Consider the following 287,194-nt stretch of genomic DNA (forward strand, 5'->3'; position numbering starts at 1 on the left):
CAGATCTGAAGTGTACTGTGTGTGAGAAATAAACCTTTGCTGTGCTCAGACTCTAAGATCTGGGGCTGTTTGTTGCTGCGGCATAGGGCTCTTGACAAATACACCTTAACAGTCTCTTGGCCAATGTGAGACCCTGCTTTGCTCTGAGATGGCCCCAGTCTGCTCATCCTTTCAGTCTCTCGGGATTTGCACCCCTGCCTTCCTTCTTCTCTATCAAATATTCCTGGCTGGCTGATGGGGTGCTAATATGAGCTAAGGTCTTAATGCTCGATGCCAGTTAATTTTGCCCACCCAATGTTCTCTCGCCCTTAAACGCTAACCAAACCGAGCATCCTCCAGAATCCTCTCCCCTGGATCTTTGCTGTCCCTGGCCTTTCTGTCCTGTTCCTGCCGTGGGGCCTCGCTGCCCTCTTGGATGGGTGCAGTCATACCAATCCCTTCACACCGTTTCGGACTGCGGCTCCTGGAAGACATTTCCCAGCGTGCCGACCCCAGCCTGGACTCTCCGGCAGCCTGTGCTTGTAGCTTCATCTGGGAACCACGTCTGTGCTCGCCTGCCTCCCGACAGACCGGGGGCTCCTGGAGGGCAGGCGGGGTCCAGCCTGGCCCCTGGCGCCCAGGGAGTTTCACCTGCGCACCGACCCCACTTTAGCAGAACTGTCGATGCGTTACGCCACTGGGCGAGTCAAAGGCACTCAGACACCTCCTCCCGCCCCGCTCCCGGCTTTGTGGGCGCGGGCTGGGGGTGCAGAACGCCTGGGGATACTCTGAACCTCGCCGCTCGCTCAGTCGCCCCTTCTGTGGCACACGCGGCCGCCCTTAGGCAGAGGCAGCGAGGGGCCCGCGCTGACCTCGCCCACCTCTCCGGTCCCGGAAACGCCCCGCGGAGCAAGCGAAAAGCGCGAGTCAGAGCGAGCGCGGGGCCGAGGTCACGGTGAAGTGCCAGGGAGGCGGCGCCTGCGGGCCGACTGGAAGACGCCCGTCCCCCCTGCCCGCGCGCCCCCGCCCCCGCGCCCCCCGTGTCCCCGTACCCCCCCGCCCTCCGCGCGCCGCCCCCCCGGCAGCCCCGGCCCCACCGCGCAGCTCCCCTCCCCTAGCACGCCCCCCTGCCCCCCACTAGCCCGCGCAGCCGGCCTCAGCTTCACCCAGAACCTATTTTTAAACCTGGAAGCTGGCTGGAGACCAGTTTGCAAAGACCAACCTTTAATAGAAAGAGGTGCATGACTGAAAGAAAAAGCAAGGCACGTTAGCGTGGGGACTAGTCAGTGGCCACAGAAAGCCCTTGACGTCTTTTCAGTGGCTCCAGCGATGGGGCAGCTCATTCCCACATAATAGCACTTGCTGCATACTTACCTGCACTGGGAGAGGCGCAGGTGACGATGGTGATGGCCGCTCCAGTTTACTGCTTGAGCATCTGCTGTGTGACAGACTCTTCAACAGCCACTGTACGTACATCGTATTGGGCGTATAAACTGTTATCCCAACAACAACGTTTTTTTAATTGAAGCATAAATGCGTCAGTCCAAGGCACTTACATCTTCGCACAGCAGGAGATTCAGACTTTACTCATCTTCAATGTCCACATCAACGCACTTTCCCAGTCACTGTGGTGGTGTAGCAAACGATCCCCCCAAACTTAGTGGCTTCACAAGGACATTTATTTTGCTCTTGAATCTTCGAAACACATTCCCCTGGGGCTCAGCAGGGGGCGGTGTTTTGAAGACCCCCCCCCAGCCCCCACCTGCCCCCAGGAGGCATTCTGCAAGGACAGAAACCCTTCTTTGGCCAGAGCCACCTAGGCTTGACAGGGGGTGGGCAGGGGGGAGGGTGGGGGATGGAGGTGGGGTGTCACAGGCTGCCAGGACCTGTGGAGCCACTCTGTTCCCTCATTCTGTGCCCTTACACTGGAGGGAACAGAGTTCAGGAGGTGAGATCTGCAAAGAGCAAATGACCCAGTCTGGTTACCCACAGTTACTAGGCAGTTAAATTAGACAGGACGAATTTAATTAATTAGGCTGACTTAGTAAGGGGGACAAACTGGTATCTGGGACTTCTGTCCCACGGGGCCCAGTCCAGGGTGTTCTGATTTACACTCAACCTCAAAGGACCTCAGCTGACCCCGAAGCAGTTGCAGAAAGGGATGGGGCTTCGAGAGAGCCCCAGCTGGAGGCCCACAGCTGGGAGGAGGATGCCAGCCCCTACCCCCTGGTCTGCAGGATGAGTCTCTTCTTAGAATAGGCCTTCATATTATTTATCAAGACTCAATTTTTTTTCTCTTCTAACTCATTTACTTTTGTTTTGATCCTTGTGCGTGCCTTTAAAAATACAGTCCTCACATCATATTTCTCTTTTCTATTCATTCCTTCTCGCTTGGTGATGAGGGCGGGCGGTGGCCACGTCCCGGGAGTTTGGCTGGGCAGTTTTCTCATCATTCCTGTCTATGTTAGTTGCAGTTTCCATTTCTTCTGTGACCCAACATTTATTTAGGAGAGGGTTTTTATTTTCAGTTTCAAGTGGGTAGATTTTTAAGGTTGAGGTATGATTTGTACACAGTGCATTTTATAAATTAAACTGTAGTTATTAACTTGAACATTTATTGCACTGAGGTTTTAGAACTTCCGTACACTTTCTGCCCTTTGGTATTTATTGAGGTTTTCTTGATGGCCCAATGTATAAACCTTTTTTATAAATATTTCTTGAATGCTGAGAAAGAAAGTGGTCTTTTTAAAAATAAAATTTGAGGGACTTCCCTGGCGGTCCAGTGGTTAAGACTCCACGCTTCCACCGCAGGGGGCACAGGTTCGATCCCTGGTTGGGGAACTAAGATCCCGCATGCTGCGCGGCACAGCCAAAAAAAAATTAAAATTAAAATAAAATTAAAATTTAAAAAAATTAAAATTAAAATTTGATGTAGATATGGCTCACGGGTCACCAGCCTATGACCACGAAATAATAGGCAAGTCCTTCTTATACCTAAATTATACCCAAATTATGAAGACACAGTGCACGCGCACACACACACACACACACACACACACACCCTACTCCGTTGCCAAGGACACAGAGCTCCGCAGAAAATGTCCTGTCTTCCCATAGCAGTGGAAAGACTGATGGGATCCATCAGTTCTAAGTCACACTTTGCCACCTGGACCAAGCAGAACTCCTCTTGGGTCCCAGTCTGACCTCCAAGACTTTGTCCTCAAAGGTTAGGTGACCTCTGGCTATAACCCCATGGCTCAGACATTTTTCTAGATTGCTCCAGAAACTTCTATTCCTCAGCTCCTGCCCTCACTCTCAACACTAAGAGCTCAAACCCAGTCCAGGGTACCCGGGAAGGGGCATCTGTCCTGGTGTTCCCTCTACTCCACCCACTCACCCGTCCCCCCAAAAGGCTCCTGGTCCCCAAATAAACTCTTCCATTAAAAAAAGAGAGAAGTTCACATGACAACGGATGTTTCTGAACAAAGCTTTACGGTGTTGTAAGGAAAAGTGGAGGTTGATTCAGAGTCACTTCTGCTGATTTTGCAGCCTGTATCAGTACTTTATTTTTATTGCCAAATAATATTCTATTGTATGGATATACCAGATTTTATTTATCCATTCTTCAATTGATGGACATTTAGTTTGCTTGCCTACTGTGAATAAGGCTGTTATGAACATCAGTGTGTAAGTATTTGTGTCGGCATATGTTTTCACTTTTCTTGGGAATAGACCTAGGAGTGGAATTGTTGAGCCATTTAAAAATAGCCTTAACCATTTTAAAAACTGCCAGACTATTTTACAAAGTGGTGGCATCATTTTACATTTATGCCAGCAATGTATGAGGGTTCTGATTTCTCCACATCCTTGCCAACACTTGTTGTGACCTGACTTTCATTCTAGTCAGATCTAGACTGGTAAGTGTGAGGTGATATCTAATTGTGGATTTGATTTGTATTTCCCTAGTGGTTAATGATGTTGAGCATCTTTTTATGTCTTCTTTGTTGAAATATCTATTCAGATCCTTTGCCCATTTTTAACTGGGTTATTTGAATTTTGTTGTTGAGATGTCATAATTCTTTATGCATTCTAAATGCAAGTCCCTTATCAGATATACTATTTGAAGTTTTTTTCCCTCCCATTCTGTGGGTTGTCTTCTTACTTTTTCTTATCCTTTGAAGCACAAAATTATTTAATTTTGATAAAATCCAATTTATTTTTTTCTTTTGTTGTCTTTGCTTTTGGTGTCATATCTAGCCTAACTCAAGGTAATGAAGATTTATTTCTATTTTCTTCTAAGAGTTTTATAGTCTTAGGTGTTTCATTTAGTTCCATGATTCATTGTGAGTTAATTTTTGTATATGGTGTGACATCTCAACAACAAAAGGGCCTTCAACTGATTGGATGAGGCCCACCCGTATTATGGAGGGTAACCTGCTGCACTCAAAGTCTACTGATTTAAATATTAATCACATCTAAAAAATATATTCACACACACACACACATACACATATATATAGGGAGAGATTTGTTGTAAAGTATTGACTTGTGCAATTACAAAGGCCGAGAAGTTCCATGATCTCCCATCTACAAGTCAGAGAGCCAGGAAAGTTGGTGATGTAGTTTAAAGGTCCAAGAGCTGAGAGCTCTAGTCTAAGGCTGAAGGTCTGGGGACCAGCAGCACAGAAGGCAGGAAGAGATCAACACCTTAGCTCATGCAGTCAGGTGGAGAGCCAATCCAATCTTCCTCTGCCTCTTTGTTCTATGACGCCCACCCAAACTGGGGAGGACCATCTGCTTTGCTCAGTCTCCCAATTCAAATGCTATTAATCTCTTCCAAAAACACCCTAGCAGATACATTCAGAAGTAACATTTAGCCAGAGATAGGAGCACCCTGTGGCCCAGTCAGGGTGACGCATAAAATTAACCATCACGATTTTCATTCATTTCCATGTATTTTAAAATTTCATGTGAGACTTCCTCTTTGATGCATGGATTATTTAGAAGTGTGTTGTGTAATTTTCAGTGTTTATAGATTTTCCTGTTGTGTTTTCGGCATTGAGGTCTAGTCTGATTCCATCTTGGTCAGAGGACATCCTCTGTACGAATGTTTGCAGGTTCTAAAGGAGCAGATTGTTCGTCCATCCAACCCCTCACTCTTCAAATGTGACCAGAGACTCCCTTGTGTAGGAGGAGGTTTCAGGTCCACAGGGTGGGAAGCAGCAGCGTCTTCATGAGGTCCAAGAGCTGTCATCGTGTCCTCTCTAAGTGACCTCCAGACAGTGCCAGGTGAAGACAGAACCCTGGGTGGAGGGGCCCAGATGAAGGGTCTGATTATCCACGTGGGGCCTGAACCCACCAGTATCGGAATGGGGCTGCTATACCACACGGTGTGTCAGACCCAGGCTTCGTCTGTGACACCAGCCCACACTCAGCATTGAATTCAGGAGTGGAGGGAGCTTGGCCTCAGTCATTGGGAGACAGGCTGGGACCTGGGACCTGGCACCCTTGGTTGCAATACTTGCGACAAATGTCTCCTCAAGCGACAAAATGCAAAGAAACTATAAGGGACTAAAAATAACTGCATGCATGTGCAGTTGGGGCAAATTATGGACAACAAGATACAAAGAGACTAAAAAACCCAACCGCCACTTCTGAAGAGCAAAAGCAGGGCACTGCGCATGCCCCCTGCACACAACACCACCAAAGGGGTGGGCAAATCTCCTAAGCACCCCCTCCAGCCTGACCCCTGGACCTGCCCCCTACCCTCGCCCCATATAAGGAGCCAGCTCTTCCACCGCCACCCCTGAGCAAGCAAGCAAGGGCAGCTATTACTTGTTCTTGCTCCCCTCTGCTGCAGCACCAGTCCCAACAAAGCCTTGCCTGAATTCCTTGTCTGCCCTCTTATCAATTTCTATTGATTAAGGAAGCCAAGAACCCTGGTGGGTAACTATTTGGGAGGAGCCCACCCACAGTCCCCGAGACAGCAGAGGGCACTCTGGGTCCTGGCTGGAGGCCTCTGCTACCTTCTAGCTCTGCAGGTGGGTCTCAGACCCCAATGGCCTAGGAATCCCACTCGTGGCCACCCCCCAGTCCTGGGTGGCTTGGCCTAGGCAGGGGTATAGAATGTGAGACACAGAAGACAGGGTCAGTCATGGGGCCAACTTTGGGAAGGATGAACCAGAGCTCAAGGGGAAAAAGACCGAGGCTGAGGCATCACGCTTGAGCTGGGCTCCACATTGACTCTGCCCAGCTTCTAAGTGCAGGAGAACCCCACTCTTCCCACCCTAGTCCCAGAGCAGCTTGCCCTCTCCAGCTGCGTCCTGTTCCTCGGGCCGGCGGGTCAGTAGGGAGATGGGTCCTCTCAGCCTGGTCCTGGGCGAGGAGAGAGCAGTGGGCGTCAGCACAGCTTCATCCAGATGCTGAGTGTGGCTCCAGCGACCATCCCCCCAGGTGGTGTGGGTGCAGGCGGCACTTGTCACCTCTCCTGGCACTCTGGCCCTGCTCCTCTGGTCCCTGCTGGGGTATGCGGCTGAGGTTGGTGGCTGCGTGGCTGGTGCCCGGCCACTCTTGGCTCTGCCCACCTCCACGCCCCATGGCACCAGCAGCATCACTCGCCATATGTTTGCACACACCCGACTCAGTGCTTCTGTCCCGAGGATCCTATCCCGCAAAGGTACTCAAAATCGAGGGAAGACAAATGACAAAGGTGTGCTAGTAACCAAAGAAACAACTACTGCTCACTAAACAGCACAGGTTTCAGTCTAGGGTCGTCCACTCACACAATGGCCCGTGTCTGCCGCCGGAAAGCAGGATTCTGCTTTTGATGTTGACTTTGATATGGGCACAGTCAGCTCCCATGGGTGTCGAAGCGCTCGCCCGGGCATCCTTGTCCAGGCTCACGCGGCCCAGACACCCGACAACACACGCTCTCTGCAGGCTGGCAGCTGCTGCCTCGGGGTGTGGGTGTCCAGACCCCAACTCCCAGCATCACTGTTTTCTTTACCTAAATCAGGATTGCATCCCTTTTAAGTCTGCTTTCCACGTCCTTCTATCATACGTGTTTAAAATCCATTCACAACTTTCTCAAAACATCTCTTTGGGGGAAAGTGAGCCTGGGAAGAAAGTGCGAATGATGAGTCCTGTTTTTCCGAAAGACTCTCCATCTTCACCCTACAGGATGCAAAGTCACTTTCATGAGCTGCTTGGGAATTTCCTGTTTATTTACCCGGGCTTCCAGACAAACCCAGACTCCTGCCCCACATGGCAAGGCCAGCAGCCGATTTGGCCCGAGCAGCCGTCTGGGCCGGAGCTAAGAGTGACTCACCTCAAACCTTCCCACCCCAGTGACCCCTGCCCATGGCGGGCCCCAGGCTGCTGCAGATGGAGGCGCCGGGCACCCCTGGACCAGAGGGAAACCCCCGCAGGATGCCTTCCAGCAAGAGATGGGTGGCACCAGGATCTCAGCCTGCGGCAGAGCAGGCCTGTTTCCCCCTCCTTAGGCTCCCGTGGGCAGAATTGTGGGGACAACTCTGGAGGAAGAAACGTTCCCCCGCCGTGGGCACGATGTGTGCACAGGAGACCCACAGACAGACCCACATACACCTCCCCGATGCAGACACACTGCCAGGCGCGGATAGGCACACACACACAGGCACTCGCTGTGCTCAGCCAAGGCCTCCTGTACACTCATCTCCTCTTCCTTCTGTGGCGGCTGCATCAGAGCCCGGCTCGTGGCCGCCCTGCCAGGCCTGACAACGGGAGCGTTTTCTCTCAGGGGCCAGCAAGGCTGTCAAGATGCGCCAGCCTCACACCCACATCCATGCTGTTCCCCACCTGCTGCTGCTCTCATTGCAGAGGTCTCAGAGCCCTTTCTCAGACCCTGCTGCTCTGTTCTGCCCATCGGCCTCTTTCTCAGACTTGAGTAGGTGAATTCCCACAGCTAGAAGGGAGTAGCCTCCGTGTTCCAGGGCTGCAGAGGCCAGGGAGGTCTGAGCAGTTGATGGTCCTTCTGAGCAGGGAGCCACGGGGCCCCTCAGCCAGTGCGTCCTGGGCCCCCCAAGCCTCCTGAGCCCCCAGCCCTGCCAAGCTTGCTCTGCCAGCAGGCCTGTCACCAGCCAAGCCCTCTGGTGATGGGTGACCAGGAGTGGTGGGTTCTCTGCCATCCTTTCCTTTCTCCCGGATTTGCTTCCCACTCAAGAGAAGGCCCTTGACTCAGGGCACTCGGGCACTAGGTCATGAATTCTGGGTATGGAGTTTTCATGATGGTTTAATGTCAGCATAAGTGGGGAGAGCCCTTCTCCCACCTCTGTGCCCGGATAGTTGAAGGGGATACCTGTCCCTCAGGTCGCCAGGCTAGGGTTGCCAGAGAGACTCCTGGATGCCCACACCCCACGCTGTGGACTCAGTGTTTATGTGGCAACCCTGCCCCTGCCACACACCCCCCAATTCTTATGTTAAATCCTAATCTCCAAGGTGATGGTATGAGGAGGTGGGGCCTTTGGGAGGTGATTAGGTCATGAGGGTGGAGTCTTCATGAATGGGATTAGTGTCCTTTTAAGAGACTCCAGAGAGCTAGGTAGCCCCTTCAGCCAGGTGAAGACCCAGGGAGAATTTGACTGTCTATGAATCAGGAAGTGGGCTCTCACCACACACGAATCTGCTGGCCCCTTGATCGTGGGATTTCCCGGCTTCTAGAACTGTGAGAAATAAACGCCTATTGTTTATAAGCCACCCAGGCTATGGTATTCTGTTCTAGTAGCCTGAATGGACCCCTACACCAGTTGAATTTGAATGGAAAGTCAATGGAAAATTGTTTTTAGTGTAAGTATGTTGCAAATATTGCACAGGACATACTTATACTAAAAATTGTATTCATTGTTTATCAGAAATTCAAATTTAACTGGGCATCCTATATTTTATTTTTTCTTTCTAAATCTGCCCACCCTACCCAGACCTTTCTGTCTGAGGCTCACTTTTCCTCCATGCAACAGCTGACTGGGAGGTGTTGTGCGGGCCTCTTCCTGCAGGACCTCTGCCCTGCTGGGGGGTGGCTCCTGGTGGGTCCTCTCCCAGCATCAGTCGTCCCAGACCTCCTGGTCTTCATTCTGCCCAGCTTGCCTTCCCACCCGCTCCCGCCCTCGGCTTCCTGGGCCTTGGCTCCAGTTTTCCTGAAAGGTGCCCACCCCAGGTGTTCCATCTGCCCCTGGCCGGGCCTCTGGCTCCTTTACCCTCTCTGTGCTTCTCCCCCAGCAGAGGTTTCCTGAGCACTTTCTCAGCTCCAGGCCAAGCCAAGGGGGAGCGGGGGGAGGGGAGTGGGGGCAGCAGGACCATAGGCCTTGCCCTCAGGAGCCCGAGTGCCCGGGTTGAGTCTGGGCACCGGGAAGCCTTCCGCAGCTGTGTCCCTGGTGATGAGCTGCCAGCAGATCTGGTTCCTGTCGAAGGCCTGCTTCCAGGTTTGCAGACAGCCATCTCCTTGCTGTGCCCCACATGGCAGAGCGGGGGTGGGGGGGTGGGGGGGGGAGAAGCAGCTCTCTGGCCTCTCCTTATAAGGACACTAATCACATCACAAGCCTCCCCCCTCATGACCTAATCACCCCCAAAGGTGCCACCTCCAAACACCATCATATTGGGGCATAGAATTTCAACATATGAATTTTGAGGGGGACGCAAACATTCCGTCTATAACAGAAGGCAAAGACAAAGGATCCTTGCAACTATTAACCTGACCGCTTTTGGGGGACGGGGATCACCAACATGCATCCCTCCCCGCCACGTTCTGCCCAGGGGCCCTCTGCCCTCTCCTTACTCACTGTTTTCACTGTCTACCATTCGACATCCAGGGGTTCAGCACACCCGCAGCAGTGGGTGCCCGATGGGTTTCATCCATGGTCACAAAGCACCTGCCATATGGCTACCAGAATCACAAACCCTGCAGCAGGAAATAATCACAAGCATTAACCAAGTGGGAAAGGGCCCTAGCTTTTTTGCGGGGTTCTTGGTGATGGAGAGGTGCCTTCAAAAAATATTCAAAGAGGCTCTAATCCTGAGACCATTAAAACCACTTTTAAAGCATTTTTCCTCTGGAGGCAGTGTTTTCTGATTATATCTATTACATCTCTCTTTGAGGCATCCAGAAAGGGATTTTTTTCAACTCATGGTATCAAAAAAATCTAACTGAAGGAGTTGATTGTTTTTAAATAAGAAGTTGTTTTTGATGTGGATGTGTTTGGTGTCATTATTCATTTCTATTTCTCAGCAGGGAAATGAATGGATTAGGTATTTCCCTAACTGCTGTCGGTGGCAAAGAGACTGGGCTTTATTTCATCATAAACAAAATGTTGTGTTGAGTCCAAACTTCTGATTTAGTTACTGTTGGGTACACCATAGTTGGTTACATATTTCAGATCATGGATCACAAACTGTAGCAAAATCTAGACCTACAGAATCAATGGGTCAAGGCATTAGATTTGAAAGGAGAATTGGCTGGTTTGCTAAAAACAATTTGCAGGATATTTTGTCATGTCCCCCCCGCCCCAGTGTAAAGGAAACAACACGATGAAAACCCTGTTGTGGATCTCCTGGAGCTCCTGAGATCTCAAGAGAGCAGACTCTGCCTGGGGGACCATCCTTCACAGCCTCCCGGGAGCCTCAGGCCCCGTGTGGCGGCCCTGGCCACCAGGGGGCAGCGCTGGGCTGGCTGTGGCTCCAATGCACCCTGGCCTGGTCTGCCCCCCGAGAGGCAGGCGGGTTACCTTCCCTCTGCTCCAGAAGCAAACACAAAAATCACATGTAGTCTCCAGCTGGGTTGCGTATGAAGGGCAGGATTAATATGTTTACCACTGTAGAAGATTAAAATGATTATTCAACAGATTAAGAGTTAGTCCCAGATCCAAAGGGCATGTTAGCCCCCCGTTTGGGTCAGTGTAATTTACATTTCCCAGGACCTTTAGCTTTCTTCTCTTACAGGCTTCAAATCTATCTACAGAAAACAAAAAGCAGTTAAAAGCCCTCCAAGACTGAGTCGAAGGAAAAAAAATAACTCTCTGCATTTTCTTATCATAATATAGGTCTCTGTTTACAACTTAAAAGCAGCTTCACACACCCTAACTAAGGACAAAGCCAAAAGTCCTGCGAACACAGCAAAGTCTTTTTTTATAAGCACAGGAGCCAACAATCATCCAAACACATCTCCAGACGCAATTTCCTTGACGTTAGTATTTGTTGTGACCAGAACATGTGGCATCCTCTGGCTCTGACATCCCATTAGTAACACTGCTGTTGGCCCACCTCACGGGGTGGACACAGTGACTGGACATGTGTCATGGTCATCACAGGACAGCAGACCTCTGATTGCACTGCACTTTATTGCATTTTTTGCTGAGCTAGTCTATACGCACCGTTTTCCTAACAGCATTTGTTAGCTTCGTGTGTCTGTCACATTTCAGTAATTCTGGCAATATTTCAAACTTTTTCAGTATTATATTATTCTGATGACTTGTGATCAGGGATCTTTGATGTTGCTATTGCTGAGGGCTCAGATTATGGTTAGCATTTTTTAGCAATAAAGTATTTTTTAAATTAAGGTATGTACATTGTTTTTTTTTTTTTTGTACATTGTTTTTTAAAGACATATGCTATTGCACACTTAGTAGACTACAGTATATTGGGAACGTAACTTTTATTTTTTAATGATTTTTTAATTGAAGTATAGTTAATTACAACATTGTGTTAATTTCAGGTGTACAACAAAGTGATTCAGTGTTTTATATATATACATATATATTTATATTCTCTCATATATTCATATATATGAATATATATTCATCTCATATATATTCATATATAGCTCATATCTCGTATAAATTCATATATATATTCTCTCTCAGATTCTTTTCCATTTTAGGTTATTACAAGATATTGAGTATAGTTCCCTGTGTTATACAGTAGGTCCTTGTTGTTTATCTATTTTGCATATAGTAGTGTGTATATGTTAACCCCAAACTCCTAATTTATCCCTCCCCGCTTTCCCCTTTGGTAATATCTCATTGTGTGTATATATACCACTTCTTCTTTACCCATTCATCTGTCGATGGACATTTAGGTTGCTTCCATGACCTGACTATTGTAAATAGTGCTGCTATGAACATAGGGGTGCATGAATCTTTTTGAATTATAGTTTTCTCTGGATACATGCCCAGGAGTGGGATTGCTGGATCATATGGCAACTCTATTTTTAATTTTCTAAGGAACCTCCATACTGTATGGAGAACTCCATACTGTTCTCCATAGTGGCTGTATCAATTTACATTCCCACCAACAGTGTAGGAGAGTTCCCTTTTCTCCACACCCTCTCCAGCATGGGAACGTAACTTTTATATGCACTGGGAAACCAGAAAAATAGTGTGACTCTCTTTATTGCGATATTCACTTTATTGTGATGGTCGGGAACTGACCCCGCAATATCTCCGAGGTCTGCCTTAGACAGAAGCTTCCAGGTGGAGAAGGGAGAAACAGCAGGGGGGCTCCAGGGCCAGCCATGGGTACCAGCAGCTGAGTGCTGACCCTCAGGGTGGCAGCCTCCTCACCCACATTCACTTGTCCACGCAACATCTTCTTGGGTCCAGCAACAAGATTTCTCCTTCCTCACAAATCCAAAACCCTCTGGAGCCTGCGGTGTAGACGAGCTGGCCCACCGGCCAGTGCCTGCTGTGTGCCCACCCCGGGAGGGTCCAGCGCTCACTCCAGCATTGCAGGCGGCAGCCTCTCTGCTCTTCCTGCTGTGTGTTGTGGCCCAGCCCTCCCCCAGGGGACCCTGTCTGCTCCCAAAGTGGACTTAGCTGTCAGCTTTTGCGTTCACCTCCCCCCGCTGGGGTTCGGCCTGCACCATCCTGCCTGGGGATCTTTCCTTCCGTGGCGGGCATAAAGTGGCTTTCCCTCTTGTGTCACTGATCTTGGCCAGCTATTTTCCAAAAGAACAGGAGCCCCAGTGGAAGCTAATCCTTGGACTGACAGGCAGGAAGCAGTTTGGCCCCTTGTTTGTTCACACCCCTGCCATCCTCTGAGTCGTTTGCTTGTCCTTGGCGCTCACTGTCCTCTCGTCCCCGCCCCCCTCCTCAGGCTGCCGGGCTTTCCAGAGGCAGAAGGCACGAGCCATGGCCACTCCCGACCCAGTTCCCATGGTGAGCCCTCATCCCAGCAACTGCGCTGCTTTTACTGAGATCTGGAAGTTCAAACATTCAGACCACACATTTGGACCTGATGGATGTCGGGGCTCTGCCAGGGTAGAGGGGGCCCCGGGAAGGCAGGACTGTCCCCATCTCTCTGCCAGAGTGCCTTGGCCACCACCCCAGGGCTCGTTCTAAGGCACCTGTCCTGCCAGAATGGGTCCGGGTGCCGGCCCTTGGTCGAAAGTGCAGACAGCACTGTACAAGTCATGTGTGTCCAGCTTGGACAGGCAGGGGACAGAGGGCAGGGACATTGGACAGGAAGGGGACAGAGGGCAGGGACAGCTGAGTGTAGTGCAGGGAGGGCCATGCTGTCTTCCTGGGGCGCAGCCTGGGCTGGGGCGGGGACTTGCTTTTGGGGCCCACGTGCGGGGTGTGTGATTGACAGGTGGTGGTGAAGAGGCCAGAGAGGATGGTCTTCTTGGCCCCCTACCTCTAGGACTGGCCAGCGCCACCAGCTGCTGGACACAGGCCTCCCTGAAACCCCCAGCTTCCCCTCTGTGGGCACGTCCGGGACAAGCACGGACCTTGGGGCCAATGGCGCTGTCTGCAGCCCCTGAGAGGTCCTCCTTACCCAGAGATCCCGGCTTGGAGCCGAGCTGAGCCCCAGTGCCATGCTCCCAGCCGCTCCCTGGGAAATGCAGAGCACATAGTCACTCCCGTTCCCTGGGAGGCTGCTTGCTGGGCTCACCTGGGCACACAGAGGGAGGCTCCTCTTCCATAAGGAGGGAAAAAGTGCCAGTCACACCCATGGGCTGGGCCCCCTGGGCATTGAGGCAAATCAGACAAAAGTCCTGATGTCCAGGAGCCAAATACCCAAGCAAGGAGATGCACGCGTGTGAGTTTGACCAGGGCAGAGGGCAGACGGAGCTCAGCCTGCAAGAGAAGGGGGGCAGGAGGTGGGGTCGGGAAGCAGGAGAGACAGATGGCTCAGGTCTGTACAAACACACCACGGGGCCTGCCCAGCCCTGTGCGTCTGCGCACGTGCCCAACGCAGGCATGTAAAACCCTGTGTGTGCCGGGAGTCCACGTCCACCCGGGCTGCTCCAGGGAGGGGCGTTGTTGGGAGGCCATTGGGGCTACTGCACGGGCTCCAGAAAAGATGGACAGGGTATGCTGGTGTCTCAGGTAACCAAAACCATTTGCTGGTGGGATTGGAAAACCATACAGCCTATTTGGAACACTGTTTGGAAATATCTAATAAAGTGAAATATACACTCATTCTGTGAGCTGGCAATTTTGCTTCTTTTGTATTTATCCAGAAGAAATGAAACCTTATGTCCACAAACTGTTCACAAAGGCTCATAGTGGCTTTATTCATCCTAGCCCCAAACTGGAAGTAACCCGTCCATTAACAGGAAAATGGATACACAAATTGTGGTACGGTCATACTGCCCTGCAATAAAAAGTTTACAAATGACTGATGCCCACACCAATATGGGTGAATCCCCAAAACCTGTGGAACAAATGAGAACTGGCACCAAACAGTACGTATTTTGATTCCCTTTGTATGTTCGTAAGGACAGAGCAAATCTAGAGCGGTCTGGTTAAGAGCTGCTTTAGGGGGTGGGGTGCACTAGGTCGGGGGTGGGGTTTGCGTCTTTACTGTGCTGGTGGTGAGACATTTGTCAAAACACACCCAACTGTATGTTTGATATTTGTGCCTTTGGCTGTACATAAAATATGTCTCAATAAAATTAACGTTATTAAAAATCACTTCTGGTTTGAAGGCAAAATTCCTTGCTTAAGTAGCCACACTGTAGAGTCACAACCGTTGATGGACTTGGCAGGTCTGAACCACTTCACAGTTCTGGAGCCCCTTGGCTCGCCCGAGAAAGCCCTGCCGTATCACCCAGCTGACACAGCACATCCCCTGCAGACCTTCTCCAAGGGGCCTGAGACCTTTCCCAAGGGCCACTGTGGCCAGGGACAGACAGACAGACGTGTTCTGACAAATGACTCTTCCCCTTTAACCACGGGGGATGGGGGATGGGGACACTTTGACAATTCAGAGTACTCAGCACTGGCTCTGGGTTATCACTCATTTCTGGTGACTTAAAAACAGCCCCGTGGCCCCATGGTCAAAGTGGGGGCTTGTGGAGGTCAGGGGATAAAAAGAGTTTTGTCCCAAGTGTGGGTGTCCAGGGCACTGGCGGGTCTGTGGTCATCTCCCCAGTTTCCAATGCGCAGTTGGAGGGGTTATACTCGGCTGCTGGCTGAGCCTCCACGTCGGCTCTCCCGCCTTGGTGTGGATGCTACTTTGGTAGACACGGGACAAAAGTGAAAGTCCTGGCATTTCCCCTCCCTACCAGGAGAATAAATCAAAGGTGATTAATTTGCATCCTGGGGAATCGCAGCGATTCGTGGGGCTATCAATGACTTGAGTGCGTTCCTAAGGCATCCCCTTATCGTTCCACATCGTGGGCGCTGATGGGCGCCTTTGGTTCTCCCTGTCCATCTGCAAGGACCACCAGAAACAATTTGTTCACGCCTGGGGGTGCCTGGGGCTCGTGCCATCTTCCTGCTCTCTGCCACAGCACAGCTGGCAGAGGCCCTGCACAACGCCACACTGGAGCCGCCATTGACATCCTCGTGCAGATCACACCTGTCTTCCTGAGACACAAAAGAGGGAGAAAACCCCCCACAAACATTTGGGGGCCCATCACCTTGACAAAGCTTCGGGGAGACCATGGAGTGTTTCAGGACAGCCCAACAAAGTGAAAGAGACGTCGTTATACCTAAAAAAGGAGGGATAACGTTTGCAGAAATTTTTTGGATTTCGAAGGCAACCTATCGGGCATTTGGCTGTGCCCTCACAAAGCCTTTACCAATGAACCTGTAAGGCCACCAGATATGAGTGGGGCTCCCGGACCTCATCTCCTAATAGACCCAGTGGCACTCAGTGTTGGTGACCAACAGCAATGCTGCAGAGAGCCCAGGGGGCGGACCACCGAGCAGAGCGCCAGGGTTCTGGACAAAGCCAGGCCCTCCTCTGCACGTGACTATTCTCATCTCCAAGAAACAGCTCCTGGCTACCACTGGGTCCCGGTGGGGACTGAATGGCTGACGGGGACATCAGTGGGCTGCAGTCCTGAGCTCAGTGCATTATGGACCGGGTGTGATCTGCCCCACCCTCCCAAGAAGTCGGGTCTACTCGGCTGCAAACTGTCACCTCATGGAGATGGTGCGTGAGAGCCTGAGACAACCCAGAAGGCGCACGTCAGTTGCGTGAACAGGTGGCTCAGACCCTGTGACATGTCCTCTTGCTTGTGGCCTCCTCTCTCCCTCGATCGACACCTTCTGGGAAGTTCCCAGTGACCAGATGGCCAAGGAGGCGTGCTTTCAGATGGTTCTCCATGATGCACTGGCTCCAGCTGAGAACAGGCTATGAGGGCATGACAGCCCCAATGTCAAGTGTCCCTGGAAGACAGAGGGGAAGGGAAATCATCCCAGCGGACAGAGCTTGAGTAGAACAAATGGTTATCGCTTTTCTGGACTGAAAGACAGCCGGAAGAATTAACCTACACCAGTGACTCTTCCCCTCCCCCCACCGCCTTGGGGATATTTGGCGATGTCTGGAGACATTTTGATTGTCACATCTAGGGGAAGGGAGCTACTGGCATCCAGTGGGTAGAGGTCAGCCAAGGACATTGCTGCACATCTTACAATACACACAGGACCGTCCCCTACAAAAAAGGATGATCTGGCCCTAAACTTCATTAGTGCCACTGTCAAGGAATCCCAATCCACACTGTTTTCCTTTGTCCATGGTAACAAGTAAACCGGGGAAACAAAGTAATGTATCTCATCCCCAAATCAGTCGACTGAACAAGTAAAAGAAAAAGAAAAGGGAAAGAAACAGAGGAACTACATTCACTTGCCAATGCATGTTGGAAGGAACCAAGCAAATACACATCAACACCCATCAGTTAAATGAGACCCACAGGTCAAAGCTGAGGGCGAGCAGGGTTCAGGCTCCGAGCTCAGGGAAGTCCCCTGCAGCTCTAAGGGCTCCGTGGGTGGTGGAGGGTCCGGGGGTTTCCTCGGGGTGTTGAATGGTGACTGGCTCTGCCACGGCCCATCTCCAACCCTGCTCACGGTGGCTTTACTAGTTTTGATCATAAGTTAGTGGAGACAAACTGCCTGCTCCCACCTGCCAAATCATCACTCCAAGGCAGGTGTTTGGATTCCATTCCAGGCGAGTGGGAAGCACTGGACAGGCCGCAGGGCTCCTGCCTTGGAGAAAGGTATTCGAGGGCAAAGGGGATAGCCCTGGAAAGCTCGCCCTCTCTGAGGACTGCCAGGAGCACGCCCCCTCTCCCCCACTGTCTGTCAGGGCAGCAATGAAAGGGACCTTGTTTATTTGGCAGTTCAAGCAAAGGGACACACACGTGTGGGCCCACTCACCGTCTGCTGGGCAGCTGCCAAGGGAGTGCTACGAGGGAGCTCTTATCCCCCTCCCCAAATGGGGGACCCTAAAACATGGCATCCAGAGAAATGATATCAAAACCACGGAAGGGGAAGAAGAGAAGGACAAAGGCTTTTAACCAGGCCACAGTAGGACAAGGGTCCTATAAGAAGCATGTAACAGTATTTTGCCAACAACTCTTATTAGAGGAAAACACATTTGGCCAAATGATCTAGAAGTAAACAGCAAGGTTAGGTAGTTGGGAAGATCATCCCGCAAGGGCAGGAAGTCCAGAGGAGGAAGCATCCCTCCCCCTTTGGTGGGCTGGAGGGTCTCCAGGTGCCCGGGGCTGCAGAGGCTGTGTTGTTTGGCTCTGTGATGTCCAGGCTCTGCCCCTGCAGCACACACCCACCCATGACTGAGGGGGTGACCGGGGGCCTCCAACTTTGTCAATGCACTCCCCTCTCACCTGGGTGACCAGCTCCCCTTCCCTGAAGGCCTGCTTTTGGTGACACAAGAACGGGTCCTGCTAGTGGTGACTCCCTTTTCTGGGCTGGGTCATCTGTGGCCACTGAGTTTGCTCTAGGAAGGAAGGCCTGTCTACCTGGAGCCACTGCAAAGGCACAGCATCCTAAGGACCCATTATAAGGGACTCTCCAGAATGGTCCAGGCCCATGATGACCTCATGGAGGGGGCGTCATCACGAGAGCTGCCCTGGAGGAAACTGTCCCCACCTCAGTCTTTCCCAGAGGGCCCTCTGTAGACAGTGGAGTCCCTGTGACACCACTGTGAGGGAGGGCCCCGGGGCGGGCGTTTACTGGGGAGACCTGCCACCATCAGGTCTGGTGCTCACTGCCACATCTGACTGCTGTGAACCACAGGCTGGAGAAGCAGCCAGGCTGCTGTATTAGCTAAAATTCCCCCCATTTAGGGGCAAGAGTAGAATCTCGATTTGATAAAGGCTGAAACCGATATTGTTAGGCCTCTTAATAGCTATCAAATTATTGATTTCATTCTCTTTTTTCAACAAGTATTTATCCACCACCTAATGTGTATCAGGCACTGTTGTATGCACCAGTAGTACAGCAAAACATACAAAAATTCCTGCCTGAGTGGAGCTTACATTCTGTGGGGGCTGGAGGGAGGCATACAATGAATGAATGAATGAATAATTCACATGCAGCGCTCAGATGGCGATCAATGCACAAGAGGAACATGCACAGGGAGGCCGTGGGGAGGGTGCGATGATGTTGGCTTATTAAATAAAGAAGTCAGGGAGGGTCTCCTTGAGAGGTAACACTGGAACAGGTAGTGACTGGCAGGTAGTGACGGGTGAGCCACGTGGCTGAGGGTGGGTGTTGGGGGAGGACATTCCAGGCCGAAGGGCGTGTGCAAAGGCCCTGAGGCAGGCCTGTGTGCCTGGGGCAGAGGTTGGAGAAGTACAGGGGTGGGAGTGCTCTTTGTAAGGAGCTGGCTCCACTAATTTAGCCTCTTTAAAATAACGCATTATTTTGGTCTTGAGCATATTCAGCCTATATTTAAAAAGCCAGTGATACTCCTCATCTTATGTTAAAGAACTGTGTATGTGTGCGTGTGTGTGTGTGTGTGTGTATGTGTGTGTTCTTGAGATGCTCTCTTGAAGGAATAAAAAAGGATCAGCAATGGACATCATTTTTTATATACATAATTAGTGTTGGTGGGACTCTTTTTTTTTCAAGCATCAAAGAGCAAAAATGAAAATTTCAGCAAAATATTTTGCAAAATAAATGGAAATAGTAATATTGCTCACCTTGTTTGGAGATTCTGGCTTCTGCGGTGACATCTGTGTTAAGTCAGCCGGGGGGGAGAGGGGGAGCACGGCATCTTGACACCGCACAGACTACACACGCACTTATTCCTGAGAGGTCCATGCAGGGTAGCCCCCTCTCTCTTCTCTGCTGGGAGTGGAGTGCGGAGGAAGGACTGGTTTGGGGAAACAAAGCTACCCGCATCACTGCAAACAGACCATTTCACACACTGCTGGGAGCAATCATGAAACCCTTCCCAAGCGGGGTGCCTGGGAGCTCTCCCTGCAGCCTCCGGGCCTCCTGGGGGGAGTATGGGGGCCCCTGGTCGTCATGAGTGCCCTTAGGGTCTCCCTGGGATGAAGCACCCTGGACCCACCCCCGTGTCAGCAGACCCACTGGACCCTCGCTGGAGAGTGGACGTGGGGACGTGGCTGAAACAAGAATGAAGCTGGGCACCCCTCACCGCCCTGGAGCCCCACACCAAAGCAGGCCAGTTCCAGCAGCAAAGAGTTTACAGTATAGTTAGGACTGAAGAGCAAGGTGGGACCCGGAGGTCTCCAGAGAGTCACCGCTTTAAGACTTTTTGGAAGGGGGTGCCTGCTCCCTGGTGCCAGGGGTGCCAGCCACCACAGGGCCCTTTCCCGGATGTGCTTGCGCTCAGGTGACAGCAGAACCAGACTCTGGACAGAGGCAACGTCCCAGCGGCCGAGGTCTGACAAGGCAGGGCCCGCTCAGCCACAACACACGTTTTCTCCGTATTTATTAGAAGCATCGGGAGAAAGAAAAAGAAAAAAGCACTCGAGGAGCTTAATCTGTAAAGTCCACACCGCAATGAGGAAAACCGAATCGTGTCCTAAAGAAAGAAACCCTCCCAAACGCGCATTACTCTACTTCTCTTAGTAAACATAAAAAACACAGAGAATGGAACACGTGGGTTTGGCAAAGCCTTTTTTTTTTCTTTCACACATTTCCCATCACTGATGGATACAGCCCTTTTTTCTTAACTAACGTGAGATATATTTTCATCAGTTAAGTTTATTTCTGCAAAGTAGAGTAATTTGCAAAATAAGCTTGTGGTCGCTAAGGGAGGGGGTGAGAGCCACGTAGCCACGACCCCACCCCCCCCAGAGACAGTGGGCGCTGCCCAGAGGATTGCACACCTCGAGATGTGCCCCCTGCTATCTTGAGGCACTAAATAAATCAAAGCGGAAATTTGGAAAACATGAGGTTTGTAAAGTAACAGATCCCAAATTTTCGGAACGCCACTGGAGCCACTGGGTGGTGATAGGGAAGAAAAGGTCCACAGTAACTTAGTGAATAGAAAGTATTCATTTAAGAGGAAAAATGGAGTACCAAAATCCAGGAACAGACAACAAATCGAGCTTTCCACGGAAAAAGAAGAGACATTAACACTGTTCCACTTTCAGAGGAGATCTGAGCAAACAGCACAAAGTGTTTCACCCCCGCAGGCCAGCGGAGCCCCACTCCACCTAAAGGTAGCCCTCCAAGGAGACAACCCGGTGACAATATAAGGGTGCAAAATATTGCTCTGTGGCATATTCTGAAAATAATATAAAAATAATTTCTATAGTACAGTTTAAACTTGGCTTGTAAAATATCAACATAACACAGCATAAAATCTACAAACAGAATACGCTTAAAAATGCCTTCCTTTCACAATATATTATTGTTTAAAAACTCATATACCCAGGTAACGCAGATGCAGGAAGTGTGAAGCAAATGACTGAAGTAACCTCCACTGGAGTTTATAAGTATCTGGGATTCTTCTGGAAACTTGCTGTCACTTGGAGACATTCGACCTTCCCAGAAGGGGAAGTTTGGCCAGACCAGATTGGATGGGAAGGTCGCTCACAGGCAGGGCAGCTGCGCAGACCACGTCCAGGACCTGCACCCTGGTGGGGCTCACGGCCTTTCTAGAATCGGGACTGGCCATCTTCCTTTTCCCCAGTGCCTCCAATCCACTTCCTTTTCCCCGCTTCACAATGGGCCCCCAAGTAATAGAAGGACATTAGGGGACCTCTTGACCCACATGTGAAAAACACAGCAGTTTCTAATAGTCCTTGTGCAGCCTGATGAACTCATTTGGTCTGAGATGTCTGGCCAGGGACCAGGGCTAAAGGGCTCTTGTGAACATGGGGGGCTGGACCAGCATGTTTAACAGAACAGTGGGCTCGCTCAGTTTTTAACGCTGTTTAGAGGAAGGGTGGATCCAGACCTCTCACAAGAGGAAACGGCTATTTGTAAACTACGTGAATGGAGGGCATCCTGTCTGATAGGAGCGACACCCACAGGCGCCCGCAGGTGAAGCAGCCAGTGACCAGGTGGAGGAACTGGGGCCCTTTCAGGCGGCCGGGGGAGGAGCCTGGTGGGGGTGGGGCCCGGATCTCAGGCTTTTATTTATGGCACATATGTCAGGTGGGGGTGGGGCGGAGGTGACTGAAATTCAAGGAGCTAGAACAGGGCACTGTTGTTTTGACTTTATTTTTTGACTTTTTTTTTGGCCGAGTGGCTTGTGGGATTTTAGTTCCCTGACCAGGGATTAAACCCCTGCCCTCAGCAGTGAGAGTGAGGAGTCCTAACCACTGGACCACCAGGGAATTCCCAGGTCACTGTTTTTTGATAATACCTAGGAGTTACACTGCCTGGTTTTGAAGGTTTTCCTTTTTCCTCTGGTACTACAAATGGACCATTTTTATTCTCAGTTTGCCTGCCTCCCTCCTTTCCTTCCTTCCTTCCTTCCTTCCTCCCTCCCTTCCTTTCTTTTTTAACCTGGCAGAGAGCATGAGAAAGATAAATTTTGGAAATTTCTGGTCGGCTGCTTTCATGTTAAAAAATTAAAAAACAAACACAAGATTACTTTCTGCCTCCTTGACTTCTTGTGCGTATGTGTTTGGCTTCTGAATGCCCAGGGAAGCATTTTCCAGACTGGCCGTTGCACCTTCTGTGAGATGCAGGGCAGGAGCTGGAGTCTACACATGAAACAGTATTTATTTCCTGTGACCTCACAGCTTTGGATGGCAAAGCAGTTGGTCAGCACGACGTGAAGAATCAGTCCAAAAAGCTGCCACAAACCATCTTGATGAGATATTTTTTAAAAACTACTTTTTTTAAACAAAAGAAACCCCAGTAATATGACGGACGTGAATGTTAGTAATTTCCACACATTGAAAGTACTATTTAGCATGAAAAGTAAAACTTTTGAAAAAATTTAAGATCCTATGTAATTAATAATTTTAAGCAACCACTTATGTAAAGCTTGAATAAATTACTGAAAACTCCACGTGCTGTGGATATTTAAAAACAAAAAGGAATTACGCACAGGAGATACTCAAATTAGTTTATTATAATTCTTCAAACAAGTAAAACAAAAAATCCCCTCCCCATTTTTTTGTTTGTTGTTGTTGTGTGTGTGTGTGTGTGTGTGTTTTCCGTTTTTGCTGCTCTTTATGTCCGGGGGGAAAGCATTCTTTCTGGAGAAGAAGCTGGCTCCAATGAAGAGATGGTCTACCTCCTGTGTTTTCTGAAGATACAGCCACAGTGAAGCTGGGAACCTTCTCCTCTCTTTCTTGGGATTATTAGAGGCAATTCTAAGGCTCTCACAGGTTTTAAAGGATTCTTTTGCTAGTGAGGATTTTACCCATCGTATCTGTATTTCTTGGAAACAAGATATTCCCTTAGTGAGGCAGGTTTAGCGCCTCGGTGCCCTTGGCCAAAAACGGTGTTCTCCAGAGGTAATCTTGGAAGGAAGACGCTGCATACTGCTGCTCTGAACAGAGTAACTAAGGACACTATTTTTTTTCTTAAGAAATGTAAGGAGGCACCAAAATAGGGACGTGATGGGGCTGCTCCTAATGTGCTCTGCAGCCACAGTCAGGGTTACCCGCACCCTGCGGAGGGGACCCCGATGGGAGCGGCGCCCCTCCACCTGGCTGATCCCAGACAGATGCGGGTGGAGGGCAGGGTAGGGGTGGGCTTCCTTCCCTGCGGCCCTCAGCCCCCTCCCTCTGGAAAGAGGCGCAGGCCGGGTTTCAGGGTGGCCTAGTGGGAGCTTACACAGTGACCGCAGGGTCAAGTTCTCGCCTCTCTCCTGGGGCTTCGATGGTCGCCTCCTACGGCGCCCTCCGGCCACGGTTCACTGCGGAAGTGTCTTTGAAGGGGAAATGTAGGCAGGGTGTCATCTTTGCTCATATATGGGCAACTCCAAATAGTGAGTTGGGAACCTTGCCTTTGGGACTCAAGGTGTCTTTGGAAAGCTCCTGTCACCTGAGCTGCCTGGCACCGGGAGCGATCGCTACATCTCACCGCGCCCTGCGAGGTAGGTTGTCCGGTGCCCATCCTACAGACGCCCGCGGCTTTGAGGGCAGTGTGAATGTCGCTCGAGCCGGGGGCTGTGGGAGGAGGCTCTGCTTATGAGATGGAGCCGCGTATTCCTAAAGGGCCACAGAGACCACCAGGGCGCCAGCGGGCGCCCAAGCGTCCTGTCCTCCAGGGGCCCGGGAGGGGCACAGGTGGGAGGGAGCCCGAGGCAGAGCCGCCACCGCGGTCCCGGGGCCGCGCGTTCGCTTTGAAACCCTGGGTGGCACCACCGCTCGCACGCAGGTGACCGCTACATGTAAGAGGTCAGTCGCCGGTTTAGAGAAAAAAGCCCCCCCCCGAAAAGAGGCATGTAAAACACTCCCTTCTAAAAACAAAGGGGTGCAAATTTCTTTACTTCTCTTATCGAGGAACAAAAATACTCTTGTAATGGCTATTCAGTTTCCACAGGTACGAGGCAGGTGCTAGCTAGCACACCCACTTCCAACAGTATGGCTGTTTCCTATCCGTCTACTACCTGAGTGGCGTCAGTGTAGGTTCAGGCACCGTTAGGAACGTTTGACCAAACACGTACACAGCACGTACAGAGGATCGCCGGCCTCCCGGTGGACCAGGGCGCGGAGGAGACACCTACAGCACGGAGAGGACAGCCCGGCCGGCGGCGCAGCGGCGCGCGCTCAGGGCCGGGCCGCGGGGGGCCTCGCGCCGCCGCCGCCGCCGCTCCTCGCGGCAGCAGTACGAGCAGTAGTGCTCGGTCTCGGCGCGCCCGTAGAACGCGCACTTCTCTCGCTGGCGGGGCCGCCCGGGCCGCCCTCACCGTTCGAGCGCGCGGCCGGCGCGTCGGCGAACTCCAGGCCGTCGCGCGCCGAGCCGAAGCCATTGGCGTAGGTCTGCGACTTGCGCTCGGCCGCGCCCGCCGCCCCCGCCGCGCCGGGCAAGGCCCCTGGGAAGCGGGCGCCATCAACCCCACCGTGTTGACCGTGCGCAGGGCGGCGGCGCGCGCCGGGCCGTAGCTCAGCGACGACAGCTCGCGGCTCTGTCGCGGGTACAAGGCGCACGGCCGCAGCACGCCCACGGCCGGGGCGCACGCCTTGTCCCGCGCGCCCCACCGCCTCCACGTGGTTAACGCTCTGGCGCCCCGGCGCCTGGGGGCTGCCCCCCGGGGACCGGTCCGCTGGCGCCCGCGCGCCGCTGCCGCCGCCGCCGGCCGAGGGTTCGGGCGCTCCTTGAGCTTGAGCACCAGCTGCGTGGGGGGCCCGGCGAGGCGCGCTCACGGCTCCGCCCGCCCTGGGCCTCAGACCTGCGCGGCGGCCCCTTGGCCGTGGAGGCGGCGGGGGCGTCGCGGCGCCGCTGCTCCTGCTCGGCGCTGAAGCGCTCCTGCGCGCTGGTCAGGTAGTAGCCGATCATCATCTCGTGGAACTAGTGCCGGTGGCTGGTGAGCAGCAGGCCGGCGAAGATGAACTTGCGCTCGCCCTGCATGGCGGCGCGCAGGATGTGGAGGTTCAGCTTCACGTCCGTGCTGTACTTCCAGGCGTCGCCGCGGGGCCCGCCGCCCATGTCGGCTGGCGACGCGCCTGCTGCCTTGCCCGTGGGCGACGGCGTGGTCTTCTCCGAAGGCGACGTGCTGGCCGAGGCGCCCGACTCCTCTTTGCTGCCCTTGCGCGCGCCTTGGCCTTCTCCTCCTTGCCGCGCTCGGGCGCGTCGCCGTGCTTGCCGTTGGCTGACTTGGAGCGGCTCATCGGGCCGTGCACCAGGCCGCCCATGTTCTTCTTCAGCTGGATGCCCACGGAGTCCGCGCGGTTCTTGTCCTTGTCCTTGCGCTGCTTCTCCTTCTCCTTGTCCTTGCAGTTCTTGCCGTTCTTGCTGTTGGAGTTGCTGCACAGCGAGTCGCGGTCCGAGTCCAGCGAGTCGGGCAGGGACTGCACGTCCTCCCCCGCCGAGGCCGTCGGGGACTCCGGCTGCGCCAGAGGGGCCTGCGAGGGAGAAGGAGGGCAGGGAAGGGAGGAGGTTAGAGACCAGCTGTCCCCACGCGGCAGATGGAGGCAGACCCCTCCCCCGCGGTGTGGCCTCCGGCCTCACTGTCCCCAACCCGAGCTGTGGCCCAGCCTGAGAGTCTCCTGATTCTCGAGCTAGAGCTGCTGCCTTCAGAGTCCTCGTGGAGGCTAGAAAAGAACACCCACAGCCGAGTCATCACATACTCCATGCAGCTGGGCTCTGGAGCCAGACTGCCACCGACTGTCACTTGTGCCATCAGTAACATAGGGTATCGGGACCTGCCTCAGGGAGCCCTGTGAAGATTAAATACACGTAAAGGCTGAAGTACGAAAGCACTCTGAGCAGTGCCAGCTTGTTCTGGGTACTGTGTGCCGGGCACTGCACTCCTTGCTTTCCTCGTGTCACTTAAAAAAATATTCGTCACGAGCCCCAGTTTATGGTTAAATAAACTGACGTCTGGGGAGGACCAATTATTTGTAAGTTTTTTTTTTTTATTTAAACAAATCCCTTTTCCTGGGACTTTACTACTGAGATCACAAAAAAATCAGTCCGATACTTAGAGCGAATCCCTCTTAGCATCTGGAGGCAGGGCCAGCATGGGTCCTCCCTGGGGGAGGGGGCCAAGTGGGGCACCAGCCCCTTTCTCACAGCCCTCCCCTCCTGGAGGAGAGAGAAGGGCAAGAGAAGGAGGGGGTGCCGAGGAATCACGCCCTCGGTTCCCTGCCTTTTCCAAGGACCCACACACACTTTTATAATTAATTCCGCTCCGTGGCAGCACATCGTGTTCCGATCTCGGCAGAGAGAGTTTTGTGTTGTGACTTGCCTACGGTTTGTTTTCTGAGTGGGGGCGGGTTTATTCCTCTCCTTCCGGAGAAAATAAGGGAAGAAAAACTCCCCTAGCCGGAGCGCGCGCCTACGTCCAGACTCGCAGGCACACGCGCACACAGGCTCGCGTTCCAGCCGGAGCCGGGGCGGCGGGGACCGCGGGCGGCGAGGACCGCGGGCGGGGCTGGGACCCAGCGCGGGGCGGCCCCCCGTGGGGGAGGATGCACCCCGCCTGCCCGCCCCGAGCCGAGTGCGCCTGCCGGTCCGTCCTGGCGCGCTCCAAGCTCACCCGGGTCTCGGAGGGGATCCGGACCCACGTCACATTCATGTAGCTGTGTAGAAGGTTCAGCTTGGCTTCTAGCGACAGGATCAGGCTAGAGAGAGAGGAACACAGAGTGAGACGCGCCCCAGCTCGCCCGCGCGCACCCCGCCCGCCGGCGGCCATCCTCGAGGAGCAGGGGCGCACGGCGCCCAGCCCCTTCCCGGGAAGCCCGGGGACAGCCCGCCCCATAGGGCGCTGCGGGAGGGGGCACAGGGTAGGGTCTTATTGGGCCAGCCGGGCCCAATAAGTTATCGTTGTCGTCTTTCCGCCACTCCCAGTCCTTCCCTGGCGTCCACCGCAAAGTGCAGAGGCAGCAGCTTGTGCTCCGAATCCTTCAGGGGGATCACGGCTGGGACGCAAAAGAGAGAGACCCGTGCCAGGTGGCCCAGGGCGCGATGGGAGGCTCAAAGACCCCGCGACCCCCAGGGAGGACAGGAAAGGGCCCCCGAGACCAGGTGTCTCCGTGATTAAGGAAACCGAATGGGGGTGTACACAGGACCTCTATGCCAGTAGGAGCGTTAAGGCCAGAGGTTTCAAAACCATCACTAATATTTTTTTAAAATTCCTCTTTATTGTGGACCCTGAAGAGCAGCTGAAGACGTGACCTGGCCTCGACATGGGTCAAAAGGCAGGTGCCCTCTTTGGGCAGCAGACAAAACAAAGCTATTACTACTTCTGCCATTTCTGAGGAAGGATCCAGGCCAGACAGCACCTGAGGGTCAGGCCCCAGCAGAGCAGCACAGCCTGGGGCTCGGCCAGGCCAGCAGCTTGGTTGCTGGAGCCTGGCTTCCTGCCTCCGTGCCAGTGGCTGGTGGAGGGAGAATTGGGTGCTTCTATGAGTGCTGCTGGGGATGGTACGTGGGGGTGCAGGGACTGGTGAACCTTCACTCAGACCCTTCTGGGGTCTCCAGCAGGGGCTCTCACCTCTGCTGTCCCACCGGCTTAGGAGGGAGGTGTGGCCAGGCCCCCTTCTAGACGGGGAAGTAGGTTAGGAGCTGACAGCTCCTGGGTGGGCGCCTCCCTGTTCCAGGCCTATCCTTGCCCCTGGAGTGCCTCTCTGCTGTCCTGATTGAGCACATGGGGCCTCCCACATGCTGTTTTCCTTTGGCACCAAGAGCCCCATCTTTGGGGACAGTGAGGCCCCAGGCACCACTCCAGGATGCAGGGGGCCTTGCTCCTGCCCAAGGTTTACCTGACCTCCTCCTCCTTACTCCTCCTCTGCCCCCACCTCCCAGGTGCTGGCCGTGAGTCTGGTGTCACTTCCCCATATTCATGGCAGGGGTGCCATGGCAAAAACAGAGAGGCAAATCAATAAATAATAAATACATAAAATCTAAGATTGAATACCATTAGTAGTTGATTTTCTAAAAAGAAATCGGGGGCTTCCCTGGTGGCGCAGTGGTTAAGAATCCATCTGCCAATGCAGGGGACACGGGTTCAAGCCCTGGACCAGGAAGATCCCACATGCTGCGGAGCAACTAAGCCCGTGCGCCACAACTACTGAGCCTGCACTCTAGAGCCCGCGAGCCACAACTGCTGAAGCCCGCGTGCCTAGAGCTCGTGCCGGCAACGAGAAGCCACTGCAATGAGGAGCCCACGCAACGCAATGAAGAGTAGCCCCCGCTCGCCACAACTAGAGAAAGCCCGGGTGCAGCAACGAAGAGCCAACGCAGCCAAAAATAAATAAATAAATAAATTTATTTAAAAAAAAAAAGAAATCGGAAACATTGACTCAGTGCTGCCCTCCTGTGCTGCTAAAGAGACACAAATAATAATCCTCTTCCTCCACCGCCACCCCCCCCCCCCCAGTTCTCCAACCCCCCCATACAAGGGAAATACAGCTTTGCTCCGGATTTTCCTTTTCATCTGGATGGGGCTGGGCGGCACTGTGCGCTGGTTTGAGAGGTCAGGGGCAGCTTGGTCTGCCTTGGCTTGCTCAGTCCTGCCTTTGTGTGGCCGTGACACACAGGCCACCCCTCCCAGGGCTGAGCTGCAGGGTAGTCATGCCCAGGGAGGGCTGCAGGGCTGGCTCCTGGGCCATACCCAGGAGCTAGTCCCATAGTTCCAAGAGTCACCACAACAACAGAGAGAGGTTGGCCCGGCTTCCCACCCATGGGCGGGGGCAGGGAGTAGAGGGTCCCTCTGTAGACAGGGCAGCATGGCTCCCTGGAGGGCTTAGTAAAGGCGCTCACCCCAGGCCCCCAGGCAGATGGCCAAACCAGAGTATCCAGGAAACGGACCCAAGGACTCTATTTTAAATAAGCATCCTCCGTGGGTCTTAAAATCAAACAAATCTGGGAAACATTGTTCTAGAATAATAATCTGTTAGGGACAGTTTCTGTGGGTGTAGTGTGGGTGATTTGGGGTCTGGCTGTCCACCTTCGCAGGGGACAGATGCCTTGGGGGCGTCTGCCCAGGCCAGCTACATTTCCCAGTCCCCACCCTAGCGTTAGGAAAGAACACGTGCTGACTTGCACCCGTGGGGCATGAGCGGAAGCCCTGGGTGAGGTGGTTAGGCGTGGGTGGCCCTTCTCCCCTACACCCCTTCCCACCGTGGTGCCTTCTGATGACGGTGGCCCTGGAAGGCATCAGGAGTGGGCTCCCGACTCCCCACTTGGAAGGGACCTGCCTGTTTTAGGAACACCCGTTTTAGACTTTATTTGCAGGAGAACCAAACTTCTATCACATGAAGCCACTATGATTTTGGTTTATTTGTTTCAGATAAACCAGCTAAAGTAGTACAGCTGTACAGCCCCCCTCAGCCTCCCTACCAAAGGGCTGCTGGGAATTCCTACACTCAGTAGCTGGGCTGGAACGGACTTCCTGGGCTCCCCACCTTGACCCCGCACCCCAATACACAAAGCAGAAGGTTGGAATCACCTGAAGGTGCTAGAGCCTGACCACCCAGCAGGCTCCTGGCAGCCTCTCAGCCTGGATGTCGGAAGGCATCTTGTAGGCAGAGGGCACAGCTGTGGCCCGCTGGTCAGGGTTGAGGCTGCAGGGCCCAGGAGCCCTACCTGTAGCTGAACAGCCTAGGGCGGCCTCGAGAACAGGCCCTCTGTGAGCCTCAGGTACTTCCGATGCTTCTGCCTGTCACTTTACACACTTACTTTTCCCTGTTGGAAACCTGGCCTCACCCAGTGAGAGAGGGAGTGATGCAGCGACTCGCCCTCTGGTGGCAAATGTCAGGAACAGCAAATGCTTTTCAAAATAAGCCTGCCAACTTTTTTTTCCCCCTTTGAAAAAACTCTCTCCTATCTTTTAACCTGGAAACATATAGGCATCATTTCAAACTAGCTTGGACAAGGGTTAACTGAAGCAGCATCCAATTTTCAGTACTTATTTTCCAAAAAAGAATGGGGACCTCTGGTTTCTGTTTGGGATGTAAAAAGCTGAAGGAGCAATGTCCCACCAGTATAACAACAATAATCTAGACGAACTGCAGATTCACAACTTTCTTTTTTTAGAAAATAAATTTATTTATTTATTTTGGCTGCATTGGGTTTTCGTTGCTGCGTGCGGGCTTTTCTCTAGTTGCGGTGAGCGGGGTCTACTCTTTGTTGCGGTGCGCGGGCTCTAGGCGCGAGGGCTTAAGTAGTTGTGGCGCGTGGGTATCAGTAGTTGTAGCACGCGGGCTCTAGAGCACAGGCTCAGTAGTTGTGGCACACGGGCTTAGTTGCTCCGCAGCATGTGGGATCTTCCTGGACCAGGGCTCGAACCCGTGTTCCCTGAATTGGCAGGCGGATTCTTAACCACTGCGCCACCAGGGAAGTTCTGACAACTTTCCTTTAACCCGTCCGAGAGCTGAAGTCACAGGCAACTGGCTAGCCCCAAATCGAAGGAAAAACAGGTGTCTTTGAGGAGGGATGGACATGAGCTTAATAGGGGCAGACTCAGTTGGACCCCCTTGAGAAGAATTCAGCTAAAATTGGTAAAGGAAGGGTATAGCCTGGGGCCACAGACATAAGGGAAATTCACAAGCACTTACAGGCCCCTCTTCATGGGACCTGACCTGTGTTCACAAAAAGACTGGCCAGAATTCTGAGAAAGTGTCCTTCACGGACCTTTCCCATCTGTCTGTGGAAGAGACTGCAGAGGACAGGGCAACACACACCCTTGGTCTTAGGGCACTGGGCCTTTCCCCAGTAAAGCTTGGGGTGGGAGCAGGAAATAGGGGATAAACCTCTTTTTCCCTGGGGGAGGGGCAGGAATATGTGTTGAGACCAGAAGTACAGCTGGGGGAGGTCACTCCCTCCGCCCAGATCCAGGGACACAGCACCTGCTTAAGACAGAGGCTTAATCAGAATAATAGAAACATTACCCTTCTGGGCTCCCCTCCCACACCCAGGCTAACAAGCTGCGAGTAATAGCAATCTAATGCTAGAAAGGGGGCAAGAATATGGAGAGAGACCCTTGCCGAAGTGAGGCGCAGCACAAAGCGTGCAGCAGACAGTGAGAAATACCATCCCTACCGTAAACACAAGATATAACTAGAGGCCTTTGAAGGCTGGGTAACCAGCGTAGCATCAGGTCCCGACTAGACTGATGCCAACCCCATGCAGCAAAAGAAAAGGAATCAAAATGATATACCTTAGCCTTTATTGCCCTGCTCAAGATGGCTGGCTCTCAACAAAACATTTCTGGCATAAGAAAAGACAGGAGAAAACCAGCACATTGACAAGAGACGGGACAAGTGACAGAACGAGGCAAATATGACACAGGTGTTGAAAATATTAGACCTGATTTAAAATAACTGATTAGAGTGAAGTAAGTCAGAAAGAGAAAAACAAATACAGTATGCTAACACATATATATGGAATCTAAGGAAAAAAAAAAAAAAGGTCATGAAGAACTGAGTGGCAAGACGGGAATAAAGACACAGACCTACTAGAGAATGGACTTGAGGATATGGGGAGGGGGAAGGGTAAGCTGTGACAAAGTGAGAGAGTGGCATGGACATATATACACTACCAAACGTAAAATAGATAGCTAGTGGGAAGCAGCCGCATAGCACAGGGAGATCAGCTCAGTGCTTTGTGACCACGTAGAGGGGTGGGATAGGGAGGGTGGGAGGGAGGGAGACGCAAGAGGGAAGAGATATGGGAACATATGTATATGTATAACTGATTCACTTTGTTATAAAGCAGAAACTAACACACCATTGTAAAGCAATTATACTGCAATAAACATGTTAAAAAATAAATAAATAAAATAAATAAATAAATAAAAATAAATAAAATAAAATAACTGATTAATAAGTTGAAGACTCTAATAGAAAAGGTAGATACCATGCAGAATTTGATGGTTAATTTCTGCAGAGAGAAAAAAATCTATAAGAAAGAGTCAAATTTAAATGCTAGAAATAAAAAAAAAACACAATAATAGAGATAAAGAATGACTTTGAGGGGCTGATCAGTAGACTTTACACAGCTGAGGAAAGAATCTGTGAACAGTAAGATAGGTCAATAGAAATTACCCAGATTGAAACACTGGCTGTGCTTACCCGTCGGAGCTGCCCATGGTCATTCAGAGCGGCCATCAGGGCCCAGATTTTGCCTGGAGACGAGAAATGACACGAGATTACAATACTGATGCATGAATAACGGTCACATCCTAGGAGAGAACCACGCAAAGAACGGTCTCTGTTAGCACGTGTTCACTCACGAACTCCCCACCAGTAGTTCTCGTTCATTTTTCTTTATGTTCTTTTCTTTTCTTTTTTTTTTTTGGCCACGCCGCATGACTTGCGGGATCTTAGTTCCTTGACCAGGGATTGAACCCAGGCCCCAGCAGTGAAAGCACCAAGTCCTAACCACTGGACCGCCAGGGAATTCCCTCTTGTTTTTGGTTTTTCACTCAATGGTTTTTTAGTATATTCACAGAGTTGTGCAACCATCAACACTATACAATCCGAGAACATTTTCATTACCCTGAAAAGAAACTTTTTTTAAAAATTGAAGTATAGTTGATTTACAATGTTTCAGGTGTACAGCAAAGAGATTCAGTTATACATACACATATATAGATCTATTCTTTTTCAAATGCTTTTCCACTATAGGTTATTACAAGATATTGAACATAGTAGTTCCCTGGGCTGTACAGTAGGGTCCTTGTTTTAGTTCTCATTTTTCAGAGGGGCAAAATGGCCTGATGCGTACTCTCTAAGAGTAGAATTTCACACCCACACCTGATGTTCCCTCTGAAGTAGGTGACATACCTACTGTCCTGGCCTTAGATCCACACATCTTGCAGAACCCTCCATGCTTCTGAAAACCAAGTCATACAGCTTACTCTCCGAGGGGAGCAAAACGTAGAGTGAAAAAAAAAAAAAAAAAAAAAAATGAGTGAAAAGAACTCCCACGTTTTCTTTGGGCTTTTGCTCAGTATTTCACCTTTTCCTTGAAGCTTAGTTTGGGGAGGGCAGAGGCTCCGGGGGGCTCGCTGTGTGCGAGCCTCGGTGGGAGGCGACCTCAGAGCTCAGGCGCTGGACTGGGTGAGACCCCAGGCAGGACAGGTGTGCCCACCCCAGGCAGCACTTGGCGGGATGGGTGCTGGGGGTTTGCAGCACGAGGGGGAGCTGATGGGGGGCTGGAACTCGGTGTGGGGCCTCTAATCCCTGACTCTGAGACTTGGTGGACTTCTAACGGAAGGAAGGAGGCAGCACACACCGCATCCGATTCCATTAGGCATCACGTGCTTTTTAAAGGCAAAGAATTAAAAGCTTAGCTCTAATTTTAAAGAGCAAATAAAATCTTACCCTCTCCCGATTAATTTCGAATTGCAGGTATTCACTATATTCACTAACAATATGCTGAATTATGTGGTATAGACAATAGAATGAGCCTTCGAATGTCTAAAATAATATCTGAGCATCTCCCTCTGGTCTTTCTATTTTTTCCTGCAACAGACTTGATACTATCAACCAGAATGTTTAAGTTCTATCACATGGACATTTACAATTTAATCATATTTTTTTCCTCCACAGTCAGCTAACAAAGACACCATAGAAGCATCTTTGCACATCTCAGTGGGAAAGAAAAGCAAACGAAACCATCCGGGTTATTATACAAAACCCCAGCAGGGTCTGGGGGTGTTTTTGTAAGTGATGACAGGTGGGGACGTGGGTGGAAAGCAGCCCTGTTACTGTTAGTAGTTGTGTCGTGCAGGGTGGTAGCAATGACAGAGTCAGTTTAGGGGAACCAGTTGAAGCAGAAATGCAAGTGTGCACTTTCACTCTTACACGCAACTAACAATCACAGTGTACATACACTGCCTGTGTGACCACAAACACACTTTCAAGTCTAAGTGCTGGTGTCTATCAAATGGGCACCCACGTTCCAGGGCACGGTCCAAGAACGGCAAGACAAGGCCCTGACTTTAGGGACATTATTCCTTAGCCGGGGTGATGACCTGGGTGGGCACCTTGCTCTAAAGCAGGGCCGAGGGTGGCAGGGGCCCCAGGGAGGGCTGAACCCGTGTCCAGGAGGAAGGTCAAGGAGAGCCGAGGTGGAAGAGAGGCACACGGACCGTGATCCTATCACGAAATGCAGACACGTTAATACGGGCGTGCGTATTAACAATGACACCAGCCCAACGGATCCTGGCTGGGAAGGGAAACAGCCCACGTGGAGCACCCGGGTGGAGCCGGGGGTGTCATCGTCCCCCAGCCCCACGGGGAACAGGCACTGTCCTGGCTCCTCACAAACAGAAAGTGAGCCTTAGAGGGTTGCTACACCATGGTGTTTGCATGTGAACCCTCCAATCTGGTTCTTTCCACCGAGCTGCATCTCCCCTGCAGGGCTGCCCGTGGACACAAGACCCAGTCCTGGCGGAGCTGTGGCCCCCCAGCTCCTGCTCCCAGGAGCCAGCCCACCATGCTTCTCCCACCCACGGGAAAGAGCCCATCCTGCTGTTCCAGCCCGTTCCCAACAGGAGACCCTTCCAGAGCCCCCCATCCACATTCCCATCACAGGCAGTCAGGACCACAGTGATCACTCGTGGCCTCCGTGAACCAGAGCTCCAGGGTGGGGGGAGAGGGTGTTCCCTTCACGTGCCTCTGTTAGAGCATCAGCTAGGGCGACGCCGGGAATCACGTGTCCAGCCATCAGCAAAGGCCGGTCCACTCTGCTCTCCCGCCCAGGGACCTCTCACTCGCTGGTTTTTCCCACTTGCTCAGGCCTCTGTTGTCTTGTCCCATCACTGCCCTGGGCTCCTGCTTACTTTGCTACACACCTGCCCGTACCCCTAACCGGTGAGCATTCTGGTTCTAACCTGGGCTGTGCCTTTTAGCAAACGGAGATCCAGTAAGTGTCAGGTGACAGCGAAGATAGAGGGGAGGAGGGGGTGGCACTGTCCACAAGGCCCAAATGCTCGCTTCCAAGATTTTAAAGAACTCCTCAAGAATCCAGGACGCGAGGGTCCGTGCACGTGGAAAGGGTCCAAGAGGCCACTGAGAGGGAAGAAAGCAAGACGGACGGAAAACAGGCACACTCATCAGACGTTTAGGGGGTCAGAGCCCCTCGAGATCTGCTTCCTGCTCTGCACAATTCCAAAGACGGCAGCTCAGGACAACCAGGAATGCCAGTGGTGACTGACAGACGTGTGGATGGGGGATGCCCCAGGGATGAGCTTGACACTTGTGGTTGTACAGGTTGTACTAAAAACAGGAAATCTAGAGGAGAGGGGCAGGAGGAGGGCCCTGGTGGCCTGGGAGCAGGGTTTGGTGCTCAGAGAGCGTACATTTCAAGATCCCCTTTCATCTTCTCCACTGTAAGTCTTGAGAGTACCCACAGATGTCACATGGAGGGAAGATGAAGTGGAAGGGCACCGAGGCCCACCGTGGTGACAGCATCCCAGTGATGGAATGGGCGGAGGCCACACGGAATTCACAGCTGGGTGACTGGGGCCCCACAGGCTGTGAGCCCTGAAGCCAGCACACTCATTAGAGAGGGGGATCGGTCTAGCAGCGCAGTCAAGACTCAGGCTCTGGGCCTGGCCCCACCTGCCAGCTACCTCTGTGACAGTGACTATACACATGCCACCACGCGAAACCTCGGGTTACGTTTCTGTGAAATTGGGGTAATAAAATCCACCTAGTGAAAATTCCTAGGTGGGGTAAGTGAGGCAAGGAGACTACGTTTGTAAAGTTCTTAGCACGTGGAAAGCTCTCAGTGTTAGGACCATTCGTTATAAGTTTTCGCTTATGCCTAACTTCTATCTCTTACGGTTGAAATCCAGATGGTAAGTGACACAACTGAGATTCAAAGCCAGGTCTGTCTTGATCAAAACCTAAGCTTCTGCTACCACAGCTCCCTTGAACCTGACCTTGTTTCAGCTCCTGGCTGCTGACCACCCTTGAAACCTCCCTCTCCCCTGCCCGCCCATCATGACACCATAACAGGACCTGCCCTCCTTCCTGGACCCCTCCATCCCCACCTCGCCAGTGTTTTCACCAGCTGGGTCCTTACTCTCTTCCCCACAGACTCTCCTGTGCTATGTGAAATTCTCATTCAGGTGTCACCCATGCCATCTCCTAAACACCAGCAGGCCACCAGGCCAGAGAGAGGACACCAGAAGGCCTCTCTCCGACGCGACATCTTAATAACCCCCTTGTCCTATGACTCTGAACACTCCACGTCCCCTCTTCTGGCTCCTTTGCCTTTCCCTGCCTTTAAAGCACATGGATTCCCCCCATTTTTCTTCTTGTTCTCTTCTTCTCTTAATTTATACCCTCTTTTGAACATTAAGTCCCTCTCTATGGGAATACTCATCAATCTAGTTACAGTTTGTATCCTCAGCTTCAAGGCCAAATGTCCAACGATGACAGATGATAGTTGACTATCCAGTCTCTATTCCCCTCTGATTCTATATGCACAGAATTCTCATTCATTTGCAAGAGCAACTTGCACAGCTAGAAATACTCATTTTTCTCCTGCAGCTGACCTGAGTGTTTCCAGTGATGTTCCAGCAGTATTTCTCCAAGGACAGTATTTCTCATAGGACAGTATCACTGTCTGGAAGACCTCAACCCAAGCCTTGAGAGATGGCAGCTGCCTGACAAATGTTTCCTTCCGGGCACTGCCTCGGTTTGTGACTGTCACACATAGCAGGTGACTGGGGTACCAGCAGGTACAGATTTTACCCTCTAGCACTGTTTACTCGTGACGTGTTTATGCTTTAAACTTCTAATTCATTTTATTTTTTATTGTCTTAAGAGGAACATCAAGTGGGGTTCAATTTCAAGTTAAACAGTGTATTTTGTTTTGTCTCTCTAAGGGGTATGTGGTGCTTTAGTTTAGCACTAAAGCATCACATCCATGAAGGAAAATGATGAAGCAGTGATATATGAGCTCACAGGAAGATGTGAAAGAGGAGCTGACTAAACTCAAGGAAAAAAGAAAAAAAAAAGAGTTAAAATAATTTCAGAGATGAAGTTCAGTTATAAGGGAGCAGAGAGAAAACAGGTACAGATAGCATAGTAAGGACCATAAAAATGAAAATTAGTAAAGTGAGCAAAATGAAACAGAAATAAAGAAACAAAGGGTTATAGGGAAATGGTAGATAGAGCCTATAGGTGAAGGAAATGCCACATACAGATCACTGGAGCCCCAAATAAGAAATCGAAAATAATGGAAAAGAAAAAAGAATTCAAAACTATGATTAAAAAAGAAAACTTTTAAAAAATAGGGAGGTGTTTTATTATTTCCTTATAATCAGGCAAGCTCAACAAAATGATATGCTAATTAAATTTGTGAAATGCCTTGGTAATAAAGTTTCATGAAATTTTAAGACAAGGAAAAGCATTTGTCATGTGAAATCACATCACATTGGACAGGCACTGTGGTTCACATTTTGGGGGCTTGTGATTCCCTCTTCTGCTGATTCTCAAAAAAAGAAATTAAAAAAATACATAGTACGATGCACATATATTCTGCTTTATCTCATAATTTCAGAAAAAAATATGTGCACACAAATGGAAGTACTAAAACAATTAAAAACGAACAATCTCCTCAATATCCTTTCATTAGTTAAGAAGAAACAAAAATGGATAGCCATCATAGAGTGATCTTGGGTATCCAATCAGGGAAAAGTGAAGGAAAATCAGGAGCAGATGGGATGGCAGTTTTAGGAGAGAAATCTAAGACCAGCAATAGAACTTCTGACATCAATACTTGATCCTACACATTGAAAGGGCACACTGCATATAAGGAAACTGTCCTAGTATAATCAATACCACGATATAGCCTTATAACATTATTATGTTTTAAAGATAAAGAGAATTATTTGACTATTTCAGCAAAAAGGAAAGACGATCAGGCTGGTAACATACTTCTTGGCAGCCCAATTCAATGCCTGAAGATAATGGGGCCACCTTTACAAGATATTGAAAGAATTAAAGAAGTGTGAGCTAAGAAATGTTTATACCCATCTAGGCTATTTCTTCATGGATAAGGTTACAGACAAACCATTTTAAACATATATGAGTTCAGGAAATATTAGCCAAATGGATCTTTCTTGAGAAAACTACTAGATGAGTCCCAGCCGACCAAGAATGCATGGAGGTTTGGCAAAGGGAAATTAAGGCAGCAGTAAATGTATTTAACTGTACAGCTAGGTAAAAGCAAAGGTACAGATACAAATGACAGAGGAGAATGTCAATATTCTGCCAAAACAAAAATGGTGCAATAAATGAAAATGGTAGAACGTAGAAAGTAGAATCCACTTACAGATGCTTCAGCTGTACAAAATAGAATTTGAAGTTGGCAGATCAAATATAAATATGTGAACATATATAATAGTACAAAGGAAGACACTAAAAACGTATGAGTGATATACTACTAACTAAATTGGATGGTAGAAGAGAGAAAGGGAGGAAGAATAAGATATAAACTAGTTTTATTGAGGCAGATCATTGGAACCAACTCTAAGAAAAAGGGAAACAATGTTCATAGCGGCACTATTTACAATAGCCAAGACATGGAAGCAACCTATCCATCTACAGATGAATGGATAAAGATGTGGTATACATACACAATGGAATACTACTCAGCCATAGAAAAGAATGAAATAATGCCATTTGCAGCAACATGAATGGACCTACAGATAGATTATTATACTAAGTGAAGTAAGTCAAAGACAAATATGATATCGCTTATATGTGGAATCTAAAATATGACACAAATGAATTTATCTACAAAACAGAAATAGACTCACAGATACAGAAAACAAATTTATAGTTACCAAAGGGGAAAGGTGGGGGGGGAGGGATAAATTAGTAGTTTCAGATTAACATATACACACTACTATATATGAAATAGATAAACAACAAGGACCTACTGAATAGCACAGGGAAATCTACTCAATATCTTGTAATAACGTATAATGGAAAAGAATCTGTCAAAAATATATAATGTATTTATATATAATATAAATATAAATATATATAACTATATATAAATATAAATATATATATATAACTGAATCGCTTTCCTGTACACTTGAAACTAACACAATATTGTAAGTTAACTATACTTCAATAAAAAATAAAAAGCTAATAAAATATAGTGAAAGTCATTTAAATGTTTATATATAGATAGAAAATATAATATGACAGAACTACGACCAACCATATCTGTCATAGCAATAAATTTAAACAGGTTTAATGCAGCTGTTTAAAAAAAAAAAGGATTTTCACATTACCTCAAAAAGCAAAGACCAGCTTGTGCTGTATATGCGAGATATATCTAGAGCAAAGTGGTTCACAAAGGTTACAGCTAAAGGGGAGGAACCATGGTTCATCAGGTTTATCAGGCAAAGGTAAAATAATAACAACAACAAAAGGCAATACAGGGGTAATGATCTTATATTGAACAAAGCAGAATTTAGGCCAAAAAGCATTAAGTAAGATGAGGAAGGCCATTTGATAATGCTGAAGGGTTCAGTCCACAGTGGAGATGGATTTATCATGCTTTTTATTTTCTGTATTTTTGAGGTCTTGCTGACTTGAGAGAGATCGCCCTTCTCAGAACTCTGTAATTCTTAGTGATGGCAAGCATGCCTTTCATATGAAAAACAAGCCAATGCAGAGCCCACACCCCCCAACCCCCTCCTCTGTCAGGCCCTCATGCTCTGGACCAATCACCCAGGGCCAGAGACAGCTCACTGCAGCCCCTTCACGCTGGAGCCTGCTGCAGTGATTCACACCAGCCAACCCTAAACCCACCTACCCTGCCTTGCTCACTCCTTCTTGCAGAAACCACAGTAAATCCTATGCCCATGTGTCCCTCTCACCCCCTCTGCCTTCCAGCCCTGGTGCTTCTACGGGTGGCCCTGTGTGCCATGCCTTCCACCTCTAGGGAACTGGGGGTAAAACTTTCTTGCTTCATGACAGTCATTTCTGTGTGTGTGTCTTACCAGACCCGGTTAAAACAAATCCCAGGCACATATTAAAACAAGGCATAAGAAATATGAATATATGCATATTAAATAAAAAGTAGAAACTTTATAAAGCAGAAATTACCTCAAGATGCTAAGATAAACACACTGACGTGGACATTCACAGAGGAACGCCTGCTATTTATGGCAACAGCCTCCAAACCCTCGAGGCCACCACAACAAAGGTTTGCTTTTTGCTCAGCCCATGGCTCTGCTGTGGGTCGGCAGAGCTCATGTCACACCTTCTCACTTCAGGATTCAGGCTGACAGAGCAGCTGCTCCTAAAACTGCCCATCAATGCAGCAGAGGCACAGAAAGCCCTGGAGCATCTCCCACTAAGGATCAAACAGTCTGGCTCAGAAGTGACACCTCATTTGTGTTCAAAACCCTGTGGCTGGAACTAGTCAAAGGGCCCATCCAACTACAAGGGCCAGGACGGGCAATGCACCCATATCCCCACTAGGGGGAGGCAGAGAGCCGGACACAGTCTATGAACTGCATAAATAAGTACAAAGGATGCAAAATTGACATACATGCAAAACAGCCTTCATGTATAAACAAAAATAAGTTAGAAGACATAATGGAAGAGAATATTCCATTTAAAATGGCAACTAAAAGAAAAAATACAGAGAAATAAACTTAAAAGAGATATGTAAAACACATATGTGGAAAAATTATAATATCCCTGAAAGGCACAAAAGTAGAACTGCACACGCTATGTTCTTAGTTTGAAAGACTCAATATCATCATTTCTTCCTACGCTAATTTGTAAATTTAATATGATCCCATAAGAAATAGAAGTGCCTTTTTTTTCCTTCTTGGAATCAGGCAAGATTAATGTTCATTTGGAAAACTAAGCAAGAATAACCAGTGAGAGGGGAGGGGCACTTGCGGGCACCAAACCCACTCCACTGCCTCAATAATTGGCACATGTAGGGATTTTTTTTTTTTTTTTTATGTAGGTTCTAGGACTACCACGCCGAAAGCTTTTGATTCTTTCTTTCTTCCTTCCCTTCTTTCTTTCTTTCTTTCTTTCTCTCTCTTTCTTTCTTTTTTTTCTCACACTGTGCTGCATGTGGGATCTTAGTTCCCTGCCCAGGGATCGAACCCATGCCTCCTGCAGTGGAAGCATGGACTCTTAACCACTGGACCACCAGGGAAGTCCCAATATTCGGTACATGAACAATCAGAGAAAGCTATGGAACGTAAGGGGAAGTCCTGGAGAGATTTAAATACAAAATGTCAAAAGGTAAATGTCAATCTGGGAAAATGTTTGCAACTCTTATCACATACAAGGCGTCATCTCTGAGCCAGGTCTGTTCCCGAGAAAATCTGAGGAAGGGGCGTGCTGGGGGTGGTGGTAAGGCAGCAGGACTGGGCGGGAGTAGCAGCTGACCCACCATGAAGGTGCAACAGGGCCTCGGCTGAACTGGCAGGTGGCATGGCAGTGGCGGTGGCACTTCAGAGGTGTTCACACTGTGGTGAGGGGCCGGGCTGTTATACTCAGATATAAGAAGGCACGGGACAGGGGCGCCCCCAGGAGGGGGAGAGTCTTGGGTGAGGTGGCAATCTCCGGCTGGGGTGATGCCTGCAGAGGCCTCAGCTGTGAGCCACCAGCAGCCGAGGCTCCCCATCTCGGCACCCACAGCAGACACGACACCCTCTGCTTTCTCCTGTGTAGTGCATGTGTGTGCATGTGTGTATGTGTATGTGTTTTGCCCAGAAACAATAAGGAAAAAAAAAAAAAGATCACTCAAAAGACACACAGGCAAAGGACATGAATAGATAGTTTACAAAAAAAGAATTACAAATGTCCATGAAACAAATGAAAAGATGCTTGATTTTATTCACAAAAGAAATGCAATTTACAAATATACTAGAAAAAAATCTGGGGAACCATTTCACACATATCAGAGGGGCAAAATGCAAAAGTTGGCAACAACCTGGTTATCTAGTTAGTGGGTAAACAGCCTTATTCAGCTGCTGGCTGGTGGAAGTATGGAATGATATAACCCCCAAGCAAGGCATTTTCCCAGGATTCACCAAAATTACAAGCCCTTATCCTGTGACTCAGCCATCCCACTTCTGGGAATTTATTCTATAGAAATACCTATACACGTAAATATGAGGTATGTATAATATGGTCATTGCAGCATTGTTTATAACAGCAAATTAACGGAAACAAGCTAAGTGTCCATCTGTAGAAGAACATTTAAGTAATCTACAGTCCACTCCCCTAACATAATGTTCTGCTGTCGTATGAAGGAATGATGGAGGCGCCACAGGAGGATCTCCAGCATACACTAGGAGTGAAATAAGCAAGGTGTGAAATATTCATAACGCCACCTTTTGAGTAAGGACAGAAAAATACATATATGAATGTTTGCTTGCATCTGCTTACACAAAAGCTGGAAAGGTAAATAAGAAACTAACACAAGTGGTGAGGGGTCAGGGAGGAGTCGGGTAGAGGGCACAGAAGGGGGTGCAATGTTTTCAGTGTCTTCCTCTTTTAAGTTTTGAATTGTTTGAACACATTAGTTATCTAAAACAAACAGTAAGTAAAATTTAAAGAGGATTTACAGTAAATCACCCAGTATTTTAAGTGTTTTAGAGTGAGAACTTTTCCATAATGTTTCGTCCGCCATATTGCCATAAGTGGAAGATCTCATTTACATTTGCAGGCAACAATGTCGAATTTCCTGGCTATTAAATGTGGACAGAAATAGAAAGAACTAATTGAAATAAACAATCCTCTAAGCTAGCTGGTAATTTTTTTTTTTTGAATAGATATTCATACATTTCATTCACTCATTCATTCATGGTTTTGAACAGGTAATTCAAATCAGGTCAGAAACATGTAATAAAAGACAGAATGATGAATGAGGTCTTCTTTGAGTTAGCAGTTTGAAAAATGTGCTATGTGGGATATACATATTTTTAAAAATGGGAGCTGAAAACCTCAAAAAATTACTTTTAATGTAACAAATTACCAACATAATCTAAATTAACTACAAAAATACAAATATTTCATGAATATGAACGACAGGTTTTAAAAAGAAGTCAGCTAGTCAGTAACTAAGGGGAAAAAATGACCTTGTTCTGATTTATCTCATGCTGGTACAGTGAGTGACAAAAAGACTACATAAACAGTTAATGAACTCTCTCTCACTGAACTTGTTTCCAAAAAATGTCTACAATGCCCTTGAAATTAGGCACTATTGATCTGCAACAACAGTGTGCCCTGAATTGCAAGTCAACATCTGCCCACAAAGGCCAGATTATCCTTTTTCTTAAAGTAGCTATCGTAGCTATGATAGTTGCTGGTCAAAGAATTTAACCAAAACCTGATCCTACCTTTCTCAATAACTCAAACGTCTTTCAAGTTTTGTCCTTTAAAAGCACCATGTTTTACTATACCACATCTGCCTCCTACACACAGATGGAGAAAGAGAAATATTGGTTAAAACTAAGTATGTAAAATTACTGTTACTCCACAAACTGTGAATGCAATTTAAAGCTTCGATATATTCAAGTCCCTAAGCCAGGACTCGTTTCTTGGAAAGAAGTATAAATCTGAATTTGACACATCAGGATAACATCCTAAAGATACTACTTGACTGATTTTTGCAGCTTTGGCTTTGGGTATGACAAACAGCAGCCTGAACACTCCATCAGCCAAGGCTCCAGTGAGCTCACACCAGCCCACAGGAATTCTACCTCACCTCCTGCTCTTTCCTGCTGAAAAAGTACATTGGAAAATACCGTATGTTTTATGTACTTCCTACAGAACATAAACAGAAAAGACTTGGTCACCATTATTTCAGTGACATTAGGCAACTTCTGTTTCTTTTTTTTTTTTTAATTATTTGTACTGTTGTTTTTTTAAAGATTTATTTATTATTATTTATTTATTATTTTTATTTTTGGCTGTGTTGGGTCTTCGTTTCTGGCTTTCTCTAGTTGCGGCAAGCAGGGGCCACTCTTCATCGCGGTACGCGGGCCTCTCACTATGGCGGCCTCTCTTGTTGCGGAGCACAGGCTCCAGACGCGCAGGCTCAGTAATTGTGGCTCACGGCCTAGTTGCTCCGCGGCATGTGGGATCTTCCCAGACCAGGGCTCGTACCCGTGTCCCCTGCATTGGCAGGCAGATTCTCAACCACTGTGCCACCAGGGAAGCCCCAACTTCTGTTTCTTAGTCCAAAACACAAACCAAAATTAAAATGTTCTGGCCTTTCCAGTCAAGCGTACCTTGCCTTTGCAGAAAGCCTACTCTTAATCCACCCTGTGCTAATTAAATTTTTCAAGAGCAATACAGACCCAGGTGTTTTATAAACAACAGCAAACAAAGCACTGAAACCTAAATGTCATCTGGCTAGAAAGAGGGAGAACCCCATCGACGAAGTCCTGTATCTCCACACTTCCCGACTTGGGTTTATTAGATGCAGTGATGTGTCTTCTTTCTTTCCTCCTCTCCCGGAAATGCCCTTACGTACAGGCACCTGGGATGCAGCTTTTGACTCACAAAGAAGTCCACGCCCGTTTCCTCCCGACCTGGCAAGAGAAGGATCCTCACTGCTGAAGCACTCTGCCTGAGGGAAGAGAGCCGCCGGCACGACTTGCAAAAGTTCTGGTTCACCTTCGCCCGGAGTTCAAAGCGCCGGCACTCTGGCCCCGCCACAGGCTGGCTACCCGGAGTCCTCTCCCGCCCTGCTCCCGCCTTCCCCACCCTCTCGGCCCTGCACCATGTGAGGAATCCGGGCAGCCACCGAGCTGGGAGCTGACATCACTCCCAGTCCCAGGTACCTCCCCTAGATGGTAATTATAAGGCCAGTTTTATTTAGTTTATTTCTATAGAATTGTGTAGAAGGAAATTAGTCCAAAGGCTGCCTCAACTAATCTTCTAAGAGGTTCACCAGATCCTTGTCCAAATATAACAAATCATAATATAACAGAATTATGTGACTGATATTTTGGATATAGAAAATTTAACAAACATTAGTATTATTTTGTATTCCATTGCCAACTATAGAGGCTAGTATATGCAGACAATTTAAACAAAGGTTGAAGGATAAGAGACATTATGTTTGCATACCTTCACTCTCTGGCCCGCTGTAAGGTGGCTTTTGTGAGCACTGCTCTACAAAACAACTCTTTTCAAGATGACCAATGACTTTGATGTAGATAAATCCAAGGTCACTGTTCTGTCCCCATTCATATAGCTGACCTCTCCCTCCTTCTGGACTCACTCTCTTTTAGGGGGGGCAGTGGGGGAAGCAGTATCTAATGCACAGCATGGTGTCTGTCACTCTCACTTCTTCCAAGACTCTACATTCTCTCACTCCGATGGCTGCTCTATTCCTCTCCTTTTAACAGCACCTCTTCCTCCTTCACTAAATCTCTAGATGTTGTCATTCCTCAGTGCTCAGATCCGGGCCAAACTCTGATGGTAGGTGTCTGAAAAGGATTTTTATTTCTGATTTAAAGGAATGTAGATTTAAGAGGTGAGCTGCCTTGTGCTGTTATTCCCCATTGTTACTGACTGGAATGCAGTGTGATACCTGGGGCTGTGGCAATCATCTTGCAAACATGAGATAATAAGCATGAACATGAAACACGAAAAGCCCAAGAGCTAAGAATGGCTAAGTGAGGGGAAAATAAAAGCCTGAATAAGAGTCTGGATAGATTACTGCCAGCAACCAGCTAACTAATACAGAGAAAAGAGACAGGAGGCCAGAGGACTACAATGAGACCTAAGTGTTGTGCATGAGTTCAGGGACCTAGGAGGGGACCTAACTCAGACTTGGAGGATGATCAGAGGTGCTCTCTGGAGGATGTCTCATTTAGGCTGAGACCTCAGAGCAGAGCAAAAGCTATTTTGGCAAAGAGTCAGGAGCAGGTAAGCAGGGAGAGGACAGCACATGGATAAACCTGGAAGTATCATCACCTGGCACATTTAAGCACTGAAGACAGTTACGTGTGAGTGAAGCCCAGAGCCAAGAAGACAGGAGAGGCCTGGCTAGGGAAACTGAAGTATGCAGGGAGATGGAGATGTCAGGAGAGAGCACCCCCTTGGAGGGTCTTGTGAAGTGTGCCATGAGGTCTGGACTTTATCCCAGGGGCAAAGACCAGTCACTGAAGCATTTTCAATAGGTGTGGGGCTGGCTCAGATTTTAATTGTAGAAAAATTAAGTATTTGCATTTAAGAACAATTACTCTGGCCAAATAGCAGAGACTGCATTAAAACTGGGCCAAGCTGGAGGCAGCAGGAATGTTAGTTAGGGGGTGACTGTAGCAATACAGGTGAGAGATGAGATGCACCCCCTAGCGACACTGAGGATGGAGGGGAGATGCCCCAGTGTCTGACCCTCAGGGAGAGAGTGGGGAGGGAGGCATACAGGACCAAGCTGACTGGTCGAATGGCTGGATGAATTATGGTAATCCACGTCTGAAGATGACAGCTGCTAAAGAGAATGGATGTGCATGTACAACTGATATGAGGGGGTTTCAGTGAAGGACTGTTGACTGAGAAAAGCACTGCGATGAAAGGTGTGTTCAGTACCATCACCTTTGGTGACATAATGGCCAGCACTACCTGGTCCACGCCCAGCGCCCCTGCTGTCTTTGCACGCCCTGCCTGCAGTGCAGGAGAGGAACCCACGGGGCTGCTCCCGGAATCACCTTCCCGTCAGAGTTCTGGGGGTGGCCTCCAGTGAGAGGTGTTTATGCAAGATTTGGAGGAGCAGCTCAGGCCAGTTTTCTACGGAGGGTTGCGAACAGATACCTGGGCAGAGAGCACGCATGAGGTGGGCTGGAGGTTCGGGGCAACCCCCTGAGGAGCACCTGCTTTGGTGATCCAGCCGCTGGGTGGGTGGCGGAGGAGGTGCCCGGGACTCCTGAGGCTGCGAGGACTCCCAGTGAGCACCGGTGACCCCCCGCCCCATCCTGAGCACAGCTCCTCTGATGGCTGGCACTTCTGCAGCTTCCTAAACCTCTAGCTCCCATCCCTCCTGGGAGTACTTCCTCACCCGATGCTGATGGATGCAGAATGATGAACGTGGTGCCAGGAACGCAGAAGCACAGAGACGAGATTGGTCCTCTGCCGCCGTGGGAGAACCAACAGGACTGTGGTGGGCTCCCCTTCCCGCTGTACCAGGCAGCACGCTGGACAGAAAGGTGCGGGGTGCTCGGCTCCAGGCATGGCTGCAGAGTCAGAGCCCCCACGACCTCCCTTGGAGTTCATACAGCTATGCTGCTGATTCCAAATCTGGACCTTGTGATGCTGCAAGTAGCTGAGTTGTGCAAGCTTAATCCAAAGCCTTGCCAGGTTTCCCAAGAATGGGATAGGATGGTGAGCAGAAAGGATGAGGGCTTGAGAGCTGCACTGGATCTTGAGAAGGTTTAAGGGGGCTCTGATGAAGATGGGGCCCCTGAGTCTCCTGAGCCAGCAGAAGCAGCCCCTCCTCCCTTGACTGAGGCTAGCTCCGTGTTGTCTGAAGACCCAGCAATGACCTTGTCTGTGCAGATGTGCTACAGGGAGATGCCCAGCTCTTTTCAAAGTTTTCAGGTTTGTAGCTAGGAAGATGGCCTCGGAAGAGGTCCCACACACATCAAAAGAACTGCAAGATTTCTTCCACCAGAAATTTGAAGGAAGTGCAGAGGAGTAGATTTTACAACTGTGAAACCAGGAATTGCCCAGCATGCGAATGGCAGACATGGCTGCTGAGTGAATGGCACAGACTCTGGATATGAAGGTCCGGGTGCTGGGTGAGGGTGAGCAGAGCAGGGCAGGTGCCCTGGGGAAGGCGTTGCAAACACCCAAACCAGAGTCGGCCAGGGGCGGGGTTCAAGACCCCAACGGTTTGCAGATTTTCTCCCTCGCTTTGTTATTTATCTATCGGTGAGATGAACCAATGAGTACCGGTCTCTCTTCCTTGTCATACAACATAAGGAAGGCTAAGCGTGAGTAAGCTCTTAATTCAGTCCTCAAGTTACAGATTATCAAAGATGGTCACAGTCCAACTAGGTGAGGGATGAACAAAATCCAAGATGGGTCCAGTGCCTCGTGGACTTTGTCTCCAAAGTTGGTGGGAAGTGAAGCATCTTTAGCTGCACGATGGATGGTGTGGAGGTGGCAGGATGTGACATTAATGGGTCACTTGCTCGTTTAGATATGGGCCAAAGGATGTGTGTGGGTGGGGACTGGACAAAGGGGTGGACTGTGCCGGAGATGGAGAACCTGTTGTCAACTCCATGACTGCTTCCCATGCACTCCTCTTTTTCATTCTCCTCTGAAAATGGGGGAGAAGCCTGCAATGACCCTTCCCAGATTGCTTTCCTGACAGGTTCCAGGTTCCCAAACGAGAAGCACTCATTCAAGGTTTGCAAGGCTGCAAGAGGAGCAGCCATCGTGCTCCACGGCGAGTTGCAAGCAGGGACACACAGCTCCCAGGGTGGGGGGACTCTGGGGAGTCCCATCCTCAGTAGCCCATGAGTCACAGCTGCTTCCAGAGGACAGCCTGCCAAGGAGGGCTTCGGTGCTTTGGTGCAGGAGGTGGTGACAGCAGCAGCCCGGCCCGCTGGCATCCCTGAGGTTGAGGGTGACTCCCTTCTCTCCTGCTTCTCTCTGTAGCTTCCAGGCTTTTACTCTCCCAACCCTCCAAAGATGGTGCAAGCCTCTAAGTGCCTGTATTAAAATCCATCACACTTGCAAAGCTCAAGTGTCTTCTGTGTTCCTGACAGAGCTCTGACTGTATTCATATGTGTGTGAATACATACACATACATAAATATGTGTATGTATATATTGTACATATATATTATGTACATATCTGTAGATAATTATTTGAGCTTGGAGAAAAATACAGAAGTATACATATAAGGTTGCTAATATGGGTTTCTAGTAATTGAGAAGAAGAAGGTACGGGGAACCAAGCAGAAAAGAAACAAATGCTATATATGTTATAATCCCATTAATGCAATATTATGGATGTATGCATATATGGATGGATACAGTAAAATAGAGAAAAAAATAGAGAAAGGTGAGTGGGGTCCAGGTGGATGCTTGGCAGGAGTTCTGAAGGGCAAGAACATACTGGTCCACCCTATGTTGTCCCTGGGGGGAGGCTCCTGGCCGGTTACTATTAGGTGCCTGTCATCCAACACTTAATATTACTCTAAGAGCAAATGCATTTATCCAGCTTCTTTCCTGTAAGATAGAAGAACCATGGAGACACGGGGCTACAGAGACAGACCATAAAGGCCATGCAGAGAGGGGAGATCGACGAGTGGGACCCATTAGCCTCAGCTCTGACAGTCTATTTCTTTAAAATTAACTAACTTCTGACAATCATGGACAGGAAGACACTGGAACTCACCAAAAAAGACACCCCACATCCAAAGACAAAGGAGAAGCCACAATGAGATGGTAGGAGGGGCACAATCACAATTAAATCAAATCCCATAACTGCTGGGTGGGTGACTCACAAACCGTAGAACACTTATATCACAGAAGTCCACCCACCAGAGTAAAGGTTCTGAGCCCCACGTCAGGCTTCCGAACCTGGGGGTCCGGCAACGGGAGGAGGAATTCCTAGAGAATCAGACTTTGAAGGCTAGTGGGATTTGATTGCAGGACTTCGACAAGACTGGGGGAAACAGAGACTCCACTCTTGGAGGGCACACAATGTAGTGTGTGCATCGGGACCCAGGGGAAGGAGCACTGACCCCATAGGAGACTAAACAAGACCTACCTGCTAGTGTTGAAGGGTCTCCTGCAGAGGTGGAGGGTGGCTCTGTCTCACCGTGAGGACAAGGACACTGGCAGCAGAAGTTCTGGGAAGTACTCCTTAGCTTGAGCCCTCCCAGAGTCCCGAGTTAGCTCCACCAAAGAGCCAGGTAGACTCAAGTGTTGGGTTGCCTCAGGCCAAACAACCAACAGGGAGGGAACCCAGCCTCACCCATCAGCAGTCAAGCAGATTAAAGTTTTACTGAGCTCTACCAGAGCAACAGTCAGCTCTACCCACCACCAGTCCCTCCCATCAGGAAACTTCCACAAGCCTCTTAGATAGCCTCATCCACCAGAGGGCAGACAGCAGAAGCAAGAAGAACTACAATCCTGCAGCCTGTGGAACAAAAACCACATTCACAGAAAGATAGACAAGATGAAAAGGCAGAGGGCTATGTACCAGATGAAGGAACAAGATAAAACCCCAGAAAAACAACTAAATGAAGTGGGGATAGGCAACCTTCCAGAAAAAGAATTCACAATAATGATAGTGAAGATGATCCAGGACCTCGGAAAAAGAATGGAGGCAAAGATCGAGAAGATGCAAGAAATGTTCAACAAAGATCTAGAAGAATTAAAGAACAAACAGAGATGAACAATACAATAACTGAAATGAAAAATACACTAGAAGGAATCAATAGCAGAATAACTGAGGCAGAAGAACGGATAAGTGACCTGGAAGACAGAATGGTAGAATTCACTGCTGCGGAACAGAATAAAGAAAAAAGAATGAAAAGAAATGAAGACAGCCTAAGAGACCTCTGGGACAACATTAAACGTAACAACATTCGCATTATAGGGGTCCCAGAAGGAGAAGAGAGAGAGAAAGGACCCAAGAAAATATTTGAAGAGATTATAGTCAAAAACTTCCCTAACACGGGAAAGGAAATAGCCACCCAAGTCCAGGAAGCGCAGAGAGTCCCATACAGGATAAACCCAAGGAGAAACATGCTGAGACACATAGTAATCAAATTGGCAAAAATTAAAGACAAAGAAAAATTATTGAAAGCAGCAAGGGAAAAATGACAAATAACATACAAGGGAACTCCCATAAGGTTAGCAGCTGATTTCTCAGCAGAAACTCTACAAGCCAGAAGGGAGTGGCATGATACACTTAAAGTGATGAAAGGGAAGAACCTACAACCAAGATTACTCTATCCGGCAAGGATCTCATTCAGATTTGATGGAGAAATCAAAAGCTTTACAGACAAGCAAAAGCTAAGAGAATTCAGCACCACCAAACCAGCTTTACAACAAATGCTAAAGGAACTTCTCTAAGTGGGAAACACAAGAGAAGAAAAGGACCTACAAAAACAAACCCAAAACAATTAAGAAAATGGTCATAGGAACATACATATCGATAATTACCTTAAACGTGAATGGATTAAATGCTCCAACCAAAAGACACAGGCTTGCTGAATGGATACAAAAACAAGACCCATCTATATGCTGTCTACAAGAGGCCCACTTCAGACCTAGGGACACATACATACTGAAAGTGAGGGGATGGAAAAAGATATTGCATGCAAATGGAAGTCAAAAGAATGCTGGAGTAGCAATACTCATATCAGATAAAATAGACTTTAAAATAAAGAATGTTACAAGAGACAAGAAAGGACACTACATAATGATCAAGGGATCAATCCAAGAAGAAGATATAACAATTATAAATACATATGCACCCAACATAGGAGCACCACAATACATAAGGCAACTGCTAACAGCTATAAAAGAGGAAATTGACAGTAACACAATAATAGTGGGGGACTTTAACACCTCACTTACACCAATGGACAGATCATCCAAACAGAAAATTAATAAGGAAACACAAGCTTTAAATGACACAATAGACCAGATAGATTTAATTGATATTTATAGGACATTCCATCCAAAAACAGCAGACTACACTTTCTTCTCAAGTGTGCATGGAACATTCTCCAGGATAGATCACACCTTGGGTCACAAATCAAGCCTCAGTAAATTTAAGAAAATTGAAATCATATCAAGCATCTTTTCTGAGCACAATGCTATGAGATTAGAAATGAATTACAGGGAAAAAAACGTAAAAAACACAAACACATGGAGGCTAAACAATACGTTACTAAATAACCAAGAGATCACTGAAGAAATCAAAGAGGAAATCAAAAAATACCTAGAGACAAATGACAATGAAAACACGACGACCCAAAACCGATGGGATGCAGCAAAAGCAGTTCTAAGAGGGAAGTTTATAGCTATACAAGCCTACCTAAAGAAACAAGAAAAATCTCAAGTAAACAATCTAACCTTACACCTAAAGAAACTAGAGAAAGAAGAACAAACAAAACCCAAAGTTAGCAGAAGGAAAGAAATCATAAAGATCAGAGCGGAAATAAATGAAATAGAAACAAAGAAAACAATAGCAAAGATCAATAAAACTAAAAGCTGCTTCTTTGAGAAGATAAACAAAATTGATAAGCCATTAGCCAGACTCATCAAGAAAAAGAGGGAGAGGACTCAAATCAATAAAATCAGAAATGAAAAAGGAGAAGTTACAACAGACACCGCAGAAATACAAAGCATCCTAAGAGACTACTACAAGCAACTTTATGCCAATAAAATGGACAACCTGGAAGAAATGGACAAATTCTTAGAAAGGAATAACCTTCCAAGACTGAACCAGGAAGAAATAGAAAATATGAACAGACCAATCACAAGTAATGAAATTGAAACTGTGATTAAAAATCTTCCAACAAACAAAAGTCCAGGACCAGATGGCTTCACAGGTGAATTCTATCAAACATTTAGAGAAGAGCTAACACCTATCCTTCTCAAACTCTTCCAAAAAATTGCAGAGGAAGGAACACTCCCAAACTCATTCTATGAGGCCACCATCACCCTGATACCAAAACCAGACAAAGACACTACAAAGAAAGAAAATTACAGACCAATATCACTGATGAATATAGATGCAAAAATCCTCAACAAAATACTAGCAAACAGAATCCAACAACACATTAAAAGGATCATACACCACGATCAAGTGGGATTTATCCCAGGGATGCAAGGATTCTTCAATACACGCAAATCAATCAATGTGATACACCATATTAACAAATTGAAGAATAAAAACCATATGATCATCTCAATAGATGCAGAAAAAGCTTTTGACAAAATTCAACACCCATTTATGATAAAAACTCTCCAGAAAGTGGGCATAGAGGGAACCTACCTCAACATAATAAAGGCCATATATGACAAACCCACAGCAAACATCATTCTCAATGGTGAAAACCTGAAAGCATTTCCTCTAAGATCAGGAACGAGACAAGGATGTCCACTCTCACCACTATTATTCAACATAGTTCTGGAAGTCCTAGCCATGGCAATCAGAGAAGAAAAAGAAATAAAAGGAATACAAATTGGAAAAGAAGAAGTAAAACTGTCACTCTTTGCAGATGACATGATACTATACATAGAGAATCCTAAAGCTGCCACCAGAAAACTGCTAGAGCTAATTAATGAATATGGTAAAGTTGCAGGATACAAAATGAATGCACAGAAATCTCTTGCATTCCTATACACTAATGATGAAAAATCTGAAAGAGAAATTATGGAAACACTCCCATTTACCACTGCAACAAAAAGAATAAAATACCTAGGAATAACCTACCTAGGGAGACAAAAGACCTGTATGCAGAAAACTCTAAGACACTGATGAAAGAAATTAAAGATGATACCAACAGATGGAGAGATATACCATGTTCTTGGATTGGAAGAATCAACATTGTGAAAATGACTATACTACCCAAAGCAATCTACAGATTCAATGCAATCCCTTTCAAATTACCAATGGCATTTTTTACCGAGCTAGAACAAATCATCTTAAAATTTGTATGGAGACACAAAAGACCCCGAATAGCCAAAGCAGTCTTGAGGGAAAAAAACGGAGCTGGAGGAATCAGACTCCCTGACTTCAGACTATACTACAAAGCTACAGTAATCAAGACAATATGGTACTGGCACAAAAACAGAAACATAGATCAATGGAACAAGATAGAAAGCCCAGAGGTAAACCCACGCACCTATGGTCAACTAATCTATGACAAAGGAGGCAAGGATATACAATGGAGAAAAGACAGTCTCTTCAATAAGTGGTGCTGGGAAAACAGGACAGCTACATGCAAAAGAATGAAATTAGAACACTCCTTAACACCGTACACAAAAATAAACTCAAAATGGATTAGAGACCTAAATGTAAGACTGGGCACTATAAAACTCTTAGAGGAAAACATAGGAAGAACACTCTTTGACATAAATCACAGCAAGATCTTTTTTGATCCACCTCCTAGAGTAATGGAAATAAAAACAAAAATAAACAAATGGGACCTAATGAAACTTAAAAGCTTTTGCACAGCAAAGGAAACCATAAACAAGACGAAAAGACAACCCTCAAAATGGGAGAAAATATTTGCAAACGAATCAACGGACAAAGGATTAATCTCCAAAATATATAAACAGCTCATTCAGCTCAGTATTAAAGAAACAAACACCCCAATCCAAAAATGGGCAGAAGACCTAAATAGACATTTCTCCAAAGAAGACATACAGACGGCCACGAAGCACATGAAAAGATGCTCAACATCACTAATTATTAGAGAAATGCAAATCAAAACTACAATGAGGTATCACCTCACACCGGTTAGAATGGGCATCATCAGAAAATCTACAAACAACAAATGCTGGAGAGGGTGTGGAGAAAAGGGAACCCTCTTTCACTGTTGGTGGGAATGTAAATTGATACAGCCACTATGGAGAACAATATGGAGGTTCCTTAAAAAACTAAAAATAGAATTACCATATGACCCAGCAATCCCACTACTGGGCATATACCCAGAGAAAACCGTAATTCAAAAAGACACATGCACCCCAATGTTCATTGCAGCACTATTTACAATAGCCAGGTCATGGAAGCAACCTAAATGCTCATCGACAGACGAATGGATAAAGAAGTAGTGGTACATATATACAATGGAATATTACTCAGCCATAAAAAGGAACGAAATTGAGTCATTTGTTGAGACGTGGATGGATCTAGAGACTGTCATACAGAGTGAAGTAAGTCAGAAAGAGAAAAACAAATATCATATATTAACGCATGTATGTGGAACCTAGAAAAATGGTACAGATGAGCCGGTTTGCAGGGCAGAAGTTGAGACACAGATGTAGAGAACGGACATATGGACACCAAGGGGGGAAAACTGCGGTGGGGTGGGGATGGTGGTGTGCTGAATTGGGCGATTGGGATTGACATGTATACACTTATGTGTATAAAATTGATGACTAATAAGAACCTGCAGTATAATAAAACAAACAAACAAAACAACTAATACTAAACTTTCATTGGGTTATTTGTATGGACATATGTTAATATAAATGTTTCAGACATTACATGAAATTTCTAAAAATCTTATATGTTCTGGTATAATGTTATAAGTCATAATCCTAGTTATTACTTTAAAATGTATATCTCAGAAATAACTAATTTTCTTGCCAACTGCATTATTATGAACTTTCATCAAATCTTTAACTGTGGTCATTTTTAAGTCTTTTGTCATTTACAGACAGTTCTGGGTGTATGCTGATGCTTTTGCAAATATGTTCCTATAAAAGGGTTTCATCTTCAAGAAATTCATGGAAAAGACTCTGACAAGTACAGGTTTCGGGTAACTGACTGTACTGCTGAACTGAATGAATAAGCATTTTCAGAACTCTAATGAAAAACTGATGAACTCATAAAAGTGCTAACAAAAGATCAAGATGAAAAAAAAATATTAATTACATGGGACTGAGTGAACTGATGAGGATGAGTATAATTTTTGTGACTTTCTGTCTGAATTAAAAAAAAAAAATCCGATAAGGACTCAGAGGCAAAGAATATACAAATCAATTTTCACTGCAAAGTAAAGGAGCTGTTACAGTGGAGGATTACTGGACTGAATGTCAATATTATGACATAGTATGAGTGTGTTTCATGTTTGGTAATTGCAATCAGTGTCACTTTTGTTGTGGTCATCCATGTACAATGCTTGGTGTCAGTCTATTTATCTCGTGTAAAAATAAAATACAGTGTGTGTGTGTGAAAAAAAAAAAACTTCCAACAAACAAAAGTCCAGGACCAGATGGCTTCACAGGTGAATTCTATCAAACATTTAGAGAAGAGCTAACACCTATCCTTCTCAAACTCTTCCAAAAAATTGCAGAGGAAGGAACACTCCCAAACTCATTCTATGCAGCCACCATCACCCTGATACCAAAACCAGACAAAGATACTACAAAAAAAGAAAATTACAGGCCAATATCACTGATGAATATAGGTGCAAAAATCCTCAACAAAATACTAGCAAACAGAATCCAACAACACATTAAAAGGATCATACACCATGATCAGGTGGGATTTATCTCACGGATGCAAGGATTCTTCAATACACGCAAATCAATCAATGTGATACACCATATTAACAAATTGAAGAATAAAAACCATATGATATCTCAATAGATGCAGAAAAAGCTTTTGACAAAATTCAACACCCATTTATGATAGAAACTCTCCAGAAAGTGGGCATAGAGGGAACCTACCTCAACATAATAAAGGCCATATACGACAAACCCACAGCAAACATCATTCTCAATGGTGAAAAACTGAAAGCATGTCCTCTAAGATCAGGACAAAAACAAAGATGTCCACTCTCACCACTATTATTCAACATAGTTTTGGAAGTCCTAGCCACAGCAATCAGAGAAGAAAAAGAAATAAAAGGAATACAAATTGGAAAAGAAGAAGTAAAACTGTCACTCTTTGCAGATGACATGATACTATACATAGAGAATCCTAAAGCTGCCACCAGAAAACTACTAGAGCTAATCAATGAATTTGGTAAAGTTGCAGGATACAAAATGAATGCACAGAAATCTCTTGCATTCCTATACACTAATGATGAAAAATCTGAAAGAGAAATTAAGGAAACACTCCCATTTACCATTGTAACAAAAAGAATAAAATACCTAGGAATAAACCTACCGAGGGAGACAAAAGACCTGTATGCAGAAAACTCTAAGACACTAATGAAAGAAATTAAAGATGATACCAACAGATGGAGAGATATACCATGTTCTTGGATTGGAAGAATCAATATTGTGAAAATGACTCTACTACCCAAAGCAATCTACAGATTCAGTGCAATCCCTATCAAATTACCAATGGCATTTTTTACAGAACTAGAACAAAAAGTCTTAAAATTTGTATGGAGACACAAAAGACCCCAAATAGCCAAAGCAGTCTTGAGGGAAAAAAACGGAGCTGGAGGAATCAGACTCCCTGACTTCAGACTATACTACAAAGCTACAGTAATCAAGACAATATGGTACTGGCACAAAAACAGAAACATAGATCAATGGAACAAGATAGAAAGCCCAGAGATAAACCCATGCACCTATGGTCAACTAATCTATGACAAAGGAGGCAAGGATATACAATGGAGAAAAGACAGTCTCTTCAATAAGTGGTGCTGGGAAAACTGGACAGCTACATGTAAAAGAATGAAATTAGAACACTCCTTAACACCATACACAGAAATAAACTCAAAATGGATTAGAGACCTAAACGTAAGACCAGACTCTATAAAACTCTTAGAGGAAAACATAGGCAGAACACTCCATGACATAAATCACAGCAAGATCTTTTTTGATCCACCTCCTAGAGTAATGGAAATAAAAACAAAAATAAACAAATGGGACCTAATGAAACTTAAAAGCTTTTGCACAGCAAAGGAAACCATAACAAGACGAAAAGACAACCCTCAAAATGGGAGAAAATATTTGCAAATGTATCAATGGACAAAGGATTAATCTCCAAAATATATAAACAGCTCATTCAGCTCAATATTAAAAAAACAAACAACCCAATCCAAAAATGGGCAGAAGACCTAAATAGACATTTCTCCAAAGAAGACATACAGATGGCCAAGAAGCCCATGAAAAGCTGCTCAACATCACTAATTATTAGAGAAATGCAAATCAAAACTACAATGAGGTATCACCTCACACCGGTTAGAATGGGCATCATCAGAAAATCTACAAACAACAAATGCTGGAGAGGGTGTGGAGAAAAGGGAACCCTCTTTCACTGTTGGTGGGAATGTAAATTGATACAACCACTATGGAGAACAGTATGGTATGGAGGTTCCTTAAAAAACTAAAAATAGAATTACCATATGACCCAGCAATCCCACTACTGGGCATATACCCAGAGAAAACCGTAATTCAAAAAGACACATGCACCCCAATGTTCATTGCAGCACTATTTACAATATCCAGGTCATGAAAGCAACCTAAATGCTCATCGACAGATGAATGGATAAAGAAGTAGTGGTACATATATACAATGGAATATTACTCAGCCATGAAAAGGAACGAAATTGGGTCATTTGTAGAGATGTGGATGGATCTAGAGACTGTCATACAGAGTGAAGTAAGTCAGAAAGAGCAAAACAAATATCGTATATTAACGCATATATGTGGAACCTAGAAAAATGGTACAGATGAATCGTTTTGCAGGGCAGAAATTGAGACACAGATGTAGAGAACAAACGTATGGACACCAAGGGGCGAAAGCGGCGGGGGGTGGTGGTGGTGGTGTGATGAATTGGGAGACTGGGATTGACATGTATACACTGATGTGTATAAAATGGATGACTAATAAGAGTCTGCTGTATAAAAAAATAAATAAAATTAAATAAAAAAAATTTTTTTAAAATGACTAACTTCTAACTTGAATGATCATCTATAGTCTAGAAATACAATGTGAATGACTCAAATATCTACAAATGGGAAACACAGCTCTGGTGAATTATCTGGCAAGCCCTCCAATGAGTGGGAGCTGTTTTTCTACACGAGAGCTGCAGGCTGTGACCAGAGAGGACCAAAATGATACTCTCAGGGGAGTTTAAGGAGTTTAAAAAATGCATAATTTGGGACTTCCCTGGCGGCACAGTGGTTAAGAATCCGCCTGCCAATGCAGGGGACACAGGTTCAATCCCTGGTCCAGGAAGATCCCACATGCTGTGGAGCAACTAAACCCATGCACCACAACTATTGAGCCTGCGCTCTAGAGCCCATGAGCCACAGCTACTGAGCCCGCGCACCACAACTACAGAAGCCTGTGCGCCTAGAGCCTGTGCTCCACAACAGGAGAAGCCACCGCAATGAGAAGCCCGCGCACCGCAGCGAAGAGTAGTCCCCACTCGCCGCAACTAGAGAAAGCCTGCGCGCAGCAATGGAGACCCAACGTAGCCAAAAGTAAATAAATAAATAAATAAATTTATTTAAAAAAAAAAAAAAAGTAGAATGGTGGTTACCAGGGGCTGAGGGGGAAAATAGGGAGCTGTTTAATGGGTACAGAGTTTCAATTTGGGAAGATGAAATAGTTCTGGGGATGGATGGTGGTGATGGTTGCACAACAGTGTGAATGTACTAATGCCACTGAACTGTGCACTTAAAAATGGTTAAAATAGGCTTCCCTGGTGGCGCAGTGGTTGAGAATCTGCCTGCTAATGCAGGGGACACGGGTTCGAGCCCTGGTCTGGGAAGATCCCACATGCCGCGGAGCAACTGGGCCCGTGAGCCACAACTACTGAGCCTGCGCGTCTGGAGCCTGTGCTCCGCAACAAGAGAGGCCACGATAGTGAGAGGCCCGCGCACCGCGATCAAGAGTGGCCCCCGCTTGCCGCAGCTAGAGGAAGCCCTCGCACAGAAACGAAGACCCAACACAGCCAAAAAATAAATAAATAAATAAATAAATAAAATACAAGAATCTTAAAAAAACAAAACAAAAAAACCCAAAAAAACCCCCAAGTTTTTAGAGGCTGATAATACCATGTTTGGCATGGATGCGGGAAAACAGGCCCTCTCTTTAATTGTTGGTTGAAATGTAAGTTGATGAAGCCTTTAATAAGTTTAAAATGCCCACAGTCTTTGACTCAATAATTCTACATCTAGGGGCCTAAAAATATAAAAACAATGGGCACAAAGGTTTAGTTTGAAAGACATACGTTTCTAACAGAATGAAAAACTGAAAGCAACCTAAATGTCCAGCAAGAATCAAGGTTAGATAAATGTGGTCTATTTATACTGCAGTATGTCACGAACAATTAAAAATGTGAGATGGACACATAAGTAATTGGAGTGACCTCTAAGCCATATTATGAAGTAAAAAAAGAAGACACAGAACAATATATACAGTCCATTTATGGTAAAAGGAAAAACAATTAGGGAGCATACAAAAATGTCCATGCAAAATGATGGGGAAGTAAATGAGGGAAAATAGAAGGATTCCTCAAGTTTTGCCCTGTATTTTATACTTCTGAATTGTTGCATCATGTACAACTCAAATATTCAGATATTACCTGCATAATTAAAACATAAAGGCAAAAAAATTAATATAAATGGGAAAGAACACAATGAGGGTGCTAGGATAAAGAAACTGCAAGGATACTCAAACAACTTATAATAGTAGTACCTTTGTGGGGGAAGGAGCAGATGAGGGACTGAAGTGGGAAAGGGACTTCTCACTTATCTTCACTTTTTTTTTGTTGTTGTTGTTAAAGCTTCATGCGCGCTATCTGATTCTTATCCTCAGAATAAGCCAATGAGGTACATTTTGCAGATAAGGAAAGAGCATAGAGAGATTAGCCAAGCAGTCCAATTTTTTTTGTTTGTTTTTTTGTTTTTGTTTTCTTTCTTTCTTTTTTTTTCTGCACTGCACAGCATGCAGGATCTCAGTTCCCCGACCACAGATCCAACCGGAGTCTTAACCACTGGACAGCCAGGGAAGTCTCGCTATCTTCAGTTTTATATTAAAATTATTTTGAATTATTGAATTTTGAATTATTTTAAAATATTCTGTATTCAAAACGTTAAAAGAAGTATACTTCAGAGTTTTGGTGTGGTGATGGGGTCACAAAGAGGCCCTTGCCCCTTTCTTTGATATTCTAAGGAGTGGAACAGACCAGATGCTGTGCAGACAAGTGGAGTGAGGGTTCTTTGTGGGTTTCTGTGGTCAAATGAGGGCTTGTGTTCAGACAAGACTGAAGGAGAAACTGGAGTCAGACAAATGGAGAGGGGTCTGGAATTCATGGGGTGCATAGCATGCTCAGGGGAGGGTTTAGAAAAGGCATGCAGACAAGCACAAAGCCTGGAGGACGGTGGGGGACTGTTTGTGGAAGGACTTCAAATGCCAAGCTAAGGACTTCGGGATTGATCATCCTTAACGTTTGCTGAGCGCCATTTCACTGTTCAGCGCCGCACTAAGCCTTTCCACGCAAGTCTCACAGTAAACCGATGGAAAGGTGGTCTTATTCTCCCCATTTTGCAGGTGAGCAAACTACAGACTTTTTGAACAGGGGAACGACACGAGGAAATTCGTTTAAACCGTGTGTGTACTCAATAACAGTTCAAAGACATCAGGTGACCAAAAAGTGCACACATAGGGCAAGTGCAGAACCCTAGCGTGGGTATTACTTGGTATTATTCACGGTAGCCTCTTTGGGCGGCGGGCAGAAGTCCATCACCCAAAAAGCCAGAGCTCGCCCCCCAGCCTGCCTACTGTCTCCCTCTCCGTCCTCATTTCCGCAGGACCCAGGCTGGAGAAGGGGAGGAGGAGGACCCGACAGATGGCCGTCAGTCCCACCAAATAAACTGTCAGTGAGCTTGCTAAACAACGAAACTTCTAGACGCAGACTCCACTGCCTACCCCCCTTCTGGTCAGATTGCTGGCCGTGAAACTTTTCTAGGCGGAAACTACTCGCGATGCTACTGAAAGTAGGCTTCAGGAAGCAGCCTTTTCTCTCAGGCCATTTCAAAGCCCACATCATTGTGGCCCTGTACTGCCCGTGGGCCTCCGCAACTGGGCCTCTCCCATTCTTAAAATGAGGCACTGCCTTCCCTTGCCCTCGCTCCAACAAACAAGCAAAATCAAATCCGGGCTTTAAAAACCCCAGGCGGTCCCGGGGTGGGGGATGGGAAGAGGCCGCCGCCCCTCCCCCACACCGCGGCACCTTAAGCGCCCGGGAACTACCAATCCCGGCGTGCCCCGGGGGCGGGGCGGGCGCAGGGGCGCGTGCGCGGAGGGCAGCCGTTGGCTGGAGCGGCGGCTGCGCGGGTCGCGATGCTGTGAGGTCTGTGGCAGCTGGCAAATCGGGCCCAGGATGTAGAGTTGGCGGTGGCTGACGGCGCGTCTGACGCGCAGTTGGGTGGGGTAGAGAGTAGGGGGCGGTAGTCGGGGGTGGTGGGAGAAGGAGGCGGCGGCGGCGGCGGCGAATTACTTATAAATGGCGCCGAAGCAGGACCCGAAGCCTAAATTCCAGGAGGGTGAGTTTGAGTTCCTGGGGAAAAGGCATCTATCGGCGCAGGAAAGGGAGGCGGGCTCGGGGTGGTTGAGGTTTGGGGGCCGGGGGTGGCAAGGGCTGCGCCCGGAGGAGGCGGCGGACAGGGCTTTGTGCGGGGAAAGCGCATTGCGGCGGGTTATTTCGGTGCGTCATGAGGAGAAAATACCTTGTGAAGCGAAAGCGTTAGGCAGGCGTTAGAGTGGCAGAGGGAGCCATTGCCGCGTGGCAAAGCCTTAGTGCAGTGTTTGTTCCGAGGAAGAGGGCGCGGAGAAAGTAGCCTATTGCAGGCAGGCGACGGGCGCGCCATGGCGGCCGTTAGGGGAAGTGATGTGGCGTGGGGGAGGGGAGGCAGCGGCGGCGGTTTCGGGCGCCGGCGCGGAGCACCGCGGCCGCGTGGGCGGCCAACGCCTGGCGCTCTGGGGCGGCCTCGAGCCCGGAGGTGGTCGCGCTCGGTGGCGCCGCTGGGCTGCGGCTGCGGGGGCGGGGGGGGGGGGGGCTTCGCGTCTCAGGGCGGGAGAACTGCGTTGTAAAATGGCTGCTGCAAGATGGCCGCGCCATCATGGCCGCCGGCGCCTGGGTCCCCGGCTCCCGGCCGCCGACGCCGCTTTAGGGCAGATACAGCGCCCCCTTCTTCGCCCGCTGCCGCGCCGGAACCGGTTCCCCGACGCTTACCCCAGAGAAGTGGGTGGGAACTGGAGAGAAAAAGCGCGAGCGTCTGGGTCGGCTTTGTGTTGCCGGCAGGCGTCTCTTTGCTTACCGAAAAGCCGAGTGCCAAGATCCTATGGGGATGTGACTGCGCTCTTGCTGTGCGGTTGCTTGTAAAACAATAAATAAAAGCTGCCTGAACGCGGTATTATGTTTCCACTTATAAGTCCCATTGCCTTGCTGTTATCTTTTAAGTACAGCAGTTGTTTGAGTAATTGCAGCAATGTTTGATTAACTGATTTGAAAGTTGAGTTTTTATTGTCTTTGATCGACATGTCTTGGCCGACGGTAGAACGTGATTTCCAGTGGAAGACAGCTTTAATTTTCACAATTAACGTGTCTAATAATTTATATTCAAGTGGAGGTTTAGGAGTAAACTAAAATGGAAGTAAAATTCTGTGAGGCAAGCAAGAACACTTTAAAATTCCCTTTCATTATTATGGATGTGTTAGTTACCGTAGATGTCGAGACGTCTGCAAAAAATTGTTGTAGCGATTTTCAAACTTTAATGTGCGTTAGTCATTTACACAAAACCCAAGTATATTGTAACTATGGAATATTTAAGACGTTTCCAAGCGTGTTTCTGCTATAACTGACTCTTAATACCTGCTTTCTCTCACGCTGAGAAGCTGTGTGACTACCTTCTATGGATTGCCTTTTTTTTTAAAACCAGATATTTTGGAGCAGGGATTCTTAATCTAGGGTCAGTGTTTATAATTCAGAAGATCCGTGAACTTGGACGGGAAAAAGTTTTGGTTTCTGTTGTCTAACTAAAATTTAGTATTTTTCAGTTGTGAATGTTAGAACCCCTCCCCCACAAAACAAGCAAAGCAAACAAAGAAACAAAAAACCACAGTAGTATCAGCTGTATGTTTTCATGTCCCAGCATTACAGTGGTGGGAGATACATTGAGATGTAATGTATGCTCGTCATTATTTCAGAGTTGTAGTTATTGGATCAGTGGCTAAATGTTTATATCCATTAAGGAGCTCATATAAAACCATAGAACGTGATATTTTAAATGTTTTGGTAACTATTTCAATACAGTTGGTTTCTTTTGTGATACTGTTTTACGTGTTTGTAGAAAAATTCTGGAAATAGGCCCAAAGGCTTAACCAGACTGTGAACGGTCCATGGCACAAAAAATTAATCCCCACTGTAGGATATCAAAGGAAGATCACCCAGGTGTGGGACAGTTAAGGTTGGCTTTCTGGAGGAAGTGCTTTAGTTCTAAACTAGAGGGATGGTAAGAGTGATAACAGCGAAGGAGAATCCATGTGCTGCTATAGTGGTGTATTAGAGAAGAGTATGAACCAGTGTATCTGTAAGGTTTTGAAAGCTACCCAAGAGTCTCTGCACTTATCATTACCATCATTTTCCAGACATGTTTTCTACTCTTGTGTCAAAGTTGTAACCATCTTTAAGAAATTATAATTATTTATAAGACATTTTCAGAGAATATCTTATAAGGAAAAATGAATATTCTGTTGGAACTCAGAATTATATTAAAACACTGCAGAAGAATTGAGCTTCTGTAATGGTGGAAATACGAATGATCAGAAACAGTTTTTTTCCTAAATGGTTCTTTTAAACTTGAAAGTTTTTATTTAATAATGGTGCAACATGTTATAAGCAGTTTTTAAGCACAGTGACTGTTTTGCACTCGACTTGGTCTTCCACTTGAAATGTTAAAGCATAAGGTAAAGAAAGCTATTGGGCAACTAGCCCATTGTCAGGGGGAGGACTCTTGGCTTGTTAGGAGACTGACTGATGTTGGAATTTGAGTAATGTTCCCAGTAAGCAAACCAGTGGGAGGATGGGGAATTGGAATCTCATCACCCTTGGAATTTGAGAGCATTGGGCAAAATTACCTTTGTAGTTTGATACTAGAAAGGATTAAGAGTGAAGAAAGATTTTTAAAAAATATCTGAGACTGTGGTTTGCTCCTTCCCCAATTAACAGTCTTTCCACTTCCATGAAAAAAATAGGCATTTGTTATCCTGGGTCATGCTCTTCAACTTATTGTATATTTTTTCAATAGGATATTAGGGCCAGGTAGCTAGAATGGAGGTCAAAGGGTCTTAGCCTCAGTGCAGTTGTCTTTGGAGGCAGCAGCCAAAAGGAGGGAGAGGGGAGTGAGGCCATTTTCAGGGTGCCTTTAAAGAGTACCTGGAGAGTTAAATTTAGGTACACAGGTCTGATCTTTGGTGCTGCTGTTTAGACCCTATATCTTATCTATATCCCCATGGTCTCATTCTTGTCCACAGTATTCAGCAGTGGCTCCAGCCTAGCTTTCTCTTGCAATCCAGACATGTACTCAACTGCTTACTACTAGATGGCTCCAGTTTGGATGTCCTGTAGCCACTGTAACTAATTCGAAAATTGATCAGAAACCCCTCCCTCCATTTCCTTTCCTCATTAATGCTCCCACCATGCTGGAAGTCAGTTTAAAGTGTTTCTACTTTGGCTTAGCTGTCCTCCTCACTGCTTTTGATTCATACCTATTTCTGTTCTTATCCCTGATAGTTGGGAGAAGTCTTTGGTCTCCTTGTTTTTAGTCTCCACTTTTTCTGCATAGGTCTAGTAGCCTCAGGCAGTGGTTCCTCAGAGTGGACCACTGCACAGAATTTGTCATGTTTCTTCTATGCTTTGGTACCAGTTGCTTTCCTCAGCATGGGCCCTTCCTGTGACCTTCCCAAGTAGCTTATCAGTCACTCTTCTTACTGCTTATGAAGATAGTTAAAATAGGAAAGCCAGTAAATTGTGCAAAACTTTGGTTACATGTCAGTGTCACCTATACTGCCCTGTGGTCTCTTCAGAAATGAGCTAGTAGGCTATTTTAATTTAATTTTAGAGTTGAAAGAGCTGACTGTGTTGGCACTTTTGTTACCTCTGGGCCTGTTGAAACCAAGTGGACCAAAAATAATGTGAGAAGTCTATTTCTTGTACAATCGAATGCTATTTCAAGGTACTGCCAGGAATTGCCTGCCTCATTTGTCTGATGAGCAGGGGTGTCTTCCAGATCTTATTCCAGTCCCTAACATTTTATTTAGTCTTGCAAGTCTTAATGGTAGATTCAACACAGAGTGTAAGTTCAGAAGGTTAGAATTGTCTGGTTTTTTTTCTTTTTTTTTTCTTTTTCCCATTGAAGCAGCCCAACACCCAGAACATCATTGAACACACTGAAGGCATGAACATTAGTGGGACCTCTTTTTTAAAAAAACAGCTGTATCTGATGCACATTGAAATTTTTATGTACAGAGTGTTTTTCTTAGTTTAATCAGTTTAAGACGGTTGGAAGCAGAGAAGGAATAGGTAGAGCATAAGGTCCTAAACTTAAAATGTCTTTAAATCCCACATGTATCAGTACATTAAAAAATAAACCAATTCTGCCAGTAGATAGCTACAGTAGATTTAATTTGTTTAGCAGGTGATAGATGATTTGATGATTTTAATAGATTGATATCCTGATTGCTTTTTGTTGTTTACATCAGATGCTAAGGTGTTTTTGTTGTATTGAAGTTTGATCTGAAGCGTTGATGGATACATTGCCTTACCCACTTGCCTACTTTTTTGAGGAATACCATGGTACAAGTGTGATGGCTCTCCATCACAACCAGATGTGCATATTCTTATATATGAAGAGAAATCACAACTAACCCAGTACTTTCTTTGTGTGTGTGTGTTTTTTACTTTTACAGGTGAGAGAGTGCTGTGCTTCCATGGGCCTCTTCTTTATGAAGCAAAGGTATTAAACTTGTTTTCTCTTGAAAAGTTGGCTGAAATTACTGGTTGGATAATATCAGTTTTCAATGGTTGGTAGCTTTAGTGAGAGCTACCTTTTTCATAGATTTTCATAGATTCATAGTTCCTCATCTTCTCTTTACGGGTGTCTTACTGCTTTCTTAGTACGTCTTACAAAGCATTGCTGTCTTGCCATTCATCTTACTGAGCTGCTAAAGGTCCAGTAGTTGGAAAGAGCATTTGAGGGGAAAGATAGAAAATTGACTATTAATGGGAGCAGAATAGCATTTTATAGTTAATGACTTGTGAGAAAATACTGCCAAAGTTAACTTTATTTGCAAATATAATGTGCTGAGTAAGCACTGAGTAGTTATGTTAAAGGTAAAAACTAACATTTAAAATGAGTACATTTAACTTACTTGTTGGATTGTTTGGCAAAGTTTGAATTGTGGGGGGGTTCCCTTTCCCTTTTCTCTTTATCAGTGTTGTGCTCAGGTAATAACTGATTTTCCATTTAGCCAAAGATAAGTGGGATGATGCATTACGAAGTCAAAGGTGTTCTTAGTATTTTGTTTCTGGTAACTTTTTTAGCGCAAATATTTAAGGTGTGTCAATTTCTTTTACAGTGGTAGTTTTTAAAAAAAATGAACAGTATGCTGAACAGTATAATATTTAGTTAAAGGCAGTTTCTACATATGTTCTTGGTGAATAGTTTATGTCTCTGAAAATAAGACTGTAAAGTGTCAGTGTGACTAACCATTTTCACTACTTTTTACTTATTTTGAATACATAGTGGATGTATGTTTTTAAAGTTCTAAAATGGCTGAAACTGGATTCATGGAGATGGTCAAGAACTTTTTTTGTGTGTACGTATATCTCAGTGGTATAATATCGCTGCAGCTTATAGTATATTTTAAGTCCTGTTTATCATTTATATCCTTGAATGTTATTTTTGTTGTATCAATTTCTGGCGAACTCTACTGGACTGGCAGATTTTTCTGCTCTGGCAGCAGAAACACTCCAGTGAACAATTTTAAATGGTGATTGAAATAGCTTAAACTATTGTGGTTCTCTTGATTTGCATCTGATAAAAACTTAAATCCAGACAGTCCTCACTTTTTCATAGTTAATGACTTTCCCTAATGATTTCAATCCAATTTGTTTGGCTGCTTTTAAGAAGAACACAAGATGTTTTTCATCTGTCACCTTGCTAGTTGCTGATAATCTGCAGTAGAACAGCTATTGCCTTGTGTAAACTAATGAAATTTTTTAATGATTCAGATTATTCAAAATTATTTTTAATTTTTTAAAAACAATTTAATAATTCTTGAGCTGAATTTATTTTTGAAATAAATGTAGCTTTTGGCTAGTTGGACTTTGAGAAAGCACAAATACAGTTTTCATTAGCTGTTCTTGGATAGCTTATCTAGCCCATTGATTTAAGGTTTTAGGGGGACCTTTTGTGCTTATGGTTCTTCAGATTTGTTGGACTGACTCCAACAAATTTTATGACTCTTCGGCAGTTTTATAACTCTGAATACCTAAGTAGTCTGAAGGCTTAAATAATGTTCTTTTAAAGAGTTGCATCTTATTATGTTCATTTTGGCCACCAGAGAGTTTAAGTGTAGAGTTTGTCTTCGAAAGATTGGATACTTGAAAATTATCCAGGTAGTCTTTTTTATTTCCTTCAGTATTTCTAAGTGAACTTTTTCTTTTTTATTTCAGTGTGTAAAGGTTGCCATAAAGGATAAACAAGTGAAATACTTTATACATTACAGTGGTTGGAATAAAAAGTGAGTATTAGATCTTTAAAAGCAATGTTTTATTTATAATTAACAAGGTAACTTTGTGTTGTAGACTGATGAAAGCATATGCTTCTTAATTCTTGCAGTTTTAATCTAAATACATGTTGAGGCAGAGGTGAACCATTTGTAGTGTGATGAAAATAGAATAGAAATTAGGGTATACAGCCTTTTTTTTTTTTTTTTTTGGCTGCACTGCGCAGCATGTGGGATCTTAGCTTAGTTCCCTGACCAGGGATCAAACCCACGCCGCCTGCACTGGAAGCTTGGAGTCTTAACCACTGGACCGCCAGGGAGGTCCCCTACAGCCATTTTATTTTACATTCTTTGGAGTATTTCTGTGTTCTGGTATAATGTCTAATAATAATTAGTCGGCCCAACTATTTTCTGGTTTTGGTACATTTTAGGACGGCTTGAGTTTTTTGCCTTAACACAAATTTAGTGACTACATATGGTATTTCAAGCAGTTATACTCAAAGCTAGTTGGCTTTTTGTACCTGGAAAAAGGGGGGGAAAAAAGAAAAAGATTGCCTGATTTGGAAGTATTAACCAGCTCATGTTTTGAACTTTGGAAGCATAATTAAATGCTAACAAAGTGAATTCATGTGGTTCACTTTTTAGCATATGACTTAACAGAGGTACAGAAATTTAGTTACAGAACCTAATTTTGCACCCCAAAGAGTTAAACTTCTTTTTCTTTTTTAGAAGTGATATTGATGTTGCTGGGAGTGGACAGTGGTTATAGATTGAACACATTCTAGAATGTTTAGCCATTGGAGCTCTTTGTCAGTGATGGGTCTTTCTTCTTGGGGCCCATAAATATCACATTTGATAATTTAATTCATTTTTGGTGCTTGTAATTGAATAGCCTATAATTTTTACTATGAGAGGATTTTAATTTTACTAATGGTGTTTTGTTCTTCAAAAATAGTACTGCCAGTAAGTGTAGTTCTTGAGTTGTTTTCTAGCAGATTTTAAAGCTTTGTGTCACCTTAGCCATACTCTGGTAGCTGGCTCTCCAAGTGAGCACTGCCATCTGATTTGATGAATACTCTTGCTTTGGAAGGCGCTTTTCTCCTTGACATTTACTGACCCTGTGACTTTGGTCTTCTTTCATACAGTCCCATAGCCAGGTGACCAACCCAGTTAGTTTTATTCATTAGAAAATTTTATCACAGAATGGTTTTAGCTAAGAAGAAATACCAGACCCTTACTTTTTCTTCCATTAGTATGATTGTAGAAAGGTGGAGATGTAAAATGTGTAAAAGCGCATTCAACAAATGATTTTTTCCCAGTTAATGATAATTAAAATATTTATAATAATGATATGTTGGGTAATACAGTAACTCAGAGTGACCCTATGGGCTTTTAATCCTTTGGTCTTAATAGAAGTAAACGTCTATGATTTTAAATGGGATTTCAGGTTTAATGCTAAATTGAGTCTAATATCCAGGAAAGTTTATCTTCTGGATCCCAGTGTAGTTTATGGCTTTTTCTTCCCTGTTAAAAAAATGAAGTGTTTAAAACTGTATGTCAGCCTTTTATTAGACTTAATATGTTATATATCAATATTCTGTTAACATCAGGTAAAGTTGAGAGTAAATCAAGATATAAAGAGAATCTCAGTTCACTGTAGGAAATAGAATATCTTATTTATGCATATCATGTATGGGAAGTCTATCCAGGAAATTAAAGAAAAGCAAATAGCAAATTCATGGTATATGTCTGACCCCATCCCCGTGTACACTTTAACTGTTTTAGGATTTCATCTTAATAGCAGTGAAGACCGCTTTTGTGCTTAATTCTTTCATGTATAATATTTTCTATAAAATTACATGCAGGTATGTACAGTGTGAAGACTGGGTTTTAAGTGGCATTTGTAGCTTATAAGAAATTGTGGAAATACATAAAATGCTTGCATTTTCTGATAGTATTGCTTGAAAATAAACCTTTGTTTCCTTTGTTATGTTATCTAGTAACACAAATAAATGATAGGGTACATAGTTTTTTTGGTTTTTTGTTTGTCTCATTTTATATGTTACTCTTTGTAAAAAGAATTAAGGAAAAAATAGCACTAAATATTGGAGATCTTTATATCTTTGTAGACGTATTGAGGAATATTAACAAGGATGTGTTTTTTGTAGTTGTTCTGGTGTATAGATAAATATACGGAATTTTGAAATTTTTGATCTTTAATAAGTATTTAGAGAAGCCTTTAAATCCATACAGAAAGGAGGAGGAGTTGCTCAAATACCCAGCAAGTATGTTATGTTTTTATTTAGTGCTGTGTAAGTAGTGCCATGGATCATTGTGACTTTGGGAATTAATGACAAGCTACCTTTAGAAAATTATGAAATTCTTTTATGCTTGAGCTATATGTAAAAATTTCTGGATATTTGGCCTTCAGTTACTACCCTAGTAGTGGTGTTCTTCAGAGCAAAAGATGTCATTTCATTTTCCTGTGGTTCAGCAAGGGTTTTCAGCTCCTGACATGTGAAGGAAACTCAAGAATTGGTTTTTAGATCAAGGTCCTTATTTAGATGCATTTTATATCGGGGGAAGGAATTTGCAAGGTTCTAAAATGGAACTTTGTGGTAAATAAAAATTTGCTAATTCCCTTTAATTTAGAGAGAATTGGAACAGATACAAGAATAAGATTCTCATTTTGAGTACAGTTTATAGGATACTGTACTTTCAGAAAAGCATACAACAAAAGCCCAATCGCCAAACTGGAATTTTCTTAAACTTCAGTAAATGTATACTTTTTCAAAAGCACAATAGATAGTAAGATATTTCTAAATTTTCAAAAACCTTATTGGAATTTGTTGACACAGACATTTAAGTATTATATTTGTAAATAAATCTTAAAGCTTAAGCTAAATTCTACACCTAGTTACTGAGATTACTTTGTACTATGCTGTCTGTATCAGAAGTGCTGTGAGGCCCAGGCGCTCTGAAAAAACTTTGAAGACACGTGAGGATATTGTAGCACTTTTTCCTGTTCCTGAAGGAGCTCCCTCAGTACACCACCCCCTCCTGACCTCTAGGTAAATGCATGTTTTAAAGTTTTCTCTAGGAGATCATGTTGAGGGTTGCTTTTTATTTTTTATTCTTCTTTTGGCTGTCTTACATAAGAGGTCAAAGGTGGGAAATTATTAAATAAAAGACTTTGAGGATACATCTCTTTGTGTCACTAAAGGAGCTCCATCAGCAGGAGGAAAAAATTTGCACAAAAAGTTCAGCATTCCCTTAGAAATACCTTATCTTTGTTTTCCCCTTTGGAAAAAAAGCCACATCAGAAATCCTGTTCTGAACAACAAGGTCGTACTATAGCACAGGGAACTATATTCAGTGTCCTATGATAAACTATAATGGAAAAGAATATGAAAGGAATGTAAATATACGTATTATTGAATCACTTTGCTGTATAGTAGAAATTAACACAACATTGTAAATCAACTATACATCAATAAAACAAAATTTTAAAAAATCTTGTTTTGAAGGAGCTTTTCTAAGTGCCAGAAGGCCTTAGCAACTAGATATTTTAAGAGAGTGGTTGGTTCTATCTTTTGATGTTTAGAACACCAAGAATGGTTTTGCCTCGAAAGTTGGTGTATTTGTTTGTGAGTGAGTGATAACCATTGTAACACTTCAATTTACAGTCTTAGCTGAGCTGATCTAGATGGTATTCCGTATTGTAGACCTCCTAATATGTTTCTGACAGACCTTGAGTGTTTATTTTTTTTGTCAAACTCTCAAGTGTTTTATATGTATTATTTAATTCTCATAACAATCCTATGAGATAGGTACTATTATCCTCATTTTGCAGGTGCAACTAAGGCACAGAGAGTTCTGTAATTCTGTATCACAGGTAACCAGCCAGTTAGTTTTAGTTCTTTAAGAAGTCAGCTTATTATGGATTCCTGTGCCTCATTTTTTTTGGAATTAAAGTTCTTTTAGGTACCTTTATTCTGTAAGGATAGTTGGCTTAGGGGGTCTTATGTTAAATGCCATGCTTTTATGCCATTTTAAAAAACAATTTGAATAATCTGTTTTTGGACTCGCAGTTTAGATTTGGAATGTTGCTTCTGAGAATATGTTTATTGCCTTTTTAAAAAAATCTTTTATTTATTTATTCTTTGGCTGCACTGGGTCTTAGTTGCGGCACATGGGCTCTTTCATTGTGGCATGCAGGCTTCTCTAGCTGTGGTGCGTGGGCTCTGTAGTTGCAGCATGCGGGCTCTCTAGTTGTGGCGCACGGCTCAGTGGTTCTGGTGTGCAGACTTAGTTGCCTCGTGGCATGTGGGATCTTAGTTCCCTGACCAGGGATAGAACCTGCATCCCCTCCATTGGAAGGTGGGTTCTTAACTACTGGACCACCAGGGAAGTCCCTTTACTGCCTTTTTACAGAACAGATTTTCACTTTAGTTGAGAATGAATTTGTAATGCCAGTTCGTCAAATTAGTCCAGAGAAGTCTAAAGTCTTGCCTCTTGTATTTCTAAAAAAACATAATTGGAGGACAGAGTCTGAGTAGTAACGAAATAGTTTTGAATGATATTTTAATTTTTCTCTTTTTCAGTTGGGATGAATGGGTTCCAGAAAGCAGAGTACTCAAATACGTGGACACCAATTTGCAGAAACAACGAGAACTTCAAAAAGCCAATCAGTAAGTTTGTTTTGCAACATGAATATGAGGAGAAATGCCTGTAAGTTAATTTTTAGGAATGAAATCCACAATGGAAATCATGTTGGCTGCCTGCCTTTAAAATGATCCTTGGGACCTGTCAGCTGCTGTGTTATGACTTTGACTTCAAGTGATCAGAAAAGCCTTTCCTGGGGAAAGGAAGTAGCATACATGTCATTTCTGGAGTCTCCTTAGAGGTAGGTAGAAAACAGAGCAGGATGTTGTTGGAAATTTCTGAAGTTGCAAACTCATTGTTACGGTCTTATCTCCTGGGCTGTTTGGAAGGTACACTTGGTGGGGGAGGAATAAGAAAGGGGGGGGTCCCCATTGTTATTCACCTCTGAAAGCACATTGAGAAAAGGAACCCTGAAAGACTGTGTGGTCTATAGGGTAATTGTTTTGTTTTAATTTCGAAACTGAAATATTAAGAAAATGGAAATGATAAAATGGGATCAGATTAAAAAACATTGGGATTGGTGAATTTCAAAACAAATGGAATTTTCAGTTATATGAGAATCTGTTGTCACTGTTTACTACATTTATTTTAATTTTCGTAAGTATAGAAGAGTCGAATCTTAGGGCTTTTTACTGTTCTTCCTTTCTTGAATTGATTTTTGTAAATACATTATCTCTGTTGAACTTGTTAAATAAAAACTTTGTACCACAATATGTATAGGCTCGGGACTTCAATTTGAATATAAATTTCAAAATGGAATCAAGTGATCAATTTATTTTTCCACATAAATACTCATTTTAAGATGATTTTATTGAAATTATTTTTGAAGGGAGCAGTATGCAGAGGGGAAGATGAGAGGGGCTGCCCCTGGAAAGAAGACTTCTGGTCTGCAACAGAAAAATGTTGAAGTGTAAGAAGCTCTATCTTTGTTTTAATTTTACATACTGTTTGTGAAACTCAAACTTGACACACATTGTCTTCTGTTAGGATTTATAGAAAATGAAAACTGGAACATTGTTGTGATTGGAAAAATGCCAACGAGAACCCCCTTGGTGTTGGGTTGCTGAAAATACCTGTTAATTACATACTGATTCCTTAATTACATACTGAGTCCTTAGCAGTTTTTCTCCCCCCACCTTTCCTTTCTTTAGTAAAGGAATATTTCCTTTATGTAGTAAAATATACATAACATGAAAATTTACCACTTAACTCTTTTAAGTGTACAATTGGGTGACATTAAGTACATTCACAACCCTCCTTCTTCTTTTAAAAATTATTTATTTATTTATTTACTTACTTACTTACTTACCGCACCAGGCGGCATGTGGGATCTTAGTTCCCTAACCAGGGATGAAACCTGCACCCCCTGCAGTGGAAGTGTGAAATTTTAACAGCTGGACCACCAGGGAAGTCCCTTACAGTGCTTCTTTTAAGTTGTATTAAATATGTATACATGTAATGTGTTTTCTTTTACAAGTATAGTGTTGAATTATCAGGACACATTTTGAGATTTGGGGGACAGATTGGCTTTTTCAGTAGTGCTAGATATGTGTATTAGTTTTAATTCCCCTTTTGAAACCCATGGTAACTGTGTGAGATATTAAGGTTTCAGATCATCCCCCCTCCTCTCAACCCCCAAGAAAAAGAAAACCATTCCTTGTTAACTCTTAAGATTTTGAACATCTTGGTAATAAGCCTATGTGTGCAAGTCATATGCATACACACATTGGTGTAATAAGTTTATGTACCTGAAAGCCAGTGTGGGAATGGTAGCTTAATAAAAGAACAAAGAATCATAATTTTTATTAAAAGATCATTTTTTCTTGCCACTTGAATATTTTAAGAACAGATAGGTTTAATGAGTGGTCCATCATGTGCTTCTTTTCAAAGGATCAGAAGTAACATGCTGTAAAATATGACTTATTTAAGAGAAGTATGTTTTTCCTTGAGATTATATTCTGTTGCTTTTAGACCTAACTAGTCTGACTTTACTACCTAAAAATTAGGTGATAGTAATGAAGGTAACGATGCATTTTGAAATGTTTGCGGTTTTAACCTTTTTGGGTGAGTCTTTCTTTTTCTCAAGGAGTCTTCCTTTTAATGGGAACATGACACTTTGATAAGATTGTAATCTGAGTACTTAGGAAGGCATCATGTAATTTTAAGTATTGCTTTGCCCTGGTAGAATAGAAGATCTATTTTAAAATAAAAATACTGAGTAATTAAACCTGGAGATTTATTTTTTTTTAATTCTTTCATTTTGATTTGAGGTTTTGATACAATTTTTAATATTTAATGTTTAGTTTTATACCTTACACCATCTTTAGTGTTTGGTAATTGTTCTGTAGCTTTCTCTGAATATACATAAACATGTATGCATCTGGTTGGAAAATATGAGAGCCAGATTTACCTTTACTTTGTTGACATCTAGGTCCTTAAGGTTGGGCGTTTATTCTTTATAAACTAATAGTGAATATACGTGAATTTTGTTAGCGCTTTGGCTTCCAAGCATACTTTGGTTGTTCGTTATTTAGTGGAATGACTTTTCTCAAGAATGACTTTGGGCTTCAGTTATTCTTTCAAATACATTGAATCTAACAGTTCATATTTTGATTATAACATTTAGTCCTGAGGCTTAGAAATAGGAAGTCAGACAACACCAGCAGTTTATTGTATGAAATCCGTTGCGTACTTTGAGAAAGTAGCTTGCATGTTTAATTAATACAAGCAGGAAGGTTGAAGCAAGAGTCTTTATCACTGGTATTTATTGAAGTATAGTTTATAGATCTTTAGAGTTGAGATCAGTTGTCAGTATTTTTTCTTTAATTCTTTGGTATAGACTGGGTAAGAAAGTGTAAGGGCTCTTGGCTTCTCTTGGTCTGCACATGTTCTTGACATGTAAAAGTTCATGGTTTAATCTGACTCAGAAATACTGTCCAGCAAATATTAGTGTTACAGAAGTTAACCTTAGAGAAGGAGGGAAAAATCAGATGGCCAGATTTTTGTGTTTATAACCAACATAAGTTAATTTTGAGTCATCAGATGAACCCCAAGCTCTAAATTAAATGAATACAGGTAGTTAATATTTGTAAGTATTAAAGCTGTAGAAAAGTAAAAATATTCAGGTGTTCTGTTATGGTCCCTCCGGGCATAATCTATAATCATGGGCTTTGTAAACTGTTTTCCTTGTATTCCAGAAATAATTATGTATAAAATCGAAGTTAGTGATTTATTCTTTGTTAGTGTGTATATAAATAAACATGAGTTAAGTTGCTATTAGAGATGATAACCAAGACATTAGCTTTGTTCTACGAATGGGAGAACAGAGTGTTTGGTGTTGTAGTGGAGGGAATATAGTTCAGAGACGAAATAAAGTGAAAGAATTTGGACCAGTGAGAGTGGAGTAATGGATTGGTTTGAAACATACAAATCTAAAATCAAATTATGCTGGTACTAAAGTAATTGGGAGAAAATATTTTAACCTTTGGAGCTTTTTTTTGTGTTTGTGGAACTAATAATATTCTCACGAAGTATATTTTTATCACTTAACATGCTATAAACTTACAAACGAATAATATAACCCTGGAAGGAAGTCTCCTGATGTGGTTTTGGTTTGGTTTTCTAGTATGTGGATTTAGCCAACTATCAGTAAAAGTCCTTGTGTCTGTGTAGTGAATGAGAATATGTACGAAATAAGATCGTGGCCTGATCTTAGCAAACAAGGCTGTATTTCTCTATGAACTTAACCTGGTAAAAGGAATTTAAACAGAGGCAATTTTACTAGCAATAATTATTTATCTTTTTTCTTTTTCTTCCCTCCTTTCAGGAAAACAAAAAAGAACAAACAGAAAAGTAAGAATATTAACTTTGTTTAAATTATTTTGCCTTTTATAACATTTGCATTTTGAATTCACTGTTAAATTTTGAAAGTTATGAAGTTTTAGAGTAAGCTTATGTTGATGGTCTCAAATATGAGTCACAGCAATGTTACAGAGTTAGGTACATAGTAGTAGAGAACTCATACTCTCTACCATGGAGAAGCCTGTAAGCGTTTATTATTTTCATGTTACTTAATGACTGATCCTGAGACAATAACATTTTAAAAATAAATGTAAGATGGTAATATTACTAAATGTCGCTTTGTACTAGATGTTTGGTAGAGCTGTTTATAAAAGTTATATTTTTGGTAGGAATATGATTCTTTAATGTAGATTTAAGTAAAATCAATGTAATGGAAAAGTCAAAAGAGGGTATGTCATGAAACTAGTTTCCTTAACAGAGTTTCTCATTTATTAAGCTAAAAATACCCCTTCCTGACCCCCAAATTTTTACAGCACCTGGAAATGGAGATGGTGGCAGTACCAGTGAGACACCTCAGCCTCCTCGCAAGAAAAGGGCCCGCGTAGATCCTACTGTTGAAAATGTGAGTTTTTCCTTAAGTTTATGAATATGTAGCATGTTAGAATTTTTCATCTTGTCATTTTACAACACAGTAAAAGTCATAGAACTTTGAGTGTCTCAAAAGCATTGCTAACATGGTTAACTACTGAAGTGAAAATACTCCCCTTTTTTGGATAAAGGATATATTTGTATACATCTTTATTTCACTTGTAGCACTAGATATGTTCCTGCTAGATTTTACCCCCAACTCATCATCAGATGTTCATTGTAAAGCTCTGTGTTCATGTACAACACTAAATATTTCTTTGGTATTAGACTGAATAGACTTAGCTAGGTCACATTAAATGGTTTAGTGTGTCCCAAGATGATTTAGTAAACCCACAAAAAATGCCAAGAAAGCCTATCAGTTCCACATGTATGTGTGGGTACAATAGTTTAGGATTCTTACATAAGTGAATAAAATGTCTTATTTCTAATTTATTATATTTATAATTTCCAAAGTTATGAATTTGAAAATAAGGGTTTTAAAATTTTAACCAATGTTGTTTACATTTCTGAAGCTGAGGTTAAAACAGTGGTATGTTCTAAAAATTCGGTATTTTTAGGCAGTTATTAAAGACAAATTAGAAGATAGTACATTTAATTTTCTGTATTAAACTTTAAGATAGTCGTGTTTGGGCTAGTCTTTGGAGGTATGACTATTCAAAATCAATAAATTTGAAAATACTAAGTTAAAATGCATTAAGTTGGAGTGGTCATTTATAGAGGAAAAGGAAATTTGCTAAAGAATATTTGCTTTCACATGAAAAGACATTGAATGGACTATCAAGATAAGATTCTTTTCTCCCAGGAGTTAGCTATATGATCTTTCCATTTATCAGTTTTGAAATGACAATTCCAGCAGCCCATTTGAGTAAATCATTAATTTATACCCAGGGGCTCTAAAGGTTCAGAAAAGCCTTTAGAAAACTTTACTTTTGGAGCTGTTACGCAGCAAGAAAGGACAGATGTTTAATACTCTTCCTTTTTTTCTGTTCAGGAGGAAACATTCATGAACAGAGTTGAAGTTAAAGTAAAGATTCCTGAAGAACTAAAACCATGGCTTGTTGATGACTGGGACTTAATTACCCGGCAAAAACAGGTAACTTGAAAGCTACACAGATTGTAATCTATATGATATGTTCTTGCTAGTGTAAAAAATTTTTTTCTAAAGAAAAGGTTGTAGACTTGAATGTTGAAAGTATGACTGATGAGTATTTTAATTCAGGGACTGAATAATTTGATCATCAGAAAGGACTTAGGAATAAAACGAAGTACATATATAAAAGTCCGTGAGTTTATAATGATTTTTTTTTTAAGGTCAAGATAACTCATTGTTGGCGGTTGCTAGGGCAGGAACACATTATTCTGAAAATCCATAAAAAACAAGCATGTATTTCCTGTCTTACTGTCATTGAAAATGGGATATTGTCTCATATGTGGCTGCTAATGGAATGTAATAGGAAGCACACAATACTGCCTGCAAGGTATTTGTGACCTCTAAAAAGAACCTGAATCTGACAAGATCCTAGGTCTAATTACTTGTGTACAGGAGATAGGGATATTATGAGGTATGTATGTAACATCACAAGGGTAGTCATCAAAGTCCAGAATGAGGCACTCTACAGGACAAAAGAACCAATTTCTAAAATAGCACAAGCGGGTAGGGGAGAAGTAGGGACTGTGAGGATTATGAAACTTCATAGACATCAGTCATATACTGTACAATATGTGGACTTTGTTTGATTCTTGATTTGCCTCTGGAGCTAAACTGCTAGGTTTAGCTTAGTTCTACCACTTACTGAGTTGGGGCAAGTTACCCAGCCTTTTTGTGTTTTAGTGTTTACATTTAGTGGAATAATGGGTCCCAACCTCATAGTATTGATGTGAGGATGAAGAGAATATTCAGGTAAGTGCTTCAGACAGGGTCTGGCATATAATACTATACAATACATGATGACTTGATAATATCACAGAGGTAAATTTATGTGCAAGTGTATTCCATATATAGTAAGTCTTCAGAGCTGTGCTGTCCAGTATGGCAACCACTAGCCACTTTTGGCTATTGAAATTAAATTAAATTAAATTTTTAGTTAGTCACATTAGCCATGCTTTAAGTGCTGAACAGTGCCCTTTTCTATTTTGTAATACTATTAGGTCATCTTTTATTGCGTTAAAGCTTTTCCAGTATACTTTTCCTTTGAAAAAGAGGATATTAGTATTCAAGTGTATTTTTGTTTTCATAGCTCTTTTATCTTCCTGCCAAGAAGAATGTGGATTCCATTCTAGAGGATTATGCAAATTACAAGAAATCTCGAGGAAACACAGATAATAAGTAAGAATATACATATCTTTGAAGTATACCCAAAGACATTTGAAACATTATTTCTAAATAAATTATCTGAAACATGTACTTTAAAACAATACCATCAGGGGCTTCCCTGGTGGCGCAGTGGTTAAGAATACGCCTGCCAATGCAGGGGACACGGGTTTGATCCCTGGTCTGCAAAGATCCCACGTGCCACGGAGCAACTAAGCCCGTGCACCACAACTACTGAGCCTGCGCTCTAGAGCCCGCGAGCCACAACTACTGAAGCCTGCGCGCCTAGAGCCCTGTGCTCCGCAACAAGAGAAGCCACCGCAATGAGAAGCCTGCACACCACAATGAAGGGTAGGCCCCGCTCACCTCAACTAGAGAAAGCCCGCGCGCAGCAACGAAGACACGACGCAGCCAAAAATAAAAAATAGAATAAATAAATTTTAAAAAAATACCATCAGAAACTAGTAAAATAGAATTTCATTGTTTTAGGGGGTTTGGCTGGCAAATGTTTTTTTTTTTTTTTCTTTTTTGAATCTTACTTTTTATACAGGTTCTTACTAGTTATCTATTTTATACATACTAGTGTATATATGTCAATTGCAATCTCCCAATTCATCCCACCCCCGCCACTTCCCCTGCCTTGGTATCCATACGTTTGTTCTCTACATATGTGTCTCTGTTTCCGCCCTGCAAACCGGTTCATCTGTACCATTTTTCTAGGTTCCACATATATGCGTTAATATATAACATTTGTTTTTCTCTTTCTGACTGACTTCACTCTGTATGACAGTCTCTAGATCCATCCATGTCTCTACAAATGACCCAATTTTGTTCCTTTTTATGGCTAATATTGCATTGTATATATGTACCACGTCCTCTTTATCCATTAGTCTGTCGATGGGCATTTAGGTTGCTTCCATGACCTGGCTATTGTAAATAGTGCTGCAATGAACATTGGGGTCCATGTGTCTTTGAATTATGGTTTTCTCTGGGTATATGCCCAGTAGTGGGATTGCTGGATCATATGGTAGTTCTATTTTTAGTTTAGTTTTTTAAGGAACCTCCATACCATACTGTTCTCCATAGTGGCTGTATCAATTTACATTCCCACCAACAGTGCAAGAGGGTTCCCTTTTCTCCACACCCTCTCCAGCATTTGTTGTTTGTAGATTTTCTGATGATGCCCATTCTAACTGGTGTGAGGTGATAACCTCACTGTAGTTTGGTAAACGTTTTCTTAAAGGGCCAGATAAGTAAATGTTGCAGGTAAAATGGAAGCCATATGTAAGTACCTATATAACCATTTAAAATACAACTATTCGAAGATGTGAAAACCACCCCTAGCCTGAGGGCTATAGTTTGCTCACCACTGGTCTGTTTTTGGAATTGATTTCTTGCCTTCTTATTAAATCTCTGTTTTAAAAATGTGTTCAGTAGAGGCTCAGGGTCATTAATTTAGCCTTTTAATTCGTTACCCTTATGTTGGTTGACTTAATCTTCATCTCTCAGTTCCTTTCAGTGACCTGCTTTGAAGGTAAATATTTTTATTCATTTATCAGGGAGTATGCTGTTAATGAAGTTGTGGCGGGGATCAAGGAATACTTCAATGTAATGTTGGGCACTCAGCTGCTCTACAAATTTGAGAGACCACAGTATGCTGAAATCCTCGCAGATCACCCTGATGCGCCCATGTCCCAGGTGTATGGAGCGCCACATCTACTGAGATTATTTGGTAATACTGCCATTTAGAAAACAATTTTACTTTTTTTCCTTTGAGCCTTTAATATTTTTGTCTTTCCTAATTTATATCAAGGGGTAACATAAAATAACATTCAAAAATAATGATTTAATTCCAATTTGAACTTTTATTTAATATAGTAAAATCCAAAGTCAGTTTCTAAAATCATATACTTTAAAGGAATCACTGATTGTTGCGTTTGCTCATGTAATTAAAATACATGCTTATAGTGCTACCTTGGATGTAACTTTGACTAAATTCTTTTGTTTAAATAGTACGTATTGGAGCAATGTTGGCCTATACACCTCTGGATGAGAAGAGTCTTGCTTTATTACTGAATTATCTTCATGATTTCCTAAAGTAAGTCTAAAAATTAATGCTTGAAATTAAAAACATGAATTAGTCTAGTGTACTGAAAATTACTCTGTGATAGACACTATATAGATATTATAAAACTAAAGTAAACAGAACAATGTGTGGTATTGGTACAAGAGTAGATACATTGTTAATGGAACAATTTAAGTGCAAATGTAAGCTCTTAAAGATGAAGGGAATATATGTTACACATACATGTTAAAGGGCTGGTATCTTTAACACCAGAGTTCTTAATATGAAAAAGATGAACAAACCAGTGAAAAGTAGACATTGGATATTCACAGACATGTCAGTAAAAAGGCCATTAAAATATGTTTAACATAATTAAAATACCTCCTGTCGATTGGCTTATATTTTTGGAGAAATGGAGGAAAGGGCAATCCTGGTTTTTACAGCTTTTTGGAGGGCATTTTGGCAATGCATATAAAATTTTTTTAATGTGCTTTTACCCTTTGACCAGACAGTTATGCTTCTGGGAACTTATCCTGTAGAAATCCTTGAATGCACAAAGATTTCCAAGCATGTTTATTGCATTAAAAAAAAAAAAAATGATGAATTTTAAACCGTTATTAATAGATGAGGTAGGTCTAAATATACGAATCAAGAAAGATGTCCATGTTGTGTCAGTTTAAAAAAAATAAATTGCAGTAGAGTATGGTATTGATTCCTCTCGTTTGTAGAGAAACACTTTCAATCTTTGGAATAGATTTGGAAAAATAAGGATCATACTTAACAGTGAGTTGTTTCTTGGGCATAGTTTTGGGAGAGAAGGAGTTTTCCTTTGCTACTTTATATAGTTCTGTGTTTGAATTTTCTTAAAATGGCACCGTGCATTTTATAATAATTTTAAAACCAACGTGAACCTGGGAATCTAAACAGCTTTATAGTCTTTGCTTTACCAATGAAGAATTAACATCCTTTCTCTACCCCCACTTCTTTATGAAATGAAAGTGCTCTACTACTTGACATTTCAGGTCCCTTTGATTTTTATGGTGTTAATTCCAAGTTTAAACTTGAGAATTACTGGTCAATTTCTGAATCTATATTTAATATGATGGATTTCAGAGAGCTAAAGAAAACACCTAGATGTTACTCTTTTAGGCTAACAACACCTGTTTCTTAAAGGTAGTCCAAGTGCTCAGGTTGGTATTCTGGTGACTCCTGTTCTTTGCTTATTTGAAATAAGGGGAGTAACTCTGGACTTTCATCCTTTTTTGTGTTGTTGTCTGGTATATAACCCTATTTACCTGAGTTATAATTACATAGTTTTACTGTGAGGTTGTGATTATTTTAGTATATTTTAAAGTGCTTTGTGTGGCTTCTGTATATAATTGAGAAGAGATTAGTATCAAAATATGATTCTTTTTCATGCTTGTAATGAATATTTCATTTTTAGATACCTGGCAAAGAACTCTGCAACTTTGTTTAGTGCCAGCGATTATGAAGTGGCTCCTCCTGAGTACCATCGGAAAGCTGTGTGAGGCGCTTAATACTCACTCTTGTTTGGATCTCTGTAAACACATTTTTGTTTCTTAGTCCTTCTCTTGTACAAATGATGTAGTTTGGAAATGTTAGTGTATAACAGAAGTGATGTTTGTTTTCTGTTTGATTTTAAACAGAAAATAAAAGGGGTTACAGCTCCTTTTTTCTTTTCTTTTTTTTTTTTTTTTTCATTTCAAAGTTGCTACCAGTGTATTCAATGATGGACAACAGAGAGACGTACTGTAGAGTGTTTTATTGCTTAGTTGACAAAGCTGCTTTTGAATGCTGGTGGTTCTATTCCTTTGACACTACGCACTTTTATAATATGTGTTAATGCTATATGACAAAATGCTCTGATTCCTAGTGCCAAAGGTTCAATTCAGTGTGTATAACTGAACACACTCGTCCATTTGTGCTCCCCCCTTTTTTTTATGGTGCTTACAGTAAAGAGCCCATCCTTTGCAAGTCATCCATGTTGTTCCTTAGGCATTTTATCTTTGCTCAGATTGTCAAAGAATGGTGGCTTGTTTCATGGTTTTTGTATTTGTGTCTAATGCACGTTTTAACATGATAGACGCAATGCATTGTGTAGCTACAGTTTTCTGGAAAAGTCAATCTTTTAGAAATTGTTTTTCAGATCTTCAATAAATTTTTTCTTTAAATTTCAAGGAGCAGTGTGCTTGTGTGGATGCATCACAAAACCTTTGTATATTGTGTATTCCTTCTTGTATTTAGACAGTGATTTTTCAGGTGAGTGATTTTCTTGTTTGGCCTTTTATGGAATGAGAAGCTTGGCTTCATTATCTACCTTTAATCCACAGCAGCTTTGGTAGTTTGCTCTCTTGAGTTCTGGCTAAAAAGTTAGAGGTTCACGTGACTATTTCTCTGCTTTTCATAGACTATTATTATTAATTTTGAGCACTGAGGGAGTTTTTACCTGTGTGACAGCTACCTTTCTGCTAATTGTTTACTTTGAGGTGTTTTCCAACATTGTTCACAATGCCTATAATTTGAGCTCCTTCCCCCAGTTTAAATACAGGCCTCCTTGAGAGGTTTTGACATGTGTTATCCCTCACCTTTGTTCTGTGGAAGTTCTTGAAGTTAAAAGGCATCTCATCTCTGCTTCTGGGAGTACCCCCTGTGATTTTTTCTTTGTTCTCCCATACAGTCCATATATTCTTGTGAATGGTTATAAACCATGAAATCGACTGGCCAAAAGTTGGGCTCAGATTTGGCTCTGTCCTCCCCTGGCCGTGACTGTCACTTCACTCTCTGAGCCTCGGTCTCTTCATCTGAGATAGGAAGGTTTGTTGAGAGGTTGACACAACATCTCAGACAGTTGTTATGTGCTTTTTACAGATGAGTTGACATTGTGATCAAACAGAATAGCTCTCTGTTTACACTAGTTGTCGAGAGACAGAATCAGTCAGCTCTGGAATCTTCTTTCCTCCCGTTTTGTGGTTTGGCAAGAAGCTGGCTCAGCAGGTGTGACTTAGCTCAAAGGAAGAACAGGCTGAGACTGGAGGCTGAATTCCAGAGGTTCCCCCACTTGCTAACAAGGCCACCTTGTTGACCTGGAAGCACTGCTGTCACACAGATGCCTTGAGGTTCCTAGCCCCACCCCAAATACGTAGAGCATTATGGGGACAGGTCGTGTGTCTGGCCCCGCTCTGGCCACCCTCAGCGCCACTCCTGGTGGGTCAGGAGAGCTTAGAGGGTTGGCACCTCTGCTAGTTCTAGGTTTTCTCCCAGTAACTCGAGTGGGTTAGTGATGTGTGTGGGAGTCCAGAGCCCCTCTGTATGATGTGAGCTTTCTAACTGTTGCTTGCTCTCTAACCTCATATTTTCTTTTAACCATTTGAGACTGCATTGTCCAGGGCAATGGTGAGATTCTCGGCCCTGCCCCCCAGAGATGCTGGGTCAGCAGGCTCAACATGGGGTTCATAAAACTGCCAATTTTATTTATTTAAAAATTTTCTCAACTTTTTATTTCAAATTCAATCCCACAGAAAAGTTGCAAGAATAGTAGGATGAATACTTAGTTGTATACTCTTCACCTATAAGATTTACCTTTTGTTAATATTTTTGCCGTGTTTGTGTACACACGTGCTCTCTCTCCACACACTTTTATTTCTCTGAATCGTTTGAAAGTAAGAATGTAATTGCATTTTTAACAATCTCAGTGCAAGATCCTATTTGAGAAAAACTAGACTAGAGAGTCACTGTATAGTAATTTATTGGGGGCAGGGGAAGAGAAGGAGAGGGGTTAACAATATTTTCTGTCTGGAAATTAGGGCACTGTCACCTTTGAGAAAGATAAACCAGGTCAGGATCAAACAGATCTAGGAGCCAGATATTAAGCTAACTGATTGAACTCAAGAAAGGGTTTTGAATGGCTTGTTTGCAGTTAAGAATATTGAGAGCCTCCCTCCCTCCCTTATTCCTCTGTGGCAAACCCTAAGAATAAGTGAGAGGGGACAGATATGTACACAGATAATTATGTAGATTTCTTAAACAGAGCTTTAAAAAAAACTCTTTAAATATGACTTAAAGGAGAAGCTTCTTTCTCCAGTTTGCTATCTTTATCCATAGGATAGTAATAGGTGTTGCCAACTGGTTGACCCTCTTACGCAGTTCGGGGAAGGAAAGTTGTGCCTCCCTCACCCCTCACTCACTTCCACATGACACAAGGTAGCTTCTTTCACATTTGTCTTGATTTGTCTAAAATGCCAAGAAGGTCGTTATTCCAGCTGGCTCTGGCCCTCTCTCAGACCCACCTGTAGAGTTCAGGTGGGTCTGAAGTTCACTGTGTTCCCTGCTCCTGACCCCTGCTCCTCTGCATTTGTAGTGCAGGCTGGAATGTCCAGACTAGGGGTGCGGTGGGGCAGGCCGGTGGAGGTGGGGTGGCAAGAAGCGCCCCCCCTTGGCTGTGAGATCCAGCAATAAAGCAGAGGGATGCGATTAACAGCCCCAGAGCTCTCGTTACAAAAGATGTATGTGCTTTGTTGAAAGAAAGTCAAATAACTCAGAAGTCTGTTGATTCTTCTTCCTCACACACATTCCAAGTTAAATACTGTTAGCCTTGTGGTGCAGGTCCTTCCACACCTTTCCCTATGGACAGATGGACATGTCTGAGTTTCACTGGGGCCAGGGCAGAGGAGACAGAAACTCAGCCCCGTGGGGACCCAGAGGAAGGAGGACATCACCTTCAACTGTCCCGCTGTCTTGATAAGCCAATTGTCAGATTGCCGTGCGGTGGGGTAGCCAGGCTGGGCTGGTCCCAGCAGCCTTTGGGGAGAATCAGGTTGGGGAAAGCCACAAAAAAGAAACGGAAGTAAAATAGTCTCTGTAAGTATTGCTTATTTATATTGCGACATTTAGATACTGAGAATAATTAGAAAAGTAGGAATTGAAAATGAGGAAGAAATGAGAGATGAAGTGGGTGGTTTCAGAAGAACAGATGGATGTATTTTGTGATGCAGCCTTGGGAGAGACTGGAGGGCAGCTGAGCCTGGGAGGATGTTTCCTGCCGTTGGGAGGGGCTTGGGGGTGGGATTCACGGGTGTTGTGTCTGGGAGTGATCAAGGTTAGACAAACGTCTTGAGGGTTTGGTGCGTCCTTTATCTGATGTTCTCTGTCATGAAGTTAACCATGGGCAGAGCTGTGGCTCTGATCTGAGCTCATCATCCTGTGAGTCTAGCAGTGGTACCAGCATTGACGCCCTTACCCCACCCTACCCGCCTTGGTGAGCATGCACAGGAAAGGCAACATGCTCTCCACGATGTTCATGGCATAGGTGATAGCTCTGTGTTTTTATTCAAGGATGACATCATCCTACCTTTCCTGGTCCCAGAGCTGGAGACACAAAGATGCCCCCATGGGCGGGTTGGTCTGGGACCCCGGAGGTTCCTGGTATGACCTGTGTCACCAACTTGGGACACGCTCCTTCACTTTTACTTTTCCAGGTGATGCTCAAGCCTTTATGTCCATAAGCAACAATTCTTGTATCTCCCTCTAGATCACCCTTCCCCTGGATGTCAAAGAATTCCAGGGGTCAGTCGTCCTTCCCAAGCTGGACTGGGACACCAGAAAATTAGATGTGCACACTAATTGACCGTGGTGACCACAGGTGTCACTGGTGTAAGTGAAGGTCTCCCCATGGTCCATGGGCCTGCTCACTCTCTGGGAACACATGCACAGGGTTGTGGTGGCAGCCCACTCTGGTGCCGTAGAACAACTTCTCTTGGCTGTCACATGTTCAGCCTTCCTTCCTCAGAGCAGGACATCTGCCAGGGTCCCTAAGTCCTCAGTGGCTTCCCTCAGCTGTTCCATGAACCTTTTGATTCTGAATTTGGGTCAGCCTCCAGGGCCTCTGCCCTTCTCCAGGGTGAGTCCCCTTAAGGGCCTTTCCTGCCATGTGCCTGCTTCAGGGCCACCCCAGACTACCCCGATGGCTGCCCCAACTTCATCCTCTGGGTTCCTGTGCAAACGTCCGCCCTGAACTGTGGAATCCAGGGAGAGGCAATCTTTGCTGAACCACACACAGCAAACCAGGCAGCTCATTTATGTTTATCACCTTTCCCCAGAACAACTTGCTGCTTTTAGATTCACATAACCATGGAAGCCTAGTCAAAGGATTTTTCCCATAATAGTAAACATCTGTTCTCTGTTTCTAGCTTAAGACTCAAATTCTCTATCACTCTGCATTAGAATACTTACTTTAAAATGTTTAAAAAAATAATATACCAAGAACCATAAAAAGAAAGTAGATATTACCTTTCAGATACCCCCTTGTATCAGCCAGGGTGCAAGAGAAAGGACACCTTAGTGGGGTAGTTTGAGGAGAGTTTAAGAAAGGGCTTGTCTGCCAAGGAGGAGGGAAGCCCCAGGCAGACATGGATAGTGCCCAGCTACCACCCATGGGCCTGCAGGGGTAAGGCCAGGTCTCCTAAGAGCATATTCAGATTACTTGCAAAGGTTTTAAGAATCCCAAGGATTCTAAATCCTCTTTGAAGAGGCAGCAGAGTGGAGGGGCTGAGAGCACAGACTTGTGTGCAAATCCTGACCCGGCCACTTATTTTGTGATGTGGGGCACGTTGCTTAACCAGTCTTGTGCCTCAGTGTCCTCACCTGCAAGTGGGGGTCATGATAGTGTCTACCTCATAGGGGTGCTGTGAGGAGTGAATGCTGTACATGACCAGGTGCATTGCCTGGCAAATGGAGCTTGTGAAATAAAACCAATAAAAAAATGTCACTGTATATGCAACAAGCTGATGTAACCTGCTGACTCCCAAGACGGGTGGGCCTTTTACCTTGCCCTTTGTTGCAGGCAGCAGACCAGCATTGTCCTTGGACTCTCAAAGCCCCTCAGGGCTGTAGGGAAAGAAGTCCTTTCTTACCACCTCTGCTCCCTTGGTGCCAGGCGCAGGTGCCTTGGACTTGGCAGGCCGGGGCGCCCTTGCTGGGCATCCCCTTAGGGGACTTGGCCTGCAGCCCTGACTCATTGGTAACCAGCCAGCAGAATCCCTCCCTCTCTGTCCTCCAGGGTGGGTGTTTCCTAGTCAGTCCCTGCAGACACAGCCTTCAGCTAAACTCATGTGTTTACTTATTCTGTTGCCAGTTCGTTTGCCTTTCTGAATGCTGTTTGAAAGCTAAAAACAATTATTAAAAGTTTAAACTTCATTCTGAGTCAGAAAACTTCACTGAAGTGACTGCTGGTGGGAGTCAGGTATACCTTCCATTCTGCTTAATTTTTTTTTTTTAATTTTATTTTATTTTATTTATTTATGGCTGTGTTGGGTCTTCGTTTCTGTGCGAGGGCTTTCTCCAGTTGCGGCAAGTGGGGGCCACTCTTCATCACGGTGCGCGGGCCTCTCATTATCGCGGCCTCTCTTGTTGCGGAACACAGACTCCAGACGCGCAGGCTCAGTAATTGTGGCTCACAGGCCTAGTCGCTCCGCGCATGTGGGATCTTCCCAGACCAGGGCTCGAACCCGTGTCCCCTGCATTGGCAGGCAGATTCTCAACCACTGCGCCACCAGGGAAGCCCTGCTTAATTTTTTAATAACCAGCTTGGCTTTTTTTTTTTTTTTAAATTTTTAGATTAAAAAAAATTTATTGAAGTATAGTTGATTTACAATGTTGTGTTAGTTTCAGGTGTATAACAAAGTGATTTGGCTATGCATATATATATACATTTATGTCTTTATTCTTTTTTTCTGATTCTTTTCCATTATAGTTTATTACAAGCTATTGAATATAGTTCCCTGTGCTGTCTTCAGAGAAGGCAGAAAGAAAACTCAGTTGGAAGCCTGTGAGTTTGTGAATGCAGCTCCTAGACCTGACTTGCCCCTGCCATGTGGCTTCCCTGCCTCCTAGGGCAGGGCAGGGCACATGTTGGGGGCTTTTTTTTTTTAAGGCGTGCTGCGCAGCATGCGGGAACTTCCCTGACCGGGGATCAAACCCGTGCCCCCTGCATTGGGAGTGCGTAGTCTTAACCACTGGACCGCCAGGGAAGTCCCACATGTTGTGGGCTTAATACACAGTTGGTTCTTGGACAAATGAGAAGAAGATAACCCTCTTTTCCTGAGCACTTTCTAAAGGCCAGATGTGGCACTGGCTCATACAAATGCCATGTAAGTTATGTCACTGTCACGAGCAGACACGTTCTTGGGAGGAGATGCCTAGTTCACTTACAATGATATTGATGGTGGCAAGGATAGGCCCTGATCTTCCACAATTAATGTGCCTTGATATTTTTAGGTCTTGAGTACACAGACTTGTTTGTCTAAACATAGCCTACTGCATTCATCAGGATTGTTTCAGATGCAAATGATAGTTGCAACTCAAACTGGCTCAAATTAAAAAGGGAATTCATTGGCTCATGTAACTGAAAACTTTGTGGGAAAGCTTCAGGCATTAAGGTGTTTTGTGGTGCTTCAGAGCTTTAGGCATTGATCTAGATGCCCAAGCAGTGTTCTCTGGAATATCTCATCTCTTGACCCTGCTTTCCTCCATTTTGGCTTCATTTCATTTTTGGCATTTCCACATTTCAGCAGAGTGGCCAAACAGGAGGGTACTGGTTATGTCTTACTAACTTAGCCACCCAGGGAAAGAGAGTCCCTTTTTTTTTCTTTTCTCTTTTTTTTTTAGCTTAAAACACCACACATGTATTATTGACAGTTTTGGAGGTCAGAAGTCACTCTCACTGAAACTATTGATAAAATCACTTGTCAGCAGGCTGCATTCATTCTGGAGGCCCCAGGGGAGAATCTACTTCCACACCCTTTTTTTAAAAAATTGAAGTATAATTGACCTATGTTAGACTTAGACTAACACCATGTTAGTTCCCGGTGTACAACATATTGATTTGATATTTCTGTACATTACAAAATGATCACCAGAAGAGTCTTTTGATGCTTTCCACAAAATCCCTTGTTCATTGCCTCTGAGTGGCCCATCTTGAGCTATGTGCTGTTCTCTGGACCAATCACTGTGGCTGGGAGGATGAGGTGGTGTCATTGACAAGGCCTAGGTCACATGGTCCTGGGGGTGGGGGTGAGGGTATAGAGTCCCTCTAGTAAAACCTTAGGGACTAACAGGGGCAAGGCATGGCTTCCCAAAGAAAAACCCAATGCTATTACCCAAATAAGAGGAAACATGATGGAGAGTTAGAGCTTATTAAACTGAAATTTTCTCTTTGGAATTTCTACAAATGTTTCTGTTTGATGTAAGCAAAACGTACAGGAGCCTGTCACTCTCTGGGTTTCCCAGACTCACTGGTGTGGCATTTGCCGCCTCTTACCTCCCAGCCCCAACTCCCTGTCATACAGAGGCCCCTATACAGAGCTGTCCTGCAGTGCTCTTTGCCATTCCTGAGCTTTTGAACATGCTTTTACCCTTTACGTGGAATGCCTTCATTGTTCCTCATTAAGCCCATTCATCCCGCAAAACTCAGCTCAAAAGTCTCATCTGTGAAGCCCCTGGTATCCTGGGGGGCAGAGCCAGTGCCTAACTGTATGGGTAGCATCCCATACCAATCCCTCACAACACACACACCTAGATTTTTTTAAAGGATATAATTTACATACCATAAAACTTACCCTTTAAAAGTATACAACTGAATGAATTTCAGTATATTCACCAGGTTGTGCAAATATCACCACAATCTAATTCCAGAACATTTTTAAGACCCCCAAAAGAAAGCTTAGACCCATAAGCAGTCACTCTTCATCCTCCCCTTCCTCAGCCACTGGCAGTCACCAATCTACCTTCTGTTTCTATGGATTTACCTGTTTTGGACATTTTGTGTAGATGGAGTGACACAATACGTGGTCTTTCATGTCCGGCTTCTTTCACTTGCACAATGTAATAGTGTTTGCGAAGTTTATACACGTGGTGTCAACCTCGTTCCTTTTTATTGATATGGCTGAACAATATTCCACTGTATGAATACACCACATTATCTTTTTGTCAGATGATGAACATGTGGTTATTTCCATACTTTGGTAATTATGAATAATGCTGCTATAAACATTCATGTACACGTTTCTGTGTGGACATATATTTTTCAATTCTCTTGGGAGTGGAATTGCTGGGACATGATGGTAATTCTGTTTTTAACTTTTGAGGAACCGCCGAACTATTCCAAAGTGACTGCAACATTTTACATTCTCATCACTAGTGTGTGAGGGCTCCAGTTTCTCCACATCCTCCAACACTTACTATTGTCCATCTTTTTGATTACAGCCATCCTAGTGGCTGTGAAGTGGTATCTCAGTGTGGTTTTGATTTGCATTTCCCTATTGACTAATGATGTTGAATGTCTTTTCATGTACTTGTCATTTGTACATCTTCTTTGGAGAAATGTCTATTCAAATCTTTTAACCATTTTAAAAATGGGTTATTTGTGTTTTTATTGTTGAGACGTAGTTCTTTAGTCTTAATAATACTCAATCCCTATCAGATACTTGATTTGCAAATATTTTCTCCTATTCTGTGGGTTGTCTTTTCATTTTCTTCATGGTGTCTTTTGAAGCACAGAAGTTTTTAATAAAGTCCAATTTATCTGTTTTTCCTTCTGTTGCCTGTGCTTTTAGTATCATATTTAAGAAACCATTGCCAAATCCAAGATCATGAAGATTTGCCCCTTCTAAGAGTTTTATAGTTTAGCTCCTACATTTAGGTCTATGAACCATTTTCAGTTCATTTTTATATGTGGTGTTAGGTAAGGGTCTAACTTCATTCTTTTGCCTGAGGATATCCAGTTGTCCCAGCACCATTTGTTAAAAAGATTATTTTTTTCCCATTGAATTGTCTTGGCACCCTTGTTGAAAATTAACCACAAATGTATAGGTCTCTTTCTGGACTCTCAATTCTGTCCCATTGATCTGTGCCTATTCTTACGTCAGTACGACAATGTCTTTATTATTGTAGCTTTGTAGTAAGTTTCAAAATTGGGATGAGACCTCCAAATTTGCTTTTCCTTTTTAAGATTGTTTTGGCTATTCTGGGTCTCTAGCATTTCCATGTGAATTTTAGCTTGTCAATTTCTGCAAAGAAGCCAGGTGGGATTTTAATAGGGATTGTGTTGAATCTGTAGATCAGTTTTGGGAGTATTGCCATCTGAACAATATTAAGTCTTTCAATGCACGAACATAGGATGTTTTTCAATTTATTTAGATCATTTTTAATTTCTTTCAATAATGTTTTATAGTTTTCATTGTACAAGTCTTACACATCTTTTGTTAAACTCTTCTAAGTTTTTTATTCTTGTTGATTCTGTTGTAAATTGGATTGTTCATTGCTAGCGTATAGAAATGCAGTTGGCTTTGTGTGTTCATCTTGTATCCTTCAACATTGCTGAAGCTGTTTATTCAGTAATTTCTTTGTGTTGTGTATGTGAATTCCATAGGATTTTTTTTTCTTCTTTCTTTAAACAACATAATTTCTCAAAATAATTGATTTAAGCATCTGCAGTGGTGACTTCAACCCTTGACTCCTGGCTCAGTACTGGTGAAAGTAATCAGCTTAACCATCTCAGAGGGACTGTGGCAAGTCAGTGAGCTGCTTGTGGATCCTCATCTGAAAACAGTCCCATATCTTAGAAACTTCACCACAAGGAGTTTTTCTTGTAGTGATTCTTAAGAGTCTTGGTAGGCATCTGAACTGGTCCTTTCACTTAGAGATTCTTTGCCTTTGCACCACTGATCAAGACAGCACACACCTTCTCCAAAGATGTTACACTGTGGCTGGTCATGGTAATTCTAATTCGGTGAATTGCCACCTCTGGTTCCGTGGGTGTCTTTCCGGTATCTTTAAAAGCAGTGGCTGCATCATGGCTTCCTGAAAGACTGTTCCTCGGGGAGATGGAACAGCACAGCTGTGAATCAGGAGCAGAAGTGGGCAGTCCGGGGCTCCACTGGGGCTGCGGCTGTGTCTGCATCTTCCTCAAAGAGCAGGATTTTCTAGATACAAGATCATGTCATCTGCAAACAGAGATGGTTTTACTTCTTCCTTTCCATTCTGGATGCTTTGATTTCTTTTTTTGCCTAAACGCCCCTGGTAGGCCTTCTGATACAACCTTGCATAGGAGTGATGCTGTGGGTTTTTCATAGCTGCCCTTTATCAGGTTGAAGTTGTTCCCTTCTATTCCTAGTTTGTTGACTATTTTATCATGAAGGGGTGGTGGTGGGTTTTTTCCCAAATGCTTTTTCTGTGTCTATTGAGATGCAGTTTTTGTCCTTTATTAATATACCATATTCTGTTAATGTGGTATATTACATTGATTGATTTTCTTATGTGGAACCAAATTTTTATTCCTGGGATAAACCCATGGTGTGTAATCTTTGTATGTTGCTGGATTTGGTTTGCATGCAGCATTTTATTGAGGACTTCTGCATCTATATTGATACGGAACATTGATCTGTGGTTTTCCTGTGATATATTTCTTTTTAATCTTTGGACATTATATTTTGTTGTTGTTTTATTTTTTACTTTGTTGTCTTTTCCCCCAGCATGGGAGCTCCTTAGGGCCAAAGACGTGTACTGTAAACCTCAGATCTCTAGACCTCAGCACAGGGCCTATATGGAGCGGTCAAGAGATGGTGACTGAGACAAATGAGGCAGCTTCTGCCCTGTACCAGACTGTCTTCTGGATCCTTGCAGTTCAAGTGCATTTGGAATTTTTTCATCCCAGTTGGATAGAACCTTGCCTGCTGCTCTCTTTAAATCCAAACAGCACCAAGGCATGGGTCATTTTTCCTGTTTCACAACAGTCATGCCCACGGGGATGCCAGGAGCATCTTTGTATTCTCCCAGGAGCCTGGTGTAGGAGGGGAGTTGCAAACAGCTGACACTCAGTAGTTGTTTGGTAACTGAAGGAGAGGGTGGGAATTGGCCTTTGCAAGCCCCCTTTATAGGAGATCCATGATCACCTTGTGGGTTTGAGGGCTGCAGACAAGCTCCTGGGAGCATGTGGAGAGAAAGCCTGCATCCAAGTCCAAGCCCATAATCTGTAATGAGCTAGGAAACCCCCCAGATGAGGTTAATTTTGAAAATGGTTATTTGCTTTTCTGTGGTAATTTGAATTTCTCTGAAACCTCATCCAGAATCTTTCTCTAAAATGAATGACTTAAAAATATGATTATTAGTAACACGGTTATACTGGTTCATTAATTTCAACAAATATTACATACTATTGCAAGATAGTAATAATAGAGAAAACTGGGTGTGGGATATATGGAAGCTCTTTGTATTATCTTCACAATAATTCTGTAAATCTAAAACTTAAAAAATTTTTAAAGTTTACTTAAAAAAAGGATATAATGCTGAGTGAAGATTCAGGTTAAGCTGTTTTTCCAAATAGCTATCCAATTTCCTAGCTCCTTTTATTGAATAGTAGAAATTGATTTGTCTGTCTGCTACTTATGTATAGAATTCTCATATTCTCATAATCTGGGTGTTAGTCTACTCTTAACTGATACACTCTTTTAAGTGTTGACATTTTATACATTTTGATATGTGAAAAAATCCATTTTCATTACTCAGAAAATCTTATCCATCTTGGGCTTTTTCTCCCCCAGGTAAATAGAAAGTATCAAAAAATTATATTGAGATTTTAGATGGAAATGTACCAAACCTGTATTTTTATTTTGGGCAAGAATCAATTTATTTATGTTAATCTTTCAAATTCAAGAATATGGTATGCTTCTCAATTTATTCAAGTCTTCCTTTACAGTTTTTAGTAATTTAATCATTTTCTTCATGTAGGACTTTGTGTGTGTGTGGTTATTCCTGGCTACTAGTTTTGTTGGTACAGTGTAAAATATTTTTCTTCTGAGTTTTGTTGAAGGATTTTGATTTTTTTGTATCTGTATCTGGTAAGCAGCCACTCTCTGAACTCTTTTCATTAGTTCTGAGTTTTAATGTATATCCTTTTGAATGTTTTTAGCCACATTAGTATACTGTCTGCACATATTAATGTGGTTTATTCCTTATCACAGCAGCCAGACCTTCCTGATTAATGTTAAGCAACTGTACTGATCTTGGGCCTATTTGTTCCATGTCTGCCTTTAATGGAACTCCTTTTATACCACTGCCCTGGGTTTGGGGATCTTTATTGTATTAAGGAATTATGCTTTCATTTCATGTTAGTGTTTTTTAAAAATCTAGAGTAGATTAACTAGAATAAAATAGATTGAATTTCATCCGATTACTGTTAAGTTTATTAAGGTGATTGGTTTTTGTCTTGACTTATTGTTGTGGTGTCTTATGTTACTAGACTTTTGTAACAGATTAAACCACACTTGCATTCTCCAAATAGGGCTTGTCATGAAAATAACAAGTCTCAAGCCATTAGCTCTCCAGGAGGCCCAAATGACATGAAAGATTTTCTTATTAGGTACATCTATGAACTGTAGGACAAACAGCACCAACTCGTGCCACAGACCCTGCTCCCTGGAGCCCAGAGGCATCGGGAAGCAGCCGAGACTCCACGGCCACCCTCTGGATGGAGACCCCATTTTCTCAAGAGAAGGGATGGTGGAGGTGGCAGGAGCATCAGGGGAGGAAGAGATGGGGGCAGCCCTGGGCGGAAGGGCAGGGGAGTAGGAGCAGGAAGCTGGGACTGGGGAGGCCCCGTGGAGAAGTACAGGCTTCTGGGCCGGTGTCGTGGGTTTGAATCCTGGCTCTGCCAGGGCCTGGCACACTAGCTCCTCCTTCCCCATGCGGGGATGACCAGTCAAGATCTCAGATGAAACCTGTTCTTCCTCCCGGGTCCCGCCTCTGGGAGACAGTGGCGCCAGCACCCACGCCATCCTCCCAGCCAGAGAGCCGGCCACCCCTTGGTGCCTCCCTCTTAGGAGGCCAGGGCCTGGAGGCAGGCCCAGGCCCCAGCACACAGCCTGACTCAGGGAGGTGCTCACTGAAGGTTTATTCAATAAAGACCACAGAAAAGACTGTCCGTGGAGCTTTCTCCAAATGGGAAAAGCAGCCCTTCTGGGAAGAAAGAACATTCTTGGTCCATGTGGGGCTGAGTCAGTTAAAAACCATGCCTAAGGCACATGGCTGGTGGTGACCTCTGTGTCAGAAGATGGCGTGGGCTTGTTGCTCCATGGAATTCTTCCTCGTTGTTTTCTTTGGGTTTCCAGGCTCGGGGCCGGGGTGAGGGCACAAAGTGAGGGGCCCTGGGTGGGTCTCCCACTGCTCACTTCCTCCAGGGCAGGGTTTTAGGCCCCAGGCTGCCCGGTCCTCCCTCCATCCACCAACCAGTCGCTGCTGCTGCCACCCCGGCTCACACCAGGGGGATGGGGTAGGAGGCGCAGGCTGCCAGGCCGCACATGTTCTTCCCACGCTCCATGAGGAAGTACCTGTGCAGAGGGAGGGGCTGAGGCCTGGCGGGCGGCTTCCTCTCCACAGGCCCTTCCAAGGTCTGACTCCAGGGATTAGGCCCTCTGAATTTACTCACAAAATAGCAATACTGGGTTATTCTGACCACCAGGAAATCTCTGACCTGTGAGTAACTTCTTCCCTCGACCTGGCTGCCACCTGAACTCTCTTCCTTATTCTACCCGTATCTCACTTGTCCCAGAGTTTCCTGAGGGCCCCATTCTTAGCCCTGCCTAGGCCCTCACGTAGTTATTTAATCACCACTGGGACCCCTCAGGTAACAGATGAAAACCCCCTTTTCAGATGAGGACACGGGAGTCTGAGAGAAGAGACAGGGACAAAGTCCCATCAAGGTATGTACCCAGGCCACCTGATTCCAGCCCCATTCCAGAAGGAGGGGCTGTCAGCCATCGGTAAACTTGGTGCTTGGATTTCTCACCCACAGGCCCTCCCAGACGCTGGCTTAGTCCCAGCAGGGCCCTGTGTTGTGAACTGTTTACTAGTGGTGGTCATAGAACCTCCTGAGCCAAATGGACTCCTGTTCCGGACACAGAGTCATCAAAATCTGGGGTCCAGGATGGGAGAGGGGCTGCTGGAGGGTTCTTGGGGGGTGTGAGGGTTACATCCTCACGCTCCCCTCTTCCTGGCCTGGGCTAAAGGCTGTGTTGAGCAGTCCCTTCTTGGAAGCCACATTTGAGGTGGAGACCCCCCACACACTCCGAGGGCCCCCAGACCTGAGCAATCACGCCCCCTCCCAGCACACGGGACCTGGAAGCTGCTTACCCCTTCATTCCCCACCGGGGACCCCAAGAGTTCTTCACGATCCAGTAGGGTATCCCATTTTCTTCTCCGTACCCAACAGCCAGGACTGCGTGGTTTACTTTATCTGGAGTTTTATGACAGGAGGTACTGGAAAATGAAAATGAAAAAGGCTTGAAAATATGTGGGACTTCCCTGGCGGTCCAGTGGTTAGGACTCTGCACTTCCACTGTAGGGGACGTGGGTTGGATCCCTGGTCGGGGAACTAAGATCCGGCCTGCTGTGCAGCACGGCCAAAGAAAAAAAAAAAGAAGGTGATTCGATCACATCCAACAAGTGAATTAGAGCAAGGTTTCCCGAAGCGGGGACTGGGAGGCATTTAAGGTGGTGAATTAACTCTCGTTTAGTCACAGGGCAAGAGAAGTATTCTCTTCAGCCCCTTGGGTTCTGCTCACCCAAAGGAGCGAGATTTAGCGCGGTGCTGGCCCAGCTGTGACACCTGACGCTTTCCGATGCCTCTTTCATAACAAGGAGAGAGCAGCCCTCCTGCTGCACCTTCTGAGGGCAACAGTGTCCGGCTGGAGTTTCACATGGCATTGCTTTGTTGCCACTGTATTTAATTTTAAGATTACCTTGTATTTGGGACAATTACACAGGTTTCTCATTTTAGCTAGTGAACTAGTTCTCATGAGGAAATTCTGAAAATTTCAAGAGGACAAACTGCAGTGGTCGTGTGATCACTGAGCCGACGTGTAACTGAGTTGTTGGCCCGGGGACGAGGTGCGAGACACCAGCAGCGTGCAAAACTCTGCTCCTGGATTTAGGATGCCTCCTTCGGCAGGGAGCAGAATGGCAGAGAGGCTACTTCTATACAGTGGACCGAGGGCTGTGACGGCTGGGGGGCTGACAGGAGCCCGAGGGAGGGGATCCAACCAGGTGGGAACGGGGTGGGGCAGGGGCAAGGCTTCCCTGGGGAGGCAGGGGACTCGCATAAAACTACGAGCTCTTCGGTGGGGCAGGGGCAGGGGCACGGGGTGGAACAGGGAGGATGCGGGTGGCTTTGACGGGAGATGAGCTTGGAGAAAGAAGGACCAGAACACAAGGGTTCCCCCAGCCAAGCTAAGACACGGGACGGGGGGGAGACGCTGGAGGATGGAGAAGTTGGTGTGGCGAGAAGGGTGTTCCAGAAGGCTGACTCTGGCTCCGAGTGGAGGATGGACCAGCGGTGAGGGCACAAGGACAGAGCAGGAAGGAGGGAACGGTGGGCAGAGACACAGGGAGGGAGCAGAGAGCACGCTTCTGAGCAGTGTTAATGGGGCAGCGTCTGGTGAGGGACGGAAACATGCAGGATCTGAGGTTTCCATGGGCCATCCAGCTTGATGCGTTGGGGAGGCCCTTAGATCTGTGGGTCTAACGCCCGGCAGAGACCAGGCTGGCGGACGGAGACTTGGAATTTCTCAGCAAACAGCTGGCCGTGGAGTTCAAGGAGTGTGTGAAGAGAGGGCAGAGGGCTGAGGAGAAAGCCCTGGAGAACACCTGCACTTAGGAATGGCCAGATGACAAGAAGGCCGTGAAGGAGATGCTACCGGAAGTGGCCGAACTCACATTGCAAAACAGGCAAGAGGCCTGGGTGAGACGAAACCAGTGTTAGAGAACTCGGGTTTCCTGAAAAACCCTGCGGTGGAGGCTTCAGCACGGGATTCTGGCGTCTGAGAGCAGCTATTTCCTATTTCACATCTTCAAATTTCTGAACACAGGTTTTCATCACGAGAGGCAGCTCTTCTGCTGAGGAAGGGTGAGCTCTGTGCTCAAATGGGGGCCGGGGACCCCAGCCCTGACCAGCCATGTGACCGCCTCTCTTCCTCCCACTTGGGGACTGTGGATCCTGACCTTCAGGGCTGCAGGCTGATGCACTGGCGGAAGGTGCGAAATGCCCACCCAGCCCCTCCCCGGCTCACCTGGAGTAGACGCCCTTTTTGTACATCAGAAAGTCATCAGTCACCTCAAAGGCAAAGCTCACAGGGTTGTACAGGGCCACCGCCTCCACCATCGCCTCCTCGTCGTTCTGTGGACAGAGGGGCCGACAGGTGGACACACGTGGCCTCTGCCATCTCCCCACCCCACTTGAGAAATATGGCCCTTTGCCCCAAAGTAGGGGACAGAGGCTCAAAGCGATGATACTGAGGAGGGAAGAGAAATCTGTTTTAGACCAAAAAGCTGCCGCCAAGGGGGAGCTGCCCTTCCTTACAGCAGAGCCAAGCCCTGGGTATTGGGGGCTGGTATGGGGGCCCCTGCCTTCTTGCGCCTGAATGGCCGGGATCCTTGCGGTTTTTTATTTGGCTTATGGGCCCCTCCTCCCAAACCCTGGCTCCCCTGTGACCTCCCTCGGCTTTGCTGGGCTGGACCGTGCACTCATCTCTCTCCCCCTCCCTGCTCTGCTCCGAGGGAATCCTGCACCCTTCCGGGTCAAGCCCAGGGTGCAGCGTGGACTCATTCGCTCACTCACTCACAGCCACGTGCCAAGGCCCTCCCGTGGACCAGGGGCTCCAGACATGGGTGTGACTCCCCCACTCCCACCCCCAGGACCCCCTGCACCCACAAAGCCAGTCTAAGGAGCTTTTTTTGGTAGAACTCAGGGGTTAGAAGTCCATGAGCAGATAAGGCCCAGATGGTGGTAGAAATGTGTGTGTGTGCCCGAGGAGGATGCATCCCCGTCCAATGGGGAAGGTGGGCGTGAGGAAGTCAGAGGCTTCCTGGAGGCTGCGGCTTTGGAACAGAGCTGCGGAGACTGGGCGAGAGCAGCAGTTGCAATCACCGGGGGAGCTTTACAAAATCCCAGTGCCCAGGTTGCGCCCCAGACGATTACATCAGCATCTCCAGGGTGGGTCCCATGCAGCAGGATTTCTTAAAGCATCCCTGCTGGGACCCACTGGGTTAGCATGAGCTAAGGAGGCCATTCCCCTGGCTGGAGACTTAGGGAGTTGAAATGAGGGTGAGCTGAGGCCAGGGCTCTGCTGAGGGAGGGTCAGGCTGGAGGGGCTGGGGCACCAGCCCTTCCTCCATCCTACCTCCCTGGAGGGGCAGGCAGTGACCCAGCTGCAAAGAGCAAACGGCTGCCTGGTAAGCAAGCCGCTTCCTTCCCTGTGCTCAGAAAAGGCCTTGTGAGCGCAGGCAGGTCAGGGCAGATGAGACCAGGAAGGCACGGAGGCCTGCTCACCAAGAGGGGGAGCATGTCGTGGGGCCGGCCGTTACCGTGGCCATCCCTCGGCCCTGCCAAGGAGGGCCGGACGCCAGTGCTGGCCTGCTCTTAGGGCCCTGCAGGTGCCATGGGCAAGGCTCTCCTGGGCACCAGGCAAAAGGGATACCTTTGAGCTCCTGGTTCACTGCCTAATGGGATACGAATGGGCCAGAGTGGTTCAGCCCTTGGTGAGTGTATCTAAGAGAAACTGGCTCTTGTTTGAAGATAAATCTACCATAGTCAGAAACATCCCAACTACAGGGTGTAGATTTTGGAATGACACGGTCTCCGTTCAAATCCAGCTTCCACTTCTAGCTTTGTGGCCTTGGGCACGTTACTTAACCACTCTGAACCTTTCTTCACCTATAAAATGAAGGTTATAATGACATTTATCTCCTAGCGTTGTCTTGATAATACATGTTAAGTGGTTGGTATAGCTCCCGTCAGCACTCCATAAATTTCATTACTGTTGCTGACTGCATGGCACATGCTTTAATTAAATGGTAGCTACTGTCATTACACAGACATCACGTTTGTGATTTATGCACACATTTGTGGGCACACGCCCCAGCCTCCTGCTCTCATCAGCACACGTCACACCTACACACACCCGTGGAAATACTCTTTCACTCTTTATGCATGTTCGCCCATGCTTGCAAACATGCAAACAGTGGAGTCACGAGGGCTGTTCACACTTATTCCAGCTTCCTCTCGGACAGAGTATGGTTTGTACTGCACTGCAGTATGGAAGTACTGCACTTCCCCATCCACTTGAGGTTAGGTGTGGCTGTGTAACTTGTTTTGGCTTTAAGCGCCAGTGCATAATTTACCACTCTCTTTCCCTCTGCCTGGGTCCTGGAGTGAAGCCAATGACACAAAGAACAGCCCTGCTTAAACCAAGGGACATGTCACATGAATGAGACATAAAATCTGATTGTTTTAAGCCATCCAGATTTTGCAGCTGTTCCTGCAGCATAAGCTGGTTTATCCTGACTGACGCACATTCACTCCGTGCATTCACATTCAATCTCTCACACACATACCTGATATCACACACATCCTCACATCCTCTTTGGTAGGATGGGGATTACTGCTTGCATTTTACAGACAATAAAACTGAAACACAAGATGGAAGAGCTGTACAGACCCAGGTCAGAACCAGAGCACCCGACTGCCAGTCTCTTGCTCTTTCCCTTCTGTCTTCCACCCTGCCCCCGTCACGGTGATTGAGATTCAAGTATAATCAAAACGTTTGAATCAAAGTGATGTGCTGCTCGGAAAGGCTGCCCTGCAGTGCCCATTGGCCATCTGATGGCAGTGGAGACTGGCCTCCTGATCAGAACACATTCCCTATCTGAGAGAAGGATCAGTACTCACCATTGTGATGTTGGCTACATCCTTGACAAAAGCAATGGCCTTACTGGGCTGGAACTTGCAGTCACCATCCTGTTCAGGGTGGCAAAGGTCATGGAATACAGGTTAGGGATGCTCGGCCCCGGGCTGAGACTTCAGGCCTCCCCTATACAATTTGATAACATTTATAAAGCAAAAGCTACAGGTCCCAGGGCCTGGGTGATGAGGTCACTTATGAGAGAATTAGAGGCCTCCTTGTCCTCAAGGACCTCACAGTCTAGTGGGAGGAAATGGTCCTGTGCTGGCTTTGGCAGAGGTGGGCTTGCATGGCACCTGCTGGGAGCACGAGGAAGGGGCCTGGCCCAGTCCAAGGAAGCTTGCTGAGAAATGGAGCCGAGTAAGAGCCTGCACAGCAGGGGAAGGGCAGGCCAGTCTCAGCCCAAGGAACTTTACCCACAAGAGGCAGGCACAGAGGACACACGGAGGGAAGATCAAGCCCTTCTGAGGCGGGAGAGACGGTCAGGATGACAAGAAGGCAGGACCTGACGTTTAGGAACCAGCAAGTGGGTGGGTGGGAGCAGAAAGCTTATGAAGGGGAGAGTGAAGTAAAAGACGAGACTGGGAAGACAGATCTGCGTGAGGTGGCGGGGGTGGGGGGCAGGACTCGAAAGGCAGGCCAAAGAGTCTGGAGTTTCTCTTGCAGGCCCTGAGGAGCCTTTGAGGAGTTCTGAACAAGGCAGAGTGTGGTCAGCGCTGAGTCTCAGAGGCCACTCTGGCAGCCCCTGGGTGGAAGGGGCCCAAGGAGAGGGCACCCACAGTGATCTAGGGTGAAGGGAAGCCAAGGTCCGAGTGCAGGCGGGGACACAGGATGGACCAAAGGAGCAGATGCGAGAAGGTCTAGGATGGTCAGAAGGCTGACTGAGGTGAGGTCTGGGTCAGGGGGCCGCCCCAAGAACGGACCACTGGCCGCCAAGACATTTTAGGGAAGGGTGGTCCTCCCATCGCTGAGAGGGGAGATACAGGAGGAATCCCGGGTTTGTGGGACAGTCGAGGTGCCCAGCCGTGCACAGGCGGGGTTGAGGTGATGGCAGGGGAGGCCCTGGACAAAGTGGATGTGGGCCCAGGAGTGCTGTCCGCATGAACAGGGAGGGAAGAAGCTAACAGACGTTGTCCCGGTGCACTCACGGCAGGGGCGGGGCAGCCTGACGATGCTGCCACACACAGGGCGCTAAGAGGCCCCCAGCTGGCTGACAGCTGGGGCTTGGGCAAGCAGAGGAGGGGAAAAAAGTGAGCTGCAAGAGACAATTCTGAGAATCCAGGTGGAAGTGGGGAGTCCTCCAGGGGGGTGCGGGGGAAGAGATGTGTTCCGAGGCCGGGACAAGAACAGAGACGGGGAGCACTGCAGATCAAGAAGACGGAGCCCAGGCTGCCCAGAGTTACCTGGCCCTTGTAGGGGTAGGTGTCTTCACCCATGATGCCCTTGTTGTACCGGATGTACTCGAAGGCTTGGCTGGGGAGACCCCTGCAAGAAGCACACACAGCTGTGCCCACCTGGGACTGGCCCCGATGGAGGTGGGGCCTGCAGGGGCTGGAGCTTGCCAGACGTTTGCCCTGGCAGGGCTGGGAGGCCGTGGTTGGGGCATGTCCCAGGGGCAGAGAAGTCTCCGAGGGGCTAGCAATGCCACCCTGTTTGCCCGGCCTCAGGATACAGCTCAACAGACTCAGAAGAGGCTATCAAGGAGGGTCCAAGGTCCAGCCACACGTGCTTCCGTGGGACAGAGACCTCTGGAAGCCAGGCCCCTCGCTCTGTCAGGAACAGGACCTGACAGGATCTGCCCAGCTGACTGGTCATTGCCACCACCGTGCCCACTGGGCCCCGCCTGGGCAGGCGCTCTGCAAACATGACTTTCCAACCCCTCAGAACCCCGGGAGGTAGCTGCTGTTATTTCTTGAAGCTCAGAAAGGCTGAACAACTTGCCCAGGGCCCCAAAGCTACAGCCAGGATCTGGTTCCAAAGGTGGATCTTCTTCTACCTCGTGTTGCCTCCTGGAGTAAAGAAGACTCAACAGCTACCCAGCCACAACTCCCCATCAATCTCCTGTCCCTTCTGGTTTTTGTCCAGAGCATCTGTCACCACCCCACCTGCGGCACAGCTAGAACATCAGCTGCTGTATCCCTCGTGCCTACATACAGGGCAGGTGCTGTCGTATTTGCTGAATGAACGAGAAAATGAAGTAAACCAAAGCAAATAGATCCCTTGGGAAAATGGTGGGGGCCCCAGGATGCCCTTTCAGACTTGTGATGGGTGGTGTTTATAAGTTGCAAAGAGGAAAGAGACCAAAAAGCCATGAGGCTAACCATGATATGATGGTGGGTCAGCAACTAGGCCGTGACTTCACCCCCGACTCCCAGACGCAGCCCGAGCGTGGAGGCCCTCGTGTTGGCTCTGTCAGAGCAGGTGGAGCACCAGGCCTGCCCAGGACTCGCCCGGGAGAGGGATGGGCCGCAGGTAGGCGAGGGGAGGCGAGGCTGGGAGCGTGCTCCAGGGGAGCACGAGGGCCTGGCTTTACACACGTGTGTGCTGGGAAAGCCGCTCATCCCGAGGAAAGGTCTCAGAGCACGTGAGGAGGAGATGAGGGCTGGAGACACGGAGAAATGTGGGTAAATCCCTAAGAACCCGTGGGCCAGGGGAATTCCCTGGCGGTCCAGTGGTTAAGACTCGGTGCTTTCACTGCTGTGGATTCGGGTTTGATCCCTGGTCGGGGCACTAAGATCCCGCAAGCCATGTGGTATGGCCAAAAAAATAAACTAAAAAAAAAAAAAAAAAGGGCCAGGAAAGCAGGCCCAGCAGAGACGCAGCCTTTATGCCTGAACCCTGCACCACATCTACAGGAAAGCTCCTCCACGCGGCCTGCCGAGCTGGGGTGGCTAGAGCTTTAGAGAACTTGTGGAAAGGCCAGCCAGACACCTGTGTGTGGATCTTGGTTTTGGAGGATGACGTGCTTCTCATTCTATTAATTCTTTTGGCCACTCGCCCAGAGGCCTTGGTGGCCGGTGAGGCCAAACGTGCTGTGGGGTGAAATCCGGGTGACACCAGGGAACGAGGACGGATCTTGGAACCAGCCAGGCCTGGGCTTGCATTACAGCTCTGCCCGTTCCAGCTGAGGGACCTTGGGCGTGTGAGGTGACCTTCCCCCTCCACAAGCGCGGCCGATTTTGCTCCCACCGAGGGCAGAGGCTGTGGCAGTGCCCGGCCCGTATGAGGCCCGACAGAAGTGACCCCGGGAAATGAGCAGGGGCTTCGGGCCCCCCGGCCAGGGCCGTACCCTTGGCAGCCGTGATTGTTGAAGTTCTGGGCGCAGTCCACCAGCTGCTGCTCGGCCTGGAGGGAGGAACGCACGCCCGGTGAGCTGAGAGCCTCCAGCGCCGGGCCTCCCCGAGCCGACCCACGCCTGCGGCCCCGCCCGCCCGGGCTCAAGGGCACCAGATTGTAAGCTCCCCGAGGGCAAGGGCTGTCTCTGTGTGTCTGAGGTGCCAGCCCAGCAGCCGGCCCGTCGGGGAGAAGCTCAGCGACAACCTGGCAGCCAAGCGGGCAGGTGAGAGGGCGCGGGGGGCCCTGAAGGTGTGCACGTACGTGCAGCTCCTGGGGTCCCGTGGTGGCAGATGGGAGGGGGAGGGGACGGGCCTTCCCTCAAGCCGGTTCCTGGTGGCCCTCGCCAGCCTTGCCGGCCCCTCTTCCCCACACAGGAGGCAGCGGCTGGGCAGTCACCCCTCACTCCAGGGGCTCAGGGGTCCCCGCTCGCTCTTCCCTGCCTGAAGGTGACCAGCTTGAGAGGGGGCCCAGCTCCTACAGGGCTGCCTCCCAGGCAGGCTCTGCTCTCGGAAGGCCCCAGGTGGCCACACCGAGGAACTCCCCCCGACCCACCCAGGGATGAGCCCTTGGGCCATTTCCTCAACAAGCCTCATTTCTTCTGAAGTGTCAGCTGAGGTCTGCACGCTGCATGCCCGTGAGGCTGGGACACCTGAAGTCCAACTGAAATGGCACTGTCAGCTAAAGCCACAAAGAAGCCTGACAGCCCAGGCCTGGCCCTCCGAATCAGGCCTTGGAGCGAAGCTGTGACCCCTCCTCCGCGTCCCTCCCCCAGCACCGGCACCGTGGCTGATTGCTCACCAAAGAGGGCAGCCTCCCAGTTGCAATGGCGACAGCAGACTCCAGGGCCCCGGTGGTGGAGAAGGTCCAGCAACTGCCGCAGCTGCCCTAGAGGCCAAGGGGAGGGGGAAGAAGGTCAGGGACCAGGACCCCTCTGGCTTCCGTGACTTCAGCTGACAAAGCCCTGGCCCACACTGTCCACTCTGACCCTCACGAGGCCTGCGAGGCTGACATCCTTCTCCCCGTGTTGCAGATGAGGAGGCCGAGGCTTGCACAGGGGAAGCAGCAGCAGCCACCGGTGACAAGCGCCCGTGCACTCCCAATCCTCGCTACCAATCCCCACCAGCCTACACGGCCAAAGCCCTCCCTCCTCCCGACCCCATTCTGTGCTCTTCTGTTCTTCCCAATCTTTTTCTGGCATGCGGGATCTTAGTTCCCCGACCAGGGATGGAACCCGTGCCCCGGCAGTGGAAGCGCAGAGTCTTAACCACTCGACCGCCAGGGAAGTCCCTCTACTTCCGAATCTTATGCTGGCTCCTCTTCTTCCCACTGTCTTCCAACAGAAGGACTCGCCAGAGTCCTGTTTCTAGAACCTTCTCTCTCACCTTTCCACCTCCAATCTCACCCACAGTCCTAACTGTTAAATTGACAACTCCCCAAACCCTGCCTCGGCCCTGACCTCCACCCAGGCCCAGACACCCTGTCTCCCAGATGATCCTACCCGTATACGCCCCAAACCCTTCAGACTCTGCGTGTCCTGCCCCATCCGTCCATCTCCCCGTCCTCTGCCACGGTCACAGCCGCTGCCCGGCCACCTTCCTCCCAGCGCCTCCCGAGGGCTCAGAGTCGGGCGCTGGAGCCTGCAAGCCTGGTTCAAATCATAGCTCTGCCCCACACCCCCTGTGCGACCTGGGCGAGCTGCTGCCCCCTCTGACCCTCGGTCTCGTCATTTGTAACATGGGAACAGCCGTGCTTGCCTCACAGGGCTGTTTGTCAGAGGGGTAGATGAGATCCTGCCCGTCGTGCAGTTACCCCACGGGCTCCGTAATATTAGCTGCTGTTTGTGTTTTTCTCTCAGCAGCATCTTGGTCTCTTTTCTGCCCCTTGCTGGTTCAGTCTTCCATATTTTACTTCTGAAACGTCTCCTAAGATTCCCTTCCTCACTGTCCTTGTTGAGTCCTCACTGCTTGTCTCCCTGGAAAGAGCCTTCACCCTACCCCGGCCCCCAGTTCTTTCTCTCAAAGCCTTCCCTCGGCAGGGAGGGAGGGCCTGGTCAGAGCGTCTCTGGCTGGTCAGAGGCTGGGCTTGGCCACCACTGCAGGAGGCAGGACAGGGCCGAGTGGCCAGCACTGGCCTTGAGCAGAGACCTGGATGGAAGGGCCCTCTGTCATCTGCTTGCCTTGTACCTTCAGCACTTCCTCCTCTGTAAAGTGAGAAACCCTCAAGGCTGCTGAGCTAATGTCAGATCCGGTCACCGTATCTGTAACCGTATGGTGGCTACAGCGAGAGACCACACACACCCATGAGGGTAATCGCCTTGTTCTGGCCCCTCTGCCCTGGGGCTCCGTCCTGCCCGAGGGTCAGTTAACACAAGGACCCGGAACGTTCTTGGCAGACTTCCCCTTCTCACCTGCCCAAAGGGTGAGCAGGTTTCGGGCTTCCACATTTAACGCTTGTTGCTTTGAACGGTCATGGAATTCTCAGATGGTCTAAAAGCTGCCTTTGGGGCTTGGGGCAGAGGGCTGACTTCATTCTACCCCTCCGACTGCTGGGAGGGGAGACTTGTTTTGGCTTCCGGGTGCTGGTTTAAACGTCTAGATCACTAGGCAGGTTCTGGGAACCCAGTGAGCCTGGAGGATTTGGAGCTGTGCCATGTGGCTTTAAGGAAAAGGAGAAAATGTTTCTCATGGAGAGTTTCAGTGGAAAGCAAAGTGCTTCCAGGAGGGAAACCTTCACCTTGTATTTCCTGGGATCGAGAGGTCGGCATCTTCCTGAAGAAGGCCACTGCACTGTCACTTCCAGGGGACAGCAGGGGGTGGGTCCAGACTCTCCAGGACAGAGCAATGTGCTGGGACCCTCCAGCCAGCGGCCCAGTCCTCACCTCTGTGAGTGCAGGGAAGACACCGCCACTCCCCTTGCCAGGCACGCTGTGCCCTGCAGGGGGCGCTCCTGAGAACACGTCTGAAATGCTGGGTTCCATTCTGTTCACTAACCACCTGCAGCTCCCTTGTGGGAAGCAGCCAGCCAGGGAGGGGCTGGACCCTGGTGCCTTGTGCAGCATATGGAGGACGGGGAAGAAAAGACGTATGGGCAGTAGGAATGGAGTCCCGGTGTGCAGTTACTGAAGGGCACAGAGAACGTGATGTTTTGGGAGACTGTAGAAGAGACCTATGGCCAATGGGGAACTTTAGACAGTGGGGTGGAACACGGGGGATGGGTAAACTTCAGCCCAGTGAAGAAATACGCTTTTATCCCCCAGATCCATCCATAAAAACAATGACCTCCCAGCCTTTCAGAGGAAGGCAGCTAGAGAGATGATGAGAAAAAAAATAGAGTTGGGGATATACTCTCTGTGTTTTGGGATTCTTTTGAGTTTTTCTTCCTGGCATACTGTCTAAGAATGTGGCTGTTTGCGGGGGGGGGGGGGGGGGAAGGTGGGGATTGTCATGCATACCTGATTTTTCACTGGTGAGACGAAATTTCCTTTTTTCCGCCAGTCCATGGAGGGTGGGTAGGGACCAGTACCCCGAAGGTAGTTACCTTTGGTGGCTGAGCAATTCTGAAACAACGAATTACATTTTTTTCAGGGGGAAAAAGAGAAACCTTTTTGATGGAAAAGTATGTAATTCAAGTGGAATCACCAAGAGAGAATAAGAAAGATTGTAGCTGTCAGAACCATCCCACCCTCACCTATTGGTTCCAAATGCTAAATGACAGGTCCTTTTGGGAGCCCAGATTGGGGGTAGTTAGGACAGGGTAGGCGGATTTCGCAAATAAAAATACAGTTCACCCAGTTAAATTTGAATTTCAGATAAATGATGAATAAGCCTGTAGTGTCTGTCCTGTGCAATATTTAGGATATACTTATGCTAAAATATTAGTTGTTGTTTATCCAAAATTCAGTTTTAAGGGGCAACTGTATTTTCTCCAGCAACTCTAAGTTTGGGGTCTGCATGAGGCCATGAGCATGGACTGACGAACTGCTGGGGGCTGACATGTCTGGATCCCCCAAGAACCTGGGGGCCCCCAGCTGCAGCTGGGGAGGGGCCGAACCGCTCTGGAAGCAGAGCCGGCTATGAGCTTATTCCAAAGGTTTGAGCGAAAAGACTCAGATTTGGTCACAATGAATAACACCCACCTGAGGCTCTGACCAAAAATACTTGCGTTTTAATTCAGCAAAGCTCATGTCTGAAAACTGGTTCAGTCCCACTGAAAAAGAGAAGGAAAAACCATAAACAAACAAACAAAAAAACACAACAAAAAAGAGGAGCTCAGTAAGTCACTAATAAAGAGAAAAAATAATGAAACCCCACGTTCACGTGTGTCCGATCTACAGCCCCTGCAACTTGGTTCCTTTACATTTTTAAATGTCATGTACAGGTGACCCTTTCAAAAAAATTTTTTTTTTAATTTATTTTTTATTGAAGAATAGTTGATTTTACAGTTGACCCTTGAACCGCATGGTTTGAACTGGGCAGATCCACTTATACAGATTTTTTTCAATAGTAAATACTGCAGTGCAACATGATCCCAGGTTGGTTGGATCCTTGGATGCAGAACCGTGGAGACAGAGGAACTGGGTATACAGAGAAGCCGTGTATATGGAGGGCAGACTATAAATTATACTCAGATTCTCAGCTGTGCAGAGGGTCGGTGCCTCTAACCCTGCATTGTTCAAGGGTCAACTGTAATTCAATATACCGAGGTCAACCTCACTGTGCTTCAGAATTCCCTGGGGAGCTTGCCTTCTTTCTTTTTTTTTTTTTTTTTTAATATTTATTTATTTATTTTGGCTGCGCCAGGTCTTAGCTGTGGCACACGGGATCTTTGCTGCCGCATGTGGGATCTTTTAGTTGCAGCATGAGGACTCTTAGCTGTGGCATGCATGCGGGATCTAGTTCCCTGACTAGGGATTGAACCTGGGTCCCCTGCACTGGGAGCACAGAGTCTTACACACTGGACCACCAGGGAAGTCCCGTGGAGGAGCTTTTCAACAGTACAAATGTCTAGGCTGCACCCTGGAGATGCAGACGTAATGGGTCTGGGGTGGGGCCTGGGCACCCATATTTTTAGATACCCCATCAGTGAGTCTGGTGAACGGCAGGGTACAGAACCAGCACACCTGCGCCAAGTGCCCGCCCACCTGCCACCTCCTTCAGTCTTCCTAACCCGCGAGGGGAGTGTTATCCTCTCTACTTTACAGTCAAGTAAAACTTCACAGCGGGGTCACACAGTCAATATTGGGCAGAAGTGAGATTCAAACTCAGGTTTCCTTCCACCTCATGCTTTTGCCCACATTACCAACTTAGCTGACACTGCCGTCATTTCTGAGCCCTCAGTATACACACAGTGTGTGTGTGTTTCTAGTGAAACTAACCCGGAGGGAAGGCAGATGTCCTAAGAGGCTGCTCATGAGTCCAGGACATGTCTCTGAAGAGGCTGCCCCGACAGCAATACAGGGGCTCAGCATCTGGGCTGGACCCGCAGATGGCAGGAACAGGGCAGGGCTTCTGTACACCTCCCGTAAACTTCACAACCATCCAGGGGTACCAGCATCGTCCTAAAGCTACAACCCCTTGAATCTCAGAGAATAATGGCGGAGCCAGAATCTGAGGTCAGCCAAGCCCAGCTTCAGAGCCTGGTTTGCTGCTCCGTCCACCCCAAGCCCCTAGTGGGCCCTTTAATCAGTGGCACCACTCATTGATTTCCTTCCAGATCTGAGATGCTCCCTCCTGCCATGGGCGAGAAGCCCGGAGGAAAGGTGTCCCCACGGTACTTTTGAATGTGTGGTTCCCGGCGTTGTGGGCATTGATCTTCCTCCAGTTGCTGACAAACGCCTGCAGCCTGTGGTGGTACTCCTCCGAGCTGTATTTCTTTTGGTGCTGAAACAAAACACATCAGCAATAAGTCACCGAAACAGGATGCAGCTCACCAGAGGGAGACAGTTTTGTTTTCTAAGAGGAGGATTGGAAGTTTTCTTTCGGCCACGATTCTCAGGCCAAATCTGTATCACAGGCAGGACGCTGCCCTGGGTCTCTGTGGTGAAAGTCGGGAAGTTACAAAGCAACCCCCCCGCTGCCTCTGGGGACCTGTGGCCAGAATGAAGCCCATGCAGCTGCCAGAGAGTCAGCCAAGAGACCAAGAGGCCCTGGTGAAGGACCTGCCAAGTGCAGGTCACCTCTGGACGCCACAACTGGTACTAGGTCAAGTTAATGGCAGAAATCACCATTTTTCAAAAACACGCACACTAGTGTTTTCCAACTGATTTTGCAGCAAGCACACAATGTGACGTGAATACAAAATACAGAAATGAATCTCAAGGCTTGAAAGGCTGCTAGCCAACTTCATCACTGGGGACCACTGTTTGGAAGGAATTCACAACTGAATCTTTCCCAGTGCTTGACCGATTCCCAGTTGGGAAAGACCCAGGGAGATGGGGTTGGAAAATCCCTCTTTATTATCTCAAATCCAGCACAGTTTCGTTTGATAACAGGAAACTTAGTGAAATGAAAAACTTCAGAAAGAAGTTGGACACTGACCTGCACCATCCATGACTTAAAGTGAAACTTCTCTGCAAAAAAAGGAAAAAAAAAAAAAAAATTAGGCCTGGGTGTCTTGCAGTAACGTCTATAGCCAAGTAGGGCACATCAGAACTGATTTGCATTTTAGGGAACTGGGCTAAATTTAAAGCACCAAAAATGGTGTTGTCTAACGCTGATCGTGAAGAGGAACTCAAACTCTTACCGCTTTTGTACTCCAAATTAATTTTGAAAAACGACATGCCATTAACCTATGGTATTAAAAGTCAGGATAGTGGTGATCCTTAGTGGGGGTACAGAGGGGGCTTCTGGGGTGCTGGTGATGTTCTATGTCTTCATCTGGGTGCTGGCTTCACGAGTATGTTTAGATTATGAAAATTCATTAAAATGCATATTTAATGATTTGTGCATTTTTCTGCACTATACTTCAGGAAGAAGTTAATTTAAAAACCTATAAAAAAAAACCTATATATCCCAAGTGTGGGCAAAATTTTGTTAAAGGGACAGATGATAAATATCTTAGACTTCGTCGTCTCTACAGTCTGTTACAACTACTCAACTCTGCCCTCGTGTGTGAAAACGAAGGGGTGTGGCTGTTTCAATAAAACTTTATTTACAAAAAACAGGTTGCAGCGCCAGTCGTTTGTAGACCCCTGCTATATCCACCTTTGTACATTTTTAAGTTATCTAAAAACTGCACTTCAAATTTTCATAGCTGCAAAGGATGTATTCCAGCTTATTGTAAAGAATGACATATAAAAATAAGACTGTTACATCGTTCTTTTAAAGCTGGCCAAAAGGATCCATGATACCATCATGATTTGATATCCACCATCAATAACATGAACAAGCCCTTCTATAAGAGCTGGATATTTTAGATAGTTTCTTTTTCTCCTTGAACTCCCATCTCCATCCACATCTCACAGAATTTTACCCTAAGGGAGCATCTGTTTTTACTTGGTCGCTCTAGCATCTTTTTATGCAACAACAAGAACAGAAAGTATAAATTTAAATTACTTTTACTCCCTGTGACCCATATACCCCTGACTATTATAAAAATTTATTCTGGATTAAGTCATCATCATCACCATCATTATTAACACTGATTAAAACATGTCAAATATACCTTATGAAAAGTATTTGTTAAACATAAAAAGTAAACTTGTATTGGAAAGGCATCTCTTAATGAGGTAAATTAAACTTTACTAACAACCCCCTCCCCATGGATTTATATATTCATGGGTGAATATTACCTATTTTCTTGAATGGGTTAGCATTAATTCTGGTCTTTGTCTCAGCCCTTTCAAAGGGCTGAGAAATTCTGCTCAAATAAACAGGATTGTTCATTGCTTATTGCTTCTGGGAACAGAAGGCAATTTTTAGAGCAATGTCACTCAATTCCTTGCACTCCTTCCTACGCCCCAAATCACATGGTGCTCTATTACGCAACATTATTTCTAGGACCCCGGTAGCTGATACTTCGGTGAGGTCCTCTCTTCTCTTGGAAGTGAAGGGTTTGGAAATAGATTCCCTGTCTGTGCCGGTATCACTTGGAACTTTTTTGTGTTTCCCCACTGATCCACATCCCACAGTTTGAAGATCTCTGTTTTATGGAATTTAGGATCTCCCCTTGTGGGTCACAGATCTGTTCCAGAAAGCAAGTGATAGCCATTTTCCCTGGGGAAGAAATGCACATTTCCCCAATATATGCCCTGCGTGGGGTTTCAGAGGATTGCAAATCCTAGTTAAGGCCCTGCTACAGCTGATGGCTTCAGAGGAAGACAGATCTCAACTTAGGACCAGGGTTTAAGGCAGATGGTTTAGGACAACTGACCAGTGTTTGCCTCCAAAGGTTTCAAAAGCAACAAGCAGGTGTGAAAACCCAGTATTAGTTCTCATTCGCTGGAGGTCAGCAGAAGAAAAAGCCAGAGATGATCTTGGGCGAGAAAGATCTCTGGTGACCCTTCACCCCAACCTCAGATAGATCCATTTCAATCCATTGTGACTTTTGGAAGAAAGCACACATGCTTTATGTACCGCCCTGTCTCGGGGACCACGTGGGAGTATCTAGAACAGGGATTAGCCTGTTTTTGTATGGCCCACGAGCTAAAAGTGTTCACACTTTTAAATGGTTTTTTAAAAATGACATTTTGTAGCACCTTAAAATCATTTGAATTCAAATTTCAGTGTCTATAAGTAAAAGTTTCCGGGAATACAACCCACTCATTCATTTGCACACTGCCTATGGCTGCTTTCAACACAAGTAGCTGCTACAGAGCCTGTGTGGTTCACAAAGGCTGAAATATTTACTATCTGGCCCTTTACATAAGGAAAAGTTTGCCAAGCCCTGCTTTGGAGTTAAGACAGCTTCCAGCACCAGCCCTCCTCCTCCACGCAGGCCACAGCCAAGGTAAAGCAAAGCCCTGGCTTGGGAGCAGCTGGGTTTTCCTTAGGTTGGGACTGAGCTGGAGCTGGGCGTCCTCCCAGGTCTGCAAGACTGGGGGACTTTCTTGGACAAATGGGTCGGGAGGAATAAGGCAAGATTCTGGCTGAAAAGATTCAGCCCCAGTGATCTTTGTCCCATCCCCAGGCTGCTCTTTGGCTACAATTCTTTGTCCTCAGGGTGAGGGGGCTGGTGGTCCGGTGAGGTCAGAGCCTGTGGGCGGTGGGCAGAGGCTGAGGGTGGGGAGTGGCAGGGCAGGAGGGAGGCTGCAGGGGAGAGCCTTCAGCCTGGGGAGGTGGCTGGACCCCCAGCAATAGAAGGGGTGTAAGAGCAGCATGAAGCTGGGCCACTCACAGCCCACCTGGCCACAAAGGGGAGTCCTGGGGCTGGACCTTACCCCCCTGAGCCCTTGGAACAAACACCCTCAGTCTTCAGGGGCTAAAACTGCCATTGCTCTAAGTGCAAGTCACTCCTCCAAACAGCCCGTCCAGCCCATTGTACAGATAGACTCTCAAGGCACCTCTGGGGATCCCCTATGTGCAAGTCCCTGGAAGGTACTCGGAAAGGCTGTAAAGTCCCTGCTTGCCTCCGGCAGGGGCAGATCAACGTCCTCTAAGTCTCCAGATGGGGGGTGGAGGGCAGAAGGGGCCGCAGACTGCTGTGGCGTTCTAGTCTCTGCAGCGCCCCGAGCAAGGGGGACCCTGGGCACCTAGCCACCCGCTCCTCTGCTCACGCGAGACGCCCGCCCTCCAAACCTCCCCCTCCTCCCGCCCCCCTCCCCGTCACACAGGTCACCCTGCCTGGATCCCGGTTACCGACCCGCAGAGCCCTTGAGCCTCGGGCCTGGGAAATGCGCTGCCCGGCTGCTCCCGCGCCGAGTCCCCACCCGCACAAGGTCCCCCGAGTCTCCGACCTGCCGGGCCCCTTTCCGGGGGCGCTCGTCCCCATACCTAGGGAGCTCACTGCCAGGTCGGCGGCGCCGCAGGCGGTGGGGCCCAGGAGCCAGGCTCCGGCGCAGAGCAGCGGCAGGACGGCCCACATCGTGGCGGTGGCTGCGGCTGCGACTCGGCTGGCGCACTGGCTCCGGAGGCCGCGGGGCAGGCCGCCAAAAGCCGCCTCGTGGGGGCGGGAGGGCGCGAGGGGCGGCGCCGGGCGGCGGACGGGGTGGGGGGGTGGGGAGGCGGGAGGCGGGCGTGGAGGAGGCGGGGGAAGGAGGCCGGGTGGGGGGAGGCGGGGCCCTGCAGGACTGCTCCGAGCGCCAGGCTCGTGGGAGTGGAGCGTCTTCGACCTCCCGTCCTGGCCACATCACTCCACTTTCTCCTTCTCCGCAAGGAAGGGCAGAGGAGAGTTGGACCGCTCTGTCCGGCGGGGTCCTAGATCTGCCGGTCTGTCGGGACTGGCCGGCACCATGGGCGAGGGTGGTGCCTGTCCCCACCCCAGAGCCCCCATCTCCCACCCTCATTAATCACATTCCCCTGGTTGTCCCTTGAGCCTTGGAATGAACTTAAACTAGAGGAAGTAGATAGCTGTTTTTATGAGCCTGTTCCACCCCTACCCCCGCCCCCCACCCGCAGAAAGTCTAAAGTCTTTCTGCTGAGAAAGTCCTATTAGCAGCTGTAGGGCCATTTTTTCTATTTTGCAAATCTGAAAAAAGGAAGAATATGATTTTTAAGAGTCTGGGTGTGAGATAAATAAAACAATGAACATCTCCAATGAAGGAAACATGCACAGGGGTTGCTTCAAGGGAGAGGAGAGGATGATCAGACCTGCCTGCAGCAACCTGTCAAGCACCCAGTGGGGCCCGGTTCTTCACTTAGGTCATCACCCTGCCAAGTGGCAGGTTGTGGACCTGCCATTTTACAAATGGGGAAACTGAGGCTCCAAGAGTTGATGGTAACGTTCCCAGTAAGCGTGCAGAGGGAGTCTGAACCCAGGTTTGACCCACTGCACTTGCTCACCCTGCTCTTTTGCAGCCCGAGGCATTTCGGTGTGGGCAGAGCCTGTTAGGGCTGGCCTGTCAGATCTGAGCTGTCTCATGTCTCCCTCCCTCAGACAGGAGGAAACCTAGTTCTCACCCAGACTCTGCCTGTGAGGCTCCTGGGGAAGCAGATTCCTGGAGTTCTGTCTTGGGATATGACCAGCAGGTCTGGGTATGGCTCTGGAATCGGCACTTACAGGGCTTCAAGGTGACCGCTTAGGGTGGGCACTGAATCTGCATGAAGGTTAGCAGTGCCAGCAGACACTGTCTTTTCAGATAAAGCAGATCTTTGTCAGTTTAAAAATCAGCCCCTGTCTGGATGCCCCTTGGGTGTGCTTTGAGGCAAATGTCAGAAAAGACCCTGCATGGTTGCTATTTGGAAAGTTAAGCCCCTGGCTTTGGGATAAAGGTGTCCAGCCTCTGTGATGGCCTATCCTTCAGGTGTGCAGGAACCACCTCATCTTTCTGCCCATCTGAGCCACCTGGAGAGTGGCAGGACTGAAGGCCCTAGTATTAGACATCAGACCCCAAACTCATTCCCTGTGCTGGGTCTCCAGTGACCCTCCTTTGTGGTTCATTCCAGAAGGCCTGAGATGTGAAAGGCACTGGCCTGGTCAGTTATAGACTAATGTTTGGTTCTAGTCCTACTACAGATTCACCATGTGACCTAAGCCAGTAGTTCACCCCCACAGGACCTCAGTTTCCTCATCTGTAAAATGGGAGTAGGTGCCCTGCCTCCCAGAGTGGTTAAACATAGTTTTACAGTTTAGTTATAGGTAAAACACTGGTCCCAAGCATGGCACCATAATAGTGACTCACCCCAAATACGGGCTCAGTCTTGGGCTCTCTCTCCATCCTTCGCTCCCTGCAGCCACTTTCTTGGTGAGTTCATCCGCCCTCTGGCTCCAGCCGGGCGTCACCTCTGTGAGGGTTTCTCTGCAGTCTTGGTCCTCTGTGTTCCCACAGAGGGGAGGCTGAGGACTGGTGCTGGACACAGAGTGCTGAGCCAGGGATGGTGGGCAGAATTCTAGCTTCCATCGCTCGGTTATTTGATCGAACACAATCTACAGACTGCTGGGCAGGGACTTTGCAGGTGGAATTAGGCTTCAAGTCAGCTGATTTGGGGGGATTATCCTGGATTAGCTGAGAGATCCTGATGTAATCACGGGGGCCATTCAGAGCAGAAGAGGAAAGCGGGAGGCTCAGAGAGATGAGGCAGAGGGAGGTCAGAGCTCTTTGAACCACGAGAAGGACTCTACCCACCATGGCTGGCTTTGACGGGGGCCATGAGCCAAGGGCTGTGAGTGGCCTCTAGAAGCTGAGAATGACCCCAGCCCACAGCCGGTAAGGAAACGGAGACCTCAGCCCCACAGGCACATGGAGCTGAATTCTGCCAACGACCTCAATCAGCTTGGAAGCAGATTCGTCCTGCGGCATCCGCCGGAAAGGAAGGCAGCCTCGCTGACCTCTTGCTTTCAGCTGTGTGAGACCTGGAGCAGAGGAACCAGCCAAATCCACGTGGACTTTGTTTTCTTCTTCCGGGCACACCACGTGTCCAACAGGATCTTAGCTCCCCGACCAGGGGACGAACCTGTGCCCCCTGCAGTGGAAGCATGGGGGTCTTAACTGCTGGACTGCCAGGGAAGTCCCTCCACGTGGACATCAGACCTCTCCACCTGTGAGGTAATAAATTTGCATTGTTTTAAGCCTCTTAAGTTTGTAGTAATCTGGTCCGCAGCAATAGGAAACCAGTACATCAGGTGAAAGGCCCAGGCTGACTGGTGTCTCTGGTGATAGAGGGCTGGGCCTGGTCTCGGGCTCCTGTGCCCCATTTTTGCACTTCTGGAGTCTGGGGAGGCCAAGAGGGGAGAGCAGGTCTTATCCTCCACACCCAGGAGTCATTATCTCCTCTAGGGATGTGTTAGACTCAGTGCCTAGCGCTTTACATGAATAAACTTTCTTAATTCTATTGATGTTTTCCCCCATAGATGAGGTGACTGAGACACTTAAGTAACTCATCTGTGGTCCCACAACTAATAAGTAAGAGAGCTGGGGTTTGAACCCCTGGCTAACTGAGTCCAGAGTTCTCCACAAGAGTGGGCACCTGCTCCACGGAAGCAGGTGAATGAAACTGAGCCTGGAGGCCTGCCTGCCTTCCTGATTGTCCAGGCCTAGAGTTCCCTGAGGCATCAGCAGAGCTCAGGCATCCAACCAACCACAGCTCCTGGACTCCTCAGTCAGCACCTCCTTCTTACTGTTCTAGGAGTTATTGCCCACCTCACCTCCATTGATCCTTTTTCTTTAGGCCAAATCTGCTGGTCATCCCCCTCTTCCCCTCAGAGCGTTATCCCCTCCCCAGCTATTACCTGTGGCTTTAACTGGTTTCCCAAATCACTTGTCAGAGTCAACATCCTGGCAGGAAAACTGGGCCCCTCACCAGATTTATTATATTTCTGCCCTCTACCTCTAGCATCTTGTAATAATAATAATAATTGCCATAATAATGTAATATTTACAATAACTACCATTTACAGGGATTTTGTTCTTTAATGCTCATAACAGCCCTGTGAAGGTACTTTGAGAATACACACAGCCACTTTCTCGATGAAGAAATTAGATTTGGAGAAGTTAAGTAGGTCTGCTGGTAGGTGATGGAGCTCTTTTCACACCCACATGCTGATTTTAGATAGTAGGTAAGTAGAGGTTTGGTTAAGTGGTTTAGGTGGATGACGGTCTGTAAGGATGCATAAGTGGATGAATGGGTAGAAGTAGGGATGGATGGATATATGGGAAAATGGCTTTATGGTTGAAAGACTAAATGGATGCTTGGTTGGAAAGAAGGAAGGATAGATGGATGGATGAAAGGATGGGTGGGATGGTTGGGTGGATGGATGTATGGGTGGGTGGATGGATGGATGGATGAATGGGATGGATGGGTGGATGGGTGGATTGGATGGGTGGGTTGGTGGATGGATGGGTGGAAAGATGGATGGGATAGATGTATGGATGGGTAGATGGATGGGTAGATGGGGATGGGTGGAAGGATGAATCAGTGGATATAGAGATGAGTGACCAGAGAGTTTGTAGAGTGGGAAAGGTAATGAATGCAGGAGGTGTATAAGTCTGCATCAAAGAGCAACTTCGGTTGGATTGTAATATGAAGTTGGACCTCTTGCTAGTTCCATTGTTGATGAGGAGACATCCTGTTTAGCCATCTTGGTTATTTCCCTTGCCCTGAGTCAGAGAAGTCAGCCTGACAATGTCCTCCAACTGCATGAGAAGGCATTGTTTGTCCCCTAAGAAGTCAGGGAACATGGGAACCACCACTGGTTTGGTTTTAAGCCCTGAAGATGCTGTATTCACATCCAAGAAAGTGTGAAGCCTTGCAGAAAAGTCCAGAAGCTGTGTTTCATTATGGCCAGGATTGGGGTGAATGCAGTAAGGTTATGTTGAGCAAGTACAGGGTTTGATCCTGTCATTGTTTTGTTTCTTCATGTGTGATATTTTGTTCATTATAGGTTTTTGCATTAATTTTTGTTATTTTAAAATATTGCATTAAAATATTATGCAATAAAAATATCATGACTGAGTTTTTTGGCCCTCCCTTAAATGTTGCACCTGAGGGGGTATGACTCATTTCTTTCACCCTCGTCCTGGCCCTACGACGGAGCACCAGTTTCTGGACTTTTCTGTAAGCCCCTGTACTCCTGTGCAGGGGAAACTTATCCCTGTTCGGTTGGCTTCACTCTTGCATCTGGGGGAGGCAGGAACTCAGGGGCTGGAGCCCAGAGCGTGTCTGCCTCCAGGGCCTCCTTCAGTCACTTGTTGTTCACACATTCTCCCCGTCTACACTCCTTTGTTTTCACTTAAGACCTTCTATGATACATCCCTACTCTGTTTGCAGCGTCCACTGCCACTGCACTCCTCACCAGTGCACAGGTGAGCTCCCTGTCCGGGGCACAGCCCTACTTCCACCCCCTTCCTCCTGCCTTGTCCTCTTGCCTCCACAGAAACTTCTTCTTCCTGAACTCCTGAATTAATCATCTGCATCACACACTGTTATGCTTTATCCTCTACTATTTTGGAGAGTGTCCTGCAGAGCTGGTTGATTTTCAGCCAGTTTGCACCCTTTTGGCCGTTAGTCTGAGTGGTCAGTACTCATGCCATACTGGTGGTTAAATATTTTGAAAATCAGGTTTCCTGTATCTTGCCCTCCTCCGTGAAATGGAGGTAAAAATACCCAGAAGCTCGAGCTCAGACACAGAGCCTGACACGCTGCAAGCTCGACAGAAACGGTAGCAGTAGCAGTCGCTGTTGTTATTTATTGAGTCAGATGATAAAACGCTGGTGGCTTTTAAGGTGATATGTGAGGGGCTTCGGATCCTGGCTGAGAGAGGTTTGGAGGTGCTGTACTCCCCTCCTGATGAGGCTTCCGGGTGCCATGAGAGGGCTGGAGAGAAGCAAGAATGGGTGTACGGGTTTGTGGGTGGACACGAGGCTTGGCGGGAACCAAAGGAGAAAGCACAGCAGCTGGGGCCGTGGGGAGGCTCCAGACCTGGAAGGGGAGCAGCCGGTTTGCCAGGACCCTGTCCTGTGTGAGCAGGACATACCTGACTTCCCGTGCCGGCAATAAGAAATGGGCCTTGACTGTCTCTGGGCCATGAGTCACTTGATCTGAGTGTGGGTAGTAATTGCACACTAAACATACATTATGGCGTATGCTGTGATCAGTGCTGATAAGGGGCTGTCTGAATGAAAATAGAGTCAGGTTGGGCCAGAGGGAGTCTGCCTGATTTCACCATCAAGCCCTGTTGTGGTACCTCTGGGTGACTCCCCGGCCAGCCACTCAGGGACCCCGGCAGGCCCCTCCCACCTGCCACCTGCCTGGTCCCCTCTGTCCCTGGACGCCTCACCAGACTTGCTCAGCCATCGCTCAGACTGCCCCTCATCTGAGACACCCAGGCCCCCAACTCTTCGCTCAGCTAGAAACCTTGGGTTTCTAGCCCTTCAAGGCCCAGTTTGGGACAGTGCCTCTGAGAAGCTCTCTCTGAGCAACCCCCTGCCCCCCTTTCTTATTTTACTGTTTTTTTTTTTAAATGAAATGAAATCAATATAGTATACAATTAAACATTTTAAAACATATAATTCAGAGTTATCCCATTAACTGATATAATTTCTGATCACATCTGGAGCACTTTTTAATGAGCAGACAGTTACATTCAGTTCTTTCTCTCTCTGTCTTTTTTTTTTTTTTTTTTGAGGTGAAATTCACATAACATGAATTAACTATTTTATTTATTTTTATTTTTTAATTTTTGGCCGCACCACGTGGAATGCAGGATCTTAGTTCCCCAACCGGGGATGGAACCCGTGGCCCCTGCAGTGGAAGCGTGGAGTCTTAACCACTGGACCACCAGGGAAGTCCCATGAATTAACCATTTTAAAGTGTAGAATTCAGAGGCATTTAATGCCTACACAGCACTGTGCAACATCGTGCAGTACCTCTCTCTAGTTTCAAAACTTTTTAAATCATCCCCCAAAGAACAGCCCACGTCCATTAAATAACCACCCCTCCTTCCCTCCATCCCCAATCCCCGGGCAACCATTAACCTGCTTTCTGACTCTATGAACTTGCCTATTCTGAACACTTTATATAAAGGGAACCATTCACTCTGTGACCTTTTGTGTCTGGCTTCTCTCACGTAGTATAATGTTTTAAAGATTCATCCAACTTGTAGCATGTATCAGTATTTTGCTCCTTTTTAAAGCTGAATAATATTCCATTGTATGTATAGCACATTTTGTTTATCCATTTATCTGTTGATGGATATTTGGGTTGTTTTTACCTTTTGGCTATTTTGAATAATGCTGCTGTAAACATTCATGTACAAGTTTCTGTGTGGACATATGTTTTTATTTCTCTTGGGTGTATACTAGGAGTGGAATTAGTGAATTATACAGTAATTCTTTTTTAAATTTTATTTATTTATTTTTATTTTTGGCTGTGTTGGGTCTTCGTTTCTGTGCGAGGGCTTTCTCTAGTTGTGGCAAGCGGGGGCCACTCTTCATCGCGGTGCGCGGGCCTTTCACTATCGCGGCCTCTCTTGTTGCGGAGCACAGGCTCCAGACCTGCAGGCTCAGCAGTTGTGGCTCACAGGCTCCAGACACGCAGGCTCAGTAATTGTGGCTCACGGGCCCAGTTGCTCCGCGGCATGTGGGATCCTCCCAGACCAGGGCTCGAACACGTGTCCCCTGCACTGGCAGGCAGATTCTCAACCACGGCGCCACCAGGGAAGCCCATATACAGTAATTCTTGTTTAACTTTTTGAGGAACTGCCAGACTATTTTCCACAGTGACTGCACCATTTTACAATCCCACCAGCAAGGTATGACGGTTACGATTTCTCTTGCAGAGACTTGTTATTTTCTGTTTTGTTTTTGTTTTGTTTTTTTATCATCACCAACTTAGTGGGTGTGAACTAGTATCTCATTGTGGTTTTGACTGGCATTTCCTTAGTGACCAATGTTGTTTAACATCTTTTTTTAAAAAAATAAGTTTATTTATTTATTTATTTATTTTTGGCTGTGTTGGGTCTTCGTTGCGGTGCGCAGGCTTCTCATTGCGGTGGCTTCTCTTGTTGCAGAACACGGGCTCTAGGCATGCGGGCTTCAATAGTTGTGGCACGTGGGCTCAGTAGTTGTGACTCGCTGGCTCTAGAGCGCAGGCTCAGTAGTTGTGGCGCACAGGCTTAGTTGCTCCATGGCATGTGGGGTCTTCCCGGACCAGGGCTCGCATTGGCAGGCAGATTCTTAATCACTGTGCCATCGGGGAAGTCCCTAACATCTTTTCGTGTGCTTGTTGGCCATTTGAATATCTTCTTTGGAGAAATGTCTATTCAAGTTCTTTGCCCATTTTTATTTTTTATTTTTTTAAAATTTATTTATTTATTTATTTTTGGCTGTGTTGGGTCTTCGTTTCTGTGCAAGGGCTTTCTCTAGTTGCGGCGAGCGGGGGCCACTCTTCATCGCGGTGCGCGGGCCTCTCACTATCGCGGCCTCTCTTGTTGCGGAGCACAGGCTCCAGACGCGCAGGCTCAGTAGTTGTGGCTCACGGGCCCAGTTGCTCCGCGGCATGTGGGATCTTCCCAGACCAGGGCTCGAACCCGTGTCCCCTGCATTAGCAGGCAGATTCTCAACCACTGCGCCACCAGGGAAGCCCTCTTTGCCCTTTTTTAAATTGATTTGTTGTCTTTTTGCTGTTGAGTTGTAAGAGTTCTTTATATATTCTGGATACTAAACTCTTATCAGATATATCATTTGCAAAAAGAGTCTCTTCCATTCTGTAGGTGGTCTTTTAACTTTCTGGAGAATGTTCTTTGATGCACAACAGTTTTTAATTTTGATGAAATCTACTTTATTTTTCCTTTCACTCCCTTCTTCTGGCAGCCCCACTCTGAATCAGACCTGACAAGACCATCTCTCGCGGGCCAGGCATGGTACTGGGAGCCACAGGAGACACCAGCCGAGTCAGACCACCCCAACCCTTGTGGAACCTCATGGGAGGGAAGTGACACAGGTGTTTGACATGAAGCAGAGATTGACCTGAGTTGGGTACAGATGAAGCCCTTGACTGGAGAAAATCAGTAAAGGCTTCTGGAAAGAAGGACATTTGAGGAAAAGTGGTGTTGACTGAAATAAAAATATTGATAAAAATAAAAAATTGGTAATGAGACCAGTCAGGAGTGTGGTCTAATGGGCATAGAGGATGGTGAAGTTGCAGGGATAGGATATGGACATATCCAGGGCCTGGAATGACGTTCGCTTGCTCAAATCCAGCACTTCTACGGATGTAGAAAACAAACTTATGGTTACCAGGGGATAAGAGTGGAGGAAGGGATAAACTGGGAGATTGGGACTGACATATACACACTACTATACATAAACTAGATAACTGATTAGAACCTGCTGTAGAGCACAGGGACCTCTACTCAGTACTCTGTAATGGCCTATACGGGAAAAGAATCTATAAAACAAAAAGAGTGGATACATGTATATGTATAACTGAATCACTTCGTTGTACACCTGAAACTAACACAACATTGTAAATCAACTATACTCCAATAAAAATTAAAAAAAAAAATCCAGTGCTTCTAAAATGGTCATGTGCTATCACTTGGGGAGGTTGTTTGGATTCCGGTTCAGGAAGTCTCAGGTGGGGCCTAAGATTCTGCATTTCTAACAGATTCCCGGGCAATATCAGTGTTGCTGGTTCAGGGTTCACAATTTGAACAGCAAAGATGTGGTTCATTCATTCAACAAACATTCACTGTAGAATGTCACTACATGCCAGGCTCTGTGCTAGGCAGTGATGGTTGAATGAGATGTGTTTTTGCCCTCGTGCAGTTTACACTTTAGTGGGGGGAGGACAGGAATTAAGTAACAAATTATGCAATGAAAAGAAAGAAAAGACATGAGAATGTATGACGGGGATGTTGTCTTCAAATATCTCTCTGGGGAGGTAGTGTCTGAGTTGAGGTCTGAAAGATGGGTAAGTATGACCTCAGAGAAAAAGAGGAAACAGTATGTGCAAAGGCCCTAAGATGGAAAGAAACTTGGTTGGAAACAGTGTGGCTGGAGCCCAGGAAGCGAGGGGACAGGAAGTAGGCTGGAGAGAGATGGTGTGGGGCTTTGGAGATCACACTGAAGAATTTGAACCTTATCACATTCTTTGATGCCCTTAGGGAATTGTAAGGAGAAGAGTGATATGATCGGATCTGTGTTTGAAAAGCTTACTTTGGTCATAGCTGGAAAATGGACTAGAGGAAGGATAAATGCCCAAAAGGAAGCCTGGGTGATTGAGACGGCAAGATGACTGAAGTCCAGGGACTCCCCTGGTGGTGCAGTGGTTAAGAATCTGCCTGCCAATGCAGGGGACACGGGTTCGATCCCTGGTCCAGGAAGATCCCACATGCCACAGAGCAACTAAGCCCGTGCACCACAACTACTGAGCCTGTGCTCTAGAGCCCATGAGCCACAAATACTGAGCCCGCGTGCCACAACTACTGAAGCCTGCGCGCCTAGAGCCTGTGCTCCGCAACAAGAGAAGCCACCGCAATGAGAAGCCCGCGCACTGCAACGAAGACCCAACACAGCCCAAAAATAAAATAAATTTATTAAAAAAAAAAAAAGATGACTGAACTCCAGTCAAGACATGCTGGTGGCTTGGTCTAAAGTGGTTTCCAAAAGGGGTTTGTAAGGTTGAAACTACTTTCATAATAATACTGACAGCATTTGCCTTTTTCACTCTTTACTGTCTTATGAGTGTGCAGTAGAGTTTTCCAAAGGCTACATGATGTGTACATGATATGGGGATCCACCTTCTATTAAGCCAGACATTAAAGGGATTGGCGAAAGTGTAAAGTGATGCCATTTTCCTCATGAAATTATTTTTTTTTGAAAATTCAGTAACTTCATTAAAAAGAGGTTATTTATGTCAGTGCATAATAGGTGTGTGATTGTTATTTAACATTTGTTTTCAATTGTGGTAAAGTACCCGCAACGTAAAATTGGCCATCTTCCCCGTTTTAAGGTGTACAGTTCAGCACTGGTAAAAGTACATTCACACTTTTGTAACCACCACTGTCCTTTATTTCCAGAACTTTTCTTTCTGCAAAACTGAAACGCTGTAGCCATTAAAGAACAAATCCTCAAACAACCCTTCCTCCATTTTAATGGGGATGCCAGATTTATAGCAATTTGCATCTTTAATTTTCCAGGTAATCTGGAGTTTAGCATTTGATAAATGATTTTTTTTAAAGCAAACATGAAGATTTTGTTAATTTATAATTTATTAGTGTGTTATCACTGTAACTGAAAATCTTACAGAGACTTATAAATTCAGTCTTGTGTAGAAAGAAATGTATTAAGCAAAATCATGTGAATAAATATCCCCACAAGATACATCGGAATGGTTAAAAAATACTGGAAGAGAGCTATCAGGCCTGCAACAGTGAATGTCTTTTTTTTTTAATATTGAAAATGTCAACAACAACAAAACGCTGGCACCCACCTTCTACTTTCTGTCTCTATGAATTTGACTCCTCTAGGGACCTCATATAAGTGGAATCACATAGTGTTTGTCTTTTTGTGACTGGCTTATTTCACTGAGCATAATGTCTTCAAGCTTCATCCATGTTGTAGTAGGTGTCAGAATTTCTTTCGTTTGTTTTTTTTTTTGTATTTCTTTCCTTTTAAAGGCTGAATACCATGCCATTGTATGTGTTTACCACGTGTGGTTTATCCATTCATCTGTTGATGGACACGGACTGATTACACCTTTTGGTTATTGCGAATAATGCTACTATGAGAATGGGTGTACGATTATGTCTTTGAGACCCTGCTTTCAATTCTTGTGGGCAAATACCCAGAAGTGCGGTTGCTGGTGTTATCGTTATTTTTAAATGAATTAATAAATAATTATTTAAATACTCTCCTGAAGTTTTAGTTTCAAATAAAATAATCAGTACTACAATTATATCTACTGATAGAAACCAGTTATATGGTTTTTTCTGGGGGGGGGGAATCCTCAATAGTTTTTACAAGTATAGTGGGGTCCCTGAGGTCAAAAAGTTGAGAATTGCTCATCCAAGGTAGTGGCAGAGGCAACGAAGAGCTGTGACCTGGCTGGAAAGATAACTAGGAGGTTAACATTGCCTGGATCAGGTGACCCTTTGAAGTGGGAGTCAGGGGTGACCTCTGGGTTTCTAGCTTGCATGACTGGTGGGTAGGGGTGCTGAGGAGGCCCAGGTGTGGTGGGGAAGTTGATGAGGCCAGTTTGGTCCAGTTGAGTAAGGTGGCAGTAGGGCAGCCAGGTGGAGGCACCTTCTAGGTAGTTTGTTTTTGAGGAGACTGGAGGGAGGCGTGAGCTGGAGTTAGAAACCTGAGTGCTGTTAGCTTCGTGTTTCTTCTCTTCAGCTGGGTCATGAGCTCTAGGAGGTCAGGAGCGGGGCAGGATGCTGGTTACCGAGGTATGCACGCCCAGGTGTTAGGTAAATTCTTGGGGGGGGCGAGGGTAGGTCTGGGGGTACTGCTAGACACCCGAGACAACCACCACCCACCTCTCCAGACACTCCTTCCCCGGCAGCCAGAGAGGTCTTGGCAGGGCCACTGCTGGGAAGGAAACCGTGATCATTAGACACAGGGTGAGAGCAAAAAGCTGGAGAGGGGGCAGCCGGATGCCAACGGGCAACACATCTGCCATCGTGAAACCCACTTACCCCAAAGGATGCTAGAGGACCAGGTGCAATCTCTCTCTTGTGTACTGACCTTTTAAAAAGCTCCTTCGTGCAGCTGGGATCAAGAGACACCCTCCAAAACCATCCGACCGAACACAAACAAGCAGAGAGGATAAACAAGCTCACCATCCCTCCCCACGAATGAGCTTCTGGCCTGGACCAATGCTATTTCCTTTCTGGAACTAGAGCCATCCTACACTTCACTTGTAAAAGGGGCAGGTAGCCTCGTCAAGCCACACTGGATGGAACCTGAGGCGAGAGGAAAAATCAGTAATACCCATCCTGTCTTTATGAAAAAATTGATATTTTGTTCTTCACGGATTTTTTTACATTAATTCTGACTTTTTTTTTTTAAGATTTTTTTGATGTGGACCGTTTTTAAAGTCTTGATTGAGTTTGTTACGATATTGCTTCTGTTTTACGTTTTGCTTTTCTGGCTGTGAGGCATGTGGGATCTTAGCTCCCCAACCAGGGATGGAACCTGCACCCCCTGCATTGGAAGGCGAAGTCTTAACCACTGGACCACCAGGGAAGTCCCTGATTTTGACTTTTAAAAAATATTGCATTAGACTGTTACCTTTATGACTACGTTTTATAGCAGTCCCTTATATTTCACACCCGAGGTGGGCATTTCTCTTGTCTCACCCTAATCCTGGCCCTGAGAAAGCCTCAGAGAATCGCCCAGCGCCTCACACCAACCAGAACACGAGCGCCTGCACTCAGGTGGGTGTTCACCTCACAGCCTCTTTAACGATAGCATCATGGTTTTTCATTATCCAGATTTCAGGTCAGTTGTCCCAGCCTCAGGCAGCCTCAACACTGCCCTGCTGGACTGTGCTTGTGGTACTTGTCACGCTGCCCTGGGTATTTTTAAAACTTGTCCATTGTTATCACCCACCAGAATGTAAACCTCGCGAGGGCAAGGAAATTTTTTTTTTTGGTGTGCACTTTTTTTAAAAAAAATATTTATTTATTTATTTGGCTGTGCCGGGTCTTAGTTGTGGCACGCCAGATCTTTAGTTGCTGGTATGTGGGACCTTTTAGTTGCGGCATGTGGGATCTAGTTCCCTGACCAGGGATCGAACCCGGGCCCCCTGCATTGGGAGCACAGAGTCTTAACCACCAGGGAAGTCCCAAGGCAGGGACCTAGACTGCATTGTTCATGGCTAAGTCCGCAGTGCCTAAGATGACCTGGAACAGTCAGGGCTCTACAGATAGTTCATGGTTAGCAAGTGCTTGTCCCGTGCTCATCACCACAGGGTAGCAGCTTGTAGCAGCACACTGAATCCTCCCAGCAACCTTAACTGCTTTTCTGTGTCTGAAGAAAACAAGCAGTCATGGAGCCTGTTGGCCGCAGGTCCCAGGGAAATGGGTCTTGCCTCCCAGCGGGCCTCATGCCTGTCACTGAGGGTCGTGTTCTGGGCCCACCCTTCCTGGGTGATTGTGAGGAGGGGTCTGGGGAGGACCAGGGTGCCTTCCCTGGGGGCACGCCCATACTAGCTCTTCCCCAGACAAGTGTATTCTTTCATGCTTCTGGGATTTTGCTGGTCCCCCTGCCCGGCATGCCCTCCCCACCACCTTCTTCTGGAAAATCATCCCTACTTATCCCACACCCTCCTCACACCTCTGTGGAGATTTTTCCAATCCCCCCGCCACTGTCCTTTCCTCCGTGGTGTCCCCAAGGCACTTCCTGCACCATCCGGTGACAGCGTGGCTCAAACGGTCTGTCTCGCTAGTAGCTTAAAGATGGCTGCACATTCTTTGTGGCTTTTCCCATCAAGAGGAGGTGCTTCATTCTCTTCCCCTTGTGACCAGGCTGGCCTTGGTGACGTGCTTGACCAATAGAACACTGTGGGTGTGATGTTCTGGGAATTCTGAGCCTAGGTCAGAAGAAGCCTTGCAGCTTCTGCCTGAGTCACTTGGAAGGCTGCTCTTTGGACCCAGCTGCCATACTGTGAGAAGCCCAAGCCACGTGGAGAGGCCATGTGTGGACGCTCTGGTTGACAGCCCCAGCTCAGCCCCCAGCTATGGGAGAGCACCATCTTGGACACCCCGTCCAGTTGAGCCTTCAGATGACTCCAGCCTCAGCTGCTCTGTGACTGGCACCTCACAAGGGACTCCAAGCAAGAATCACCAGCTGGGCCCAGTCAACCCACAGAACTGTGAAAGATTGTTTTCGGCCATCACATTGAGTTTTGGAGCTATTTGTTCCTGCTGCAATAGAGAACATCAACAGACTATGAGTACCCCCCAAAAGCAGGGATTCTGCCCTTATCACTCCAGGTCTCTGGTCTGAGCCCAGGGCCTGATAAGGACCAAGTGCTCATCAAACATCCCTTGCGTGAATAAATGAAACCCAACAAAATTCCACCGTTCACCCTGAGATAGAATAGATTTATTAGCAAGAGGTAATCAGGAAACATATATTTTTACAAAAATGGAAATTTCTTTTTTTTTCCAAACAAGCTGTAAGTTGAAATATTGTAGGACTTGAAATAGAATTCTCATACCACTAGGTATTGCTTACAGCAAAAGTTGTCTGTTTGTCAGAGTGGAGCATGCCTGCCACTTCAGAGTTAACCTGTGTTTTCTATACTGTACAATGTAGAAAATAGATGGTAATATTCACAGAATAAGCGCTACAGTACTATATTCCTGCTAGAAGGCATTTAGACAGGACTACAGTATATGCAATAAAAACACTTGGTTATTGATTTCCTAATTCTACAGTGTGGTACTATTTTTCACAAGGCATACAGACTTGGAGCATCTCGACGTAAGCTTGTAGTGACTGTTAGGCGGCTCAAAGAGGAAAAGTGACATTTTTGTGTGTTCCCGACTTGCAGTGAATGCTGGGCAGCCGTCGGCAGAAGTCGACATGACTTTGTGTTGTGATTCTGTTTTCCTCAGGAAGTTCCAGGGCCTTGTCCAGGGTTATCGAGACTGCTAGTCGCGCTACCTGGTTTTATTCTCAGAGCCAGGAGCGACGTGGTGCCTGAACGAGGTGGTGGCCTCGGTGTCGCAGGGCGTGGTTCTCAGCGGACAGGACTCCTTTCCCTCCAGGTCACTGGGAGACACGGAGTTTTGAGACCTGCGATTTTGGCTGAAAAAGCTGCTTTGGAAATTGGCATCACCATCAGCGGGAAGATTTGTCGATGACTGGACTTCAGGGTACGGTTCCCCCTCCCGCCTCCCCCCTACCCCCCACCCTGTTATAACAGCTACATGGAACATGCCGGAGGATGCTGGGTGGCCAACTCAACCCAGGGGCCTGGGCTGGGGACGGACAGAAGCAGGACTGGTGCCAAAGATTCGTGTATGCACGGATTCTGTTTCCCTTTGGGGGAGAGGGAGGGGCTGGGAAGAATAGACTAAGAGTACAGTTGTTTCAAAGAAACAGGCACTGCAGGAAACGAGGGGCGGGGTGCGTGGACCAAGTCCTAACCGGTGCAGAGATTCATATTTTGGTTCTACAGGAATCTAAGAACAAGAACGGATTTGTATTCTTGGAGAAGCACATACTAAAGAAGAAAATCCAGAGAAACCAAACGACTATGTACAATATCATATAGCATGTGTCCATGGCGGCGGGCTGGGTACAGCTTCAGGTGGGGAGTTTTGGTTCTATTCGGAGGGAACACTTGTAGAGACTTTCTTCATCCATTACAAAAGATTGGTCCAGTAAATATTGGGTTACCTGAGAAAAGGAAAAGAGAAAAAGGAATGGCAGGGCGATGGGACCTCCATAATACTACGTGGACGTCGGGTGTCTCCCGGGAATCAGGCACTAGGGTGGAGGCAGGGAGGGGCGTCAGGCTTGCACATGAGGCAAAGATGCATTAAGCAGTGTTGTGTCTTTGTATTATTTTTCTTAGTATTATTTTTTGCCTTTTTTGTCTTCATAGTAATATAAAATCACATAGAGTCAAAATTACTCTTGACCACCGTTTCTTTGGTTGAACATTAGGTGAAATATTTTGGGCTCATATTAAAAAATCATCTCTATCTATATATCTAAAATGTCAATTGTAGCATCTAGGTAGTGGATGTACGGGTGTTCACAATTCTTTCAATGTTTCTGTATGTTGGAAAAACGTACTTAAACACCAGGTTTATGTAACGCCGAGAGAGATTCACCCAAGAGAAGACAGTGGAAACTGAGGCCGTGGAAGGAAAGAGCCTCCCTTCTTTTTCGTCTCACGAGGCTCACTCCAGGGCAAAATCTCAGAGCAGAAAATCATGAAGAGTTACCATGTGGACTCGATTACTCTCCTTCCTCCTCCCTCCCCACTTCACACTGCTCCCAGGTGTTTTGCTGGATTCCTGTGTGTTAAATGTACGATGAGAGATCAGAGCCCACATCTCATAGGCAAACCCCACCCGCCCTTCGAAAAGAATCTTTCCAAGGCTCATTGACTTGTCAGTTGTTTGGAGCCGAAGCTTCATGTTTTTCCACAGAAACTCAGAGCAGAAAGAAGAAAACACATTATATTTCTTAGCACGTAATTGGGAATCTTCTGATAGCTGCTTGAGAAAAATCAAGTCTTTGTCGCGAGCATCTTTGCTAATGGACCCTCTGCTACTGTGAGGGACAGAACGGGCTTCCTAGGATGCTTATCATCAGTCCCAGATGAAATGATTATTGTGTCTGATTAACGGCTCTCACCCAGCACCTCTAGGAAGACAACCTCAGATACCACCGTCTAGATTAACTCATATCCACTGATAAAGACGTGGCGATTTTACAGCCATGTGAAATAGACCAGACTTTTATAAATAGCTAGTAGCTTCCTGTGAACAGCACTTTCTAGAGCCCAAAATCTCAACCCTCCCAAACACTCTGGGAATCAGCAGACTGGTTAGTTAGTTTCCTCCGTCATGAGCATTTGTTTCCCTAAAAATTTTGCTTTAGCAGGAAACTGGCAGCAAATACCACCACTGCAAAGCTGTTAAGGAAAAGAGTCTGAAGGGCAGCAACATTTATTTGTATTGCATATGGAGCTTGAGGGCTAGTTTAAGAAGGGGCCGAGGCCTAATACAGTGCCTGGCACAGAGTACATGCTCAGTAAATACTTGAGCGAATGAATGAACAAGGAAAAAGTGGCACAATTGGTTACCCACTGATTTTTCTTCTCTTTGTGGCTATCAGCTATTAGACAGATAGTGAGTTCACAGAACATGGCAGTAAACAGGGCAAGTCTATCACAAAGGAAAGTAGAAGGGAAAAACACTAAGAGCTTGATTTTCTGGTATGCTCAGGTGTGTGTCTGGAGCTGGGTATTTTTTATGAACTGCAAACTAAGAAGCTGGATGGGAAGCAAATACATCTATGGGCAGCGTAACAAAGTCCTAGGATTCGGAGCCAGAGTCTGGATTAGCAAATCCCAGTTATTTTAACTATAAAATGGGGCTAACGGCACAGGGTTTGAGTAGTGAAATGAGACTAACATGCCAACCTCTCTCCATACAGCCCCACCATCTTTTAAAAAATGCGTATTAATCCAGTCCTGTAAGCTCCTTTCAGGGCTTCCCACTCTCCTTAGGACACGGCTCCAGATCTTTCTAGAAGCCCACAGTCCCACCTGGTTCAGGCTTGTCTGAGGCTACTCATAGCAGCTGTCTGTGGTCTCTGTGCTTCTCAGATGGGCCCTGTCCCCCAACCCCAATACAGGCCCCTGGATTCACACTCTCACAGCGCTCTCTGATTCCCGAATGTACAAGGTGTTTTTTCCCCCATCTGGCCTATAGCAACAAAAGACTGAAACAACCTAAATGTCCATCAGTATAGAGGATCGAATAAATACATGAATTTCTCTGTAGCTGTAAGGAAGAAGGAGAATGTCTCTGCCTCAACAGGACATATCTCCAAGATATGTTATTAAGGGAAAAAAGAATGATGCTGAAGCAATGTATAGTATGTCATCGTATACATTATAGTAAAAAAAAGTTGGGGTGTGTTTGCATACACACAAAAAAAATGGGTGATACGGTTGGCTTTGGGAGGGGAACTTGGAGGCTGGGGGACTTTTTGCTGTGTGCCCTTTCTAGCTGTGAATTTTGAAACTGGTGAGCATTTTGAAAAGATGTGATAAACACTGCCTCTCCTGCCTCAGGGGAGGTCAGACATGATTATAAACCATCCCATGGCACGTAAAAATCAGACAGGAGCTGCAAGATTAGCACAGGCGCAGTCCAAAGGAGGAGGAACTCAGGGCGGGTCAGGGGACAGGGAACAGGGAGGGTTTCCTAAAAGAGAGGGCCCAGGGAACTCAGGGGCAGAAAGTGGTTGGGTGTGGAGCGGAAAAGGCAGGAAGGAAGGCAGTGCAGCCAGAGCACTTGTGAAAAAGCGGAAGTGACTGAAAATGCTGCCAGCTTACCTTTGCTTGGTGCTCTATTTTGTAGGCAGTTTGTTGAAACTGGCGAATCTCTCGGATGATATGGGATATCTGCGGGAAGGAAGGAGAGGTTTGGAAGACAGCTTTCTCTTAGTACCCCCTCCCCCGACCCACCCCCCCATGCCACAGAACAGAAGGGGCATCAACAGCCATGTCTGCAGTCAGTCTCTTAATTCACCTCCTGGGAGACCCCACTGAGGCAGCATGAGTTTCTTTAAACCAGCAACCTGCCTCAAAGGCTGACACTTGGTAAGAATCTATAAATCTACAGGTTGTAAGTTATAACATAGAGTATTTGTCCTTCTCTGACTTAGTTCACTAAGCATAATACCCTCTAGGTCCATCCACATTGTTGCAAATGGCAGAATTTCATGCAATTTATTTATGTATTGAACTATAGTTGATGTACAATATTATATAAGTTACAGGTGCACAATGCAGTGATTCACAATTTTTGAAGATTAAACTCCACTTATAGCTATTATAAAATATTGGCTATATTCCCCGTGTTGTACAACATAACCTTGTAGCTTATGTTATACATAATATTGGGTTGGCGAAAAAGTTCATTCGGTTTCAAGTAAAGACACATTTTTCATTTTTACCAAGAACTTTATTGAACAACGTATTCAGTAACCAAACGAACTTTCTGGCCAATCCAATAGTTTGTACCTCCTAGAATTTCCTTCTTTTTTATGGCTGAATAACATTCCTCTTTCTCTGTTTGTGCGTGTGTGTGTGTGTGTTTGTATACACCACATCTTCTTTATCCAGTCACATAATCTATAAAAATACTGAATTACTATGTCATATACCTGAAACTATCACAATATTGTAAATGAACTATACTTCAATAAAAAAGATGCATATTCTGAAAGGTAAAAGGTATATTTAGTAGGATCACATGATAGATGATGAAGAAAGAATTGTTTTAAAGACTCAGAGATAATACAGTAAAAGAAAATTACCAATCATTTTCTCTGAGTAACGAAAATAAATGAGTGATTTTTGTTGCTAAAAAAAAAAAGAATCTATAGGTTAATTATACTATGTGACTGAGAGAAAAACATATCATTTGATCAGTGGTGCTGGCTTATCCAACATCCTAACAGCCCCCCTCAATTCCAGCAACAGCTAAAGGCCTCTGCCACTTTCTACGTGCCCACCATGTGCAAGACCACACAAAGGGGCTCCCCCATCCTGTTCCCAGGTCGGTGCTGCCAACTTGCCTTTGACAGAGAAACCTTACCTATTAAACAAAAGCTCAGGAGGAACCCCATGACACAGAACCGATACAAATAGAGGCTCTCTAGTTGGAGTGAGAAGACGAGAAGTTTGGCTGGAAAGCAGGCTCCCTGCTGGAAGGATCCTCATCTCCCCTGCCAGGGCCTAGACTCCTCCGGGGAAATTGGAAACCTACTTGCTTAGGAGGTGCTGCAGAAATGATTTTGCTGCGGCCACATAACGCAAGTGCTTATCTGAACAACAATGGATGGGGTGCGAATAAAGGGGCAGGCTTTGGAGTCAGACAGACTTGGGCCCCAGACCCGGCTCTGCCTTTTCCTTAGGGGTGACCTTGGGCTGGTCATTGATTACCAAGCCTCAGCCTGCTCACCTGTAAGGTGGAGAATAATAAGAGCACCCACCCCTCAGACTGCGGGCATTAAAGGAGGAGATGCAGGTAGAGCTGGCTCAGGGCCTGCCAGATGCGAGCTGCTCGTTTGAGGAAGTGACTATTCTTACTGGAGAAGCCGGGTTCAGGCTCCCCAGTGCGTGTGCCGCGTCCGGTTGGCCAGGACTGTCGGGCACAGCTTGGGTGAGCCCGGGGCTTGGGTCTGGGTTTTGATGTTCCCCCCACCCCTGCCCCGCTCTGCTGTGGGGAACGCACCATTCTCATCTTGGAGAAGTTGACCAGGCCGTCCTCCGTGTAGTTGGGCGTCCCCTCTTCGATGAAGGCCAGGTCAGTGAGGTACATCCCCAGGTAAGGGACACAGGGTGGGTCACAACTTTGAAGCAAAAGGCATTAACAGAAGTTTTTCACTTAAAAACTCGAGCCTCTACCAAGAACAGAACACCCCGCATGCATCTCTCGCTTTGCTGGAGGGAAAGGGATTTCTATTTGCCAAGAATAGTAGTAGCTCTTGGGGCTCAGATTGCCAGCTGGGTGTGAGGGTCAGTCCTCCGGGGTGGCGGGGGTGACATGGTGCCTGCTGGGGCCTGGGGCGTCTCAATCAATCACCCCTCCCACCCCAAGCCAGAAGGCCCTCCTCTACCTCTCCGCTGTCCCTCCCAGATGGAGTCCTGGGGCTTGGCCACCAGCCCCCTCCCAGCTCGCCTTTCCTTTCTAAACTCTCCATCCCAATCCCGCCCTAGAATCACATCCTGGGGGGCTTCACAGCACCACGCCCATTCCTGCCAGTCACCACCAGCCACCCCACCCAGCCCCTTGTCTCTTTCTTTCCCCAAGACTTCTCTGCCTTTACTTCTTCCCCATTTGGATCTCTGCCCACCCAAGCACTGGGCTGCCAGCGCAGGAAACCCTTGCCCTCTGAGATCACCATCCTGGATTTGGCTTCTGGGCGGGGGGGTTGGGTGAGACGGCTCCCACGATCGGTGGCTCCTGGGGGATGGCTTTCGTGGGGATGGCACTCAGCAGTATGGGCCGGACCTCTCTGCTCTGTGGCTCTGAAGCAGGGGCTCCTGTTACTGTTCCTGCACAACTTGTTCTGGTGCCTCTGGGTGGGGCGCTAGGTTAAGGGGGTGATTCTGTGATGGGTCCAGTGGTCACTCTACTCTGGCAGAGCTCCAGATAGTTCGCCCAGGGGACTCCTCACACAGTGCTGCGCAGCCTCCTCTCAGCTCAGCACACAGGTACAGGGAGCCTCCTTTCTAGCCCATCTCACCTTTGTCTCCTTGTGGCAGTCCTGCCACTCCAGAGGAAGGGGAGGCAGGGAGGATGGTAGAGCAAGAACAGAAACCTGGCCTCTGTCCCTTGCCTACTTGCTGTGTGACCCTAGGCCAGTTCTTTCCCTCTCTGGTCTTCAGGTTCCCCTCGTACCAGAGAACTGATGTTAGCTAAGACAATTTTAGGTGATTTGAGAGTTGATTTTGGGTGATGCCCAGAAACTGTTTAAATAAATTGATTCATATGATAAGAAACATTAAATTTTCACTCCCCCCCCCCGCCCCCGGCTCAAGGAGAGAGCTCATTTGGTGACAGCATAGCTTTGACACTTTCTAACACTTGCTGTTTTTCTCTTTTTTTCTTTTTGAACAAATAGTAACAGGTCTCACTCAGGAAACACCAGGATCTGGCCAGAATTTAATAATATTATTTTGATTTCACTGTATTAATTTTTTATGGTAACCTTGTGTATTTATGACAAATACGCTGGTTTCCCATTTGCTGTCATGATATAGAGTTTTCCTTCTTATTTAAACGTACTTCTGGGAAATAGTGAGTTAATTTAAAGGAGACCATTAAGTAAATGCAAATATAGCTGACACATGGGTATGGCAAAGTCTTGAAGGAGGTGGATGCTTGGAGTTTGGGAAACAGTGAGCAGGAGAAATGTTTTTTGAACTGTCGGTCTTGACCCTTTCATGGGTGTTAAAACCAATTTGGTGAGTGTTGACCAGATTTTTTTAAAAATTAAAAAAAAAGAGAGAATAGAGGATATCTGGGTTCATTGCATGGACTAAAATTGCTTTGTGAAATTTTTGTTCCTGTTATGCATATATGCATTTGTATATAGGGTCACACTGTCAAATGTAATTTTTTTTTTTTTTTTTTTTTTTTTTACTGTGAGTTGTGAAAAAGAAAAAAAAGCAAGAATCCTATTGGTCACTGGCAGACCTCTCTGGGTCCTTCTGGCCAGTATAGTCCATGATTGCTACATGCCTGGCTTTTCATTTCCTTTCCGTCAAACTCCAAGTCTGGAGCACAGGCTGGTGGATCTGACGGAGAAAGAGTTCAAAGGTCTGAGCAGCCGCTCTGGAGCTGCAGGGCCGAGGCAGTGTGCTGACCAGCAGGTTCTGGGGGGCGCCGCACTCCCCCTGCCCTTGATGGGAACCAGGTAGCCTGCAGAGCTCGAAGGACGTCTTATCTCAGATAGAGGCAGAAGGGGAGGCCGGGTGCTGCTCGCTGCCTGTGAATGACTGAAGGACGCAGGGTGTTTCTGGATGCCTCACAGGGCCTCTGACCACCCAGACCAGTGAAAAAAGTCTGGGAGTCCTCTGGTCACTGAGGTGGATCTCCCTGAGGTATTTACTGGGGTTTCTGATCCAGTTGTGGAAAGGTGATGGACGGGCGATTTAGTCACTGCGAGTGGCACTGCCAGCCCCAGCACCAAACTCTGTTCCTGTTTACTACCTTCATGGTGAGGGGTCCAGGGAACACCACCCTTAATTCAGTCATGTACACACACACACGCACACACACGCACACCCAACCAACCAAAATCCAGGGCCACGTAGGTAAATATATGGGGCTGTCGGAGTGGCCAGTGTAGGGGGCGGTGGGGACAGGTGTGGGGTACACGGGGCTGGTGGAGGGCCCCCAAAGGGCACCACGAGACAGACCATGCTGAGCAACTGAGCGAGCAGGGGAGCATGGTAGGGGCTTCGTGTAGACAAAACACCCAACCTATGGCTAGCTCTGAACTTTCCGTGTGGGCATCTGGCCCCTGTCAGGAGGGATCCAGCCTTGCCCTGGATCAGGGCGGGGCCAACAAGGCTGAAATGAGGGGGGGCTTCCTCTTTCAGCAGAGCCCCGCCATGCCTGTGTCTGATGTTTCAGGGAGCAGAAAGAAAAGTGCCCCATCCCCCATCCTAAAAGCTGTGCTCCTGGTGTTCCGGGCAGCGCCTAGACGTGGTGACACCTGGCATCTGGATCTTGTCTGTGGTTGTTTGGGGCCTCCGCACTTGATGTTTCTACCAAGAAATTCCTGCTGATGTCAAGGAGGATGAAAGAAATTAACTGGTACCGGTGACTGAAAGCAAGATGCAGCTGCCTGAGGGGCGCTCCACCAGACCCCAGGAAACGGGCGGTGACAGCACGGGTCAGCCCTCTCCTCCACCCCGGCCCAGCCGTGGGATGGGCTGCTCTCCCGTACAGGTCTCAGTTCTGGCATGTGGTGCAGGGAAATCAGGTACTCAGGTTTTGGGGAAAAAAAAAAAATTTTTTTTTTTTTTGGGCAGTGTGTTGGCAGTGTGGGTGGGGCTCGGGGTCCAGTCTTGCTTTCTGCCTCCTGGATGCTCCCTGCTCTGTTGTCTCATTAGCAAGAGACTGGGCTTTGCTCTGTGGCCACAGACAGAAAATAAAGATGGAAACGGGTATTTGGTCTTGTCGGAGCCCCTGAGACTCTGGAACTTCAGGACTCTGGATCCATCATATCCACGTAGATAGATGAATGTCCCCACCCCTTTGAAGGTGGTTGCGGGGTGACCTGCTGGTCCGCTAGCAGACTCGCCCCTCCAGAGCTGTTCCCATCCTCCACTGACGGGAACAGAGGGGAAGGGCTTTCATGGCAGCAGCTAACAGTGAGAGCCCGGTCCCTGCGTTCCTTCCGTGGGCATCCTATTCAAGCTAAAGACAAAGGTGCAGATGAGCCCATCAGAGTAGATGGATGGGCAAAACTGGAACTGGCCCCCAAAGAGCTGGTGACCACATTTTACTGCCGAACGTAGTTAGCCCTCAGCCAAATGTTGTTGGCTGGAGCTGTGGGAAGGTTCTGGTCCCTGGGCGGCTGAGAGGAGAGGACAGTCTCATGGGTTGGACCAGGGTGTGGTTTGGGGAATGAGAAGGGGAGATAACGTCCATCTGGGGGTGCCCGGGCAGGGGACTGAAGCATTGTAGGTGGGCCAGGGGATATTTAAGAGAGTGGCCGGGGACAGGAGGGAGGATTTGGGGGTAAAGGGAAAAGGTCACGTGCTAGCCTGGGTGCTGGCACGAGGCTGAATGATATAATGACAGGCGAAAAAGGATGCCCAGGACATCAGAATGGGTCTGAGGACCTACGCGGTGGGGTCCGTCATGGGCTCCTTGTCTGGGTGGGTCACCAGCTGTGCCCACCACCTCACTCTACTCCCTCCGGCCCGTCCCCTGCCTGGTGAGACGACCCCCAAACCCTGACACAACACCACTCTAAGTATAAACCTTAGTGCCTCTGAAGAAAGACTGCAGAAACGTTTGCCCCAATCTGTCCTTCCCCTGCCTGGCTTGGCCTATATCTCCATAAGGCAGGAACCTGGTTTGCATAAAGGTCTTAGCGCCCAGATGCCCGAAGGCCACCTCTGCCCCGTGGGGCAGGGAGCAGAGGCGTCTGGGAGAGGCACTTACATAGGCCCACGGGTAACCTGAAAGAGGGAAGACAGTCAGGATGGGGACTCGGACAGAATGGGGGACCACGGACGCAGCGGAGGCAGCGGCGGCGGTGGGCGAGGAAGCCATGTGAAGGAGGCTGATGGGGCAGCACGCTGCGGGCGGACGGACAGGTTGGTGAATGCACGGGGGGGCAGCTCCCCACAAGCACCGTCCACGGGGGCTCCGCGGAGCCCAGGCGGAGGAGAGACGGCCGGACAGCACAGATGGGTGGAACATCTGTCTGAGGACACAAATAAAGTGGAGATGGTCAAGGCAATGGCACACGGAGCCGGCACAAGGGACAGACCAGGTACGGCAGGAAGAAAACGAGAAAGGCAGACGAGGTTGGCAGGGCGGGTGTGTGGTGTGTCAGAGCCACCGGCGAGGCTGGAGGTGCTGGGTGGTCGCGGACTTCAGTGGCCTTGTACTGGCAGTGATCGCGTGATCCCTCGTGGAAGGGAGGAAAGGCATTCCTGGCCTCTATAAGGAGCCGGGACCCTAGGGGTCTCCCAGGGTCTCTCCAAAGTCCAGCAAGTAGCCAGCCAAGCAGGGAGAGAGAGGGTGAGGGCCAGCCCAACGGGGCACGTGTTCAAGTGCCCGAGGGGAACACAGGGGCAGAGACTAGTGGAGAAACCCCAAGTGCGCATCTAACCAGAGTGAGCAAACCCCCGTTTCCCGTGCGTACGTGGCCACAGCGTGTACCAACGGGCCGAGTCACTGCTGCCCTGGGAGAGCTGGCCTGGACCCTCATGGGAGGTAACCTCGGGCAAACCGTACAGCACTGGCCTGGGAGGCCAGCCTGGGCCGAGGCCCGGCTCTGTCACCACGGCCTCAAATCCTTGGGCCAGCCACTAGCTCCTCAGCGTCCTTGTCTGGAGAAACATCATGGGCGAATCTGTCTCACAACAGTGGTCCTCAACGGGGGCGATTTTGCCTCCCTGAGGATATCTGGCCATGTCTGGAGACCTTCTCGGTTGTCATAACTGGGGGGGCGGGGCAGACACTGGCATTTCATGGGTAGAGGCCAGGGATGTTGCTAAACATCCTTCTATGCACAGGACAGTCCCCACGACAAAAACTGTCCTGGTCTAGGGACCTCCCTGGTGGCCCAGTGGTTAAGACTCTGCACTTCCACTTCAGGGGGCGCAGGCTTGATCCCTGGTTGGGGAACTAAGATCCCACATGCCGCGTGGTGTGGCAAAAAAAAAAAAATCCTGGTCTAAAGGACAGGAGGGCCGAGGTTGAGAAGGCCCACCTCACAGGCAGTGTTAATGGGGCTGCACACACCATGGCTAGGCAGGGCACAAACTTTGCAAACTGTAAGGTGTAAATTACTGGTAAAACCGTATTTCTTTGATTCCAAGATGCCATTGTGTGTAAAATGCACTCTTGCCTTGATGACTAATTATCCAGTACAAAAAGGAAACACAATCATACGAAATAAACACACTGACTGTGAGATGTATCCTGATGTCAGAAATGGTAAAATGTAAAATAAAATGTGCATTTTGGAATCAAGGAATCTGGCACCACTATTATCATCATCACAGCTACTGCACGTCTCAAAACTATTCCTGTGCCTCTCCTGGGAAATGCCCTGACACCTTGGAATTTCTCTGGTAGATGATGGAGGACAAAGCTGACCTGCCCTGGGGGTCTGGGATGTGTAGGGGTTGGTCTTGTGGGTAGACAGATGGACAGACAGACAGACCTCCTGCTCCAGCCAGGGGTGGCACGTGAATGCCTCTGCAGTGTGGTTCTACAATTTAAAAAATAATGGTGACAAAATGACACACACTTACTTTTTCAGAGCTTCTCTCAGATTCTTAAATCTGCCCTCTGACGACACAAGCTTTTGGAGCTTATCAATCAAAGCTTTTGTCTAGAAGGAATTAGAAGTATTTACTAGCACATAGCACACATCAAGGCCCACGACTCTGGTCCACACTCCAGGGCTTCGCTTTGCCTCCTTGAGATAGGGCACGGGGATTTGGAGACTTCCTGGGTCTGGGGACTTGACCCTGAACTCCTGAGGAGGCAGACATGGATCTTTGCTTTGCTTGCCTGTGTTCATACATCTTTCAGAAACATGGGAATAGGGTCAGGAGGGTCCAAGTGTCAGGGTCCTGAGACCTGGGTGGTTGGGAAGGACTTGGCGGGGGTAACTCCAAGGAGCTGGGCCCAGTACAGGGCATGGCCGATGTTTCATCATCATGATCTTTCTCGTGACTGTACCCAAAGGATGTGACCATCTTCTCATACCTTCACTTTGATATATCAGGAGCACCACCCAAATTTAAGAATCAAGAAAAAAAGATGGCAGATGAACTGATCATCAAAGGAGAAAAGACTTTGATGGAGAAGAGGAAACCCTGCAGCAAAGTGTCCCATCTGGCAAATGGCCAGGCCAGGCCCTGCCCACATATCAGGCCAGAGCAACTTGGGTGTCTGGAGTTTGTCTTAAGGGACCAGGTGTGTGCCACAGAGCATGTCCTGGGTCCTTCTTTTCCTGCATGACCTGGGGAAACCCCTTCACCTCTGAGGTCCTCAGAGCCCTCATTCATAAAACGGTGAGATGACTAGTGACCGCCTTTCCAGCTCTAATCCTCAGAATCCAGAACGTAGTTGAGAAACAGGACCGGAGACCAGCCGTGCATCTTATTACCAGAGGGGCTAGTCAGCCTGGAGGGGACACTGGCCACAGAGGCCAAGTACACCCCTGATCTTTGGGTCTAATTTTTATCTGAGAAAACTGCCTGCAGAAAACAACAAGCTAAATCTTCTTTCTGATGGAAGAAGAGGTCAGTGTGTACTCTTCAAGGAGAAAGGATGGCAGAGCACACCGATCTGCTCGGTCCCTCCTATCAATCCGAAGTCTTGTCGCCTGGTTTGGACTGACCCTGCTCAAAGCAAAAATTTATTCTGGATCTGGTGAAAGAGCCGCAGGCCAGGATGGAACAAGCCCCACGAAGCCAAGGGCAGATGATTCTGCTTTCACCTGAGATGACCCTTCTCAGACGCCCAGGCCAACCTCCACCCCAGGCTCTCAGCTGCCCTCCTGCACTTAATCTTCTTCCAGAGCTGTGCTCTTGCATCCTCTTCTTTCCCCTCCACCTGCAGAGACATGAGATGCTGCAGCTTGAGGCCAGATGTGGGGTCTGAGTGTCCAGAGCCCTCAGTGGGCTCTGTCGCCCACCCTCAGCATGCCCGTGGGCAAGTTATCACTCCACTCACTTTGCTAGGTTTTGACTTTCGTATCTGGAAAATGGGAGGGTAGGTCCAGGTGTTCCTTAAGGGCAATACTCGTTCAGACAGTCCAGAATTGTGGGTGACGTAGAAGCTACACAGCCACATAGCTCCAGGTGAAGCATCACCACGCTTAGAGACCATGAAAATGTACAAAGGATATTCTGGTGGGTGGGGTTTTTGCATACACTTGGGGCCAATTTGTGGCTCTGAGCTGGGCACACTTTGATTTCTTCCGCACCTGTGTGCTTACTTGAGGTGTGTGTCTGCTCCTCTTCGGGAATGTTGCTCTCGGTAAGGAGATTTGTATCCTGGGAGGCCACTGGATTTTCCCAGCTGCTGCTTAGAAAGTGTGTTCTGACTTGAAGCAGCTCAAGCATCTTCTGGCCATGCCAGGAGCTTCCATCCTTTGAGGCTCACTGGGATAGCAGGCCCCCTGGGGCCTTGGGCATCTCTGCTGGAGTATGGACACCAGTGGGCTGAAATATGGGGGCATTTGGAATATGGCTCTGAAACCAGAGACCAAGCAAGGAGCCTGCCTTGGAAATAGTGTCAGGAAGAAAGATGATTATATATAGCCTCTTAAATACCATCCTTTCCTGTTCACCAAACAAGACTTCTGGATGGCCAAGGCTGCTCCTTCCAAAGAAGCCAAAAAGTATTGTTAGTCAAAGAGAGGCTTATGTCTCTACTGAAATCCAACCATTCCAGGGAGAGGAAACACATATAACTGCATTAGTCATCTGCATCATCCTCTGGAGATGCATCATCTGATCCTTTCCTGAGGGGAAGTTTTATTTTCAAAGAGGATGGGAAGAGAGGTTGGAAGAAGAAAGGGGAGGGACCAGACATCCCAAACTAATTCTGACTCCCTGACTCTTGCCAAGGCTAGACTGGACTTCGACACAGGCTTTTCTGCTCTGGGCTGGCACATTTAAGGGAATGATAAAAAAAAACTAGCTGCTGAGGCTACATTTCAGGTTGGTCTAAGAAATGTGGCCATCTTGGCCTATGGGATACCTGCAGAGGGACAGCGAACTGTTCCTGGTTGGTGTTGACCAGGGCATGGCCATGGCTACCCAGAAGCTCTTGGAGCCGGGCGCTATGCAGACGGACAACTATAGCACAAACTGAAGGGCTGGGAGAAGCCAGTGGGGTCCAGTCTGCCATAGAGGGTGCAGGCCTAGATGTGTTTTCAGAGGCATCTTTGATTTTTGGACCAGGCTGGCTGGCCCTAGGTCTTGAATGACATCCTGGAAGGCAGGCCAGATCACACACCTTGACCTCTAACTGCCCTCCATTTGCACTCTCCTAAGAGAATGGAAGACTTCAGGATGGTCAAGGCAGTTCCCTCCCAACTCTATGACAAGGGTGATGCTGGGGAATGAAGCCAAGAAATTCCCACACCCCCAGAAATGGGGTAGGAAAATGGAGCCTGGTCTGCGGGCTTCTAGAAAAGATGACATCATTCTGATGGAATAGGGCAGGAGAAGAAAGATGCTGACCTGAAATGGGTCCCTCAGACTCTGCCCATAGCCATGTCTGAACCTCGACAGGCCGATCAGCCTAGATGACTTAGCGGTTCTGTGGCAGCCTTGCTCAACCCCTGACTTCAGGAGTTCATGACACTGTGTGCCACGTGTGGCCAGATGTGCCTGCTCACCTGAGCTCCCGCACTTCCAGCCTCTGTTCTTTCTAGAAGCCCGCTCACAAGAGAGACATCTTCTGGTTTTCGTCCTGACCCTGGCATCTCTGTGTGCTAAGCAAGAGGCCCAGCCTCATTGGATGGAAGGGGTCCTTTGCAGTCCTGCTGTAATCTGGAGCTGCAGTGATTGGCTGGCAGCGGAAGGGCAGCAGAGATGTCCCAGAGCTGTCCTGAGATTGGCTGCTTATCTAAGTAGGAGGGATTTATGGACCTGCTGCCTGCCTGGGGAGTAGAATCATGCCCTGCCATTGGCATGACGAGAGTAGTGAGGAGCAGGGGAGAAACAGAACTATGAAGGGGGTAAGTCCAGAACGGTCCAGATGGGACAGGCCCCTTGGAGACCCTGGGCCCCACACAGCCCACCTGGCTGTAGGACCAGAGACACAATAACCAAGTTACTGGTGCCTTTGGAGGCTTACCCTGTTCCTTGGTGGTGACTGTCCAGCTTTCTGCCAACATGCAGGCTGGGGCTGGGACATCCAGTGCACCCAAAAAGGAGGTGGCCTAAGTGTCCCGTTGTGCCCTCCTTTCAGGAGAGCTGCCTCCTCATGACCCCAGGGCAAGGAGCTTTATTCCTGAGGAAGATTCCACCTTATGGTTTTTCAGAATCAGGTTCTGAGTGAATAAAGATCAAGCCCATATTTAAGATCACATACTATCTAATGGGTAACAGGGACAAGTTAACTCCCTGGGGGCCAGAAGGGCTGGTGAAATCAACATCTGAGGAAAGGACTTGCAGGATCATCTGGCCACCATCTCGGTAACCTGCAGATCTGGACTGAGATCCCCAAGAAGTCACCACTCTTTTGTCCCAACTCAAGGAAAAGAGTGTTGGTACCAATAATCACTGTCCTATATCCCACTTTGGCGTATTGATTATTCAAGTGGGAAGTAAAGTCCCACAAGGTCCTAGTGCCACATCCGTTGGCCTGACATCTGGTCCCAGGTGAAATAGGAGAAGAGGTTCTCTGTTTTACCTGGGAGTACTGGCCCTCACCCTGTCCTTCATCCACCTATGGATGGTGGCCCTCTGGTCTCTCTGCCCCAGCCCCAGCCCAGACCATCAGGCCAAGCTGGCTTCCTGCCCGCACCTGCTTAGAGACTTTGAGCCACGTCTTTTTCAGCCGGAAGATTGCGCTCCGGTTCATGGATGAGGTGATCTCCAGAACAGCATTGTAGTTGTGTAAGCATCGGCATATGTCAGCCACGGCCACCCACTTCTCGATGGCGCTCACCCTCACATTGATGTCCTCATTGCGGATGATTTCTGAAGCAATCAAGTTACTGATCTTTAAGCCCATGCAATAAGATAAGAAAAAAGTAAAAGGAGTAAGTATTGTAAAGATGATAAATCACCATTATTTGCAGATTAAATGATTGTCTGTTTGAAAATTCCTGGAAGAATGAATTGGAAACTGCCAGAACAACCAACAGAGCTCATTAGGGTAGCTGGTTAAAGACTCAATATACAAAAATAAATTTTTTTTATATATTAGCAATACCAATTAGAAAATACAATGAAAAACATACCATCTTCAAAATACCAGTGGGAATCTGTAAATTACCTGGGACCTGTAATGAGAACTATGTAGGATGCTACATGAAAAATAAATAAAAATACCTTTTATTACCAAAGGTAATAAAAGAATTGATTAATGAAGAAAAAGATTAGATTCCAAAATGGAAATGTAAATATGTCTTTTTTCAAAACTAATATACAAGTTTAATGCAATCCAATAAAACATGCAATGGGAGTTATCTTGAAAACTTGACAAAGTAATTCTGAAGTTTATCTGGAAGAACAGAGAGTTAGAAGAGCCAAGCTCTGAGGGAAACTCCCACCATACAACTAAAGCTTGGATAGGGCACACACTTTGGGGCATCCCTGGTCTCACATATCCAAGGACTACTCTACCCCTGCACAGCAAACAATCACATACACACAAACAAACTAAATGTGGACTGGACCTGGAGCAGCCAGGGGGTAGGAAGCTGGGGCCAAAACATCAGGGAGCTACAACCGCAAGGAACTGGGGCAGCAGGAAATACTGGACCTCCCTGTACATTTCTTTGCAATTTCCTGTGAATCAATAATTATTTAAAAATAAAAAGTACAAAAAACACGACTTGTTATTAAAAAAATAAAGGTGATTAAAGGACAGTTACCGATGAATATAAATTGTAGGGCTTTACCACCCAGAAATATTCTTTTTTAGAAAAATTTCTAAAGGATGTATATAAAGAAGAATGAATTATAAAACTATTTAAGAAGGGGAAACTACTGAAGAGAATCAGGGAGGAATGTTAGTACAAAATAGTACACATATTATAAGCCTTAATTAAATTGAAGTAGTATTTTTTTCCATAAAGAAAACACTGAATTCAAAACAGTTTTACATATGTTATATAACTTTTTTAAAGGAATAGAGTAGTCAAATCTTCCAGAGAAGAGAGAAAAAAGGAATACCTGCCAATTTATTCTATGAAGCCAGTACAATCTTGATACCAAAACCAGATACAGAAAATACAAGAAGGAAAAATTACACATCCTTTTGTTTAATATAACATGAATATTTTAGATTTGTCCATGGAACACAAGGATGGTTGAATATTAGAGAAAAATCTGTAACTGTCATTCATCACATCAACAGATTTAAAGGAGAAAAACCATACGACCATCTCAATAGATGCAGAAAAAATTTTGATAAAACGCAGTATTCATTTATAGTAAAAACCATTATTAGCAAACAAGGAATAAGAAAAAGAATTTCTTTAACTTGATAAAGAAACAAACATTATCCTAAGCAGAGAAATATTAGAAGCATTCTCTTTAAAACCAAGAACAAGATTCACTATCACCATTTCTGTTGAACACTGTCATAAAGGGCCAGGCCTAGAGGCACCCAGCATGCAAGTACATGCACCCGAGGGTGAACAGTCCCTTAAATTTTGCCCCCTGAGCACCTCGTTCAATTTACCCTAGTTCTAGCCCTGATACTGGAGATCCTAGCCAGTACCAATCAATAAGATAAGGAATTAAAGACAACAGGACTAGGAAACAGCAAAGACAAAACCAAACCAAACCCTGTGTCAGGGAGAGATTAAGAAACAGAGTTTCAGGCCATGAATATCACCTTCAAAGAGGTACACATGCTGTGTACCTGAAAACAAAGAAAGGTGGATCTTAACAGTGATGGCCAAATACCAGGTAGCGATGAGGGTAGCCCTCTGGAGGTGGATTGTGTGGGTTCAAAGCAGGCTCTCCTGCTGATGACTGGGGGTGAAATTTAACTTCCTTGAGCCTCGGTTTCTTCATCCATAACAGAGAATTAGACAAAAATGAGAATAACAGGATTAAACGAGATGATGCTTACAAAACCCTTGGCATAGTGCTTGGCACATGGTCAACATTCAATAAATGCTCACTTCATATTCTCACCTTTTACTTATGTGAGTCCTGGGCACACACTGGGGGAGGTGGGGGAGGGGGGGAGAGGGAGGGACTTTTTTTTTTTGGCCGCGCCATGCAGCATGTGGGATCTTAGCTCCCCGACTGGGGATGGAACCCACGCCCCCTGCATTGGAAGCGTGGAGTCCTAACCACTGGACCGCCAGGGAAGTCCCCGGAGAGGGACTTTTTTTGCTGCCTGGTGCTGTGGTTGGACTTGTGGGTCGGGCGTCGTCCGACTCAGGCCTTGTGTGTGTTTCCTGGGGCCTCGCCCACATCCATCGCTTCCTCTCACCTGCTATACATCCTGCTCTCCATTCTGCGGCTGTGTTCCCTGTCGGGCTCCTCCCCTGAGCTGCAATACCTGGGTCCTCCTTGTTTCCTCCAGGCTGCCGAGGACCTTCCCAGGATGAGGGTCCGCCCCTGGCTGTGCCTGACATGATGCGGCCTTGACCAGGCGGTCAGGACAAGTGGACTCACGTGCCTCCACTTCCGGCCGTCAAAAGCTCTTGTGTTGATGGTTAAATTCATCAACAGAGGAATGAAGATGCCGAGTGCAAATGCCCTCAAGGCTGTCACAAGGCTGGGGGTGGACGGGTCCCTGCGGTTGCAGGGGTTGGAGCTTGGGCAAATGCGGGGAAGTTGCCGGGAGAGATTTCTTCCTTCTGGCTGGGGCTGTACAGCAGAGGAAGGCCACGAGCTACCAGACACTGGTCAGGAGACCTCAAGCATCTGCCCTTCACAGTCTCAGTTTCTTTGTATCTAAAGTGTGATAACAGCCCCCATCTTTTAGGATGGGCGTGAGCTTTAAATGAAATTATCATACCCATGAATCACAGAGCTGGAGAGGACCCAGGTGGTCTGGTTCTAGCCAGGTGTACAGCCCGTTCAGAGGGTCTCACCAAAGAGAAACCTGCAGAGAAAGGCACTGCACCCGCTCCCCCACCCCCATACTCACATCATTGAAATGCTTAGTGGTTTTCATGATATAAGGGGTCCTTTCATTCTTTTCCAGTTTCATCCATCCTTGTCCGAAGAACTCCCTGTAGGAAGTAAGGGAGAAACCCAGGGTGGATGAGGTTAGGTTTGCCTTGCTGATTTCTTTGCTTTGAGTTCTCTGCTTTTTGAAGTTGTCATTTCTGGGGAGTAACTTTCTGCAGAGCCCTCGAGAGGAAGGGACCCTGGGGTCAGGTCTAGCTCTGCCTCGTACCAGCTGTGTGGCTTCGGGTAAGCCCTTGATATCTCGGGGCCTCAGTTTCCTCATCTGTGAAACGGGAATACTGACAATACTTTTCTTACAGGGTTATCGTGAGGCTGAAATGAGATACGGTGCGATGGGCACATCAGATCTTGTTTTGGATCTTGTTTCTGAATGGGAGAACTCCCATTTTAAAGTCACCTTGCAGAAGCTGGTCTGTAGAACAGGGAGGACAGAAGGCCACAAAAAAGGGCCAGATGGAAGTATAAAGGAGCTTGCAAGCCAAGCCAGCAGCGTGTTCTGGTAATGGTGACCTCATGGGACCACAGACCATCCAGGCCTCCAGGAGAATCTCCTTATTTGATAGTGACTGTGAGAGTGACCTGGACAGAGTTCCATGGGCAGGAGAGAGCAATAACTGTCAGAAACAACTGCTGTCTCTACATGCAGGAGATGCGGCAGGTTTCTAAAATGCCGACACTCTCTGTCTAGGTGAGGTAGTGCCCCAGTCAGTGGGGGCCTCTGTGTGTGCCAGGTGGGGCTACCTTTCTGGAAAGCAGAGATCAAAAGTCCTACAGTGATTCATAACCTCAGAAGCGGTGATCCCAATTTCAGGAAACCATTCTAGGACAATTGTCAGAAATTCAGAGACATATTCAGTTACAAGGAGGTTTACCACAGCTTTAAATATAGAAGTGAAAACTGGAAACAAGCCCACTGCTTAGTGCACTGATGGGGAATACTGTGCACTTATTAAAAAGCGTGTCTTTACAGATACCATTTTGGTGTATCGTTAGGCGAATAAAGGGTGGTACAAAATTATGTAGGTGGTATAGTTACGACGAACACCTGGGGGTGATTGACCACAGGCCAGAGCAGGTAACAACCAGGCCTTGGGGCTGCTTCAAAGTCCAGAGAGTGCCCCCAGAGTCTGCTCCTGCACATGCATACACACCGACACACACTCATGCGTGTGTGCACATTTGCTCACATGTACGTGTGTGCACACACGTGAACACATACTCCTTTTCTAGACCTCCAGGAAAGGAGCGCCGAATTAGAGATGCTTCTGGAAAAGTGTGTGTGTGTGTGTGTGTGTGTGTGCGCGCGCGCAGGCACGTGCATGTAGCTGGTAGGTAAGGACGGAACTTGGGGACAGGAAAGGGGACAGGGGTCCTCTCTCATCCCTGCCGGCACATGCATTTTTGTTTCAAGCTGTGGAGAATCAATCCATGCAGCTCTGGAAATCTACTGCGCATGCTTCAGGGATGGGGATTCAGCCAAAGACGGTGCCCGAGGAGGAAGGGCGGGGTGTCTGGCACCTGCACCCACTCACTCATAAGGGATCTTCTTGAAGACCAGGTGGTCCAACAGGGTCAGCTGCTCCGCGATCTCCAGGGCTGAGTGGTTTTCAAAGGGCTCGGCCTTCACGCCTTCAGCCTGAGAGGAGCAAGGTCCCAGTTAGGCCCATGAGGGACACCTTCTGGCTTTTTGGCCACTTCTTGGAGGGCATCTCCACCTCAATTCTGGTGAGTGGGTGGGTGGGGCGTGACTGGGGAGGCCCCCCACGGGCAGACCTGCCGAGGGGAGATGAGGACGGGACGGAGGGGGCTGGGAGCCAGTGTCTGTCGTGCCCCGTGTGTGTGTGTGTGTGTATGTGTGTATGTGTGTATGCGTGCACGCGCAGGCCTGTGCTGTGCTTCAGGGACACTCGTTTGGTCATCACTTGCCCCCAGAGCATGGATAACAGAGGCATCCAGAGATTAATGACTAGCCCAAGGCAATCAGCCAGAAACAGGCCGACTGAGACCGGAACCCAGGCCATCTGATTCTAGGCTGTGATCTGTCTCTCCCTTCAGGTCCTGTCTGGGTCCACAACTGGCTCCATAAAATTTCTTTTTTTTCTTTTTTTTTGGCTGTGCTGCGTGGTGTGTAGCTTGTAGGATTTGTGGGATCTTAGTTCCCCAACTGGGATTGAACCCGGGCCCTCGGCAGTGAGAGTGTGTAGCCCTAACCACTGGACCTCCAGGGAATTCCCCATAAAATTTCCTTTTAAATTTCATTAGCAGAGAAGAACTCACCAGTGTGGTTACCTCCTGGGACAGTGCCCCCGTCCTGTGCCCAGAAGACAACTGTCTGCCTTAGTCCTGGGTACCATGCCGCTGCCCCCAGGGCCACCATGGACACCACCTTTAAAGGTGACCACTACCTGAGCCCCCCGATCAGGGGAAATCCTCAGCAAGCACTGGCTAGGGGACGAGTGTCCCCATGGCAGGGATTAGACAAGAGGATGCCCAGGGCACAAAGGCCTCTGGAAAGTCTGCTGGATCTGGGAGAGGCTGGAGGGAGCTAGAGAAAATAGGGGGAGGGGACAGCTGTGCAGTCTTGGGAAGAGAGTCAGGACCAAGGACGCCCCTGTTCTCCCCCTTGGGACCAGCTGGGCTGCGTGGGAGGAGAGGGGCCAGCTACCCTGCCCAGAGGGCCCGGCCAGCCGGCTGAGCCCCTGGAAGCTGCACTGATCACAGGGAAAGTGGGGGTGACCCCGAATCAAGGGAACAAGCCCCCCTTCTGGACGGAGTCTCTCCCTCCCACTTCTCGGCAAACAGTCATCCAGAACTGCCCTGCCAGGTCCTCGCGAGACACCAGAGACAGAAAGACCAGAAGACACGTCTCTGGCTTCAGGAGCTCCAGTCACAGGACCAGAGCAGGGACAGAGTATGGGAAAGCCGAGGAAAGGGTTCCTACTCAGCCTCTGCGTGGTGTGTGTGTGGTGTGTGTGGCGTGTGTGTGGTGTGTGTGTGTGTGGTGTGTGGTGTGTGTGTGGGGTTTGTGTGTGGTGTGTGTGCAGGGTTTGTATGTGTGCGGTGTGTGGTGTGTGTGTGTGGTGTGTGTATGTGTGTGTGTGTGTGGTGTGTGTGGTGTGTGTGTGTGGTGTGGTGGTGTGTGTGGTGTGTGTGTGTGTGGTGTGTGGTGTGTGTGTGTGTGTGTGTGGTGTGTGGTGTGTGTGTGTGTGTGTGTGGTGTGATGTGTGGTGTGTGTGGTGTGTGGGGGGGGTTGGTGTGGGGTGTGTGGTGTGTGTGTGGGGTTTGTGTGTGTGTGGTGTGTGTGGGGTGTGTGTGTGCGTGGTGTGCATGGTGTGTGGTGTGTGTGTGGTGTGTGTGTGGTGTGTGTGTGGTGTGGTGTGTGTGTGGTGTGTGTGTGTGGTGTGTGTGGTGTGTGTGTGGTGTGTGTCTGTGTGGTGTGTGTGTATGGTGTGTGTGTGGTGTGTGTGTGTATGGTGTGTGTGTGTGTGGTGTGTGTGTGGGGTTTGTGTGTGTGTGTGGGGTTTGTGTGTGTGTGGGGGGTTTGTGTGTGTGTGTGGTGGGTGTGGTGGGTGTGTGTGTGTGTGGTGGGTGTGTGTGTGTGTGGTGTGGTGTGTGTGTGTGTGTGTGTGTGTGTGTGCGTGGTGTGTGGTGAGGGTCCATGCATCCCCCCTGACACAGTCGCCCCGGGCCAGGAATGCTCTGTGCAGAAGCCCAGATGCAGGAGCCTGGGTGTGAGGGACACGATGCCAACAGGGGATGACAAGTTCTCAGGAAGGCAGCGGGGACGTGGGGACGAGAGCAGCAGGTGCCACCTGGGACACCGTGTTGCAGGGTCCGGACCCTCATGGGGAGGAGCCCCAAGCCTCTGAAGCAGGGGCGGCAGGCGGGGAGCTCAGCCCGCTCCTGAAGGCCCAGGATGGCTGAACTGTCAGGACCAAGGGCCGGGCTGGGCCTGGGGAGCGGCCTGCGAGCCAGGGTGGGGTGGCCCAGTGGCCGGGGGCACTGAGCGCTGCGGAGAGGCCCAGCAGGAGGAGTGCTGGGCAAGGAGGAGGGGCGGCTCCCCCTGCTTCCTCCTGGCGTGGCCAGGTGAGGGCTGAGCCTGGCAGCAGAGGCTTGGAAAGCCGTCACAGCAGGAAGCCCTCCTGCTCTCTGCTCTCTGGTGAGGCCGTGGGGCCTCCTCCACACTGGACGTGCCCCTTGCAGGCCCTCTGGCCTCTGGGAACCAGGTCAGGGCCGGGGGCAGTTCGGCGGGCAGTGCTTTGTTCTGGAATAGCCTCAGCTCTTCATGAAGGAACAAGAGGCCCTCAGGCTCTTGAGGGGTAAACATTCCAGTCGGGCCCCTGCTGGGAAACAAGAGCAGAGTGTAGCTGCTCCCCTGAGCTTCCCTGCGGGGGCACATGTGGTTTCCTGGGGTGCCAGCCCTGCTTGCTGCTCTCAGGGGCCAGGTGCAGGCAGCGTGCCAGTGTTCCATGGATGGCCTCACCCACCCCCCGAGTAGGGAGAACCAGCTCCGGGAGTCAGGAGAGGGGCAAGAGGAGAGCAGTGGGCTCAGAACCCAGAGGCCTAAGTCCTCACACTGGCTACTTGGGACAGAATGGACGTCACTCGGCCAGTTTGAGAAGTGAGCCAGCAGGGGCCGAGGGGCCCGCAGGGGCCGAGGGGCCCGCACGGTCTCCACCTCCGGGGAGGTCAGAGTTGGCCTTGAGCTTCCTTGGCTGCAGTGGTGGATGGCAGGGGCCCAGGGCTCTGGGGTGGCTCGTGGTGGCACGTCATCAACCTGGAAATAAAAGTGGGCCTAGCCAGGCCCTGGAAGCACACAGACCATTGTCCCCTTCCACTGCATGGAACACTACCGTGAGCTCTGCCCGGGGTCCCCTCATTTCTAGGCAGGTGGCCAACTGCATCCTGTCCTCTCCGGGTGAGGCAGTGTGGCGTGTGCAATGAGTTCTGAGTGCAAACAGCAGCTCTGCCACTTAGCATAACCTGGGCTGGGTCACTCCCCTACCCCTGCCTCAGCTGCCTCCTCTGGAAGATGGGGATAATGATATAAACTTGCAGCACTATTGATAATAGTCTTTAAGACTCTAGCACAGCTCCAGCGCATAGGGGCAGCTCATCCACTGAAGGCCTGACTTCTTACCCTCCTCCTTCCAGGGACAGTGTGACCAGAGAGAGTTGAGGGGTCAGGGGAGGGATGGGAGAAAGAGGATGAAGAAAATGGAGGTGGTAGTGTTATGGGTTGAATTCCCCACCACCCAAAAAAAGATATGCTGAAGTCCTAAACCCTGGTACCTGTGACTGTGACCTCATTTGGAAATAAGGTTTTTAGAGATGTGCTCAGGTAAGATGAGGTCATTAAGAGTGGGCCTAATCCAGTATGACTGGTGTCTTTGTAAGACGGGGAAGTTTGGACACAGGGACAGACATACACAGAGGGAAGAGGACGCAGGGACACCCAGGGAGAACATGGCCATGTGACGATGGAGACAGAGATGGGAGATTCACTGCCACAAGCCAAGCAACGCCCAGGGCTACCAGATGCCGGAAGAGGCCCAGAAGGATCCTCCCCTAGAACCTTTGGATGGAGCATGGCCCCAGCGACACCTTAATTTCAGACTTCTGGCCTCCAGAACTATGAGAGAATAAAATTCTGTTATTTTAAGTCACCCAGTCTGGGGTATTTTGTTAGGGCAGCTCTAGGAAACCAATACAGGGGGTGACTGAGCTCCATCAGGGGGTCGTGGGGTGGGGATCCTGGGAGCCAGGAGGCCAGGGAAGGACAGACTTGGCCAGCAAGCAAGAGGGCAGGCCTGGCTCACCATCTGTGTGAGCTCCTCCAGCGTGATCTGGCTGTCCCCCGGGTCGTCCTGGGTCAGAGTCCTACGGGACGAGAAAGCACAATGAGCCCCATGCGATCGGTGCCCCCTGCCTTTGTGGCAGCCCCCTCCCTGCCCCAGCACGCAAGGACCCACGGTCTCGGCACCTCCCATCTCTCTGCCTGTGCTCCGCCATTTCTTGCGCCAGGAGCCCCCTTTCCCCTTTCTTGTCACTGACTTCTTGATGGGCTGTCCTCAGCATTCAGCTCCCTGACCCTCCTGGCTGGGCAAGGTTCCCACCTAGGGCTCCCTCAGCCCCCAGGGCTTCCTGTGGTCTCAGCCTCAGGCTCCCCATGTTGGAACGGCTGTGTATATGCCTGTCCCCTGCTGCTAGACCCGCCGGGAGCCCCTGAGGGCAGAGTGATGTCCGATTTGTCCCGGTAGCTCTGGTACCCGGCACAGGGCTGGGCACGTGGTCCGTGCTCCTGCGTGCCTGTGGGGGGAAGGAGGGGAAGGACCTTCAGGACTGGAGGATCAGAGAGGCCAGGAGGGGCTGGGAAGCCGTCCAAATGGGAGGGACGGAGGATGGTGGGAGGCAGCAGTGTGGGGGCCAAAGGCCCGGAGGTGGGACACCGTCGACGGGCGGCTGAGTACAGTCGAGTGGGTCCCAAGCAGTGGTAGGGAATGAGGCTGGACCCTCGGAGTCAGGCCAAGGTGCTGCACCCTCCTTCTGACAGCGATCGTGAATCCCAGGGATGGGTCTGAGAGCCAAGCTGGGGCTGGGGGGACACTCAGGAGGCTGCGGGGCCTGCTTGAGTCACTGGCGCTCTCCCTCCGAGGAAGCAGTGGCTCAGAGGAATCTCACCTGCACACCCGCAGCTGGGGCTCGGTGGGTCCACCGTCCACACCAGGGCTGCCCAACAGCACAGCCGGCTCATTCCCCTGTACCCCGGCAACAGCCCAAACAAGCTTTCTGACCGAGGGTGACTTTGGCCGATAGGCTCAGGGTCCCAGAACAGCCCTGAAAGCCTCCCGGGGACCAGGAGGAGGAGCCTGGGGGACCTGGTGGCTGACTCTGTGCATGTGCGTGTGTACGTGTGCATGTGTGTGTGTATGTGTACGTGTGCGTGTGTGTGTGCATGTGTGTCTAGGGGGCGGGTACTGAAGGCAGGGAGGATTCTAGGACGCTGAGCCTGCAGGAACGATGGGGCCTGTAGCACGGGCCTTGGGAAAGCAAAGTGGATGGTCTGGCTGGAGGAAGACTGCAGACTGGGTTGTCGGCAGGAAAGTGGCTGCAAGTCTGGGTCAGAGACCATGACCGCGGGACACAGAGGGGCAGCTGGAGCCAGGCAAGAGGTGAGGAGGTGAGGCCTGACCCTGAGCCCGTGCACCTGGGCAGGGCCGGAGGGCAGCCTGAGTCAGCAGGATGGGAGCGATGGGTGGACTGGGGCCTGCGCCCGACACCCCTGAAAGACCTGCAGAGGCATCAGCATGATCTCACCACAGCCTCACCACAGCCCTGGAAGTGGGTGTTGTTCGCCCATTTTACAGAGGAGAAGAACGAGGTCCAGAGAAGGGGCTTGCCCAAGGTCACACAGCGAGTCACTGTCTGAGCCAGCAGGGCTTGGACGTGGGGCCACCTGACCTCTGACCTCCGTCAGGAGAGGCAGTCTGGGGCAGGAGGAAAAAGGACAGGTTTGGGGACAATTTAACTCAATTCAACAGACATTCCCTGAGCACCTAGAAACAGGGGCTTGCCAGTGCTGTTCAACAGAACCGTCCTCAACGATGGGAATGTTCTTTATGCTGCCCAGTATGGAGGCACCAGCCACCTGTGGCTCATGTGACCAAGGAGCTGAATTTTATTAATTTATTTATTTTTAATGATATTCTTTTTTTTTTTTTTTGTCTGGGTGGCACGTGGGATCTTCCCCGACCAGGGATGGAACCCAAGCCCCCTGCAGTGAAAGCTCAGAGTCCTAACCACTGGACCGCCAGAAAGTCCCAGAACTTTAAAGTCCCAGAATTTTAAATTTTATTTAATTTTAATTAATTGAGATTTCACACCTATATGTCGCTAGTGGCTACCACGCAGGACGGCATGGGCTAGATAGGTGTTTGCAGTGGGTGTGGATGGAGAAGCAGACACCCTTCTTGCCTCAAGGGCTCAAGGTCCGACGGGGGCAGGCAGAGGGGAGAACAACACATGGACAGCCCACTCCAGAGCCTGGCTGCCCCGAGATCCTCCCAGCACACCTGCCTGAGGCAGTCCTTCGGCCTGGGACCGTCCCTCCTTGCCTCCCTGCCTCTGGCCAGCCGTCCGGAGGCCGAGGGCAGGGCCCCATCCCAGCAGGCTGACCTCAGCCCTTACCTGATGATGTTGGCCGCAGCCTTCCGCTCCTGGGTCAGGAGCTCCGGGTCGTGCATGACCTCCTCCAGGAAGCTGATCACCTTGCATTTGAGCTCGTCGTTGGTCTCAAAGTCCTGTGGGGAAGAAGGGAGGGTGGCTGTGGCTACTGTTCCAGCTGCCCTGGGGTGGTCCCAGCCCGGCCAGAGGAGGAGGCTGAGGGTTCGACTCCTGCCCATGGCAGGCTGCCCGCCTCATTCCCCTCTTCCCTAGCTGCCTGGCCGGGCGTCAGTGGAGCCTCCAGACCCAGAGGTAGAAGGCACTGGGCAAGATCAAGGAGCATCCCTTGATCTTGACCGCTACACCGCTGGGCCAGGCTCTGGGAGGTATCCCTGCTGTAGACAGAGGCGGAGAGCAGAGGCCCCTTGTCCCCTGGAATGTCCTAGGTCCCCTTGTAGGGGATCTGAGCAGGCCCTCCCGAGAATATCAGGGTGGCTGGCTCCTGGGGTCAGTGGCCTCGGGTTCCCAGCAGCCCGCCCCGGGGTTAGTCCCACCCACCTGAGAGTGCTTGGAGACCCAGTGGCGGAGCACATTCAGGACGCGATTGGTGGCTGCTCTGCGGATCACAAACTCCTTGTCTCCGTTCCTCTGGTCGGGGGGAAAGCCTGGCGGCACACGTGCAGAGGCAAGAGAGGGGATGCGAGGATAAGAAACAGCACTGGGCTCTAGTCCAGACTCAGACCCCAGATCTGGGGAAGTCGGGCTGCCCCGCCTGGCTGCTGGCGGGAGGGCTATGGGCAGGGGATGAGAAAATATGTGACAACCATCCCAGGTTCTGACCAATGAGACTGGATGTCACGACTTCTCTGTGGACACAGTCCATACACACCCGCCTCTCCCAGACCTCAGCATCTTTCAGGGGCTGCTGGAGGCGTCTGGCAGCCTCTCCAGACAGGGCCACACTGGATCAGAGCTCTCCGGGACCCCTTCTCTGCCGGACCAACGTCGTGGCAGTGGGAGGTGGTGGGGATGGCAGAGCTTCCTGTGGGCAGTGGGCTTGACTCTGAGCAGAGGTTTGGAGTAGCAGAGGGGGTGGGTGGGGAGGAAGGGGCCTCCAGGCAGGAGGCTCAGCACAGAACAAGCCCTGGGGCAGCAGGCGCTCCACATTCGAAGGGGGACAAGTCCCTGGGGCCACGGCTGTCATCAGCAGCCGCGAGCGATCCCCCATACCTGCGCTAGCCAAGGACATCCTCCGGTACTTCTCCTTGTTTGGGGTACCCTCGTTGGCGCCTGCAGTTGCTATGGCAAAGGCAGAGGCTGCTGACAGGGCGCTGCGGTTACCGTCCAGCTCGCGACAGGAGGTCATGACGACTCCATTATTATAAGAGAAGAGTGGGAACTCTGTGGAGAGCACGAAACCACTCCTCAGCCCTTCCTGGTCCAGCCCTCGGCTCAGGAAACCAGGGGTCCTGAGGCTAGAAGGGGCCCAAGACAGGCTGGCTGGGCTCACTGCACCCACGACTTGTCAGGCGGTGGCAGCGGGGTCTGTTCCCCTGCTGGGGTCCCCAGGAAGGGACACGCTCATGCCATGCCATGTCACCCCAGGGCTGCCTCAGAGTAGGGAAAGCCCCTGCCCCCCTCTGCTTCTCCTGCTGAGATGAGAAGGTCCCACCAACCCTCCACCCCTTCCATCCCTCTACAGCTCCAAACCCTTTACTTCTTAGGCCCACCTGGGCACAGCCTTGCTTGAGGACAGCATCGTGAGTTTTCTTACCCTTTCAGTCTATTTGGAATGAACACATAACCTGTCCAGTGTCTGCCATGGATAACTCATACTGACGGTCTCCCTGGCACGGTGGGGTGGAAAGAGCACTGCACTCCGAGTCCTCACCCCCTGTACTAGCTGTGTGGCCTTGGGTAAATTACCTAACCTCTCTGAGTCAAAATAATCTCTGGATAATAGGGATATTAACACCTGCTTCAAAAGGTGGATGTAAAGATGAAAGGAGTTAACACAGATGAAAGTACTTAGTATTGTGTGAAAAGCTGTATCTTATGGAAAAACCCAAATGAATTTTTTGGCCGACCCAATATATATGCCATGGAATATCAATGCAATTAATAATAATCATTATTTTTTTAGCAGTAATAGTAGCAGAATCTCACTCCAGAAACCTTAAGCTTCAGCTTGTAAATCTCTGGAGAGCAATCCATCCTTAGGAGAAAGTAACAGCACTTATGCAGTGAGGCTCAAATGACTGACTTTAAAACTCAAAGCTGATTTCTGGAATTTGGCTGTCTGTGAGATCTGCTTCCGTGTACCTGAGAGGCTGTGGTAGGCCTGCAGTGTGTCTGGGCAGTTTCTCTCTGCAGGTGGGTGACCCTGTGACTTACTGGGTCTCCTCAGAGGGCCTGGGGAGTTGGGGAGTTCGGGGTTCAGGCTGCACCTTGTATGTGGGACCAGGGGCTTTCCATAAGCTTATGCCTCACCTTTGGGTACCTCCGAGCCCCCCTGTATGTGGGGAAGTGCTTTACGGGAACCAGAGACCCAGTGGCTCCCCGAGAACCCTCCAGGATCACGAGTCTGAGACTTGGGTGGGCATCACCACAACCTCTCGGAGACTTTTCCCTTAGATGAAAAAACAGGAATGCCCCGGCCCCGCTGCAAGGTGTCGGATGTTATTAAAGAGCCTGGCCCAGAGCCTGACATGTAGCAGCAGCTCAGGAAACACCTTCTGAACCTGGATCTTTCCATGAATGAAGCCAAATGTTGGGCCTTCCTGCCCATCTGTGTTGGGTGGGTTAGGTGGTCTTGTCTGAGGTCAGGGGAGTGATCCTGCTGAGTTGAAGAACAGGATTTACCAGCCGGTGTTGCAGCCCCCGGGGTTGTGAAGTGCAGCTGAGTTCCTGCACTTAGGAGTCACTCATAAAACAGAAGGCGTGACCCCCACTGGCCTTTCCTCAGCCTGACCCGCCGCCTTCTCCCCGCCTGGATGGCACATGTCCTCTGGAACTGACCTGTGGTTTCGGGTTGGTGGATTGTACCTGAGGAATTTTTGCTTTTGACCGATTTTGGTGTTGTTGGCGATTTGGTTGGTGATGTCTCAGTGTCACCTTCGTCACTCTGGTTTTGATCGTTATCTGACTCTTCCCTCATGCAGACTTCCGAGCCTGGGAGAAAAGAAGGAAACAATTTGATGTTTCTCAAATCGTCAATGACTTTTAAATGCGGGTCTAGAATTTAACGAAGCGAACGGAGTAGGTTTGGGATATACCTGTTGAGGACAGTTTAACAGCTTCATTTGCCACAGGGCCCCATCAGACCTTTTACTCGCTGATGGGCCTGTCAATCTCCAAGGTGGCTTTTGCTCTGCCAGGGCTCCTCAAACCTTAATGGGCACACCTGGGGATCTTGTTAGAATGCAGATTCTGGTTCAGAGGTCTGGGGTGGGGCCCGAGAGGGGTGATGCCCACGAGGCTGGTCCACGGACCACACTTTGAGTAGCAGGGTACTACCGCACTCCCCGCTTTTTTGGTGTGTGTGTGAAGCATCTTAGTTAGGGTGACCGTCTAGGATATAAAATCCTGCTTTATACCTCTTGTCCCATGCACTCGGTCACTATCAAAAGTGTCCTGGTTTGGGCAGTCCCCCTAAATCTTGGGAGACTCATGGTTTACACACTTTGGGGAAAGCGGATGAATTATATCAAAAGTCCAGCTCTGGCATGGTGAGATCTTGGTCGAAAACTCTTCACCTCTCTGGTCCTCAGTTTCCCCAACTAGAAAGTAAGTGGAGTTACACCTGACCTTTGTGAGAAGCCAAAGAAAGCTATAGGTCTTCTCTTTAGAAAAGAATGTCCATATGTGGGCGTGCACAAACACACACACACACACACAAACTCTGGTGCACAGTTAGACAGGTTCAGGGTCGCCTGGATCACTGGTCAAGAAGCCCAGTATGAGGGGCTTCCCTGGTGGCACAGTGGTTAAGAATCCACCTGCCAATGCAAGGGACACGGGTTCGATCCCTGGTCCGGGAAGATCCCACATGCCGCGGAGCAACTAAGCCCGTGCGCCACAACTACTGAGCCTGCGCCCTAGAGCCCGCGAGCCACAACTACTGAGCCTGCGCTCTAGAGCACGCGAGCCACAACTACTGAGCCCGCGTGCCACAACTACTGAAGCCCGCACGCCTAGAGACTGTGCTCCGCAACAAGAGAAGCCACGACAATGAGAAGCCCGTGCACCGCAACGAAGAGTAGCCCCCGCTCGCCGCAACTGGAGAAAGCCTAAGCGCAGCAACGAAGACCCAACACAGCCAAAAACTAAATAAATAAAGTAAATAAATTTTTAAAACAATTAAAAAAAAAAAAAAAGCAGCCCAGTATGAGATGACTTCTCAAGACTGTCTCGCATCACATTTTATCACGCGCCAGGCCTGGACTCACTGCAGGTTGTGGCAGATGGAGTTCTGTGCCCCCTGACGTTGCCCTGCCAGGGATTCCGTCCTTCACTCCTGCGGGACGGCATCTGGGGCTCTCTGGTCAGCTGTTACCTTGGTTACTACTGACTTTCGTCTGCGCATGTCCCCTATTTACTGTATGCGCCACAGTAAATGTCACTTGGTACCGGAAGCTCCTGGGGGCTTTACCCTTCCCCAGCTTTGCCCTCTGCTGGTGGTCCCGCTGACTTCCCTCTTCTCAACTCAGAGGAGAGAACTTCCGACTATCTTAAAATTTAAGGCCTCCTCCTCGAAGGCTGGGGCTTCCATCCAGCCCAGGGTTGTGTGTTCGTGTGTGTACACGCATGTGTGTATGTATGCATGCACATGTGTGCTAACCAAGACAAGGCTGGTGTCACCCAGGATGTGGGCTGACCCAACCTAAGACACAGCCAGACAATCCTCCCAACAAATGCCATTCTAGAATGGTCGGGCTTCTGAGGGCAGGGAGGGCCCAGCCTGCCCGGCATCACCTCCGGCCACTGCCCCACACCCAACGTTCCAGGTGTGCTGGGTTTCACAGTGTTGCCTGAACACACAATGCTTTTCCTTGCTTCTCAGTCTTGCCCACTCCATTCCCTTTGTCTAGAATGTTCTCCCTTCCTCCTGGTGACAAATCTAGATCTAACAGGTCCTCCAGGAAGCCTTCTCAGACTCTCCCGATGGCGTCCCCACTCCATGCTCGGGGTCCCTCGAGCATCCCTCTAACACCACATGCATCAGGCGCCCATGTTTCCGTGTCTGGTCCTGCTCCTCAGCCACACTGTGAATCCTGGGCTGCAGGAGCCCCATCTGATGCCCTCTTCTCTCCTAGGCCCTGACTGGGGCCTGGCCCAGGACACGTCCACTGCAGAGATGGACAGATACAAGGATGCAAGAGGAAGCTGTCATCAGGGCAGCGGGAGGGACACTCATCCCACTTCCTGGGCATCTCTGCCTGCCTCTCCCCTGCCCAGGTTCTGCACTGCCACCACCATCTGGCCAGGACCCCCCAGCCTCCCAGTGGGAGCCTGGCAGGGCGGGGCCGGCCTCAGTGGGCCCGTGAGCAAGGGGGCAGCTTGGCCCTCGCATCCACTCACTCTGCTTGCTGGGAGCTGAGAGTTCTTCGGGCTTCTCAGCGCTCATATCGCCCTCATCTGGAATCTTGCTGGCGAAGCTGCTGGACACGTAGAGCTTGCTGGTGTCCAGCGTGGCCTTGCTGAAGGGCGACATGGCCGAGTACATGCTGGTGTAGCCGTTGGAGTTGCAGCTGAGGGCGGCCAGGTCCAGGGCCTTGCCGCCTGTGATGATGGGGATGTTTAGGGAGAGCTTCCGCCGGCGGCTCGGGGATGACGTCTTGGTGATGGACAGGGGCGGGGGTGAGGAGAACTTGCGGGTGGCGCGTGGCGACTTGGGGGGGTCGCCGTACAGGAGCTTGTTGTTCTGGCCACTGGCGAACAAGAGCTCCAATGACCTGTGGGGAGGGCCAGGGAGGGGATGAAAACAAACGGTCAGTGTAGGCCTGGCTGCTGGCCTGGGCCTGGGGGTCCCCTGTCTCCTGGGGGGCTCAGCGGGGCAGCTGAGCGGCTCCCTCAACCTCATGCTCCCTGACCGCCGGGCTGGTCCTCTGAGTGGGCAGGTTTGAGAGGAGGCCACGCCCAAGGGGCCGGGTAGTTAAATGGTCTGTGGCCAGGTGTCTATAGGCCCAAGTGTCCTGTTCTGGGAGGGGGCAGGGACTTTGGTGGCACGGTAGGTCTGCCTGATGCTCCCTCTTTGTATCCTTCTGGTCAGCAGCAGCAGCTGACCCGTGATGCTGTGGGTCTTCCTGACCTGCAGGCTTCTGAGAAACCTCTCTCTGTCCCCCGCATGGGCTCGGTGTCACCAACATCTCTGACGTCCTCCTCACCCAGGTCCAGAGAGTTTATGGATGAAGCTGAGACTCAGAGATGGGAAGTGACTCATTTGATGCCTCCTGACTCTAAACCCAGTGTCCTTTCCACCCCACCTGGGCGCTTGATCAGCCTCAGGTGTAAACTTGGGGGGCGGGAGGCTCCCCGCAGCCCCGGCCACGCTCCTACCGTCTGCAGGCAGGGCCCACAGCTCACGGCCGGGTTGGGAACAGGTGATACATACATGATAACACAAACAGCAGCTTGCATGCATGGAATGTATTCAGCATGGGACAGACCTCAGCCCTTAATCCTCACGGTTGCCCCAGGGGGAAGGTGCTCGTATTCCCATTTCACAGACAGGAAACAGGCTCAGAGAGGTGAAGGGATTTGGTCAAGGCGGTAGGGCTGAGGGCTGGGATCTGAACCTGCCTCTTCCCACTACAGGCTCTGCCTGCTGGGTGGAATCCCAGGGGGTTCCCAGGTTCTGGGGGGTGACCTGCTGGATCCCTCGGGAATGACCTCGATTGGTTTTCAGGCGTGACTCCATCCTGGATGGGGCGGTTTTTCCTGCTCTCTCAGAGCCCTGGGAAGCTGGCTGCTGAGGTTTAGCAGGTAAACTGTGAGCACTGGGTGGGGAGGGGGACAGGGAGGGGCTGGGGGAGGGGACGGAGGTGTACTCTGGGCAGCTGGCCTGCTCTGGCAGCAGAGGCGTGGGGTGGGGCGGGGGGATGGTTAGAGTCTGCAGGCCTCCCTGTCCCCCCCCCTTGTATCCTGGGCTCCCATTTGGGACCAGCCCGGCCTCCAGGCAGCCCTGGGAGTTGGTGTGGCTCAGGAACTCTGCTCCAGGCAGCCCTAGAGCCGAGGCCCCAGCCCCAGTCTCACCCGGGGGGTGGGGGAGGACTCAGCGGCGTCCAAGGCGGAGGTTCAGGCAGAAGAGGAAAGCACCAGTTGGCCCGCCTCCTTTCCTGGCAGGCCCCTCCTGGAGCAGTGAGGTTCATCAGGATCCCTGAACTTGACCTACTGCTGGGTAGCCTCAGGCAGGTCCTTCATTCCTCTGTGCCTCACTTTCCCCTCTGCTGGGTGAGGACTGATAGCTACCTTCCTCACCCATCTCAAACTGGGCTGCGGGGAGGGTCTTGCTGGGTTTGACCTGCCCCCTGGTGCCTCGTTGGTACCACCCTTGGCTGGGTAATCATCTGGCGAGATGGGGGTAAAGGTCTTTGTTCACTAAGCTGGGTCCCCAGCAGTTGGACTGGTAAATGTTGAAGTTCTGAGGCTGGCTCTTGGGGCTGGCCCCGGGCCTCGGCCAGTCTAGTGCCTGACCCTGCCGTGTGGGATGTGCCTGCCCTTAGAATTCTAACCTGGCAGGGACCCTGGGTTCACAGTGACCCCACCAGGCTCCTCGAAGCTTGGCCGGGCTGGGGGTGGGCAGCTGAAGGCTGGTAAAAGCTGGGACGTGAGGAGGACAGGTGGGAAAGGAATGTAAGGGGGGCACCTCCGCCCTGCCTGTCGCCCAGACTCAGACAAGGGTGGCCGCGTGGGCTCCACGAGACCAGGGCCCTGGGTTCAAGTCCCCACTTTGCCACAGACTTCCAGGAGCCCTGGGGCAAGTCTCTTGACCTTTCTGGTCCCAGTTGGCCCCCCACAGGGCTGAGCTGTGACAACGCAGATGGAAAAGATGGCCTTGAAGCCAAGGCTAAGGTGGCCAGCCCTCCATAGGTGGAACCACCCCAAGTGTGCAAAAAGGGAGTCTCTCTCTTCTTCAGAGAAGGACGTGATCGAAGCAGAGAGGGGATATGATTCTCTGTCTCTTTCTCTCCCTCCCTTCCTTCCTTGACTCCGCCCTTCCTCTTTTTTTCCCTTTCTTAAATGGGGAAGGTGGGGAAACCCTGTCCTGTGGAGGAGGCGACCCCCCCCCCCAAACTCTACCCCACCCCAGGAACCCAGGCTGGGAGATGGGAGAAAGCTGGGGCTAAGCAGGAGCATCAGGCAGGTCAGCCCTCCCCCACCTCTTTGCAAAGGGCAGGCTTGGCTCCCGGGGCGGGGGTGCCCCTCATCCTCCCAGCTCAGGTTCCAGCCCGCTGTCGAGCTCGGTCTCCCTCCTGGGCCCAGAAGCTCTGCGGGTCGGCCCGGGAGGAGGAGGAGGCCTGCCCACCTGGCGGGGATGGCGCTGATGGGCTTCCTGTAGATGGTGATGAGCTTGTCCAGGACCACGACGGCGGTGGTGAAGACGCGATAGGAGTGCAGGAAGGTGTTGAGGAAGTCGATGCTCAGGAAGCGCAGGTCCGTCAGCCTCTCCAACAGCCGCTCCACGCTGGCATACCGGATCTGCAGCACTTTGCAGGAGTTCATGGTTTTGCTGAAGCGAATGTCCACATCATCACAATATAAGGAGGCGTCGGACCTGAGGAGGGAGGAGGGACTGAGAAGGCACTTGGGTCTGAAGGTGTCTGAGTCCGTGGCTGTCTCCCCGACCGGGCTGCGAGCTCCCTGAGGGCTGGACCACGGCACACCCATCACTGTCTCCCCAGCACACCAACAGCCAAGGATGGAGGGACTGATGAAGGACGGGGTGGCTTGTGACGGGAACAAGGAAAGCTTTGGAAGACTGACGTTGAGGAAAAATGGGCTGCAACTTTTTTCCCAATAATACCTGAAGACCTGACATTATAAAACTCTTAGAAATGCTGGATGAAATATAACAAACTTAAAAACAATGTGCTGCCAAGTTCACAAGCTATGAAGAAAATCCATTCACACAAAAACATGGACACATATATTCAGAGCAGCGTTACTCATAATTGCCCCAAAGTGGAAACAACCCAAATGTCTATGAACTTATGAAAGGATAAACAGAATGTGATCTATCCATACAATGGAATACTATTCAGCCATAAAAAGGAATGAAATACTGATATATGCTACAACATGGATGACTCCTGAAAACATGCTAAGTGAAAGAACCTAGTCACAAAAGTCCACACATTGTAGGATTTCATTTATATGAAATATCCAGAAGAGCCAAATCTATAGACACAGAAAGTAGAGTGGTGGTTGCCAGGGGGTAGAAATAGGGGGGAATTGGAAGTGACTGCTAATATGCATGGGGTTTCTTTTTGGGGTGATGGAAATATTCTGGAATTAGACAGTGGTGATGGTTGCACTACACAGTGAATATACTAAAATCCACTGAATTGTACACTTTCAAATGGTGAGTTTTATGTTATACGAATTATATCTCAATAAAAAAAAAAAAAACTAGGGGCAAAAAATATACGGAAAATTTCCAGGAGCCAAAAATGAAGAGAAATTTGGAAACCAGTTGATGCTTTAGCTGCCTTTAGGGCATCTGTTGCTCTTGGAAACCAAGTGCCTTGGTTTCAATAGAGAAGTAGACCAGGCCTGGGCCTGCAGGTGGAGGGAGTTGGAGTGAGACCCCCATGTAAAGCTTGGACCCTTGAAGGGTTATAGGCTCAGTGAAAGGTGGCCTAGAAAAATCTACCCACCAGGAAAGGAAGATTGCAAGTTTTCTGTTTTAGCCCAGGCTGTGAGGGGGGAGCATGGGGAGAGTATCAAGCTCCCTGAGAGTGTATTATTTGCCCTTCCAGTGGTTTTGGAAGACAAATACCTACTACCTTTGTGGTCTGGGAAGCCCAAAGAGTGTTAGTGTGGTCACAGGATGTAATGCTCCTGGGGCAACTGGTGGAAACAAGTGCAAGACCTTTCTGGAAGGGCATCTGTCAACCAGGCTCTACAAGATATTCAAAGATAACCCCCTCACTGAAAATGAGCTCACAATCCAAAATTAAAAACTACATGAGCAAGTGTCAGCAGATATGACGAATAGCTTAATTCAATCCCCAAGGGTCTAAATTTTTTTCTAAGTCTAAAAGTCCTACACATTTCTCTTACTAGCTGCTCCTGCTGCCAGCAATCTGCTGACATCTCTCCTCCCTTAGTTACGAAGAGCTACAAAGGGTAAAGCTGCGACTGTCATTCCTTATAAACCTCCACGCCCCCCACCCCACCCCGTGCCAAGGTGGGACAAAATTCTTAGCAGTTTATTCAACCTTCTCAGTCTTTGTAGGGGGAGGTCATCTCCTCCTTGACCTCACCTCGGCTGCTTCTTAAAGTATTAGGGTCAATTAACATAGCCTGCGTTACATCAGCTGGACTAAAAGGGAAACCCTCAAGGCTGAGCAGTCATCCTGGATTAGATCTACCAAAGTCCTTCATCCCTGGCCAAAGTCATTTTTGCATAGGGTGGGGGTATAACCCAAGCCAGAGCCATCCAAGTCCTTTTCTGGGACCTTCCAAACTGGATCTGGTGGCAGCAATCCCATTCCTCTCAGGCTGCCAACACGTGAGGACAGGCGTCTGGTGGTCAACCAGACCATAGTGGGCTGAGGACCTGAGGGCTGAGCTGGGTCTAAACATCCATGGGTCTCTCTTCTTTCAGTTTGAAAAGAGACAATCCTGAAGAAACAGGAATGATTCCTTCTAAGGTAGCTTTGCTGCAAGACACAGAACATTTTAGAAAACACCTGTTTTATTTTTCACCAAGATTCAGGCGAATATATATTGCATTGACCGAACCGCAAGAAGCAACCAGGAAGAGGAAATCATCTGAGATCAGAAAGATTTCTTGGAAACGAAAGATAAGAGTGTTGAATCAGAGGACATGAATGCAAGTAATGGCAGATAAGAGACTCAGAAAATCAAATGAGTGACACAGAAGCGAACTTGAGAAATCTTCCCAGAATGCAGAGAAGGTGGAGAGGTTCAAGTAAGGAGAGAAAATGTAAGCGGCATGGAATCGACAGACAGGGATCCAGCCAGTTGACTACAAACCTCTAAAGGAAGAAGAAAAGTTGCAGAGAAGCAAAACTGAAAGACAGTGGGCAGGAGAAAGTACCTGCAGATGGGAAGGACTCAGTGGTACCACCCTTGGCTGGGTAATCATCTGGCGAGATGGGGGTAAAGATCTTTGTTCACTAAGCTGGGTCCCCAGCAGTTGGACTGGTAAATGTTGAAGTTCTGAGGCTGGCTCTTTTCATCCCTGGAGAACTGCCCTCGGCCCTTGGGTGAAAGGACTCCCTTAACTCGAGCCAGGTCCCCACCACGGGACTGCACCTTCTAGAAGGACAGTGCAACTCCTCACACACTATGGACCCCGAAGCGTCCAGGCTAGACCTGACATCCTCAGTGGTGATTACTGGACCCCTCTGGCAAGGGTTTGCTTCTAGCACCTTCTTTTTGGGCTCCTTCTGCCACTGGAGGGGGTAGAGAAAGTGAGAAAAGCCCTCCCTTTTCTTTTTTTTTCCAAGGGTTAATGGAATTTTTTTAAAGATTTATTTTTATTTTATTTATTTATTTATTTATTGTCTTTGTTTTTTTGGTTTTTTTTTCAGTACCATGAGGCATGCGGGATCTTAGTTCCCCGACCGGGGATCGAACCCAAGCCCCCTGCATTGGGAGTGGGGAGTCTTAACCACTGGACCACCAGGGAAGTCCCAAGCCCTCCCTTTTCTATCAACCTCCCTTGCCCCCTTCTTCTCTGTCGCAAACCTCACAATCATTGGTGGTGATGGTGCCTCTGGCAACTCCAATGTTATGTAAACCTATTCTGGACTTTAGTTGCCCTATCTGTAAAATGGGAGGGCACACTAAAGCAGTGATAAAAACAGCTTTCATCCTGGATACCAGTTCTGCCAGACTGGGAGTAACTGCCTGGGGCTGTGTTGACCATTACAGGCTCAGCCTTAAAGACTGCCGTGACCCATTAGTAATGTCTGCCACGGGTTCTGGATTCTGATCCAAATGGCTGGCTCATGTGCTAGATATTTGCCAGCCCTGCTAGAAGGGGTTTTCAGTCCCTCACAACACAAGCATCTTTTGACTGTAAATTCAGCCTTGCCTCTCTCTTTGCTCTCCCAATACTTTTTTCTTTTTGAGATTTTTTTTTTTTGATGTGGACCATTTTTAAAGTCTTTATTAAAATTTGTTACAATATTGCTTCTGTTCTACGTTTTGGTTTTTTGGCTGCGAGGCATGTGGGATCTTAGCTCCCTGACCAGGGATCGAACCCATATCCACTGCACTGGAAGGCGAAGTCTTAACCACTGGACCTCCAGGGGAGCCCCCCATACTTCTTGACAAAGCTCCAAGTGGCATTCCTGTCTCCCAGGCATCGAGAGGCCTGGGCTTGATGGGAAAGGGCTTCCCTTTTCCTCCTTCCGCAGGGGGAGCGCCCTGCCTTGGGTCTACCTGTCCTTGAGGTCACATGTTGGGGCAGAGCCTCAGGACCCAGGGCAGATGGAATGAGACTTCTTGGATCTTTGGGCTGCTGGTGGTTGACGATCTTCATTCTCTGGGACCTTCCTCTCAAACCCTGCCACTAGCATCTACCCACCAGAGGGCCGGGATGCAGTGTGTTGGGAGGGTAGCAGGAATACTCAGGGTGCATGGGACTAAATGTTTCTTTGTATTGCAAACCAAAAATCAGGACGCTCTTAATTCAGTCTGACAACAGGGTGGGGTATCTGAAATGGGAACCATGCCAGAAACCCAGAGGCTTACGGGGAACACATCTAGGGAATGTCCCCCCAGCCATGGACCCTCCAGCTATACCACTGATGCCTTTTTCCAGCCAGGCTCTCTGTTGCCACTCTATTCCTGGCCACCAGGGGGCGCCCATCACTGTCTTGGGTGCAACCCTAACACCTACAGAAGAAAACCCAACTCCTCACCTGTCACGTTACTCTTATCTGACTCCTGCCCACCTCTTCAGCCCACTGTCTTGTTTAAGAAAATACAATTGTGCTATAAAAAATAAGAGAAACAAAAAAGGAGGATAGACGAAGGAGCAAACAGCTTGTGAGCCATGGCAGGCATATATATACACTAAGTAAAGCATACGTGTGCCGAATGTAAATAGGAGGGGTGGAAGGACCAAGCATGCGCTAAATATTCACAAGGCACCAAATATTCAAGCTGCACTTAATATTCATGAGGCATAGCGTACACTCAATATTCATGTCTTAAGTCAGCCACCCACTGGCGACATCCATTCTGACCCTCTACCCTCTGTCCCAGAACTATAGATAAACCTGTAGCTCTTCTTCAGTCTAACTGGTGAGCTGCCACTGTGGCCAGACATCCTTGCCCCAACTTCTCAGACAGAGCAAGCGTGTGCCCTTGAACCCACTGATCAAGCGTCAACTCTGGTCCTTGTAGCTGCTCCATCAGCAAGGAAGGTAGATGGGACAGGGAGAGAGGCTGCACAATGACCATGGTGTAACTAGCTCATGCAACTACGTGTAACAGGCACTAACCTACTATCCCTTCTCTCTTCCCTGGTTTCTCACTAAGTGTTTAAAATTGATTCACTAGACTGTGTGGTTAAGCATCTTAATTGGGTCTGCGAGCCTTTCTGTTCCAAGACCTCTGGGATAGTTTACCTGGTAGTGAACTTGGAGGCCACAGTTGCATCAAGGTTATTTCCCAAAGGACATACCACTCTCCCAACCCTGCAGCCCCATGGAACGTTTTATCATTCCCCAGACACACCATGTGCTTCCCTGTCTCTGCGCCTTTGCACATGCTGTTCCCTCTTCCCAGGATGCCCTTCCCCCTCCACCATTTAGCAAACCCTAACTTATCCTTTGAGGTCAGTTCTGATGTCCTCTTCTTGGGAAAGTCTTCCCCAGCTGTGCCAGGTGAACGAGTCACTCATTCTTTGAACCCTCGTTCGTAGCATCATACAAATTCTATTTTGTAGCACCCGCTAGTGTTTTACGATTTCTATGTGTCTCTTTCTCTCACTAAATGGTGAACTCCCTGAGGACGGAGGCCATGACTGCTCATCTCTGCTCCCTGGCACCCTCGCAGGGGGACGCTGCCCATGGGCTACTCCTGCCAAGGAGGCCACGCTTAAGTCTGGGAGCCGACAGGTCCTTGGAGTTGTCACTTTGATCTGGATATTCCATTCCCTTTATCACCATCATAGTTTAAAATGCTGTTATTTTTTCTTTCACGGGTGAGTTTATTTTGGTTTCATCTGCTCACTTTTACTGCCTCAATACGCACTCTTTGCAGAAGATAAGTAGGTACCCACTATACATTTAACCATCATTCTACATGTGGTGTTTTTAATTCATCGTTGAAACAAATCCAGGAGGTAGGCAGGTAGGCGTTATCATCTCCCGCTAACAGGTGAGAGACCCAAGCTCAGACATGTTAAGTGACTTGTCCGTAGTCATACACAGGGCAGAAGCTGTGGGCCAGGGCTCGTGCCTTCAAGTCCAGACCTTCCTTCTGGGCTCCAGCACCTTTGGCTGTTAAACAATGTAGCCATGGGGTGGGGTGGGGCTACTCCTCATAAACTCAGCCGGATGCTTGAAAGCTCTGGCATGTACGACACTGCCTTGGCTAGCTCCTAGCTGCTGGCGTGCTTGCTTCATCAGGCCTGCTGTCCAAACGGGGTGGGTGGGACCTTTCACACCCTCACTACATAATGGCCTGCAGCTCCCCCAAGTGTGCACTTCAAGTAGCAAAGAGGCAGTGGGTCCCCAAGGTTTGCTTTGGGCAGGACAACACGCCTGGGGTCGGTTAGCTGGGTCCTGGCGTATGCCAGGTGGGCAGAGCAGCTGGGCATTCAGAGGTTCAGATGGAGGCCAGGGAGCCAGCGGGCCACCTGGGGGGCACCGTGAGGGGGTCAGGCGAGCAGATGCTGGAGGAGAAGCAGGGCTGGTGCAGGCCAGGAGGCTGCACTGCCCAGCGGGGCTCCGAGAGCTGAGTTCAGCAGGATGCCAGCCCCCTCGCCCTTCCTCCCTGGCATTGCCCAAACAAAAGAAAAATAGTTATTAAAAAAAATAGAGTGCATGAAATGTCATTCCTGATGTTCTATTTTAAACAGCCTAATACGAAAATTCACATTTTCAAGACAAACAACTACAAAAACTAAGCCAAAGCCATCAACCAAATAGAAGTTAACTGAAATCGAACACCTAACACATCCCAAAGATGAAACCCAGCATCTTCTGAGCCCCTTGTGGTCACTGTGTGGCCCTCGGTCTCTGGAGCTCAGCCCGGACAAGAGGGGCTCAGGGCACTTACTTGATCATCTGCGGCACAGTGACCTTGGAATTTTCCTCAAATGCGTTCATCATGAGCCCATTGCACCGGATGTTATCCACACACTGGAATCAGAGAGAGGACCCCGGGTCAGAGCCTCCGTCTCCGTTCCGAGACCCAGGCCCAGCAGGGGTTCTGCCGAGTGAGGCTTCGCAGGCCCCGGCCTGACACACGGTCAAAGGGCATCGTCCAGGCAAGGGCAGGGTCAACGCACAGCATCCCTTGGGTTCTGATGGGAAGTCAAGTCCCCAGCTCGGTGACCTTTTGGGGATTTACTTGACTTCCCTGGGCCTTAGTTTCCCTACCTACAACATGGGGATAATGATTCCTACCTCCTCGGGGTGTTTGCAAAAATGGAAGTGTCCGACCCTGGCCACTCTGTGGCTGACCTCTGAGGGCCAGCACCAAGGACAAGATCAGATCCACAGTGATCTGGGGCCTCTGTCCTGGGAGGCCAGCTCAGCGGGTGCCGTCCTGCCCCCCGCCCCCCCCGTCCTCTGCTCACCACATTGCCCACACCCTGAAGCCACAGACGGTTTTCCATAGTAAAAATCCTGCCTGGGGAAGGCAAGGCTGCCAGCACTAAGGGAGAAGATTGTACATTTTACTCAGCCTCTGAAAAAAATTTAAAATCCAAATTTTTCTTTGAATAAACAGTACACACCCAAACAAAAAGAAAAGACACAGAGATACATGTTTCTCCTTTTCATTGCCCCCTGCCCCAAGCTCTCACATTTCTGCCAAGAGAGGGTCTCTCCTTGGCCCGGGCTGGGGGGTACTCTGCGGGGTCACATCACAGTATCTTCTGGTTTTGAGGATGTGTACGTGCGGGAAGGGGTCAAAATCACCGGGAAGTGAGAGCAGAGAGGCGGGCACAGTGGGTCAGGGCCAGGACCCCTAGTTTTTCGCGGGCCCCGGAGGAAGGCTTGTGTCAGTGGCCCTTCCCAGCCCATTTTCTCCAGCTCCACACCCTGAGCCTCTCTTTAGCTCTGGTTCTATCGGCAACCCTGCAATGCAGGGCACCTGGCCACCGATCAGAGCTGCCTGGAGGCATCAGTGGGCCGGGGGCGGGGGGGCCCTGACACCTGGTGGTGTCAGCAATGCAGCCCTCAAGAGGGCACAGGCCCGGGGGGTACTCTCCAGGCGAGCAGCCCTGAGCCTCTGATGGCTCCCTGAGGACTAGAAAAGGCCATGCTCGAGGTTTCCAGTTTTTCGGTTTTCTCCGGGGCACGCTGGTTGTTTGAAGTTGGGAGGGCAAGACTGAGAAAGAACAGACGTCTGCTACTAGTCATCCTCACCCTGCCACGCTGCGGGGCTGTGGGATGGGCAGGCAGGGCAGCCCAGGTATGCGGCCTAAAAATGAGGGGCAGGGAGTGAGTGGGGGGGACTGCCCTGAAATACAGTAAAGCCTCTGCCCCCCAGTTCTCCATAAACACAGCTCCCAGGCCCCCTCCCCCGAAAGGGGGACATCTCCAGCCTCGCTGTCCCCTTCCTCCCACCATCAGCTGCCCTCCTAATACTATCCTCCACTGTGCAGAGAGCAGGCGGTCCAGAGAGGTTCCTGTGCTCCTGGGATGGGGCTGGGCTGACCCATCACAGGCCCTTGCTGGGCCCAGGGAGAGGCCTGTCCTGCGCCAGCAGCCCGGTGCTGCCGACAGCCTCTTTCCAGACTCAGACCTCTGCCCTGGTCCTGCAAGTGACCGCAGCCCTCTGGGTCTGCTCTCTGGTCCCCGGGAGGTCTGTGCTTCCTGTGACTCTCCCAGTGGGGTGACAACCCTAACGCTGGTGCAGGCAAACCTTCCCTCCTGCAGAGCGGACTCCGGGCTTTGCGGGCCCTTTGCTTTCTCTCCTGGCTCTGCTACATCCAGCACCCTTGGGTGACGGTGCTCAGACTTTTCTGTGGTACCAATGGCCTGGGGTGTGTGCCAAAACGTAGGTTCCCAGGCCTCATGCCAGAGACTTGGATGTAGTAAATCTGCAGGGGACCAGCGGGGATCCCAGGAATCTGGAGTTTTAAAAACTGCCCTAGGGATGATCCAGATGCAAGGGGTTCCCAGACCACACTAAACGGGTGGCCCAGGGGACTCTGCGAGCTGGACAGCTAGCTGGGCTCAGCCTTGGTTGGTAGAAATACTCGCGTCTTTTCCATTAGAACCCTGTAGCTGCCTCCCGCCCCCCACCAGCTTAGGCATGAAGGGACCATTTGCTTTCAAGGACAAGTGACGCTGCTCACCTGGCTGATGTCACTGGTCCACGCCGCCTTCTCCTGTCTGGATGAGGCCACAAGGATGACTGTGAAGGGTGGGGAATCCTTTGGCTCCACCCCGATCTTAAAATCCAAGTGGTCTATGTCTTGGCCGGATCCTTTGGCTTCCAGGTGCAAAACACGGAGTTAGCAGAATGAGTGTGGGCCTTTCTGAGTTGGAAAACGACTGCACGATACCTGCCTCACCCCACTGGTGAAGGCACGGCATCAGTAGGGCACCAGGCCACTTGCTAGTTTCAGAACATCTCTTTTTTTTCTTAAGGTGAGGAATCCCCACTTCAAAGATGGAGAAACTAAGACCTAGAGTGCAGAGTAGCTTACAACCACACAGGGACAGCTCCAATTCCAAGTCGGAAGAGCCTTTCGGAATCACTAGCCAGCTCTACCCTCGTTAGGCCAATGGAGAGCTGAGGTCCCCGGGGAGGACTTTCATAAGACCCCCAGCCGGGCAGCGGCCAAGCAAGGTCTAGAACTGGCCTCACAGCTGGGCCCTCCAGCTACGCCAAGGTGATACAGGGGCCAGGAGGAGAACTTTAGATCTTGAGCTTTTATGGACCTGGCTGGACATTTAGCTCAGTTGAGAGCTCCCCAAAGCCAAAGTAAATTCTAGGTATTTTTATTACTGCTCTTAACCCGAAGGGTTCCTTGAACTCTTTATTTGGAAAGACTAAGATCACAGTTCAGAGATTCCTTGCAACACGGCCACATTCATCAGGGGTCCCCTGAATGCGGTGGAATGTTGTGGAAGGTCTGCTACAGCTCTGGTCTCTGCTTGCTGGCTATGTGACCCTGGGGTGATACCCTTCCCTTCCCGCTCTGGGCTTCAGACGTCCTCCTGTACCAGCAGAGTGGGGCGTGACGGCTCTGAGGTCCCCGACCCTTCCAGTGCTGACACTCGAGAATTTGAGGGCACTGGAGAGCCTGCTCCGTGTGGTGGCTCGAGGGTGGGATGACGCTGGCTCCTCAGAAGTGGGGTGTCTGTGTGTTGAGTGGGGGATGCATGGGGCCGTGCCTCTCCCTTTCCTGGCCCTGGAGGGAAAAGGGCTTTGGGGACTGACAATTCCACTTGAGTCGGGACCAGCTGTGGCCAAGACTGAAGAAGATCATGCTGGTAAGAGCTCCGGGTAAATTGCTGCACATGTATTTTTGCCTTGGGGCGGGGGGGTGGGGGTGCTTGGCTCCGCCCTCGGTGGAGGGTCATGAAGGGTGCAGAGCCCAGCTCCCGCTGCGGCTGACCAGGGCACGCGCGCGCGCACGTGTGTGTGTGTGTGTGTGTGTGTGTGTGTGTGTGTGTGGACTACGCCCCCAGCCCCCAGCAAACCCTGAGCCCGAGCCCAAGCCAGGCCGGGACTGGGATCTGGGGTTCTTCAGACACAGCCCTGCTTCGAGGAGCCCCAACCTGGGGAAGGGCAAAGATGGAGAGTCTAGCTGGTGCACCCCCAAGGGAGGGCCTCCAGAGCCTTGCTGGGGGACCAGTGAAGGAGGGAGACGAGGAGCAACTTTGGTCCAATCAAGAGACAGTAGTGACCCCACCCCTTCACCTAAAATAATAAGCCCATCCCCCAGTTCTGACTCCCCGGGGAGAGAAATCCCATGGACACCCCTACACGGCGGCTTTCTGAGCACCTGGGCACCACCCTCCCCCAGCTCCCCGCCCAGCCCCTTCTGGTTTGCTGGGGCCGCACTCACATGCTCCCTTCTCCCCAAGTCTTGCCTCCCGTCCTGGTCGCTCCAACACCACTGCAGGGGACCGTTCCCCTGCACTCCCTCTGGTGGTGGCACGTGTGTCCCTGCACACCCCACGCGTTTCCACTGGAGGACAGAGATAGGCCCGGCGCCTCCCCGGCCTCTTCCTCGTGGCCCAGTGAGCCACTGTGCGTGTAGCACACGGATGCGTGAAGGAGGGGTGCTCACTGAGAAGTGTGACCCTCAAACCCCATGGCACCGCGTCCAGGACCCAATGAGCTTGGAAGGAGCCAGGAAGGGGGAGGAGGCTGTCACCTGCAGGGCCAGAGAGCTCCTTCTCTAAAGACCCAGGACCAGCCTCTCCGGGTCCAGCATCCTCCCTTCCTCCCAAGAAAAAAAACCAGTGCCTGGGCCCAACCTTTCAGGGTGAGTGTGTGTGCATCTGTGTGAGCACACACAGGCTTGCACGTGACTTGTACACTTACCTTCTTCCTCCGTGCTTTCTGGCTCCTCCAATAAAGTGCAGTCAATGAGGGATATGACTCCATTCTAAAAAAGAGCAGGGGCCACTTTGAATCAAGGCAAGAGATGTGCTAGTTTCAGAGTTCCAGAATATCAGGGTGAGGAGTAGCTCTAAAAGTGAGCACCCACATCGACGCACGTATGTGTGTGGACATTACATGCCTAGTGGGTATTTTGGTTTTTAAGTTGAAGAACTTTATCTCCATATAGGAAGCCCAGTGAAGTGGCTCAAATGGGATTGCTCAGAGACGCCTTCCCCAAAGGAGGGCCAAGGTCGGGCTGGGGGTGGAGGGGCTAGAACCTGGCTTGCACGGCCTTTTCTTGCCCTACAGCGGCTCTGAGGCATCATCTGGTAGCCCTAAGTCTGAAGTTTGAACTCCCTCATTCTAGGCTAAACCCTGCACGTTACCAATAGGGAAACAGGACCATTTTACAGACCTGTCTCAGGTATTGTTATTCCGATTTTACAGATGAAGAAATGAAATCAGGGAGTTAAGCGTCTTGCCCAAGGTCACCTGCTAGGTAAGTGGCAGAGTCTGGAAAGAGCCTCATGGGCCTGTTCCCAGCTCAAGGTCAGTGGCTGGCTTTTAATTATTAGGAATATCTGGAAAAACATCTCTTATCCTTGAGTGTCTGAGCATCTTTTAGGTGTGAGATCCCTAGATCCTGTAGTGAGAAATGAAAGTAACCACCACTGTGCTGGTTGTAAAGCACGTCCACAAATTCTTTGATACCCCATCCTTCAAAAGGTGAAGGCTACTTCCCTTCCTCTTGAGTGTTAACTGGACTTAGTGACTTGCTTCTCATTAAGAGAATAAAGCAGGAGTGATGGTGTTCAGCTTTGGGGTCTGCAGCCTCCTGCTTGCTCTCTTGTTGTTTCTTGGACCACTTGTTCTGGGGGAAGCCAGCTGCTGTGTCATGAGGAGAGGGCTACAGATGAGGGACGAGGCCTCCTGCCAATAGCCATGTGTGGGAGCCACGCTGGAAAAGGATCCCGGCCCCAGTCGAGCCTCAGATGACTGCAGCCCCAGCTGCCATCTTGACTGCAACCTCATAAGAAACCCTGAGCCACGTATGTCCACCCAGCTAAGTTGTCCTGACTTCCTAATGTGTAGAAACTGTTTGAGACAACAAATGTTTGTTTTAAGTCACTCCAGGGGACTTCCCTGGCGGTCCAGTGGTTAAGGCTCCACACTTCCACTGCAGGGGGCGTGGGTTCAATCCCTGGTCCGGGAACTAAGATCCCACATGCCATGTGTGGTGCAGCCAAAAAAAAAAAAGGCACTCCATTCGGGGGAAATTTGTTACACAGCAACAGATAAATAATAACTGACGATAACAGAAACCTGGTCAGGTGGCTAATCTATACGTGAAAATGTCTACAGGGCAGGCTGCCACCTAGAAGGCAGAGGGGGACCTGGAGAAAGTATCAAGAGTGGGCCCCCAAATCCTGCATTCTGCTTCTTGTTTGGCTCTTTGGTGGCCCTGGGGGAGCCCCCCAGGTCTTGCTGGGCCTTAACCTGACCACTGATGTCACTGGGCTGGATAATCTCCAAAGCCCATCTAGCTCTAACCTTCTCTTACTTTAAGTCCCAAAAAATTCTTACGGTAGTTTTAGATCTTGTGGAGTTGTAGCAGGTCCCTTTTAGGAGGACTGAAGGCATTCGATTTCCAATGGCAGTATTTAACAAGAAGTGGTTTGAATTTTAGCTTTGGTTTCAGAACACAGACTCTGGAGCCAGACTGCCTGGGTTCAAATCCCCGCTCTGCCACTTGCTGGCTGTTTCTAGAAGCCTCAGTTCCCTTATTTATACAATAGGGAAAGTAACAGTATCTGCCTCAGTGGGTTGTTCTATGAATTAAATATACATGATGTATTTGGGCTAGTGCCTGGCTCACAGCAATCATCATGCAAAGGCTTGCTATTATTATTATTATTACAAGTTCATACTACATAATTAAGAGTGACAACGACTATTACCTATTGAGCACTTACTATGTACCAGGCATGGGGCCATGTGTTTTGCACCCACTTCCTCACTTAAGCCTCATAGCACTCCCATGAAGTAGGTATTTTCACTCCCATTTAAAAAAAAATAAATTTATTTATTTATCTTATTTATTTTATTTTTGGCTGTGTTGGGTCTTCGTTGCTGTGCGCAGGCTTTGTCTAGTTGTGGCGAGTGGGGGCTACTCTTCGTTGTGGTGTGCAGGCTTCTCATTGCGGTGGCTTCTCCTGTTGTGGAGCACGGGCTCTAGGCACGTGGGCTTCAGTAGTTGTGGCATGCAGGCTCAGGACTTGTGGCTCGTGGGCTCTAGAGTGCAGGCTCAGTTGTTGTGGCGCATGGGCTTAGTTGCTCCGTGGCATGTGGGATCTTCCCGGACTAGGGCTCGAACCCGTGTCCCCTGCATTGGCAGGCAGATTCTTAACCACTGCGCCACCAGGGAAGCCCTTCACTTCCATTTTGCAGGTAAGTAAACTGAGGCTTGGTGAGGTCACCCGCTGGTAAGTGGCAGGGCTAGAATTTGAGTAGCTCTCAGATTCCATGTTCTTTACCAATATGCTAAGAGACTTTTAAAACTCAAACAAACATATAAACAACCCCCCAAACCAAAATAAGATAAAACTAACAAACATAAAAGCACATGCTTTCAGACTAAAAAGCCGTTTTGAAGTCTCCAGTTCAGCCTGCCCCTACTGACCCCCACCTGCTGGGGGAACCATCCCCGCAGCCTGGACAGAGATCTTCCCAGGAGAAACTCCAGAGCTAATAAATAATGAAGGCTTTCCTTGATACATAATTTGGTTGAAACTGGAGTCTTCAGTGTTTGTAAATTAATTTCCCCTTGTGCAGCCAACCAACTAATGCGTTGACATGTTAACATAAGCAGTATATTCCCTGAAGCCACTGCTTGATCAATTAGCTCTGTAGGGGGTTACGGGCCAGGCATCCAGGGTCTGGAAGAATGGTTTCCCTGATGCTCTGGCTTAATTAAGGGCACCTTCTGGCCCTTTCCAGGCCACAGCGCATTTAGATTTAAAATCTCCAGAAGCGAGCTTCCACGGGGATGAACGCAGTGCCGGGGAGACTGTCGCTTACAGAGGCAAGGGCTTCATACTTCCCAGAGCAGATTTACGGGCACCTGCCTGCATCTGTGCATGCCTCTGCTGAGGACAGTCATCCCTGTTTTGCAGATGAGGAAGTGAGGTGTGGACAGGCGCGGGACGTTTCCAGGGTCACACATATGTAAGAGACAGAGGTGGGACCAGATCGTGAGCTCACAGCAGCAGGATAAGCCATGTGCTGTGTTGGGGAGCAGGAGATTCTGCGGGGGGTGCAGAGTCTTGTGCTGGCAGAGTGCGTGCCCGAGGGCGTCAAGAGGGGGCGCTGTCTGAGCTCTTTTTGGTTGGAAATGAGACAAAGGCTCTGGCTGCTGCTCTGCCCTCAGCCAGGTGCCACCATCCTCCCTGGCCCCTCAGATACACGTGCAAGGGCCTTTGAAGGGCTTGTCTGGACCCCCTGGCTCCTCCACCCCAGCCCCCAACTCTGGGGGCTCCTTGAGGGGTCTTCGCGCTCGCTTTCCCATTTCCCACGATTTCTCCAGTAGAAAATCCATCAGTGGCCTTCTCATTCCAAGCCGCCAGTCAGACCGGGGTGCATGCGTGCACATTCACGCGTCTCTGACACCCTGGTCCACCCCGGGCCCGTGGTCAGGGTCAGTCGGGACCCCAGGGTCAGGGCGGTGTCTGACCTCCAGCCCCAGCAGCTTCGCTCCCACCGTCCCTACCTTGGTCAGGTGAAGCTTCCCACCAGAGCCTCTGGTACAGATGATCAGATGCTTAGAAAACAGGAAGCACTGTCGCTCGCCCTCTTTCTTTAGGGACAGAGACCCCAGGCGCCCCCTGGTGATCTTGCCCTTTTCAGACATGGGCACCTGGATGAGGGATCCTGCGGATGGAGGAAAGAGAGCCTGAGTGCATCTACCGGAATGACCCTCCGCCTCTGACCTGGCTTTGAGGCTGCAGGTGGGGCTGCGATGCCAGCAGCCAGGGCAGTGGGACAAGGCAATCCTAGTTCTTGGTAGCAAACACGCACCTCGGACCCTCCCTCCAGCCCCTCCTCAGGGCCGGGTGGTGGAGTTTGGGGGGTGGAGAATGACGAGAGAAGTTCCATGCAGGACCTTTGACCTCCCAGCCAGGGCCAGGGCCTTGGAAAGCAAAGGAACCCCAAAGGACATGGCCCATGAGGTGAGAATGCAGGGCTGGGCTGGGGTCTGGGGGTGGCAGGAGGTTGAACAAGCGGGGAGCTGGCTCTGGCCCAGAGGGATTAACAAGATCCGCTGGGCACCTGCTGCCACACGCAGCCACTGCAGACGTGACCGACTGGTCACAGCACGCTCTGCTGCAGAGCCCAGTGCCGCCTCTTCGGGAAGCCCTCCCTGACTCTCCCCAGCCCTGCTCTGGGCCACCATTCTGCCTCCTGCCCACGTTCACCACTGCATGGAACCCTTTCCTGTATCCTGACTCCCCCTCCCCTGCACAGTCAGTTCTGGAGGGCGGGGCAGGGTCTATTCTCTGGGCGTCCCTGGAGACCTGAGTTGGCCTGAATAGGGCAGGCGTCCTTGGTGGTGGCAGCACGACTGAATAAATGAGAAAGGGCTTGCTGGGTTCCCCTGTCTGATCTCCAGGTCCAGCCCCACCCCTCAGGAGGGGAAGAACTGCTTTGGCTCAGGGTGATGGAGCAGATTCCTGGTCTTTGGGGACACTGCTGACCCCAAGAGAGGTCATTCTTTGGGCCACCTCCAGCTTGGGCACAGCACAGCTCAGGGGGAGCTGGGAGTCAGGCTAGGCTGGCTCTGGGCTCAGCAGGTCCCAGGGTGGGCCTGTGGGAAGGACACAGGGACCACACACAGGGGCTCAGAACAAACTCCACATCGAGGATACTCAGGCCAAGGGCAGCAGGGGCCAGAGGCAGCTGCACAGGCCAGCAGGAGGTGCTGGGAAGCTCTTCATCTAGTCAGAGAACCCCAACTAGATGGAAGGAAGGCGGGAAGTCCATCCTGAGGTGGAGTCACCTCTAGGGCATGTGAGCAGAAGCTGAGTTTCCCATAGGACATGGAATCTGAACCTTAAAGGCATTGCAGCTCTGACATCCCCAAGTTGGAAGTCAATCCCCTGGGCCACAGAGAGCCTCTCCTGCCCCTCTCAATAGGGGCTGTGACCCTCAAAACTGTCCCCAAGGTCAGCTGAGGCCCAAGGGTGAAGGGAACCCTACCCAGGACCACTGGGACCACGGCCTCCCCCAAGAGGCGAAGGATGCCGAGCAAAGGACAGAGGGACTGACCCACGCCAACTCCATCTCGGACCCTGAAAATGCTTGTGATTCATGGAGCCAATTGGAATCTGTCCTCATCCTCCGCCCCCTATTCTCTCCCCAAAAGGACATGTCAATGTTTACTATGATGTACAATAGACAAACCAAGACCATCTGGGAAGAATTATGTTTACATCTGGAGAGAAGGAAACTGTGAAAACCAATAATACCAGCATCGATATCTATAGATACCGACATCTACATGTAGCTGTCGCATTCCCCCGTCAGGCCCGGAATACTCTGCAATCACGCTTGCAGGTTTTGGCACGTGGCAGCCCAACCAACTGGTGGTGTCCTGAGTGCCGCGTGCCTCTCGCTGCTGGGGCCAACCTGGCGGGGGGTGGGAGAGGCAGAGCGCACAGGCCATACCTTGTCTCACAAAGGTCTGGCTGGTGTCCAGGAGGATTTCACAGCCTTCAATGATCATGCGCTCAATGGCCAGGTTTTTCCGGATGTTCTCTGTTTCACTTACTTCGTCGTGCATTATCCTGCGGGGACAGGAAATGACAATCAGAGACAGGCTGCCCCCACCTCCCAGGGTGGAGGGAATGCTGGGTCTCTGGCTAGATCTCGGAAGAAAGCCTGGATTCTCAGGTGGAACCTGTTGTCATGAAAGGGGAGAGAGCGCGCATCTCTTGAGTGCCCGCTGTGTGTGTGCACTTTACAGGCGTGATCTCATTTTATCCTCTGACAGCCCAAGAAGGCCGAGAAGCAGATCTGTCTGATTTTAAAAAGTCTGAACGGGGGACTGCCCTGGTGGCGCAGTGGTTAAGACTCCACGCTCCCAACGCAGGGGGTCCGGGTTTGATCCCTGGTCGGGAAACTAGATCTCACATGCGTGCTGCAACTAAGACCCAACCAAACAAATAAATAAATAAAATAAAAACTTTTAAAAAAGTGGCACGTGATTACCAATAATGATTGTGAAGCTGAAATAAACTTAAAAAAAAAAGTCTGAACCACACGGAAGAGAGACAGCAGACCTGGGAGGAAGATGGGAGTAGAGGGGACATCCTTTGTTCATTACCCTGCCCCTCATCCCACTATGGGCCTTACTTCCATCCAGAGTACAAACCAAGCTCATTCCTGCCTCAGGGCAATTTGTACTTGCTGTTTCTTCCCCCTGCACACTCTTTATAGGGTTGTTTCCTTAATGTTTGGGTTCTGGAATGGCTTATTTTTGGAGCACCTGGCAATCCAACTGGCTCAGGGGAAGACTGACTTCAGTTTACTTCTATAGGCTCTGGCACGACCGGGAAGTAAGCAGGACACGGCTTGCCCCTTCATCTGAGAATACAGACAACTTTTTGTCCTTGTTCTGATTGCTGCAACACCCTTCTTCTCCACTAAGTGGCACTGTTTAACTGTTTTTGTTTTTGTTTTTGTTTTTGTTTTAAAGAGCATTGGTGGGAAAAGGTAGGTGTGAACTGCCAACTTTGCTAAGACCCTGGATAGGTCTCCAGGAGTCTTAGGAAAGTAGTGAATCTTTTTTTTTTTTTTTTGGAGGGGGTCTGGAAAAAGTACCCCACCTGCTCTAAGGAAAGCACAAAGCAGCCTATTTGTCTGCTGATGCATGAAATTCCACAATTGAGACCACTAAGAGAGCTGATTAATGTGTGTGTGGCTTACAAAGTTCTCTCACAGCCATTATCCAGTTTAAACCCCCCAACAATGAGAGATGACACTGGTGGAGCTGGAGCTGTGATAGTGGAATGAACACGATGTTGAACAAATTACTCAACCCCTCTAATCCTTACTTTCCCCATCCGTAGACTGTTGGAGTGAGGATGGAAAATAATGCATTTCATGGGCTGACCTCATGCCTGGCACATGACAGGTGCTGGAATAAAGGGTGGTGATCATTGCCATTATCAGGGCTGCAAAAATGGTATTGTGAAAAAAAAAAAAGGTGGTATACTGTAACTCGTTATTTCTTCTGGGTATCAGACTGGGGCACTGAGATGGGGTCTCTGCCTTAGGAGCCTCCTCCCATGCCCCTCCTCCCACCCGGGCCCCAGCGATTTTCTTCTCAGAAGCCCAGGCCTTAGCCTTCTTCTGGAAAAGACATGGGACAGGGAGGCACCTTTCAGGGCATATGCAGTTCCATGGATAAGGATTCATTTTTGGAAGTAGTCCAAGGCAATCAGGACCCTCTCTCTTGATGAGGGTGGGGACTTTGCTGAGGCTAGATTTGCTAAAAAATAAGGGGGCGATTCCAAGGTAGCAAAACTAGTTTTGCTGTTAGACATGGATAAACTTCAGCTGCTCAGGGTCAGTGGCCCCAGGCTGGGATTTGTGCTGGAGGGGCCGACACTGCACGCGCAGCTGGGGGTGCTGGGCGGGGCTCCAGGAAGGCAGCCCGGGGTTTCCGGGGCCTGAGGCTCCTGGGGGAACCGGAAGTGAGGACCTGGGTTATCAGTGAGCCCAGGAGTTAGGGGTTCCGGAGACAAAGTGGGACAAAGGCCAGAGGTAGGAGACAGCCAGTCCTGAGGGGAGAGGGGTGCAGGGTTCTGAGCACTGCCAGGAGGGCTTGGTTGCTGGCTTCCTGTCAGGGCTGGAGCTTTCCTCAGGCCCCAGGGGAGGGCGCCAGGAGGAAGAAAAGGCTGTTGTCACGTGATGGGAAAACCCTTTTCTGTGCTGCTCTGGCTGGGTTCAGGGCCAGGTGCAGGTGATCAGGGGGACAAAAGAAAAGCAGGCTGCACACCCAGGACCCGGGGTGGGGGGGAGGGGATTGGGGTGCTGCCTGCACACCTGCCTGCACTGGGACAGGGCATCCCGCGGTGTCGAGGAACTCACAGCCTCAAGGGGGTCCCACGTCTTCTGCTTGGGGAAGAGTACACGGGATCTGGCTCCCTGGGGCATGAGAGAACTGGGGTCCACACCACATGATGGTTTTGTTTTGTCTGCAATCACGCCCTGCTTACATCACCTCCCTAATCCTCCGCTCTGGGGCCTGTGCCCTGCCCTGGTCCAGCCTGGTCCTCCCTCTGCCCAGCCGGGAGCCATGGCCTCACCGGCTGCCACTCGTTGGACTTGGGCAGCCTTTTAGGGCTCTGAGTGGTCGGCAGGGCCCCGGGCAGGGCTGAGGGCTGAACCCCACACTCTGCAGACCCATCCTCCTTTGCAGCTCCTGGCCACCTATCTCTGACCACAAGGCCCCTCCTCGCCTCTTGGCCTGCACCAGTGGAGGCCCCAGGCTCAGCCCTTGGTTCATACCTCATTCCCACCTAAACTCACTCCCTTGGTGATCTCACCAGCCTTGTGACTCTAAATACCATCGCCGAGCCGATGATCTGGTATGTCTTGGCTCCCTGAACTCCAGACTCAAACACCGACTCCCTTTTTGTCATTTCCACCGCTGTTGTCCATCTCAGGTCCAACACACCCCAAGTAAAACTCCAACGCAGCGAGGAAGACTCCCCCTCCAAACCTGCCCCTCTGGCGCCTTCTCCATCTTGCACAACGGCAATGCATCCTTCTGGCTGCTCGGCAGAAAACTCTGGAATCACCCTCGACTCTCATTTTCTCTCTCTCTCCTCACCTCTTGTCCATCAGAAACTCGTGGAAGTTCCACCTTCAGAAAACTCCAGAGTCTGAACCTTCTCACCTCCACGGCCACCCCCTGGTGTGGCCACACCCCCCTGCTGCCTGGGCTGTGGCCGTGCCTCCCCCCAGGCCTTCTGCTCCTGCCCGTGCAGCGAGGAAGTTCCCTGGGCTTCGGGGAGTGAGGGAGGACAGGGGAGGGCCTCGACTAGGGGGGCTGCGGCCTCTGACGGTGGCCCAACCATGGCCTGTCCACCCACGGACACTGCCTGCTGCTGAACGGAGCCTGAGGCACATGAAAGCCTGACACCCAGGACCCCCTGGGGCTCCTAAAGCCACCGGTTTTGACACATGGACACTGGAGAACCGAGGAAATGGGCAGAGAGTGCCTGTGAGTCGTGCGCAGATCCCTGACCTGGGAGATGGGCCCACTAAGTGCCCAGGGCCCTTCCTCGGACCCCATCTGTGCCAGGGACAGCATACCCCCCATCCCATCTCACTGGGTGCCCACCTGGGCTGGAGCTGTAAACCCCTCAGACTGCTCTGCTCCTGGGGACCCGGCTTCCAGGTGGGACAAGCTGTGGGTCCCCGCCCCCCCCCCCCCAGAATCCTAACCGGAGCACGAGCTTTTCCCATCTGGCGCTCGGCAAACCCCGGGTGGGGGCACCCTCAGCCTGGGCCTGCCCACCGGTGTGGGACCCCAGCGGGGCTCACCTGGACAGCTCCTCCAGCTTGGACTTGGCGTAGTCCAGGCTGTTGCGTTCCACGTGCTCGTGAGGGGTGTGGGCCAGGAGCTCGTGCAGCGTCAGGATGTACCTGGGGATCTGCAGTGGGGAGAGGTGGCCAGAGGGCCAGAGAGACAGAGGCAGGGAGAGAGACACAGCGATGAAGCAAGAGAGAGACGGAGAGACAGAGCAGGGTAGACAGATGGGGGGTGCAGGGTGGGCAGAGAAGGGGGGGTCTCAGCTCCGAGGACCCCCATGAGCGAGGCTGAGGAAGGACACCCACTGCACTTCTGATCCCAGACTCTCTTAACTTGGAGGGTCTTCCAGGGTCTTATCTGGGACGAGAGCCCAGAGCTTGAGGTTCTGCCCCGCAGAAGGTAGGACCTGCCCCTCACTTCCTGCACGGCCTCCACCAGCCAGGGTCGGGGGAGGGTCCTAACCCCGTTCGTTCTCCAGGCAACGGGGGTTTGCAGGGCCCTGGCCCTCGGCACTGCGCGGGCCGGCCCCCAGTCAGCCGCAGCCCTCCCCGCGCATGCGCCGTGGCAGACGGGGCGGGCGCACCTGGAACATGGGGTAGGTGAGGAAGGTCTCCAGCGTCCTCTCCTCGCAGTCGGGCTTGGCCTCGTAGTGCTTCAGCAGCTTGTCGAAGTCGCGGTTCTGCTTGCAGTGCGCCAGGATCTGCAGGCTGTACTGGTGGTTGCGGACGAACTCCTGGTAGATGTTGAGCATGGGCAGCAGGATGTCGAACAGGTCGGCTGGAAGGAGGCGGGACTCAGCGGGCAGCGGGGGCGCCCTCGGCTCCGCCAGCCCGACCCGGGGAGGTCGGGGCCCGGCTCAAAGCCCCATCCCAGAGAGACCCCTGCCTTCGGAGATGCCTCTGGCACCACTGCCCTCTCCTAGGCCAGACAGGGTGGCCCCAGGCATTGCGACCACAGCAGATTCACAGGTTTTTGAGATGGAGCCCTGTCTACTCTGACACCTGTGTACCTGAGGTCAGAGAAAGGAGGTATAGAGGGTGCTGCGGTGTGCCCCCCGGACCCCCTTCTGGACCCAGGCACTTGTTCCCCAGCTCTCACCAGTGCAGGTGGCTCTCAGCTGGGTTCTCCCTTGCTGGGAACTGCTCCCAGCTGAAGGAAGCTGCCTTGCACAAGCTGGGGCCCAATGACAGGTCCCGGTTGGGGTGTGAAGGCCAGCCCCTGCCTCGATGGGGGATGTCCCTGAAGGGCCACCTCAGTTCCCGAGCTTCCCTGGGGTTGGCTGAGGCTTCTGTTGTAACTGCTTTGTCGTCCACTCCCCCCAGTGCCCTGGCTCTGCCAGGCTGTTATGCTGAGGGGTCCCCACCAGCCAGAGTGTCCCACCTGTGACTGTGACCTGTCAGAGGTCACAAGGTGAGTCAGGAGCTGGCCTGGAACCAGGTTTTCCAACTCCCCCATTCCAGCACTTTCCACCCCATGATATGCTTTCCCGAGTCTCTATCCCTTCACCTGTTGGTCCCTTTGTCCCTCTGTCCCTGTCCTTCCAGACCTCCCCAGCTCTGCAGCCCTTGGCTCAGTGAGGTGGAACCCCTGCTCAACACCCCGTCTGTCTCAACCTGCTGGGTATCTAACATCCTGTCCTTCTAGCTCCCAAAAGCCCAAACCAGCCTTTCAACACTTGATGGGATGGGATGGACCCTCTAAAACCTCTGCTTACTAACCCCATTAAAAAGAAAGACAATGCAACTAGAAATGATCATACAAAGTGAAGTAAGTCAGAAAGAGTAGACAAATACCATATGATATCACTTATATGTGGAATCTAAAACACAACACAAATGAACTTATCTACGAAACAGAAACAGACTCACAGACATAGAGGACAGAATTCTGGTTGCCAAGGGGGAGGGGAGGTGGGGGAGGGATGAAGGGGAGGTTGGGGTCAGCAGATGTAAGCTTTTATATATAGAACGGATAAACAACAAGGTCCTACTGTATAGCACAGAGAACTATATTCAGTATCCTATGATAAACCGTAATGGAGAAGAATATTAAAAAAAAGAATGTATATATATGTATAACTGAATCACTTTGCTATACAGCAGAAATTAACACAACATTGTAAATCAACCATACGTCAATAAAATAAAATAAAAAAAAAGAAAGACAAGCTCTCCTTGGAACAAACTCTAAGTGGGAGCTCTTATGTAGGGCATCCAACTACCCAGTGGACAACCTCTTCAGCTGTATGACTACAGAAAGTGCAGCCTTTGTCTTTCTAGGGCTGCTTCTTATTTTGACCTTGGAGGAAAACAAAATGGTGCCACTCCCCCTGGAAGTCTCCTGGCCTGTGGGCAGAGGAGCCTTTTCAGCCTCAGCTGTCCTTTCACCTCCCTGAGCCTGTTCCCTCGACCCCATAGTGGAAGTGACACCAACACTCACCTTTTCCTATTGAATTAAGTGAAAGGAAGATGGTACCCAGTGTGGGAGGGGCAGGATGTGGGACACACTCCTGTACATCACTCACAGGAGTGAGGGCTTGGAGAGCAATGTGACAATGTGTACACAGCGGGGAGTCCATCCCCATTGTTTCAGTAATTCTACTTCTGGACACCTGTCTCAGGGGAATGCTCTCTAATATGGAGACAACTTCACATGCAGGGATGATTATTTTTAGTAGCAAAAAGGTAGAACAACTTTAAGAGTCGATGAAGGGAGATGGCTACATAGATGGTGGCAGATTCACAGGGCACTGGAACATTATACAGCCATCAAAAAGCATACTTTCAGCTTGAGAAAACACTTATGCAATTATGTTAAGTAAAAAAAAAGAAAAACCCACAGCAAGATTCAAATTCTATATTCAGTATGTTTGCAATTATGTGAAATGGAAAAAAAAAAAAACCCCAAGATCTATGCATAGGAAAAAAAATTGGAAGGAAACACACCGAAGTGTTTACAGTAGTTATCTTTGGGAAGCAGAAACGTTGATATTTTTAAATGTTTCCTACTTTTCTGGATTCTCAGATTTTCTCAAATGGGTACCTATATATTATTTTTAAAAGGGAAAAGCAGATAAGAAACTAAAAATATATCACTTCCTCCTAGAAATGTAGCTTTTGCCAACTTCTCTTTCCTCTTCTGCTCCCTCTGAGGGATTCTATGAGTTTTTAAGGGGCCACTCTGTTACATTCGGGAAGGACAAAAGTGCCACCAGCCAGGAGGTGTGGCCCCTGCATAGGGACTTCTCAGGATGGGGGCGGAGGGGCAGGAGACCTCTGCCAGGGCTGCTACTCACCGAGGACCAGAGTGGGCCAGCTGGAGATGCGGGCCTTCAGGCCTTGGTAAAAGATCTGGTGCAAAAACATTATGGTCTCGCTGGAAGAGAAAGCACAGGGTAAGCTCCGGCCAGGAGTTCCTCTCCTTCCAGGTGTCCCCTCCCCCCAAGTTTAGTAGAGCTGAGGGGCCCCAGGGGGGAGGGGAGGGGCTGTCACTGCCTGTGGGACTATAGCAGCAAACCTTCTCAGGTGAAACCTTACGAGAAACCCCATCAGTGGGATGGACCCTACAGTCTGTGGGGCCTAACGCAAAACCAACATGCCGGCCCCTTGTTAACAAATGATTAAGAATTTCAGGATGGTGACAGCAGAGCCTCAAATTAAGCACGGTTTTTCTAAGCATGCAGTCAAATGTCCGTGAAGCCGGCCGAGGAGGGGGTACTCTGGCTGCTGGCTTCCCTGGCCCCCTCAAGTCCCCACTGGCTCTGTCATTGGGTGCTGTCCCCTCTCCCAGGAGTTTGTGTCCTGAAGGCAAACCCCCATCCTGGGGTCTCACACTCTCAGGACAAGGGCAGGGAGTGGAAGGCGCTGGGTGGGCGCAGAGGCGCCCCTGAGCTGTGAGTCACAGGAGGCCGATGGGGGCCTGGGACCTCATGTTCACGGTGGGCCTGGGAGGCACGGGGCTCCCTGACCCCAGAGGAGTTTGAAATGCCCTGAGAACCCCACTCTGCAGAGAAAACAGGGTGGATGGGGAGAAAAAGGGTGTGAAAAAGAAAAGAAGGGAGGGCTGCAAGAGAGAAAGGGGTGAGGGAGGTGAGAGGTGGTGGTGGGGAGAGAGAACAGAACACAGCACCTACGGCTGAAGAGCCCAGCCTATAACTCCATCACACCCACAGGATGTGCAGAAGGGCTGGAACCGGTAGGGCCTTTAACAAGTACCTAAGTAGCAGAAACACTCCGAGTTCTCATTGCTGAGAGCTGGTCCTCTCATTACCGTGAATTAACTGTCATCTCCCTAAAGTCCCGAAAGAACAGGCCCCCCCAGGTGTGGTGACACCGTGATTTCTGGACTAGGGGCCCCGCCTGATGGATGAAGTCATTTGCAGTTTTCAGGTAGCAAGTCTGTGACAGATTCACCCTTGACAGGGCTGGTTTCTTCCTGTCTGTGGCCCCTGAACTAGTTACTGAATAGATAAACATGTACTGTACCAATGTGAAGAACTTTAGTCGTCCACATGGGAAGACCCTTAGAAAAATTCAAAAGAGACCAGTCCAGGGGTGCGTGAAAGTGCACAGAAGGGAGAACGTGGGCCCTGATGTGGGGGAAGACTTTCAGGGGTTCCTGGGGAACTGGGAGGCTCTGGATGACCCTGAGCACCGCCACAGCAAGACTCAGGGCCCCATTCCCGGGCAGCTCCCACAGACGGCTGCAGGATGCACTGTGCAGGATTCATGGCACGGACTTGTAGAGTAGCACATTAGGAACATCATAAGCTGGGACTATAAAAATATAGTTGATGAAGCCTCCGTTTTTAAAGTACTATAAACTGTGAGGATTTCACTTGTCATCCTACTACTCAGAAACTACCATTGTTACCTATCTGATAAGAAAAAAATGATCTCATTTTGATTCGATTTGCTTTACAAAATCATTATGAGTGGGTTGGTTGAACATTTTTCCTTTGTATTGGCCATTTGAATTTCTTCTTTCGGGAACTGCCAAGTCACGTCCGTTTACTATTTTCACTTTTATTAATTTAAAATAACTCTCCATATTAAGCGTATAATCTTAACATATACATTGCAGATATTTTTTTGCTCAGCTATTTGCCCACTGATTTTGTGCTTGGTGTTTTTTGAAGTTTTTCCATTTTGCCCTATGAGATTTTCTTTCTGTTTTTTTTGCTTCAGGCATCATGTCTTTTCCCACTCTTAGACTGCATACACACTCATCTATATTTTATTTTACTATTTCATTTTTACACATAAATACTTAACTAGAGTTTACTTTGGTGTAGGATGTGAGTAAAGGATATAAACGTAATCTTTCTCTCAGTTTGTTTAGCCAACTGCCCCATTTTATTTATCAAATACTCCAGCTGCTTTCACTGCTTTGCTAGGCTGCCTTTTTTGTTACTAAATTCTCACACATGCCTAAGTCTGTTTCTGGACTTTGTATTTTATTTTGATGGACTATTGGCCTATTCTGGCAATAGTCTCACGCTGTTTTCATTACTTTTAATATATTTATAAGCCTATAATACATTTTAATTAATGTAGGAAATGTTTCTTTCATTGTTTTTTTCAGAACATTATTATCTATTTACATGCATTTTACTCCTTCAGTTGAACATTAAAATCACTCTGCTAGGCTGCACTTCGATTGGAATTATATTGAGTTTATAGCCTGTTTTGGGTGAAATGACATCTTTACGACATGGAATCTTGCCATCCAGAATGCTGGCCCACTTTCTGTTTTTGTACAGCCTGTAAGCTTAGAAGGATTTTTTATAATTTTAAACGGTTGAAAAAAAATCAAAAGATATTTTACGATAAGTAAAAATTAGATGAAATTCACATTTTAGTGTCCATAAGTAAAGGTTTATTGGAACACAGCAACATCCATTCATTTAGGATTGCCTAAGACCACCTAGTTTTGACAGAGACCCTCTGGCCCACAAGGCCTAAAATATTTACTATCTGACCCTTGACAGAAGAAGTTTGCTGATCCCTAGTCTATGTGAATGTTGTCCCTGAATTGTGCAGCGCACAGCCGGGCAACTATATTCTATGGCCCTGCACACTTATAGTCCAGCAGGGAATCTATACACAGAAGAAATCATTATTTAAGTGCAATGAATGCTACAAAAGGGGCAGCATGGTGGCCCTGGAAGCACACAACCAGGGAACATAAGCCAACGGTGACAAGGGGCATGGGGGTGGTCAGGGACATCCAAGGAAAGACATGAAAAAAGAGTAGGAGACAGCTGTCATAAGGAAAATAGGAAGGACAGTAGGGTGGGAAGAATTCTAGGGAGAGGAAGCGACTTGTCTGCTTTGGGAAGTGCTCATTTTGCCTGGTTCCCTTCTTGAGCCCAGAAAGGAGTGTGACTTGGCCAAGGCTGGTCCTAGGTCCACAGGGCTTGGCCGGTGGAGAGCAGAACCAGGCCTCTCCACGCCAGCCTCATCCTGTGCCGGTTCCGCCTCACTCCCCAGCCCATGCAGACAAGACGAATTGATGTCAGCACACGCCCCCACTGAGCCTCATCATTCTTCTCGACCCAGGACTCCAGGCAACCACTGCCAATCAATCAGAGCCGGCATCAAGATAGGAACCATCTGTCCCCCAGGCGGGATGCCTCTCATCACGGGGCAATGCCTGTGGTTCCCAGCACACGTTGCTGGGCATGGTTTTTATTAAAGGGAAATAGCCCAAGAGTATATGCTCATTGTTTCGGGTAAACAAAACCTGGTGCACATGTTTACTTCAAAGATTCCCCCCGCAGCCTTCGAGAAGCACACAATTAACCCCCTCCCCAGCTCTGCAGCATCCTCTGTGAATCTGCCAACCTGGAGAGAGGCCTCTCTCTTCTCAAGGACTTCTTTTAAAGAGCTCCAGCAAATGAAATCACCAAATTAGCATCAGGTGTCTAATGTGGCTGTACATTTCAGCCTAAATGCAAATCCAGGGGAAAGCTATGTGCAGAAATCCTTCTAGTGAGTGGGCTGGCAGCCTCCGCCCTTGACCTGTGACAAATACAGACTCTGTGCTGTGGTCCGAGGTAGGGAGACCTGGAAGGTTCATGTCCCGGATCCGGCCTCCACAGCACCTACACAGTAAGAGGGAAGGCTGGGCTCACATACAATCGAAAGTTCTCGACGGTGCAGGCGTGGGCAGGAGCACGTGCTGAGACCTGTACTGTGGTGAGCAGGCATGGGGGGTAAGGAGGATGGGGGTCGGGGAAGATTCCAGCCCATTATTTAACAGGGCAGCAGGGGGGAAGCACAGGCCTTCACATAAAACAGAACTGGGTTAAAATCTCAGCCCACCTGAACCCTGAGCACACCCCGTCACCTCTCTGACCTCTGGTGCCAGCCTCATGGGGCGTCTCTGAGGATTGGAAATTACGTAGGCCAAGCGCTTACAGAGAGCCTGGCACCAAGCAGGCCCCACAAAGCACCATCTTAACGTGGTGAGTGTAGTCCAAAACATTCAGTCACGCAAAGTGCTGTGCAGAGTTGCTGTACAGTTAATGAAAAAATAATTTCAGCTGTTCTTTGTGCTCACAAAAAGCACAGAGGTTAAGACAGTGAAGCTTATACTCTTATGTACCCAGTGGATCATACAGTGAGGGGTGAATGATTAGAAGGCAGTCACTTTCTAGCTCTTCCTGCCCCGCCCTGGGCCCCGGGGTGGGGAAGAAAAGAATTCCGGCCTGCTCCTGATTGAGAACAGGGGCCAGAGGGTGGAGAGAAGCCTGTCACATCAGATTGGCATCCATTGATAGGATCATTGGTTCTTCTTACTTAATATTGTAAGAAAATATAGTAAAACATATTTGATTAATTTTCAATGTTGAACCAACCTTGCATTCCTAGGATAAATTCCACTTGGTCATGATGTATTATCCTTTTTATATATTTCTGGATTCGATTTTATAATATTTTGCATCTATGATCATGAGCGATATGGGTCTGTAGTGTTCTTTCCTCACAATGTCTTTTTCTGATTTCGGTGTTAGACTAATGCTGGCCTCACAGAATGAGTTGGGAAGTGTTCCCTCCACATTAGATGTGAATTCAGTTTCTCACAGGGTGCATCATAGTGAAGCTTTCTTGTTGTAATAATGTCTAGCTCTTATGAGCACTTGGGCTATGCTGGGCTCTGTACTAGATGCTTTACATGAGCTCCATTTGATGCTCCAACGCCTACAAGAGGCAGGTCCCATTCCCTGGTCAGTGTTTCCAAGGACCACTAGAGTCCATATTCTGGAGGCCTTAACGATTGATCAGGCTGGGGCTATTTTGACCAGGATCAATGAGACTGCTAAGATGGGAAACAGTCAACCTTGGGCACATTGTGGAAAAGGAGAAACAGGCCTTGCAGGGGTCTGGAAGGACACCAGCAAAAAAGGGGACTTTCTTCCCTCCTGTTTATTCTCAATTAAAGGCATCTGATCTGATCCATGCAGTGATTAACAGACAAAAATATAAAACCATGTTGTGATTTGCTTCAAACAACTTTTGAACACATTCTGTGAGTTGGTATGAATACTCTTAACCAAAGATTACAGGTGAAAAGAATTCCACTGAATGCAGTGGAACAAAATTATGCAAAGATTAAATAAATACAAAAGGACACCTTTATCTCTTAGTGGTTATGATAAACGGTCACCAAAAGTTTGCAACTGTGGCCTAAAATGCAAGGAAAGCACAAACAACCTAGAACTATAACAATGCTTCCTGAAGTATTTCTCAAGTAGGGCCGTGGCCGAGCCTCCAATACAGGCAGTCCCCTGCGGTTATCTCAAGCCTCTCATTGCCGGGTGCTCTGGGACCTGCAGCAGCAGCTGCACCTGCAAACGTGTTGGAAATGCAATCCCTATGCTCTACTCCAGACCTACAGATTGAGAAGCTCGGGGTGGGGCCCAGCGCTCACGTTTGAGAAGCTGTGACTCCAGCTGAGCTGTCCGGAGTTTATTCAGGAAGAAACAAGTTCTTCACACTTTACAGCCAAATTCCAGATCATTGAGTTTAAAAGACCCAATTGTAGTTTCTGGAGAAAATCTTACCTGATTTCACAAAACAATAATACCTATTTTCTTTGTTTTAATAAAGAAGTCAAAGCATTTATTTACTCTCTAAAAACTGTGTTCAAAATGTATATTAAAAAGCAACCTTGTAAGGCCCAGTGATTCAGTTTCTAGAAGGTCTAATGAGGCTAAAAGCCACTCCCCTCCTCCTGCCCCCCACCCCCACCATGTCCCCACACTCCGACACCTCATCCACATCCATGGTGTCAGCATCCCAGTGTCCCTGTCCTTGTCCTTCTCCCAGTGACTTTCAGCATCTCCGGCTCAACCTCTCAGAATCAGACCCACGTCCACAGCCTCTATCCCATCTCCTTCCGGGTGTCCCACAGGTCCCTAAACTCGTCACAGCACACTGGCAGGTAAAGGGGAAGAGCAGGGCACAGGGAAGGTGACCCTGGGTCCCAAACACCTCTGCAGAGGGCTTGGATGAGGGCCAGCTGGAATTAGTGAAATGACTGAATGATGGAGACTTTAAAAGAAATGCAGCTGAATGAGCAACCTGGAGCACATAGTGATTTACTTTAATTCCTGGATGAGAATCATTTGTAAATAGCACTTTGTTGATATGTTTTCATATTTGTTGCTTTTACCTTGTTTACCCAATTTTAATGCCTACCAAAAAGCTCATTTAAACCATTTCCTAAGACTTTTAAAAAGAGGTTGACAGCAGAAGGGCAGCCATCAGCTCAGCCTTCTCAGGTAACACAAACCCCATACGAATGGCCACAGTCACCATTTGGGAAAAGTAACTGCTTTCGTAAGATATGTGGGTAGTGTGACACAGAGCCCAACTCTAAGGAGACTCAGAATTCTAAAAATTTAGACCTGGCTTCTAGATCGTTATGACGATGATATTAAGGGAGAAGAATGGAACCCATTTGGTTTTTTGTAGCTTGATTTATAACTTGTAAACATTTAAACCAGGGTTTCTCAACCTCGGCATGATTATTTTTGGTGGAAGAATTCTTTGCTGTGGGAGACTGCTCTGGGCACGGTAGGATGTTTAGCAGCATCCCTGACTTCCACCCACCAGATGCCAGTCGCAAACCCTCCCCTGCAGCCCCACCAAGTTTTGACAATCAAAAATGTCTCCCATATACGGGCTTCCCTGGTGGCGCAGTGGTTAAGAATCCGCCTACCAATGCAGGGGACACGGGTTCAAGCCCTGGCCCGGGAAGATCCCACATGCCACGGAGCAACTAAGCCCGTGCACAATTACTGAGCCTGTGCTCTAGAGCCCGCGAGCCACAACTACTGAGCCCACGTGCCACAACTACTGAAGCCCGCTCGCCTAGAGCCTGTGCTCCGCAACAAGAGAAGCCACCGCAATGAGAAGCCCACGCACCGCAACGAAGAGTAGCCCCCGCTTGCCGCAACTAAAGAAAGCCCGCGGGCAGCAACAAAGACCCAACGCAGCCAAAAATAAATAAATAAAAAATAAATAAAATTTAAAAAAAAAGTCTCCCATATATACACTAATATGTATAAAATGGATAACTAATAAGAACCTGCTGTATAAAAAAATAAGTAAAATAAAATTCAAAAATTCAAAAAAAAAAAATTGCCTCCCAGGGATTGCCAGCCATTGATCCTACTTGATCCTTCTGAAGCAAAAAATGAATTAAAAAAAAAAAAAATGTCTCCCAGCATTGCCCCAGTTGAACCACTAGTTTAGACATATACTACGTGGGCCTCTATTTGTATTCCTGCCTGTAATAGCTGGAGCACTGGCTTCTCGTCATGGGACCTCGGGCAGCTTCCTTCCTCTCTGGGCCTCAGTTTCCTCCTCTGCACTTGGCGGGAACTAGTCAAGGGCTCGTGTCCAAGTTCAGTGCCGGCTAGGCTCCCTCTTCCCGCCTCGGCCAAGGGCTCCGGGAGCGGGGGCTGAGCTTCAGGGTGCTCACCTGTTCAGGAAGATGCTGCTGACATCGTCGTGCGTGATGGGAGGCTTCTTGGAGCTGGCGGCCATCCGCAGCGGGCGCAGGAAGTTGTTGACAAGGATGTGCAGCTGCTGCACGTACTCGGCCTCGGCCTCCAGCATGCTGAACACCACCTGGTTCCTCTTCCGCATGCTGTCGGCGTGCGGCGACCGGATGTAGTCCTGGATGATGGTCTTCCACTTGCGCCGGCACAGCCAGCCCCGCAGGAAGCTCTGCACCTGGGCGCCGAGACCAGCGGGAGAGTCTCCCGTTAGCCTCAGCTGCTCTGGTCCTTCCAGGCTGTGAGTGCCCCAAGGGCAGCGGCCAAGGCCCTGTTGTCCCCCATGCTGGGCACGTAGGGAAAAGAGCTGAGGCAAAGATCAGGCCTCGTGCTTCTGTCTGCATGGTGCCAGGCGAGCCCTTTGGTTCCTCTAAGCCCATTTCCCATCTGTGCCATGGGGCTAATGAGATGACGGCTGGACTCTAAGTGAGGTCCCTGCACGGAAGCATCAGCATCTCCCGAGAACTTGTTAGAAATGCAAATCCCCAGGCCCTGCCCCGGCCCTCTGCATTTAAACCAGATCCCCCAGGTTGCTTTGGCAGCATCCTCTGAAGGAGGAAAAGTGTGGCCCCGAGTCCCCATCACGGGAGGGGGCTTGAGCATAGAGGGTTGCCAGGCTGTGCTGGGCATGGCTCACACCGCTTCTTGCCTAATGACTGGCCTGAAAGCCCAGAAGTTTCATTGAAAGCTCGTCTGGATAGAGGGCAATTATCAAATTCAGTGCAGCAAATTAGTTAACCTCATGCTTGGGCCTCATCAGCGCCCGCCTGGAGCCTCTCCTCTACCTCCGCGGGGAAATGAACACAGACACTTGACTTGCCCGACTCGGAGTCGGGCTGCTTGGCCTGGCCTTGTTCTGGCAGGAACTTGGGAAGGGCCTCGATTCACAGACACAGAGAACTGTTTTAAGATACGCACACTACCAATCAAGGCACCATGTAGCTCCTCACCATTCCTGCTGCTGAGCTGTGTGTAAGCTCAGGGGCTGCACGGGGAGGGCCCCAGGGCCCCAGGAGCAAGGGTGCTAGGCGGTGCTGGGGTGGGGGCACCTGGAGATCCAGGGGCCGCCTGCCAAGGCACTCATCAAAATATTATCAGCTGCAAAGGGCACTGGCCATGTACAGCAGGTGCAACCATCCGGGTGCAGACCTTTGGCCAGGGACGTCTGCCCTGGGGAGGAGAGGCCTGGCCTCAGCACGACAGATCTCCTTGAAGAGAGGAAGCTTTTCTGGATAAAGGAGGGCCTTGCTCTGAGGCCCCAGGAGGGTGAAAACAAAAGGAGGGAGGTGCATTTCGGGTGGTACTTAACAAAATGTTCCAACCAGAATGGCTTTTCAAAACGGGCCAGGAAGCCCAGTGGGGTCATGGCAGAGAAGGAAGGCCAGCGCATCCCTGCCTGGGCGGGGCTTGGTTCAGACCCCAGGTGTCACTGGTGGCAAATCCCAATGTCCATGGGGGCCTGGCAGGTCCTATAGTTCCTGAAGCCAGCTGGGTGGGCACTAACGGGACAGCACCTGGCCTGGGGCCAGCAGTCACCGTGTGCAGAAGGTGGGCCCGGGGCTGCGAGACCTTCTGCTTTTCCAAGAGATCGTGTGTTCCAGTGACCAAGGATGTGGGCTCTGGAGCTTGGTGGCCAAGGTTTAAACGTCACTCTGCAAATACTTAGCTGTGTGACCTGGGGAAGTCACTTTGCCTTTCTGCGCCTCAGCAACCCCACATGTGAAATGCAGATAATAATAAAACCTCAGAGGGCTTTTAGTTAGGAACAGATTAATCTGCATAAATCTCCTAGAATAGTGTCTGGCACATGGAAAGTGCGTAATGAATGTTAGCTCTTCCTATTTTTGAGAAACCAGAAATACATATTTTTATGTGAAATGTTTAGCTTTTAAAGCACTGGCAACAAATTAAAAAGGGAAAAAAAAAAAAACCACCGTGTGGGCTAAGAACCCCAAACATGCTGGTAGGCTGAACTTGGCCTGTGGGATGCCAGTTTGCAGTTTTCTGGTCTGGATGGCGCTGGTGTCCTTTTACGCTCTCAACAAGGAGGATTTTTTGGTTTCGTGTGTTTTTCTTACGGTGAGTCAGGCTCCCCTGCTTCAAGTCTGGCAAGCTGCAAACACAGACCATACTCTTCCCCTCCACACCCCCCTCCATGGGGTGGCCCACGGTGCTGGTCAGTATCCCTGCCACTGGGCAGCTTTCTGATACCTTCTGAGATGTCTCTCCTAGACTCTAATAGTGTAAAACCAGTGGGGCCAGCTAAGGGGTGTCACAGAGGCCGGCTCCCATGCTGACCTCTGCCGGGGATGAAAGGGGGACGTGTTTGCAGGACAGTAGCCGGGGGGAGGGCGGGCATGCAGGGCTGTGACAGTGGACATGTGGCCTGGGGTCTCACTGAGGCTGCCCAGGGTTGTAAGGAAAGCTCTCGGCTGTGAGTCTCACAGCCTGGGTTCCTGCCCTGGCTCTATCCACTCTTTCATCTCTTGGAGCCTCAGTTCTCCTATCTATCAAATGGGCTGAACCACCCTACTTCACAGAGACAACCAGAAGACATGGCTCGACGAGGTGCTGGTCAGGGGTGAGGGGCTGTTGATTCTGCCTTTGGGGCGGAGGTGGGAGTGGCACGCCCCAGAGCAGTGGGACAGTAGGTGGACACTGCAGACCCTGGGCTGTGCCAGGGGGCTCTCTAAAGAGGACCAGGGCAGCTTTGCCAGCCCCGAGAGATGGTACAGACCTTCTTGATTTTCTTGATGTCACTGTCTTCGTCGTTGGGGGTGACAGTCTGGGTGGACTGGATGCGCTCATTGTCCTTGAGCAGGGATGCGATCTGCAACGGAAACACGGGTCAGCTGCAGGGGGCGAGCGGCGCCAGCCGGCGGAAGCCCCACCCCTCTGGCTGCCCCCAGGCGTGGTGTGGTGAGTGAGCGCCCTGCCACGTGCTCCCCAAGGACCAGTGGTACTGCAGCTCGTGTCCTTTGCTCTGTGTGACGTTTCGAGCCAGACATCGGTGAGTGAGCACTGGACCGGGAGCCCGTCCACCTGGGTCCGGGGCAGCTGGGCTCTGACTCTGAGCGACCCTGGGCGAGGCATTCTCTGGGCTGCAGGCAACCCATTTGTAATCTGGGAGCTTTGGTCCAAATCTGTGATTCTCTTCCTTATTCCCTAAACCATCAGTCCCTTTACTTTCGAATTTTCATTGTGGTAAAATATATATAACATAAAATTTACCATTTTGGGGGCTCCCCTGGTGGCGCAGTGGTTGAGAATCTGCCTGCCAATGCAGGGGACACGGGTTCGAGCCCTGGTCTGGGAAGATCCCACATGCCACGGAGCAACTGGGCCCGTGAGCCACAATTACTGAGCCTGCGCGTCTGGAGCCTGTGCTCCGCAACAAGAGAGGCCGCGATAGTTAGAGGCCTGCGCACCGCGATGAAGAGTGGTCCCCGCTTGCCACAACTAGAGAAAGCCCTCGCACAGAAACGAAGACCCAACATAGCCATAAATAAATTAAAAAAAAAAATTTACCATTTTAACCAATTTTAAGTGCACAGTTCAGTGGCATCAAGTACATTCACATCGTTGTGCAACCATCACCATCATCCATCTCTGGAACTTTCTCAACTTCCCGAGCTCTGTACTCATTAAACAATAATGAGTTCAATGAGTTTAATAATGAGTTTAATGACTTCCCTGGCGGTCCAGCGGTTAAGGCTCTGCGTTTCCACTGCAGGGGGTGTGGGTTTGATTCCTGGTCAGGGAACTAAGATCCCGCATGCCGCGCAGTGCGGCCAAAACAAAACAAAACACACTAACTCCCCATCCCCCCTCCCTCAGCCCCTGGCACCCGCCCTTCTACTTTCTGTCTCTATGAATTTGACTCCTCTAGGGACATCGCCTAAGTGGAATCAGACAGTATTTGTCTTTCTGTGGCTGGCTTATTTCACCAGCATAACATCCTCAAGGTTCACCCATGTCATAGCCTGTGTCAGACTTTCCTTCCTTTTTAAGGCTGAGTAATATCCATTGTTATGTACAGACCCCATGTTGCCATACATTCATCCGTCGATGGGCACTTGGGTAGTCCCTTTATTTTTTTCAAACAAAACCGTCCTGGAACCCCAGCAGGACTTCAGATGAAAGCACTGCTGGCTTGGCTGTCCCATCCTGGGACAACCCTGAAGCACTTCTTTGACTTGGAGCCCTCTTTGGAGCAGAACCTGGAAACTGCTGGCCTAGAAAACTGGAACAGCCCTTGAAACGAACGTTTGAGCTGACCTAAGAATCTCCATTTGCCAGATTTCGGGATCAGAGAGGTCGGCCCAGCTGCAAGACAAAACCAACGGGGTGGTGACCAGGAGAAGGGGTGCCTTTAGCCATACCGTGGCCGGGGCCTCTGGCACTGCTCAGGTGGACGGGCCTGTGGTGTAGCCCCCGGGTGGGTTCCTTCCTGCCACCCCCGAGTCCGCAAGTCTCTGCTGGGGTTCCTCCACCAAGGCTCCCACGGCCTGCGGACTTGCCCGGGAAAATGCAGGCAATGCCTATTTATTCCATCGCGGCGGCTGTGAGCTCTGTGGGCGAAGGACCACCCCGTTTCATTCATTCCTGGGCTCCCGGTGCTTAGCATTCGGCTGGCACTCAACATATATTTGTTGGCTACATAAGTCAGTAAATTAAAGAAGGATCAGAACAGGGACCTCCCTGGCAGTCCAGTGGTTAGGACTCCACGCTTCCACTTCAGGGGGCATGAGTTCCATCCCTGGTCAGGGAACTAAGATCCCACGTGCCGCATAGCTCGGCAAAAAAAATAAATAAATACAAAATAATAAAAGAGGTTTCATTAAAAAAAAAAAAATTTTCCAAAGGATCAGGGCAACAGCAGCCACAGAAACCTCAACCACAAGAAAACACTGCAGTCACCAAGCCCCGCACGTCTCAAGACAGCAGCTCAGGGGAGTCCACAAACACTGCCACAAAGCCAGAGCTCCTCGCGCCTCTTCAGAGCACGGGGCTTTGTCCCCTCAAGGCCACTTGCTGAACTGCAGAATGAATGGGCTCTCACAGTTGAGCGAATTGAGCACTTTGAAAGCAAAACGGAAGTTACCCGCTCTCCACTTGCGGGTTGCTAAAATTACCCTGGCCTGTGCTTGGAGAGCGGCTGAAAATATCTGAGAAATATTCAGCACCGACACGGACTTTTCCTTTTTCTCTCCCCCCCACCCCCACCTTTTCTTTCCATTCTCTGGGAACATCTGCACATTAAAATAAAGGCTGATTCTTTGATCTGTATTCTAAAGGCCTAAGGAACGAACACACACACACACACACGCGCACACACACACACACACACACAGAGGCAGGCTACTGGAGAGCTCAGAGATGCAGGGATGCCCAGTCAATGCCCACCTTTGGTCTGATGTTGTCACCTCCTTGCCAGTCTGCTTTCTTTGCCAGTTTTGAGATTTGCACACGGAAACCTTTTTTTTTCTTTTGGATGGCAGTGTGTGTGTGTGTGTGTGTGTGTGTGTGTGTGTGTGTGGTCTGTATTTAAAACTGGCGCTCATCTCAGAGAGAGGCATTCCAGGACATCTACTCAGCAGGGACCAGGGCAAAAAATAGATGCAATTAGGTCAGGTACTATGCTACGTGCACAGGCAGTGCCAGCAGCCTTGGAGTCTTTGTTTAAGGATCAGGCCTGGTGGGCAAAGCTCTAGAGGGTTGTGAGCCTGGGGGCCCTGCAGAAGTCTTGGGCTACAGCCCATCCCTGCCAGGAGCCAGTGTCAGGTGAGCTCATGGAGGCAGCCTTTCTCTTACCCTGGCAGGTCTCTTCTGGAGATGGATTTGCCTTGGACCCTGGTTTGCTTGCTGGACGTTCAGGGTCTGCTCAGCTGACCCTTGTCAATGAAGGCCATGCAGAGTGGGGACTTTGGCTCACGCCCAACTTGCCAGCTAGAGCCCAGCTCCGGCTGTCTGACCTGGCTCAAAGCCAGGTGTCTCTGCTGGCCCCCGCCCACTGGCCACCCATGGCCTGGCCTCCTTGACCCATCAGAGGAAAACCCTGCTTGCCACACCCCTTTGAGGCATAGCACATGGGCTTCTGCCCCATCCTACTCCCCTCTCTGGAGACAGTGTCTTTCATCCAGAATGCATTTTGTCAGTGCAGTCATCGATAGTGGAATTAATCCAGGTTCTTTCCTTTTTGTTAGCCTCCAAGGTTTTACTAAAGATCTCTGTAGCTCTTGCTTTTCCTGCAGATCTCTGTAGTTCTTGCCATGCAGCTCAGTTCTTTCTCCCTCCTTCTTGATCTCTTCTGGCCTCCTCCAAGCCCAGTGGGTGCCCATCTCTGTCTGCCTTTGTGCCAACACCGCCACCGGATCCTGATGCAGTCTTTGGGTTGGGTACTGGTGAGACACAGCTCGCCACTGGCTAAGGTGGATGAGTCAGATCCCTTCCCGGGAGGAGCTTCCAGCCTGAGAAGGGGGTCAGACCCCCAGAGAGGCGATTTATAATCGGACAAGGAGAGGCCAGAAGTGAGGTATGTTCCTACTGCAATGGGAAGGTCTCGCCATGAAAGCGGCAAGGGGTACCTGGAAGGGGTTTTGAAGGACAAAGAGGAGCCCAACAGGTGGGCTACAGGATGGAGGGAATTTGAGAGGGGGTGTGTGAACAGAGGCACAGGTATGACAGGGTGTTGTGTGCCAGGGTGGCGGGGGGGAGGATGGCAAGGGGGAGATGGGAAGCGGGACTCAAGGCATGCAGGGTGGGCCCTGGGGAGGGGCTGCATGGGAGGGGTCACGGCCGTCCTTTCTTACTTCTCCCAGAGTAATCCCCTCATTGACCTAGTTTATAAAGTGGGGTACCATGTTGAAGTTTGTTTGCAAAACCGATCCCATGGCTAATTTTTTTTTTTAATGTTTTTAGTTCTTTTATTTATTTATTTATTTAATCTCTTTTTGGCTCTGTTGGGTCTTCATTGCTGCACGTGGGCTTTCTCTAGTTGTGGCTAGCAGGGGCTACTCTTTGTTGCAGTGCATGGGCTTCTCATCGCGGTGGCTTCTCTCATTGCAGAGCACGGGCTCTAGAGCGCAGGCTCAGTAGTTGTGGCGCACAGGCTTAGCTGCTCCACAGCATGTGGGATCTTCCCAGACCAGGGCTCGAACCCGTGTCCCCTGCATCGGCAGGCAGATTCTTAACCACTGCGCCACCAGGGAAGCCCTAAATTTTTATTGAAACCCGGAACTAAAGATCTTTTCCGTTTCTTCCAGTGTCAGCCTCCCAGGATCCTGAGTGCTTCCAAGCCAATAAAATATTACGACTACCTCTAAACTCCTATTTTGCCCTTTAGGGCCTGTCTTCACTCTCCAAATTTACTTCCCATCATAAATGGGAGGAAAATAGCTATTAAAACAATGAAATGGGGGAATTCCCTGGCGGTCCAGTGGTTAGGACTCTGCACTTCCACTGCAGGGGTCGCTGATTCTGTCCCTGGTCGGGGAACTAAGATCCTGCAAGCCGCACAAAGCGGCCAAAAAAAAACACCAACCAACCAACCAACACACAAAACAATGAAATGGTCCAAACTGAGCATTCTAGAGGTGGGGGGGTGATTCTTCTCAGAGGTAGACATTCCCTTTGTTTTAGATGGTCCTTAGAGCCTTTGGGTTATGACAGATGAAGCCTAATAGGGTTGTTTAGATGGGAGAAAAGAGACTAAGACAGAGGTGGGTAGTTACACCTGGTAAAGCTTTCTGCAGACTTTTGTTTGGATGCAATCTCCTGTTACTTGCAGGGCTAGGGGTGGGGGCTACAGGGTTGGGAGTAGAAACAGGGCTGGATTCCTGGATGTGTGACCCATGCAGAGCTCCAGGCTTAGAAGGGACCAACGCTTGCTTTAAGGCTCTGCTGCTGCTGCTTTGAGATTCTTAAGGGCCCTGCATTTTCATTTTGCACCAGGTCCTGCACATTATGAAAAAAGATGTAGACAATGGTATACTGGTAAATGCTTAATGACCAGCTCTCTGAAAGAAAACCTCTGACTGGTAGCACCTGCCAGTTTCCATGGTGTGGGCATTCCTACCTCAGCTCATTCGAAGCTACCGAAAGTTGAATAACTAGCTTGCAAAATTCTTGAAAATGTAACAATTGGTTCTTGCAAAGGTGATAGGAGCCTGCTCCACACATCACAGGATGCAAGGTGAGGGTCTTGGTAGATAAAGAGATTATGAAGGACACCACCACCAACGAAATGGCACGTGGGAGTGCGAGGAGAAGTTGGTGGGAAATCCTTGTAGCAGGAAAAGGCTAGGTGACATGAGGGCAGGGGTGGCTTCTATTCATTTTTAAGCTGTTTTCTGTTTCAGTGATGGACCCCCCTCTCTATTATAGCTAAACCTTTTGGAAAATCTGTTACACACAACAGCCTGTGTCAAGGGACTTGGGAACTGAAGGAGGAGCCACGGTTGGGTAGTCACCAGGGCTTTCGTGGATATGCTGCTTCTCCCCCTCGGACACAGCAGGATGGTATCTCCCAGTCCCCTCAAGTCGGGCCTGGTCACGTGACTTGCTTTGCCCAATGAAACGTGAGCAGAGGTGTCACATCACCTGCTTGGTTCCTTTCCCCTGCCATGTGACTGGTGAATTTCCTGACGGTGGGAGCCCCGTCAGACTGTGTCCCTGACTCTGAGTGAGGATGCTGTGGAGCAGAACCCACCATGGACACAAAGCGTGAGTGAGAAAGCAACCTTTGTTGTTTTCAGCCACGAAGACTCTGGGGTTGTTTGTTACTGCAGCATCGCCTAGCTCCTTCTGACAGATACATGTAGGGACCGCCCAAGGAGCAAAGAGCAGTAAAGTAAAAATAGCTGCCTTGGGAAGTGAGGCGATACATTAGGAGAGTAGAATTTGAAAGCAAGAGGTGGGCAGGAAAAGGTAAGGCCCCTGGGGAATCCTCAGGAATAAGTGGGATGGGGGCTTGAGGATTTTATTTGGCTATCAGAGAAAAGGTAGACCATGAGTGCTTGGGGCCATCCAGGTGACAGTCATTCCCTAACATCCACCTTTTATCAGGCCCGTCTCCTCAGCAGGGATGGAGTAAGTTGTGGGGCAGGCACAGGCCAACGATCTGGAGCCTGGAGATCCAAGTTTGAATCTGGACTCCAGTGCTTGAAGTGACCTTGGAGTGACCTTGGGTAAGTCCCTTCTTCTTTTTTTAAAAAATATTTATTTATTTATTTATTTATTTTGGTTGCGCTGGGTCTTAGTTGCGGCATGCAGGATCTTTTAGTTGTGGCATGCGGACTTCTTAGTTGTGGCATGCATGCAGGATCCAGCTCCCCAACCAGGGATCAAACCTGGGCCCTCTGCACTGGGAGCTCAGAGTCTTACCCACTGGACCACCGGGGAAGTCCCCCCTTCTTCTTCTATGGACCTCAGCGTCTTCAGACCCCTCCCAGCTCAGACATTCTAAGACCTTCTGTCTTTGTCACTGCGGTCACTCATCACTCACTCGGCTTCTCCTGCCTACCTGACGGCCTACTTCCTGGGAAATGGGCTCTGTTTCCACCTTCCTGGAGCTCACCCAGAGCAAACAGGTGCCCTCTGCCCTGCAGGATGTGTGTGTGTGTATGTGTGTTGGTGGGGGGGTACAGCCAGAAAGCTTTACTAAGCTGGCCTTTCTTTCAAAGTCTTTTTAAGAAAATCTTTTGCTCTGGAAGGTAATGCACTCAACTGGAAGCATTGCTCCAAATTCCCACCAAATGGGCCTCTGCTGCCACTCTGACACACACACACACATGCACACACACACATATGTAATCACTCACAACTGACCTGCTTTCTGCTCCCCAGCACCAAACGGGGTTCTGCCCTTTGTATCCACCCCTTCTCTGGCCTACAGACCCCTGAAAGGGTTTTAAGGTTGTATGCAACATGAACCCACACCTGTGGCTGTAAAATGACTCACTTCCTGCTTGGGTTCACACTGCAAGCTCTATTATAGCACTGACCACACTCTACCACAATCAGACCGTAAGGGTAGAAGCTTCCATATCATTAATGTCTACCACAGAGCCAGTGTCCATTCATTCTTCAAGGCATTACTGAGCACTTACTATATGCCAGGCAAAGGGGGTGACAAAGGACTCACCCTGTCCTCAGGGAGTTTCCGCCAGCCCGGTGGGGAACAGACACGTGTGGCACTGTCTCTGCTGTTCCACGCTGACTGCGGGCAAGTGGTGGGAGCAGGGGGCAGGGAGTACACGCCTGGCTAGGCCAGGAGTCCCCAAGAGGAGGCATTTGAGCTTGGGAGAATTTCAGCAGGCAGGGAAGTATGCGGGCGACAAGAGCATTCCAACCAGGAGACCAGAATGTGCAAAGGCCAAGGGGTGCACAGCTCACTGCTATGGAGCACTAGCTGGAGCCCCAAGTGGTTGGAGGGGAGGAGCCTGGGGAAGAGGACGAGGCAGTGGTCAGGTGATTAGGGCATTTAGTGCATGAGTGAGTGAATGAATGAATGACTCCTGGACACCTTTGATCACAAAGCTAATAACCTGGTCTTGGGACCAGACCTCTTCCCTGCTCCCCGACAGGGGCTCAGCTTGGATTCAGGGATGTGTGTTGGGCTAGGATAGATCCCAGAATGAATCAGGTGGTTTAGAGATGGGACGAGCCCCCATCCTGGGAACCATGCGGGAAGACGCTACAAGCGGAGGGGAGAGCCTGGCAGGCAGACAGGCAGACCTGGCTTCCAGTCCCAGCTCTCACACCTCCCAGGTGAGTGAGCTTGGGCAGGTGACTTGAGCTCTCTGAGCCTGGCCCCTCGTTCGATCCTATCAGGGTGGTTGTAGGGACTAAGGAAGCACCTCTGAAGGTGCCCAGTGTGGGGCTGGGGGGAAGGGCGCTGAATCTGAAGTTTTTACTGAATCTGGAGTTCCAAGTTGACGTTACTGTGAGTTCAGAGCTTCACAGCTGCGTGACTAGGTGGAACTGGTGACTTCAGATCTTTGAGCATCCGAGGCAGAGCTTGTTTCATGGGTGGGTGACGGGGGTCCTGTGTTCAGAAGGCCAGGTGCTTGGGCCTGCAAGCTCAGCAGTTGCTGTCTTGAAATTCTTAAGAATCTTCTCTTTGAATTTGTGTTTTGTAAGTGATGTCTGATGGGACCATGGGGCACACCCCAAGGGCTTGGAGCCTCAGTTCATGCATGTTCCTGTCTCCCTGCCTATTCCTTATACCCCGGCACCCTGGGACCCAGGCCTCTGCAACCCTCTGTCTGGGTGGCAACGGGTCAAGTCAGCCCAGCAGACACATCTCACTGTCCGCCTCCGCCCTCTGCAGGGCCTGGTGTAGGTACAGAGAAGGTGGGTCTTGTGCATACCCGTGGTGTCACAGGGCAGGGCGAGGAGACAACTGTCCTGCCTGGGCTGGTAGTGCCTGGTGCATTAGGTGGGTGACTTGGCAAGGGTCCCTTGCCCACCTGAATCTAGGTACTGAGTGCATCATGGCACAGAGGTTAGGGGAGTTGGCGGTTGAAGTCGTGGATGGCCTGTCCACTATGGGTGGAGGCCGTGGCGAGTGGGAAGGGGAGACTGACTTCCCCCACCCTGGCCGGGGCCTTGCATTTTCACCTTGCATCGGGCCCTGCAAATTATGCAGCTGACTCCGATTGCAGGGATGTGTGTTTTCATATTCCCCTCCTCAGCTCAGTCACAGACCTTGGGTAAGGTGGCCAGATGGTTCTGAGCGCGCTGGTGACGTGAGGGGGTGAGAGGCGATCAGATCATTGTGAGGTGGCATGGACAGCTGGTAAGGGGTGTCTAAGGGCTGAAAGCCAGCGCTTCCCAAGCTTTAATGTATTGGGTTGGCCAAAGAGTTTGTTCGGGATTTTTCCGCCGATGTTACGGAAAAACCTGAACCAACTCTTTGGCCAACCCATAAATGAGAATCTCCTGGGATGTGGTTTAAGTGCAGATTCTGATTTGGGAGATCTGGGTGGGGCCCTAGGTTCTGCATTTCTAATGGGCTGCTGTTTCATGGACCACACTTTGAGGAGTGAAGTTCTAGAAGGCTTAACCTAGCAACGACTCAGCCTCCGGACAGCCATGACAGGCAGAGGGAAGGGACTGCCTTGGAGCTGAGCCCGAGCCACAACCTAAGGACCTACCAGCCACCCTCTGGCCCTGCCCTCACCCCCTCCGCCCATGTGGCTGTCACAGAGTAACCAGGAACTTGCCCATAAATGATCTCACTTGATCCTCACAACCTTGTCAGCTAGGGAGAAACAGCCTGTTTTAAGGATGGAGGAGCAGAGAGGCTGGAGGACTTGCTTCAGGTTGCAGCTGGTAAGTGGCAGAGGTGGGCTTCGAACCCAGATCTGACCCCAGGACCTTCCCACTCTGCCAGCATCACTGATTTTAAGTTTGGAGGCTGGCACAGCCGTGGCTGGAGCGGGTCCCTCTTGCCCATCACGTGCCTCCCTGACCCTGCGGGAGCCCGGGTTTGAGGTCTGAGGCCCGGGCCCCCCGCCAGCCTCCTCCGCGCCCCGGGTGGTCGGTCACCTCTGCCTTCAGCCGCTCAATCTCAATCTCCCCATCCTCGATCTGCTGCCGCAGCTGCTTGGCCACCGTCTTCTCAGTCTCCACGATCTGCAGCAGGTGCAAGTACTTCTGCATCAATGCCTCGTGCTCCGTGGCCAGGGTCCGGTAGCTGTGGACAGAGGAACACGACAGGTAAGCCACGGCCTCCTGGTCCCCTGGAGATCCAACCAGAAGTGCGGCTCCCCACAGACTGCACTTAGGAGAAGGTCCTGACTCCCAGACACAGCGCCCAAGGCCTTAACCTGGCTGCTGCGCTGCTACTGATCGCTCTGGCCCCTTCCCCAGCTCCTGGCTCACACTCTGACATCTGGTTCCTCCACCTGGTCTTGCTCTCACCTTGCCCGACCGCCCTCACCCTCTGGGCCTTTGCGCAGATAGATCTTCTGTCTGAAACATGCCTCCTCCCTCCTCTCCCTGGGCTAGCTCCATCCGCTTTCCCAGAGTAGGTCCCAGTTGAAATGTCATTTCCAAGAAGTCTTCCCTCCCTGCTCCCCCCATACTGTGTAGGGTGTTCCTGCAGTACTCCCAGGCTGCTATTACCATAGCGCTGGCCAGACTAATTGGGGGTGTCCAGTTACTTCTGTTCCCCCAGGAGACCCTGCCTTCTCTGATGGCAGGGACTATGCCTGTGCTGCTTACTGCTGTCTGCCCAGGGCCTAGCCCAGTGAACATTTGTTGCATGGATGCAACTGAGTGAATGGATGACACACAGAGGAGAGTCAGGCACATACATTTCACTGGCTGGGAGACATCTGAAGAACCTGCGCAGTATACCTGGGTGCCAACTCATGTACCAAAGGCTGTTAGTGCTGTAGGAATCAGAAGAGGGGCCAGGTCAGCAACAAGGACCTGTAATCAGGGAAGACTTCCTGGAGGCGGAGCTCTCCCTCCCACCAGAATCGGAATCTAGGCCTTCGGACTCCAAACCCAGTGCTCTGGACACGTGCCCGTCCAAGGGGAGCCTCGGGTGGAAGGCCTGTGCTGGGGGTAATTAGCAATGGGGCTGGATGGTTAGGTGGGGCCAGATCAGAGAGTACCCCAAAGGATCAGAGGGTAGAAGAAGTGGCCCCAGCCTTTGTGTAAATGAACACATCTCAGATTTGCAAAGCATCACGACGAGGGGGGAGGGCAGGAAGGTGGGACTCGGAAGATGAGCTGGGCCAGGGGGCTGACCAAGGTCACAGGCCTGGCTTCTCCCTGATACCCACAGAACCTGCATTTGAAGGTGTCAGAGCTGGGGAGAAACCCGACTCTATAAATGGGGTCCAGTCTCAGAGGGCAGAGAAGCTGTGAAAGGGAATCCCACCATTCCAGGGAGGGGTGCCCACCTGGGCAGGGGCAGGAGACTTGAAAGGCACAGATTTGGAGGGCAGGCTTATTGGTCTCTGGGAGTGTCTGCAACGAAGTTTGGGGGCCGAGGTCTCCAGTCCCCCCTCTCCCTGGCCCCCACCTTTCCTCTCCCTTTTTGCTTCAGCCCAGGACCACCTCCTAAGCCCAGGACGACCAGATAGGATCTCATAAGATTCCCCTCTGCCCGCACCCTCGGCTCCTCCTCGCGCTCACCCTTGTCTTCCTTACTGTGTCCCCCTCTCAGCAGTGGGCAGCCCCCGTTTCCCACCTTCCAACCTCAGCGGGGCCTTGAAACATTTCTGGTGTCCCTGCCAGCTCCCCACCCACCCCAGAGCTTCGGCCCCCTTCAACCTCATTCCTCACCACCCCCCTCTGTCCTCTGCAGGTGGTTCTGCTCTGACATCACAGCCTGCATGATGTGCGATGCTGTTCCGTCACTTCCCGCCAGCCCCACGGCACGCCCACCCTCATCCTGTCTCAAGGGCAGCATCCCTGCTCGGACCTAATCTGCCTGGCTCAGCCCCAGCTCCCACACCCACTAGCTGAGGGACCTTGGATAGGTCACTCAGCCTCTCTGTGCCTCAGTTTGCTCATCCATACAATGGGGATGATGACAGTCCACACCCTGCAGAGTTGCCGTGAGGATGAAATCTGTGGACACACATGAAGCTTTGTGCGGTGTGCCAGTGCTGTTGGAACTACCGTCTCCCTCCCGTCCACATCCCTAGCCCCTGACCCCTCCTCAGGATTTCTGTGCATCAGAGTCTGCCTAACAGCTCCACTGGCTCTTTCTCCTCAGCATATGCGAAGCCTCAAGTCACTCCCCACTTAGGATGAGGAGGTGCCCTTCCCCTCCCCCACCCTCCCCTGAACTCCTGCCCCTCTCTTCCACCTTCAAGGTGAGGTTTGTTGGAAGAGCGACTGCACTCATCATCCCCATGGTCCCTCTTCCCCTTCACCCCTCAGCCCTCGGCGGGCTGGCGTTTGGCCCCAGCACCCACAGGAACTGGGTCCCTCTCTGGGGTCACCAACTATCTCCCACTTAAATTGAGGGGACACTTTTCAGTCTGGAATCTACTGACATGACCTTCCAGGTACCCTGGATTTGGCTAGTCAGGGGGGTGCCAGTTTAGGGACACTGGCTTTTGTCACAGACTCAGAAGCTGTGTTACACAAGTTCTTTAAGTCCCTGTGACCCTCATGGCAAAATGGGACAATGATAGCTTCCCTACAAACCCGCAGGTTTGAGGTGAGGAGGCCAGGAGGCCGAGAGTGGGAAACAGCTTTGCTCTATGAAAGGGTCTGTGTAGCAAAGTGGTAGGCAGTGGTCCCCTGATGGTGTCAGAGAAGGAGGCTGCCCAGCTGTGCCCTGAAGGTGGGAGGGTGCGGCAGGGCAGGGCTGGCGACAGCCCAGCAGGAGGATGGCAGGAGCAGAGGGCGGGCAGTGGACCTGGAGCATGTGCCTGAAGAAAAAACCTGATCCAAAAATCAAAGCTCCATGCTTCTCTCCCACCCCCTTCTAAAGATAAATAACAAGCTATAAGAGAGAATTCTTCGGTCTGCAATACTACTTGGTTAAAATGAGGATTTTTGTGCATCTCTTATTATAATGAATTTAAACCAGAATTATCAGGTTTTAATGTTTTCCCAACTTCCCAAGAGGCTTAATTGTCTTTACTTGCAAAGGAACTTCAACTGAGAGCATGAAGGAATCCATTTTCACACCACCTCATCTCTCCTCGCTCCACGGGTGTGAAAATTCGGAGCCTTCAGTAGTTTGTTTTTAGCGATGGCACTCGCCCTGGTGCTTCAAAACGGGGAGCCAGAGTCTCATCTGCAGGACAATTTGGTCTGTTTGCACCTCCCTTTCTTCCCTTCATCGGCCCTCTCTGCCTGCCTCCCTCCCTCCCCACTCCGCCTCCCCCTGTTCTCCCTTCTTCTCCTTCCCCTCCCCCCTCTCATCAATACAGATTTATTGAGCACCTCTTTGGGCAGCACTGTCTTTTTTTTTTTTTAATTTTTATTGAGTATAGTTGCTTTACAATGTTGTGTTAGTTTCTTGCTAAACAGCAAAGTGAATCAGCTATACGTATACATATATTCCCACTTTTTTAGAGTTCCTTCCCATTTAGGTCACCACAGAGCATTGAGTAGAGTTCCCTGTGCTATACAGCAGGTCCTCATTAGTTATCTATTTTATACGTAGTATCAATAGTGTATATGTGTGAATCCCAATCTCCCGGTTCTTCCCACCCCCCCTTCTCCCCTTGGTATCCACACATTTGTTCTCTACGTCTGTGTCTCTATTTCTGCCTTGCAAATAGGTTCATTTGTACCATTTTTCTAGATTCCACATATATGCGTTCATATGAGATATTTGTTTTTTCTCTGTCTGACTTACTTCACTCTGTATGACAGTCTCTAGGTCCATCCACATCTCTGTGCAGCACTGTCTTTATAGATGCACAGATTCGCAGAGCTGAAAGGATACTCAGGAATCACGAAAGGCCAACTGCCTCATTTTATAAATAAAGAAACTGAGGCCCAGAGAGGGGAAGTGAGTTGCCCCCAAATAACAGTCAAGGAGTGTCAAAGCTGGAGCCGGAATCAGGCTCCAGTCCCTGAAGAGGCAGGTCTACGCTCTCCCACATGGCTGTCTGGTTCGCATCTAGTTCTCCTCACTGAGATGCAGACCATAAGCCACACTCGGTGTTACATTTTATACATTGCTGTACATACACATACCACAGAGGCATCCCAGAATACTAGACTATTATGGATATGGTGGGAGAGTACATTGTGTCTCTATACCTATTCATACACTATAGTGTTTATTTTTGTATATACCATGTATCTACTATGTATATGTAAATAAAAACTAAATTAGGTACATGCAAACATACCTACTACTCAGTATTGCTGTGGAAGAGAGCCGGTCTCTCCCTTGACACACACACGCAGGCACATACTCTCACGACGTACATGATCTGAGGTTAAATAACACTCAGAGCCTATAGTCTGTCCTTTGGTCACACAGCCGGCTGCCTAGGGAAGAGCCTGTGGCTTCTGTTGGCCCAGGAGGTGCCTGACAAGCCGAACCTGAGCCAGACTGGCTGGTGACAACTATTCTAGGGAAGGGGACTCTGTTTCCCTTATTGGTGACCATCACTGTGACCCCCGTCCCAGCCCTAGGTCCAAAGGAGGACATTCCTCTGAGGCCAGTGGGTTGACTCAGACCCCTGGGCTTGACCAGGGAAGACAAACCATGTCCAACTGGCACGTCCCCCTGGCTTCCTAAAGGATGGTGAGTACCGAGGGGTTTCTGTTCAAAGGTAGGTGGTGTCACTCTGCCCAATGGCTCCTCTTTTGGGGAAGAGCAGGTGTTTGGTTTGAGTTGCATCTACCTTACTTGGGAGTCACAGAGACCCAGACTGGGAGCCAGGATCTGGGACACCCCAACTTCTACTCAGGAGCCCGCACCCCTGTGTGCCACTAGGTCTCACTGGCTACACCTGTCAAGCGGGCCTGAAGGGACCCACACACTGGGTGGTCATCAGGAGCAAATACACTGTGTGAAAGAGCTTCACAGACTCTAGAGAACTGTGCAGTGGACACAGGTACCCTCAGATGTGAACATTCACTGTCAGGCAGGCTTGGCAGCACTTATGTCAAACACATGATTAGGATTTTATGGGCTACTTGGAACCAATCTCCAGTTTAGTGAGTTGCTTAAAGAATCATTGTCCTCTCTCTGTGGCAGACAGAATTCTAAGATAGCCCCAAGATTTCCTGCCCTGGTTTGGAAGCCCTACATAATCTCTGGGATGATGAATATGATGGGTTTTATTTCTCTTACTAGGCTGTACTATACGGCATAGCTGACTTTAACATAGGGAGATTCTCTAGGTGGGCCTGACCCAATCACATGAGCCTTGGAAAATGGAGAGTTTTCTCTGGCTGGTTACAGAAGGGGAGGTCGGAGATTTGGGGCTGGAGAAGGGTTTGGTGAGCCATTGTTGGCTTAAGGATGGCAGAGACCACAGGGCAAGGAAGGCAGGACCTCGTGGAGCTGAGAGCCATCCCTAGCTGACGGCTAGCAGGGAAACAGGGACGCCAGTCCTACAAGGAACTGACTCTTGCCAACGACAGGAGTGAGCTTGGAAGCAGAGATTTCTCCAGAACCTCGAGGTAAGAGCCCAGCTTGACTGACTCCTTGATTTCAGCCCATGGGCCTCTGTGCAGAGACCACAGCCGAGCCCAGACTTCCGACCTACAAAACTGAGCAATGGGTATGGTTTTAAGCTGCTAAGTTTGTGGGGGGTTTTTTTCGGCTGCACCACATGGCATGTGGGATTTTAGTTCCCTGACCAGGGACCAAACCCACGCCCCCTACAGTGGGAGCGTGGAGTCTTAACCACTGGACCACCAGGGAAGTCCCTTAAGCTGCTAAGTTTGTGATCATCTGTTCTGCAGCAGTAGAGAACTAAAACACTCTAATAGATAGAATTTATTTTAAAAATTTGAGGATTAATGCCCACATAATGGAAAGCACAGAACTTAAATATACAGTTTGATCCGGGTAGATAAATGCATACACCCTAATCGAGATAAAGAAAATTCCCATCACCCAGGGAGTTCCCTCGTGCCCCTTCCCTGTCAATCCCCACCCCACAAGCAACTACTGTTTGGATTTCTATCACCACAGTTGAGTTCTGCCTGTTTTAGAATTTCATATAACAGGAATCAGGCAGCATGTACTATTTTGTGTCTGGCTCTTTTTACTCAGCCTATCGACTTTGAAATTCATCCGTTTTGTTGCATATTTATATATATATTTTTTAATAGATCTTTATTGGAGTATAATTGCTTCACAATACTGTGTTAGTTTCTGTTGTACACTAAAGTGAATCAGCCATATGCATACATATGTCCCCATATCCCCTCCCTCTTGAGCCTCCCTCCCATCAGGTTCCTTTTTATTACTGAGCGGTATTCCATCGCATGGATGTATCAAGGTTCCTTTCTACATCTGTCTGTTGATAGACACCTTGGTTATTTCTAGTTTTGGGACTAGTGTGCAAAAAGCTTCTAAGGACATTTGCATACACGATTTTTTGTAGATGTTTTTCGTTTCTCTTAGATAAATACTAAGAAGTGTAACTGCTGGGTCACAGAGTAGGTGTATGTTTCACTTTTAAAGGAAATGCCTAACAATTTTTCAAAGTGGTTGAACCACTTTATGCTCCCACCAGCATCATGTGATTTATGGTTACTCCACCCCCTCTCCAATATTTGCTACTGTCAGTCTTTTCCAATTCAGCCCTTGTAGATTCTACAGGTAGTGGTATCTCATTGTCTCTAGAAAATTTTGGTATGAATTGATTTTCGAAGTCAATGTAGTCCTGGTTATCCAGAATATATACCAAATTAGAATTCTATAATACCTCAACACTTACAAAGCCCTGTCACATAAATAATTTCATTTGGTTCTCAAAACAACCCTGCTATTGGTTCTAGTTTAGTGCTGGGAGCCTGAGGTCCAACTGCTTTCCCTGAATCTGGGTTCTCCCTGCTTGATTCCATTCTCCACAATGCCAGCAATTTCCACTCCAAATCATAGCTCTGATCATGTTACTCCCCTGGTGTAAGACCTTCGATGGCTTCCCGCTGTTCCCAGAGGAAAAGCGCAAACGTCTCAGCTGGGTATTCAAGACCGTTCTGATCTGGTTCCAGTCCAATGTCCAACCTCATCGACCTTCTGACACCCAAACTTGGTCTCTTAATTTTTCTTGGAGTTGTCTTTCCTAGATCACTGCCTTTATTTAAGGCTTTTTGGGGGCTGGAGGAGGGGCCGAAGTGCCCATAGCTAAACTCATTAGATATGAGGCTCCAATCTCCCCTTTCAAGTCAAATGTCACCCTATTTCCAGATCCCCTAGATTCCCCCATTTCCCTGAAGATGGAAGTATGTCTGTCTCCTATGGTGCCTTGTACTTAACACAGCCTTCGTGCACCAGAGCTATTTGTACATCTGTCTAGTGTCTTCCTGACTAGGCTGGGGTAGCCCTGGGGGAAAACCTGTGTTGCATCCATCCCTGTCTGCCCAGTACCACACTCAGAGCCTGACTCTATTGATTCATAGGTGAGAACCTGGTCTCCATTAGCTAGACTGGACACTCCTTGAGGATAGGGATGGAGGTGGCTTGACCTCAGGGTCAAGGTCAGTGCTATAGCCATAATAAATGGTTTCTGGTCAGCTGGCTTGATCCAAGGCTCCAGGAAGGGCTCTGGTATCCATCTATCTATCCATCATCACCTGATGGATCCATCATCTACCCATCAACATTCATCATTGATTTATCATCCGTCCTTCACATATACTTTCAACACTCATCCATTTATCATTCATTTACCCTCCATTCATCCATCATTCACCTACCACATATAAACTCAACATCCAACCTCTATCCATTCATTCATCCTTGCATTCTTCCCATCTACACTACTGAGCACTTGTCTATACCTTTATAAGGCCCTGGGGATGCAAAGAATCGTACTTAGTCCCTGCCCCGAGGAGCTTACATTTTACCGGAAAGTAGACACAGGAACACACCATTATCCACTCAGCCAGAAAGATCTACTGCTCAAAAGGGTGAGTCTGGGTGTCCATCCCCCTTGACAGTACTTAGCTCTGCCAGGGGACTGTTAGCTTGGGGGCCACACCCCAGCCCACAAGCCCATCATTTCCCCAAGACCCAGGAAGACTCAATGCAGCTTGGAGCCCCCATTTTCTCTGCAGCATACACTCTCCTTTTGCTTTTCTCCCCACCTGGCCCAGTGAATCCCTCCAGAGAGGGGTACACATTGTTGGGAATGAAGGGAAGAGCAGGTCTAGAATCCCTGCACGTCCAAGCTCAGAGAGGTTTACAGAATTGCAGTTTACAGATGAGAAAACCAAGGCCCAGAGAAAAGACAGGACTAGTCCATTCTTGCAGCATCCGGGTTAGAACCCTGGTGGTCTTAGCCTTTGGTGGCTATAAAGCCCTGTAATCCAACCAAATTGTACTCGGTTCTCCTAGTATGAAAAAAGGAGCTCATGTGGTTGAAGGGGGGCAGGAGGCTATAACGCTGCTCTTCAGGGCCCTTGGCTCCCTGTGCACCCCAGGGAGGCACGTCCCAGAGCTCCGGGGCTCTAAGGGCGGGCCTGTCAAGATGCCCTTCTTACAGCTTCCATTCTCCCCCCATCTCCTCCTCCTCCATGCCTTCCCCTCCTGGGGTTTGAGTCTGCTCAGGACGTGGCCCTTGGGTGGACGAGACATACCTGGCGTGAGCGATGGCTGCCACCCACTCGTCACAATCCCTGGCGTCCTCTGTCCTCAGCTCCAAGGCTTTCTGGTTCTCATGGCTGAAGTTAACCGTGAAATAATGCTGCACCAAGAAGAAGACAGCTCCAATTACCAGGGCGATCGGCACGGAACCGGCAGCGTCTCCTGTTAACAATCTGGCTGTTTTGCAAAGCACTCATTGCCACATCTGCTAGGCAAGGATTCATTATTCGTGATCATCAGAATGCCATTCTATCTAGCGGTTTCAAACTCTCTATTAAGGCAGGCTTTGTACCATGTAACAGAACCTATGCTTAGGCTATTGTAAGAAGGAAGCAAACCCCACAAAGTCCTATTTGCCAACAAACTGCAAAAAAGCCAGTTTTAAACCATCAGGTATGCTGGGGGAAAGGCAGAGAAAACACACCAAGAGAACATCCCCTTTGGGGACTGGGTATCAATTCAGGGCAGCATGCATTTAATTCACTCCACAAAAATGTTTCAACACACTCTTCTAGGTCCTGGAGTTAGAGCAATGAACAGATGGACCCTAGCAGAGCCCAATGGAAGCCAGCTCGTGTTGGGTGCAGGTGACCGACTTAGAGCTGGTCAAATGTGGGGCCTGCTCCCCGAGCTCCCAGGGAAGCAGAGGAGCCAACGAGAGACACACATCTGTAATATCGTTCTATGAATAAATACACGTAAAGCTCTTAGAACAATGCCCGAAATCTAGTAAGCACAAGTGTTTGCTATAATGAATGCAGTGCAACAACGATCATTATTGTCATGGAGGTAAGAAAAAAGGGCCCAGAGAAAGCCAGCCACTGATTCAGCCCAGGGAAAGGAGAAGGCCTTCCCAGAGGATGAGGCATTGGTTGGTCCAGGTTTTATTTCAGTTGATGGAAGAACGTGGGGGGAGCATGGACATCGAGAGTGCACGGGCGTGCTTGGGGGTAGGAGGGGCCATGCAGTGGGGTTAGGGATGCCAGAGAGGAGGCTGGGCGGGGGGCGGGGCCTGGCTGGTGGAGCTGAGCGGCGGGATGGGGTGGAGGAGAGCAGAAAGCCCAGGTTTCTGGCTGGAGCAACTAGGTGGGTGGGGATGCCATAGACTGGGGGAGGCATGGGCAGGATAAAGGGCAGGGGTCAGGGGGTCAGGGGTGGCGGGTGGACACACAGACCCTGTGTGCCTGTAGGCCACGTCTCTGCGGGCTGCAGACAGGGGTCGGGGGTGTCAGCCTCGGGGCGGAGAGGAAAGCTGGGAGCAGACTCGGCCAGAGAGAGGGTGCACAGGCAAAGTGCTGGGGGCCCCACCTGCGGAGGCCTCCTGGGTCTGGTCGTGGTGAAACTAGGAGGAGAGAGGCAGGCAGTGAGGTGCAGAGAGGGCCCCCGAGGCCTGCCCATTCAGAAGATGCACCGCAGGCCACGGTGCGGTCCTGTGTCAGTGGGCGCTGTTCCTTGTCCCTCCGTCCCTCGGGGCCCAGGCAGCAGGGAACAGCAGCATGAGGGACGTAAACTTATTTTTAGCTTCCGCTGACATGACTGTCTGTTAATTGTCGTTCTTGGTGGCAGCCAGAAGTGTGTGTGTGTGTGTGTGTGTGTGTGTGTGTGTGTGTGTGTTTTGCAGAGTCAATGTCTCTCACTTCTTTCCTAGGAAGCAGATAACTGGCTGTCCTCCCCCCGCGAGGGAGCAGGTGAAAGCCGGAGCTGCGGGTGGCCACCTAAGCACTTTCCCCATCTCTCGAGAGGTGGTGAACACGCAGATGCTTGTTTCCTGTGATCTCATTTATTCCCATATTCACCGGGTGGAACAGGTATTATTATCTGTTTACTGCAGAGGAACCTGAGGTGCAGAAAAGTCAAGCCACTTGCCTGAGCCCACATGGCTGGAAAGCAGAGGAGCCGGAATAACATACCTTCCCTGGGTACCTACCGTCCACTCCGATCTTGGAGCTCCACTGCCAGCAACCGCCTGGATCTCACGAGGCTGGTGGTCTAGCAGGTGAATGGGGTGTTTCTGGGGGTTCTGGGGAAATGCTATCAATATCCATCATTTCTAGGGATGAACAGTGACCCTAGGTACCATCAGAGCTCTTGAGACAGCCCCATAACCTCAGCTGGTGTTGGATCAGAGCTCTGACAGACCCCAGGTCACCCCTGAAAGCTGAACCACCCCTGGGCTTCCTCAGAGTTACAAGGATGTGCCGAGGCCAGAGGTGGGCCACTGCAGAGTGGCAGAGTGGACACCGGGCTCAAACTGGGGCCACTAGAGCTGCTGTGATGAGACCAGGACCACACCTTGGGCATTCTGCCCAACCAGAACTCCCTCAAAGCTTCTCAGAGTCTGGTGGACTCACTGAGAACAATACGTGGGCCTCAGCATGACCATGGGACAAGAGCTTAGCCACGTTTGCCAAAACGATGTGACCATATGGGTTCATGTGGGTTCTGGCTGGACCCCTCTGCAGAACAGAAGCATTGTTTTGGAATCAGCCCTGGGGCACTCTAGAACTCTCCAGTCAAGACAGAGCCACATCTGAGGCCTCACTGGGACACTGATGGGATCAGGGCTCACACACTATATGTTATCAAGGATGTGGGATAAATTCAGAAATAAACCCAGGGGCCTCCTCCGGGAACCCACATTTCAAATGTGGAATCCGGACAGGCCCAGCTAGAGTTGCTGGAACATGTCTGGAAATGCAACAGAAGCAGAAACCACCAATGGACCATCCCTGACTTCATTAAAGAAGAAGCAAGACTTGGTGAAATTGCTCCTGGAGCCTCACCAGGGCTGCAGGGATGGGCCCAGAACTCCACCTGGGGCCTCCACAGAGCTTCCCTAGACCTGAAGTGAGAGATGGATACCTTGACTTGGGGCTCCACCAGGAGTCCCAAGATGGATCCCGAAACCCTCTAAGCATCAAAGTCAGACCCCTAGAACGATCCCAAACTACTCCAGGAGCCCCACCAGGTTCAGGGCAGAGCCTGGGGCTTCACCTGGGCTGCTAAGTATCTCCACCAGCGGGTCTCAACCCTGACTGTACATTGGGCTCCGCTGTCACTAGTCTGGGTGTGGCCTGTGCATCCCTTGGTGATCCTAATGTGTGGTCAAGGTGGAGAGCCACTCGCTGGTCTAGACCTTCACCTGAGGCCTCAGCAGGTTAAGAGGGATTGATCCAGAAACTACACCTGTGACTACCAAACTCCTAGGAAGGGACTCAGAAATCACACCTGGGGTTGTGCCGAGACCAGAGTCATGTTCGGGTCCTTATCTTGGCTGGAGGAAATGTTCTAGAAGCACACCTGTGGCCTCACCTGGGTTTGAGGTACTATACTTAGAACTGGGGCCTCACCAGGCTGAGATCTTGGGCTTCAGCTCATGCCTGGTCCCCAGGATGCCCTCTCTCTGCCCTGTATCACCTGACCACTAACTGACTCCTGCTGCCCCATGCCTGTGTGGGGCTGGATCTGCGTCCCCTCCTGCCTCAGGATGGGCCTTTGTTTCCAAAGTCCCAAGTGCCTGTATGGTAATAAACTTCTATCCAGGACAGCTAAAGCAGACCTGAGCCTCTGGGGGTTGGCGAGGTAGGCTTGGAACCCTGCCTGCTTGGCCTTCCCCTTGCCTCCTGCCTGTCCCAACCGGCTGGCAGGGCTGCAGCACCTCCACAGGACAGCAAACATTGGGAAACCACTGACAGGTACGGTGACCAACCATCCCAGTCTGCCTGGGACTGAGGTGTTTCCGCGGGCACAGGACTTTCAGCGCTAAAACCAAGACAGTCCCGAGCAAAGCGGGATGCTTGGTCACCCTACAAAAGGTGGAGGAGGTGGAAGTCCCAACAGCCGGGTCTGGGTCTGGCTCTGCTGCTCAGAGCCAGGGATTCTGGGCAACCTCTGCATCTCCCTCTGGCCAATGGGCATGACACTAACACTTGCCTTGGTCAGCTACACACAAGTGGCCTCAATCATGAAAAGTCAAGTTCTCTCCACCTTTAACTCTCTACCTGAATGATATCTCATTCGTGAATTCAACCCATGTTTTTCAGTCCCCACTAAAACCCAGACACTGTCCACCTCATGGTAATCAATGACACACAAAAGCCCACGATGCTGAATGCTTTCTGCAAGGTGCGGGCACTCCACATCATCGGGTCTTAGTGTATCTCTTTCCTGCTCCTTCTAGACTGTCAAATGTGCTGCCCCCGTCCTTCCCCATCAAAGCCATTATCAACTTGTAATGATTTTTTTTTTCCCGCTTTTGGGATGCCGTGTGGCATGCGGGATCTTCATTCCCCGACCAGGGATGGAACCCGCGCCCCCTGCAATGGAAGCTCAGAGTCTTAACCACTGGACCGTCAAGGAAGTCCTGTAATGACTTTTTACTGTCTTTCCTACCACAGCAGAGAGTCTCAATCTGGGCTGCACATTAGGGATACCTGGGAATCTAAGAAAACACGGATGCTTGAGCCCCCTTCTCAGACACATTAAAGCAGAACGTGGGAGAAGGGGAACAGGGAGAGGACACGGTTCAGGCACTGGTATTTTTCAAAGCCCCCCGGTTGGTTCCAATGTTCACCCAGTGCTGGGAACCCCTAAGAGGGAGCAAAGTCTGCAGCAGAAGCACCTCTTCCCCTCCCCCCATCCCCCCATGTTCTCCTAGAGATGCATGGTCCTGGAGCCGATGCTTGCATGCAGCCAGGAGTTCCCAGTTATTTGGAAGTGACACAGACAGACCAAATGAATGAGCTGTGTGTGCTGAACTCTAAGTACAAATGACAAAGAAGGAAGTGGAAGTGTCTCAGAGAAAAGTGGAGATGGGAGACCTGGTAACTAGAGTGGGAGTTGGGGAAGGTGGGGTGGAGAGAGATGGTTACTGGTCCAGGCCTTGGAGACCCAGACACATGTTTTCTCCTTGGGTTCCATTAATTATCACTGTAACTATTCTAAAAGTCCTCCTTAAGCAAAAACCTTAAGCTGCTTTGAATGGGCTCCTGTTCCTTTCAAATAAATGATTCCTGACCAAGAATATCCCCAGAGCCTGGCACTGTTCCTCGGCCTGGGCATGGAATAGCCTTCATTTGCTGAATGGGTGACTGAATGCATTTGTCACCATGGCATGGGAGCCCGGCTTATTAACTGATTAATAGCAAAAGCCACAAAGCAGGTGGCATTGGATCTGCTTCTCAGGTATGGGCGGGTGAGCTGGCTGGAAGGGTGTGGGCACTGGCTTTTCATGAACGAGGCTGATATCTCTTCAGGGAGAGGAGGCCCACTCACCTCATAAGGGCACTGAACAGTCCTGCAATGTAGGAACTTCTTCCAGAACTTATCCCACCATGGAACACTTTTGTTTTCATTTTTGGGAAGATCTATCAACATTCCAGAAAACCAGTGTTCCGGGGACTTTGGGACCCTGGAGTTGTGGCATATGCCAGGCTTTGGAGTCGCCTGGGTTTAAATTTATTATTTATTATTTAGCTTCGGTGTCTCCAGCGTGTCTCTTCCCTTCTGTGGACCTGTTTTCTCTTTCACAAAAAGGGGAGGCTATTACCCATCTCACAGGGTTCTGTAAAACAGATGATGTTGTGAAAGCTCCTGGTTCATAAAAGGGCTCATGATGGTTTTTAAACTAACTGAATCATTTGCAAGGTCCAAGAGATGGGTCTAATCAACCTATCAGTGGACAATTACTAGGAAAACCACATACATGTGCATTCACATGCGTGTGTACAAATAGCGTTCCCCCTAACATTCATGTTTGTCAGAATCTGTCAAGAAGACCTTATGTGAAAATATGTGGAATCTAAAAAAAATGGTATAAATGAACCTATTTACAAAACAGAAACAGAGTCACAGATGTAGGAAACAAACTTATGGTTACAAGGGGGGACAGGTTGGGGGGGGGATAAATTGGGAGACTGGGATTGATATATACACACTACTATGTATAAAATAGATAACCAACAAGGACCTACTGTATAGCACAGGGAACTCTACCCAATACTCTGTAATGGCCTATAAGGAAAAAGAATCTAAAAAAGAGTGGATATATGTATATGTGTAACTGACTCACTTTGCTGTACACCTGAAACTAACACAACACTGTAAATGAACTCTACTCGAACACAAATTTAAGAAAAAGACCTTCTTTGAAAATAGGGTCTTTACAGATGTAATCAAGGTAAGATGAAGTCATACCAGATTAATAAGAAGAAGCCTTAATATGTAAAAAGAGGGAAATGTGGACACAGACACACAGGGCCATGTGAAGAGGGAGGTAGAGCCTGGAGAGGTGCATCTACAAGGCAAGGAACACCAAGGACTTCTGGCAGCCATCAGGAGCTGGAAGAGGCAAGGAAAGATTTTTCCCTCGAGACTTCAGAGGGACCATGGCCCTGCAGGCATCTTGGTTTCAGACTTCTAGGCTTCGGAGCTGTGAGAGAATAAATTTCTGTTGTTTTAAACTAACCCCCCTCAAAAAAACAAAACCAAACCAATCCATATGCACATGTACACACACAGGAGGCATGGGAGAGGCTTAGAAACTGGAGTCATAGCTGTGCTAAGATCAAAGGATGATTACGAATCAGCAATTTGGGGCATTCTTTCCAACACCTTCAGCTCCTATTTCTTTTTCATTTCTGATATTCAATTGGTCACCAGGGTCTCTGCTCTGGATATCTCTGGAACTCTGCCTTCTGCCATCCTCACTGCCGTGCTTGCTTCCAGGCTGCCTCATCTCCCACCCGGGCCATTAAACTGCCCCCTCTGGTCTCCCTGTCCCTGGTCCTGCCCCCTCTGATTCATCCTGCTTGACCAGAATCCAGACCCACTGTCCTGTCTGGGCCCCTGCTCGCTGTCTCCTCCAAGAGGGAGGTGGGCTGGGGTCAGCTGCAGGATGGATGCCATCACTCTCGGTCAACCCCACCCCTTCCACTTAGTAGGTCCACTCTGGTGGCCTGGTCAGGCAGGGTCAGCTTCTCCCCCACTGGGTCCTGGCTCCTTCCTCCTGGTCCATCTTTGGGACCACAGTCCCAGCTGGCCCTGGCCTGGCAGTCCTCTCTGCCCGATGCTCCCGAAGTCCCAGTGCAGAGGGGACAGTGCCAGAGGGAACCTGAAGGGGCCTCAGCGGGGTGTGTGTGTGTGTGTGTGTGTGTAGATGCTCTGGCTGGAGTCCATCTCTCCCTCTATAAGGGGCTATCCATCCAGGCTCCCCGTCACCTGAGGTCCCTGTCCGCCTCTCACCGCTGAGATCCCAGGGGAAGCCTGTCTGCTCTCTGGCTCTCGCAGGAGAGATCCCGCTCTTGCCTGGGCCAGGCCACCCTGGGAGTGTGTTCTGCCCTCTCTCAGGGCTTCTGCAGCACCGTGCGCAGTTCTCAGCGCTGCTCCCTCCCCGCCCTGGCTGCACCAGCCTCGTGCTGGCCACACAGAGGGGCTTCACTGGGCACAGTATGTCCCAAATGGCCCTGCTCAACAGAAGTATTGGCCTCGAGCAGCCCCACTGGTGCTCCCACACCAATCCAGAAAAGACCTACCTATCCTGCCCTATGGCTGTGGCTCACCTGGTATGGCTCCACACGGGGTCTGGACACCCCACTTCATGACATTCTTCCCCCCTGCTCTGAGTCGCCTCGCTTCACCGACCTCTGCCTCTGGGTTCTCAAGTCTTGGCCTTCCCAGGGCCTGGTTACTGCACCGTGAGCTCTGCTCTGACCCGGGGATGAGCACCTGTCTCAGACCCCAGTCTCCTATGGGCTCCTAAGAGTCCCAGGGCTGAGAGCTGCTGCCGGGGACCGACCTCCTGGACACCTTATCACTCGCTTGCTTCTACTCCCTGCCTGCCCCCTGGGGACAGGAACAGAGGTGGGAGGAGAGACAGGAATGTCAGAGCTGAAGAGCCCAGTGAAAGTCCCTCCCTCCCAGAGTCAGCCTTGAACTAGGCGGTGCTTGACCAGCGGCCTGGGGGACGGTGTCATCCTCCAAGCTTCTGCTGCTGATTGGTCTGTGTTTCCATGTACATTACTCCAGACCCCATGAGCCACAGCCACAGATGTCATGCTTGGCTGGTCCTGCACGAACACCTTTCAATCTGTCATCACAAGTCAACAAGCCTGCCCTTCCCCCTCCCACCAACAGCCTCTCTAGATGTTTGCTGAAAGAAGGAATGAATTCCAGTCTGGACATGTCTGCCTTTCACCTTCTGTTAGAAATGACCTATTCACAAAGGTGTTTATTAATTGCAGCTCTGTTTGTAATTTAAAAAAGACTATAAATTACCCAAATGTCCCTCGAGAGGAGGTTAGCTAAATAAACTACAGCACATCCACACAGTGGAACACTATGCAGCTGTAAAAAAAGACGAGGACGATCCATATACTTATAGAGAACTATCTCCACAATATAGTGAGAAGAACAGGTGTAGAATAGTGTTTGTAGTACGGTACCACTTGTATAATTATACAGATGTGCATATATATGGCCATAGATCTATACATCTTTGCATATATTTGCATATATAATGTCTTTGGAAGAATGCATAAGCAACTGGTAACATCAAAATCCTTTGGAGGGGCTTCCCTGGTGGTGCAGTGGTTGAGAGTCCGCCTGCCAATGCAGGGGACACGGGTTCGAGCCCTGGTCTGGGAAGATCCCACATGCCGTGGAGCAACTGGGCCCGTGAGCCACAACTACTGAGCCTGCGCGTCTGGAGCCTGTGCTCCGCAACAAGAGTGGCCGCGATAGTGAGAGGCCCGCGCACCACAATGAAGAGTGGCCCCCGCTCGCCGCAACTAGAGAAAGCCCTCGCGCAGAAGCGAAGACCCAACACAGCTAAAGATAATAAATAAATAAATTAAAAAAAAAAATCCTTTGGAGAGGGGAACTGGATTGCTGGGGTCAGCAGCAGAAAGGAGCATTGTCAGTGTACACTTCTTTGTAACTTCTGAATGTCGAGCCATGGTAATATATTACCAATTCTAAAATTTTATCTATCTATCTATTTATTTATTTATTTTTGGCCATGCCATGTGGCATGTGGGGATCTTAGTTCCCTGACCAGGGATCAAACCTGTGCCCCTGGCATTGAGAGCGTGGAGTTTTAAACACTGGACCTCCAAGGAAGTCCCAATTCCAAAATTTTAAAATAAAAGGCAGTGGCTGTTTGAGAGGCCCAGCCGGCCATCCACTCCCCAGGTTCTCCAACCTGCACCCTGCACTCCTGGTCACCAGGCCACTCCTCTTTTGGACCCCAGCAGTGCAGCGTCCTGGAGAGTGATCTCCACCAAACGTGCTTAGCCTGCCCTGAGAGCCCACGGGAGCCACTGATGGGGTGGGCCCCTGTTTTTGCAGTGATTCTGCCCTGGAGATCGTCATCACTTCCCCACTGGTCCCCTTTATGAAAGCCCCTGGATATACAAGTGCTCTTGCTTGAGGAATTGCACCACGTCTTTCCAGGAGGCAATGGGTGTCCCATAACCAGCTTGTTTCCCTTTTTTGTCCAGGCTACCAGGAAGTTCTCAGATGTAATTACTTACCTGCCTCTCCTCACCTGTGCCCACACCGTATGGGCTCTCCTTTTGGAACACCAGCCCCTCCCCCAGGTCCCCAAAGCCTGTGGATCTGACCAGAGGTGAGGGGAGCCCAGGTGACAACCAGTGTGGCCGGAGGACAGGTAAGGCCCCTTGCGGGAGAAAGAGGGTAGAAGGGCAGCAGCAGGCTCGGGACAAGGCGAGTGGGCATGCAGAGAACGCTGCATGATCGACTAGGTTCTTCCAAACTATTTCACTCATTTCTTGAGTGTGGCTAAGAGTCTAAGAGACAATTAAATAAAGTTGGTTATATTTTACTCACATAGTCTGACAGAGGAAAAGTCAATCTAGATCAAGCCTGTCTGAATTTCTAGATGGGTTTCTGGAATACTGGCTAAGGTTGCTAAAAATTCATTCATTCACTCTCTAAAATGAATTTTATTTTAAGGTCTGAGTTAGATTTTCCAAGTTGAAAAAAAAATCAAAATTCAACTAGGAAGTATCTTCTTGAAAACAATTCTCTCTTTTTTTCAGGGGAAAGAAGTTGCATTAGCCTTGCTGGATTAGTAAGATCTGGTCTTTAAGTATAAATTGCTGAATTTAACAGTTGGCCTGGATGTCCACTGACCTGAACAACCTAGAACAAGGAGGGCTGACATTTATTAGCAGTGACAGCTCGGGGTCTGGCACAACACAGACACTCAGGTATTTGTTGGGAGATGAGCTCCCTCTACCTGAGCTTTATGTGCCAAATGGGGATTCTCTCTCCCCTGTGTAGAACTGCAGTAACAGCAGTGTTACTTTGGTGGTTACCGGAAATGCTAAGCCTGAAAAGGACTTTGTAATCTGTAAGCTGCAAAGGTGCTCTATCTGAGTGGTGGCTGGAGGAGAAGGTATGGTAGGACAGCACCTGGTGCTTTCACGGGATGAGAACTTGACACTCCCTGCCATTGCCCACCGAGCCCGGGAGGTGGGAAGCCCCAGAGGCTGTGGGGTGCATCCTGGGCATGCAGGAGCTAGGGATGGTTTTTGTAGCACAGCGCAAGCCCAGGTTTCAGTGACATGGTGACGCAGCGACCCGGCTGGGATGGGAGTGGAGGGGGGACCTTCAGTGCTCGGCACTCCCCAAATTCAGGCTTCTTTTACTGCTCAGTTCTACAGCCTCCTCTGACCTGACCTCCTGCCTCCAGATGGGTCGTTCTTCTGTCTCTTCTCACCCTGCCGTGATCTCTCCAGCACAGAGATCACAGCAGTCCGTCTCTAGCGGAGAGACCTGTGCCGGCTCCCCACCGCGCTCTGTAGCCTGCACACAGGCTTTAGGGACCAGCTCTGCCTACCCTGCAACCTACATTTCCTGTCCTACTTGTCCCCTTCTTGGTGGAGTCTCCCTGATGCCCCCAGGCTGGAAGGAGATGCCCCTGTAAGCGTGAGCACAGATTCTGCTTTCTGTCATTAAACCCATCAAGACGGCGCCTTTGCCTTTCTCCTCAGCTACTCGTGTGTGTGTGTGTGTGTGTTTGTGTGTGATGATCAGATCTGCATTTTGGAAAGTGGTCTGGCTTCGGAGAGGCACGGGGATGGCGGGATGCAGCGGATGTAGGGAGACGGTTCTCCCAGGATCTCTAGAGCCCTGCTTTCAGGCACGTGGTGGGTCTGCACGTCCCCACCGCCACTGAACTGAAGCCACATGACCTGCCTTGTGGTCATGTGGTCATGTGGTCAGCATGGGTCACTTCCGGGGGGCACTTTAAGAGCCAGGGAGAGATCTGCCACATTCTCTGCCCTTGGCTGAGGCGGCTGCGGAGGCAGGTGTCAGGACGAATCTCCATCAGGCTGGGTCCCTGAGCGATCACAATGAGAAGTGCCCTCCTGCCAACCGCGTGGGACCTAAAGCATGAGCAAGAAATAAACCTCCGTCATGTTCATGGAGATCTGGGGCTTGGTTGTTACTGCAGCATGACGCCACTCATGCTGACCAGGACACCTGTTAGGAGGCCCCCACCTAAGTCCAGACAAGAGATGATGGCTGTCTGGACTAGAGCCTTGGAGGAAGAGAGGGACAAGAGTGGATGGTCTGAGAGAGATTTAGGAGGTGAAATCGACGGGGCTGGGTGAAGGTGTGGCTGCCAGGGATGAAGGAAGCTCCTGCAGCTATTTTTTCTCTTTCAGGGGCGTGCTTGCTCAGACATTCTCAGAAACCCATAGGTTATTTGAGATAAGATTTACCATCCTACCTTTATATCCAGGGTCAGGGCTCTGTGTCGACTCACTTCAAACCTGCCAGAGACCCAGGTGATCTGGGTCATTGCTTCATGCAGGAAGAGCCTTGTCCTAAAGGTGAAAGCTGAAGCCACAACAGCTACCGTGAATTGATCGGACCTACAGTGCTACGCTAGGGCTTTACAAATAGCATCAAGTACAACACTCAGAACAGGGCTGCCGGGTAGGCTGTGTTACGGTTTCCATCTCACAGATGGGGAAATTGACGCTCAGAGAGCAATAAGACCTTCCCTAGGTAGGAGGTGACAGAGCCAGGATCCAAAGCCAGTCTGTGTGGCTCGAAACCCACAACTTTTACCTAAGGCTGCGTCATTGCCAGAGACAGAGAAACCCCTCAGTGAATGAGCTGGGAGCTGAGGCTGCGCCCTCCTCTCCGAGCAGCGGATGATGGGCAGTGGGGGAGTCCGAGGCTCCCAGCTGCTCCCTGCACGACAGTCGCCTTTACCGAGGTGTTTGGGCGTTGGCAGTGTTCTGGGCCCCCCTCAAGTGCACGCGTCACCAACTCTCCTGCATAAACATCGGGGGCTGAGTCCTGTTCTTGGCTCTGTACACATGGGCGCCGGCTCCAGGCTCCCACGGATTCCAGGGAAACGGGACTGCAGGGTGTGGATGCCTGCCTTGGGGTGTTTATCCTTGACTCCTGGGATTTGAGGTGCAAGGTCCCCACCCAAGCAGAAACAAAGCTGCTTCACAGATGTCACCAGAGAGGCAGTGGCATCATTTCACTTGCTGCTAATTCTCTCTCTCTCTCATTTTTCATTTATCTCGGCAGAGGATGGTAAACTCACACAGTCCCTCAGCCCAAGTCTTTATGCTGTGCTTGTGCTTGGAGAGCTCAGGTTTTAGAGTCAGGTAGACCTGGGTTCACATGCCAGCTTTGCCACGTATGCTCTCTGTAACCTTGAACAAGTTACTTACCATCTCTGAGCCTCAGTTTGGTCATCTCAAAAATGGGTTACCAGGTATAACCTCACAGGGCTGTTGGGACGATTAGGGGAGGTATTGTATGTAAAACATGCACTCTGGCCCTTACGTTCTAAGGGGAAGGAAGACCCTTCACAAACCACCAGCCAAATACATCAATTAATCCCAACCTGATAAGCGATGTGGATGAAGGAGAGAGGGTTGTCCCTGTCTGTGATGGGGGACCTGGGGCTCCTCTAGCTCCCGCAGTGAGGGGAGGCCCTCAGGAGGTGACTTTTAGGCTAAGACCTAAAAGGAGGTCTTAGGAGGAGGAGAAGTTGGTCACTAAAGGCTGGGGGGAGTAGGCGATCATTCCAGGCACAGGGAGCAGCCGCTGCAGAAGCTTTGAGGTGGGAAAGAGGAGGCAGGTGTAGGGTGAGGAAGGAGGGGGATGGGAGGGTGGGGCAGAGTTGGGAGGGTGGGGCAGAGTTAGCAGGGCAGGCAGAGGCTGGAGCCCGCTGGGTCCTCCAGGTCATGCTGGAGAATCTGCATTTTTTCCTAAAGGCAACGAGAGCCAGTGACACTTTCAGGGGCTTAGTACATGGTCAGGTGTGCCCTTTAGAAGCTCACTCTGGTGGCTTGCTGTGTGGCAGGGGACTGGCGTGGGGCGAGGTGGGACCATGTGAGCGAGTTCAACACATCAAGCCTGACACGGTGAGCTCCTGAACCAAGGCAGGGGCAGGGAGAGAGTCCGGACTCCTTAGGACGGAGAATTCCTGGCACTTGGTGTTTACTGTGGGAGTGAGTCTAGGGAGAGCGCCCTACTCCACTGTGAGCCCTTTGAAGACAAGGATTAAGTTTGATTTTTCTCTGTATCCACAAGACCCAGCATGGGCTTCACACGGAGAGCCAAAATGTTTACGGCACGCACAAATGGCAGTGAGATTTTAGTGTAGGCTTGTGTATGTACAGTCTGTTTCTGACCTTCATCCCACTGTCGCCAAGCAGAGGGGCAGGGACCTGGTACTTCCTCGTCCCAATTAAGGTGTCATTACTGAGCCTCTTCAACCTCATTTCAGTGCTAGAAATATTTGGGGGCTGGGGTGGGGAGATGGGCACCCCACACCTGCTGGGCTGGGCCTGGTCTGGAACCGTGGGGCAGCCCTGCTGGCCCTTCCATAGGTGCAAGGATCGTGGGTTGAGTTGCTGGCACCACGTGTGTGCAGATGACGTCCCTGTGTCCCTGTGTCTGGGGGGATGTTGCTTTTTGAGTACACTTATTCCCCTACATTCAGGTTTGTGTTTTTCTGATTGGCCCAGAGGGCTGAATGTGCTACAGCAACAGGCAGGCAGGATTTGTGGTGAAGACAGCGCAGCTGCAGAGAAAGCCAGAGAGCATTTCAGCTGCTGCCTTGCTGGGTGGTGCTGGTGAGATTGTTTCCTCATCTGCAAACCGGGCACACTCATGGCTTTAGGGCTGTTGTGAACAGGTATCCACCAGGCCAACCTGAAACGTGTCCTGCGAATGAGGACCAGGAGAGGGACTTCCTCTTGTCTCCAGGGAAAGGCACCCACTGGGTGGATAACAGGTGCTAATGGGCACCCCCAGCTTCCGGAGCCTCTGCCCACATCAGTGCTGAGGTTCCGGCTGAAGGGATCTGTCTGTGTCCCTTCTGTTTTACAGGAATTAGGAAGAGTCTGGGGTCTACATTTTGATCCCTTCTGGTTGGGGCAGAGGTGGGGGTAAGGGGAATGCTGGGGTTAGTTTGGTCAAGTCCGCCACTGAGAAGCTGGGGTGGAAGCTCTATTTCGGGGGGCTGGGAGTGAGGGTGGGAAAAGCCAGTGTGGGGTGACTCCATGCCAAAGCAGGGCAAGAACCCCAAGGGTCAATCTCTGAACCCAAATTCTAAGTCCAGGGCCTCCGGGCCTTCAGTGTGTGGGCTGTAGGGTCAGAGGTGAGGAGGTCAGAGCTGAGCAAGCAGGGCTCAGGCCAGCGTGTGGAGGGGTGCTTGCAACTGCCAGTCAGCATAGGAGCGTGGCTGTGCCCCTCCGATTTCAAGAGGCCTTGGGATTCCAGGCCAGAGCTACCACAGACGCAGTCAAAGCAGTGTAGAAGCAGCCAGAGGATAGCACATCATGTTAGGATGGGCCTGGGCTCCCAGAGCACCCTGGGAGCCCTTCCTATTAGAGCATCTTCATAGTGTAAGGTGAGCATCCTATCCTATTAGAGCATCTTCACAGTGTAAGGTGCCATCTTTATCTGTGTTAATCTTCCCTGGGGGCCGGGGACTGTGACATCCAGCTTCCTGGGCCTGTGACCCCGCGCTGGGCCTGGACTGGTGCACAGTCAGTCCTCAGGACATGAAATGTGGAATTGACAAGCTACACCAGTAAGTTCAGCTCAATTAGTATCTCCTGAGCACATACTGTGTGCTTTGTCCCTGACTCATCCCTGTCATTGGGGTGGTTCCCAGCCAAGACTTGGTTTCTATTTCTTGAGAAACCATCTCTGGCCCTTCCAGATGGAAGCTGCCTGCTTAGGCCTGGATAAAAATGACATCCTCCTAAAACCAAGACTTCACTAGATGTTGGCCAGTCCAAACTGATAGCCTCTTTGAGGCCTCCTAACATGGGTTCTCTGCCACATGCCCAGCAGGTTTTGAATCAAGGTTCCCTGGGGCTTACAAGGCAAACCCAGTCACAGAATGGCTTGGAGCTGGGCCTCTCATGAGGGTGCTCTGTGGGTGCCATGGGGGCTCCCCCTCAAGGAGAAACATGGAGCAGCTGCGGAGGCCGTCAATTTTACTCAAAGGTTTAGAAAAGAAAAAGATGTAAGTTTTTATAGACACGTGCAGACCAAAGGAACAGAATCTACTTTTCCATACGAGCCAAACTCTCTGTCTGGAGTCAAATGGAACGTCTCTATAAGTGTACGAAACAAAGCACACGTCTTTAACAGAAATTTGCACCTGAGCTGGGCAGCACCAGACCATCCCCTACTATTCCCAACCCTCTTCTGTTCTCTTGTGCCAGGAGGGCTACTCTTGTGACCACATTTGAGGATCTCTGACTGTTGGTGTTCTGGGGAAACGGCTCAGACCACGTGTGCACATGGTCAAGTGGTTTTGCACTCCTGTCCCTCCCATAATCCACTGCTAGCACGATTTAACACCCGAGCCAAGAGGTGAATGATCTGGAATCAACGTAAGATCTCATTTTCAGAAATCCTTAGACATTGGGTGAATTCTAGGTCTGATTCTGCCACCGAATCAGAATCAGGTAGGTAATTTCTTCCCAATCTGCTCTTCAGTTTCCCTATCTGTAAAATGGGATGAGTGGGCTGTACAATCTCTCTGAGGTTCCTTTCAGCTTCAACATTTTATGTTAGACCTCTATTCTTTGTCCAGGTGGGTATAATTCAGATTCAATTAACATTTATCATGTCAAACTAAAATGGATTGTGAGCATACTTCCATATACATTATTTGTGCTCTCAAAACCCCAGAAAGATAGGTGTTATTACCTTCATTTTGTTTACAAAACAGCGGCTCAGAGAAATTTAGTGTGTTAACTGAGGTCACACAGACAGGAAGTTGCAGAGCTGTGATTCAGTCTCAGGCCTGTTTCTGGCTTTGTGTCCAAGGGGCTGAGAGCACACACTGTGTGCCCAACAACAACCCTTCAGCCCTCTCTCCCTGCCTGCCCGGGAGCTCAGCTCTGTGCTCTGGGGTAGGGGACCGAGGATGGGCGCCAGTTGGGGCTATAGGCCACTGGTAGTACAGGTGGACTTTGGCCAACAAGTGTTGATAATGTTCTGGAAGGCTGGCAAAGGGCAGGTTATCAAGGGCTGAGAGAGCATCTCTAGCCTAGCCTGGGTCTGGCTCTCCCAGGTGAGTCTTCCAGGCCCCATTTGTACCTTTAGCTTAAGGAGCTACCTGCTCTTTGCTTTGCTTTGCCATCTGGGAGCCCCTACCTGCCATACGGCTTGCCATCCCCAGAGACCCACCCTCAAATATTCCTGTCCACCTTTCCCAGCCTTCGAAATCATCTCGCAGTACCTCTGGGCTGAGGGCAGGGAAGGAAGAGATGTGCTGCGGGGACTGAGCTCAGATCTGTCTCGACCATTAGAAGGGCAACTTCAAGGATGCTTTTATTTCAGCCAATTCAATCACCACCAGTCTGCCTGCAATAATGGCTTTTGAGCCCTCAGTTATCTTCCCAGAACCTTAAGGTGGCCTCAACTCCTGGCATGACACTGGGCAAGTAAATTTCTCTCTTTTGGCCTCAGTGTCCTCAACTAGGCAATAACCAGCTGGTTGGGTCCCCATGGATCGCAGGTCCCTCCCAGCGGTGACATTTTAGCATTCACTATCTTTGACTTTACCTTCCCAGAGGAGGGGGACAGACTAGATGCCTTTGGAGAGTGCATCGATCTTAAAAATTGCACTCCCGCTGTCTGGTGCTCTCACTGGGCGCCCGCAGGTGCTACTCCATCCCTCCACACCAAAGGCGCACCCGCACCCCGCCCAGGCCCCCGGTAGATCCAGGCCCGGCCTTTTAGTCTCGCCAACTCCGGAAACGCTAGAGCAGCGCTAGAGCCGCGACTGCGGCGGCGGCGGAGGCGCAGGGGGCGGAGGAAGAGAGATGCGCCCACTTGTCCCGCGGCCTCCGCAGCGGCCCTGGCCCCAGCCCCGGCGCATCAGAAAGGTCCCTGGAACCCTTCGGTTTGTTGCTTGCGCCTGGGGCCGGCTGGGAGTGCGCCACCGGTCGATGGCACCTAACCGACCCCTGCGGCCTCGCAGCCGCCCAACTTGGCAGAGCGAGCGCAGGCTCCTTTTCGCTCCCAGCCGCGGTGAGGTAGGGGCCGCGGCGCTCGCACGCCTCCGTCTCGCCCCTCCCGTGCCTAAGCGCGGGGAATTACACCTCCCCGGTCCGGGGCTCTCCCGGGTGGGAGTGGAGGTGGGAGCACCATTTCTGGCTGGATGTGGGTCTACATTCATTGCTTCCGTCTCCCGCGGGAGCCCATCTCTCTCCGCACCTCATCCCCCTCCGCGTCTCGCCCGCTCTGCGCCCGCCTCCCACCGAGCTCACCGGGTGAAGGGCAGCCGCAGCCCACACCCGCTCCCTGTCCGCAGTCCCTGACCCCTCTGGCCACCGCGGGGTCACCGCCCGCTTAGGCCAACCCTCCCTTCTCGCCGAGGGCGCCGAGAGTAGAGGGACTAAAGTTCGGGCGCCTTCGGCCGGCGGAAGGGCCTGCGCCCCGAGGGCCGCCGCCGGGCGCTGGGAGGTCACACGCGGCGCTGGCCTCACCTGTTTCTCCAGCGGCTCCTTGGCCGAGAGCGTAGGCTTGGGGGAGGGCGCGCGGTCGCAGACGCAGCCCTCCAGCAGGTAGAGCCCCGAGGGCCGCGAGCTCGAGTCGCTCTCGAAGTAGAAGAGCAGGTTCTGCAGCAGCGCGAACCACTTGGTTTGCCATTTTGTGTTGTCCGAACTCCGCTTGCTCAGGTAGCCCTTGCGCGTGCCGTCCTTGCGCGCCAGCAGTCCCAGGGACGCGACGTGGCCATCGTTCAGCCGGATCCCCTTCTGCATGGTGCTCGGAGGCCAGCTAGACTCCACGCGCTTACATCTTCTCCGCGCGGCACCCGGCAGCCCCTGTCCGTGCGCGCTGCGCGCTGCCTCTCTCAGGCGTTCGCTCGCTCCTTCTCGCTCTCCCCTCCCCGCAAATTTCTACAGTCCGGGATCTGGCGCCGAGCCGCGGCTGCTGGAATCCGGATGTACCATTCCCCTCCAGAACCTCTTCCCCGCTCCGCAGAGCCCCCGGGCCCTGGAGATGCCTCCCGACCCTCCCCTGGCGCCGGGCAAACTGAGGGACTGGTGAGCTGCGCGCTGGCGGGGGGCAGGCGGAGTCATGTGACGCCGATCCCTCGAAGAGCCCGCTTTAGCAGCGCGGACAGGGACACACGCACGCAGCCCGCCGAGGCGCAGAGCCGCGCGCAGGCTGCACCTTGGCGCCTCCTCCCCCTCCCCGGACACACAGACGCACACGCACAAACAAATCCTTTCCTCCCTCCCCTGATCTCCTCTTCTCCCCTTCGGGTGTTAAAAAGCAAATCAGATCAATTTTCGTTTAACCCAGTGGAACACCGGAGGCTCGCCATCCCGGGAGTTTGCGTCTTTGCGCCCCGCCGCGGCGCACTGTAGACCTGGGGTTAAGTTCCATTTGTCATTTTCTCCTCCAAAGGCTTCCTCCTGGTACTTTATTTTTCTAATCCGTGGTGGATGGAGGAAGGTGGATAGCGAAACAGAGCTGAAAGAGCTTTCAGTTCTAATATTTGCGTAATCGGCCAGGTCACATTCATTTCAGCATCCCCAGCGACCTAAGGACAATACAGACGGAGATGTGGAGGGGGAGGTGAGCGTTTATTTTATTTTATTTTGAGTGTTGCCATAATTACGGGCGCCACCCCCTGCGCCCTGAGGTCTGGCCGGCGAGCCGCTGCTGGGAGTTTTCTGCAAATACCCTCCAAAGCCTGAAGGCGGGCTTCAAACGCAGGCGCCGGGGACCATGGGAGCCTTCAAATAGCTGCGCTGGCGCAATGATACCTTAATGATAGATTTTCCGTTCTTATTTTTAGCTCCCATTCGCCTACACAGTTACACGGCATTTATCCGAGAACGTCACAGCGCCCGCCTGCTGCACCGGGAGGGCGCGCGGGCCGCCGGGCAGCCGGGGCGCTGGAGCGGGGAGCGCGCACCGCCGTCTGCCGCAGAGGGCAGCCGCCTCGCTCGGGCCGGGAGCGGCGCCCAGCCCGGCCTGGCCTGTTTGCAGCGGGGATAGGCGGCCGCGTAGCTCTCAAGAGGAAGGAAGAAAGGACACCATTTTTCAGAACCTGCGGGCCCCCCCTCCCCCACGGGCAACATGCACACACCCTGGTCTGGAGCGAGGGAAGGGCCTGGGAATCAGGTAGCCCTGGGAAGGCCCAGGGAAGTCCACGGAGAGACACCCGGCTGTGGCTGAATTGGACCTGCCCCGGTCCTGGGCACAATGGCGCAAGCCTGCCTTTTTTAGGTGGGGACAATTCCGAGGGAGAGATTGACCGTATTAACCTTACTCTTCCCTCTCGGTTCCCACGCTCCGGGCTTGGGAACTGTCTAAGGACGCGGTGAGGCTGATTTTCCTTCCCGAATAATGAAAGCAAAGAAGGGAGATGGCTAAGCTTCTTTATTTAGTCTCGATTTTCCCAAGAAGGTCCCTATACTGTGACCACCTTTACTTCTCTTTTGCCCTCTTCATGGAAGCAGAGTTTCCAGAAGTAAGGTTCCTAATCCAGGCTCTCTTCGTGTAAACTCTTCTATTAGGAAGCGTCAGGGAAGGGACACTGTTCGAAGTGCTTCAGATCCGCTAAATTGTTTAATCCTCACACAGCTCTGTGGAGTAGTGTCCACCCCTCCCCCCCCCCCCCGACCCCTCATCAGCTCCATTGCACAGAAGCGGGAAACGGACGCGTGAAGGGGTTGAGTGACTTGTGCAGAGTCACTCAGATGGAAGGTGGCAGGGGCAGGATTTGAACTTGGTAGCCTGTCCCCACTGGCTTTGTAGAGTTGAGTGGCTGGTCCCTGTGTTGCAGAGGGGGTTCGCCTTTATCCTCAAAGCAGGCAGGATCTCTCATTGTGGGCCAGAGCCAAGATTGGGTCTGCTTGGAGGCTGCTGTGTCAGAGAGACCTATGGTACACGAGTTCTGAACTTGGCCTGCACATTGGAATCACTTGAGGACAGTTAACAATCACCTGGGGACCCAAAAGGCCACAGGCAGGTTGTACACTTTCATGGGTGATTTTAATGTGTAGCAAAGTTGGAGAACCGCTAATCTATGGCAGAACCAGTGATACGGTTGTTGCCCATGAATCACTTGGGATCGGGCGCAAATGCAGATTCTCATTCTGGGGCTGAGAATCTGCATTTTTAACAAGCTCCCAGGTGAGGTGGCACTGCTCGTCTGAAGATCACTCTTTGGAGGATTTCGGGCACTCAGGAGGTGGGAAAGGATGGAATTAATTCATTACTTCACTCATTCAGTTACATACACCTCATCCCACCAGTGTTCACTGAGCCCCTAGTCTGTGCCAGGGCTTAGGCTGGGCCACTGGGGACATAGTGATAAACAAAACACAGTCCCTGCTTCCTGGAGCTTAGACCAGCCCAAGGGTTCCTTGTGTATAGGGCCCTTGGCAGGAGGGAAACCATTTTCCCCTGGCTTTGGGGAAGAGGTGTAAATCAGGAAAAGAACTGAATCCACTTCCGTGGGCCTCAACCTTGGTGCACTTTGAGCCCCTGGAAGGATTTGTTAAATATCTGTGTTCAGGCTGCACCCCAGATGGTTAAGTCAGAACGTCTGAGGGTGGGACATGGGCATCAGTACTTTGAAGGCTCCCCAGGTGATTCGAATGCACAGCCCAGGCTGAGAACCACTGATCTGAAGCTTGGACAAAGAAGATCCCCTCTCAACCTCCTCCCTACCCACGGCTGGCACTGAGGAGGCCAAATGGCCCCCTTTTGCTGGTTTTGGAGTTCCTGGTGGGAACTCCAGGAATTCCTGGTGGATCGGGCCACACTGGGTGGTTGGGCTTGGCTCAAAGTATCCAGGTCAGAGAGAGGAGGGGACAGCAGCCCTGGCACTTTGATTATGTCCATCTGAGCCGCATTCATATTGCTTTCTCTCCAATCTCTGTCAGCAGAAACCTTAGCAGAGCCTGTGAATGGGCCCTCTGGTCATTCCCCTGGTCTCCAGCCAGAGGGCCCTTGGAAGGCACTCGGAGGAGTTGGTTAAGGAGACATTGTTTACCAGGCTGGCTCCAGCTTGTGTTGGGGTGGGGGTGCCAGGAAGCAAGTAGGCATGTCTTGCCATAGCGGGCAGAGGTGGGCACGTCTAGCTATCGTGTGTGTTGTCTACCAGGCCAGAGACCAACTCTTCCCCAAAGGTGGAGAAGAGGTCCCTGTGAGCATCACAAAGCGCCTCCAGGCTTTGCCTTGTTTCATTGCATCCTCCCAATAAGGCTTTTGGACAAGGGTTAATAACCCCATTTCACAGATGGAGAAACTGAGGCTGGAGAGTGGAAGCCATCTGGTCCTGGACAACACATGAAAAGATGCTCAACATCACTAGTTATTAAAGAAATGCAAATCAAAACTACAATGAGGTATCACCTTATACCGGTCAGAATGGCCATCATCAAAAAAATCTACAAACAATAAATGCTGGAGAGGGTGTGGAGAAAAGGGAACCCTCCTGCACTGTTGGTGGGAACGTAAATTGATACAGCCACTATGTAGAATAGTATGGAGGTTCCTTAGAAAACTAAAAATAGAACTACCATATAACCCAGCAATCCCATTGCTGGGCATATACCCAGAGAAAACCGTAATTCAAAAAGACACGTGGGGCTTCCCTGGTGGCGCAGTGGTTAAGAATCCACCTGCCAATGCAGGGGACACGGGTTCGAGCTCTGGTCCGGGAAGGTCCCACATGCTGCGGAGCAACTAAGCCCATGTGCCACAGATACTGAGCCCGTGAGCCACAACTACTGAAGCCCGTGTGCCTAGAGCCCGTGCTCCACAACAAGAGAAGCCACCACAATGAGAAGCCCACGCACAGCAATGAAGAGTAGCCCCCGCTCACCGCAACTAGAAAAAAGCCCTCACGCAGCAACGAAGACCCAATGAAGCCAAAAATAAAAATAAATAAAATAACTTAAATTAAAAAAAAAAGACATGCACCCCAATGTTCATTGCAGCAGTATTTACAATAGCCAGGACATGGAAGCAACCTAAATGTCCATCAACAGAGGAGTGGATAAAGATGTGGTACATACATACAATGGAATATTACTCAGCTGTAGAAAGGAACGAAATTGGGTCATTTGTAGAGACATGGATGGACCTAGAGAGTGTCATGCAGAGTGAAGTAAATCAGAAAGAGATAAACAAATATCATATATTAACGCATATATGTGGAATCTAGAAAAATGGTATAGGTGATCTTATTTGCAAAACAGATGTAGAGACACAGACGTAGAGAACAAACCTATGGTTACCAAGGGGGGAGGGGGGGGGTGGGAGGAATTGGGAGATGGGGATTGACATATATACACTATTGATACTATGTGTAAAATAGATAACTAATGAGAACCTACTGTATAGTACAGGGAACTCTACTCAGTGCTCTGTGGTGACCTAAATGGGAAGGAAATCTAAAAAAGAGGGGATATATGTATACGTATAGCTGATTCACTTTGCTGTACAGTAGAAACTAACACAACATTGTAAAGGAACTATACTCCAATAAAAATTAATTAAAAAAAGAAAAAAACCGGTCATCATAAGGCCTAGCGCTACCTGTTACTGATAGGGTTAGCTTGTTTTTCCCCTGAATCATAGCTTTGTACAAATCTATAAATGTGGATGTAATAGCATTTCCTGGATATTTATCGAGACTTGTCTTATGGCCCAGTATGTAGTAAATATTTGTAAATGCTTAAAAATAAGAGTGGAAGCAACGTTCGCAGAGTCTTACAGGGAGGAGCTGTGATGGGGTGTCCTGACTGCTCGACCAGAGCTCATCCCAGAGGACCTTCCTCTCTGGGTCTCCCAACTTCCAGCTCTCTGGGCTGAGGTCTCTGCAGATAAGGAAACAAGAAGGAGGATTAAGGAGTATTTTGGTGGGTTTGATATCTGCATTTAGAAGTGGCCAGCTAATGACAAGGACATCACTTAGTCCAAAATCCTATTAAGTCTTTTTTCTTTTTTAAATTTTTACTGGAGTATAGTTGCTTTACAGTGTTGTGTTAGTTTCTGCTGCACTGCAAATTGAATCAGCTATGGATGAATTGGGAGATTGGGATCGACATATATACACTACTATGTAGATAAAAAATAGATAAAAAAATAGATAACTAATGAGAACCTACTGTACAACCCAGGGAACTCTACTCAGTGCTCTGTGGTGACCTAATTGGGAAGGAAATCCTAAGAAGTCTTCATGGGGGGATTTCTGCCAGCCTTCAGACTAGAGGTCAGCTTGGGCATTTGTTGACATGGGTGTTGTGTGGGTCTGACCTGCCTTTAGGCCCTGGGAAGAGAGGATCTCCGGGGGTGTGTGTGCATGTGTGTGTCTGTTGTGTGTGTGGAAATATCTGAGTGGTGTGATGTGCACGTGTGAGGTGTATGTATGGTGTGTGTGTGTAACATTTAGAGAACCTTTGGTTTTTTGGCAACATACTCCGAAAGAAAAATGTAGTTTTCACATCACTTAAAACAATGAAGCATTAAATATGTGGAGTCAGAGGACTCTTGGAAATGGAAGCTTTGTCGGTAGGGGCTCACTACTCCAACTTTGGGATCAATTGGTTAGCTTTGCCCCAGGATCCACATGCAGATGTCAGGGGTTTATACCTTTACTTTCTGGCCAGTGAAAATAGCCATATTATACCATCGGATTTTAAGTGTGATGCAGGCTTTTTGTGAGTATTAAGGCATTACAGAAAATAAAGAGATAACTCCTCCATTGATTTTTTTTTTTTTGCTATTTAATGTCCTTGACTTTTCTCTTTGCTAATATATTTACCACAATGGGCTTCTATAACACATGCTATTTTATAATCTCAATCTCTCTCTTACTCTCTATTTACTTAACAGTATGTGAGGACATCTTCTCATATTACTACAAATTGTAATCAACAGATTCTTTATGATTGGGCATTTAGGTTGTTTTCAAGTCGTAGTTTTTGGAATAATGCTGCAATTAATATCTTTGTATATACATTTCCCTCCCTTACGCTAAATTCCTGAAAGTGAAATTTCTAGGTTAAAAGAACATATGTTTGAAACATTAGTACCTATTAATAGATTTCCAAAGAGAGCTTTTATTCTTTACGTGGCTGTCCATCGGGATGAGACTGTGCATTTCTCCTTTTCTTTGTCAATCGTGGATATTGATATTATCCATCTCCTAAATATTTGCCTGTTTTGAAAGAACAGAAATGATATTCCTTTCTTGTATTGATTTTCATTTTTAAAATTGCTGTGAGGTTAGACTTTTTTAATGTTTATAATTATTTACATTCCTTTTGGGAATTTCTTGTTAATATATTTTTTTTTCAGTTGTGTTTATATTTTTCATGTACATTTATCACAGTGCTTTATGTATGAGGGATATTAACCATCAGTTTTTATATGTGTTGCAAATAATTTTCACAGTTTGTTGCTTGTCTTTAATGCTATATAGCTTTATCTATATATTGTATATGTCTTTATATGGATTGTAAGAAATTTTAAAACTTGGGTGTAAACATCTTTTTCTTTATGGTTTCTGATTTTAGATTCCCTGCCCTCTTGTGCCAGCTCCTTCAAGATTGAAACATATTTGCCCATATTTTCTTCTTCAATTTTATAATTTTATTTTTTCCATTTATACTTTTAATTCATTTGGTGTTTGAGTGAGGTTGGGATCTGGCTTATTATTAATTTTTCCCAAATATCTGGCAAGTTGTCCCAATACCCTTGATTGAATAATCCAAACTCTGCCACTGATAGGAAGTAGCATCTTTATCATATACCAAATTCTTGTCAATACTTAGGACTATTTCAAGATGCTGCTTTTTGTCCCATTGTTCTGTCTGTCTGTTCCTAATACCAGTGATTTTTGTTTCTTACTGCTTTACCAACCATTTTGAAATCTGGCCATAGAGAAATACCCTCCTAATTTTTCTTTTTTACAGTGTTCCTAAATATTCTTTTGTATTTATTCTTCAAGATTAATTTACGACTCATTTTGTCAAGTTCCAGAAAAGTCTCTGAGATTTTGACTGGAATGACATTGAAAATATCTATTCATTTAGGAAGAATAAATACTTTTACAATGTTTTGTCTTCTTATTCAAGAAAAAAGTACATCACTCCAATTCTTTGTCCTTCAAAATCTTCGGATAGAATTTTATGTGTTTCTTTTTTATGTATATATCTTGCACATTTCTTGTTTAATTTATTTGTGGGTATTTTATATTTTTTGGTTGCTAATGAAAATATGATCTTTTTTCCTACTTTAAAAAAAGACATTGTTGGTATATAAGAAAGCTATTGCTATTTATTTATTTTGTAAGCTGCTGCTATCCTGAATTCTTCTAGTTTTAAAAAATTTAATTTTTAAACTAGACAATTGGAATATATTTCCCAATATTTAGGCATTCTTGTATTTCTTAGATAAAACCCACTTGGCCATGGTGGAGTTTTACATAATCACTGGTTTACTTGGCTTGTTTATCTCTCCTGAGTTAATCTTGGAAATTTAAGCTTCCAAGACCATTTATTTATATTTTCCAATTTATTACATAGATCTGAACCAAACGTTTTCTTACAAGTTTTCTAATTTTCTCCATCTATGTTACTTCTCTATTTTAGGTGCTGATTTTGTGTTTTTATATTATCTGATTTTTCTTGCAAAGGTTTTAACTATATTATTAAGACTTTAAATTTATGTGTTAATTCTATCCTTTTTCTGACTCATTAATATACACTTATATCTTTATTAAATTTATCCTCCCACTTTCTTTACATTTGTTGTTTTCTCCTAACTTCTTGAATGCTTAATTTATTGATTTGAATGCTTAATTTATTTATTTTTATTATATCTTGCTGAGTAGCTATTTAAGATTACGCCTTTTCTTTATATATATATTTTTTTAATTTATTTTATTTTATTTTATTTATTTTTGGCTATATTGGGTCTTCATTGCTGTGTGCGGGCTTTTCTCTAGTTGCGGCGAGCAGGGGCTACTCTTCGTTGCGGTGCGCAGGCTTCTCATTGCGGTGGCTTCTCATGTTGCAGAGCACAGGCTTTAGGCACGTGGGCTTCAGTAGTTGCAGCACGCGAGCTCAATAGTTGTAGCTTGTGGGCTCTAGAGCACAGGCTCAGTAGTTGTGGCACACGGGCTTAGTTGCTCCATGGCATGTGGGATCTTCCAGGACCAGGGCTTGAACCTGTGTCCCCTGCATTGGCAGGTGGATTCTTAACCACTGTGCCGCCAGGGAAGCCCACACCTTTTCTTTCAAGTGCAGACTTTTTCTGGATCCACTAGGATTGCTATATAAATTTCTGATTATCACTCCATTAAAATATTCTGAAGTTAGTTTATTTTTTAGACAGATAGTTTTCAAAGTTTAATTGAATACTCTCTGAACTTCCAAGTAGATTTTTTGCTTGCTTTGGCACATTTCTGGTTCTATTATATCGTACTTAGAGAACGTGGTCAGTATTATTTCTACATTTTGAAGTTCCTCACTGTTTTTGTTGTGCCCTGTATATGGTCAATTTAGTGATTCTTCTATGGCCCCTGGGAAAGAAGATACATATTCTGTTCACAGGGTATGGAGTTTGACAAATATCTAGCAGCTTAATTTAATAAGTTATATTTCAGGACAAATCTCTAATTCTGGTCTCTGTTCAGGGCAGCTGGCAGCTGTGCACAGAAGTTACAGTTGTTTGCACGCTTGTGAGCACCAGGGCTGAAAAAGCCAATATTCCCTTCCAACTCAGTCCAGTGTCCCTGTGGCTCGGGGACTTGCTAACATCCAGAGCTCAGTAGCAGACCAAGAAGCAAACATAAAGGGCCTCTGAGTAGCCAAAGCGAAAACCACAGCTCCAAGGCTCTGATTTAACCAGAGACAAGCCCCCCGGGCCGTCGTCCATCACCTCTGCATATACACTGTATACTGCCTTCTGGTGAACTTGCCTTGTTAGGCTTCTTAGCCCATCGAGAATCAGGAGCAAAAAGTTGGCCGATGTGTGAGCTGAGCATATGGTTGCCCACCCATTAAGTAAAGCAGATCTCAGTCCTCCATGAGCACAGAGTACAGTGCGGCAGTCCGACCACCAGTGTAAGGAGCTCGTGCCGGGCATCTCCCATTTGCCACTTCACACCTGCTCTCCACTCTTCCCCGGCCTGCTCTGTGCCCCGGGAGGCTTGCATCAGTCTTTGGTCTCAATCCCGTCAAGGGCTTCTGGTTTGGTTGCAGGGGGAGTGAGGTTGGTGTAGCATCCCTGATGTCAGTGGTGCTCTCCACACAGCCCTGCCTCTGGGTTCCAGTGACAGCTCCCTCCCCTTGTTCCTCAGGACCTGGGGTGGTACTTACTCCAGGATGGAGCTTTCTCTCTGGCTTCCCTCCTCCCAGCCCAAACCTTTGGATAGAGTCCCTTTTATTACACTCCTCTCTCAAATTACCCAATTTGAATGTTCTCTCTGTTTCCTGCTGGACCCTAACTGATTCAGAGCTGATAGGAAACCTAAGAATAATTCAATCCAACCTCCTCATCTTTTGATTGGGAGAGTGACATGCTCAAGATCACACAGATAGTCCATGGCTGGCTAGAACCAGAATCCAGGTCTCTGGGATCTTAGTTTACCATTCTCGCCTCTCCAGTATTCTTTCTTTGGATCAAATTTTGTGACATACAGAGGGCTAGGATTGACTTATAACCACGGAGGAGTATGAACAATAAGTCAAAGATTTACCACCCCCTGCATTGGAATCAGGCCCAGCTAATCTGATCTTTTGAATCATTTTAGAGGAGTGGGAGGGGAGGAGGCATATGTGCTCTGCTTCTTATTTTGATCCAATTTTCTTTCAATATTCTTTTTTTTAAATCTTAATTTTCTACTTTTTGTAATAAAAAATTACTATAGTAAAGAAATAAGAAAGGGACAGGAAAAGAGGTTTGAGAAATGCCTTCAGTCAAAAACTTCTGGTGCTTAAAAGAGTAGGCACATCTTCTGCTATTTAGAGAGTGTATCTTTCCATGTGGTACAGTTCTAGAATGTTCTAGATTGTTCTGGAAGAGAGATTTCACTGAGTTTTTGGATGAGAAATTGTTCCAAGCTTCCATATTGATTCTTTGGGGTAGCTTTGTGCAGAGTCCAAAGTAGGAGAGGATTTTAAGAAATGGAATTCAGAGTGGTTTAAAAATCAATCTAGTGTCATTAGGCTCTTTTCAGTATTTTAATTAAAGAAAGAAAAACGAAGGAGGGAATTCCTTGTTATAACTGAGGCGACCAAATTGGATAATCATTTGATAACTTTTCAGGATGTCCCCACCCTTTCGAACCTTACACTTTGTACAATTCCTGGAGCACATGGGGAAGGAGGAGGTGAGACCGGCTGGGACCTGGGGCCCTTTGCTGCAGTGCTTGCACCTGGACACACCTCTCCTCCAGCAACAGAATATAAAGAAACTATAAGAGACTGAAAATAACTGTGTGCATACACAGTTGGGTCAAATTCTGGACAAAAGATACAAAGAGGCCAAAAATCCCAACTGCCACTTTTGAAGAGCCGGGAGCAAAAACAGGGTGTCGGGAGCAAAAGCAGAGGGCTGCGCATGCCCCCTGCACACAACACCACCTAAGGGGCGGGCAAAACACCTAAGCCCCTCTCTCCAGCCCAACCCCTGGACACACCCCTACCTTCACCCCATATAAGGAACCAACTCACCACTCCCACTGAAGGAGCGAGCAAGCAAGGGAAACTGCTGTTCTCGCTCCCCCACTGCTCCAGCAGGGGCCCCAGTAAAGCCTTGCCTGAATTTCTTGTCTGGACTCTAGTCAATTTCTATTAATTGGGGATGGCCAAGAACCCTGGGTGATATCAGAGGAAGCTTTTCTCACGGCCCAGAGGCACAGAACATGAATCCCCAGGTCAGCTTCAGAGCCTGCGTTGGTATAGACTGAGCTCTGTAACAAGTGAATCCAAAAGATTTTGGTTCAAACACAGTAGACATTTGTTTCTTGCTCATGTAATAGACCAGAGTTGCCTTAGTACCAGGGATGTGAACAGAATGGCTTTGCCTTCTGTATGTGCCGTGCGTGGCTCAAACTGGAGCCATCCAGCGGTGAAGCTGCAGGCTCCCTCGGAGATCCCTCTTCCTGCCAACCGCACTCGACAGATGAAGCAATGGAGGCTCAGAAAGGCGGAAGTGACTGCTTGGGACAGCCCACATGCGAGTGTGTGTCAGGTGATGTCCAAACACAGGAACTTCAAGGTACCCACAGAGCTTCCGTGCCAGGTGCTGATGGCTGCCCTGCTGTGTCCCTCCTCCACACCCAGGGGGTGTGACATATTGTGGGAAAAAATGCTCTTGATCCCTGGGATGGGATTTCAGAGCCTCACCGTGGGATGCTTTGTCTGACCTGGATGACAGATATGACAGAGGTATGCGAAGGGCCATTCTATGCACGAACCTGACGGCAGAACCCAGAGTTGTGTCAAAACAAACTCTGAGCTTTGGATACAGTTGTCTTTTTTCTGGGTCACTGGTTGCCATCTGCTATCTGTCAGGGAAGAAGGTTGAATCTGCGAGGGGACTTTTCTTAGCTGTGGTGGGTTGATGTTTGCCTGAGACTTGGGACCTCTCAGTCTTTAAGCAGCTACTGAATCAGTCACAGGTCCATGTGGGAGATAAGAGGCTTTTTGCTTCAGACTGTTCAAACCCTTCACATCCTATTGATGTTTCCTGGTATGAATTCTGGTGCATGGCCTCTTAAGTAAAAGCATGGACTTTCTCTTGCAGGGGACTGGATTCCAGCAATTCTGAGCACTGAGGTAGGAAAGAGTGGGCAGAGGGGAGCTTTGGGCTCCTTTTAGGAACCAACACTTTCCTCCAAGCTTTATGGACCCCTAGGACTCAAGTCCAGAATGGCACTTGGTTCTTGTTATGTCCGAAACGTAAGGGTCTTCCCACCATCTATCTTGCTTTTAGCCAGAGCATTTACCCTTCCCTCCTCCTTCTACCCATCCCCAGGGTCACCTAAGTGGGTCAAAGGATTCTGACATCTCAAAATCGAGCTCTCTAGGTTTCTTTATTGGTCATTCTACAATAGGTTGGCAAGTGATAAAGGGAAATAAATATACATTCAAATGAGTGCTCTTTTGGTATCAGTTGATATTAAAATGTGATTTTTCTCCTTAGCGTGTTAATATGATAGATTATTGATAGGCTAGATTATTAATATGGTTGGTTGACTTTCAAATATTGAACCTACCTTGCATCACTGGAAGAAACCCTTTTTAGTCCTGGCATGTAATTATTTTTATATATTGCTGAATTTTCGTTGTTAATATTTTAAGAATTTTTGTATCTCTATTCATGAAGGAGATCTGTAGTTTTCATTCTCTGAATTGTATTTGTCTGACTTTGGTATAAGGGTAATTTTGGTCTTAGAAAATGAATTGGGAAGTGTTCTATCTTCTATTTTTTAGAAGAGATTGTATAGAACTGGTGTTAATTCTTATTTGAACAATTCAACATAGTACTGGAAGTCCTAGATCGCTCAAAGGCAAGAAAAGGAAATAAAAGGCATACAGATCAGAAAGGAAAAAATAAAACTATACCTATTTGCAGATGACATGATGGTCTACATGGACTATCCCAAGGAATCTATGAAGAAAAAAAATCTCAGAACTAATAAGTGAGGACATCAAGGTCACAGAATACAAGATCAACATAAAAAAATCAACTGTATTTCTATAAAATAGCAATAAATACATGAAAAACAAAATTAAAAATACAGTGTCATTTACAATTGCTCCAAAAAAGAGAGATGCTTAGTGTATTAGTCTGGAGAACCAGGAAAGCTGGTGGTATAATTCAGTCTGAATTCAAAAGCCTGAGAACCAGGGGAGCCAATGGCATAAGACCAAGACCCTGTCTGAGCCTGAAGGCCTGAGAACCAGGAGCACCAATGTCCAAGGGCAGGAGAAGACGGATGTCCAAGCTCAGGCAGAGACCAAATTTGCCTTTCCTCTACCTTTTTGTTCTATTCAGGCCTTCAACAGATTGGATGATGCCCGCCAGCACTGGTGAGGACAGTCTATCTTCTTCACTCAGTCTACTGGTTCAAAATGCTAAGCTCTTCCAGAAGTAGTCTCACAAACACAGCCAGAAACAGTGTTTCCCCGGCTATCTGGGCATCCCTTAGCCCAGTCAAGTTGACACATCACACTTAGGTATAAGTCTAACAAAATATGTACAGGACTTGTATACTTAAAACTGCAGAAGCTGATGAAAGAAATCAAAGAATATCTAAATATCAATAAATGAAGACATGCTATATTCCTGGGTTGGAAGTTTTAGCATTATTAAGATGTCAGTTCTCCCCAGATTGATACAGGTTTAACACAATTCCTATCAAAGCTCCAGCAAGACTTTTTGTAGTAGAGACAAGATCATTCTAAAATTTATACAGAAAGACAAAGGACCTAGAATAGCTAAAACAATTCAAAAGAAGAAGAAGGAGGAGAAGGAGAAGGAGGAGGAGGGGGAGGGGGAGAAGAAGAGGAAGAGGAAGGGGAAGAAAGTGAGAGGAATCAGTCCACCCAATTTCAAGACATTATATAGCTGAGTGATATTGGTGGTGAGATAGTCACATAGACTAGTGGAACAGAAGAATCCAGAAACAGACCCAAACAAGTACAGTCAACTGATTTTTGAGAAAGATGTCAAAGCAATTCAATGGAAGAAGAATCGTCTTTTCAACAAAGGTGCTGGGGCAATTGTATATCCATAGGCAAAAATATACACCTCAATTTAAACCTCACGCTATGTACAAAAGTTTAACTCAAAATGGATCATAGATAATTGTAAAATATAAACCTATGAAACTTTTAAAAGAAAACAGAGGATAAAATAAGGCATAGGGCTTGGTGAAGAGTTCTTACATATGACAAGAAAAGAATGATCTATTAAAGAAAAAAAATCAATAAATTGGACTGCATCAAAATTGAAAATGGCTCTGTCAAGAAAATAAAAGATAAGTGCCAGACGGGGAGAAAATATTTGCAAACCACATATCTGACAGATGGTTCATATCTAGGATATATATTTCAAAAAACCTCTCAAAACTCAATAGTAAAACAACAAACAATACAATTAGAAAATAGACAAAAACCATGAAGAGATAGGTCACTGAAGACCAAAGAGGGCATATGGATGGCAAATAAGCACATGAAAAGATGTTTAAAGTCACTAGCCATTAGGGAAATGCAAATTAAAACCTTGATGAGCTCTATCACGACACATCCATTAGAAGAGGTAAAATAAAAAAGAGTAACAATACCAAATGCTGGCAAGGATGTGGAGAAACTGGATCTTTCATACATTGCTGGTGGGAATGTACAATGTTACAGCTACTCTGGAAAAGAGTTCGGCGGTTTCTTACAAAACTATACATGTGCTCACCCGACAACCGAGAAACCACACTTCTGGACACCTAACCCCATAAATGAAAATGTATGTCCACATAAACTGTACAGACATGCTTATGGTAGCTTTATTGCAATAGCCAAAAACAGGAAACACCTGGAATGTTCTTCAATAGGTGAATAACTAACTGTGATACATTCATACCATGGAGTACTACTCAGAAAGAAAAGCAATAAACTATGGATGCAACCAACAACCCAAATGAACTTCAAGGACACTATGCTGAATGGAAAAAGCCAATCTCAAAAGTCGCATGCTATATGATTTCATTATATAATGCTCTCAAAGTAACAAAACTATAGAGATAGAAATCAGATTAGTGTTTGCCATGTTTTATGAATAAGAGGTAGCAGGAGAGAAGTCTTTGTGGTGTTCTATATCTTGATTATAGTGGTGGTGACACAAATCTACACATGTGCTAAAATGGCATAGAAATATACACACACTATACCAATGTCAATTTCCTGGTTTTGATATTGTAAGATAGTTACGCAAGATATAACCATTGGGGGAAACTGGGTGAAGGATATACCAGACCTCTTCATAATATTAATATTTTTCAACTTCCTGTGAGTCTATATTTTGAAATAAAAAATTTAAAATATTTACATATAAGAGAAAAACAGTCTCTGACCCATCATAAATGTTTCTAAGTCTGTTGTTTATGCCTTTAGGGCCTTGGCTTTAAAAAATTGATTAAAATTTTATTTTATAAATTCAAATTTATAACATTTTCTTATTACGGATTACAGATACAGAGATTATATTGCTGCTCTCTAGTGTGTTAAAATTTGTTGTGTAACATATTACAAATTGCATGATACTTTTTTACTATAGGTTTTTCAAAGCTGTTATTTCTGTTTAATGATATAATGAATGTACATAGTTTAAAAAGTTAGTAGTATCCCACCTCTCTCCATGTCCTTAGTTCCATTCCTTAGGTAGAGGCAACTACCCTCAAACCCTCTGACTTCTTTCCCCTACATTTACCATGTCTCTAAATAATATGTTTACATGGATATTATATCATTTATCAATTATAGACATTAGTTCATGTTTTGTTGTGGTAGATGTGTACTGAACTCTCCTACAACCCTCCCATTGTCTGTCCTGGAGTTAACAATTGCCTTGTTTTTCATTTGCCTGCTTTTCTCCCTACCAATGTCTACAGGTTTTCTCATATGCTCTCTCTCCTGGTTACTTTTTAGGACAACTGGATTCATTTTCCTGGGACTTCTCCTTATTGCTCTTCTGGATTGAATCCCCTGCTTTCTGGATCCTGTGTGTTTCTCTTTCTTATTTTACATTTGCTACCTAAACAAAAGGTGTGTAGGAGGTATAACATGTGAGGTATTGGGTGTCTCAAAGTGTCTTTAATCTGCTATCCCTCGACTGATAATTTGGCTGGGAATAGACTTTTAGATTGAAAATGATTTTCTTGCAAAATCTTGAAGGTCCTGAGAAGGATGAAAGGAGATCTTGTGTGTGAAAGCTCTTTGCCAATGCAGTCATATAAAAATGTGTGACAGTCTTCTTTACTATATTGGTATCCTTCTTGTGGTCCACACCACATTCTATTGGGCGTATTTGAATACTTGTTTCATTTTCTCTCATAAGCTGAGAAACGTGAAGGTATAAGCCCTTGGAAGTCAGAAGGACTCGGCCATCTCTTTGTTGCTGTATGAATTTGTATCCCCACGGTCATGTGCAAGAACCATCCCGCTATTTTATTTTTGTAAATCAAATTAAATATGGCTATGAGCTCCCAGTCACCATGGTTTCGTCATTGCCTGGAGCACCCCCTCCTTAGGGTGAGCAAAGACGGTTTACACAGACCAGAAACTTCAACAAAGCTTGTGTTCTTCAGTCCCATATGGTCACTGCTGGAGCCTCAAGTTCAAGTCCAAATGTTTCATTCCAAGGAAGGGTGGCTCCTCTTCCTTCACGCCGAGCCAGGCTCTGAGATCTTTTGCAATAGTTCACGAGGTCTTTAGAGCTTGGGTTTCAGTCCCTGGCACCCATGGGCCACCCTGTAAAGGGTCTCGCCCCCTCCTGAGGAGCTGCATGGAGGTGGGTGCATGTTGCCGTGTCACTGGTGTGCTGCAGAAGGCTTGTACTGGCTTGTGAGAGCCGACTGTTTGCTCCTTTCTTCCCAGCTTCCTATGCAGTGACATGAAGCTGGTGGCCTGACATCAGTCACGGTGGAAATATTTACACCACAGAAATCGGTCAACAGTGCAAATCAGGACCCATCCCCACTGCCCTGAAGGCAGGTTGTTCGCTTCACCAGCATAGCACTACCCCTCCCAGCACCCCTTGGCTCCCTGTCTCAGGGAGACCTGGGTCTCTCAGAGGGTTGAGACTCTTCCTGTCCATCCCAGAGCCCCTGCCCATGCCAGACAAGCCAGCTCTCTGTGCCCAGAGCCTAGTCTTGAGAAATTAAAAGCCTCTCTGCATTCCCCTGGGGCAGACCTCATGGAGAGTCCTGCTGGCTCTCTTGAGAGAAGAAAGGGGAGATTCCTCTCATTTTGTTTTCTGCAGCTTCCTCTTTCAGATGAGTCTGCAATCTCATAAAACACCACCAATTTGCTCATTTTAAAAATCCTGCCACATTCGAAGTCCTCCCCGCAGTGCCTGGCACTGTGCTCTGATCTGAGCAGAGTGAATGGATAGTGGATGGAGGGAAGTTCAACCTTCACCGCTCACGGTCAAGTGGGCAATGCTCTTGACACCTCCCCACCCCTGCAGTGCACACTCCCCCTGGGTCCTAGGCACCCCCCTTGCTGCAGCTCTGCCCTGACCTCTTGCCTTCTGTAGCTCTTTATGTAACCAAGTACTAAATGTTCCATCTGGGAGGCTGGCTCCAAGGAATTTCTCATTTTCAGATATTTATGCTTTAAACCGAAGACCAAATATTGCTGGTTCCTGTCTCCTGTCTCTTCACGGCATCATTAGTAGTTTTCAAGAGCTGCATTCTGTAAGTGAATCTGCCAGCTTGTCACTGGTGAGTTCTAAGTTACCAGTGACACTTGAAGAAATGCCCAGAATAACTTCAGCCAGCCAGCAATACATAACCAGGGAGACAGAAGCTCAGACACATGAATTTATGGAGAACAGTGGGGATCTCATCTATAAAACCCCAGTAATAGCTGGTATCCTTCTCCAAGGAGATAAGAAAACTATTGTTGCTTCCAACTACCTTCTCAGCACTCCTGTGAGGAGGATGACAAGCAGAAGTTAGTGCTTTCATGTTGCATGGGGACCCTGAGACAGAGGACATTATTAAAACTTAAAGAAAATTAAGTAATATATAGGTGAGAGTCGCTTAAGTGAATATTTACAAAGGGAAGTAGTGAATCATTTATTCATCCATTCATTTATTCAGCAGGCTTCCATGAGCATCTATGTGCCAGGCTTTTTGCCAAGATGGAGACTGATACAACAGTTAATGAAACAGGACTCCACTCTCAAAGAGCCCTTATTCTGGTAGAAGAAGCAGACAGTTAAGCAAATTATTTCAGTGTTATATGTGCAAGGCCGCCATGTACAGTTGTTCCGGTGCTTCACTGCACAAACGTGCTCAGCTGAAGGGGCAAGTAGGACCTGAAATCTAGTCCTTGGTCTGCTTGCTGGGCCTTTGCCCTGGTGAGGAGCTGGGTCTGCCTGAAGAAGGGATACTTTTTTCTAGTGGTGAAAAACATATATAGGTAAGCCCTGGTCTGGCCACAGGACCCTAGCCCCACATTTTTATAGCATTATCTCCTGTAAACCATTCCAGATGCTAATCATAAATAGGTGTCCTGATAATCAACAGCAGCCACCTGATCTGGGTTCTAGATTTTACTCTGTCTATATTTTACCCTGTCCCTGTGCTTCTTCCCCTCTCTGGACCTCAGTCTCCTCTCTGCAGTGTAGGGGTGGGCAGGATGGGTGTAAAGACCCTTCTTGCATCAACAGTCTAGGTGAGTACCGTTCCTTGCAGAGCACCTGCCAGGCGATGGTTCCTGCGTTTACACCTGGGGGCTGGATACAGGCAGAGAGAAATGTCAGTTAAGGCAGGGTATTCTAAAGGGGGACCTCTGCTAACACGAGTCTGGGACTTGAAACAAGACAGAAGGGCTGCCTGAGCTCCAGTGTCCAAAGGGTGGACTAGCTCATGCCCCGGTGCTGGAGGCCATCCTGGTGGCAGGGCGACTGGAAGTGTAGGCCAGTTAGAAGGCTTGAGGGGTGGTGACTGGCAGATGGAGATCAGCAGGTGGCCTGGGGCAGACTCCAGCTTGTGGGTTCCAGAGGCTTCCTGATTTTTTCAGCAGGGCAAAGGTCAGACTAAGAAGTCGGCATCAAAGCAGGGACTGGGTCAGCACAGACACAGGGGCCCTGGGGACATTCAGCTCAGCGTTCCCTGAGTCTGTCTAACAACGATGGGTCTCACAGGGGTCGGGTACCAGCTGTGCCTGCCAGGACCCAAAGTGGCCAAGGACAGAAGGGAGGGATGGGAAATGCCCATGACTGAGGCAGAGAGAGTGTGGTGTTGTGGGCAGACACCTGAGCTCAAACCCCAGCCCTAGCACTCTGCAGTTGGGTGACTTTTTGGACAAATTATTATTTTTTTAAAATATTTATTTATTTCTTTTGGTTGCACCGGGTCTTAGTTGTGGCATGCAGGATCTTTAGTTGCAGCATGTGGACTCTTAGTTGCAGCATGTGGGGTCTAGTTCCCTGACCGGGGGTCGAATCTGGGCCCCCTGTGTTGGTAGCGCAGAGTCTTACCCACTGGACCACCAGAGAAGTCCCTGGACAAATTATTAACCCTCTCTGAAGCTTCGGTTTCCTCATCCATAAGATGGACACGACAGTCTTGGCTTTGCACGGTGGTTGCGAGCACGAGCAGTGTTGGACACGGAGTCCTAGCACAGGGCCTGGCTCAGAGTAGATTTGTCTTAAATGACGGCTTCTATTCATCTGAGTGAGATTATGCCAGAGCGCAGTACAGGCATGACTAGCGAACAGCTTTCTGCCTGGCAAAAGGGGACATTCCACCTGTCCCCCAGTTTATTAGCACGCCTCCCTCTGCCACACACCTGGATGAAGGGACACAACGTCTAGCTTCTGTGACTCCTTCCTTTACTAGAAAGAATTCTAAGCGAGCCATCACCAGGTTTGTCTTCTAAAGACTGTGACAAGCTGTATCCAGGGTAGCTGGAGATGGGATTTCTATTTTGGTTGTCAACAGTATCAAATAGATATTTGGAGCAGGCTGTCAAATCAGAATTGGACAGAGAGGACAGGAGATTCGTGCTGAGGCAGGACTCTCAGAGCTTTGTGAGGGGCACATTCAGAACACCGCTGTGCACCAGCACGTCCGGGGGTCGACAAAACCGACACTCTGGGACTTTCCGAAAGAGAGTGCCTTTAATGACAAGAGAGAACACGTGGCTGTCACAGTGATCAGAACCTTGGGAGGAATGAAGCCCAGTCCCGTACCCTGTACCATGTAGAAAGCCTCTCTCGTTTGATTCTCCTGCCACCCCCGTGGGGGAGATGTTGCCCCCATTCTATAGACAGAGAAACTGAGGCTCAGAGAGGATGATAATAGACAAGTCAGGGCAGTACAGTGAGGAAGGGGTGACACCAGGACCCGAACCCAGGAACCTGCTGCTAATGGTGGGATCGTTTCTACAGAGACACATTGTGAAGCCCTGGGGTCTGCATCTTGCAAAGTTTCAGCTGTGGGGGAGCAAAGCTAATGATGCAGGTCTGGGTTTGTCCCCTCTTTTTTTGTTTCTATTTGTTATATTTTCTATTTTTTGACCCAGTATGGGAACATTAAACCCCCATGTGCTGGCACCTCCTGAAGACTCTGCACAGCCTTCCCTGCACCCCCCAGAGGGGCTGAGACGCCTCATTATACTCTCAGAGGCCCCTGTGGTGTCCTTGGGCAACCCGCACCACAGGTGGAGTGACTTCATGCGTTGCGGAGTGATGAGTGTAATGCCTTCCTCACTGGACTTTAAGCTCCCTGAAGGCAGACCATGTCTCTCTGATTTACCCCAGTGCTTAGAGTGATGGCTGGCACACAGAGGTTGCTGAGCCAAAGATGACGGCTTCCATTCGGAAGAGGAATGGAATTTGGTCCAGAGGAGATGGGTGGCAGCCACTCCAGATGGAGAGGCGAGCCTGGGTGGGAGAAAGGTCCAGGCTGAGTGTTCACCCTATCCACACCCTCTCAGTATGGAAAGCACAGGACCTTACACAGAGTAGGTACCATATAATGATTGATTGAAGGAAGGAGGGAAGAAAGGAAGGAAGGAAAGTCACAGCAAATTCTGTTCAGGGTTCTCTGTTCCAATTAGTTTCTTTGCATGGCTGGTTTGGGTGTTATCGGCTCAAGCATACATGGTTTGAGGGGCAAGAATGCAGAGAACTTACAAGGGGCCCCCAGGCATTATGTATTATTTATTTATTTTCAATTTATTTATTTATTTTTGGCTGCGTTGGGTCTTCGTTGCTGTGCGCGGGCTTTCTCTAGTTGTGGCGAGCGGGGGCTACTTTTCATTGTGGTGCGCGGGCTTCTCATTGCGGTGGCTTCGCTTGTTGCGGAGCACAGGCTCTAGGTGCGCGGGCTTCAGTAGTTATGGCACGTGCACTCAGTAGTTGTGGCTCGCGGGCTCTAGAGCGCAGGCTCAGTAGTTGTGGCTCACAGGCTTAGTTGCTCTGCGGCATGTGGGATCTTCCCAGACCAGGGCTCGAATCTGTGTCCCCTGCATTGGCAGGCAGATTCTTAACCACTGTGCCACCAGGGAATTCCCCATGTATTATTTATAAATATTCCATTATCCTAATTAGGAGAACTCCTGGGCTCTGGGCCTGGGTCACTTGGGATCCCAGGGGTCAAAGATTGGACACTGGCTTAGGGGTGGGGTGGGAGGAATTGGGAGACTGGGATTGACACATATACATTATTGATACTATGTATAGAATAGACAACTGATGGGAGCATACTGTATCACACAGGGAACTCTACCTAATACACTGTGGTAACCTAAATGTTAGGGAAGTCCAAAAGGGAGGGGATATCTGTACCTGTATGGCTGAATCATTTTGTTGTGCAGTGGAGGCTAACACAACATTGTAAAGCAACCATACTCCAATAAAAATTAATTTAAAAAAAAAGATTGGACACTGGCTTAGACTGATGAGAATGGTGATTGCATATCTAACCTCACCCTGTGGGGATCCGAGCTGCTTCAGACTCCCATGCCTCCAATCTGAATTGAGCCAGTGCCTGGGGCATGGCTTGGCTGAATCTGCAGAAGGGGATCTGGGGTGATTAGACTGACATGAGGCTTCTTCTTGAATATATCCTGTTAGGGCAGGATGCCTTAAAGTGTGAGCAGCAAGGGAATCAGACTCTTACTGATGGTAAGGAGAATGATGAAGTGGATCAGTGCTATCAAATGTGTGACCTAGAGTAAATGGTAGGTTTTTATCCAATTCCTTTCCTGCCACAGGACCTTTGCACGTGCTATTCCCATCTCTGGCCCCCCTTTCCTTTTCTCTGATGATTGGCTCCTTTTTGTCCAATTGGCCTCAGCTTATTTGTCTTTCCTTAGAGGGGCTTTCTGTGACCACTCTGTTATAAATAGAAGTCCCCATATCCCTTATTCTTTTTCTCAGCCCCTTATTTGTTGCTTTCATTATATGTATTAGAATTTGTAATCATTTTACTTATTTGTCTGTTTACTTGTATTTTCAAAAATTTATTTTCCCCAGTAGATTGTAAGCTCCATGAGGACAAGACTCATGCTTGTCTTGTCACCATTGCCCTTCCTCCTCCACCCACCCCAGTGCCTGGCAGAAAGTAGATAGCCATCAATATTGGTACGATGTTTGGTTGATTGAATGAAAAATTATGTAACTGATCAAGATTGCCCTTGAACTTTGGCTTCCAGGAAATTCAGAGCTAAATTTGTAATGCAGCTTTAGTAACTGTCTAGGTCCTTAAGGTGAGCATTTGTGTGCTTATTTTTTTTATCTGACTTCACCTCCCTCAGTGGATCTTTTTTGTATTGACCCATGTAACTGATGCTTATCATTTATGGTAAGAATCACACTTTCCCTCATGATTGAAAGCAAACATGATGTACATTGCAGGCTAGGCAACATTATCTTTGTATAATTTCCAGAAAACAGAACAGTATAAACAACAGCAATAGCGCTATGGCAAATGATGTTTTCTCTTCATCGGAACTGTCCTTCAGCAAGAACTCTCAGGTTAGGCCCTGATACCCTAGAGGCTTGGGGCTGGCAGGGGAGCCCTGTGACAAGTGAGGGTTCTGCCACGAGCGGACAAGGGCTATGGCTATTCTGCATAGAACTTTTGTGGATATTAAGAAAAGGTGCCCCTTTGGGTGGATGCAACACTGTGCAAAGGCAAAAAGGTTGGCAAATGGAGAGTTGGTTGTATTTCATCCCCCCACCCCCACCCCAGCCCCTTGGTTCAATGTCTTTGTGCAGTAAGCAACCTGAACCACTGTACATGGTGGCCCTGAATGGAAAGGTCTTGAAGGCTGGGGACTGTTCCTCTTGCCTTGGTAGTTGGACCACTTCCTTTAGGGCCTGCCCAGCAGACAGGACTTCCTATAGTCTGTCATTGCTTCTCTCAATCATATTAGAGCCTGCTCAGCCCTTTGGAAAACGTGGCTGGGAGGGGACAAAGGGCATAGGCAGAAAGCAACTGTCTTTCAGATGTCTAGTATGCGCCAGCCACTGGGCCAGGTGCTGGGTATATAAAGGTGAGTATGACCTGGTTCCTTCCTCACAGTCTGATGAAAGGAACAGACAAGCAAATAAAACAGGAACAAATTCTCACAATGAAATGAGTGCAAAGATGTGGGAGCAGAGGGGAGCACATGACACTCCCACAGGAGTCATGAACAGCTTCTCACAGAACATACTCTATGACTTGGGCCTTGGAGGAGTTTCCAGGCCAGCGAAGCAAGGGAAAGGCATTCCAGGTAGGGGAAGAGCCAATGCAAAGGCACAGTGCCCTGAGTCTGTGTGATGGGGCTGAGGAACAGAGGCTGCTAAGGATGCACTAAATGTCCTTCTCCCACTCACCCAACTCACCCATCTCAATGTCACCTTTTCTGTGATACCTTCCTTTGCTGCCCTAAGACTCTTCCTTTATGTTTCTGACGTGCACACACTCGTCTCTTGTAGCACCTGGCACCTCGTACTGCAGTCATGTACACCCCTGCTCTCTCACTAGAGCCTGAGCTCCCTGGTGGCTGGGGCAAATCCTGCTTCTCCTATGTGTCCTCTCCTCTCACACAGTGCCAGGCACAGGTCAAGGGTTGGGGAAAGGTTTTGTTAAGTGAATGAATGAACAGTGTGCCTGAAGCAGAGACAGTGCGGTGAAGCGGGTTTGAAAATGAGGCTAAAGAGAAATGCCAGGTCTTGTAGTGCCATGCAAGGGGGTCTGGAAGACAGGCATCATCAGCCATCACCCATTTTGGCTGGAGGACAACCTCAGGGTCAGAGTCACACCTGTTCTGCAGTGGGTATTCAATCTGGCAGGCAGATTTTGGCAGTAGGACACACAGGGGGCCTCTGACCCTCTGGATCTACATAGGTGCTTGAGTGCACAGGGGAGGGTCCCAGGGAAGCGCCCCCTGGAGGTGGGAGAAGCCCAGGGCTGCCTCACTAGGGTGTCTTTGAGTCTAGATAACAAACAAACGATACTGCCTTGTATTATCTCCGCTGATAAAACGTCCAGAAGTAAGAGAGCTTTCAGGTTAATACAACTCAAAAATACAATCATATTATCGCGGTTCCTCCCATCTCTCTGCCTCAGCCTCCTCCAATCATTGTTGACCCTCATGATTCCAAGATGGTGGCAGCAGCTCCAGGAATCACCCAGGCCCGTCAGTGCTCATCGGTAGAGAAGAGCCACGCCTTCCGGGAGTCTCCTTCCCAGGAGCAAAGAATCCTTTCCCAGAACTCCCTGAGCAGACCTCCCCTCACATCTCATTGGCCAGAATTGGCTCACATGCTCACTCCTACACCAATCACTAGCAAGAGACTGGGAGCTCTGTGATTGGCTTAGACTCACCACTCCAGTTTACCGGCCCTGCAGCGGGTGGTGTGGTGGAGCGGTGGATACCCAGCCACAGAGGACAGTGACCCAACTTCCAGACCTTAAGGTGGGGTGTGTGTGTGCAAGGTTGAGCAGCGACCCCTCCAGGGGGTTCAGGGAAGGGCATCCTCCAGGAGAACCTTGATCGCATTAGAGGAGAGGGTAGCATCCTAGGATGGTTCCAGAGGGCGCACGAAGAAAGGCTTCCCCTGCTGGGCTCGAGTGCTACATTAGCTGCTGGCACAGTGAGGTCCTGGCCGTGCTGGGGGCTTGATGACTTAGCAGTCTGGGCATCGAGGGGGCAGGTGTGGCTGAGGCCTGGTCTGTAGGAGGGAGGCTGTGAGGGCGCGGGAAACTGCACAGCCTGTTTCAAACACTCAGCCCACACACCACACACGCGCATACCCATACACGCACACAGCCTTGCCGTTTACAATCGTAAACTCCTCCTCTTTGCCCAAGCAACGAAGGAAAGGCCCTGGCTCTTATTCAGAGAAATACAGAGGAGTTAACTGTATCTTACTACCCTTTTGACATCTTCAACTAGACATCTCAAAATCCCCCAGTGCCCACCCGCTGGAATAGCTGGGGACTGACTGGGCCCCTCTTTCTCCATGCTGGTCTTTCCAGCAGGGTGGCAGGGCTTTTTACATGACGGCTAGCTTCCAAGAGGACAAAAGAGTAGAAGCTACAAGCTTTTTAAAGTCTGGGCTCAGAAGTCCTGGAATATCCCTTCCCCCCCCTTCCCCCCACCCCCTGGTCAAAGCAAGGCATAAGGCCAGCCCAGAATCAAAGGAGAGGAGAAATAGACTTCATCTCTTGATGGGAGGAATGGCGTGTGCACACAAGGATGAGACGGATTGTTGGTGACCGTCTTGGAAAACAAAAGCTCTTTATACAGAATTGGTGAGCAGGAGGGCAGGGGCTCAAGCCTATGCCTGTATAATGCCAAGTCCACATCTCCACATCCCCAGTCAGATCATGGACTTTTCCAGCTGGGAATGACTCTTGAGATCACGCAGTGGCCCACAACCCTCAATATCTTAACCTGGGGTTCCTCAGAAGCAGACCCTGAGGCCCAATTTGAGTATCAGTGGCTTATTTGGGAAGAAGCCCTGATAGGTAAGTGGAGGAGTAAGATGGGGAAAGGATGGGAACCATTAAATAAACAGATGACATTGTGGCGACTAGAGCTCAATCTTTCTGGGGGACTTCTGGGAAGTGGTGTGGAACGCCCCTAAGGGGCAGGAAGCTGGGGTATTCATCCTCCCATTGCCTACTCTGGTGCCTAGATCTCATCCCAGGCTCATGGAACTGGTACTTGAGTTCCTTTTTGGGCTGGTTCAGGACACCTTCATTCACTCCCAGTTCTAGAGGCTTCTTATTGGCTAGAGAGGCCATACTGGTTCTTACCCTAGAGCCACATGCCACAAGCTGGCTGAGCTCTTTAGCAGATGATAAAACTCCAGACTTTTCCAGGATAACAAGTAGTTCCTTCTGCTTGTATCCCTGGGCTGTCCTTGCCTGGCTGTAAGATCTATAATTAGAACTTGTGGTAGACTGGTACTTTGGTGGCTGCCAAAGAACTATGCCTCCCAGTACAGTAAGTCCCCTACATACGAATGAGTTCTATTCCGAAAGCACATTCGTAAGTCCAATTTGTTCATAAGTCCAACAAAGTTAGTCTAGGTACCCAACTAACACAATCGGCCATATAGCACTGTACCGCAATAGGTTTAAAATACTTTTCACACAAATACTACATAAAAAACAAAGAAACACACACACAAAATAAAGAAAACATTTTGACCCTTACAGTACAGTACCTTGAAAAGTACAGTAGTACAGTACAACAGCTGGCATACAGGGGCTGGCATCGAGTGAACAGCAAGAAGAGTTACTGACTGGAGGAGGGAGAGGAGGTGGGAGATGGTAGAGCTGAAGGATCGTCAGCAGTAGGAGACGGAGGGCGAGCTGCAATGTCACTCACGCCTGACGTGGATGGCACAGGTTCTGGTTCCGTTCAGTTCTATCTACCCTCTTGAAAAAACGATCCAGTGATGTCTGGATAGTAGCTCTTTTTTTCTCATCATAGATGACGCGGTAGCTCTGGATTGCATTCTGAATGGCTGCTGCAACCTTTGTATACCGTTCTGCGTTCAGGTCCTGTGCCTCAAAAAGTAACGGTGCCTCCTCAAATACAGAAAATCCCCTTGCCATTTCCTGTGTCGTGAATCTCTTCGGTTCTTCAGTTACTTCTTCCTCTTGTCTCTCTTTGTCCTTTCTCTGGGCACATTCGCATCTTTGAAAGTTTGCAACTTGAAGGTTCATACGTAGGAGACTTAGTGTACTCATATCCTGGTGTGGTCCCCTCCCACATCGATTCTGAGCTTGGTTATGTGACTTGCTTTAGCCAGTGGGACATCAGCAACCGTGGTGCACACAGAGGCTTGATAAGTAAATGCTTTTCTTCTTGCAGTCCAGCTGCAAGGCTGTAAGGAAGTCCAAGCCATCCTGCTGGAGAGAGAGATCATATGAAGAAAACAACACATGGAGAGAGAAAAAAGCCACCCAGCGTAGCACTGGGCCATTGGACAGGTGAGTGAGGCCTTTTTGTACTTTCCTACTCAGCCCGGTCACCAATGCAAGGATAGTACATGAGCAGAGGAAGCACCCACCTATGCTGTGTCTGAATCCCTGACCCTCAGAATCTCAAGCAAACAAAGATGTTTTTGTTTTACGCCACTAAGTTTTGGCGTAAAACTTAGTGGCGTACCATACCACATACCATTAGCATCTTTGTGGCTCCTGAAATTTACTGACTCTGTACCCCCTTCCTCTGTAAGTCGAGGGGATAGTAACCCAAAGACACTCAACACCCAGCTCGAGGAAGTGGGGAATGAGGGCAACCAACACCGCCTGTTTCTGGGCTTGATAGGAGTGGCAGAGAGGTAAGTGCCTCTCCCCTATCCAAATTAAGATCATCAACTAAATAAATCCCCCCCAACTGATGAATGTACCCAGTTCAAATTTTATTAATAAAACCTAATTTGTTTTCCCAATTTTATGGATTAAATTCCCCAGTTCTGTTATTTATTCCCACCACCTTTTCTTCTTGAATCACAAAATAAATGTCAATTTCAAAAGTTAGATGGTGAATATTCATCTCTCTCCCTAGAATATTGTGGGTGGGAAGCTTTCTTCCTGATTTAGAAGGGGAAAAAAACCACAATTTAAATATGAAGTATACATAAAGGAAAAAGAAATGGGAAAATTATTATAAAATAGTCTTTTTTTCTCTTATTCCCTTTTTATCCCCATTCCCCACTCTGATTACCTTCTTCCCCACAGGAGACCATTCTAGTGTATTTAATGTGTATTGCTGTATATGTATGCGTCTTGTAAACGTGCGCCGTTGTTGGGTACATATGTATTTTTAATTGTTGTTACTGGTGTTATGTTATAAATCCCATTGTTTCTTTCTTGTTTTCACTCGCTCTGTGTTTCTAAGATCTATCTATGTAGTTATATGAACAACTGACCTTTCGATTTTAACTGCTGTAGAACGTTCCATGATGTGCATCCGCCACATTCCACCTTTTCATTCTGCCAGGGATGGACACCTTGATGGCCTCCAACCCCTGGCCACGTTAAACAACATTATACTAAGCATCCTTGTTCATGTCCCTTTACAGACTTGATAAAACAAATGTTCACGCATTTTATTCACAAATTGCCGTGTGTATCCACATGCCTTTAAATTAGGTGCAAAAAGAATCCAGTAAACATACAGATTTATAAAGCTGAATTTAGATTTCCTAAATTCTTTCTTTATTTTCATAATGAAAATGTTCAAAAAGCTGTTAACATTATGACTTTGAAAACATAAAGAATCACTTTTTTTTAAATTTATTTTTTATTTTTTTGGCCACACCGCCGGCTTACAGCATCTTAGTTCCCTGACCAGGGACTGAACCCGGGCCTCCTGCAGTGGAAGCGTGGAGTCCTAACCATTGGACAGCCCGGGAAGTCCCACAAAGAATCACTTTAGAAACAAATTATTTCCTAATTAGTAATAGCCTGTGAAGAAAAAAAAAGCACATTAAAAAAATCAAATCTGTTGTATTCATTTAAAGCGAACACACACTCACGGTAAAATCTCCCAAGGTTTGTATAGTGAGTCCATTTTTTTCCAGTTGAGCAGTATTACAATTTGTTGGAAGGGCTGCTAAATCACGAGCAAATGGATGAGACAGGTGCATGTGGTCTCTGTTTCTGCACAGCCTGCTTCTGTGACAACAGCGTTCTTGTTCTCTTTTCAATTTTAACTCCTACTTGAAAGGGAATAAAGACACAGACCTACTAGAGAATGGACTTGAGGATATGGGGAGGGGGAAGGGTAAGCTGTGACAAAGTGAGAGAGTGGCATGGACATATATACACTACCAAACGTAAAATAGATAGCTAGTGGGCAGCAGCCGCATAGCACAGGGAGATCAGCTCAGTGCTTTGTGACCACATAGAGGGGTGGGATAGGGAGGGTGGGAGGGAGGGAGACGCAAGAGGGAAGAGATATGGGAACATATGTATATGTATAACTGATTCAGTTTGTTATAAAGCAGAAACTAACACACCATTGTAAAGCAATTATACTACAATAAAGATGTTAAAAAAAAAAAAAAAGAAAGGGAAAAAGTCAGACACGTCTCTAGATGCAGCATGGGTCTCAACCTGCCCTCTTTCCCTCTGGGAAGTTACAATTCTTACACTGTGAATATCTCTTACATGTCAAAATGTCCAACCGATTCAAAAGATGGATTTTTCAATATACTCTTCCACCTTGTCCAGGCCTGACGTTTTTGGTCCATATTCCCCTTCGGATCTGGTAGCTCCCTACTTAGTGGCAGTTTGCAGCCCAAGCTGGAGACCTGCTTGCTTGTGAGTTGGTGGCCATTCCCTGGTCATCTCCATGGGTGGGCAGTTTTTTCCCTTAAGTTTAGCAGGTCTCTGTTTGTTCTGGGACTCAGCTCCATCTCTCTTAAAGGAGTCCAGTGGGGCAAGGGACTTGCATATCTTGAATCCGTCTCTCTGAATGAATCCTTCTCCAGCTCCCCTTTGGACATGGAGCCTTTGTGACTCCTGCAGTTACAGACTTAGGCAAAAATAGCTTTTTGGAGGTTCCTGAGCCCTCCATAATTGCTGGGAGAGAGAATAATCTAAGCTGTGGTTTGGTCACCCCTCCTGCCTCTCAGTGCACGTGAAGACCCTCGAATCCTCTTTTAAACAGATGTGCAAGAATAGTCAAGGAAACTTTAGGGATGGTTAATAAAGAAGGAAGCTTTCCCACCCAGATACTAAAGTGCATCAAGCTGTGACAGCTGAAACCGTTTAGAACTGGCACACAGAATGGTACATGAGTAGAATGGAAGAGAAAGTCTCGACATAGAGCAAGAACCTGGAAGAATTTAGCATATGAAGATGACAGCATCTCAGACCAGTGATGAAAGATTGGGTGATACAAGACACAGTGTTAGGAGTCCTGGTTAATCATTTTTTGGGGAAAAAAAGTTAGATCCCTACCTCACACCAGAATATGAAACATCTAAATGTTAAAAAAAGAAAGAGGGGGCTTCCCTGATGGCGCAGTAGTTAAGAATCCACCTACCAACGCAGGGGACACAGGTTTGAGCCCTGGTCCGGGAAGATCCCACATGCCACAGAGCAACAAAGCCCGTGCGCCACAACTACTGAGCCTGCGCTCTAGAGCCCACGAGCCACAACTACGGAAGCCCACGTGCCTAGAGCCCGTGCTCTGCAACAAGAGAAGCCACTGCAATGAGAAGCCCGTGCACCACAACAAAGAGTAGCCCCCGCTCACCACAACTAGAGAAAGCCCGCGCGCAGCAACGAAGACCCAATGCAGCCAAAAATAAATAATAAAATAAAATAAATAAATTTATTATTTTTTTAGAAAAGAAAGAGGGTAGGAGAAAGAAGTCATCAGTAGATTAGAGAATACTGGCGACTATTTACACAACCTCGCAATAAGGAAAGTTCTATAAGCACAGCAACAAAGGCAAATACCATACGGGAAATATTGATAGATTTCCCCAAAAGCAAAAAGGAGACATTTTTCTGTCTATAAACCCATCAAAAACAAAACTTAAAGGCAAAATAAAACTGGGGGAAATATTTATAGCATATATGCCAAGTTGTTAATATCAGTATGTTAAGAATTGTCACAGACCAATAAGAATAAAGATGAGACGGATGTTGAGCCCCAGAGAAGGCACCATTGCTTGAGGAAAGTTGCCAGTGGCCTGGTAAGATGTTGATCACATCAGACCCCTTCTTCGCCTAAAGGGACAGCAATTTGTGCTTTTTAGATTTTTACCTACGGCAGATAAGGGTTTGCCTGCCCCGTCTACAGTGTGTCTGCCAGCACTCCCGTCTGTGGACTGGCAAAACTGGCGTGATATTCTGAATAACATGGGCTCAGCGTGAGTGACTCATTTTTTGGAAAAAAGGAGGGCTGACAGTGGCACACACAATGGGTTCCACTGGTCTTCCTCCACACCCCATCAGCCGGAAGGAGCCAGCCTAATGTAACAGTGGAGCGCTCTGTCCACGTCTTAGCCAAAGTGCCGGCTCTGGGACAACACCCTGCAGAGCCGGCAGGGCGAGCTCCAGGATGCAACATGAACCGATGAGCTGTTTGCAGAGCTGTGTTGCCAGTAGCTAGAATACACAGGTCTGGGAGGAAAGGAGAGGCTGCTATTTTCTTTCTTTGTGGCTTCGATGGCTGTTGACACTGTCATTGCCGTTATCTTTATAATGACTGTCATTCCTTGTTTTTACGAGTGCCAGAGCCAGCACTGCAGCCTGTGCGTCCCCTTCCTCCTGTGTAGCGCTGGGGTGCTGCAGCTTGGCAGGGGGTCTCACCACCACACTTAGCACCAGAATTCAGATCCTTGTTGCCCCCCACCCAGTGAGAGATCCAACTCCAGAATCCCAGCCTGAGGGTCTGCTTCCTAGGGCTAGTTCTGGTGCCAAACATCTTAGTTTGGGTTCCCCGCCAAGCAGACTCTTGAGACTAGACTGTGAGAGTGAGTAGTGAATCTGGGAGTGATTCCAGGAAACACCAGGAGGGGAGCGAGAAGGTGAGACAGGGAAGGGAAGGGGGTCCATACGGTGTGTGTTAATGACCACAGGTCACCACTGTGGGCAGTGGGAGATGATGTGGAACGTGCCTTGGAATTGCTCCAGTCTCACTGGAGGGGCCTCATGGCTGGGGTAGTTATCTACCCGCTCCTATTCATCACTAGTCAAGACTGTCCCTAAGGTGCCCGCTCCTCAGAGCCTCTGACCTTCTTGGCGAGTGAGCTGAACATGTTCCCCCAGGCTTTGGGCGGGGAGTCTCTGGGGCTGGAGGTTAGAAGCCGCCCGAGTACACGGGACAGTGATTGTGAAGGTGATATGACATGTCTGACTTGGGGTGTGTGTAATTGACCCTAATGACCACGAGGTACTGGAGCTGCTGCTATACTGGGGGACAGTGGGGAGCAGGTCTGGAGCCCAGAGAATTCACTGGAGTTTCGTAGTGTTTCCAAGCCTGGTGATAATGGTGAGTGGGGAGTTTCAGTGACCAGAATCCCACCAGGGCAAGGCAGTTAAGGGCTCAGACTCTTAGTGAAGAGCTGGGTCACCCCAACAGGTAGGCAGCATAGACCAGTGTGCTGGCTGAGAGTGAGGGAAATCTAGATTGACTGGTAGAGGAGGAGGATTATGGCTTCAGGACCAGCTGCATTATATCTTGGGAGAGACCGTGGTTGGCCACCACCTTGAAGGGGTCTCTGTGAGGAAGCGACCTTGCTGGAGGATTTGTGTGGATCTGAGTGGTACGGGGGGCAGCCTGGATGCTATGCCCATCATGTATCACTTCAGATCTTCTCAGCCTCATCTCCTACTCCATCCCTGCTGTGGCGGGCAGTTCCACACTGACTTGACCAGTTTCATGAAGGTACAACCTGAAGGCTCCTTTCCTGCGACCCGTGCCAATGCTTCTTGCTTCCTGCCTCAGGCCCAGGAAACCCAAGGATTGTGCTCAGGACTCATACATGTATAACCTGGATGATCAAGGCAAGTTGACTCTCATGATCAGTGGGGGACAGAGCCAATGGATACAGGCTTCTTTGATCTCCAGGGAAGATTGTTCTGGATGCATTTCATTGGCTCCTCAGAAGGCTCCATAGGACTGAGCACTGTTGCCCACATAGGTGGCCAGCTTGATAACACATCCTTGGATCAGCTTTCCCCTCTTCCCCATTTTACTTCCACTGTCCTTCACTTCTGTTTCTTGGGATTAATTCCCAAATAGACTATCTTCATGGACGCTTTGGGGGGAATCCAGGCTAAGATACTTAAGGTCCCGTGCACTTATGGAATTAAGCTTCTATTATAAGTCATTTCTGTGTTCCTTCCTTTTATTCATATGAATCTGATGATGAATGGTTACAACATCAAAACTCAATATCTTCCCAAACTCCTCCCCAGACCTCAGGCAAGCTGTCCACTTTGCGGCTCCATCATTGTTTACCCTGACATTCCTCTGCATTCCTCTGGGTGTTCTCAATATCATTACATAGAGCAGTGATCCTCCAGCGAGGGAAAATAGTGCTAGTTTATTGTTGGCAGTTAATTCTCTGTGGGACTTTGACATTTCTGCCTGTCTTACAAGCCGAGGCTTCTCTGTTTGCTCCAGACTGTTGTTTTTCAATGATATCTACACAGTGAATGGCCTTGGAAGATAAAGACTGTGTTTGCCTCTGGAGCAAAGGGCAGGCATGTTTACTGCCAATTAAAAAAGATTCGGGTTCCCTAAGTTCAGGGTTCCTGTCCTCACATGCAGGTGTCACTTGGCATTCTTTCTGTCACCTAGAACTCTTTATGTCATCCTGTGGAAGCAAAAAATCCAACCAAGCAAAAACCCCCACTGTCTCTCTGGCTGTCGCTATTACTATGAGTCCCAAAGTCCTTTGCTCTGACCCAGGAGACCTGTGTCTTGTGCCAGCATCCATGGAACTGTGACAGGCTAACTTGGTAGATTGCAAGTAGGATAAAATCTTAGACAGTTCTTCACGGTTCTTGATGTGTGCTGTTTTAGTCTTTACCGAGACCCTAAATCCACCTAGTTAAACTCCCACTGTGTTCTTCCCTCAGCCTTCTGTTGTTGCAAGAATTCCTTCAGCGGTCACTCAGCCACTTTTTATTGAGGCCCTTCTGTGTGCCTGGCCCTCTTCTAAGGCCAGGACTAAATGAAACAGACAAAATCCTCACCCCCTTGTGACTTACATTCTAGTGAAGCCCTCCTCTGTGCTATTGGCTTTCTCTCTTTGTTTTGTCCGTCTCTCTCTCTCTAGATAACGTGAACCTAAATTCACCAACGATACTGATTCTATTCTTTCTTCTGACTTTGAGACCAACCATTCCCTCCTCCAGTGAAACGGGTTTCTTCTCCGAATTTCCTCTCACATCAGTACGCCAGCTCCTCCCATTCTGAGAGCGAGATCCTAGATTCTGTTCCTTACTCAGCCACCAGCTCTGTGACCTCGGACATGTCCCTTTCGCTTTCACAAGTCCTCAGGTCCTAATGGGTGCAATGATGTGTATCCTGCTGAGTCGCTGGAGGGGCTGGAGGAGGCCCTGTGTGTACAATCACCACATTTCTGTGCAACACACGGGGACCCTTCAGTTGCTCTCCCCATCCCAACCCTAGTCCAGTCCGCAGTAAGGACTGGTTAGAGAGACGGAACCCAAGCGCTTCTAATTTTCAAGGTTTCTCTCATTTCTGACTCACGGTTGCTCAGACCTCATGCTGTGTCTGCCCTCCTTTTCCACCCTGATTTCCACAGTCTGCTCAGCTTATTCCTCCCATAATATGGTGCAAAAACTAACAACTCCACACACACAACATGGCTTCCTGCACTGAGCAGCAGCTCCAGACACTTCATCACCAAGTAGATTAGAATAACACTAACTTTTGCTACCATAGCAACTGCTGCTGGTTGCGCAATAGCCGACTTTTCAAAGCTACTTAAAAATGCGCAAACTGTTTTGCATAAAGTGGCTTTACATCACCAAGAGTAGTGGCTTTCCTTTCCCCTCGAGAGTCTTCTTTAAGAAATTAAAAATTTTCCCCCTTAGAAGAATTTCATAATTTAGTTCTAAAAGAACCATTTTAAACCAAAGTTTTGCCAATAGTTCCTTCATGCCCTTGTAAAGGCAAATACAAATTAAAAATAAGAGGCTTACTCCTCCCTGTTGAAGCAAGAGGAGACTTCTCCCCTTCCCTTTTCTTAGAGCATTTACTTTGGAAACTTGTAAGTGTTCCTCTGTCTCTTTGAAATGTATGCAAATCTTTTTAAAAAGCTAAATAAGCCTCTTGCCAGGTTTATGAGCAGGAATGTCTTTCTCAAGGACCTGGGAACCATCTCTTTGAAATGCCAGCCTTGAGGAAGATGGTACCCTTATCTCCCTGTTTCTCTGGGAGGACAGAAGCCTCCAAGCTGCAAAACTACCTCCTGTCATAAAGGTAAGAGAAGTTAGTTTTTCCTTTGGATAAATCCAGTTAGCTAACACAGGTGGTTACCCCAACTACCAAGTGAATTCATCTTAAGTTAAGATGAATTATGTGTGACCAATGATGCTGTCAAGTCTTTTTTACTTGAGGGCTAGTTATTGTTTATCTTCAGACCATGTATGTAATTGGTTGTATCTGCTCGGCTGTATAAAAGGACGAGATTCCTTTCTGTCTTTGCCATCTCCTAGCGGATTGCCTGAGAGGCGCATCACATTCTGGTTTAATGCTTATTCAATAATAAAATTGTTTTCTTTCTTTTCTACCTTGATGGAGAGGTTTTCTGGGTTGGGAGGAGAATTTGTTTTTAATTCTATTTCCCCAACGCCCACCAGAACCAAACATTTAAAACAGCACTCATGGAGGATATCATTATGGTGTTTTGTTAAAAGCTCTGGAGGAAGTTGCCAGCGAATTATAGGAGGAGAAGGAAACTGTATCCAGCTTTCCCTTCATTTACTCTGCCCCAAGGAAGGTGAGGCTTCCATTCAGAATCAGCCCTGGAAGCGGTCCTCCGGCAACAGCCTTGGGAGATTCTGGAGTTCCGGACCAGATAATAGTGGAGGGTCTTTTCCTTTGCCTTTTTTAAGAAAACAAAGAATCAACACCTAGACCTGAGATGCTAATTCTGTAACCCATCTCACAAGTTAGGGAACACCTAGGTACCAGTCACAGCTCCAGGGGGCGCCATCCCCACTGTCGCCTGTGTGGATGACACCCCTGGGGTCTTGCGGTGCCAGCCTGCATCTCTCTATATTGTGGCCATGTCCCTTAAAGAGTTTATTTCAGAAACCCTGTGTTCAGTTCATCTATAACCGCCTACTGCCACTGCCTGAGAAGGATCCAGGGAGAAGTCCAGACAGAAAACTCCAACATCCCAAGAATTGATTCTGCTTCTTTTGTCTCCAGCTGACATTTTTCTTCTCTTCTTTCCTTCCTTTCTTTTCCTAACCTCTCTCTAGTAGAATACAAGATCTTTAAGAGCAGCAACTTCATCTTCCTGTTGACTCCTGAACCCCCAGCATGCAGCAGTGCTTGGCATGCAATAGACCCTCAACAGGCGAGACCAGCACACTTGTTTTCTTGTTTCCTTGGTTGCCATTTAGCACTATCTTCTCAAAGTTTTGAAAGAGACTTCTGTATTTCTGAGCTCAGCTTCCTGCCTGGCCTCCAAGCCCCTCAGATATTTCAGGTGGAGTCTTTTCGCATTGAGCTGTTGGTCCATTCTGACTTTTATAAACACTGAATAGAATTACATTAAACCTTTGAAAACAATCTAATCTAAGGTAATCTCATGTTTCAGATTTCCCACGTTTCCCACTTTTCAGATGTCTCCTGGTGGAAGCATCTTTTCTCAAGCTTTGGGAAACTTGATGACCTGTGACATTATGGAACCAGGAACTTAAGCCAGTGAGGCTTTTCCCAAGGGACGTATTGAGACCTGAGCTGCCCTGAGCTGTTGACATTTAGACAAAAGGCAGAGAAGAGGCGGCAAGGAGAGTCCAGAAGCAGGGATATGCACCTGGGCTGATGTCAGAGCCTGGCCCAGACCCCAAGTTACAGGCCTGCCCAAAGACTGGAGAGAGCGGGGTTGAGATGTTTTGAACATACAGGATTGCATTCCAAATGCATCCTCAAGCAAGAGAAGTAAGTTGCCAGAAGCTCATCTTAGGAAGCAAAAGAACTTCAAAAAGCTATAATACTGTGGGGGAATTTTAAACATTCACATTTCCTAAACTAGTCTTTCTTCTGAGAAATGACTTGTCTTTCAAAACCATATGGCAGGAGCACACTCAATGTATAATAAAATCCTTGGTTTTGGTAATTATGATGAAGCTGTTGCAGTGTTAAATGATGCCACCTGATGGATTGTGAACACGCAAGTGCCACAATCAGCAGTAGCTGGGAGTTTATTATTTTTAACAATCTCTGAAGGCCTGAGAAGGAATGAAGCAAGTGCCAACGGTTGCTCTTGGCCAGCTTATGGCTCAGAGAAGAAAGAGGGAATGAGGAGGAGGACGAGGAGGAGGAGAAACAGGATAAAGAGAAGAAAATAATATGGAGAGGGGGCAGAAGAGAATCTATTTTTTTCTTTTGATAAAAGTCATTATACTGTCAACAGAAGGTACTTTAAGTAGAGACTTGATTTTTCATGGAGCAGACACAATTTGCGTAAAGAGACGGTCATCTTTTGAGTGCCACCTCCTGGTATAATCTCCTTTTGGAGCTAAGGTGTCAACACCAAGCTCATGGGGGGCAGAAGAGTGGCAGGGGCAGGGAGGGCCATGACAGAGGGGGCTAAGCTTCAGTGGGTGAACATATTTATTTATAAGAAGTGATCCCCCTTTTCCTATCACCCCAGACTGTATACACACATTCAGGAGTCTGTCCTTCAGGGGAAAAAGAAATACAGTGGAGGAGCAGACCCCCTCTTGGTCTCGCCTGCTGCTCCCTTGCAGTGTACTCAATAAATCTCGCTTTCTACCCTCACTTCTGGCTTGGTAAATTCTTTTACCACCCGCGTTGCTGGCGCCATTGCCGAACCCTGTGGCATTTTGGTGGTCCGTACGGGGAGGCCTCTCTCTCCTCTCTCTGCCCTTTCTGATCCGTCTTCCAACACGTAGCGATCGGCCTGCTGACTCAGGGCAATAGAAGGTCCCGGAGTCAGCAGGTACCCCGAGTCAATTGAAGGTACTCCTTGGTGGGACCCGAAGGCCTCCGGGATAGGACTCTGACTCCCTAAGGGGTACATTCTGGAAATGGTCTTTTCTCCTCTTCAACACTGCCCACGGCCTGAGGTCCCTGGAGACTAGGGATTGTGCGTCCTGGACTAGGCGACTCTTTGGCAGACCTGAAACGTGGTCCCATACCGACCGACCGTCCCTGCCTGATGGGGTGGCAGTGTCCTTTGGCCCTGGCCTTGGGACTCCTCACTTCCACACCTGGCGCAGTAGGCAGCGGCAGCTTGTCCAGGGTGAATCCAGTCACACTGTGAGATCCCCTTTCTCTTTCCATCCTCCCTTGAGGACCATCCATCCTGATCTGCCAACATCTCCAGGTATTAGTACTTCAAATGAGTTGCCACAAAACTGACTTCATTCCATCAAGCTACAAATGGTGACAAGACAAGGATTCCAACCCCTAGCATCAACACAGCTGACTACTCTTGAACAGTGCTCCCAAAATTTCTATTCACACACACTCAATAGCCCCACGGCTAATCAGCAAAGCCAACCGGGACCCCATGTCGTCGCTTCTTAGCAGGAAGTAGCCCAAGATGATGTCATCACCTAGATGTCAATGATTTGACTTTGCTGATCTGTCAGGGGAGAAATGTGGAGCTTAACAATAGAACAGCCATCTTAGGCTGGGGAGGTCCTTTCAAGATAAGACAATCCCACCCTCCCCCAATGGAAAATTACCAGCAGTTACAAGCAGTCAGCATGCCAGGAAGATGGAGCAACGACACAACCAGACCTAACTGACACACCCAGACCTAACTACCGTATGGGTGGAACATTAACCCAAGGATGACCAGAAGGGACCATAAAAGAAGCCCAGTGTCTCTCCTCCAGGCACAAACCCCCTTTTGATCTCGTCCACTGCTCCCTTGCAGTGTACTCAATAAATCTCACTTTCTTCCCTCAAAAAAAAAAAAAAAAAGAAAAAGAAAAATACCCTGGAGGGCTCTCTCTAAAGAAATTGAGTGGCCCTGAGCCAAGAACATCCCATCTGGTGTGTGTAGGAGTCACCCTTGTAGATCACCAACTGGTTCCCTGCTTGTTACCCTAAGCTAACAAGGCCACCAGAATGCACAGAACTCTCTCTCAGCTTTCTTATTGTTTCATCTTTGCATATGAAAAACAAGGACCATCATGCATTTGAAGAAATCCCTCAGAATGAAAGAGAGAGACCAAAGAAACAGAAAAAAATGACCCTGGAAAAAAACAGATTAATTTGGGGGAACAAAAGGGAACTTAAAAAAAAACACACCTTGAATTAGTATCCATAGAGACTCTAGAAGATATATTCATTAACCAAGAACAGAATCCCATGAAAAAGTAATGGTTAGGGAAAAAGAAAGCACTTAGAAATTAAGAATTACATCACCAAAAGAAAGTTCAAAAGAAGAGATGGAAGATAAACATGAAGAAATACTTTAGGAGGTTGAATAAAAAGACAAATAGAAGGAAAAGATGAGAGAATCAATTGAGGAGGGTCAATATCTGAATAACTGGAATTCCAGAAACCTAGAACAGAGAAAACAGAGACAGAAATAATAAAAAATAATGCAAGATTATTTCCCTGAGCTGAGGACACACCAAGTGACAAGAACAAGGAAAGAAGACCACTACCTAGCCATACTGTTGTGACATGTCAGGCCACTAAGAAGAGATTAAAAAACTCCAGAAATAATGCATGTTATCCCAAGAAGAACAAGAGTTAGATTAGCAGTGGCTTTCTCATCTACAGCACTGGATTCTGGACAAATAGAACAATGCCTTCCAAGTTTTGAGGGAAAATTACTATTATTAAACATTTTTAAATGTATTAATCCATTTAAAAATAATAAACCCATTATATGTTAACATAAATGACATTTTAATTAAAAGTAACATTTTTGGAAATCTTTTCAATGTCTGGTTTAGTAGAAGACAGCTGGAGTCTCATATCTGCTTCTGCCTTCAGTCTGTGTGATTTCTTGTTTTGGTTGAGGGAAAAAATTTTAACCTAGAGTTCTATACCCAGCCAAACTGAAATTAGAAGGTAATATTAAGATATTTTCAGACAATCAGGGACCCTGAAATGTTACTTCCTACATCCACTTTTTTGGGGGGAAGCTATTTGAGAATGCGCTGCAGCAAAGCCAAAGAGTAAACCAAAGAATGCAAAGACCTGGGGTTCAGGAAACTTAGGAAATCAACCCAGAAAAGCAGTGAAGAGGAAGTCAGAGGGAGGTTGTGCAGACTGCTCTGTGAAAGAGATCCTTGGGGAAAAGGGTGACTTGATAGAATAGGTGATATTATGGAGCATGTGGAAAAAAATGGAAATATTGATAATAGAAAGTGGAGCATAATATAAACTGATAAACTTCAGGAGAAACAAATAGGTGTGAAAGAGTGAGCAGTAATCCTCACTCAGCAGTGAATGATTGTCCTAGAACCACAAGAATGCAAACACTGCTTTTTTTTTTTTTAACATCTTTATTGGAGTATAATTGCTTTACAATGGTGTGTTAGTTTCTGCTGTATAACAAAGTGAATCAGCTATACCTATACGTATATCCCCATATCTCCTCCCTCTTTCATCTCCCTCCCACCCTCCCTATCCCACCCCTCTAGGTGGTCACAAAACACCAAGCTGATCTCCCTGTGCTACGCAGCTGCTTCCCACTAGCTATTTTACATTTGGTAGGCAAACACTGCTTATTGAATTTCACCATTTAGTTACATCCTGTAGACAAAGCAAAGACAACTTAATTTTTGTTTCAGAACAGGATGCTCCTGCTATTGGTGTTAAAATGCAAAGGTAAAAGTACAGCTGGCAAAAATAGAAATACAGAGGGAGGGGAAAATATCAGTAGCTGAAGGGAAACAAGGGTTACTGAGCTTCTCATCTTAGAAAGGGGAAGGAACTGATGGAAAAGGAAATACAGCATCAGTTTGTTGCTCACATTTACAAAAGTAACCAAAAGAGGAGCCCTAACTAGTGCTGTGACTATCAAGACATTGGGGAAGGGTGAAGGGAAGGGAGAGGTTTTAGACAGCCACATCCTCATCTAATATAGCAAAAACTCAGCCATGCAATCAATTGATAAATCAAGAAATAGTGGTGGAAACCTATTATATCGTGAAATGGAGTTAAATGCCAGATCAGCTAAAAGTATAGAGATGGGAAGAGGAAAGGCAGGAGATTGCTGCCTTTATTAACTGTGTTTTAAAATTAATTTAAGGACAAAAGAAAAATAAATAAATAGGTTTGTGTGGTCCAGGCCACCAATATACATGATCAAATCGACTTCACTCATTCTTGTCTTGTGTTTGTGATATTGAGGTAGGGGAGGTAGAAATTAGAATCTGGTCTGGTCTCTTTCAACCTACATATCGAATTCAGACCAGAATGCTCCAGAAGAGCCTTCACTGATCATGGTATGCAAATGAAGACCCACTCTTTTTCACATAACATTGTTCTTTTATATTGAATCCTATCTCTGTAGGAGGACTGACAAATCTTCTCTATTATCAACCATAACTTAATCTACTTTCAGTGGAGGGTTGTGGAGGTGCCAGTAGTCAGAGGTGAAATGGGGTAGAAGACAGCGTTCCCTCTTACAGTGGCTTCCATGGTGACCATGACTCCCAAGGAGAGACTCTGAGAAAAGTCTTGATCTGTCACCTGCCACCATCTTGGTGAATGCATTGGAAGATCGATCCAGATGCTAAAGAAAAGCCAGTTCATCAAATCGAGCACTGGAATCAAAACTGAGATTTAACTTCAGCTTCTGATATTCAGAAGGGGGAAGAAAGGCACAAAGAAAGCAGGCTTTAAGGGACCCCTTCTAACCAAAAGAGGGCGATTCTAAGTCAGGTGACCGACCACATTAAGAATAACTAACCTGGTGTACCAGATTTAAATGGAGGCCTGAATGCCAAAAAAGTCTCAAATTCTCTGACTGGAAGAAATGTCCCGTTATCATCTTGTAAAGAGCAGGGACTCCCTCTAAACCAAACTTGTTCATCATGGAGTTCATTCAGTAGTGGTTTATTTAGAGCCGACTTAAGATTTGGGGGAAGAAGGAAGAGAGATTTCTTGGTCTCAATTGCATTTATCCATGAAATAGTCTGTAGGCTTCTGGGAGTTGATCTCTATAACTCCTAAAGATATAGAATTTTGGCAGTTATCTGATTAAATTTCCAGATGTGGATTTCTTGGCTAAAAATGCAGTTTGATGAGGATAGTGGGCATTGACCACATTTTATGGATTCTTGTAACCTTTTGAGCCACGTTACTACATTCAGAGAATTTCCAGCCTTACAAGTCCCATTTTCTTCCCTAAATGAGAACCTTGAAAACTTATTTCCCCGGCTTGCTTGGTGTCTGACACACACACACGTGGCCTCATATATATTAATCAGACTCATCTACTTGAGGCTCTAATTGGAAAGAGAGGAAGGTGAGGAAGAGGCTCTGGGTGGAGTCCATTTTGCTGATGCAGGTGCTGCCGAGACACCTGACTTTCAGAGGTGGGGTGACTGCAAGGTGGAGTGTCCACAGTGGGACAGTGGAGGTGGCAGCAGTGAGGGAGGCTTCATCAACAAGACAGTTTTGTGGTGTGGTTTTGCTCATTGATCTGGGAATCTTAGCCTCCAGGCTCAGCTTTCCCAACAGGTCAGAGAGCAATGCACCACCCTTTGATGAACTCCTTTGCTATTTAATCAGCTACACACAGTCTCTGTTGCTTGCAGCCAGGAACCCTGATCACTACAGTTGTCTGTGCTGATCCAAAGAACCAGATAACTGCCAGACTGCTCTGTCAAATGAGAGTATATCCATCCAACAGAAGTATGGTTAATTTATGTACTTATGAACTTATTTGTTTTGTACAGACAACCATGTATGATTAAGGGTGGGTGGGGAAATTGGTCTCTTACGGACATGAATGAAGTTTGAACTCCAGTTTTAGAGACAGTGCCCCAAAGTTTAATACGCTGACATTTTATTTGGTTTTCAAACAGAGTGCTAGCTAACTTTGACTCTGACTTATTATGGCAGGAATGGCTGACAATATAATTATTGATTGTGCCTCTCAGTCATCTTATATTGTACAAAAAGTAGATCTTTATTTCTCATTGAACTTCTGGAGAGTGGGTGGGTTTTCCTGCTTCCATGTGATTATGAAGGAACTGAGGTTTGGATATCTTAGAAAATGTTTTCATTGTATTATTTTCAAGTGCACTTAAATCAAGTTGTTCTTTAAAAATTTCAGAAGAAATTCAGATTCAACATGAGAATGCACCAAAAGTCTATTTAGTAAAGGTCAGTTCAGTCCAAGTTTTCTGGAAAGATTATTTTTAAGTGACAGAAATGACAAGAGAGGGCTTCAGATTCTAAGACCATAACTTGGCAGGATTTCTATTGTGGGAATGCCAGCTCAAAGGAGACACTAGAAAACAATTTTTCTGGCAGAAGATCAGAATTTTAAACGAGTTTGTGTGATTTAATACCCACAAACTGGCAAAGTGGGTCTGTGATGGCTTAAACCCAAAGGAAACTCCCAGGACCCCTTAGTCATCCAACAGGAAATAGGCTTCTAGGGCAGTATATTCTTCAGAAGGGAAGTATCTCCCCAATCTCTGATGTCATGGAGAATAATGGACAAGAGATTTTCTCAGTGTGCAAAATTAGGGGCACCCATAGTGATAGACCAAGAAATTCACCCCATGGCTAGACATTGGAGCCCTTGTAATCCTTGTATAGAGGATGTGGCCTACACTGTTGTTTGGAGACTGTGCTTCTTGGTTTCCCCTTTTTCCTTTTCTCAACAGGTGTGTGTGTGTGTGTGTGTGTGTGTGTGTACCACTATTTCTCCACCATTGTATACTGTGTTTAGGGGTGGTTAAATGTATCATTTAATCATAGATTGTGTGACCATTATGAGCCACATCCAGATCTGACTGAGAGAAATGCACAAGTGTTTATATATATTTGATGTATGTAGGATAGTTGCATTGTGTTAGGTGGGCATTTAAAGACAATATGCAGGGGAAGAAATGTGTGTGTATGTGCACGTATGTGTGTGTACACATGTTGGGCATTCAAGTGGTGGATGTAGGAGACTGCTTGAGTTTCTGACTACTCAGCATAATTTTCCACATCCGTTCTCTGATAAAAGTAGTTCACTGTTTCTTTGGAAAACTATCTCTGCCTCAAACTCTGTTGTTTTTATGGGATTGGTTTTTTGTTGTTTTTGTTTTTTGGCAGTGCCACACGGCTTGCGGGATGTTAGTTCCCCGACCAGGGATTGAACCCAGGCCATGGCAGTGAAAGCGTGGGGTCCTAACCACTGGACCGCCAGGGAAATCCCTGATGGGATTGTTAATCATGGTGACTAATATTATTTTGGCTGCAGAGTTGGGGCTTATGACCCAGGCCTCTACCATGAAGAGCAACCATGCTCTGGACCACGGTGACTGTTTTAAAGATGAGCATTTGACCCCAGTTGGGCTACCAGAGCGCCAGCTGAGATTTTTCAGCTAATGGAGAAGACTGTCTCTTTTCTACTAGGCTTGGATGATGTGAGCCTGCAGATGCCAGTGGCCAAACAGCCTGCCACATGCAGAGAACAGGATTCACTCGTACAACAGCTAGTATTCGGTGAGTACTTACTGTGTACCAGGTGCTGTTCGAAGTGCTGGATATGCTTTGTCTCATTTAATCTATGCAACAACTCTATGAAATAGGTTTTATTATGTCCTCATTTTGAGAACGTTGAGACAAAGAGGGGTTAAGTAATGTATCACTTACATTCATGGTGGAACAAGGGTTCATATTCAGGAAGTCTGACTTCGTAGCTTGAGGCTTTAGCTGCTACGCTACATTGTTATGCTATGCTGCATGGCTAAGATAAGCAGAGAAAAGCCAAACAGAGAGAAAGAACTGGGAGAGGGAGAGGGCAAAAGAACCCTGATGATATGATTTGAGGAAGCCAGGACAAAGAGAACCAGAAGATGGAGAGAAATGAAGCAATAAATCCAGCTGTGTTGAAGCCAGCTGTACTTCAGGGCTTCGCAGGTACTGAGCTCATGTTTCTCGTTAGGGCTTTCAATGAGTTTGAGTTGGGTTTATGTCACTTGTAACTGGAGGCATTTGAACCTGTACAACTATATATTATATTCTGTAGCCACATTCTATTCGGTGTCCAATAGAAGGAACCGTTCTGCATCTGGGATGTCTGATACAGGAGCCACTAGCCACGTGTGGCTATTGAATCATTAAAATGTGCCTAATGCCCTGGGGAACTGAAGTTTTAGTTTTATTTCATTTTAATAAATTAAAATTTAAATAGCTAGTAGGTACTGTTTTGGACAGCATAGATCTTGAGGACACAGCTAAAGCTGTTCTCAGAGTCCTACATTCCTAAACATGAAGGGGTGAGAATTAGTTAGTTATTACAACCCAAGAAGTTGGAAAAATAATGAAAAAACAAATGTAAGGAAAAGAAATGAACGATTTATAAAAATGAAAACAAATTACTGGCTCAGAAAATAGGACACCAGAACATAAATCCAAGAGCTAGATAAATTGAAATAAAAATATACACATAATGAAATTGGTAACTCACTAGCTAACCTATGCAAGACAAGAAGGAAGAAAGCACAAATATATAAATTTGGAAATAAGGATGGAAAAATAATCATAGATATGGAGGAAATTAAATAAGTTTTAAGAAAATGCTTTACTTATCTTTATGTAAACAAATATGAAAAAACTGGATTATTCTCTTGGACAGTGTAAATTTCCAAAATTGATTGTATTATAGATAGAAATGAAGCCAACCAATGGATTGTCAAGGAATGAAGTGAGAAACTTGCCAAAGAGCTGCCCCCTCCCCAGTCTGCCCAGCTGAGACAGTTAAACAGCCTCATAGCATTCTAGTCAAAGAAATTTAATCATTCCCCATTGCTGGGCATTTATGACTTTACAAGTGTTTTTCAAACAAAGTTTGAGGACTTCAAAAGAAACGTTACAGCTTTTGCTTTAAGCCAGCATGATATGGATTTCAAATCCAAAGAAGCATAAAAAAGAACCATAGAGATGAACTTCACTTATGAAGAGCAATACAAAATCCTAATCAAATAATAGCAAATGGAAACAATTAAAAGTAAGGGGACTTCCCTGGCGGTCCAATGGTTAAGACTTCGCTTTCCAATGCAGGGGGTGCAGGTTCGATCCCTGGTCGGGGAGCTAAGATCCCTCATGCCTGGCAGTCAAAAAACCAAAATATAAAACAGAAGCAGTATTGTAACAAATTCAATAAAGACTTTAAAAAAAAAAGGTCCACATCAAAAAAATCTTTAAAAAAAAAAAAGACAGAACCATAACCAAGAGGGGCTCACTCCAGGAGTTAAAGATGATTCAATATTAGGCAGTGTTTTCTTGTACTTCATTTATTATCATTCTTGATTTTTAAAACAGATTTATGAAATGGGAACTGGGAAAACTCTTAACAATACAGATATTTCCTCAATAAAACAAATATATATATCTCATGCCAAAGTCAGTATTATTCTTAATGAAGGAAACCCATTTTTTTGTTGTTTTGTTTTATTAATTTGGTCACATTGAACGGCATGCGGGATCTTAGTTCCCCGACCAGGGATCGAACCCAGGTCCTGGCAGTGAGAGTGCCGAATCCTAACCACTGGACCACCAGGGAAGTCCCTGATGGAAACCCATTAACGTGATTAAAGTCAGGAACAAGATAAGGATGCCCACTGTCACCACTGTTATCTGATAATTTTTCCAGAGTATGAACCAATAAGAAAAGAAATGAGTATAAAAATTGTAGGGGAGGGGGAAGGGTAAGCTGGGACACAGTGAGAGAATGGCATGGACTTATATATACTACCAAATGTAAAATAGATAGCTAGTGGGAAGCAGCCGCATAGCATAGGGAGATCAGGTTGGTGCTTTGTGACCACCTAGATGGGTGGGATAGGGAGGGTGGGAGGAAGATGAAAGAGGGAGGAGATATGGGGATATACGTATAGGTATAGCTGATTCACTTTGTTATACAGCAGAAACTAACACACCATTGTAAAGCAATTATACTCTAATAAAGATGATAAAAAAAATTGTAACGGAAGAGACAAAATTGATATTATTTCCAAATGCTATGGTTATGTAACTGGAAAACCCAAGGAATCAACTGAAAAAAACTACTAGAAACTGTATGAGGATTCAGCTGCTGGTTCCCAACTCAATATACAAAAATTGGTAACTTTCTTAAATAAAATAACACTTTACTAGTTAATATAACGGCATAGAAACATGAATATATGCACAATCACATTCATATTTAATGAAAACAAGGACTTTTTTCATTTATCAGATTGATAAGGTTAAAAAATGGATAGTATTTAAAAGTGCAGGGAATTAGACATTCTACTAAAATATTGGTGACAGTGTAAAATTGGTGCAACTTCTTTTGTAGGCAATTAAACGTTATCTAGCATCATAAAAATATACACACCCTTTGACCCAACTATTCCACATCTAGGAATTTATCCAACATATAACTTTCATATACACATATGCACAAATACATATATACAAGGGTGTTTATTGTAGCATGGTGTGAGACGCCAAAAGATTTGTAAGGTCAGGAGTTTCCAGCAAAGGGGCAGTGATTAAATATATTTGGAATAGACTACTATATGGCTGTTGAAAAGAATAAAGTAGATCTATGGGTACAGATATTGAACAATCTCCAATATATATTTTAAGAGAAAAAACCCATGAGAGA

General features: G+C 48.2%; 4 protein-coding genes and 1 pseudogene across 9 annotated transcripts; 1 reads left to right on the forward strand and 4 right to left on the reverse strand.

The window, feature by feature from the left end:
- Nucleotides 1–21,655: 21,655 nt before the first annotated feature.
- OTUD7A (OTU deubiquitinase 7A) lies at nt 21,656–32,397 on the reverse strand. The gene is given in 15 exon segments (XM_061181413.1): nt 21,656–21,811; nt 23,724–23,809; nt 23,873–24,027; nt 24,370–24,529; nt 24,532–24,684; nt 24,687–24,840; nt 24,842–24,918; nt 24,921–24,983; nt 24,986–25,400; nt 25,403–25,708; nt 26,845–26,944; nt 27,126–27,166; nt 27,168–27,226; nt 27,585–27,685; nt 32,381–32,397. Coding segments are annotated over 15 exon segments (2,043 nt in total).
- Nucleotides 32,398–62,265: 29,868 nt separating this feature from the next.
- Nucleotides 62,266–95,601, forward strand: MORF4L1 (mortality factor 4 like 1). 6 transcript variants are annotated; one of them, XM_061179771.1, is made up of 13 exons: nt 62,272–62,499; nt 66,923–66,969; nt 68,691–68,758; nt 71,698–71,814; nt 73,348–73,434; nt 74,238–74,318; nt 77,235–77,260; nt 77,743–77,831; nt 78,849–78,950; nt 80,095–80,183; nt 81,728–81,900; nt 82,182–82,266; nt 94,779–95,601. In XM_061179771.1, the coding sequence occupies exons 1-13, from the start codon at nt 62,460–62,462 to the stop codon at nt 94,792–94,794; spliced, it is 1,020 nt and encodes a 339-aa protein (XP_061035754.1). In that variant the 5' UTR covers nt 62,272–62,459; the 3' UTR covers nt 94,795–95,601. The 6 variants fall into 6 exon arrangements, 5 of the variants coding, with proteins under 5 accessions (XP_061035754.1, XP_061035764.1, XP_061035771.1 ...); XM_061179781.1 differs by having other exon boundaries at nt 71,701–71,814; XM_061179788.1 differs by lacking the exon at nt 94,779–95,601 and adding an exon at nt 83,678–83,935 and having other exon boundaries at nt 62,273–62,499.
- Nucleotides 93,728–94,207, reverse strand: LOC133085743 (small ribosomal subunit protein uS10-like; annotated as a pseudogene).
- A 1,570-nt stretch (nt 95,602–97,171) lies between the features above and the next one.
- CTSH (cathepsin H) lies at nt 97,172–116,460 on the reverse strand. The gene is made up of 12 exons (XM_061179792.1): nt 116,303–116,460; nt 112,910–112,941; nt 112,147–112,252; nt 110,509–110,579; nt 109,825–109,929; nt 107,172–107,258; nt 106,327–106,382; nt 104,441–104,522; nt 103,025–103,093; nt 100,368–100,474; nt 98,434–98,559; nt 97,172–97,631 (listed from the first exon to the last, which is right to left on the reverse strand). The coding sequence occupies exons 1-12, from the start codon at nt 116,391–116,393 to the stop codon at nt 97,556–97,558; spliced, it is 1,008 nt and encodes a 335-aa protein (XP_061035775.1). The 5' UTR covers nt 116,394–116,460; the 3' UTR covers nt 97,172–97,555.
- Nucleotides 116,461–132,228: 15,768 nt separating this feature from the next.
- Nucleotides 132,229–239,178, reverse strand: RASGRF1 (Ras protein specific guanine nucleotide releasing factor 1). The gene is made up of 27 exons (XM_061181703.1): nt 238,903–239,178; nt 220,879–220,985; nt 212,170–212,317; nt 202,355–202,447; nt 199,542–199,795; nt 191,845–191,924; nt 189,133–189,326; nt 188,561–188,670; nt 184,673–184,791; nt 182,718–182,878; nt 178,892–178,955; nt 176,688–176,824; nt 174,437–174,519; nt 167,475–167,723; nt 164,528–164,901; nt 161,993–162,118; nt 160,178–160,348; nt 159,506–159,612; nt 158,972–159,084; nt 156,604–156,664; nt 152,317–152,420; nt 150,741–150,825; nt 147,426–147,623; nt 143,186–143,265; nt 136,908–137,025; nt 135,002–135,070; nt 132,229–132,321 (listed from the first exon to the last, which is right to left on the reverse strand). Exons 1-27 carry the CDS (start codon nt 239,176–239,178, stop codon nt 132,229–132,231), a joined length of 3,774 nt encoding a protein of 1,257 aa, XP_061037686.1.
- Between the last annotated feature and the right edge of the window lie 48,016 nt (nt 239,179–287,194).

The sequence above is a fragment of the Eubalaena glacialis genome, chromosome 2 (genome assembly GCF_028564815.1).
Source record: "Eubalaena glacialis isolate mEubGla1 chromosome 2, mEubGla1.1.hap2.+ XY, whole genome shotgun sequence".
Taxonomy (NCBI): domain Eukaryota; kingdom Metazoa; phylum Chordata; class Mammalia; order Artiodactyla; family Balaenidae; genus Eubalaena; species Eubalaena glacialis.

Excerpts from the sequence above, each read along its gene's own strand:
- CTSH (XM_061179792.1), bottom strand. The coding sequence starts at position 116,393 with ATGTGGGCCGTCCTGCCGCTGCTCTGCGCCGGAGCCTGGCTCCTGGGC. Across the intron at positions 109,930-110,508 it reads ATTTTTGGTCAGAGCCTCAG|AATTGCTCAGCCACCAAAGG; the intron begins GTGGGTGTTATT and ends TCGTTGTTTCAG. Across the intron at positions 97,632-98,433 it reads CCCCGGTGGGGAATGAAGGG|GTACTTCCTCATGGAGCGTG; the intron begins GTAAGCAGCTTC and ends CCCTCTGCACAG.
- MORF4L1 (XM_061179788.1), top strand. The coding sequence starts at position 62,460 with ATGGCGCCGAAGCAGGACCCGAAGCCTAAATTCCAGGAGG. Across the intron at positions 77,261-77,742 it reads AAAAAAGAACAAACAGAAAA|CACCTGGAAATGGAGATGGT; the intron begins GTAAGAATATTA and ends AAATTTTTACAG. Across the intron at positions 80,184-81,727 it reads CGAGGAAACACAGATAATAA|GGAGTATGCTGTTAATGAAG; the intron begins GTAAGAATATAC and ends TTCATTTATCAG.
- RASGRF1 (XM_061181703.1), bottom strand. The coding sequence starts at position 239,178 with ATGCAGAAGGGGATCCGGCTGAACGATGGCCACGTCGCGTCCCTGGGA. Across the intron at positions 189,327-191,844 it reads CTGGCCCACTCTGGTCCTCG|CCGACCTGTTCGACATCCTG; the intron begins GTGAGTAGCAGC and ends GCCTCCTTCCAG. Across the intron at positions 152,421-156,603 it reads TGGAGGAGCTCACACAGATG|GCTGAAGGCGTGAAGGCCGA; the intron begins GTGAGCCAGGCC and ends TGCTCCTCTCAG.